This window comes from Zalophus californianus, chromosome X (genome assembly GCF_009762305.2).
Source record: "Zalophus californianus isolate mZalCal1 chromosome X, mZalCal1.pri.v2, whole genome shotgun sequence".
Classification (NCBI taxonomy): Eukaryota; Metazoa; Chordata; class Mammalia; order Carnivora; family Otariidae; genus Zalophus; species Zalophus californianus.
Genome location: NC_045612.1, coordinates 42,022,278 through 42,310,635, shown reverse-complemented (window position 1 = coordinate 42,310,635; position 288,358 = coordinate 42,022,278). Strand labels below are relative to the sequence as shown.

General features: G+C 36.4%; 2 protein-coding genes across 4 annotated transcripts in view; both read left to right on the top strand.

The window, feature by feature from the left end:
• IL1RAPL2 (interleukin 1 receptor accessory protein like 2) overlaps window positions 1-49,357 on the top strand; it is a 636,713-nt gene extending 587,356 nt beyond the window's left edge. The window contains exons 7-10 of the mRNA XM_027607319.1: window positions 19,432-19,577; window positions 28,810-28,953; window positions 34,402-34,572; window positions 46,625-49,357. Of these exons, the coding sequence (XP_027463120.1) occupies window positions 19,432-19,577; window positions 28,810-28,953; window positions 34,402-34,572; window positions 46,625-47,322 (1,159 nt within the window). The 3' untranslated portion in view covers window positions 47,323-49,357. The remainder of the gene's footprint in view (window positions 1-19,431; window positions 19,578-28,809; window positions 28,954-34,401; window positions 34,573-46,624) is intronic.
• Window positions 49,358-109,940: 60,583 nt separating this feature from the next.
• Window positions 109,941-265,180, top strand: NRK (Nik related kinase). Of its 3 annotated transcripts, XM_027609681.2 has the most exons (29): window positions 109,941-110,231; window positions 118,309-118,374; window positions 189,130-189,186; window positions 190,516-190,587; window positions 197,541-197,666; window positions 200,949-201,059; window positions 202,554-202,644; window positions 205,498-205,628; window positions 207,289-207,343; window positions 212,207-212,285; window positions 213,348-213,523; window positions 214,750-214,813; window positions 215,235-216,411; window positions 218,418-218,525; window positions 221,497-221,564; window positions 223,534-223,628; window positions 227,422-227,519; window positions 228,763-229,127; window positions 230,672-231,008; window positions 234,393-234,579; window positions 235,035-235,190; window positions 238,156-238,299; window positions 241,305-241,463; window positions 245,522-245,626; window positions 247,239-247,381; window positions 247,669-247,818; window positions 250,628-250,787; window positions 260,204-260,343; window positions 262,049-265,180. In XM_027609681.2, exons 1-29 carry the CDS (start codon window positions 110,175-110,177, stop codon window positions 262,142-262,144), a joined length of 4,773 nt encoding a protein of 1,590 aa, XP_027465482.1. In that variant the 5' UTR covers window positions 109,941-110,174; the 3' UTR covers window positions 262,145-265,180. The 3 variants fall into 3 exon arrangements, with proteins under 3 accessions (XP_027465482.1, XP_027465481.1, XP_027465480.1); XM_027609680.2 differs by lacking the exon at window positions 247,239-247,381 and having other exon boundaries at window positions 228,889-229,127; window positions 245,522-245,622; window positions 250,652-250,787; XM_027609679.2 differs by lacking the exon at window positions 247,239-247,381 and having other exon boundaries at window positions 245,522-245,622; window positions 250,652-250,787.
• Window positions 265,181-288,358: the final 23,178 nt, after the last annotated feature.

The window sequence follows — 288,358 nt, the reverse complement described above, 5'->3', positions numbered from 1 at the left end:
TTGCATGATGGAAAAGGTGAGAAAACTCTCCAGAGTTTCTTTTGTAAGGGCACTAATCCCATTCATTAGGGCTCCTCTCTCATGACCTAGTCATCTCCCCCAAAGCCCCGCCTTTTAATACTATCACATTAAAATTTAAAATTTCAATATATGAATGTTTGTTTTGGGGGGAGCTACAAACATTGAGTCCATAGCAGATAGTATAGTGCCTACATACCCCATACCCAGTTTTCCCTGTTATTAATATCTTAAGTTGCTATTACAATTAATGAGCCAAAAGTAATATATTATCATTAACTGAAGTCTATATTTTATTCAGATTTCATTAGCTTTTACCTACTATTCTTTTTTCCTCCAGGATTATTTAACTTTTTAAGAATCTGCCAAACTATATTCTGAAGTGGTTATACCATTTTACAAAAAGAAAAGTTAGGCACCGCTCCTGCTAACAGCAAATGGTTAGAATGGTGAGAGACAAAGCATACATATATGCAACAGTTCAGTCTAGTCCAAGCTACTTTATTAGATACATATGAGCCAACATTTAGTACCATAGGAAGTCAACATTTCAGGACTTGCAAAATGCAATTGTTTATTTGATTTTGTTACATCCTTTTTCTCCACTCTCCCCAAACCTTCCCCTAAAAAAGGATACATGTCTATATTTGCAGTGGAGGAAAGTAACATGGAACTTGCTTTGAAAATTTTACAAAACCCTTCTAGCTAACTAGAGATACCTTCAGGGAAGTGTAAACAAAGAGGCAGGGTTTTCTAGCCAAGATAAACACACAGTCAGCAATTTTGTAGTATTAATTATATGATCTTGATCTATTTGAGAGCTTGTGTGGGTGCAGGAATTCTTTCAAGATATGGCCATTTATGTTAACACAGGAGTTACTTACTAGATTCTGTCTTCTAGCCTTCACAGCCAATGTCCTTGAAAGAAAGTATATAGGATTTTTACACAGCATGGAAGATTGGAACAAATCTGGTAGTTTATTTAAAAAATACTAATCAGGGCGCCTGGGTGGCTCAGTTGGTTAAGCGACTGCCTTCAGCTCAGGTCATGATCCTGGAGTCCCGGGATCGAGTCCCACATCGGGCTCCCTGCTCAGCAGGGAGTCTGCTTCTCCCTCTGACCCTCTTCCCTCTCGTGCTCTCTATCTCTCATTCTCTCTCAAATAAATAAATAAAATCTTTAAAAAAAAATAAAAAATAAAATAAAAAAAAATACTAATCATACCATTAGTTCAACCAAGAGAAGATCTGCATTCTTTCATAGCCCACACATTTTCTCCAAAGAGAACTGTTCTGATGGTAGAATTCTGAAGATGTAAATTGAGGATTCCTCTGGAAAGCATTTCTGGAAACAAAATTTCCTTCTGGATGCATGGTTCTCCCTCAGGGTATTGTATTTGTTTCATATTTTAATTGAACCATAGCTCTTTTGTTGTGCATGCATGTCAGAAGTGCACTGCCCCATAGATCTAAGAAGTGGGGATGTAAATAAATTGCTCCCAAGCAGTTGACTTGTGGAGAACCTGCCACAGAAGCACTGTATCTGGCAGGAGGACTGGTCAACTGCCTAGGTTCTCAATTTCCTGGGCAGCGGCTTGATCCTAGATGTATGTGTTGTAACTTTATTTTTCTCTTACTATTGCCCCTGAGGAATAGAGAACTTTGCGGGGGGCGGGGAACTACCTAGGGAAAAAACTTGGATATTTACCCAAGGCTTGCTGAAATAATGTCACTCAGACTACAGTAAATGCAACTTCTGTACAAAGCAGTCCCCTGGCAGCTTGACTAGTATTATTGATCAAATTCTGAGGAAGGTTTTGGAGTTATCATTTGTTTGCTATCTGGGTTACTTTTTTTCTCTCTCTGGGTTACTTTGACCACAGTGGCTCCTTGCATCTCCTGACTTGCAACCTGTTGTCAAAGCACTCAGACTGCACTCTGGGCATACAGATTCTCCTTTATATCCTTTTAGCAGAAATTGGCATAGCCCTCCCAATTCTCTGATGTTGCTAAGAGACTGAGCCTTAAGGAAATCTGAACCCAAATGTAGTATCCATTCACAACTCCCACCCTATCTCATACAACTGCATCCCAGATTTTCCAGTGACCCCAGAAGATGTCATCTGTAGGGATTTTAAAGGAATTTGGTATGTGCCGTAGCATAAGCTGCAATTGTGCAAATATGGTTATTGTCTTCTACCAGTTTAAAGTCATTTCAACAAGCTGCTCTCTATAAGCTCTACCATGTCTTTTCAGAGAAGTCAAATAATCATTGGGAAGAGACCCACTGGAAATCATCATTAGGAAAGGACATCCTAATTTCTGTCCCTCTATTAAAGCTCAATGGGAAGAATTTGCAAACTGGCATAAAAGAGTTCATGAAAAGGAGTAGTCGTCTTTGGGTGTAAGCATTCTCAAAAGACCAATCCAGTTCCATGTCTTTACAGAACTTACTTTTAATTAATATTACCAGAGTCTTGAGAATTAAAAAAATAAAATAATTTGCTACTGTATTCCGCAGTGCTAGTAAAAAATGTCAGAGAAATTGAACTCATCCTATTAAACAACAACAATAAAAATAGTTTCTAAGCTTGCCTGCAGAATTATTAATTGCATCTGATTGTAAAAGGAGACTGCATGAATTCCGATGCAATTTCTTTGCCCAATGGAGAGTAATTTTTTTATTATAAATCTCACTTTACAAATCTTCCTATCAATATCTGTTTTTCCCCTTAGGCAATACCACAAAATGTTTACCAAATCTTTTATAATTCTTGAGCTGAAAAACATATTCAATTTATCTTAAGGTTTTTCAAACAAGCTTCTTAAAATGCAAATAATTGTATTTACTTTCAATTCCTGAAAGGCTACAAGTTGTATACGGGCTTTGTTTGGTTTTAGTTTCCTTTTCTTCACTCCTACTTCCACCACTTTCTGGCCTTCTGATTCCATCTGTTCACCTTAACATCCTTTCCTTGAATGAGTAAAATGCTCTTAACAAAGAAGGAAATATGGTACAGGTACAAAAAGATTTTATTCTTGAAATAAAGCAAGCCTATATTAAAGATGCAAAGTAACCTTTTAATAACTAATCCATTAAAAAAATACAGAGCTGTGAATATGTAGTTTGTCCCCCAAGTATAAACTATTGAAGTCCCAGGCAGCCCAAGGCAAAATATGTGCTCTGTTTTGGCAACCTCCCACCATACTTTTTCAGGGCTTTGAAGCACCCCATCTGCTCTGGCCTTCCTCAAATTGAGCTCACACACACACAAACACACACACACACACACACACACACACACACACACACACACACATACATACACATACATCTCTCCTTTTCCTCCATTCTCAGCTCATTTCATTGGAAGAAGGAACACCGATCCATCACTTTGCCTTTGATTTAAATGTTTCAAATCTTATGACTTATATGTGAATGTAGATTTTGTAAGTCATGAAGAGGCTTCAGTGGAAAAGTAAACTTCATAAGCAGCATAGTTTTACCTAGGAGCAGTCTTAATTGCCAGTTATCTGAAGGATGAATTTTAGAGGAGTGATGACTCTACTCTTCACAGTTGTAGTTCCACAGTGGATCTTAGCCTTGACCTATGCATAAGATATTTAAAGCCTACCTAACATATTTGTTATATCTCTTCTTTTATTGAGCAGACTCTAGATGTCCAGTATCAAATATAATATCATATTATAAGCTACTCTAGACAAGAATCTATAATTAGCAAATAATAATAATTAATAATAAATCCTCTGTTTTTTTACTACACAGTAAAGTACAAAAGCATTTTGGCATCCTTAATAACATTGGGATTTTCGTGATAGTCATCTGATATAAAAAGTACCGATGTGGTCCATATAGACAATGGAATATTACTCAGCCATCAGAAAGGATGAATAACCAACTTTTACATCCACATGGATGGGACTGGAGGAGATTATGCTAAGTGAAATAAGTCAAGCAGAGAAAGTCAATTATCATACGGTTTCACTTATTTGTGGAACATAAGGAATAGCATGGAGGACATTAGGAGAAGGAAGGGAAAAACGAAAGGGGGTGGAAATTGGAGGGGAAGATGAACCACGAGAGACTATGGACTCTGAGAAACAAACTGAGGGTTCTAGAGGGGAGGGGGGTAGGGTAATGGGTTAGCCCAGTGATGGGTATTAAGGAGGGCATGTACTGCATGGAGCACTGGGTGTTAAAGGAAAACAATGAATCGTGGATCACTACATCAAAAACTAATGATGTATTTTATGGTGACTAACATAACATAATAAAATAAAATTTAAAAATAAATAAATAAATAAGTGGGAAAAAAGAGTATCAGTTTATTTTACAGAATAAAAAAAAATTGGTTTAGAGATTGAGGAAGAGCTGTCCCTGGGCAGTTTGTTCACTGTTCCAGTGGAGCTAGACTGAATTCATCAAAACACAACAGCAAGAATCTTCAGTTGCCTGGAATGGTTTGTTGTACACCACATTTAGGATGTAGAGTCAAAACTTGCCCGGGACTGAAAGAGTGAAAATCAGTCTGAACTGAGAATAAGCAGTCCTGCTATTAATCAGCCTGGGAGGACAGACAGATAAAGCCAGCTGCAAAGTTAACAGAAAACACTTTTTCTCCCAAGGTCATGCAGCAATTGTAAAATGCCATAACGACCCCCACCTCTTTTGAGTGACTACTGCTTTCTTACCAGTGATGCCCCATACCTATTTTCTATTTTCATATATTACTGGGAATACCCAATTGCTAAGCCATCCTTGCCTCATGACAGTTCTCAACCCCTAGTCAATCCTCCCTTCTCCCAATCCTACCTTAAAAATCCCAACCAATCCAGAATTTATCAGGGCTTTCCTAGACTCTACTCAGAATCATTCAGTGGAAATCCAAACATTACAAAAGATGCTTTCTTCCTACCTTCAGCTGAGGAATGATCCACAGTTATTCTGAAGTATCCCACCCACAATGCATTCAGTCAATAAATCTGATTTTGTCAGACTATAGGTTTGATCCTGGTCACAATCAGGCTTTAATAGGTACTTTAAAAATGACATTAAAAGAAAGAATTTAAGAGGTTTTTAAAAACATATTCCTGTTCTTGATATTCTCAATCATCATTCCTGGACAATGATTACTCATAATAATAACCCAGAGACTGTGCAAGATACCTAGACATCATAAGAGGGCTCAATTTTGTTTAAGGGACTATTTAGGATGAATAGTATTTGGAATTAGATATTTTATTTTATTTTGGGGGAATCAAATCAATCTCTTCACTTTATTTCATGCTAGATTTTTAAAATTTTCCAGCTTTGTTGAGGTATAAATATAAAAATTGTTTGTGTTTAAGATATACAACATAATATTTTGGTATATGTATATGTTACAAATCAAGTTAAACCATAATCAAGCTAATTAACTTATCCACCACCATACATACTTACCAGGTTTGTGTGTGTATGGTGAAAACACTTGATATTTACTCTCAGCAAATTTCAAGTATACAGTAAACTTATTACTAACTATAGTCATCATGCTGTATATTAGGTCCCTAGAACTTACTCCTTATATACCTGAATGACCAGCATCTCCTCATTTCTTCCTCCATCTCCGCGTAACCACCATTCTATTCTGTTACTATGAGTTTGGTATTTTGAGATTCCACATATAAATGGTATCATATCATATAGTATATTTCATTTTCTGACTTATTTCGCTTTGCATACTATTTTTCAGGTTCCCTTATGTTGTTGCAAATGGCAAAGTTTCCTTATTTTTTAAGACTGAATAATATTTTATTGTATATGTAAATGACATTTTTTAAAATCATTCCTCCATTGATGGACATAGGCTGTTTCCGTATCTTGGCTATTATTATACTGCTGCAATGAACATGAGAGTGAAAATATCTGAGATCTTTATTTTGTTTCCTTTGCATATATACCCAGAAGTGGGATTGCTGGGTCATATGGTAGTTTTATTTTTAATTTTTTGAGGAATATCTGGATTGATGTCCATAGCGGCTGCACCAATTTTATTCCAGCCGACAGTGTACAGGGTTCTTTTTATCCATATCCTGGCCAGCAATTTCATCTTTTGTCTTTCTGATAATAGCCATTCTAACAGGTGGGAGATGATATCTCATTTTGATTTTGATTTGCATTTCCCTAATGCTAGTGAAGTTGAGCAACTTTTTTTATACCCATTGGCCATTTATATGTCTTCTTTGGAGAAATATTTATTCAGGTCCTTTGCCCACTTTTAATAAGGTTATTTGTTTTGTTTTTATATTGAGTTGTAAGAGTTCCTTATATGTTTTGGGTTTTAACCCCTTATCAGATATATAGTTTGCAAATATTTTCTCCTATTCCCTAAGTTACCTTTCCACTCTCTTTTTTTTCCAGAGAGAGTGGGAGGGAAGGGAAAGAGGAGACGGAGAGAGAGAATCTTTTTTTCAAATATTCAAAATATATTTTAAAAACTTATACAATTCAATAACAAAAAAATACACAATAATCCTATTTAAAAATAGGCAGAGGATTTGAATGGACATTTCTCCAAAGAAGACATACTAATGGCCAAAGGGCACATTAAAAGATACTCAACATCACTAATCTTCAAGAAAAGGTAAATCAAAACCACAATGAGATATCACGTTACATCTCTAAGAATGGCTAGTATCAAAAAAACAAGAAATAACAAGTGTTGGTAGGCATGTGGAGAAAAGGAACCCTTGTACATTGTTGGTGGGAATGCAAACTTGTGCAGCCACTGTGAAAAACAGTATGGAGGTTCCTCAAAAAATTAAAAATAGAACTACCATATTATCCAGCAATTCCTACTGGGTATCTATCCAAAGAAAATAAAAACACTAATTCAAAAGGATATATGCACCTTCATGCTCATCGCAGCATTATTAATAATAGCCAAGATACATAAACAACCTGTGTCCAACTTTGGGTGAATAAATATTTCTCAAACAATTATGCAATGCTAGGTACTGGTATTTAACTGTCACCTTTGACTAACATTCTTTAGGTGACTTTTATTATTAATTTAATTTTATTATGTTATGTTAATCACCATACATTACATCATTAGTTTTTTAAATAATTTTTATTGTTATGTTAATCACCATCCATCATTAGTTTTTGATGTAGTGTTCCATGATTCATTCTTTGTGCATAACACCCAGTGCTCCACGCAGAATGTGCCTTCTTTAATACCCATCACTGGGCTAACCCATCCCCCTCACCCCCCTCCCTAAGCAGGCTCCATGTCCAGTGCATAGCCCAATGTGGGGCTCCATCTCACAACCATAAGATCATGACCTGAGCTGAAATCAAGGGTCAGATACTTTTCCAACTGAGCCACCCAGGTGCCCCTTCCACTCTCTTTTTTGATAGAAACATAATTAACATACATTATATTAGTTTCATGTGTACAACCTAATGATTTTATATTTGTATATATTGCAAAGTGATCACCACGATAAGTCTAGTTACATTTGTCACCATACATACCGATTTTTTTCTTATAATGAGCAATTTTAAGATTTACTCTATTAGCAACTTTCAAATATATAACACAGTATTATTAACTATAGTTGCCATGCTGTACATTACATCCCCATCACTTATGTATTTTGTAATTGGAAATTTGTACCTTTTAATTCCCTTCACCCATTTTGCCCACCCTTCAACCCTCTGCCTCTCCACCAATTTGGTCTTTGTATCTATGAGCTTGTTTTTTTTTTTCTTTTTTTAGATTCCACATATAAATGAGATGATATGTATTTTAGAAACTTTTTAGTTTGATGCACTTGTCTTTCTTTTTTGTTTGTTGTTTGTTTTGCTTTGCTTTCCTGTGCTTTTGTTATCTTATACAAAAGAAAATCATTGCCTAGACCAATGTCAAAAAGTTTTTCGCTATGTTTTCTTCTAGTAGTTTTATGGTTTCACATTTTATGTTTCTCTTTAATCCTTTTTGGATTGATTTTTGTATATGATGTGAGGTAAGGGTCCAATTTTATTCTTCTGTATGTGGATATAAAGTTTTTCCAATACTACCTACCAAAGAGACTATCCTTTCCCCATTGTGTATTTTTGACATGCTTTTTGAAGATCTGTTGACTATGGGTTGTGGATTTATTTCTCAGTGCCCTATACTGTTCTGTCTATATTTCTATTTTTATACTAATCCATACTGTTTTGGTTACTGTAGCTCTGTGATATAATTTGAAATCAGGACTTGTGATCCCTCCAGCTTTGCTCTTCCTGTTCAAGATTTTTTAGCTATTTGGAGTCTTTTGTGGTTCCATATATTTTAAGATATTTTTACTATTTTTATAAAAAACACCATTGGGATTTTGATAGGGGTTATGCTGAATCTATAGACCACTCTGGATGGTTTAAACATTTTAACAATATTAATTCTTCCAATATATGAATACAGGATGTCTTTCCATTTATCTCTGTTTTTTTTAATTTCTTTCATCAGCATTTTATAATTTTCACTATACACATCATTCACCTCTTTGGTTAAGTTTATTCCTAAGTACTTTATTATTTTTGTTGCCAATGGATGGTATTATTTGCTTAATTTCCTTTTTGTGGCTTCTCTTTTTTTTTTTTGAACATTTTATGTGCTTTTATTTTCTCTTCTTTCTTAGCATATCAGTTGTACTCTTACAAAATTTAGTGGTAAGCCTACAGTTTGCAATATACACTTATAACTAATCTAAGTCCATTTTCAAATAATACTATACTGCTTCACATGTAGTGCAGGTACCTTAAAGCAGTCATTAATTTCACTTATCCATAAACTACAATCACTAAATACATCGATGTTATTGTTTTCACATTTTTAACTTTATTAAAAATGATTCACAAATATAATTGTATATATTTAAAGTGTACAATGTGATTTGATATACATATATATTGTAGAATGATTATCAAGATCAAGATAATTAACACATCCATCAGCTCACACAGTTAACAGAATTAACTCTTTTTTAAATGAAGTGAGAAAGTCTAAGATCTACTCTCAGCAACTTTCATGTATACAATACCATATTATTAACTAATAGTAACCATGCTGTATAATAGATCCTCTGAACTTATTTTTCATATAACTGCTATTTTCTATTATTTTGTTCTAAACAAAATGTGACATGTTAGATAAATCATGAATAGAAAAAAATAAAATATATTATCTTCATTTATTTCTTCTCTAACACTCCTTTCATTATATAGATCCAAATTTCTGACCTATATCATTTTGATTTTCTCTAAAGAAATTTTAACACTGCTTGCAAGACAGGTTTACTGGCAACAAGTTCCCTCAGTTTTTGCCTGAGAAACTCTATTTCTCCTTCACTTTTGATGAATAATTTAGATGGATACAGTATTTTAGGTTGGTGGTTGTTGTTTTCAACACTTCAACTATTTCACTCTACGTTCCTTGCTTGCATGGTTTCTAAAGATAAATCTCATGTATTTCTTATTGTTAATTTAATTTAATTTTATTATGTTATGTTAGTCACCATACATCATTAGTTTCTGATGTAGTGTTTCATGATTCATTGCTTTCATATAACAGCAAGTGCTCCATGCAGTACGTGCCCTCCTTAATACCAATCACCAGGCTAACCCATCCCCCCACCCCCCTCACCTCTAAAATCCTCAGTTTGTTTCTCAAAGTCCATAGTCTCTCACGGTTCATCTCCCCTTCTGATTCCCATCCCCTTCATCTTTCCTTTCCTTCTCCTAATGTCCTCCGTGCTATTCCTTATGTTCCACAAATAAGTGAAACCATATGATAATTGACTTTCTCTGCTTGACTTATTTCACTTTGCATAATCTCCTCCAATCCCATCCATGTTGATGCAAAAGTTTGTTATTCATTCTCTCTGATGGCTGAGTAATACTCCATTGTATATATGGACCACATCTTCTTTATTAATTCATCTGTTGATGGGCACCTCGACTCTTTCAACAGTTTGGCTATTGTGGACATTGCTGCTATGAACATTGGGGTGCATATGGCCTTTCTTTTCACTACATCTGTGCCTTTGGGGTAAATACCCAGGAGTGCAATTGCTGGGTCATAGGGTAGCTCTATTTTTAATTTTTTGAGGAACTTCCACACTGTTTTCCAAAGTGGCTGTCCAACTTGCATTCCTACCAACAGTGTAAGAGGGTTCCCCTTTCTCCACAACCTCTCCAACATTTCTTGTTTTTTGCCTTGTCAATTTTTGCCATCCTAACTGGTGTAAGGTGGTATCCTCAATGTGGTTTTGATTTGAATTTCCCTGATGGCAAATGATGATGAACAATTTTTTCATGTGTCTGTTAGCCATTTGTATGTCTTCTTTGAGAAGTGTCTGTTCGTGTCTTCTGCCCATTTTTTGACTTGATTACTTGTTTTTTGGGTGTTGAGTTTGAGAAGTTCTTTATAAATCTTGGATAACAGCCCTTTGTCTGTAGTGTCATTTGCAAGTATCTTCTCCCATTCTGTGGGTTGCCTCTTTGTTTTGTTGACTGTTTCCTTCGCTGTGCAGAAGCTTTTTATTTTGATGAAGTTCCAAAAGTTCATTTTTGCTTTTGTTTCACTTGCCTTTGGAGATGTATCTTGAAAGAAGTTGCTGTGGCTGATGTCGAAGAGGTCATTGCCTATGTTCTCCTCTAGGATTTTGATGGATTCCTGTTTCACATTGAGGTCTTTCATCCATTTTGAGTTTATCTTTGTGTATGGTGTTAGAGAATAATCAAGTTTCATTCTTCTGCATGTGGCTATCCAATTTTCCCAGCACCATTTATTGAAGAGACTGTCTTTTTTCCATTGCATATTTTTTCTTGCCTTGTCAAAGATTATCTGACCATAGAGTTGAGGGTCCATATCTGGGCTCTCTATTCTGTTCCATTGATCTATATGTCTGTTTTTGTAACAGTACCATGCTGTCTTGGTGATCACTGTTTTGAAATTTGGCTTGAAATTGGGCAACGTGGTGCCCCCAGCTTTGTTTTTCCTTTTCAACATTTTCTTGGTGATTCGGGGTCTTTTCTGATTCCATACAAATTTTAGGATTGTTTGTTCCAGCACTTTGAAAAATGTCATTGGAATTTTGATCAGGATGGCTTTGAAGGTATAGATTGCTCTGGGTAGCATAGACATTTTAACAATGTTTATTCTTCCAAGACATGAGCGTGGAATATTTTTCCATCTTTTTGTGTCTTCTTCAATTTCTTTCATGAGTGTTCTGTAGTCCCTAGATTATAGATCCTTTACATATTTGGTTAGGTTTATTCCGAGGTATCTTATGGTTTTTGGTGCTATTGTAAATGGAATCATTTCTTTAATTTTTCTTTCCACAGTTGCATTGTTAGTGTATAAGAAAGCAACTGATTTCTGTGCATTGATTTTGTATCATGCCACATTACTGAATTGCTGGATGAGTTCTAGTAATTTGGGGGTGGAGTCTTTGGGATTTTAGTAATTTGGGGGTGGAGTCTTTGGGATTTTCCACATAAAGTAACATGTCATCCGTGAAGAGAAGGAGTTTGACTTCTTCTTTGCCAGTGAATACCGTTTATTTCTTTTTCTTGTCTGATTGCTGTTGCTAGGACTTCTAGTACTATGTTGAACAATAGTGAAGAGAGTGGGCATCCTTGCCGTGTTCCTGATCTTAAGGGAAAGGCTCTCATCTTTTCCCCATTGAGGATGATATTCACTGTGGATTTTTCATAGATGGATTTTATGAATTTGAGGAATGTTCCCTCTAACCCTATACTCTAAAGTTTTAATCAGGAAAGGATGCTGTATTTTGTCAAATGCTTTTTCTGCATCAAATGAAAGGACCATAGGGTTCTTCTCTCTCCTCTTATTAATGTGTTCTATCACATTGATTGATTTGCGAATGTTGAACCACCCTTGCATCCCAGGGATAAATCCCACTTGGTCGTGGGGGATGATCCTTTTAATGTATTGTTAGATCCTATTAGCTAGGATTTTGTTGAGGATTTTCGAATCCATATTCATCAAGGATATCAGTCTGAAATTCTCCTTTTTGATAGGGTCTTTGCCTGGTTTGGGATTAAGGTAATGCTGGCCTCATAGACTGAGTCTGGAAGCTTTCCTTCTCTTTCTATTTTTTGAAACAGCTTCAGTAGAATGGGTATTATTTCTTCTTTGAATGTTTGGTAGAATTCCCCAGGGAATCCATCAGGGCCTGGACTCTTGTTTTTTGGAGGTTTATTATCACTGCTTCAATCTCGTTACTGGTTATTGGCCTATTCAAGTTGTCAATTTCTTCCTGTTTCAGTCTTGGCAGCTTATAGGTTTCCAGGAAGGCATCCATTTCATTCAGATTGCTGAGTTTCTTGGCATATAGTTTTTGATAATAATTTTTAATAATTGTTTCTATTTCCTTGGTGTTAGTCGTGATCTCTCCCCTTTCATTCATAATTTTATTAATTTGGGTCCTTTCTCTTTTCTTTTGGATAAATCTGGCCAGTGGTTTATTGATATTATTAATTCTTTCAAAGAACCAGCTTCTAGTTTTGTTGATCTGATCTGTGTTTCTGGTTTCTAATTCATTGATCTCTGCTCTAATCTTAATTATTTCTCTTCTAATGCATGGCTTAGGCATCATTTGTTGCTTTTTCTCTAGTTCTTTAAGGTGTAGAGTTAGCTGGTGAATTTGGGATTTTTCTATTTTTTTGAGTGAGGCTTGGCTGGCTATGTATTTCCCCCTTAGGACCACCTTTGCAGGATCCCATAGGTTTTGGACCGATGTGTTTTCATTCTCATTGGTTTCCATGAATTGTTTAAGATCTTCTTTGATTTCTTGGTTGACCCAAACATTCTTGAGCAGAGTGGTCTTTAGCTTCCAAGTCTTTGAATTTATTCCAAATTTTTTCTTGTGTTTGAGTTCCAATTTTAAAGCATTATGGTCTGAGAATATGCAGGGAATAATCTCAATGTTTTGGTATTAGTGAAGACCTGATTTGTGACCCAGTATGTGGTCTATTCTGGAGAAAGTTCCATGTGTGCTCGAGAAGAATGAGTATTCTGTTTTTTTAGGGTGGAATGTTCTGTATATATCTATGAGGTCCATCTGGTCCAATGTGTCATTCAAAGCTCTTGTTTCTTTGTTGATTTTCTGCTTAGATGATCTGTCTGTTGCTGAGAGCGGAGTATTGAGGTCTCTTACAATTAACGTATTGTTATCAATATGACTCTTCATTGTGGTTAATAATTGGCTTGTGTACATGGCTGCTCCCATGTTGGGGGCATAGATATTTACAATTGTTAGATCTTCTTGTTGGATAAACCCTTTAAGAATGATATAGTGTCCTTCTGTGTCTCTAACTACAGTCTTTAGTTTAAAATGTAATTTTTCTGATATAAGAATTGCTACCCCAGCTTTCTTTTGAGGTCCGCTGGCATGGAAGATGGATCTCCATCCCTTCACTTTCAGTCTGGATGTATCTTTAGGTTCAAAATGAGTCTCTTGCAGACAGCATATGGATGAGTCCTTTTTATTCAATCTTCAATAATGTGCTGTTTTATGGAAACATTTAGGCTGTTCACGTTGAGAGTGATTATTGAAAGATATAAATTTATTGTCATCATGTTGTCTGTGAAGACCTTGTTTTTATAGATCGTCCCTGTAAATTTCTGTTGTCTATCACTCTTGGGGTCTTTCTGCTTTTATAAAAACCCCCTTAATATTTCATTCAGGGCCAGGTTAGTGGTCACATATTCTTTCAGTTTCTGCTGGTCTTGGAAGCTCTGCATCTCTCCATCCATTGTAAATGACAGCCTTGCCAGATAAAGTATTCTTGGCTGCATGTTCTTCTTGTTTAGTACCCTGAATATGTCTTGCCAGACCTTTCTGGCTTGCAAGATCTCTATGGATAGGTCTGACATTATTCTGATGTTCTTCCCTCTGTACATAAGGAATCTCTTCCCCCTACCTGCCCTTAAGATGTTTTTGTTGTTTCTAAGATTTGTGAGTTTTACTATTACGTGCCAGGGTGTTGGCCTGTTTTCCTTGATCTTGGGAGGGGTCCTGTCTGTCTCAAGGACACAAATGTTTGTTTCATTCCCCAGATTAGGGAAGTTCTCAGCTGCAATTTGCTCAAATATATCTTCTAGTCCTCTCTTTCTCTCCACCCCCTCAGGGCCCCAATAATTCTGACATTGGAACGTTTCGTGCTATTACTTATTTCTCTGATTCTGTTTTCATGGATTTTGAGTTGTTTCTCCCTGGCCTCCTGTTTCCTTCTTTTCTATCAATTGGTCTTCTAGATCACTAATTCATTCTTCTGCCTCGCTTACCCTAGCTGTTAGATGATCTAGATTAGATTGGATCTCATTGATAGCATTTTTAAGTTCTGCCAGTTCAGCTTTCATTTTTGCCCTTAGAGACTCTGTAGTCATTAATTGATTTCTCCATTCTAGCTATTGTCTTTATAACTGCTACCCTGAAGTCCATTTCCGACATCTTGGTTATATCTGTATCCATTTGTAAATCTGTGGCAGAAGTCACAGTCTCTGATTCTTTCTTATTTTGGGGGTTCCTCCTCCTAGTCATTATGTTGAGGGGTTGTTGAGGGAATGTACAGAGTCCAAATTATTGACCACAATGCAAGCAAGATGCACCTGTTTTATAAGGACCTTAGGGTTGTCAGCCTCTTGTTCTCCCAGCCTGTCTTCTGGGGGAGGGGCCTGCCACACTGTTACTCAGGCACCCCTGTTTGGGCAGAGTTGCCCTGCCTCCTGTGGGTGGGGCTGGGCTCAGTGAAAACCAGTTTTTTGGGGCTTTTGTTCTCTGGTGGCTTTCTGCCTCTCTTCCGAGAGTCAGAGCAGAAGAGAATGTTTCCAACACTCTGCCTCAGAGCAGAGAGATTGCAGTCTGCACTTCAGTGAGCTCTCCCGGCCACATTATCTCCGTTTCTGTCTGTACTGCTATAAACTGCAGCGTCCTGGGTTGTGCGCCCCTCAGCAGCGTTCCCAGTCCTCACTTCCAGATCGGGGCACGGGGACACATCTCTGCCCTTTGTGCTTCTAAAACTGCCAACCACCCCCAGTTTGCACACGCAGCCCTGCCACTCCAGGTTTCAGTCCCTAGGGCTGCCCTAAAGTCCTTTCCCCACCACTACCGGTCTGTGCCCTGTCCCCATCGTGGGAAGCTATCGCTCACCAGGGGTGTAAGATCCTCATGGCTCCCTCCCCCTTCCATTTATCTTCTGATATCTGCCCGCGGAATCACTGCTCCCCGCTTCATACCTCAAAACCAGCTGCCTGCAATATTCTGTTTGTAGAGATCCAGATCTATCTTCTTACATGTCAGGCTGATTTCATGGGTGTTCAGAGTAGTCTGGTAAATATCCAGCTCAATTCCGGGTACCATTTGGAATAGTGTCCCTTACTCCTCTGCCATCTTTTTCTCCCAAATCTGATGTATTTCTTATTCGTGTTCTTGTATAGGTAATTTTATTTCCTCTGGATTATTCAAGATTTTCTCTTTGTTTTGATTTTCTGCAGTTAGAATATGATATATCAACGTGTACATTTTTTAGTATTAATTCTGCTTGGTATTCTCTTAGCTTCCTACAATCTGTGGTTTGGAGTCTTTAACTCTGGAAAATTTTCAGCTCTAATTAGATATTTCTAATTATTCCTTTCTTTCTTCTCATTTTGGTATTTCCATTACACGTGTCTTACCCTTTTTGTAATTATCCTTTGGGAGTTTCATATTTTATTCCATTTTTTCAGACCTTTTACTATTTACATTTTAGTTTAGGAGATTTCTATTGATGTATCTTCAAGATCACTAATTCTTTCTTCACCTCTATCCAGTCTACTGATGAGCCCATGAAAAGCATTTTTATTTCTATTACTGTTACTGTGTTTTTATTTCTATCATTTTCTTTTGATTTTTCTTAGAGTTTCCATCTCTCTGGTTACATTACCCATCTGTTGATATATATTGTTCACTTTTCCCATTGAATCCCTTAACATATTAAACACAGTTATTTTGCATTCCCAGTCTGATCATTCCAAAATCTCTGCCATATCTGAATATGATTCTGATGCATCTTTTGTCTCTTCAGACTGCGTTCTTTGGGTTTTTGTTTCTTTGGGGTTTTTTTTGTGGGGAGTTGTTGGTTTTTCTTTCTTTTTTTTCCTTTTTAACTTTTTTTTGGTAACTTTTTTTGTTTTTGAAAACCACATATTATGTATCAGGTAAGAGGAACTGAAGTAAATAGGCTTTTAGTGTGAGATTTTATGTTTGTGTTGTTAGGCTGGGTTTAGTGTTTGCTCTAGTTGTAGGTGTAAGAAGCTAAAATTTCCTATAATATACTTGTTTATGTCTCCACTGTTTTCTTTGTGTTTTCCTAGAGACTCCTTCTTAAATAGGGTCTGAGCTTTGCAGTTCTTTCAGCTGAAAGTCCTTGTTATCATACAGGAGCCTGATTGATGTGGTGGTAAGCATTCTATAATCCTATGATAAAGTCTCAGTCCTTTAGTGAGCCTGTGACTCTGAACTTTGACCCTCACAACTTCTCAGCTTTCTTCCTTTTTTTAAGTGAGACAGGAAAGTTTGAAGGGGCTGGAGTTGGGTATTGTATTTCCCTTCCCTCGGGAAGGTTGGGTTTGGTAAAATCCAAGTAGTTTAGGCTCTGATAAAAGAGTTTCTTTTCAGGGCAGGCCTTTGTTAAGAAGAAGGGAGTGCTCTGGGCTCATTTCAAGATAGTTGCTTTTCTTAATTCCCTGACAGAAACATAGGGAAACATTTCTGTGATCTTCACCCTAAGACCCTGGTAGTGCTCCTAGAAACAAACCTCTTGAAAATATGGGGTACCCCAAAGATTAGATCTAATGGAGTTTTCAAACTTTCTGGTTAGTGTGTAGTGGCCCTACAGTGACTTATCAGTTATAGTTTGTTTCTATCTGTACTGGTTCTTGCTTCTTTGTTTCTCCTCCCACTATACTGTGATTCTCAGTATTTGCGTGTCTGAAGTTTCTGGAGCAGGGGTTTACCCTGTGACCTCAACTCTCTGATGGATCTAATAATTGTTAATTTTAATTTTCTTCAGCTGTTTTTCTTATTGTAAGGATGAGAATGACAATTTCCAAGCTATTTTATTATTAGTTTTTAAGAATAGGTCTTGAATAAATAAAATTTTTGAAGGTGGTAATTTCTGTCACCTGCACTTATTATTTTCTATTTTTTCTGGTATTTGATGTTGCATATAATTTGCCTTCAGTGTTAATCCTTGGAATAAAATGCTTCTGAAGTTACTTGAAGTATCTCCCAGGATCCTCTCATTTGTTTCCTCCATTCCAAAGCCAGCCTCTTTAGTGTCTTTCTTTCACATATTCTGCAAAAACTCTCAGATATGTGTATCATTGGGAGGGTACAGAAACAGGGTTAGTTTTAAAAGCATGGCTATTTGGAATATAATCTGGGCTTCAGATTTCTGTGTGGGAGACTCAGATTCCAGGAACCCTCCTCCACCACCCCAAATTTAAGTCTTCTTTCTCTCAAAGGGGAACCAGAAGAGATTAAGCCAATCGAATTTTAAATATCAATAAATATCAATATAAATATTTTTGTAGGAGCCAAAATGTAAACAATCTACTTTTGATAATGAAATGTTGATGTTTATTAACATTGCTTTGCATGTATACAATGCTATTTAATTTTTAAATTAACCCATTTTACCCTCACGACAAAGTTGAGTAGGGTAGGTATTTTTCCCAACTTAAAGCTGAGTTAAATTAAGGCACCATTGACGTAATGACTTTGTAAGGGTCAAGCTTAAACTTGTAAATTGGAGGCCTGTACTTAGAATCCATTTTTCTCTGAGCATAGTTGTCTTTTCCAACTTTCTGCTAAATGCCGGTAAATCAGAGGGTTCTTTTCTGCATTTATAACCAGGTGTCCAAAAAGGATATGAGAATTAACTCCAGTGCTCCAGTTTTCTATTTTGCAAATACATGTATTTGAGAACCTCACCCCAGGGGCCCCTGGGTGGCTCAGTCAGTTAAGCATCCAACTGGATTCCGGGTCCTGGGATGGAGCCCTGAGTCAGACTCCATCCTCAGCAGGGAGTCTGTTTGGGGATTCTCACTCTCCCTCTTCCTTTGCCCCTCCCCATGCTCTCTCTCTCAAATTAAATAAATCTTAAAAAAAGAACCTCACCGCAGAACTTAAAGGCATGATTGCCACCACGTAGATTTGCAATTTACTTTTTCCCTGGTCAAAAGCAGGAGACAGGGTGCCTGGATAGCTCATTCAGTTAAGTGTCTGCCTTGGGCCCAGGTCATGGTCTCAGGGTCCTGGGATCCAGCCCTGAGTTGGGCTTCCTGCTCAGTGGGGAGTCTGCTCCTCCCTCTCCTTCTGCCCTCCCCCCGTGCCCCGCTCATGCTCTCTCTTGCTCTCTCTCTCTCTTTCTTTCTCAAATAAATAAAATCCTTTTTAAAAAAAAAGCAGGAAACAGAAAAGTCAGCAGGGTACCCACTTTCACCTCACTCAGGAGGCAGCTGGCCATTGGTGAGACTATCTCTCTGAAGAAACAGGAAACACACTTCTTAGGAAAGGTTTCTGGCAACTCAGTTCCTCTGTAAAGAATACCTATTCCTTGCCATTCAAGGCCCTCTACAACTTCACTTGAGAAAGCAAAAAGCAGGACTGTGAGAAAATGTCACATAGGGGAGGGTTTTCCCTGTGAGGGGAGAAAGGAGAAAGACAAATGGGGAACAGCATCTGGAAAAGGCAGGGCCATGGCAGTGGGCTAGCATCATTGGCAGGTTAGAGCACAGAACACGTGCTTGCATTAGACAAATGCAAGAGGAAAGTAAAGGTCAGACTTCTTATGGATATTTGGGGATAGAAGGCCACTAAACACTTTCAGTTTACTTTTTATAAGATAACCATTTTCAGGGCTCATTTCTTTACCTTCTTACCCCCTGTTGTCAAAACTCTAACTTCTAACACAAACACTACACCTATCAATTTTTTCCCTTCATGGCATGGTGCAAAAATCTAATTTGTTTTCATAAATTCAGCTTAGAACATAGAGCCCAATGTTTCCTCCTTTTTGCCACACAAATCATGTTGGCTTCATTTATCAAAGCCTACTGGCATGGTAATATTTCTTTTTGCTGAGTGAATTCCTCACTTCTTTCCTTTTCCATTTGATCTTCACATCAAGAGTCACTTTTTGTGTTTTCATGTTGAAGGTTCCATACATACCACCGAGTTAAGATTCTCCATGCCCACTGGAGACCTTGTGAGCTACATACTGCAAGTTTTGCATGGCTGCTCTCTCCCCAAGTCAAACCAATTCAACCAAGAATACTGTCTTTATTTCAGGCTCCTCAAAGAGCATCTTGGAGAAAAAGAAGTTGAATTGGCACTCATCTTTGATTCAGTGGTGGAGGCTGACCTGGCAAATTATACCTGCCATGTAGAAAACCGAAATGGACGGAAACATGCCAGTGTTCTGCTACGTAAAAAGGGTATTTATTTTTATAACTATTGCTATGGTTTGTTTAGCTACCAAGTAACTATTGAAGTTAAATATACTTTCTGGCCTTATTTTATCATTTAGCATGAACTTCTATTAAACATTTTGTCTTTTTAAGGAAAAAATATCTCTTTTGTTATGGTTATTAGCATAAAATGCCTGTAATCTTCTATCCATTAGGAAGTAGATAAATAAAATGAAATATTGTTATGTGTTAAATTCAGTGAGATAAAATGTACCTTGGTTATAAGTGTAACGTAAAATTTGATAGGTATTGACATTCAAATTTTTCTCTGTACTTCACCATCTTATATTGCTTAAATGAGAAACTAGGGATTTTATTATTGGAAAAGAAACAAAGCCACTTTTTTTATTCCTGGACTAAAATATAAATAAAAATAATGAAGAGATATCATAATATTCTTGTAATTGTTATAATAAAGATTATAAACAATATTTCATGATATGACCTGGTGCTGTTAAGGGGCCTCTGACAGGTGCATATCCTTTAAAATATTTTGGCATTTATGGAAATCCCTCTCTAAATTTGGTTCCAGATAGGGTGGATATTGTATATAATGGACAAAGAAAAGAAACTAAATTACAGATAAAGGAGATAAAAGCAAATATAGGAACAACAATCCCAACAGCTGGAGCAGCTTCTGAGATTGGCTCTTAACCCTGCCACAACTCTTGATTACTGCAAAAAGCTAAATATTTCTGTATGTGTGCAATTGGCAAAGGTTTTTGTAACAGAACAAATGTTCTCAATCAGTGTTCTTGTTGTCTAGGCTATAGAGCAATAGAACAGATTCAGTCAACAAGGTTACTAGTTGTACCTCTTAACCAAGATGGAATTTCTATTTTCCAGCCAACCCTAATACTTGACCTTGACTAGCAAGCAGTTCTAGGGGAAGCAGAAAAATGTCATTATTCTGAAAATAATGCTTTTATCTCTCTAGTACCATTTCTTACTCAGCTGGATTTGATTCCATCTTAAAATAATGGAGTTTTTAAATATAAAGGAGTCTAATATGGAAAGTTAAATCAGGAGACCCTGGTTGAAGAGATCCTGGTTTGGCCACTGATTCAACTACTTGGTTCAGCAGGACTAACTTACCTGATGAAGCATCCTGAACCTCAGTTTTCTTATCTGTAAAACATGGATAATGATATCTACATTATAGAGACACTTTGAGGCTCAAATGATAATGATATAGTGTGAAATATGTCACTCTCAGTGTTTGCTATTATGCAGAACTTGAATAACTTCTCCTGTGCACCAGGCAACCACATAGTCCACCTACATAATGGGCAGACATTGATCATGTCCAGATACCTTATGGCAAAGATCACTTTGTTCCTGCTCATTCTAGTCTTATTTTAGGCTTAGAGATCATCCAAGCCAGAGTCTGCAGCACCTCTGTATCCTCAGCAACTTGGGCAATGTCTGACCACTAATAGGTACTTAGAACCCATCTGGTTAATGAATGAATGTTATCTTTTATTATTGAAGATTATGTATAGCAAGTATTGTGCTAAGTACTGGGAAATAGAGTGATGAATAAGATAGACATCCCCAAGCCTGTGTGGGGCTTCAGAGTAGAGAGAGTGCAAAGAAAGACAAACATTAAACATGAAGCAAAAAATTGTGCAACAAATACATACTGTTACAACTATGAGGAAAAATAATGGTGGTAGTAGGTTTCCTATCATTCAGTCAGCAGAGATAGGAATAGCCTTGAGTTTAAAAATAAATCCATTTCTCTTTAATAAGGAAAGCAACTACTAGCAGCCCTTAAAATTTCTAATAATCTGACAGTATAAACCAAAGCACACTGTATAACTGCCATCTCCCATGGCTTCTGCAAGGAAACATATCTAAAGCATAAATAACTGAGAATATTAATTCTCATCTTTCTCATCTCCAAATATTAGAGTTCCCCAGGGTTCTGGTCCCCTCACTTACTCCCTAGATGATTTCATTCCATCTCCAACTCACAGGCTTACTTACATATATGCTGACAACTTCCAAATTTATATCTGCAGCCCACCTGATTTTCTTGCCTAAACTCCAGTGTTACATTCCTAATGGCCTATTCAACAACTACTCAAAAACTCCACCAGTAGACCTATTTAGTAGGCATATCAAGCTTCCCTTGTCCCAAACAAGAATTCTGATTTCTCCTCCCTGTAAACCTGATCCTCCAGTTGCCTCCTCCATCTCCATCACCATCCTTCCAGTTGCTCAGGCCAAAATCCTGGGACTCAGTCTAGTCCACCAGCAGATCCAATGGCTCTACATTCAAGACATGTCCAGATTCTGATGACTTTCCCCAACTTCACTGTTACCACCCTAGTCTGAGCCACAAACATCAATTGCTTGGCTCACTGCAATGGCCTCCTAACTGGTCTCCCTGCTTCTTCCTTGTCCCCATATAGTCACAGTCCCCCATCACAGTAGCCAGAATGATCCTTTTAATATGTAAGTCAGATCATATTCCTCTAATCAGAACCCTCCAATTATAGAACCCTCTCTGTTACACTCAGAATGAAATCCCAAATCTATCCATGACCTACAATGCATGATATAATCTTTTCTGATTTCTGATCTCATTTTCTACTACATTCTGCCTATCTGTTTCAAACATCACACACACTAGCTTCCTTTCTATTTCTTGTGCTCACCAAGCACAGTCCTGGCTGATGGTCTTTGCACTTGCTATTTCCTGAGCCTGGAACACTCTTCCCCCTGCTGTTCTCATGACTCACTCACTCTTCATATAGGTCTTGGCTTAAATATTACCTACTTAATAGCTTTTCCTGGACACACTATATAAAATAATACTACCCATCACTTTCTTTGTTTTTGTTTTTTGTTTTCTTTTGTTTAGAATTTTAGAAATTGTAGTACAGTTTAAATCAGTGTGCCAGGTCCATTTCATCTCCTTCACTGCCAGATCTGGGGGAAGGGACTGCTTCAGTTTCTCTGCCTTCTCTTTGTGATGACCAGATAAATCAAGGTATCTGCACTTCCTTTGTTTAAAATTTTTTAGCTTTATTGAGGTAAAATTGACAAAAAAGTTGTAAGATATTTAAAGTATACAACGTGATGATTTGATATACATATACATTGTGAGAAGATACCCCTTTTGAATTAATTAACACATCCATTACCACACATATTTACCTTCATCTTCTTCTAATTCTTCTTCTTCTTCTTCTTCTTCTTCTTCTTCTTCTTCTTCTTCTTCTTCTTCTTCTTCTTCTTCTTCTTCTTCTTCATCGTCGTTGTCGTCTTCTTCTTCTTCTTTCTTTTTCTTCTTCTTTTTTTTTTTTGGTGAGAACATGTAAATTCTGCCCTCTTAGCAAATTTCAATTATACAATACAATGTTATCAACTACAGTCACCATGTTATACATTAGATTCTCAGATCTTGGGCGCCTGGGTGGCTCAGTTGGTTAAGCGACTACCTTTGGCTCAGGTCATGATCCTGGAGTTCTGGGATCGAGTCCCGCATCAGGCTCCCTGCTCAGCAGGGAGTCTGCTTCTCCCTCTGACCCTCCCCCCTCTCATGTGCTCTCTCTCTCTCATTCTCTCTCTCAAATAAAATAAATAAAATCTTTAAAAAAATAGATTCTCAGATCTTATTCATCTTACAACTGAAAGTTTGCACCCTTTTACCAATTTCTCCCTATTTTCTCCCAGCCCCTGACAACCATTTTCCTACTCATTTTTTCTATGACTTCAGGTTTTTTTTTTAGATAAAGATAAACATAGAAGTGATACCATGCAGTATAATATTTGTCTTTCTCTCTGTGGCTTACTTTACTTAGCATAATGCCCTCCAGTTTCATCCATGTTTTAGTAAATGACAGGATTTCCTTCTTTTTCAAAGTGAAATATTATTCAATTATATATATGTATGACATATTTTCTTGATCTAATCATTCACTGATGAACTAACCATCACTTTCTTTTTCTTTTTTTCTCTTGCTTGGCTTTATTTCTGTTTATTGTATTTATTACTATTTGATATCTTATTACATATTTATTTTCTTCTTTTTTTACTTATTTAAATCCAATCACCCAACATATAGTACATCATTAGTTTCTGATGAAGTGTTCAATGATTCATCAGTTGCATATAACACCCAGTGCTCATCACATCATGTACCCTCCTTAATGCCCATCACGGAAGTGGGTTGGGGGGTGGGGTATTTATTTTTTTATCTCCCCTGCCTCACTACAATATAAACTTCATGAGAACAGGGACTTTTCCTACCTTATTTACTGCTGTATCCCTAGGGCAGACAACATAGTAGGTGTTCAAAAATATTTGTTGGTTGAAAATGCTCCTCCTAGAGGGCCAGAGCAATAGGAAGGAGATAGATAACAGGGATTGGTAAAAAAAGGATTTATCTGTGATTTTTATCTTGACTAGTGTCTGCCCTGGGCTATCTAAATGCATTTCTCTTTTTAAAGAAATTCATTTTCCAGATTGGGGGTTGAAAACTTAAATATCTCAGGGGCCAGGCAGATAGTGAATTTTTTTTTTAAAGAGGCTGGATATTAGGAAAAAAAACACAGACTAGAGAAAACATGTCTCATCTTAAAGGGGTAATCACTACTCTTTCCTAGGAGATTATTGCTATGCTTGCTGAAATGTAAACCCAGGGATAAGAGAATTTCTGAATTTTCAAGTTAAGTTGAAAGACTAGGTATGCAATCTTTTGGTTTTTAAATATTAGTATTCACTTTTTGGAAATATTATATAGAACAATAAAACCTTTTGGGAGGCATGGTATACCAGTGTGCACTCTCTGTTTAGGTAGCAGTTAAATTTTTTCACTGTGCTTTGCAAAATAATACAGTTCATCTTCGCTTATTCCATTTTCCTTGGGAGCTCTCAACAATATGGTAGAGCTCCAGAAAAGAGTGAGAAGCTTTATGGCTCTGCTCCAATATTTTTAATCAGACTGAGCTCTGGCTTGTCTTGCAAAACTTCAGATGTTTCCTTTGGAGTTGAACATTTCAAACTTTATCACAGCATACCCTGGCCTCAGTGGCTGCAGTGTTTCCACCTGGAATATGAGTATGGCTTTTTTTATGGAACAATACATTCCTGATGAGCTGTAAGTCAAACATTGAAAATGCCCTAAGTGATAATTACAGAGAAGAAACATTTGATGAATCCTTTCATACAGTGAAAAGGCCTTTCATAAGATGAAAACTCATGTCTAATATACCCAGTTAACAGGGTCAGGCTTTCTCAGAGCAAAACGACCCTTACCTATGCATCTTTTACCTGTGCCTACCACTTGCTCACTCCCTAATGAACTATTATCAACAATTACAACTAATATTTTAGTAAGAAGTCTATCCTATTTGTGTGTGTGTGTGTGTGTGTGTGTGTGTGTGTGTGTGTGTGTGTGAACCAAGACTGAATTTATGCTAAGGAAATTCTGGTAATTGTTTCTTCTCTGCCATACTGCCTTTCCCACAAACAAATCTTATCACTGAATCTCTCTGTTCATTCCAAGTGCTACTGCCCCATGCTGAACCCCAATCTCCATAGGAAACCCTCAGGTGGGATCACTTAACCTGCTTCCCAACTTATGAGCTAGCTCAAAACATTTCCAGTCTTCCCTCTCTCTAGTCCCTTGGCTTCAACTGCTATTTGTCCCATTCTATAATGTCTGATCTTCATGTTCAAAGTGAAGAAATAGTTGGGTTCAAACTAAGAAGGTTAAAAAGAACTACACTTGTACTTTTAGTGCCTACAAAAAGTTACAATCCCATAAATATTTGCTGTTCTAGATATAGCTATCCTTGTGATGTGTATATAAGACACAGTCCAAATAAAATGACTTTTGCCTTCTCAGGAAATAGAAGTATAGATCCTACTGAGATGGAAAATGGCAATTGAAAACAGAAGACAAAAGAAAAGCCAGGTGTAATCTGGGTGATGGCAATTCTGCTCTCTGATTATAGGATGCATGTTTCCCTTTTAATGTCTCTGCCTGGGCTGAATGAAAGAATACTGTTTGAGTCTCAGGGAGTAGGTACACAGTTTTCAATGTAAACAGCCATCATTAGGTAATGTCTTTCAAAGACATTTTTATAAAATGGACCCCCAAACCACAAAGGTATTTTTCACACCATGATTTTCTTCCATATATTTACTTCTGAAAAAAGGTGTCTGCTACTTGGGAGCACAAATTGTTCCTACTGCTGAAGTTTTCCATCTACCTAATAGCAACTCTACTCTGTAAATAGCATAGAAATTGCTGAAAAAAATTCCCATTTGGTGAATTTGAAAGCAGTTGAAGTCTATTCTGACCAGAGAGAGAGACAGAGAGAGAAATATATAGAAAGAGAAAGAGTCCAAAATATTTACAACATAAAATGAACATTTTATAGCAGGAAAAACATGTTGAATCAAGTCAATCAATGTCCTAAGATCAAAGAGAAGTCAGTTTCTAGAGTAACAAAAAAAAAAAAATCATTGCTCTGTCAATTTAACACTGGCTGTTAAGAATGCATAAATGATGTAAGATGCTGAGAAAACAAGCAAAGATTTTGATATTGTAGCCCCACACAGGTCTCATAAGCAAGCCTGCCTTACCACCCATATAGAGGTATGCAGTGGCTCCTGGGGAGCTACTTTCTATATAGAGGGCAGGAAGCAGATCTAATGTATGATAGGATTTTTTTACCTGGTGGCTCAATTTTCTTTTTTTTTTTTTTTAAAGATTTTATTTATTTATTTAAGAGAGAGAATGAGATAGAGAGAGCATAAGAGGGGGGAAGGTCAGAGGGAGAAGCAGACTCCCTGCTCAGCAGGGACCCGATGCGGGACTTGATCCCCGGACTCCAGGATCATGACCTCAGCCGAAGGCAGTAGCTTAACCAACTGAGCCACCCAGGCACCGTGTGGCTCAATTTTCAAAATGACTACTTCTCACTGCAGGCAGGACAGAGATAGATTCGTTTCCTATCCCTACTCATTATGGGTCTGCTCATGATATTCTTTATTAATATATTTTGTCCCTCACAGCAGCCCCACTCCCTTCCTTTCTCCATCATTCCCCCTCTCTCCTTATTCAAAAAGAGTGACATTTATTTATGCTTCTTATATTTCCACTCAGTGGCTTTTCTGATTGGCCATGCTGTCTCTGGCTTCTACCATCTCTTCTCTTACTCTACCTCCTTTCCAAGACCAAATTCCCTCTCTCCCCATGAAACCTAAAACTTTTCTTCATATGCTGGACTCCAGGGGGCCCCTCTTTTCTCTTTGGTACAGCTACAGAATTCTTCAGTATCCTTTAATGAAGTGTCTGAGACCCACTCAGTCCTTTCATTCTGCCTGGTAAATTGTAGTTTAGGTTATTTCCTTGTAATTAAAAGGGCAGAGGAGCCAAAATTTACTGCAAGTTACATATTCTCATGAAGCATTACCAACAGTTCTATGGAGCAAAAGGGAGAAGCAAAAGGAAACCTGAAGGCTGAAGCTTATAAAACTGTCATGTAACAAAAAGAGTCTTGAATTTGAAATTAGAATATCTAGGCTCAAGTCCAATCTTGGCCACTTCTTAGGTGTATGACCTTGAGTAAGTGAATTAAACTACTGAGTCTCAGATTCTTCATCTATAAATTTGCCCTATAGGATTCTTGCCCTAAAGGTTTACTTAAAGAATAGATTAATAGACTGGTTGAAAATTTTATGTATCATATATATTACTTGTAGTATCTATTATATATATGTAGCAGTATATTATATATACTATGCAGTATATGTATAGTAAAAATTATATGTAGTATATATTATATATGTTTATCTTTTTCCTTAATCTTAATTGTCATATTAAGCCTGACTACTTTCTCTTAAGCAATAAGCCTATGTAGAGACAGGGATATCCCCAGGGAAAGGTTGACAATCTGGTTGTTAAGAACCTTCAGGAGTGGCAGTCTGTCATGGTCAGAAATTTGATTTTGACAGTGCCCCAGAATTAACCTATCCAGGGAGGCTGATTGATGTCAACCAAACTCATAAACAACTGATATGCAAACTAGAATGTCACTCTCTTTTCCAGTTTCTAGCTACATGGTAAGCAGAACTGGCAATAAAAAAAAAAAAAGTCAGTTAGTAATTATGGAATTCGATTAAGGGGAGGTTAGCTAATCTTTTAGGCAATTTTATCTATGTTATGTTAAGATGAATGAATATCCCTATTTCACAGGGGAAAATATGTCTCTGGTCTGGTGTCTTTCAGATTCAGCATTTCTCTTCTAGACATTGCTGAATTCACATTCTAAATTCTCTTCTGACTTCCCATTTCTCTAAATTCCATGGTACTATCCACTTTTTTTGATGATACCCCTTAGATTTGTTAAGATCACTAATTAAGCTACAAGTAAGTCACATTCTCTGAGCCTAGGATACATTTTGTCTCCTTCCATTATGTGTTGATTTAATTGTTCCAGCTATTAGAGTTCTAGAGGTGCCCCACTGGAGCAGTTTAGGGCTACTATCAGGTAGCGTAGTGTTGGCTGAATAGTCCAAATTATTAGCCTGGGTTTCTCATTCAATTTTAGCCCCACTGGGCATATTATATTATATACATATAATAGTCATTTATTCAAATAAGTAGGGAAAATGGATAAGCTAATTTTCCCAGGTTACCTTCTATTGGATTATTTTCCTAGGGTTAAATGAAACGGTTAAATCTTGCAAGCTCATTCAATTTTATTTGATTCTGAGAATAATTTTATGATGCTGTTCTCATGTAGAAGAATAGGGCCTGTGGCCTGAGAAGTACTAGATGGTAATCTTACTAAGTCAATAAGATAATCTACCAAAACAACAAAATATTGGCCCTAGACTAAGAAAAAGACAGTTCTAACAGTTCCCTGAGATACACTTAAAATAAAAGTATATATGTAAGATCTAGATGTGTTCAGAACAAATTGGTAGTGACTATTCCTTTTCAAATAGATATCACTTTCAACAGGAAAAGTATTCCAGTCTTTAGAAAAGAGTTAATTTTATGAAAATTTGATTTACACAAATGTGTCGAGAACAAAGCTACTTACTGCATTAAGCAAGAATCTTTTGGAAAGAAAAGCAGAAAGGGCTGTGCATCTTACAGACTAGAAATATGGAAAGATCCCAAGTGTTGCTGATTTAATTACCCTTTCCTGTTTATTCTGTTGGTTCCAGATTTAATCTACAAAATTGAACTTGCAGGAGGCCTGGGAGCAATCTTCCTCCTCCTTGTACTGCTTGTGGTCATCTACAAATGCTACAATATTGAGTTGATGCTCTTCTACCGACAGCATTTTGGAAGTGATGAAACTACCAATGGTAAGCTGTCTCCTATTCAAATTCAATTAAAAGGCATGAATTTGTGATTATGTAGGAGAATATCCCTATCCTTAGGAGATACATGATGAAATATTTAGAGTTACAGGGCTATGACTAAAGCAAATTACCCCTCAAAATGTTCAGGAAAAATTATGTATTTATCAAGAAAGAGACAAAGGGGAGAAAATATTAACAATAGGAGAATCTGGGTAAAGGATATATGGATGTTCTTGGAAACTATTTTATTTTTGTAATGTTTGACATTATTTACAATTAAACAATTTAACAAGGAGACATGAGTTGATCAGGAACTAAAACAATTGCTGTCAAAAGCCTCCCCTTACTAAGAAATAAGTTAAGAATCAATTCCATTATTTTCCTCCAGAAAATTCAAATTTAGGTACAGATCATTTTTTTAAAATTTTTTTATTATGTTATGTTAATCACCATACATCATTAGTTTTTGATGTAGTGTTCCATGATTCATTGTTTGGTACAGATCATTTTCAGCTATTCCTGGCCTTGAAAAAATAAATCATTTAGGAAACAGATTAAAAGCTATGAAGATTCTCTTTTTTAAAACTCACAGTGTATCTGGATCCACATATTTTGGATGATTGTAGAACCAGTCTCAGAAATGACTTTAAAGGATAGAAATTCAGAATGTAGTTTATAATGTTCTTATGTTTGCCATCTAGGGCCCTTGGAAATCTTTTGAATGAAATATCAATAAAGCCTTGTATTGAGCCTTGTTTCTTTGAACATTCTAAAATGATTTAATTTTTCAAGAGAATAAATTACCATATATCAAATCAATACCAATAAGAAATCATGACATGTAACTCGATATGCATAAAGTCATCACCCACAAACTACTGTAACTCTTGGAAATATATGTGTGCAATGCCTTAGGTAAACCAAGATTAAAAAGAAGTCCATTTCTAAGTCATTAAAAAGTCAGATTTGGATTCTACTTTTCATTATATTGAAATAATGAAGGTTAGAGCTTTTGTTTTTCTAAGATCATGGTCTTACCCCAAAGGAGAAGGATTCATGATTTTGTTTATTTTTATAGTGGTAGAAGAAGGGCAGAGTGGTGACTGTAAAACAAGTTTTGAGGAATCTTCGATATTGGTCCTATGTTTTCTATTATGTAAATAATGATATGAGTGGATTATAATTGACTTTTATATTTTCATAGTCAATTAGAGAAATGCTGTTTGATGAGTATACATGTGCATGCTCTTTATCAAAGCAGTATATTTACCTAATTATTATAGCATCCCATTTAAAAGTACTACAGACCCTTATTCAGACATAGTTTCAAAATGAGAGATTAAAGCCTGTTCTAACCATAATGATGTGCTCCAACAATATATATGAAAGTGTGGTCAATCAGTTTTTTATATACAGGAATTAATACAGAAAAATATGACTTCTTACCTGCACATGTAAAATAACTAGATGAAATGTGCTACTGAGGAAAAAATCACTGATTCCCAGGTGCCAACAAGTGGCTAAATTATCCAATTGGTAATGTAAGATGCATTGTCTAAATGAAAGAACCTGAAAGGGAGGCTCCTGTGATTAATTTGTTTTGAGTCATGAATATAAGCAATTTGTCAATACTCTCTGTAAGTGATGATACAATTTATTAAGTTAATCTGCAGTAATTAATTATATTCATCACCCATACCAAATAATCCAGATTAACTGATCAATTGTAGTACATATTTGTAAGATTAAATTCATGCTAGCATCATAGGACATTTCAGGGATAAAATATTCCACTTTGCTTCTACATCTCCAGTGTGGTCCATGTGGTCAAAGATGACAAATAATCTAGAGCATTTTTATTAGAGAATTGTATGTATTGATTCCAAACCAATTGTTTTAGGGAGAAAATGTAATGTGGAGGGAAGGGACTTCAAGGGTTTTCATTAGGAAGGAGAATTCAAATATTTTTTTATTCCTACATGGAAACTTAGACCTTAAATCCACAACCTGTACTAGCTGAATGGAAACTAAATGTCAGCAGGTATGTGGTGAGGATGAATAAATGAATATTAAAGCTCTTTTAGAAATACTCAGTTTCATGATGCCAAATACCAGCTAAATAACTTCTGAATTTTTCATTTCTTTGTTTAAATACTTAGGCATCTCATGGACACAACTTAGTTTTATCCTTATACTTTTTGTTCATGTTTTCTTTTTGATTCATATCTATAGTAGCATTTTCTGAAAGGTCTTATAAAATTGCCTTATTTTTATAAAATAAAATCAATCCAACAGACTGACTTCTTAGCCATTTTTTATGAAATTCATTTCATTTTAATCCACCAAACCATGATTGCTTCATTTATTTGACCTTTGAGTTGTTCAGTCATTAAATATTTATTAAGTGTCTACTATGTGGCAGGCATTATGTATGATATATTTACTTATATTCCTCATCTGGATCAACACACACACACACACATACTATAGTAGGCACTAGGGATATAAAATCAACAATGTTACACAGTCTGCACTCTAGAAGCTAAGGACTTAACCCTGTGTTTAGCATAGCCCTAGAAGAACTGGGTTGTAAACAGGAATGGCTTCCTGGTGGTGAACAGGATTAAAATGAGCTTTAAAAACCGGGAAGGACAGGTGTGACAACAGGAAAATTCTTCTATAATTTGGTTCCCTTCCTCATAACTTCTCTCTTCATTGGGAACAACATGCCTATGGTGATTGCTGTGCAAGCCCTCTTACTTACGATTCTCTGCCATCTGCATTGTGCTCTATTTTCTGGTTCCTTAGATGAGCTTAGTCAGCATGATTTAACACAGAGGAGGGCTCATTAGCCTTGCCTCGCAAAGTGGTGTTGTTGCATTGCCTTTTGGTTTTAAAACAATTTTCAGGCCTTGTTGTAACCTTATTTGCATTATGTTGTTGATTTTGCTCTTCCATCTTGCTCTTCTCTGTGAGCAACAGCTGTGGCCATTCATGAGGTTTTCTTGGCTGTCTATATAAGGCTGAAGTGCATTTTTTAAACTGTGGCATCTGCATCACTGCTTGCTCACTAGCTGGCATCCTAGAGCTTCTGGGACATCTGACATGGTGGCTTTGAGAGCGGTCTTCCTGCTCTGTCCAGACACTATAAGCTCTTTATCTTTAGTTCATTTTAAAGGGACATGACTAAAATCAGAAGCAACCCTTTTCCAAAAGAATGATGTGCTTCTAGAATGTTAGGTAAAATTTATTATCCAGATGTGTTGGGTGTTAACACATATCAAAGATATCCATATTCATTATTATAACTTGATTTGGGATATGCAAATATAGCAATATCTTTCTAGAAGAAAGTCTGTAGCATCACCTATATTAGGGTATAGATGAAGCACGTAAGGACCAGGAATATGTGAGTTTAGGCATGGTTGGAGGGCAAATAGTCTTAGGATAAGCAATGGAGGCAAAAGTATAAAGGCCTGGTCATATGACTGAAAGAGGTAGTCATTGCAGATGGCTAGCTCATAGTAGATGCTCAACAAATCATTGTAGAATAAATTAATAAGTAGTTGAATTTAGGGAGTTTGTGAGGTAGAAAAGTTATCAAAGTCAGAGGAAACAAGGGTCTAGTCTGACATTGCAGAATTTGAGGCAGCAGCACCATCCATTAAGAACAATGAAATACATTCTGTTCATAGGAATGGATCTGTTTGTCCTTTGGCCTATTTTATTCTTCCAGCTGTGTATCATCGGCAGCTCTAAGTCCCAGGTGAGTAATTATAGCTGGAGAAAGTCAAGGGCTTGCAGGTGCATCCTGAGCTTGATTGGAACAGGGGCAGAGGTGCTAAGATTACCAGGAGGTTCTTACATTAGCATTGCTTATGAACATTCTCACTTCCAAGTGGTGTTTTATGCATAAGAGTGGAATGTGCCCCATTTATAAGCCAAATGATCTCAACTATCCAGGGCAGTCCTTCATGTGCATCTGCTTCTTGGCAATCAAGTAACCCAACCAAGGTTTACGGAAGCCTTTTCCAGCCAGAGGACATGCTAAAGAAAAACCTCTTGGCTTCAGGCACCATCATAACATAAATAACCAGAGTTCCTTTCATTGTGGGGGTGGTGAAGACTGGAATCTTACTAGAATTAGAACAATATAATCCTGCCTCAGATATCTCTAGATAGTCAGGGGGTCCCACGTACTTCTACCCTAAGGTATTTATATCTCTTCATATGCCTATCATTTATTTCTCCTTTAGTAGGTAGAACTAAATCATTAAGGGTATAGATGAGTGCTTCATTCTGTAAATTACCTTTTGGTCAGGTTTTAGCAATATTCTAATCAGGTCTGCTTTAATGGAAAATATTGATGAGGTTTAGAAACAAATCCTAAAATATTTGCCTATCTTTTAAAATTATTATTTGCAAGTAACAAGGTTTACTAAATATTAACAATTTCACTTAAGTCTATGCTCACTATATTAACTTTTAAAAATAATTTTATATAAATAAGGGAATTTTGAAAACCACTATAACTTTTCCAATGTGGCCTTTCTAAAACCAATGGGGACTAATAGATTGAGTAGCTGTATTCATTAATAATTTTTAGGGAAAAATATATAAACATTTTACATTTTCTCTTTGGAGAGACTGGCTCTGAGCCAGTACAGCAAAGGTGGAAAAAAAATACTTTCTCAAAGCACAGTTAACTCCCTGACTAAATGTGTGAAGGGAAAACCTAATTTAGCAATAATGGAAGGATGTATATTTTGAAACAAAGGCGTCTTTTGGAAGCTTGTGTCAAATTAGTTGGCCATGGATTGAACAAGAATAACAGACAATGCGCTTGTATAAAACCCAGCTGCTGTCTCTAATATTTAGTAATGAACTACTTTTTGTATATGAAGATGACGATACTAACCAACTGGAAATATGGCATGTGTTGTGAGTAGTGTCTCCAGGAGTGAGGCTGGATTATTTTGATCTTCCACACTCTAGGGCCCAGCCCCTCTTGGATCTCTTGCACATATTTGTGCAAACGAGGTATAGTCTGTGACCAAGTAACAGAGCCAAGCCAACTGGCACAGAAAAAGTTCAAATCCATGACTTTGGTCTATTTAGTCCTGCATTCAAACACACTGAGCTAATCATTCACACATCACTGAACATCACAAATATGTATAGTCACCAAAAGTCAAAATAATAATTCTCTCTCTTATTCTGTCCTGACTATAGATTTCCCATTACCATAACAGTTTAAGCTCATGTCATATGACTAGGTTATGTGGAAATGTACTAGATTTCTTATAACATGGCATGTGGTTTATTTTTTTTCTAATTGTTAATGACAGTCACTAATTATAGTGCTTAGTTCAGCCTGTTAGTGGTTATAGAATTTTAGTAGTTAAAGAGAACATACTAATACATAAAACCCACTTGTTCTTTATATTTAAGACAACAAAGAATATGATGCCTATCTGTCTTACACAAAAGTGGACCAAGATACTTTAGACTGTGACAATCCTGAAGAAGAGCAGTTTGCTCTTGAAATACTGCCAGATGTCCTGGAAAAACACTATGGATATAAACTCTTCATCCCAGAAAGGGACCTGATTCCAAGTGGAAGTAAGTACTTTCAAGTTTTATATTTAAAAAGTTTTGTTTCTTTTATGAAGTTATATGGAGGCTTCGGATGTCAGAGCCAAATATTTAGATAGTTATTTCTCACAGGAGATTTTATTAAATTCAAATTTCTCCACTATGCCTGTGTTCTAGCACCCAAATTTTTTAAAAGGCACTCTCACTTACATTTTAGGTATGGTCTTAAAATTGTGCCTTAGTGGTATTTTTTTATTATATTGCCTTAGTGTTCTGAGAAAATGATGATCCTTAAAAAAAATCTCTATGAATCAAAGTCTTTTCAAGGCATTTCAGTTCCAAAGCTGGTCTTCTGTCATTGTGTTTCCACTTGTACCTACAGTCATTGTCACTAATGACTGAAAATATGCCTTTTTATTCATTTCCAGATTTATAGAAAAAATCCACATTAAAAAATATGTATGTGAGGCCATTGGGTATAGCACTTTCACTGTGTATTTAAATTATTTTAAAGAAGATCTGGACTAGATGGGCTTGAATGCTACTTTTAAATTATGTTACATATTCAAAGCTATATTTGAGCTTTTAGAATAAATTCAGGTTCAAGTAAAAAATATATATTTAGTTCCTGTTCATGTTCAGAGTGCTGTACAGGCTAAAGTGTAAGGGGAATACAGAAAAGCCTAAAATATGTCCCTCCCTGTAAAGAGTTTAAAATGCCATTGAGGGAAAATAAAACTGCTAGAATTAGTTTGCATGTGAGTTTATATTAATATCCTTGAGGGGGGATTCAAATGTGACTACAAATCAGAATATGGTAATTTGTACACATGTGATAACAAAATTAAAGTTATATTTTCCATTTTCACATAATTTCATTTCATGTTTATAATAACCCTATGTGGAAAAAGAGCTGATACTATTACCCCCACCTTACAGATAAGAAAGTAAGTTCAGGAAGTCCAGGATCAGATAGCTGGCAAATGGTAGAGCTAGGATTAGAACCTAGATCTATTTGACTCTGGTTCTCAATCCACTAGATCATGCTATTACTCCATAACATTTATTCAAATTATCAGCAGTCCACCAAGGCCGCTAAACTGAAAGGAGATAATTTGAAACACTTGGATTTTGGTTGTTTATCTCTTTTCTCAGAATGCATATGTATCCAAGTATGTTTCTGTATGCACATGAATACGCACACTTAAATGTACATAGAAACAAAGAAGACAATATTTACTGGTCCATTATCTCCCTGTACCACAAACATAATAATTCCCCAAACTCCTTCTCATAGTATTCCACTCTTTTCTTTCTGTAATTCCCTTCATCTTTATGACTTGAGATACCACTTCTACATTGATTGAAACCCAAGAAACCTGCTGATACCTTTGAGTCATCTTCGATTCTTCTGTATCTCTCTCCCAAATCCAGTGTCCATTGCATCTTCTCCATTCTCAGTTCTACCATTCTAGTGTAGGTCCAAATCACCTCATTACTACAATGTTGATTACTCTCTGCCTTCCTTATTTTTCTTCTCATCCATTTCCACAAATGTGTATAACTCCTTGATCATGTCACTCCCCCATTCAACCTTAAATTGTTTACCATCTCCTATACGATTAAATCCATAACCCTCAGCTAAACACTTCTGTAATCTGGTGCTAGCCCAGATTGGTCTCCTAAACTTGTCTCTTACCATTTCTCCTACTTATACCTTTCACTCTAACCACACTGTGCCTTTGATATACATTGTGTGTCCTTGCAATGCTTTTGTTCATGCTAGTCTTTTATATCTTTGCAAATCTTACTTAGCCTTCTCTATATCACTGTCTATGTAAAAAGCCCATAATAATTTCTCCAGCCCTAGAGTTCATCGTGCACAGTTACTTGTTGGCCTATAAACTTTTTTACTCCTGTGATATTTTACATTCTTTTATTGTTTTATATATTTTCCCATCTATTTATATCTTATCTACTCAGCAAGATTGTAAGCTCCATGAGGGCAGGGACTGTATTTCATTTATCCTCATACTCCTGTCATGATCTAGCAGAAAATTTGAGCTCATTGGGTGCTTCATAGGTGCTTGTTGATTTTGTTTGAGCAGTGTCTAAGATAGGAGGAAATAATGAGGATGCAATAAGTAAGAGTTTAAATTTTTGCATGACAGTACCTAAATGTGAAAGCTAAAAAAGAGCTTTCTACTGAAAGAAAAAAATTTGTAATTCGTAGGAATAGTCTCAGTCCTTAAAATAAGCTAATGAGCATATTGCTTTTTTTTATATTAGAAAGAATATTTATAAGGGGTTGAACGTTGATGAAAAATAAAAACATTTCTTTACTATTTTTGCTTAATTTATTAAATTACTATTTCTTTTTTCTATTTTGCCAGGAGCATCTTTTTAAATATAGAAATTCTGCAAAATCAAGTTTTAGAGTGATGATATCCTAAATTGTGTTAAATTCATATCATTACCAAAGTGGAATTTATATTCTCTGTTAAGTCCTCTTCAGCAGGATTCAATGTGGTGCTGGGCTTTCTGTCTTCTTGCATTCCAAAATTGTTAGCACCACAATAGGCAGTCTTTATCAACTCCGCCAGTTCTTCTGAACTGGAAAACGTTGCTTCACCATAGTGTACATCAGAAAGGGAAACGGGGATAACATGGAACACAGGAGAGTCACTTTACCTAAGACTCAGTAGATGACACTTGCTTATTATGTAAAAAAGAAGCTATTATGCATAGGTGAGAGTCAGACCCAGGCAACATGAGGATGAAAGAGATGCATCCCAAAATTATGTCTTCTTAATGCTCCCATATAGTCTATTTTGGTGACCTGACAGGTCAATTGAATCAACACACTTATATAGGCCATATTTCCTAGCTCAAAACTACAAGATTTGAGTTGAGGACTGTAACATTTTGAATAAGAGATGATAGGACGTTGTCACCTAGTATACCCTGACATTTAAAGAACTTAACATAAAAACACCCAAGAAGTAATTAGGATGGCAGAGATTTTATAGTCCATAGAAGATCTTTTTTTTTTTTTTTTTTTTTTTTGAGATTATACAACCCTCGGACTGAGCAGGGATTTGGATCCTGGGTACTCAATAGTGCACAGGAAGACTCCTTTTACAAGTAAGCCATTTGGGACAACTATGCAGTTTTTAGATGCAACCACTGGAGGGTGTTTGATTTTAATCCTTCCTTCCTGAATGAGGAAATTCATGTTCTCTGAATTCCGATTTGCGAGTGTAACCTGCAGAAGTTCTTAAAAAGGCCCTTTGACAATTTTTCTTTTTCCATCAACATCTCAGAGCTGGCTGAGCAGTCACCATGTCACGATTAACGAGTTTTTCCTTGGCATTTTTAGCACGCATTCAGGAAGTCGATGAAGTATATGAATAATATACTTGATTTACACATGAATGACAGAGTAGAACATTTTGGACTTGGTGTATGTGTGTTATTAAAGAAGCTTCTGTGGTCTGTATTTGCAGCCATTGGTACAGATTTAACAGGTTATGCTATATAAATATAGACACATTCCTGGGGGGAAAAACTAGTTACAATATTATAAGCTATGTTTGTCCCTCACATCTCATTTAAAATATGTTGACCCAAGACTACTCCTTCCTCCAAAAACTAGCAATGAGGCCTTTGAGGATTGTAAAAGCAGACTTCATAATATCATCCTTGATCTACAACAGTAATTTTCTATGAATCAAATTAATGAGGTCTATGACATTATCCCATTAATGTTTAATGTCTTCACTTTTGATGTATCTTCAGTTTCTTTTGCACCACTCTCATGGTATTCCAACTCAATCTCATTAATACACAAACCTTTCCAATGCATACAGTTTCAAAAGTACATGAATGGGACTCCCCCCACCTTCTCTCTGTCTCTGTCTCAGTCTCTCTCTTCCTCATATGACCAACAGTTCTCAAAATGCTTCAATAGAAAGATGTCACTTTCCAAGGTGAGGTGGTGTCTGCACTGTTCCCACATGCCCTACTAGGGAAGTGTCCTTTGGCCATCATGAAGCAGCAGAGATGGGGAGATTTGACACAAATATTTTTCCTAAAGGCTAAAACTAAAAGTCTTCAGATCTGGACATTATTTTCCTGGCAGTGGCCTGCCTTTCCATTCTTGAGCCCGTAGCCAGGATCTTCCTTATGTTTTCTCAGGTTTGGTGCCTGAATGTGGCAAGAATTCCTACTTTCCAGTAAAAATTTAGTTTGTCTCTTCCCAGGCTAGAAACATCTGTCCTGAGAATAGCAAAAGCAACTTTGTTGCCAACAGGCATCTGAATGTCAGAACTGACAGGCAACCAAAAGAAAGCCAGATAGAAAACACCCTACTCAAACTGCCTAGAGACACAAACTTGAGAAGTAGAGATTTTCTCACCCCTGCAGCTGCTGGGTTTTGTGGTGTAAAGTACTGTACACAGAGCACATTGTGTTCATGGGGCCTAGTGGATCCTTGAGGAATGAACAGATGTGCTCTGAAGCTGACATGTGACCAATAGAACCCAGCTGTGCAATTGAGATCCTGAGATTGGGAACATTTTTGGATGAGTACCATTTAGGTTCTCTATCCCATCTTATCTCAGTGCTTCTGTGGGGATTAAAAAACATAAAAATATAAAAGGTTATTGAATTAGGCTGAGGGTCACTGATCAGATGGAGAAAATAGCATTCTAAGACTAAAAGTAAAAACAACCCAATCCTGTAGCTGTTGTTTGCCTTTGAGAGAAAACATTCAAGGTACTTAAAAATGCATATGCAATATTTATTAACAATTATAAATTGAGCCAGTTCTGTCTGAAGCTTTACAAAAATCTATAAATATCTAAGTGGACTTTGAAGAGAAAAAAAATCCTTCAAAGGCATTTATCTCAATTTTCCCTTCTATTCATAGAAAGACTGAGGGGATCTCTATGTGAGTTATTCATGCATTATTATGCTAGAGAAATACATTAAAACTAAAGATATTGTCATACATATGTTTGATCAGCTCTGTCTGTTGAAGTTATATTTAGGAATTTGGCCTCAAGTATCAGTATTACTGAAGGAGTAATTGAGTGAGTGAAACTCAAGAATCCTATAACTCCTTCAGTAATTTAAGGGAAAATGATAATGTCTGATTACATTCTTGCATTTCCTCACTATTCTAATCTTCAGTTTTCTAATGCTTAGTGCTAGCCATGTGATTGTGCTGACAATGGAATGACAAATGAGTGGAGAATACATCTGGTGTCAGATGATCCCTAGTCACTTCTAAGTGAGGCATGCAAAAAATATTTTTGTACATGGATCTGTAAGTACTCATTGCCAATAGTTCCTCTAATAGCTGGACATATTGGACACCATTCAAGTATATTTTCCTTGGGGAGTAATAAAATCCTTTTCTAGGCATTCTGATGTCTGTGACCTAAAAAGGGTGAGGCAGGGGTGACATACACAACCATGGAAATTTAACACATTGTGGGCAATTTACTCACATGGAATAAAATTAGGTATGCCCACTATCCCCTTCAAGTTAAAGTCAAGAGAAAGGGAATTATACCCCAGTATGCCCCCAAATGTACTGAAGCCAATAGAGTAAGTTTTCTTACAAAAGTTTGAGGTTAAGGAAGAACTGTGTAGAATTTCAATCAAGAAATCTACTGCTTGAGTGGCACAAAGAACAGGCACCTTAAAAAAAAAAAAAAAGAGCAGAAGACCAAGATAAAACTGTAAGTACAAAGGAGCCACAGAAAAGACAATATAAGGACCAGGTTGTCTTTTTCCTTATTCACTAAGATTGCATTGATTTAGATTAATTCTATCTACAAGTTTCTAGGGCATGAGGGTAAAGGAGAAAAGAGGAGGGGAAGGACATTTTGCAGACTTTTTTTGCTACTCTCCACATTATCTTTCCCTCAGTATTCTCTGAATGTGTTCCATTACCTACCTCTACTCTTGGTAAAGAAGTGAAGAGAGATGAGAAAGAATTTAGAGATGTGGACAATATTCCAGAGTAGATTCTGCCTACAGCCATGCTTCCTCACCCACCCACAGGTAAAATGTAATAGCAAAAGTAAGGGACTCACTACCAGAAATATGGTCTTCGAAATCAAAACTGTGATAAATATAGTTCACTGTACTTACAAGGTCCCAGCAAATCCATGTTAACCATTGATCAACCAACCTATCAATAAGAATTAATTAGTATCCTTAACATTAGTCAGTAGAGAACAAAACTCTTACCAAAAAATTTAACCCAATGACCTATCTATGAAATACCAAGCCAAGGACTTGGAGAGGGAGGAGAAAGGGAAAGTTTTTGTAGGGTAAGTAATATCACACACTGTTTAGAAAGCCCCTCCTTCCCACACATACACCTACTCAAATAAAAATTTTATTGCCTCAATCTTTGTGGCAGACAACACAGGCAGAATCTTATATCTCCCAGAGGCAGAATCAAGACCCAAATCTTTAGTAATATCAGCCAAGATAAAGAGTCAGGTTGTCAACCTATATAACTCTTTCAATAGGTTAGTATTAAGCGTCATTATTTAAAATGCAGATAGTATTTTCAGTGAGACTACATTATAAAGTACCTCATTATAAGTGTCTAGTTATACCAGGGGGCTAATAATCTTTCCCAAATATATAGTGCTGAATAATACATTTTTCTCTGATACATAGGAAACCTTTATTATTTTTGCTGGTTTCTCCATACCAGTCAAAGGAAAGGACCCATCTTACCAATTAGAAATAACTCATTTCTAATTTCAATTTAGAAATTAAATCTTGATTTTAAGTCTTAAAATATTAACCCTATAGGTTTTAGAAATACCACTGTTGATAGCTATTAATTAGCTAATGTTGGCCAAAAATTAATGAAGTAGTATCTATGTTAATGCATCCTGTCTCATCCTAATGATTTGTCTATTTAACTGATAGTGGATGTACATAGCTGTGGGTCTATTAAACTATTATTATTTGAACCTGGAAAAATAATAAATCATGTCTTTGTCTACAGGCTATTTGTCTTTTAACTTTTTAAAAATATGCCAACTACCCCTAACAATGACCCTGACATAAGATAATTTACAAGTAGCTAATTGATTAGTTTGTTAAATCAGGTGGTTAGTAAGCAGTAGCAAGACCTCATGGAAATTCCTAAATATATAAGGGTTTTTTCTTTTCCTCCCTTGTTCTTCTGCCTACATCTGCAGTAGATTCAGCACCTGAGATTTAGAAGGGTATTGAGTTCTTTTGGGAAAGTATACACATCCCATTAGAAGCAATTTCTTGGGGCTGACATTCTTCCTGTTTCTATTTTATTGCTTTATTTCTTTCTTCAGTTTACATTTTTGCTTTGTTAATACGCGTCCTGTTTCCAAGTCACTTTTGTAGAGCTAATTCTACTTTTCTAAATGCCCTGTAATTTTGGTTTATACAACTGTCCTTGAAAGAAATTTTTAAATTGAATTTGCTTTCCTTTTAATAGTTTTAGGTAGTCACTTTCCTTGTTTCCTGTTGACTTGACCCTTCTTCGTTCTCTAATAAGTACACATGCCAAAGAGGGCCTAGTGACAATGCATTTCCTTTCTAGAATATTTCCTAATTTCGTCAACTCTCAGTATAGACAAAAGAAAAAAGGTTCTTTGCACTTGCACTTATAATGTGAAAAATGAATCAATACCAACTCAGGCACCCCTATCAAAACTATGTTCAAGGGGATTTTTTCTTTAAGATCACAAATAGATTAAATGTAATTAGCTTTATTTTGTGTCTGATAATTTGATATGGTTTCACAGCCTTGTCTAGAGAAGCAGAAGACTATCAGACCCAAGCCTCTTTAGTCTTTTCTGTCATCATAAGTCACTTCAAATCAAATTCTGCAAAGAAATAACTTAATGACCTCTAATTTAAGGGATATTTTATATTTTTTTTTATTTGGAAAAAAAGGGCCTTTGAGGGATTCCTGGTACTCAGTTGCTAAATTCGCCTGAATAAGTCAAGGCAAGATTTAATGAATATTCCTGTGTGCTGTGGATTTAGGGATTTTTTTTTAAGTTTCCTTATTATCTCTTCATGGTAACAAGCTTTTTAAAATGGTTTCTGAAGATTTCTAAAATGTCCCCCACAAAACCACAGCTCTACCATGGCAAACACCACCGCCTGTCAGAGACTACACTAGCTATGGACCGGCAGTGTCTTAACATGATACCTGTTTCTGCTTAGTTTATTTGGAACTTTTCCAAACCTAAACCCCCTGATTGGTCTCTAATTCAGGGGCAGCAAAATTGCTCTGTAAAAGTCCAGATAGTAAATATTTTTGGCTTTGTGGGTCATATATGGTCTTTGTTGCATCACATTCCTTTTTTTTTTTTTTTTTGTACAACCCTTAAAAAAACTATCCCTTGCTCACAGACCATACAAAAACAGGACATGTTCTTAATGGATCATGCTGTAGTTTACAGTCATTGGATGCAGACATGCAACCTGGGGGTAAGAGGGAAATTATTTGGGGCACTTACTGCATAGAAGCCAGCAACAACTCCCTGGCTAAAGATTAGCAAGTAAAAAATATTAACTCTACTTGTTTGGTCTCTTGTTAGTTTACTTGTATTTTCCATGATGGCTAGGTCCTGTTTTTTTCCCAAAGATAAAAAGACAGAAAGTAAAGACTTAAGAAAGGAGGAAGGAAGGGGGTAAAGGGAGATAGACAAAAAGAGGAAGGGAGAGCAAGAGAGCAAAAGGCAGAAAGAGTGAGCAAGAAAGCAAAGAAGGAGATAAAAGGACAAGAAGGAGAAAGAAAAAGGACAGAAAAAGAAAGAAAGAGAGAGGTAGAGAGGAGCTGGGGGGTGGAGAAAAAAAACATAGAGAGAAAAACAGAGAGACAGCCAGAATATGGAAGCTAGTGTACAGTCTCTCCTTCTTTTCCTTAGAGCCAGGCAGCTTTTAAAGGCACCTCCCCAGCTGCTTTCAAACATTGAGGTTGCTGCCCAGCCACTGATCACCATCCCAAGAAGTGAAATGTGGGCTCCACATCTGAAAACTTCCACTTGGTTTTTCACCAAGTGAAATGGAACACGAAATTCAGGGCCCAAGCAAATGGCTCATGTTTTCTTTGGGACACTTGGTCTGTGTCTACCCAGGGAAAATTTTGATGTACTGACTGACTGACTCCAGTGCATATGATTAATGTATATATAGGGCAAACCAGGATAATTCAGACCTTTTTTTCTTCCACAGCAGGTTTTCAGCCGGAATTATCTGGATGGTTGCCTCAACTCTCCACTAGGCTTTGCCAGGATAAGCACAGCCAATGTAGTATGCAGGAGACAGGGACCACTCCCTCTATCCAAGGTTCCCTTCAACACCCACACCCTGTGCAGCTTAGCATAGTGGGATCTGTCCTGACAGTCATTCCTTCTGGAGGCAAATGCAAATTCTGTCTAATGAATCTCTAAGAAGCCTCCAAAACCCTAACTGTTGCATTTGGCTTAGCTGTCAAATGGCAAATTATAATAGACAAATGAAGGAGGAGAACCATACAAATGGGAAGAAAAATTGTACCCTGTTCCCTTCCCCATTCAGGAAAGAGGATAGTAAAAGCCAAAGCCCATAAATTCCAATCAAATTAATTAATATGTATGTATATAGTTTCTCTTAAGACTGTGGACACCTGGATTGTAATTTTTTTTCTTTTAGTAGAGATATGTATAGATAGACATACCTTTTGTTTTTTAAAACTACATCTCAACACATAGAAAAAGTGTTGCTCATGGAGGCATAGTTTATGTGACAGATGTGCTCCTGACAAAATTTATACACATCATTTTTTTAATTAAATGAAAACTACAATTAATGAGGGAAGAATACTACTTGAAATAACCCCTTGGTAAATTATTTTGTGAAGAATTCCTCTATGAAATTAACAACTAACTCATAATTTACCTGGAAAAACTGTATTTTCATGGACTCCTGCACTGATGCCATGATTCTGGGTTTGGGTTTTGTTTTGTTTTGCTTTGCTTTGTGTGGAGGAAAGGTGAAAAGAATAATGGGAAAGATGCATGATAGTTTATTTTACTGTATCTTACAGATCCAACCTCTAATGATGAAGCTTCCCACATAACTTCTTTCTTTTTGGGAGCAGGAAGAAAGGAAGAAAATGAAGAGTCAGAGCTGTTGATACATTGGGATAAAATTTTTCCACTCTATTGAAACTTTCTACCTTTCCTTCCATTCTGTTTCACCAGTTCTCTAAGTGATAATTACAGAGTGATAACTTCCCCATTGCTGCTTGTGTGGTGTTTTTATTTTGCTTTGTTTTTTTTGTTGTTTTGTTTTTATTTACTTTATTTTTTTCCAGATTTCAATGCTGATTTTTCCCTGAATAAATAATCTCTTTAAATTCTTAAGAGCTTCCCTCTACAATTAGAAATTGCCTTACAAATAGTCATTGTAACTACTGCATGAGAAAGTCCTAAAATGTATTAAGTAAAAACCAAAACAATAGTAACAACAAATTGTTAAATGAGCAATTCTATGTGTATCTCTTAAAAAGTTTTTTGTTTATCTATAGGATGTGTAGAAAATTTACTCATTTTTGCTTGTCAAAGTGTTCTTGCTTCCTAGTGGTGGAAATAAAACCCTGGAAAAGAGAGATATCTGTAAAATATGCATTTGTAAAATGAGTTTCTCTTTTCAAATGGCTGTTTGGTGGCCCCACACTATGTACTGGACATGACTCCTTGAAAGCAGTCTGTAACCTTGGGCAGATTCGCAGTGACAAATGTTGCTATGCTTCTGTAAGCACTGCTTCTGCTAGAGGGCACTGTACATTAGACAAGGCCTTGTGCTCTACTTAGTAAAGACAGCTTTCTGTTGCCGCACCTGTGTCCAAGTCTCCATTTGTTAACACATGTGTGTGTTTCCCTTTTTGGTGGATAAGACTTTGGGATGCATGATTGCAAAAGGATTATTCCGCAGAATAAATAAATCTAGTTAGTTGAGTGTTTTTCTACCATGAAAACGCTATAACATATTTACCTCACTCTCAGAATTGCTCCACAAAGTAGGGCAAAGACTTCTCACCTGATAGACTCCCCCTTTACCCTTTTACAGTTTGTTCCACACCATCCCCCACCTCTAACTTCACCCCTTACTCTTCCCTGGAACAAAGAGCAGCTGGTTCAAATTAAACTCCTGGGCACACACATACCACTTCCCTATCTCTCAGTTTGAAGGGCAACATGGAGAAGCTAAGATTGCATGTAACAAAAGGTATTCTGAGAAACAAGCTATGATTCTAGAAGAGATTTTCCACTATTTCTATCAGTTATCTTTGAAGTAGTTCAGATACATTTCCCCTAGTTGTTTAGTAGTTGGTAGTTTAGTAGTTTAAAACTACGGGAGAAACCAAAGCAAATCCATAAATACAGTGACCCTTCATTCATTAAACAGCTCCATTTCTTTTTTCATCAGTCTGATGATTACTTGTTCCCCTAGAGCTGTTGATACATTGGGATAAAATTTGGAAGCCTGCCTTGAATTAAATGATTAAGTAAATAAAAATAGCTGAAATACACCTAAGCTCTGAAGAGGTCAGTTTTGTATTAGTCAACAGAACACTGTAAGTAATGATGAAGGGAAAGAAAATAAGTATTATAAGCAGAGTTTTTTTTTTTTCATTGTTCTTTTTAAGGAAATGTACTTTCTTTTTTTTTTAAGATTTTATTTATTTATTTGACAGAGAGAGACAGCGAGAGCAGACACACAAGCAGGGGGAGTGGAGAGGGGGAAGCAGGCTTCCCGCCGAGCAGGGAGCCCGATGCAGGGCTTGATCCTAGGACCCTGGGATCATGACCGGAGCCAAAGGCAGACGGTTAATGACTGAGCCACCCAGGTGCCCTGGAAATGTACTTTCTAAATGTGCAATACAAGGAAAGAAAATGCGATGTACCTTGGTGGAAGACTGGCTTTTGCTATATTAGAGTGCAAACCTAATGCTTTAAAGACTGGAAATGTCTTTATTTTACTCTTTCTCTCTTTCTGTGATTTGTAGCATACATTGAAGATCTCACAAGATGTGTTGAGCAAAGCAGAAGACTTATTATCGTGCTAACTCCAGACTATACTTTCAGACGAGGATGGAGTATTTTCGAATTGGAAAGCAAACTCCATAACATGCTAGTCAGTGGAGAAATCAAAGTGATTTTGATTGAGTGTACAGAATTAAAAGGAAAGGTGAATTGCCAGGAAGTGGAATCACTAAAGCGCAGCATCAAACTTCTGTCCTTGATCAAGTGGAAGGGACCCAAAAGCAGCAAATTAAATTCTAAGTTTTGGAAGCAACTAGTGTATGAAATGCCCATCAAGAAAAAAGAAATGCTCTCTCGGTGCCATGTTCTGGACTCTGCAGAACAAGGACTTTTTGGAGAACTCCAGCCTATACCCTCTATTGCCATGACCAGTACCTCGGCCTCTCTTGTGTCATCTCAAGCTGATCTCCCTGATTTCCACCATTCAGATTCAATGCAAATGGGACACTGTTGCAGAGGTTACAAACACGAGATGCCAACCACCACCTTGCCAGTACCTTCCTTAGGCAACCACCATACTTATTGCAACCTGCCTCTGGCACTACTCAATGGACAGCTGCCACTTAGTAATACCCTGAAAGATAACCAGGAACTTCATAGGAACAATTCCCTGCTACCTTTATCATCCAAAGAGCTTAGCTTCACCAGTGATATTTGGTAGTAAAAACTCTGAAGTCCTCTGAACAGCTATGTGAGCATACAGAATTTCTGCTTTACCAAGCATAAAGTACACCTAATAACATTGAGGTGCTGAAAAAGTATTCAAAGTGAAAGGCACAGAATCCCTTTTGTACTTAAAATTTTTGTTTACATTTCCAGAATAGTGGGGTTTGGGGGGAAGAAGGACCTGTTTTTGTAGTATAGTACCTTGTTTCAAAGTATAGTTTTGATTTCTTCCTGAAAATAAATATTTAAATATCGTTTTGTTTTAGAGTTTTATGATACCATTTGGACTACAAACTTAGTTAGATGAGGTATCTTCCCCATATTTATAAATATTTCAGTATTTACATGGTATTTGAAATAAGGAAAACTTAAAGACTTGAATTTGAAAATTCTGAAATAAGATTAAGGGGAAAAGAGAACTTCTACAGAATAACTGAAAAATCAGGAATTATCAAGAAAGAAGTGTTGAAACACCCCAATTAGAAGAAGGTTGTAGAAGAAGATCAGTTAAGAAAAAATGTGATTGAAATGTTTGGAACTTCTTCAACATACTGGGCAACTTCTCTAGACTAAATCAACAGCTCATATGACAGCTTATAGTTGTATAGGGAAGCACATCTTCTGTAGGCAAACTGGTAGGTAGGCAAACAATATGCATTTCTTAAGTAAATGAATAGAGAGGCTGCTAGTTCTTTGAAGATGATTTTAAAGAACTCATGGCTTTCTAGCCTATTTCAAAAGTTTTACAAATTTGAAAACACATTTTAAGATGTACATTTTATTGTTTGCTAATAATTCACATTGTTTTCCAAATGATCTCTTGACCTGCTTTATACGAAGATGTGCGCATCTTCCTACTTTTTTACAGCATCATTGGAGTTTGAATTTAAATAAATATTAACTGCAACTGTCAGCAGTAGAAATGAAGTAAGATAACAATATCAACAGATGAAGTGCAAAATGATTCAAGTTTACTAGTGGTAGAGCAGCAATTGCAGTGATTCTCATCTGAAATGTAGTTGTGAAACAGACTATTCTGTACATACACAATATCTTCTTGGCCATGTGTGCAAGGTTCCTGCAGAAGTGTCTCTATTCCTGGTGCTTCAAAGAGTATATTTTATAGACTAAACTTCTCCACCTTCACATTATGACCGTGACTGTACCACACCAGAATATCCCTGTGAATGATCTAAAATATTATGAATTTGCTGTAAGGTTTGTGCCCCTATTCTAGTATTTATTGTGGATTACTACTTTGTGTTCTTTCCAATTACTCAGTTTTGGTGTGTTCTCTACCAAGATGCCTGTGGGGGCCAATTTTTTATCAAGGTTGATTCTGGCACCTTGCAAATGGTTTGTAAATCGTGTTTTGGGACAAATATAAATAAGGACAGATGTACACAATGTGTAAAAATTAAGAATTTGCCCAACCCTTGTAAATGTGAAACTCAAATGTACTAGAGAATATTAGATAATATGTTTTATTTCTTTCAACTTTTTTACATTATTGATTCCCTGTGAGCCATGAAAGTTTTGTTTAAAGTACTTGTTTCTCCATTGCTTTTCTATATCCAGCTGCTCAGAAAATACATTATGCTTCAACAATATATATAAAAGCTTAGCAGTAATACATGTTCATTTCATAGTGGGACAATTAGTTGCTCCTTTGAAAAGTCCTGTTCAACACATATAGGTGTTTCATAGATGTATTGTTTCCACTGAGAAAGGTGATTTTGCTTCTGTAAAAAAAATATAGGTATTTCAAAATGGAAATTTATCAATTCCAAACTGTTTTCCAAGTGTTATAAAGTTATATTTACTCTTCATTGTTCTTTAATGATATGTGTAATTACTAAGTTAATAACCTGCATGAAATGAGTAGTATATATGTTTAAGTGACCAATTGTATTTTTTATTATTTTGTTTTCCACAGAAGCCTAGATCAATTCAAATAGAATGTTCAGTGGTATTTTTAAACTAATAGTTCTGTATTGAGCATGCCAGTTCTGAAAATATAACATGGGTCTCTCCGCTTCCTTTATTTACAATGATTAAACGTGGGTAGCAATTTGAGTTGGCTGGCCACAATGTGTCCTTTCACTACTAGTAAGTACTCAAAAACAGAGCATTCACACTTGTGCTGGGGAACTTGACAAGAAACCTTTTCTACCATTTTCAGGAACCAATGTGTACACTATCTATAAAAATTTATTTCTAGATGGCAATTCAAAATTTGATTTTCATCTGAGATTTTTGAAAGATATAGCCCATAGGGTATAATAAGCATTTACTCTAGAATATAATATATTCTTCCACTTGCTTACACAGTAGGAAAAACTTTCTTCTCAATTTTTCACTGAAATAGATTTGAAAATTTAGAAAAATATTATTGCAGTTAGTTCCCATATGTTCATAGCAAATTTATCTAGCTCATCCATCAACGTACACATACTTTTAAAAATTGAAACTATTTAAAATAAAAAAAATCTGAGAATGTCAGAAATTATGAGACAAATGAGAAATGTACAAAAGCAATAGATATAAAGGAAGTGAAAACAACATTAAGAATAAATAGTGCTCAGGAGATGGTCAACATGTACATGGTTTTAATTTGGCAAAATATAAAATCTGGCAGGGTTGGTAATCTATGAGCTCCAATCTAACTATGGATATTCTGAAAGGTAGCTGGATAGTTCCTGAAAAGAAGTAAGAAGATATCTCTCCTCACCCCCTCTAAGCCTTAATAAAATTAGATCCAAATCTGTTCAGCTTTCAATCACTCTCATTTAAAAAAAAGGAATACAAAGACACTTGTGGGCTTCTGGTAAGGCTTGAACACAAGGTAGTATCATGTGGAAAATTGATACTTTGTTTGAGCATTGGTAGCTAATATTGTGGGGCTTAAAGGTAAGAAACAAACTACAAAGACAGGAAAAACAGTTCAGTTTTGAAAGAGAAGTTTATAGAGGAGTTTCAAGAGGACATGGAAATGATTAATATCCTATGGATTACTTCTGTAACAAGTTGAAAAATGGCAGGTGTTGTGAAAGAAGCAAATTCTGGAAAAAAAAGAGAAGACTCTCTGACCCCCTTGGTGATTAAAGGGCTTACAAGAGTATATAAAACCACTGGTTTCAAGCATTTACTGCCCTTTGGCATTTTATTTTTAAATAAATTGGTTGGTTTTCACCAAATGTTTTCTAAAAAATTAAATAATGACCATGGGAAATATCCTAGAAATTGTACATTTAAATCTTTATTCTCCTTGTATTAATTTCCCAAGGTGAGGTAGTGAACTGATAAAACCAGAATGAAGTTAAGACAGAACATAGTTCCATAGTGACCGGTTAAGTTTGAACACTTGCAATTGTTGTTGCTCTTTTCAGAGAATTTCATGTTGAAAATTGTCTGGCTCAAATTTCTCTATTACTCATGCATTTTTGTTCTAAGATAGGAGGTCACAGTGCTGAATATTAAGGCTCTCTGATGAATGTATGGGGCTGTCTAATAAACAATAATCATTAGCTTCAAACCTTTTCATATAAAACTTACCTTTTTAGAACTGAAATCAACCATAAGCAATTTAAGAAAGTTATTCAGCATCTTAATTACTGTGAAATCAGAGCTTGTAAAATCACCTGCACCCATCTAAACTTGTCTTCTCAAATGTTCACCGCTGTTTGATCAACCGTTTTCTCCAGATAGTACTAAAGTCAATCATGAATATTAATTAAGTGCCTACTGTGTACTGCCCATTACATAAAGTATAATAGAAATATTTTTTTAAAATTTGAAGTCCCTGTTTTCAAATAGTGTACACATTATATGCACAAAGAAAGGGGCATTTGCAAAACACATTCCAGTGTAGGAAAATTAATATTTTACATGCAGAGTAGATAAGTGAGGTGGGATGATTCAGTCCCAAACTGAACAAGAGATGAGTTTGGAATAGAAAGAACAGTGGTGAAGAAAGGCAATTTCCCAAATGCAGAGAATAACACATGTGAAGATTCAGGAGAAAATAAGCAAGTTCTGTTTAGCTGATAACAAGCATATTTGGCTAGCAAGAGCAGAAATCTGTGTGAGGGCATGGTAAGAAATAAGGATAGGTGAGGTGCTGGAACATTCATGTGGTAGCAGATGCAGGAAGAATTAAATAGTGGAAGAGAATGGTGACAGGGAGACCAGTTGGGATGCTATTGTCATAGTGCACATATGAGGTGATAAGAGATGGAGAGTAGTGAACTGGATACTCTCAGAAAAGGCAAATCTGAGGAGAAAGAGGAATAGGTAGGATGTAGTGAAGTGAAAAGTGGAAAATTTTTTAAAAAGTCAATAAAGACGTCAAGGATCAAGAAAGTTGGTTGCACAAAAAGAATTCTCTTAGAGTATTTAACTTACCTTCTTAATTGAGCATCCTGACATTGTAAGGACAAAAATAGAGACAACATAATGATAAGTGTATTTGCTACTGGAGCAACTTTTGAAGTTTTTGCAGGAGAATAATGGTCAAGAAAGACAAAGTACTCCTGCAAAGCTGTTTTAGAAATGAGTAATTACATTCATTCACTAAATATAATCTCAAATTCTCAAAGAAGGAATTGATGAAGTTTGGTACTTTGGGTCTCATCTGTCTACTGATTCTATTTAAATTCCTCACTTCATTTTGGAGTATAGAATTATGATCTGAAAATAAAGGCATTGAAATTGTTAAATTAGAGAGAACTTCAAAAGGTAAGGATTGAGGGTGTTTGTCACTAGTTTGAACATAATAAAAAAACACCATAATAGAAAAAAATAAAATAGAGAAACTGGACAAGATTTACAAAGAGCAAAAGGGATATGTTGAAGTGTGTTGGAGTGGTAGGAGGAAGCTTACAGAGTGGCCCTATGAAGAACAACAAAAAATTAACAACCATGTAAAGCTTGAGCCCAAAGAACCAAATTTTTACCAAAATTGAATGCGGAGTGACTACCGTCTTTAAAATTACGAAGGAAAATTGATAAGGAGCATTGTATTAGTAAGAGTTGATAACTCTTGTTAAAGGACAACAACTCAAATACTGCAGCTTAATACAATAAAATTCACTGCCTGCTCACATCATAGTCTGATGAGGCTTGGAGGAGCTCATGGGAAGAGGATGTACTCCACAGTTATTCAGAGATAGGCTTTTTTTATTTTGTTTCTCTGATCTCCTCTAGGTTCAAGCAGTTCTCTCCATTCAGCCAGTAGATTGGTAAAAGGAAAGGGTGTGGAGATTGGCACAAAACTGCCCATAAAATCCACTCACATTAAAGGGTGAGGGCATGTAGTCTAGATGTTTGCTCAGAAGGAAAAGGAAATGGAATTTAATGAACAAATGAAGAGTCTCAGTAAGATGTTGAGCAATTCTTTTCCACAATGCCAGAAGATGAAACAAACAACAAAAAAATAGGACAGTTTTAAGAAAGAGAGCTTTTACCTTCAGAAGCAGAAAACACAAGAATAGATAAAGAGTTTCTGAAGATCGGTGGCCATGTATTATTCCTTGCTATAGTTCAATTACTCAAGACAGTGCTAGTCACAGAGTAGGTGCTCACATCATATGTCTTGATTAAAAGGACAAATGGATTTGAGAGCATCTGTGAAGTTTCAATTCCTGGATTCCTTAAAAAATGTAAGAGGGATTTTTTTTTCATTTGTTTCTTTCAGCAAGCAGTTTTGTTTATTATTTTAATTTAGAAAAAATAAGTTAGATTATCTCTTTACGTCCTGTCTGGGTCTAGGATTTTAGAATTCTAAAGTCAATTTGTGGTTGGAGATCAAAGTTTCTTAAGCATTTTGCCAGTCAAACAAATCATTCTTCCTCAGAGCATCCAGACAATTTATTCTATGAAACCACCCAATGGAGTTCATTGCTCCCAACCACATAGAACTTTTTATAAATATGTACTTTACATACTGACTTACTGCCAACAAAAAACATTGCCTCTCTTTTATTTGCAAAGGGTACTTTTATGTCTATAATTATCATATTGGATGGAATAATAGCACAGGATGTGCCACAGTAGCAATTCCACCAATGAATTCAGGATGCAGAAATATCCAAGTTTCTGTCCTCCCCGCCATATTTTCTAGACAGCCAATACACTGTAATTACTCCCAACCTTCTTGACAAAGGAGATGCAGGGAAATAAACAGAAAAATTGAGAATGCCATTCATTTTAATCTTGGGCAAATTACTTAACCTTCTATGCCTCTATTTTCTCACCTGTAAAATGGGTATAACAATAACATATATAGGGTTGCTGTAAACAAGATGATTGAATGTATGTAAAGCGCTTAAAAGAATGACACAAAATAAACACTACATAAGAGTTGCTGTTATAATTATTATTTTATACAAAAATGACACTGCTGACCCACCATCCATGGGAAACGCATTTTTATTTTACTTTTCAAGTGTTAGAAATTGGCTGTTCAGTTTCTTGCGTGACTGCCTGTAGGACCAAGGACACTCATTTTTCAGACAGCTGGCTGAGGCTAGAGGTGCATTCTGTGGCCATGGAACAAATCAGAGCTAACTGGCCCTTACAAGGAACAAACCTACAGCAACTTTGACCTCATTAGTAATGTGTTCTGAACTAGACAAAAAACAGGACTCTCAGAACATGGATTATTCAGATTTGCTGTCCATGTTAATCAAAGTCCCCAGATGATTGCTTGATATTCTCCTTCACTTTAGCTAGGTTTACATAAGACCAAAACATCTGGATCAGAAGTGAAAAAATGCAGATGTTTAAGCCACATGATGGGAAACATCCAGATGTCTCAAATTTAGATTTGTCATTTTGTTCTTTGTTTTAAAAGAAAGAGAAGCCAGAAGGAAAAAAAAATCCACTCGTGGTTTGTCTTTTTCCTTAACCTGAGTAAAATCAAGCTGTTTTTTTTTTTTGTGATAGAAATTTAAAATGCCCAAAGGCTGATTAGAAAATTTATTGATAATATCACTAGATTAATTGTGTTTTAAGAGGAGATTTTAAAAATTTACTTTAAGAAGACATCTTATCCATGAGTAGCATTTGTAAGAAGAAATTGCTTTTAGAGTGAGACAATATTTTGGAAGACTTGATCATAATGGATTATCCAGGAAAGTATTGCTAGGATAATACCAACAGAAAGGAGAATTTGCTGAAGAAACTCCTCAGACATATTGTTCATTTCCTAAGATCTGAGCTCATCTAAATGAGTAAGGAGTTAAATCCAAAAGGATACATATAAATCTTTTCTTCTGTTTATGCAATCATATTTGCTTCCTGGAAAGCAACAAAGAGAGTTGACTATAGGCATAAACAAAATAGGTAGCCATTTGTGGAGTGTGATCGGAAGGAAAACAAAATTAATGAGGAAGTCTCTGAAAGACCTCTAATTAGTCTTCTAAAATAATTTTAACTAATTGAAATCATGATGTTCCCAGGGAGTTGCCACAATCGGCTTTTATAATCTCACCAAACTCCTCTATCAGGAAGCAAAGCACATTTACTAGATACCACATTAATGCAGGTATTCTAATTTTAGAATTGGATGGGGCCTTCCAGGTCATCTATTTCAATCCCTTTATTTTACTTATGGGAAAACTGAGGTCCAGAAAGTACGTGACTTGCTCAAGTGATATGACGTATAGAAGCATACAATTATGAGGCAACTGATGGATAGGTCTTGATGAATGTACAAGTAGGCAGAGACAGAAAGGAGGAAGGATTCTGGAATTCATGAAGACACTGGGTACAGAGGGAATGCTGGGAATATGCTGAATATAGGAGAGGGAGTTAGGTGAACACCAAGCAAAGAACCCAACATCAGTAAGCTTCACCCATGAATAATTTTGTTAATATACACATTATTTAACACAAATGGCAGCCTTTTGTGATTGCGCCATCTTCCACAGTGGTTAAAAATCACTGAGTATAATGTTGTTTGGGACTTGGATCAGTTCATTTGGCAGATGAAGATATAAAGTTTTAAGCTTTCCCCCAAAGATTCAAATAAGGTGTCAAAGGACTAAGCTCAGGTTTGGGGAGTTGGTTTTGATTATCAGGTAGTGCTCAATTGCATAAGCACATGGCAAGCAAAACTACCTTCAGATCAAAGTGAGTCTTCCCAGGTCTCTAGCACTGTCTTTGGCAATGTGTGTGAAGAAAATACAAATCAACTGTTCTCAAATGCTTTGAAAGGGAAGGATAAAAAAATTTAGGAAAATATCCTGCACACCTGGGTTTTCCCAAGTAGAAAAATCTAAGAGTAATTTTCTCCTCAGAGTTCCCCAGTCTTCTCAAGAGCATGCCTATAAAATGAAGAAAAGCCTAAATCAAGACATACCATTTTCGTCTTAAGATCAAACCCATATAATTGTTCACTGATTACAATTATCACATGATGACCGTTTTATCTAACACAGTTGAAATCTACCTGGAAATAATAATATGTGCGTTAAAGAGAAATATAGAATATCAGTATAGAATTCAGAGTTCAACCATTGCACCATACCCGACCATTTATCATTTTAATTTAAAAACAGTAATGCTGCCAGTGGAAACAGAAAACAAGTTGTCAGCATTTTTCCTTAAGCATGATGGAACCACAAAGCCATAGAGTAGGCAGTAAAATTTGTTTAAAAACCTCAATGTTTCAAGACAAGCCAGATGATTATGGGAGATATACTGTAAACTACTCATCTAATTTATTTTGCACTGATGCCAATTCACATGAAATTAGCTTTATTGGGTTGAAAGATTTTTTTTTCTTTTTCCTTTCCTTTCCTTTTTTTCCCCTTTCCCTTTTCTTTTCCCTTTCTTTCCTTCCCTCCCCTCCACTTTCCTTTCTTTTAATATGAGCAAACCCAGTTCTGAGCCACATTGTGGAGGATGAGGTCATTGAGCTCCCTCCTTGCTTTTCAATTTCATTTACAACCCAGAATGATTAAAAATGGCAAAGCCAAGGCTAGACTTTTTTCCTCTATTCACAGCATTTTAAACTCTTTCTCTACTTCTCTACCATTGGTTTACTTTCATCTCTAAAAACATGGAATGCTCGAGTTAGATGGGTCCTGAGAGATCATCTAATCCTCTTCTTTTAAAGATGGAGAAAATGAAACTCAGAAAGGTGAACTGACTTATCAAAAACCAGAGAACCAATTAGTGACACAGCCAAAACTAAGATCCAAGATTCCTGATTGATCTCTCTCTCCACTATCCCAATCACAGTCTCAGCAATTAATTCATAGACTGGATTCTTAAGGTATTTATCTATCCATCTACCATTTTAGGTGGGGGGCAGCCAATGCCTTGCCAATTCATGTAACTTAAATATTTTCAAACACCTTTATGTCACATGTCTGTGAGATCCTAAAATGTTTAATCAAATATGCTATATACACAAAAGGACCAGAATCAATTGTGAAACTTCCTCCACCATAACCACCACCACCAACACTTGCAGGACAGAGGATATACTAGTTTGAACTATGGAAGCCTAACTTACTTTTAAATTTGGTCTTCTTAGCCCAACCAAGTTGAGGACATTTTCTAGATACTATAAGATATTATTTGGATTCTACTATTCTGATTGAAATTGAGTGTTTGGACATGAGAAGCACGATGAGCATCAACTCTGGAGCCAGATCATCTGGATTCAAATCCCATATTTGAATTTACTGGCTATTTCACTTGGGAGAAGTTATTTAAATTCTCAGCACCCCAGTTTCCTCAGCTGTAAAACAGAGATGAAGTGGTTATGATAACAATAGTGTCCACTTCATAGGATGGTTGAGAAGTTTAAAGGAGCATGTAAAGTACTTAGAAAAGAACCTTGCGTATAGGAGATACCATAAAAGTTTTAGCTGTTACTTGTATTTTTTTCCCTGCTATATAGGGAAAAAACTTGGCTCAGCAAATAAATGCCCAACATTGAGCATTACTGGGACTGTTTTAAAAGATTTTAACCATGAAATGTATGTAAGGAAGGGTGCTGTTAAAGACTAGTTATGTCTATTAATTAAAACTAGCTGAGCACATCCTTTCCTTGAAAATATCATCATAGTCTTTATTTCAATTACTGTTTTCTTTCAAATATCATTATTTTTCAAATTAAAAAGTAATTCAGCCTTTTTGCTAATTCAGTAAATAGATCCTCCAACTACTCTTGAGTTAGTGAGTTGTGACTGTATCTCAACACTCCTTCTCCCCCCAAATAATAAAAATCCTAGAGATTTTTAAGAAAGAAGTAGTTTTTACAACCTGCCAAGTCTTTTAGATTTTCTACTCACAAAGATCTTAACAGGTTTGAAAGGCTAAAATAATAAAGAGGAAGTTCACCAGGTCAACAAGCCATTGTGTAGTTGTGGCTTTTAGGCAGTCACAAATTGAAATGAGTCAATAATGTGATGTAGCTACTTAGAAAGCAAATGTAGTGTTCGAATAGAGCACTATACAAATAGAATGCCCAGTTCACTAGTGCCAAGGAATTTGGCACTAGTCAGGCCACATTTGGTAGGCTGCATTCATTTCTGGGCAACCATATTCTAATAGGAACTTTACCAGTCTAGAGAGATTTCAGAAGAAGAGAGTCCAGATGGTAAAGTTTCTGAAATCATGCTGTGGAGGGAGGATTGAAACAACTGCAAGTTTATTTCCTGAAAAAAAGAAAATTTAGCCAAAATGTGACGTGGAGACAAAATTAGACATTCTCAGTGTAGTCCCAAGGGGGGAACCAGGATAACAAGTAGAACTCATGAGGAGGCAAATTTAGGCTCAGGATCAGAAAGATCTGTCTAAGGATACAAAATACCCATAAACAAAATGGGCTGTCTTGGGAAACAGTAAACTCAGTCACTGCAAAGTGTCAAAGACCAGGAGAATGCAGAAAAGATTTTACTTTAAGTGTGAGGTTAAAATAGTTATTATCTAAGAATATTTCCAACTTGAATCTATGACTGTAGCCCTGTGACTATATGCTCAGATAGCTGAAATACACATCCAGCTGATTTGCCTTTTAATGCACACTGAACACTACTACCTCCTACACTATTACCAGACTAATCCATTCAATTTTCATTTGCTGCTCCCCCTTCTCTTCCCCATCTCTTCCCTCTCTTCTCTTTCTTTCTCTTTTCATACTACACACACACACACACACACACACACACACACACACACACACACACACACACACACACACAGTTGCTTAACCACATATGAAGTTCACTGTGTGCCGGCACTATACATACACTATATGTATTCACACACATACAAACACAAAAACGCTTTATATATGACTGCTTCTTCTCCTGAATTGGGTCCAAATCTCTTTTCTGACACTTTGTACCTCTCTACTACCTGAACTCCTGCTTCCTGGTAATCTCATTTCTTCCTCTTTGCCAAAATACATTCTCCACTACTGAAGACATCCTAGCTATATCAAACTTATATTTTACTCCATGACATCTTATGTACTGTACTTCTTCCTGTAATTTTCCCATGCCCTCCATGTAGTTAAATGGTACTGACCCTTCAAGGCTGAGTTCTTCCACCCACCCCCCAAGGCTGAGTTCTAACCCATCTTTTCCTGACTCTTTCCATGGCTATTATAACCTACACTTTGTCTCTTGTTTCCTCGGAATTTGTAAATATACCACTATCATAGTTTCAATCTCTAATTTTATGTAATCCACAGTTTTCCAAATAAGGAAATGATAATGCCCCTAAATAAAGTGACTTGTCCTAGCTAACCCAGCAAATTAGTAGCAGAGCCAGAAAGATAACAGACTTTACTGTTCTTGGGCTGAGTGTCTTAGCATGCAATATTTTTGTATCTTTTCATTTCATCTTCTTAGGTGGATTCTGAATTCATGGAAGATAAGGACTGCTCCATATTAAAATTTTTCTTTGTATTTTCAGAGGACTTACCACTTTGTTAGACATATAGGTACTGCTCACTAAGCTCTTACTGAAGTGAACAAAACAAGAACAAATATCATACTCTTATAGAGCTTACATTTTAACAGATATCCAATAAACTAGAAAAGAAGGCCTGGTTGAAACCATAGTTTATCTGACTTGCCCTTCTGTAAAACCTCCTTGCACATTACCAAACTAACTTGAACTAAACAACACTGACCTTAACATGTGGAACAATTTTGGAAACTGGATTCTTGTGTGTGTATTATGTGTGTGTTTAATGTACTTATTAGAAGGATCATCTGTCATGCTTGTGTGAATAAAAGTAAGTCCTAGAAGCTTATAGTCTTATCCAGTCTAACTAGATCCAAACCAAGTTGACCAAAACTAAGAACACAATGACCGAGTTTTGGTGTCTAAAGTCACATTTGGCTAATGAACTCTGTTCTTTGGATTTATACCTTTAAACGAAAATTCAACCACCTCATCTCTAGGAGTTAGAGATATTATTTTAAGTCACTAAAGTTCAGAAACTGCTAGTCAGCATGAAAATTGAAATCAATCAGTAGATACTGAGTATCTATTATATGCTGAGCATTGTGCTTATAAAGTATAAATCATGGCCCCTGCTTTCAAGATGCTAGATGAAAAATAAAATGTACCTAGTGTGAAATACAAGCACTTCGTATATAAAAACTCCCCGCCCCATCCAGTTGCCAAACCAAACATATGCATAGGAAATAGTATTGGGGAAGGGAATAACTTAAGAGCAGAAATGAAAGCTCCAAGCTAACAAAACCTGAAAATATCCCAATTTTGATGTTGCACCTCAATGGATGAACCCCGAATTCTGAGAGAGTAACTTAAGAAATTGAAGGAGCTCTTTTTCTCCCCTCTTCACTTCCCCCACAGACCAATGCAGACTACGGAATGTAAGTCCACAAACCGCCACATCGCCACTCTTTACCTTGTGAGGAGGCCAAAAATGTTTAGCTATGTCAGTGGGTCCAATGGCCAAACCTCATATTTTTATGCATAAATAATTGGGAGTATGTGTAACACTCTGTCCTCAGGGTTTTCAGGGACTGGGAGGGTGTAAATCATCAGAGTGCTGAATAAACGCAGATTGATAAAGAAATGTACACAGGTTTACACATATAAATTCACTGATATTAATATGCTGGAACATTTTCTCCAGTAACCTACAAATAACAACTGGACCTCAAATATTTGAAAAAGATTTATAAGTCCAGCAACAGTTCCTTTGCTGTTTCTCCTTTAGGAGTTACAAATGGTGATTTTTATGTGACTTCTAACAGCTCAGCTAGTAGTCTGCAAGTTCCAGCAGCTTGAATAAAGAGAGTCAATTTCAAGGTGTGAGAGTGCAATCACAAAATCAGTTTTACAATCCAGAAAATTTTAGTCTCAGTTCATGAGAACTCCTCAAAGAAAAAAAGCTCCCCTTGAGGAATAGAAAAAAAAGAAAAAAAAAAAAACAAAAACAAAAACAAACAAACAAAAAAAACCTTCCCTTTGGGCCAGAGACCTTTATTTAATTCTCTGAAGAAGTCTCTTAAAGCAGATTTGTCTAGGTTTATATACAATGATGGTTCATGTTCAGAACCATATGTTTAATTTTTGGCTCATGAACCATGTTGATAATCTGGTGAAATTTATGGATCTTATTCCCAGGAAAAATGCACACATATACAAATATATATAATTTTGCACAGCTCACAATGTGAGAGGTATCATATATTTCCAGAAGCTCATCTTTGGGTGCCATTAAGGGTCAGTGGTCCCCAAATTAAGAGTGCCTCTTCTAGAAGTTGAAAAATGAACATAGGAAGAAGGATGCATAGGAAGACAAAAGGTGAGGAATATAACATTTTCAAGTAAGACAAAAATGCAAAGAATGTTAGCAATTTAGAATTATAGCTGTGATAGTCCTATCCCAGAAACAAAACAAAACAAAACAAAACAAAACAAAAAGATAATGTGAGGAGTTGTCACAAAACTATGAACTTTTTACTTTGCAAAAATAAAAGCAGAATATGCTTCAAGATATTCTTGCAGAATGTGGAAACTGTGACCCTTGGCTGCTATCAATTTTTTTCTATTTTTCTTGCCAAATAAATGTTATGAAAGAATATCTCCAGGCATTCGCTCTACCCTGAGGGTTAAAAACATGTACAGGATGGAAACTGGCAGAGTGCTGAGGTTGGCGGACTCGTCTGCCTTTCTAAACCTTCTAGAGACCTTCAAGTGCTCTAGGGATGAGGGAGTTGTCTTTTTTAGAGAAAATCAGGTCACAAAAAAGTGTCCAAATCTTCAGAACAATTGAGCCATGGCAGCAGATACAAGTAGAAAAAAGTTCTTCAGTGTAGATCCCATGATCTCAGAATGCTGCATTTTACATTAAGAGCATCTACAGGAAATACTCTTGCCAGCACAAATAATCAGGAACCTTTCTCAGTTGGAGAAACTGGGAACAAAACAGCAGAGACATTGTATCTTGGGAGAAGATAGATGATTGAGGCTTTGAGACAGGATTCCTTGGGGATAAAATTCTCAAAAAGAATTCTATGGAGCTGAAATCATGCTCAGATATCACCAGATTTCCAAGGATCTTTTCACTATTCTCATGCCTCCAAGAAAACCAACATTATACTTTCTTTTGTATAATTGTGTCAACATACTTTTATGTGTTCTTACAGGCCCTGCACTTTTCTAGGCAGAAATAACATGGCAGAAACATAATGGATATTATTTTTATTCTTAAGGAACTCACAGTCTAGTAGAGAAAATAGAAATGCAAGAATATAATTATAATTAAGTGTCCTAAGTGAATTAATAGGAGTATGTACAAGATATTAGATAGAGCAGAGGAAGGAGAAACTAAGTCTTTTTGAGGAGGTAAGACTTTGAATTAAGTCTTGAAAGAAGAGTAGAAGTTTGCTAGGTAAGAAAATGGGAAAAGGACATTCAAGGCAAAAAATATAGCAAATCCAAAGAAATCAAGAAATGAAATAACATACATGCCTGGAGAAGTACAAATAGAGTATTGTTACTAGACCATAACATGTGACAAGTTAAACAAAATATAGTTAGTATTTCAGTTAGATCCATTGGTTTTCAATGGTTGTAATCTATAACATCCATGAGATTTATAATTATGGATTAGATTGACCCAGATGAACTTAAGAAGCCTTTAACCTGATAATAGGCTTGCTGAATGGCTAACACTGCTTCTTAAAATTAATATCTATATGTCAATGAGGTTTTTCTGTATCTTCTGCCTCTAAACCTAATTCATGTTGGAGTGCAAACTGTGAACTTCACTGCTAAAATGCACATTTTAAAAAGCAACATGAATGGTAACTGCCTACCTCCTTTTAAAGAAGTCAGTAGAGTTCCTTGCAAAACCAGTAAGATAGAAATTTCGTCCTACATTTTTAAAAAAGTGAAATTCATGTAACTTAAAATTAACTGCTTAAAATGCACAATTCAGTGGCATTTAGTACATTTAGAATGCGATATGACCAACATCTCTATCTAGTTCCAAAACATTTTCATCACACCAAAAGAAAACACTGAACCCATTAAGCAGTCACTCCTTTCTCCTCCCGCCCCAGCCTTTTGCAACCACAAAATCAAGAAGCAGTATGCTTCCTGCCTATATGCATTTGCTTATTCTGCATATTTCATATAAATGGAATCATTCAATATGTGATCTTTTGTGTCTGGCATATTTCACTTAGCTTCACATTTTCGAGGTTCATCAATGTTGTAACGTGTCAATACTTCACTTTTTTAAAAATTTTATTTTATTATGTTATGTTAGTCATCATACATCATTAGTTTTTGATGTAGTGATCCACAATTCATTGTCTGGAGCACTGGGTGTTATACGAGTAGTTCACTATTTTATGGCTGAATAATATTCCATTATATGGATATACAACATTGTGTTTATCCATGCATCAATTGATTGACATTTGTGTTCTTTCTACCTTTGGGTTATTGTGAACAGTGCTGCCATGAATATTTATGTACATACAGGACTTCTTTTGAACACTGTTTTTTTCAATTCTTTTGGATATATACCTAGGAATAGATGCCTTTTGGAATTGTTAGGTCATATGGTAATTCTGTGAATAACTTTTTGAGGAATGGCTAAATTGTTTTCTACAACAACTGCATTGTTTTACATTCCTACCGGCAATGTATGAGAGTTCTAATTTCTTCACATCTTTACCAACATTTTCTGTTTTTTTTTGTTGTTGTTGTTAATGATGGCCAACCTTGGGGGTATGAATAAGATATAATTTGCAACAATATAAGACAAGGAAAGAAGATCTACTTCAAGTCCACTTTGGCAGACTATCTCATTAAGTAGTGGAAAATTTGGTTGACCACTGCTCAGAACATTAAAATCTGTAGACAGTTAATACTACTGATTAAAATCACGCTCATCAGGGGCGCCTGGGTGGCTCAGTTGGTTAAGCGACTGCCTTCGGCTCAGGTCATGATCCTGGAGTCCCAGGATCGAGTCCCGCATCGGGCTCCCTGCTCGGCAGGGAGTCTGCTTCTCCCTCTGATCCTTCCCCCCTTCATGTGCTCTCTCTCTCAAATAAATAAATAAAATCTTAAAAAAATAAAATCATGCTCATCAATAAGTCATAAATATCATGGTTTTTAGAAAAAAAGATCTGTTCACTTCATTCTGGATGTATAGGTAGATAGCTAGATAGATACAGATATATACATATATAGAGAGAGAAATAGTTATCAATGTAGATAGACATAGATTAGATAGATATAGATATATTCTGTATATATAGTTATAAAGATGTATTCCAGATATAAGAATATATATATAAATATACCTCCTTAATCCAAATATTCAAAAGGAGAGTAGATAAAATGTATAAACAGATGCAGCAACACGACTAGAAAAGGAAAGAAAACCACATTCAAATTTCATGACAAGTTAGAACATCTTTATCCTCTATGAAAAATTTATTTCTTCATTAACATTAAAGCCTATAGATGCTATTTGCTCTGTCAAAATCTCATTTTTATAAAGTATCTGAGCCTGTTAAACTCTGCGGCCAGCTCAGGATTTCTTTATCATCAATTAGAGCTACAGTAATTTTCCAGTGATTTCAATTCTAATCACACCCCTGAGGGAAAAAAGCTGCTTGGGTGGGGTGGAGAGGAAAGAGCTTTGTACGAAAATGCTAGCATTGAGAAGTCTCTGGCAAGCCAAAGCAGCTGGATGAGCAGCATAGAGAAATTCATATGAACCTGGGACCAGATTATATGATAATTTTTTACTTCCAGAAAACCAGGCCAGCAAATATTTGCCAAAATTAATTATTCCACAGATGAGCTCCATAGCCAAAAGCAGCATAAAATCCATAGGAAGGACCAAAATTTGAGCACCATTTTGTCCTTAAATATATACATTGTATAATTTGCAAATGATACCATTAATGGTCAGCTAGTGAGCAAACTTCTAGATATCTAGGTTTTTCCATGAGTCCAGATACACAAATCAAGACCTAAGGAAGGGGTTCTTGAACATCTAAGAGAGAAGAATTCCATAATGGAAGACTGTAGAAAGGTAAGGTAGAGTGGAGATTTTTCACCTGTGAAGTTCTTCAAGAAAAAAAAAAGATAATAATATGCTGTTATTGGTCCTGCCATAGGCATAAGTATACATGATACCTTCCTGTGTGGAGAGGAATTTGTTGGATGCTTGGGAAGGTCCACCCCCTGACCAAAAAAAAAAAAAAAAATCTACCTTATTAGTCTGCCTTAGTACCTGAAAACTTTGACATTAGACTCATTCTTCCAAGTTTAGGCATTATCTCCAGGGGACTTCAGAGCCAACGTGTTAACAAAGAAGACCAGGATCAACACAAAATGTTTATCCTAGAGAAATGTATTGATAATAACATTCCAAATAACAGGATATTTGAATTTATATAATAGTGTTTACTTGTGAGGAATACTTTGATATTTTTTTTAAGATTACATTTATTTATTTGTCAGAGAGAGAGAGAGTACAAGCAGGGCGAGCAGCAGGCAGAGGGAGAGGGAGAAGCAGGCTTCCAGCTGAGCAGGGATTCCGACATGGGTCTCAGTCCCAGGACCCCAGGATCATGACCTGAGCCAAAGGCAGACGCTTAACCCACTGCACCACCGAGGCGTCCCTATGCTAAATATTTTAAGTGCATTATCTCAGTGAATCTACACTATAAATATGGTAATATTACTATTCCTCTCTTACCAATGGGGAGACTAAGGCTCCGAGTTTGTAAGGGATATAGGCAAGTTCATACAATTTGTCAGTGACAAAACCAGAACTCATGTAAAGATGTAAAGCTTCTATACGAATATTCTTACTTAAAGAAGAAGAAAAATGTATAAAGCTCCATTTTTGGCATTTCTTGGTCTTTTATTTATTTAATTTTTCCTTGGTCTTTTTTTAAATTTAAATTCAATTAATCAACATTTTTAACCAACCAATGGATAGAATTAGGGGTGAAAGTGCCATCTCACAAAATAAAATTTTCCCTTTACAAAAAAGGATTCAGCATTCTTTAGAGAACCTGGTATATTTAAATGTTAACAAAGAGAGACTGCTGGGGCGCCTGGGTGGCTCAGTCTTTAAGCGGCTGCCTTTGGCTCAGTTCATGTTCCCAGGGTCTTGGGATCTAGCCCCACATTGGGCTCCCTGCTCAGGGGAAGCCTGCTTCTCCCTCTCCCACTCCCCTTGCTTGTGTTCCCACTCTCGCCATGTCTCTCTCTGTCAAATAAATAAGTAAAATCTTTAAAAACAACAACAACAACAACAAAACCAAAGAAAGACTGCTGGATAAAGAATTTAGTGAGAAAAATTCAGCTAAATCATTAAAACCACGTTGAAATTAGACTATATTCCTGAAAAATAAGAACTTTGCCAAAAGATATTTTCTATTCATTCTTCCATGATACTTGGGGCAGAAAGAAAATTATTATTTCTTTTTTTTTGAAGTATAACTGACATCTAACATTATATTACTTCCAGGTGTACAACATAATATTTTTATATATTGTAAAATGATCATCACAATAAGTCTAATTAACATCCACCACCACACTGTTACAAATTTTTTTTCTTGTGATGAGTACTTTTAGAATCTACTCTCTTACCAACTTTCAAATAGGCAATAGAGTATTATTAACTATACTTACCATGCTGTACATTATATCCCCATGACTTATTTATTTTATAAGCAGGAGTTTGTACCTTTTGGGCCCCTTTACCCATTTCACCGACCCTGACTCTGGCAACTATCAATCTGTTTTCTGTATATATGAGCTTTTTCTTATTTTTACTTAGATTTCACATAAAAGTGAAGTAACATGGTATTTGTCTTTGTCTGTCTGATTTACTTCACTTAGCATAATGCCCTCAAGGTCCATCCATGTTGCTGCAAATGGCAAGATTTCATATTTTATGGCTGAATAATATTCCATTGTGTATATATGCCACATTTTTAAAATTCCAATATAGTTAATATACTGTGTTATATTAGTTTCAGGTGTACAATATAGTGATTCAACAATCCCATACATCACCCAGTGCTCATCATGACAAGTGCACTCCTTAATCCTCATCACCTATTTCACTCATCCCCCCAACCCACTTCCCTTCTGGTAACCATCAGTTTGTTCTCTAGAGTTAAGAGTCTGTTTCTTGGTTTGTCTCTCTTTTTTATCCTTTGCTTGCTTGTTTTGTTTCTTAAATTCCACATAGGAGTGAAATCATATATTATTGGTCTTTCTCTGACTGACATTTTACTTAGCATTATACTCTCTAACTCCATCCATGTTGTTGCTGATGACAATGTATATATAGTGTTTTCAACACTTCCATACAGCACCCTGTGCTCATCATGACAACTGCACTGCTTGATCCCCATCACACTTAAGCCACTGTTAGAACAGTATGGGGGTTCCTCAAAAAGTTAAAAATAGATCTACCTTATGATCCAGCAATTGCACTACTGGGGTATTTACCCTAAGAATACAAAATCACTAATTCAAATGGATACATACACCCCTATGTTTATAGCAACATTATTTACAATAGCCAAGATATGGAAGCAACCCAAGTTTCCATTGATTGATGAATGGATAAAGATGACCATTACTAATTACCAGGGAAATGCAAGCATACACATATATTTGAATATTATACAGAAAGCTTCTTATTTTGATGTAGTTCCAACAGTTTATTTTTCCTTTTATTCCCTTGCCTCAGGAGACATATATAGGAAAATGTTGCTAGGGTTGATGTCGAAGACATTACTGACTATGCTGTCTTCTAGGATTTTTATGGTTTCAGGTCTCACATTTAGATCTTTAAACCATTTTCTATTTATTTTTGTGTATGGTGTAAGGAAGTGGCCCAGCTTCATTGGCATGTAGCTGACCAGTTTTCCCAACACCAATTATTGAAGAGACTGTCTTTGTCCCATTGGATATTCTTTCCTGCTTTGTTGAGGATTAATTAATTATATAATTGTGGGTTTGCTTCTAGGATTTCTGTTATTTTCCATTGATCTATATGTCTATTTTTGTGCTAGTACCATACTGTTTAGATTATCATGGCTCTGTAATATAACATGAAGTCCGGAATTGTGATACCTCCAGGTTTGCTCTTCTTTTTCAAAATTGCTTTGGCAATTTGGGGTCTTTTGTGGTTCCACATAAATTTTACAATTGTTCTATTTCTGTAAAAAATGATATTGGTACTTTGATTAGGACTGCATTAAATGTGTAGATTGCTTTGAGTAGTATAGATATTTTAACAATATTTTATTCCAATCCATGAGTATAGAATGTCTTTACATTTCTTTGTGTTGTCTTCAGTGTCTTACATTAATGTTTTATAGTTTTCAGAGTATAGGTCTTTCACCTCTTTGACTAGGTTTATTCTTGGTATCTTAATTTTTGTTATCACACATTTTATTTATTCATCTATCAATGGACATTTAGGTTATTTCCATATCTTGGCTACTGTAAATAATGTTGAAATAAACATAGGGGTGCATATATCTTTTTGAGTTAGTGTTTTCATTTTCTTCAAATACCCTGAAGTGGAATTGCTGGATCATAAGGTAGTTTTATTTTTAATATTTGGAGGAATATCCATACTGTTTTCCATGGTGCCTGCAGCAATTTACATTCCCACCATCAGTGCACAAGCATTCCTTTTTCCCCACATCCTTGCCAATACTTGTTAGTTCATGTCCTTCTGATAACAGCCTTTCTAATGGGTGTGAGGTGATATCTCATTGTTGTTAAGATTTGCATTTCCTTGACAATTAGTAATGATCATCTTTTCATATACTTGTTCATCTGAAAGCCTTTTCTGGAAAAATATCTATTCAAATACTGCCCAATTTTGAGAGCTCATTTGGAGGTTCTAACAGGGAATGCCGCTCCTCATCTACCCATGATGAAAGAATGATCCTCCTCTATCAGGGAAGGTCATCCTCTTCAACCAAGTGTGCAACTTTAGGAAGGACACACTTGGAGTGGTGAGCAGGGAAGGGGACACCTGCCTAGCCAGCCAGATTAACCAAATCAACCCTGGAGATCAAAGTGGGGACAGATACTGCATTTAGACCACCCTCACATTCTATTGGGCCCATTTTTTAATTGAATTGTGTGTGTATTTTGTTTTTGCTATTGAGTTGCATGAGTTCTTCATATTTTTTGGATATTAATACTTTTTAGATATATAATTTGTAAATATTTTCTCCCATTTAGCAGGTTACTTTTTTATTCTGTTGCTGGCTTTGTTTGCTGTGCAGAAGCTTTTTAGTTTGATGTAGTCCCACTTTATTTTTCTTTTTTTTGCCTTTGCTTTTGGTGTTAGATCCAAAAAATTATTGCCAAGATTGATGTCAAGGAGCTTACCACCTATGTTTCCTTCTAGGAGTTTTATGGTGTAAGGTCCTATTTTCAAGTCTTCAAACCATTTTGATTTAATTTTTGTGTAAGACAGTAGTCCAGTTTTTTTCTCTTGCATATGGCTGTCCAGTTTTCCCAACACCATTTATTGAAAAGACTGTCCTTTCCCTATTGTATATTTGTGATTTCTTTGTCATAAATTAATTTATAATATATACATGGATTTATTTCTGGGCTCTCTATTCTTTTTCACTTATCCATTGTGTCTGTTTTTATGACAATAGCATACTGTTTTGATAACTAAAGCTTTGTAGTATAGTTTGAAGTTTGATAGTGTGACAGTAGTGTGATTTGTTAGTGTGATGCTTCCAGCTTTGTTCTTTCTCAAGATTACTTTGGTTATACAGGGTTTTGGGTGGTTCTCTACAAATCTTATGCTTGTTTGTTTCTATTTCTGTGAAAAATGCATTTGGAATTTTGATAAAAATTGTACTGAATCTGTAGATTGCTTTGGGTAGTATGGACATTTTTAACAATACTAATTCTTCTAATCCATTAGCATGGGATATCTTTCCATTTATTTGTGTCTTCACTTTCTTTCATTAATGTCTGATAGTTTTCAGTGTACAAGTCTTTCATCTTCTTGGTTAAATTTATTCCTAGGAATTTTATTTTTTCTGATGCACAGGAAAAAATCTAGTATTTCTTTTTTTTTCTAGTATTTCTTAAATATTTATCAGGTGTTAAGAGTAGTGTCAGACTATATCTGAAACTAAAGATGTACTCTCTGTTGGCTAATTGAATTTAAATTTTAAAAAAAGAAAAAAAAGAGTAGTGTCAGACACAGTCATTAGTTAGGCCTAGCTTTGTTTTTATGTGACAGAAAAATTAAATGAAAATGAACAAAAAATAAACAAAGTAAACAAAAAGCTGACATTGATCTCTCCACTGTATAAGAAAGTGCAAGTGATCCAGAGTGGTATTATACATAAAACTGTCAGGAATCCAGGTTCCCTTTTACTTGTTGCTGTGCTCCATTATCACTTCACGGTTCAAAATAGCTGCTAGAGTTTCAGTCAATATATCCTCATTCTAGCTATCAAGAGGAAAGAGCAGAAGAAGGGCACACTCTATTTAAAGACACTTTCTGAAATTCCACACTTTTCCACATTCCACTCTTACATTTATCACTTTATCAATGACCTATTGTTGCATAATAACTTATCCCAACATTTAGCAACTATAAAACAACTCACAATTCTGTGGGTCAGAAACCTGGGCATGGCTTAGCTGCATCTTCTCTCTCACAGTCTCTTGCAAGGCTCACTCAAGGTGTTGGCTAAGGCTGTGTTTTATGTGAAGACTTGCCTGGGGACAAATCCTCTTCCAAACTTATGCACATGTTACTTGGCAGGATTTGGTTCTTTGCTGGCAGTTAGCCGAAGGTTGTCCCTTGTTCCTGCCAGTTCCTTCTTCTCCAGTCTGATCCATTTGGTCAGAACTTAGTCTCATGGCTATACCCAGATTCAAAAGAGTCCAGGAAATTAAGTCTTTATTCTGGGTGACCATGTGGCAAGATAAAATTAATCGTTCTACTACTAAGGAAGAAATGTGTTACAGAATATTTAGAAACAGTTTATGGTTTCTACTACATACATTTTATACATTTTATCCCATTAATTCTCATTATTACCTTGTAATGTAAACAATATTACCCCCATTATACAGAAAAACTTCAAGGTTCGGTCCCTATTAAGTATGTTAGGTTGGGTGGAGAAAAGAAAGGAGATAATGGATGGAACAATGCTGCTCAGAAAATATCAATTATCTTAACTTTCCAATCTGTATGAGGACAGGTAAACTTCCTGTTTTCCTTGTATTCTATACAATCTTATTTAATAGGAATCAAGCTTCCATGCAGATGAGTATGTGATCTTATTCAAATGTCATTCATTTTTAGCCATTGTGATTTTGGCATGTTATTATGATATAAATTAGCCAACGAGAACTGAGAAACCGAGAGGATTCTACATCTGCCAAACTTCTGGGAGAAAACGAGCTGGATTGGGGCGCCTGGGTGGCTCAGTCGTTAGGCGTCTGCCTTTGGCTCAGGTCATGATTCCAGGTCCTGGGATCGAGCCCCGCATCGGGCTCCCTGCTTGGTGGGGAGCCTGCTTCTCCCTCTCCCACTCCCACTGCTTGTATTCCCTCTCTCGCTATGTCTCTCTCTGTCAAATAAATAAATAAAATCTTAAAAAAAAAAAAAAAGAAAACGAGCTGGATTATAAATTCCTTAAGGGTAACATATATGACTTTTTTTCCTCCAAAGATTCAGTGATGGTTAATTACCACAATTCTCTTGGGATGTGATGGAGTTTATTCTTCTTAAACTGATTAAGATATTTTAATTGAAACATTGATAATTTGCATAGGTAAATGCAATACTGAAGTAAATAAATGCCCAACAGTGAAATAACAATGACCTTAATTATCCAAATGCCCGTTTCAATAAACTCAGCTGAGTAGATACCTGGGATAAGAAAAGAAAATGATTTATTAGGTGAGTCTTGTCCTGTATAAAGTTGGAGACACTTTCATTACCAAAGACCCAAAACTAGGAGTTTAAATTGGTTTTCACAAAGAAAGTAGAATTCTAGTTCTCTAGTGAGCTCATTTTCCAGAACCTTCACTAAGCTAAGTAACTCCATGCCACATTGACCCTTAAGACCACTCTGGTCTCTTGGAGTTCCTGGTTCCAACTTTCATTTTCTCCTTCTGCCCAAGTCCCACAGTGACACCCTGCCCAGAAATGGACCCTCAACTCTATGGTCAACTTATCTTTGACACCCTGCATATTTTTATCTTGATATTTTCTCTATTCTCTGCCTTCTTATTTTTTCTACTTTTCCCATGCTTTATCTCCCTCCCACTCCTTTTTTCCTCTGCATGACCCTCCTATGAGAATAGGGGACAGAGCCTGTCTGTGTGATAGAAAGAAAGAAAATGGACCAAATTTACCCATGTTCCTTTTATCTTCATATCAATTCCAGTCACAACTTGAAATATGTTTATTAGTGTGCCTGCTGAGTGTAACCTGGGGCCCAAAGGATTCACTGAGTCTGGTTAAACTTGAGAACATCCTTTTTAGGGAATAAGGGTCTCAATGAATTCCTTGGGATATTTTAAAGGGGAAACACTAAAAAAATTTCTATAATCAATCTGTCTATGTACTCCTGCAGGTTAAGTTCAGCACCTCCACTTAATTGCTTTGCAGAAGCTCTCAAATTTATGTTTAAAAGCTGGGTGGGCATGTAAGTCACTAATGTTTATAAGCATCACAAAATATGTTTATACCTGGGGCTGTAGTGTAGAAAGGCTCAGCTTTGGCTATAACTTCTATGATATGTTCTTTACCCTTTGGCCTACATCAGTAATAAAACCATGCTTGTAAAAGAATTTTGATAGTTTCTTAATTCTCTCAGAGCTTCCATAAGAGTCTTAAAAGACAAAAGAAATCTAGAGCATATGGGATACTTGGAAGATAATGCCTAGTTTGAAAGGCAAGAATATCACTGAGACACGAAGGCCTCATTTGGGAATTATAATGACAGATGAGGTTGATATCAGTAAATTTATGTGCTTGTCAAGCATTATAAAAGAAAACCTTGGAAGATAATTCATATATTAAGGTCCACAGTTGGAAACCACCAGGCTCTGTTGTAGCTAAGTCCTGTTTCACTAGGAAATAGACCATCAACTTTGCCTAAACATATTAAAATATCAAGGGCTATTCACAGCCAATATGTCAACATGCTGAGAAAAGGTTATCAGAAGTGCCAATGCATGTATTTGGAGGTTCTTCACAGGAGTGCACAACTGTTCCCATAACCTTAACCAAGGAACATGGGTCTCTCTCTGTGAGGGTCAGCTTCTTCCAACAAGTGTGCAGTTCCATGAAAGACCCACAGGAGGACAGGGCAACGTTGCAGCCTGATCTTTCCAAATTCCAATGTAAATTTACCTGCTTTTGTAATCATCACCTTAACCAAACTAAAAAATGCAGAAGAAGGTACTTAGGAGATTTTGTTACTTTGAAAAGTTGGGATTCAATAAGTAAGACAAAATAGAGGTTTTGCTTGGAAAAACTTTTCTTCATGTTTTTACTGGTCACCAGTGGGGAGGAACCTATAATTTATAGAGTACCTAATGAGTTCCCAAGTACTGTGCATAAGTTTTTCACATATTATTAGTTCTCTCAATATTTGTGTAGGTAAATATTATCTTTGTTTTATAAGAGAAGAAATCACAACCTATGTAAGTTAAGAGACTGGTATATGATAATGCATAGCTAGAAAGTGACAAAATTCAGAATCAAACTCAGGATAACCTGACTCCAGGACCAATGTTCATTCTGAGAGATACTTAGCCAAAGAAGAAAAAACCATACAGTTTTTTTAGAGCTTCTTTTCAGAGGAAGGGGCAGACCTGGGGGAAAGAGGTGGGAAGACTAGCAGATTGACTTTCAAAATTGCATTTGTGTAAATACCCAGTAGTGCAATTTCTGGGTCATAGGGTAGCTCTATTTTTAATATTTTGAGGAACCTCCACACTGTTTTCCAAAGTGGCTGTACCAACTTGCATTCCCACCAGTGGTGCAAGAGGGTTCCCTTTTCTCCACATTCTCGCCAACACTTGTTGTTTCTTGTCTTGTTAATTTTTGCCATTCTAACTGGTGTAAGGTGATATCTCAGTGTGGTTTTGATTTGAATTTCCCTGATGGCTAATGATGCTGAACATTTTTTCATGTGTCTGTTAGCCATTTGTATGTCTTCTTTTGAGAAGTGTCTGTTCATGTCTTCTGCCTAATTTTTGACTTGATTATTTGTTTTTTGGGTATTGAGTTTGAGAAGTTCTTTATAGATCTTGGATATCAGCCCTTTGTAGTGTCATTTGCAAAAATCTTCACCCATTCCATGGGTTGCCTCTTTGTTTTGTTGACTGTTTCCTTGGCTGTGCAGAAGCTTTTTATCTTAAGTCCCAAAAGATCATTTGTGCTTTTGTTTCCCTTGCCTTTGGAGACGTGTCTTGAAAAAATTTGCTGTGGCCGATGTCAAAGAGGTTACTGCCTATGTTCTCCTCTAGGATTTTGATGGATTCCTGTCTCACATTGAGGTATTTCATCCATTTTGAGTTTATCTTTGTGTATGGTGTAACAGATGTAGTGAAAAGAAGGGCCATATGCACCCCAAAGTTCATAGCAGCAATGTCCACAATAGCCAAACTGTGGAAAGAACCAAGATGCCCTTCAACAGACGAATGGATAAAGAAGTTGTCCATATATACAATGGAATGATATTCAGCCATCAGAAAGGATGAATACCTAACTTTTGCATCCACATGGATGGGACTGGAGGAGATTATGTTAAGTGAAATTGTCAAGCAGATAAAGTCAATTATCATATGGTTTCATTTATTTGTGGAACATGAGGAATAGCATGGAAGACATTAGGAGAAAGAAGGGAAAAATGGAAAAAGGAAGGAAAAATCAGAGGGGGAGATGAACCATGAGAGACTATGGATTCCAAGAAACAAACTGAGGGTTTTAGAGGGGAGGGGGCTGGGAAATGGGTTAGCCCGGTGATGGGTATTAAGGAGGGCACGTACCTCATGGAGCACTGGGTGTTATACAAAAACAATGAATCATGGAACACTACATCATAAAAATAACACTTTGTTCTCTGTAAAAAAAATTACATTTGTATGATCCTTTATTATAAAATGCTTTTACATACAATATCTCTCTTAATTCTCACAATGACCCCATGAGGCAGGTGTTAATATTCCCAATAATAAACTCAAATCTGAATATAAAATCCTTTAGACATTTCTGGAATGCCCATAAACTTACTTCTTTCTATTATACTATCTTTTATTCGCTGTGAAAAGTATTCCTCCCAGTTAATACTCCTTGTTTCAACTTGCTTTTTCCTTTTTCTTTTTGACCACTTACTTTCATTCCTTAACTGTCATTAAAAGTGCCACCCAAGAAGCTTGGGAAGGAGACCACCATGACTTGAAAGGTGAGAAACTGGAAACTACAATGTAAGCCTGATTATTATAAGTTCTATTGATTGGAGGAAAGATGTTAACCTTTGAGCAGAGATAGTTAAAGTCTTGTGTAGCTTTTCCCTTCAGTGAGTTAAAAGGATGGCAGACAGATAGAATTTCCCTTGTTTGAGAAGAAAGAGAAAATTAAGAAAATTCACTGTTAGTCCTTGAATGCTTTAAAAATTGCAAAATGGTAGCTTTTAAAAACAGAGTAAAGTACGCTTCTCAGTTTTTTTTTTTTCTGAGTACCTTATCCTATCAGTAAACAAGTTCCAACCTTATCCTCTACTCAAAGTTAGAAACCATTTGGAGGATGAAGAATTTAATAGATTCAAATGATCTTCAAAAGAAAATCCAAATGAGTCTTCTTAAAATGAAAGAGACTAAGAAGGAAAGACCTCCAACATGGTTTGCAAGGTGCAAAAAAGAGGTTAGGGTGGGAAACAAGGAAAAAAGAACAAATAACATCAGAAATGACAACAATGTGGAAACCATTGAGACAGGCAATGTTTAATGCAACATGATTCCACATAAGTAAGGTTCTGCCATTTGTATGTCTTTTTAATTGGAATCAGTAGGCCAATTGTTGGGTTTCTCCAACCTGACTTACCAGTTTGCTCCCCAATCTCCAGAAATATTCAAAACATTTCCTCTCCCATTTCTTCCTATTTAAACTTCCTTATGCTTGCTTTATGACATATGACAAATTTATATAAGCTAAGAAATTAAAGGCTCAGAATGATTTATTAACCCTCGGGTATACACATTTTACATTTATTTTTTTAAGATATATTTATTTATTTGAGAGAGAGAGTGGGTGGGGGAAGAGGCAGAGGGAGAGGGAGAGAATCTCAAGTAGACTCCCTGATGAGTGGGGATCCCAGCCTGGGGCTTGATCCCATGACCCTGAGATCATGACCTGAGCCAAAATAGAGTCGGACATTTAACTGACTGAGACACGCAGGTGCCCCAACCCAGGTATATGCGTTTTAGGAGACTTCAAAAAGACTTATTCCAGAGGAAGAAAGGATACTCACTCTATGGTGGGAATTTCAGGCACTGGTGCGTGTTGACTAGAGAGCCATTGCAGAGGTGGTGGTGGTAATGTGATTTCAGCATCTTTCAACTCACACCATAGAATCCTACATATAGTGTATGTATTTGCAGAGAAATAGGGTCATTTTAAAGTTGATAAACTACACTATGAAACAACATAATAATATAATGGGGTTAAAAACATTGTATTAGGCAAGAATTTACAAATTCAATACTATTTAGGGTGGGTGGGGAAGAAAGAGTATATCTTCTGATAATACACATTTCCCACCTCTTATCCTCAATATCACACATAAGCAACATATTTTTTGGCACTTGCAAAAAAAGAACAGTAAAAGGAGTGTCTAGGAGGAAGGAACTATGAGTGGACAGTTTCTAGGTCAGAGACCACACCTAATGTCACCAAACACGGGAGCAATTTTCATCCCTTTTTACTTTTGCCCATCTGTATACCCACTCCAACACTTTAAAGTATTGATCTCCCTCATTGGACTTTGTTAACTGAAAAATCATGCCATGAGTTTCTATTTAAAAAAATTAAAAATAATAATGATAATATTTCTTCATAAAGGGGAAAGATATTGAACCAAGGATGAATCAATCAGAAAGTCATGAGAATTAAGGCAACTTCTTTGCCCAAGAGGAGCAGGGTGTTAACCAGAAGGTAGGAAACATAATAACCATTTGCACAAAGCGACTTATCCTTGAATGTGTGTCCTCAGTGACATCTAATATAGTGCTTAGCCTCTCATTTCACCTTCCATGGACAGCTAGCTAACCATGTGTAAGTACCCAGATATGATGGTGGTTAGCAGAACCCTTTATTTTCTCATTAAGTTGCTGTCATTCAGACTGCTGATAGCCAAATGACCAAATAGTTCATATAGAATGTGAGATTGGCAGCAAAACAAAACAACCAAATAAATGGAGGAGGAAAAAATAAAATGGAGGAAAAAATGTTAAAAGACTCTTCAAGTTGGAAATACAAATAAAGTAGAATGACATTTTTTCCCATCAGAATTTCTGCATAAAACATTTAGACACCAAGGAAATATGTTCCAAATATACGCTTAGAGAAAAACAAAGATATAATTAGGATGCATTTCCTTTAATTGCAACTTAGTTTATCTTGATCCTATGACAATATATACATTACACAATATTCCACTTTGCTCTTGACTCAATGACAGTGAAAGTTTATAACATTAATGATAGCAAACAAACAGCTATTCGTCAGAGTAAAACTGCATTAAATGAACCTGAAAGTACTTTGTTGTCCTTTAGAAATAAAACATAATATTTGTGTCAATAAGCTTGAGGGGTTCTTCTTACAGTAGTTTGTTTTACAAGCCCCGCATTGGGCTCCCTGCTCAGCGGGAAGCCTGCTTCTCCCTCTGCCTGCCACTTCCCCTGCTTGTGCTCTCTCTCTCTCTGTCAAATAAATAAAATATTTTTTAAAAAGATACTTTTTAAAAATATTGAAATAATATTGCTTAGAATTTTAATTTATAAATTTAAAATACTTAATATTTGAGGAATATTCACCCCTCTCCCCTCAGAAAAGCTCTCATTACTTGGAGTCTTCATTTGCATAGATGAGATTGTATTCCAAACCAGAGGTGTGGACCAAAGGAAGCCAAATCTTAGCCTATTAAGCAAAAAAAAATTTTTAGAAGGAATTTGGTAGCCAGACAGACCTGTACAAATATGGTTGAAAATTTCCCCAAAGGAAAATTCACACTGTGAGTGTATATAAAATAAACAGAAAACTTTCAATGACCAGTGTGACTTGAAAAATAATGTCATGATGTTGTAGAAGAGACTTTGAGCATGGAGGCTAATCTGGTGAGGGAAAGATATATATGGCCATCCTGAGAAACCTGAAAACACTGCTGAGAAATGCTACTTTGCACAAATTAAATGGGTGATTTTTCTTAAATTTTTTATTTTTATGTTTTTATATTAATTCCAATTAGTTAACATACAGTGTTATGTTAGTTTCAGGTGTACAATATACTGATTCAACACTTCCATACATCAAATGGGTGGTATTTTTTAACAAAGCATCAAGAAGTCTTCTTCCAAGTGGCTAATTAATGGTGTGAGTGAGACTTGGAGCTCACGTTTGGCCAAGGGGTTTACAATGATTAAAGTATCAAGACCCTCCTCTTCCAACTCTCCTCATCCAATTGGGAATAACTGGGGAAAGGGAGAAAAAGAGATATTGTTGTAAAATTTCTTTTTAGAAGAATCCATTGAAATAAACTCAGGAGTTTGAGAGAAATAAGAGATTAAAATTCTGTCTCCCAAAGTAAAGATATTAAATGGCAAACATTCTTTCTGCCATTAGATCCAGGAGGAGAAAAAGCCAGTCTTTCCTCTTACTGATGCAAGACCAACATATTTTAAGATCCCAAAATTCAGGGCTGTCCTGTACAATTCAGAATTTAATATACTCTTCTGGGAATTGGTACTATTTCATTCTCCTGCAGGCTCATCATGGCATGATGGTTAAAGTGGGTAAAATCAAGAAAAGTAAACTTTTGCACACTTCTGAATTCTGTTGCATTATTGAGCAATGTTTATTCACTTTCAAAGGATGCTAACAAATCAAAAGTTAGTATCAATAATATATAGATTTAAACACCTTTGGACATATGCTAGCAAAACTCTGAGAAAAATTTATTTTTTTCTTCCTTTCTTCTAAAAACGTATGATTTAGCAATAGAAACAGCTTGGATCATTCATGCAAAGGATTTTTAAAAATCACATTTTCACCTATTCAGATATGATAAATTGAGAGACACTGTGCTTAGAAGAGCTGTTCCTCATCATTATGGGTAGTGAATGGAACAGGCAACCTAATTTATGGTGTGATTATGGATCTATCACAAAGACACCCTCTATCTCCTTCCCTCTTCCTCATTATCCCACAAATACCTCCTTCATCTAACTTGGTGATATCTAAATTTCAGTTATTGCTTTATCTTTTTGGCTTGAGGCACTGCAGTATTGGTTAAAAACACAGGCTTGAGATTCAGTAAGATTTATATTCCAAACATATCCGTACTTATTAGCTGGGGTCCTTCAGGAAATTATTCAATCTCTCTGAGCCCTTCTTCTCAGATTTATAAAATGAGGGTGATAGTAATAATAATAATAATAATAATAATAATAATAATAATACCTACCTTATTGGATTATCACATAGATTAAATGAGATAACATATTTAGCACAGTGCCAGGAATAGACTAAGTTGGCAATACATGTTAGTTGTTAGTATTATTAAGATCCAACCATCCTCAGGGAAAGAAAACATCATATTTAACTTTATCCATCATTTTCCGTTGAATTTAGCAGCTTCCTTCCTCAGAACAGGTCATGAGGAAATGAAATTGCAGAGAAGACATCAGGTTATTGAGGAGGCTATGTGTTATGGGGAGAGCACCACCACTCTAGACGAGTGGAGGGGATGCATGAAGAGCAATGTAGAACCTAAGATATACCCTCAACCTCACAAGTTTTTCAGGGTCTGTCCCCTCTCGCATCTGTTTCAGATAGTCTCCAGTTGCTTAAGCCAATCGAGTTTATGAGAATTGGTTTTCAGGGTGGAACTGCAAAATGTCCTCATGAATAAAAGTGTTTAAAAACACATCTAAAAAGAGAAGTAATATATTGAAAGCTGCATTTAAGATTAAGGAAAGTTCACAGGAGAACATTTCACTTCTGGCAGTAGGTCAAATTCACTTTCTTGCTGAGATTCCTACGTGACTCCTAGCTTGTTGTATGTTCTAGGAAAAAATGGCATTGTCTTTGGCAAAGAGAAATACAAGCAGCATCCCATCTCATTCTATTTGTTTTACATTTAAGGAATGATCTTGTTTTACTGCTTCACTTCTGTCCCAGAGAATTTGGGGACCTGGACTGAAGAAATGTGAGAACCCACCTGAGTAATTAGCATTTCTTTAACTTGACTTTAGGACAGAACCACTTTGGGAACATCAAATTAGTTCAGTCATAGGTCTAAATCTTGAAAAGCAGATCATCTCCTGAAAACTATCACAGTGATGTGGGTATCCATAATTGACTAGTCATGTGACTTGAGCAAGTTGCTTAAGCCCTCTAAGGCCTTGATTTCTTCATATATAGAATGGGTTAGTATTTCCTGTAGGAACTCATTGTAAGCGAAATAATGTTCCTAAAGTTGTTAGTACAGAACCTCCTCAAAAATTGTAGCAATTAGTTAGCATTCTTTTTTTTTTTTAAGATTTTATTTATTTATTCATGAAAGACAGAGAGAGAGAGAGAGAGAGGCAGAGGGAGAAGCAGGCTCCCAAGGAGCAGGGAGCCCGATGCGGGACTCGATCCCAGGACCCTGGGATCATGACCTGAGCCGAAGGCAGACGCTTAACCATCTGAGCCACCCAGGCGCCCAATTAGTTAGCATTCTTGATGAACTAACTCTGTTGGGTAGCATCGTGGTATAATGACAAGAGGCAAAACAATCTCAATTTTGAATCTCAGAATCCTATGTTACCTTGGGTAAGTTATATAACCTTCCTAAGTCTCAGTCTATTTGTCCACAAAATGGAAATAATAGCACAGACCTCCTGGAGCTATTATAGGAAATAAATAAAATGAAATAATATATGTAAGAAGTCTGGTTTAGGGCAAATGCTCAATAAATTTCAGTTCCCTTCCCTTCCACACGGAGCCTTAAAAAATGCTCTTTAATGTTTAGAGATTATTCCTTTAGTAGAAAACAATTATTTAGAAAAGCTTCTCTACACCCCAATTAAACAGTTGGACCTAGGATAAAATGAGGCCTGGAGCATAAACAGCAAGTAGCATTCCCAGCTAAATGTCACCTCTTTATTGAAGTTTTATATGACTGCCTTATGTAAGGACAGTCCCCTTTTCATTATTCTCTTTCTCTTATCCTATTTATTATTTTCCTAACATTTGTCAAAAGACAGTTATTTTGTTTGCTTATTTGACACATAGTAGGTACTTCTTGAATGAATGAATCTCACTTCTTTAAAAGAAAGTCAAATATTCCATGGTCTTTTCCTATTTGCCTTGGTCCATCAGTGCCTAGAGATACGGCAGATAGCTCTCCTATGTTGCACACTGAAGTAATAATCTTCTGTCACTCCACCCTTACTTTCATTTTCCTTTGGAAATCTTTTCCAGGGTTACCAAAACTTCTGGACTACCACCACAAGTAAGACATAGGCTTTGAACTTATTTTAAGGTAGAGGAGAAAGGTTTGTTTTGAGCTATTCACATATACTCTCTCTCTCTCTCTGCCCATCCTGTGATGAAGGCATAGTTACACCATAGAATTGACAGTGGTTAATTTTGGGGTCTAAAGTTCTGGAGCACAGCAAAAGCTAACAGGTCCAGATGGAAACCACATCCACAATTTTTATCTTATTAGCTTTTCTACCCACATGTATTCAGATAACAGAGCATACAAAGCCTAAAGCCAAACCCATAGGCAGGGAGAAATAACATGGTAATTCTTCTTACTAGATGGGAACTCTGTCTCAAATGTTAATTTTCAACATATGGAATAGCTTGTGGGATCGAGGGATCGTCCATTCCATCAATCACCAAAAGCTGTGAGAGATGAGACAGTACCATTCTTAAGTAGTTTTCTAGCCTATCAAAGACTCCTCTGACAAACCAAAATCTTTCAAAACACCTGTTTTTCTCCTACCCAAAGCTTCAGAAAATCTCTGATCTTATAGCATTTTGGGGACCCATAAGTCCTTTTAAGGAGACTATCTTATGCTATGACTTATCAAAATTATTAGGGCCTATGATCTGAAGGGTGTGTGCATTTTCCAGCTAACATGGGAAGCTTAATAATTCAGTAATTTAACAAGTGAATACTTACTATGTGACAAGCCACTGTGCTAGGCACTGGTGAGCAAGACATTTACTGTCATGGATCTCATTATCTAGGTATTGAGGGTTACAGGGCATAAGAGTAATGTTTAAAAGGATTAGAAAGAAAAAGGACAGTGTACTGCAAGAGCTTTTTAGTAAGGCTGTCTATTGTTGAAATCATTGACAAGACTAGAATCCTTCAATCATTCTTAATACTTAAAAAGTTACATATTTGTTATTTTTGTGAGAGTCATTAATTGTTGTGTAGAAAATGCCCCTAAGCTGTTGGAAGATGAATATATTATAGAACAAATGTTGGCACGATGGGCAAGCCTTTGGCATGGTATGTGAAATAAAGAAGAGCCAGGTTAAAAAAATAAAAGAATCCAATAAATACAGACTTGTTCAGTGAATGCTAGAATATTTGAATAGATTCTTAGAAAAGGATTACTTTGTGCCAGATAAAATTAGTACATATATGGTACTGAATAGACAAATATCTCCAAAAAAGGCTTAGATGTGTGCATGCATGACTGACCCATACTGAGCTATTAAGGGAAAGTAGAGTGGTTGATGAAGTCTTTCAATTATGTGATTGCCAGACTTTGCAAACTTTGAGATGCTATAGATTAAGTATCAGCAAACTATGGCCCCAGAAGCCAAATCTGGACCACCACGTGTTTTTGTATGACCCATGAGCTAAGAATGGTTTTTACATTTTTTTAAATGGTTGAAAAAATAAAAAAAAACACTTTCATGATACATGAAAATTATGTGGTATTCAAATTTCAGTGTCTGTAAATAAAGTTTCAGTGGAACACAGTCATGCTCATTTGTTTACATATTATCTATGGCTGCTTTCCTTCTACAGTGGCAGAATGAAGTAGTTGCAAGAGAGACTTTATAGACTACAAAGCCAAAACTATTTACTATATGACTGTTTATTTAAAAAAAATTTGCTGGCCCCTGCCATAAACCACAGAAGCTTTAATGTTTCACAGAATTGGATCTAAGTCCTTACTCTGCATTGAGAAAATTACTTAACCTCTGTGAACCTCAATTTTCTTATGCAAAAAGTGAGGATATTAATAGTATCTTCATATAATTCATATAAAATAATACATGTTAAACATTAACATGTGTACATGTTTTCAGCATTCAATAAATCAAAGCTATTATAAACAGTCTTTTCTGGGTCTGAGACAAAATACTGGGCTTTGTGGGCTGTATGAAAGAGCCCTAGGTGGGAGGGATGGGGTGGCTAGGTGATAGACATTGGGGAGGGTATGTGCTATGGTGAGTGCTGTGAAATGTGTAAGACCGTTGAATCACAGACCTGTACCTCTGAAACAAATAATACATTACATGTGAAAAAAAAAAAGAAGATAGCAGGAAGGGAAAAATGAAGGGGGGGATATTGGAGAGGGAGAGGAACCATGAGAGACTATGGACTCTGAGAAACAAACTGAGGGTTCTAGAGGGGAGGGGGATGGGGGGATGGGTTAGCCCAGTGATGGGTATTAAGGAGGGCATGTATTAAGGAGGGCATGTATTGCATGGAGCACTGGGTGTTATACAAAAAGAATGAATCATGGAACACTACATCAAACCTAATGATGTCATGTATGGTGATTAACATAACATAATAAAATATTTAAAAAGTGAAAAAATAAAAAGCCCTAGGTGGCAGTTCTGATGCTGTTACTATCTGGCCAAGGAGCCCTAAGCTGAAATCTGGAAAACAATTCAAAATCTGCTATCCTTTCTATTACCTCAAGTTTAGCATCAGAGCCTTATTTTTTTTTTACTTTTTTTTTAATTTTTTCCAGTTTTATTTAGAAATAATTGACGTATATCACCATGTAAGATTTTTTTGTCTTGGGGCGCCTGGGTGGCTCAGTCATTAAGCATCTGCCTTTGACTCAGGTCATGGTCCCAGGGTCCTGGGATGGAGCCCCGCATTGGCCTCCCTGCTCGGCAGGAAGCCTGCTTCTCCCTCTCCCACTGCCCCTGCTTGTATTCCCTCTCTCGCTGTGTCTCTCTCTGTCAAGTAAATAAATAAAAATTTAAAAAAAAAGATTTTTTGTCTCTTAACTATTTTTTAAAATTTATTACTTTTTTACTTTCAACAAATTTCATTATCCAGATGCAAAATCAACAAGAACATTTTTTTACTTGAAGCGTACTTCAGAATACAGGGAAAAGATATATATAAAACATTTCATCCCAGAAAAATAGAATATACATTTTCATCAAGTACATAGAGAAGAATCCCCTGGTTAAATCACATTTTAAAAAAAGCATAGCAAATATTACCAATTTAAGAAGATTGAAATCATACCAAGTACATTTTCCAACCACAATGTACAAAACTAAAGATCAACAATAAAACAAAGGTGAAAATCTACAATGTAAATATTAAATATTTAACATGTAAATATTAAAAAATACAGCACTGCAAAGCAATGGGCCAAATAATAAATCAAATGGCAAATCAAAATATGTCTCAAAAAAAAAAAACCCACAATATTCCAAAACCTATGGGATGCAGCAAAAGCAGATGTTAGAGTGAATTTTATGCTATAAATGCTTATATTAAGAAAAAAAGTTCGGGGCGGAGCAAGATGGCAGAGGAGTAGGAGACCTGGGTTTTGTCTGGTCTCGGGTTCAGCTGAATAGGGATCAAACCATTCTGAACACCTACGAACTCAACAGTAGATCAAAAGGAGAGTAGCAACAACTGTCTGAACAGAGAAGCGACCACTTACTGGAAGGTAGGACGTGCAGAGAAGTGAATCTGAGGTGATATTCGGGAGGATAGACGGCGGGGGAGGGAGCCTCCGTCAGCCGCTTCTGACAAGTGATAGAGCCCCGGAGCACAAAATCGGAACTTTGAGAAGTCGGCTCCGCTGAGGGATGTCGCTCCAGTGGCTAAGCGGGGGGTGGAACCCTCGCGGGACAGTGTGGTCTCAGGAGCCTCGGGGTCACAGAAAGACCAGGGGTGCCTGAGCACGGCAGAGCTCCCAGGTATCGGAGCGGGGAAGCCGGCTGCAGAGACAGAGCGAGGCGCGGCCTCTCAGCTTGGGGTTGCCATAAACTGTGATCTGCGGCCCAGTCAGGCCACTGCTCCTCCAGCAGGGACCTAACAAGCGGCAGATCCGGGGAGATTCCCCTTCCCACCCACCCCCCCCCCCCCGGGAAGAGCGGCGCGGGAGCACACCTCTGGGTGTGCTGGGTTTGGAGGGTTTGGAGACTCCTGCTGGGTTTGGAGACTCCACACGGTGTCGGGTGCCAGAGATAGAAACGCTCGGTCACAGGCCAGGTGAGAACTGAGTGCAGCCGGAGACCAGGCAGACGGGAGTGATTGACTGCTTTTCTCTGGGGGTGCACTGAGGAGCGGGACCCCAAGTTCTCAGCTCCTCCAGGTGGAGATTGGGAGGCCACCATTTTCACCCTGGTACTCCAAAGCTGTGCCGAGAGCTTGCAGGGAACAAAACCTCCTGAGAGCAAACCCGAGCAGCTTGCTTAGCCGGGACCAACAAGGGCGGGACAATTCCGCCTCCAGCAAAGACATTCGGGAACCACGGCAACAGGCCCCTCCCCCAGAAGATCAGCACGAACAGCCAGCAATCCAAGACCAAGTTTACCGATCAAGGAGAACGGGAGAACTCCAGCGCTAGGGGAATACTGCACATAGAATTCATGGCTTTTTTACCATGATTCATTAGTTTTTCAAAGTGAATTTATTAACTGTTTTTTCTTTAATTTTTCTTTTTCCCTTTTTCAACCAACATCTTATCAATCCCTTTTTAAAAAAAACATTTTTTATTTTTCATTTTTAGAGTCATATTTTATCCCTTCATACTAGTTACCCTTATTTCTGGCATATATATATAAGTTGTTCTCTCTTTAAAATTTTGAGATACAGTTTCTTCTAACAGATCAAAATATACACTAAATTGGGCACCTGGGTGGCTCAGATGGTTAAGCGTCTGCCTTCGGCTCAGGTCATAATCCCAGGGTCCTGGGATTGAGTCCCGCATTGGGCTCCCTGCTCCTTGGGAGCCTGATTCTCCCTCTGCTTCTCTCTCTCTCTCTCTCTCTCTCTCTCTCTCTGTCTGTCATGAATAAATAAATAAAATCTTTAAAAAAAGAGTTTAAAAAATATATATACCCTAAATCACTACTGTATGGCTTTGTTCTAGTCTCCTGCCTGATCATATTCTCTCCCTTTTTTTCCTTTTCTTAAAAATTTTTATTTATTTATTTATTTGAGAGAGAGAATGAGAGATAGAGAGCACGAGAGGGAAGAGGGTCAGAGGGAGAAGCAGACTCCCTGCTGAGCAGGAAGCCTGATGTGGGACTCGATCCTGGGACTCCAGGATCATGACCTGAGCCGAAGGCAGTCGTTTAACCAACTGAGCCACCCAGGTGCCCTCCCTTTCTTTTTTTCTCTCTTTTTTTTAAATCTTCTTTCTTTTTTCAAACAACTCCTTATCTTATCAATTCCTTTTATAAAATCTTTTATAATTTTCATCTTTACAGTCATCTTCCATCCCTTCATTGTATCAACCCTTATTTTGTACATATATAAGTCTTTCTTCCTTTAAAATTTTAGGGGGCACTTTTTTCTAACAGACCAAAATACGCCCAATATCTACTGTGTGGCACTGATCTTTGCACTAGCCTGATCATATTTGATCATATACTGGTTTTTTTTGTATTGTTCTGTTTTTGTTTTTATCTTTTTTCTTTTTTTTTTCTTTCTTTTTTCTTTCTTTCCCTTTCTTTTCCCCTGGTTTCAGGTCTTTTCTGATTTGTATAGAGTATATTTCCTGGGGACGTTGTTAACCTGTTAGCATTTTGTTCTTTCACTCATCTATTCTCCTCTGGACAAAATGACAAGATGAAAAAAATCACCTCAGCAAAAAGAACAAGAGGTACTATCATCAGCCAGGGACCTACTGAATACGGACATTAGTACGATGTCAGACCTAGAGTTCAGAATCATGACTTTAAAGATACTAGCTGGGCTTGAAAAAAGCGTGGAAGTTATTAGAGAAACCCTTTCTGAAGAAATAGAAGAACTAAAATCTAACCAAGTCAAAATCAAAAAGGCTATTAATGAGGTGCAATAAAAAATGGGGGCACTAACTGCTAGGATAAATGAGGCAGAAGAGAGAATCAGCGATATAGAAGACCAAATGATGGAAAATAAAGAGGCTGAGAAAAAGAGAGAGAAACAACTACAGGATCACAAGGGCAGAATTCGAGAGATAAGCGATACCATAAGACGAAACAACATTAGAATAATTGGGATCCCAGAAGAAGAAGAAAGAGAGAGAGGGGCAGAAGGTATATTGGAGCAAATAATAGCAAAGAACTTCCCTAATGTGAGGAAGGAAACAGGCATCAAAATCCAGGAGGCACAGAGAACCCCTCTCAAAATCAATAAAAATAGGTCAACACCCCAACATCTAATAGTAAAACTTACAAGTCTCAGAGACAAAGAGAAAATCCTGAAAGCAGTTCGGGAGAAGAAATATGTAACCTACAATGGTAGAAATATTAGATTGGCAACACACCTATCCACAGAGACCTGGCAGGCCAGAAAGGACTGGCATGATATCTTCAGAGCACTAAACGAGAAAAATATGCAGCCAAGAATACTATATCCAGCTAGGCTGTCATTGAATATAGAAGGAGAGATAAAAAGCTTCCAGGACAAACAAAAACTAAAGGAATTTGCAAACACAAAATCAGCCCTACAAGAAATATTGAAAGGGGTCCTCGAAGCAAAGAGAGAGCCTAAAAGCAGCATAGATCAGAAAGGAACACAGACAATATACAGTAACAGTCACCTTACTGGCAATACAATGGCACTAAATTCATATCTTTCAATAGTTACCCTGAATGTAAATGGGCTCAATGCCCCAATCAAAAGACACAGGCTATCAGACTGGATTAAAAACCAAGACCCATTAATATGCTGTCGCCAAGAGAATCATTTTAGACCCAAAGACACCCCCAGATTGAAAGTGAGGGGGTGGAAAACCATTTCCCATGCTAATGGACACCAAAAGAGAGCTGGAGTGGCAATCCATATATCAGACAAATTAGATTTTAAAACAAAGACTGTAAATAAGAGATGAGGAAGGACACTATATCCTACTTAAAGGGTCTATCCAACAAGAAGATCTAACAATTGTAAATATCTATGCCCCTAACATGGGAGCAGCCAATTACATAAGGCAATTAATAACAAAAGCAAAGAAACACATTGACAACAATACAATAATAGTGGGGGACTTTAACACCCCCCTGACTGAAATGGACAGATCATCTAAGCAAAAGATCAACAAGGAAATAAAGTCTTTAAATGACACACTGGACCAAATGGACTTCACAGACATATTCACAACATTCCATCCCAAAGCAATGGAATACACATTCTTCTCTAGTGCCCATGGAACATTCTCCAGAATTGATCACATCCGGGGTCACAAATCAGGTCTCAACCGGTACCAAAGATTGGGATTATTCCCTGCATATTTTCAGACCACAATGCTTTGAAACTAGAACTCAATCACAAGAGGAAAGTCGGAAAGAACTCAAATACATGGAGGCTAAAAAGCATCCTACTAAAGAATGAATGGGTCAACGAGGAAATTAAAGAAGAATTAAAAAAATTCATGGAAACCAATGAAAATGAAAACACAACTGTTCAAAATCTTTGGGATACAGCAAAGGTGGTCCTGAGACGAAATTATATAGCAATACAAGCCTTTCTCAAGCAACAAGAAAGATCTCAAATATATAAACTAACCGTACACCTAAAGAAGCTGGAGAAAGAACAGCAAATAAAGCCTAAAACCAGCAGGAGACGAGAAATAATAAAGATCAGAGCAGAAATCAATTAAATAGGAACCAAAAGAACAGTAGAACGGATCAACGAAACTAGGAGCTGGTTCTTTGAAAGAATTAAAAAGATTGATAAACCCTGGCCAGACTTATCAAAAAGAAAAGAGAAATGACCCAAATCAACAAAATCATGAATGAAAGAGGACAGATCACAACCAACACCAAAGAAATACAAACAATTATAAGAACATATTATGAGCAACTCTAGGCCAGCAAATTAGATAACCTGAAGAAATGGGTGCATTCCTAGAGATGTATCAACTAACAAAATTGAACCAGGAAGAAATAGAAAACCTGAGCAGAACTATAACCACTAAGGAAATTGAAGCAGTCATCAAAAATCTCCCAACAAACAAAAGCCCAGGGCCAGATGGCTTCCCAGGGGAATTCTATCAGACATTTAAAGAAGAATTAATACCTATTCTCCTGAAAATGTTCCAAAAAATAGAAATGGAAGGAAAACTTCCAAACTCATTTTATGAGGCCACCATTACCTTGATCCCCAAACCAGACAAAGACCCCATCAAAAAGGAGAATTACATACCAATATCCTTGATGAACATGGATGCAAAAATTCTCACAAAAATACTAGCCAACAGGATCCAACAGTACATTAAAAGGATTATTCACCACGACCAAGTGGGATTTATCCCTGGGCTGCAAGGCTGGTTCACCATCTGCAAATCAATCAACGTGATACAATACATTAACAAAAGAAAGAACAAGAATCATATGATCCTCTCAATAGATGCAGAAAAAGCATTTGACAAAGTACAGCATCCTTTCTTGATCAAAACCCTTCAGAGTATAGGGATAGAGGGTACATACCTCAATATCATAAAAGCCATCTATGAAAAACCAACAGCGAATATCATTCTCAATGGGGAAAAGCTGAGAGCTTTTCCCCTAAGGCCAGGAACGCGGCAGGGATGTCCACTCTCACCACTGCTATTCAACATAGTATTAGAAGTCCTAGCCACAGCAATCAGACAACAAAAATAAATCAAAGGCATCCAATTCAGCAAAGAGGAAGTCAAACTCTCACTCTTTGCAGATGATATGATACTGTATGTGGAAAACCCAAAAGACTCCACCCCAAAACTGCTAGAACTTATAAGGAATTCAGTAAAGTAGCAGGATATAAAATCAAGGCACAGAAATTAGTGGCATTCCTATACACCAACAAGACAGAAGAGAGACCAATCAAGGAGTCAATCCCATATACAATTGCACCCAAAACCATAAGATACATAGTAATAAATTTAACCAAAGAGGCAAAGGATCTGTACTCCTAAAACTATAAAATACTCAGGAAAGAAATTGAAGAAGACACAAAGAAATGGAAAAACGTTCCATGCTCATGGATTGGGAGAATCAACATTGTGAAGATGTCAATGCTACCTAGAGCAATCTACACATTCAATGCAATCCCCATCAAAATACCATCCACTTTTTTCAAAGAAATGGAACAAATAATCCTAAAATTTGTATGGAACCAGAAGAGACCCAGAATAGCCAGAGGAATACTGAAAAAGAAAAGCAAAGCTGGCGGCATCACAATTCCGGACTTCCAGCTCTATTACAAAGCTGTCATCATCAAGACAGTATGGTACTGGCACAAAAACAGACACATAGATCAATGGAACAGAATTGAGAGCCCAGAAATGGACCCTCAACTCTATGGTCAACTTATTTTTGACAAAGCAGGAAAGAATGTCCAATGGCAAAAAGACAGTCTCTTCAACAAATGGTGTTGGGAAAATTGGACAGCCACATGCAGAAGAATGAAACTGGACCATTTCCTTACACCACACACAAAAATAGACTCCAAATGGTTGAAAGACCTAAACGTGAGACAGGAGTCCATCCAAATCCTAAAGGAGAACACAGGTAGCAACCTCTTCGACCTTAGCCGCAGCAACTTCTTCCTAGAAACATCGCCAAAGGCACGGGAAGCCAGGGCAAAAATGAACTATTGGGATTTCATCAAGATAAAAAGCTTCTGCACAGCAAAAGAAACAGTCCACAAAACCAAAAGACAACCAACAGAATGGGAGAAAATATTTGCAAATGACATATCAGATAAAGGGCTAGTATCCAAAATCTATAAAGAACTTATCAAACTCAACAACCAAAGAACAAATAATCCAATCAAGAAATGGGCAGAAGACATGAACAGACATTTCTCCAAAGAAGACATCCAAATGGCCAACAGGCACATGAAAAAGTGCTCAACATCGCTCGGCATCAGGGAAATCCAAATCAAAACCTCAATGAGATACCACCTCACACCCGTCAGAATGGCTAAAATTAACAAGTCAGGGAACGACAGATGTTGGCGGGGATGTGGAGAAAGGGGAACCCTCCTACACTGTTGGTGGGAATGCAAGCTGGTGCAACCCCTCTGGAAAACAGTATGGAGGTTCCTCAAACAGTTGAAATTAGAGCTACCGTTCGATCCAGCAATTGCACTACTGGGTATTTACCACAAAGATACAAATGTAGGGACCCGAAGGGGTACGTGTACCCCAATGTTTATAGCAGCAATGTCCACAGTAGCCAAACTGTGGAAAGAGCCAAGATGCCCATCGACAGATGAATGGATAAAGAAGATGTGGTATATATACACAATGGAATATTATGCAGCCATCAAAAGGAATGAGATCTTGCCATTTGCAACGACGTGGATGGAACTGGAGGGTGTTATGTTGAGTGAAATAAGTCAATCAGAGAAAGACATGTATCACATGACCTCACTGATATGAGGAATTCTTAATCTCAGGAAAGAAACTTAGTGTTACTGGAGTGGTTGGGGGTGGGAGGGATGTGGTGGCTGGGTGATAGATATTGGGGAGGGTATGTGCTACGGTGAGCGCTGTGAATTGTGCAAGACTGTTGAATCACAGATCTGTACTTCTGAAACAAATAACGCAACATATTTTAAGAAAAAAGAAAAAGAAGAAGATAACAGGAGAGGAAGAAAAGGGGAGTATGTCGGAGGGGGAGACGAACCATGAGAGATGATGGACCCTGAAAAACAAACTGAGGGTTCTAGAGGGGAGGGGGGTAGGGGGATGGGTTAGCCTGGTGATGGGTATTGAGGAGGGCACGTTCTGCATGGAGCACTGTGTGTTATGAACAAACAATGAATCATGGAACACTGCACCAAAAACTAATGATGTAATATATGGTGATTAACATAACAATAAAAAAATTAAAAAAAAAATACCATCCACCTTTTTCAAAGAAATGGAACAAATAATCCTAAAATTTGTATGGAACCAGAAGAGACCCCGAATCGCCAGAGGAATCTTGAAAAAGCAAAGCAAAGCTGGCGGCATCACAATTCTGGACTTCCAGCTCTATTACAAAGCCGTCATCATCAAGACAGTATGGTACTGGCACAAAAACAGACACATAGATCAATGGAACAGAATAGAGAGCCCAGAAATGGACCCTCAACTCTATGGTCAACTAATCTTTGACAAAGCAAGAAAGAATGTCTAATGGAAAAAAGAGTCTCTTCAACAAATGGTGTTGGGAAAATTGGACAGCCACATGCAGAAGAATGAAACTGGACCATTTCCTTACACCACACACAAAAATAGACTCCAAATGTTTGAAAGACCTAAACGTGAGACAGGAGTCCATCCAAATCCTAAAGGAGAACACAGGTAGCCACCTCTTCGACCTCAGCCGCAGCAACTTCTTCCTAGAAACATCGCCAAATGCAAGGGAAACAAGGGCAAAAATGAACTATTGGGATTTCATCAAGATAAAATCTTTGCCCAGCAAAAGAAACAGTCCACAAAACCAAAAGACAACCGACAGAATGGGAGAAAAGATCTGCAAATGACATATCAGATAAAGGGATAGTATCCAAAATCTATAAAGAACTTATCAAACTCAACACCCAAAGAACAAATGATCCAATCAAGAAATAGGCGGAAGACATGAACAGACATTTTTCCAAAGAAGACATCCAAATGGCCAACAGACACATGAAAAAGTGCTCAACATCGCTCGGCATCGGGGAAATCCAAATCAAAACCTCAATGAGATACCATCTCACACCAGTCAGAATGGCTAAAATTAACAAATCAGGAAACGACAGATGTTGGCAGGGATGTGGAGAAAGGGGAACCCTCCTACACTGTTGGTGGGAATGCAAGCTGGTGCAACCCCTCTGGAAAACAGTATGGAGGTTCCTCAAACAGTTGAAAATAGAGCTACCATAGTATTCAGCAATTGCACTACTGGGTATTTACTGCAAAGACACAAATGTAGGGTTCCGAAGGGGTATGTGTACCCCAATGTTTATAGCAGCAATGTCCACAATAGCCAAACTGTGGAAAGAGCCAAGATGCCCATCAACAGATGAATGGATAAAGAAGAAGTGGTATATATACACAATGGAATATTATGTAGCCATCAAAAGGAATGAGATCTTGCCATTTGCAAAGACGTGGATGGAACTGGAGGGTGTTATGCTGAGTGAAATAAGTCAATCAGAGAAAGACATGTATCATATGACCTCACTGATATGAGGAATTCTTAATCTCAGGAAACAAACTGAGGGTTGCTGGAGTGGTGGGGGGTGGGAGGGATGGGCTGGCTGGGTGATAGGCATTGGGGAGGGTATGTGCTATGGTGAGTGCTGTGAAATGTGCAAGGCTGTTGAATCACAGATCTGTACCTCTGAAACAAATAATGCAACATATGGTAAGAAAAAAGAAAAAGAAGATAGCAGGAGGGGAAGAATGAAGGGGAGTAAGTCAGAGGGGGAGACGTACCATGAGAGAGGATGGACTCTGAAAAACAAACTGAGGGTTCTAGAGGGGAGGGGGGTGTGGTGATGGGTTAGCCTGGTGATGGGTATTAAAGAGGGCACATTCTGCCTGAAGCACTGGGTGTTATTGCCAAACAATGAATTATGGAACACTACATCGAAAAGTAATGATGTAATGTATGGTGATTAACATAACATAATAAAAAAATTATTAAAAAAAGTTCAAATAAACAACATTACACCGCAAGAACTAGAAAAGAAAATACTTAGCTAAAATTTAGTAGAAAAAGGAAATAACAAAGAAAAATCAGAAAGAAATATAATAGAGACCAGAACAAACAATAATATGACATTGGTAGTAATAATCAGTTTTTCAAAAAAAAAAAAACTAAACAAAATTGGCAAGGCTTTAACTACATTAACTAAGAAAAAAAGGGGAGAATTCTCAAAAACCAAAAGGAGAAATAGAAAACAATACAACAGACACCACAGAAATACATAGAGTGATATCAGATTACTATAAACAATTATATACTAAAAAATCAGATAACTTAAGAAAAAAGCAGATAATCCCTAAAACACACAATTAAGTTCTAATAACCACAATGGTCTCCATACAAGCATACTAGTACACTGATAGCTTAATTCCTCAGTGAAATGATGATTATCATACTAGTCTGGCCAGAAGGTGTGCAAACATACTGATTCTAAATTTTAGTTGGCATATTGACAGTGTTAGTTGAAAGTCTTTCTATCAACTTATCAGATGCGATAATGTCAGATACCAAGGAAGAAGCTGAAAACAAGAATTCTGAGTGATAGGCCTCAGTATATTTAAACACATTTTCCCATCATTATCATCCTTTCCCATAAATCCATACTCTTGAAAGGAAAAGATCAATAGATTTAAGACAGTGTTCCATATGTAAGGAGCTTGGAAGTAACCACTCTCTCCTAACAAGTAAAAACCTGAACAGACTAGAAACTCAACAACTCTTCTTGGATCCATAAGAGAGGGGAGGACAAAGGGCAAACTGCTGCTCCCAACATTGGAGAAACACACAGGTGAAAGAGATTTGCAGTTTATAGAAACTGATGCTCACAAGCAGAAACTGCTGTGGGTACCAGTGTCAAGATAGGAAAACTTAAACCATAAGTGAAGAGTTGCTGGAGGCTCAGTGGGCAAGTCTGAGAGTTAAATCTTCAGTGGTATCCAGTTGTAGTGGAGCCCCCATAATATCATGAAATTTACTTCTGGGAACTTGAACAGGTTCTTCACAGTAAATATTGGGAAAAAATCCCCTCGTGCTTCCATTAGGGGATGGTAAAGTAACCATTTTGAGATACAACAGAGTATTCTGTTTTTCTTAACAAGGGTCACCCTGGGAGTGACCCTTGTCACTCTTTATACTCTATACTCATTATACTCTATACCCTAGAGTATAATTAGACCCTTAACGACCTGGGGAAAGTGAAATATCCAACTCCAGCCCACTCTAACCATTCTGTTCCAACTAAGCTGGGAGGCGGGAGCAAAAAATGAAAAAACACATAAAAATATTAATAGTTGCAGAAAAAGCATTGTATCTAAAAAGTTATCACCATAATTAACTAATTGACAAAATCCAACACCCATTCATGATTAAAACACCCAGTAAAGTGGAAATAGATGGGAACTTCCTTAATTTGATAAAGAATACATACAAAAAAACTTATAGCTAACATTATACTTAATGGTGAGAAACTAGTAGCTTTTCCATTAAAATCAGGAACAAGTCAAGGATGTCCCCTCCTACTACTCCTTTTCGACATAATACTAGAAGTCCTAGCTATTGAAATAAGGCAAGAAAAAGAAATAAGGTGTATATAGATTGCAAAGGAAAAAATAAAACTGTTTTTATTTGTAAATGACATGATTGCTTAAGTCAAAAATCTGAAATAATCAATAAAAAATTCCTGGAACTAATCAGGTATTATAGTCAGAATGTAGGACACAAGGTTAATATACAAAAGTTAATTGCTTTCCTATATACCAGAATGAACAAGCAGAATTTGAAATTTAAAAAACAATATAACTTGCACTAGGACCTCCCAAAATGAAATACTTAGGTATAAATCTAACAAAATATGTACAATATCTACAGGAGGAAAACTACATAAATCTGATGAATAAAATTAAAAAAAGAACTAAATAAATGGAGAGATAGCCCATGTTCATGGACAGGAAGACTCAATATTGTTAAGATGTCAGTTCTTTCCAACTTGATCTATAGATTCAATGCAATCCCAGTCAAAATCCTAGTTAGTTATTTTGTAAACATTGACAAACTAAAATTTATATGGAAAGGCAAACAAACAAATAAAAAACAGAATAACCAGCACAATATTGAAGGAGAACAAAATCAGAGGACAGACATTCCCAGATTATGAGACTTAATATAAAGCTACAGTAGTTAAGGCAGTGTGATATTAGTGAAATAGCAAACAAATAAATCAAAGGAACAGAATATAAAGCTGAAAATAGGCCTACATAAATATAGTTAACTGATCTTTGATAAAGGAGCAAAAGCAATACAATGGAGCAAATATAGTCATTTCAATGAATAGTGTTGGAATAATTGGACCTCCATATGCAAAAATAAAATCTAGATACAAACTTTACAGCTGTTACAAAAGTTATCTCAAAATAGATCAGATCTACATGTAAAAGGCAAAACTGTAAAACTTGTAGAAGACAACATAAGGGAATATCCAGAAGACCTTAGGTGTGGTGATGATTTTTTAGATACAACACCAAAGGCAAAATCTATGAAAGAAATAATAGATAAGCTGGACTTCATTAAATTAAACATTTCTGTGGAAGATAATGCTAAGAGAATGAGAGGACAAGCCACAGAATGGGAGAAAATATTTGTAAAAGACACATCTGATAAAGAACTATTATCCAACAAGAATACTAATTTGAAGGGACACATGCATCCTGATGTTTATAGCAGCATTATCAATAATAACCAAAATATGGAAAGAGCCCAAATGTCCATCACCTGATGAATGGATAAAAAAGAGGTGAGATAGGGCACCTGGGTGGCTCAGATGGTTAAGCATCTGCCTTCGGCTCAGGTCATGATCCCAGGGTCCTGGGATCGAGTCCCACATAGGGCTCCCTGCTCCTTGGGAGCCTGATTCTCCCTCTGCATCTCTCTCTCTCTCTCTCTCATGAATAAATAAATAAAATCTTCAAAAAAAAAGAGGTGAGATACACACACACACACACACACACACACACACACACACACACACAATGGAATATTACTCAGCCATAAAAAATGAAATCTTGCCATTTGCAATGACATGGGTGGAGTTAGAGAGTATTATGCTAAGTGAAATCAGTCAGTCAGAGAAAGACAAACACCATATGATTTCACTCATATGTGGAATTTAAGAAAAAAACACACAAATGAACATAGGGGGGAAAAGAGGGGAAAACCAAGAAAGAGGCTCTTAACTATAGAGAACACACTGATGGTTATCAGAGGGGAGGTGGGTGGGGGGGATTTGTTAAATAGATGATGGAGGTTAAGGAGGCACTTGTGATGAGCACTGAGTGTTGTATGTAAATGTTGAATCACTTAATTCTACATCTGAAACTTATATTACACTGTATGTTAACTAACTGGAATTTAAATAAAAACTTGGAAAAAAAGAACTATTATCCAAAATATACAAAGAACACTTAAAACTCAATAATTAGCAATCTAATTAAAAAATGAACCAAAGACTTTAATGGACATCTAACCAAAGAGGTACACTGATGGCAAATAAGCTTATAAGAAGATGATCCATGGGACGCCTGTGTGGCTCAGTTGGTTAAGCGTCCAACTCTTGATTGTGGCTCAGGTCATGATCTCAGGGTCATGTAATCAAGCCCTGTGTTGGGCTCCATGCTCAGCAGGGAGTCTGCTTGAGATTCTCTCTCTCCCTCTCCCCCTGCTCACTCTCTCTCTCAAAATAAATAAATAAATCTTTTTAGAAAAGAAGATGATCCATATCATATGTCATCAGGTAAATGTAAATTAAAACAATGAGCTATCACTGCATACTTATTAGAATGGCCAAAATCTAGAACATTGACACCAAATGCTGGTGAGGATATAGAGCAACAGGAATGCCCATTCATTGCTGGTGGGAATGCAAAATGGTACAGCCACTTCATAAAACAGTTTGGTGGTTTATTATAAAACTAAATAGGGGCTCCTGGGTGGCTCAGTCATTAAGCATCTGCCTTTGGCTCAGGTCATGACCCCAGGGTCCTGGGATCGAGTCCCAAATCGGGCTCCCTGTTTGGCGGGAAGCCTGCTTCTCCCTCTCCCACTCCCCCTGCTTGTGTTCCTTCTCTCGCTCTGTCTCTCTCTGTCAAATAAATAAAAAAATCTTAAAAAAAAATAAAAATAAACATACCCTAATCATACCATTCAACAATCATGCACTTTGTTATTTATTCAAAGGAGTTAAAAACATGTCTATATAAAAATCTGCACACATATGTTTATAGCAACTTTATTCATAATTTCTAAAACTTGGAAGCAACCAAGATTTCCTTCAGTAGGTAGGTGAATAAATAACCTGTGGTATATCCAGACAATAGAATATTATTCAGCACTAAAAATGAAATGGTCTATCAAGTCATGAATAGACATAGAGGAACCTTAAATACATATTACTGAGTGAAAAAAGCCAATCTGTAAAGGCTGCATACCAGATAATTCTAACTATATGACATGTTGAAAAAGTTAAAATTTTGTAGACATTAAAAAGATTAGTGGTTGCCAGGGGTTTGGAGGGAGGGGGGTGGACAACTGAAGATATTTAGGGCAGCAAAAATACTCTATATAATACCATAATGATGGATACATGTCATTATATATTTGTCCAAACCCATAGAATGTACAACACCAACAAAGAATCCTAATGTAAACTATGGACTTTTGGTAATTACGATGTGTCAATGTAGGTTCATGAGTTATAAAAAATGTACCACTCTGGTGGGGGATATTGATAATGAGGAAGACTATGCATGTGTGGGGACTGGGTATGATTGGGAAATATATGTTAACTTTCCCTCAATTTTGCTATGAACCTAAAACTTCTCTCAAAATGTAAAATCTTAATTAAAAAACCAAGATCCTGCACAATAATTTAGGCACATAGAGTTGAATAACATACCCCTCTTATTGTACATGAGGTATATATCCATGTATTCTATTTCTTTTCAAATCTGAACAATTTTTTGATCTGCATAAACACTGGTAGGATTATAGTTCTTTATGAACCAAGCCATATGAAGATCCATTGTTACTTTAAAAAACAAAAAAGAGAAGAAAAAAATATTGGCATCATCTGTTGGAACAAATGTGTGGAAATATGAGAACCCTTGTAAACTGCTGGTGGGAATGTGTTTGCTACCAAATATTTGGAAATTAATGTTGCAACAGCTATTAAACATTTAAAATGCACATACCCTTTGAGACAGAAGTTTCAGTTTTAGAGATCTGTACTAGATAATCTAAGCATCAGCACATAGGATATATCTATGATATTTTTGAAGTAAAATCCAGAAACTACTTGAAAGTCCACCAACAGGTTGAATAAATTTTGATATCCTATGAAATATTATTAGCTATTTAAAACAATGGGCTGGATCTTTGCACATTGACCAGGAAGATGTCCATGAAAATGGTTAAATGCAAAAAGCAAGTTGCAGGTTAATATATTTAGGAGTTCCTGCTTTTATTTAAAATAGACCTGTTATGGGTTTGTTTATGTTTGTAAAAGCATGGAGAATTGTGTGATAAATATAGTTAACTCATGGGAAGTGAGACTGCAAGAGTGAAGGTGGGACTGTTATTTTTTTTCTCTTGGGGGGCATAAGTGTTTTTATTTTTTTAATTTTTCAAGTTTTTATTGAAATTCCAGTTAGTTAATATACAGTGTAATATTAGTTTCAGATGTACAATATAGTGATTCAACACTTCATACAACACCTGATGCTCATCACAACACTTTTCTTTATATACCTCTATATAGTCTTATTTTTACCCTGCTTTTATCATGAGGTTTTACTACTTTCATAATTTTAATGAAATATGCTTTTTCTTTCTTTTACATTTTCCTGATTACTATGAAGTTAAGTTTTCATATACTTATTGGTTACTTGTGTATCCTCCTCTGTGAATTGCCTATTCATAGCTTTTGCTCATTTTTCCATTGGAGAGTTTCTTTTTCTCTATCAGTTTGTAAGGGCTCCTTGTTTATTAGTGCTATTAACCATTTGTTGGACATATGTGTTGCAAATATCTTTCTAGGTTCATTAATGTTTTTAGTTTTTATGTGATCAAACCTATCAGTCTTCTCTCAGTTCTTAAAACAAAAAGTTATGTTTACATGTTTTGATATCTATAACATATTAAGTGAAGTAAAGCAAGTTGTATAGTATAATCTATTTTATTATTTTAAAAAGGGAAATATGTTTGTGTATGTTTGTGCATGTTTATATGAGTAAATATAAAGGTACTAAGAGATAAAACCAGACTGTTAACATTATCTCAATGCTGTAAAATGGAAGGAGAGGCAATTACTATCTTTTCCCTTACACACCCTATATGATTTAACTTGTTATAGCAAGTATGTATGATTATTGTAATTTTTAAAACACCCAATAAATGGAAAATATCTTAATGAATACCATCACTGTGCTTTTAACATCCTCCTTGGTGAAGAATGTATATCATGTAAAGCAAGCACCACTCTCTTACACAGGTTTCCCTTGGAAGTGCTATAAGAGGAATAATTGACTGGATATGTTCCATAACTTATGTTCTGCATTCCCAGAGATGACACACTACCCCTGCAACACACACACAACCTGACCTGAAAGACCCTCTTTAATGTTCCAACACCACGAAGGGAAAAACAGAAAAGATAGAAGTAGATATTTGCAGATTGTGATGAGAATGCACTTGGCTTGGTAATGCCTAGGATCAGGATGGGGTTAAAAGGAGAGGGAAGGAGTGGTGGCAGTGTTTGCATTGCTTGGCACTTGCTGCACATATAAAAATAGCTAGTTATGTTTTTGTGTTCTACCCAAGTGTAGCATTTGTTCTGTGACTTTATATAAAATGTAGTTTCATGGGTGTGACTTAAGGATAGTACATGTCCCTAAGTTGGAAACAGAATAGCAATGTATTCTGTGTAAATAGCCAGAGACCACAATACATAGAGGAAAAGAAAAATAGTTATACAGTTTCTCAGAATTGGAAAGGACTTAGAGTTGCTTTAGTTCAATCTATTTTCTAATCCATGAGTTCTTTGTACAAATCTGGGGAAGATGATCATCTAGTCTCTGCTTGAAATATTTCTCATTAGAGAGACTTCTCTCCTTTATAAAGCAGCTAATTATTTACAGTGATGATTGTTAGAATGTTCACCCTTAGTTTGCTATTAGTCTTACCTTTTTGGAACCTCTATCCATTGATCCTTCTTCCTTATGACTTCCTGTTAAAAATATGTGAAGACAGCTACTCCATTTCCCTAAACCTTCTCCTCAAAAAATTATACATTACCACTCCCTCAACCCTACCAAATGTCATGATTTCTAAATTATTCATTATTGTACTTCCCTTAGTTTGGAGACTATTTAATTTGTTTAAAATGTAATACTCCAAAATAACCACACCTTTTCAGATGTCTTTATCAAGTATGGGGTGCAATTTAAAAATTGGTTTTGATTTGGATATTTTACTGGTCTTTCTGGTATCACTGCAATACTAGATTAACATTACCTTTAAGTGTTAAATTTCTCACTTCTTGAGCTTATAGAATTGACTGCTTGGTTTTTTAAAACTAATGTGCAAAGTTTTATACTTACATCTGTAAAATGTCATCTGATTGGTTTAGGCCAATAATTCTAGACTCTTGTGGAGTACAATTCTCTACAGAATGGACCTGCTACTTTAATGTTCTAGTCCATGCCCAAAGAGAATGCAAAATGCCATAAGCAAAAACAAAAGGAGGAACAAGGCAGCCCAAAACTGGCATAAACTGGCTCTCATTTGTGCTTATTCTTTGCTCCACTTCAGTCTGCCCCCTGCCTCCCTTTTCTAACCCCCTACTTATTCATCATTCCTGTCAGCTCCAGTCTCATCTCTAGTTTTATCTTCTCAGCATGTCTGCTTCACTGCCTCCCAAATCTATGCCCAATTTATTGCTTGTCTCCTCTACCCTGTTCTGGCCTTGGGACCTTTCCTTTGAACTAACCCTAAAGACTACCTTATGTCTCAGCCCAAATATTTCCTTAGCTCTACTCCCTTCTTGCTCTGACCTTGGAGTGCCAGAAGTAGGAAAAATGCTGTCAACCTATTTTTAATAATTCTTCCCACTTTGAGTTCATCAAAAAAAGTTATATGTATGTCTTTCATGTTGTCACCTAAAACATTGATAAATAAGTTGAACACCAGGCCAAGGACAGAAAATTTGTACCACATTCCTTTTAGAGTTTCTGTATTTAGGATTCTGTTTATTTTTTTCCTCTAAATTTTAACAAACCTGATTTCTTAAATCATAGGGAATTGTACTGTTAATACAGTGACCATTAGCCACATGTGTCTATATACATTTTAATTTACTTTAATGAAAATTAAACACAATTAAAAATTCAGTTCCTGAGTTGTAGTAGCCATGTTTCAAGTACTCAGCCACATGTTGCTTATGGCTACCATATTGGACAGTGCACATATGGAACATTTTCACCACCAAAGAAAGTTCTATTGGACAACACTACTCTATAATGTATATTTAATTATGTTCAGTCTAAGTTTGTATCAATGTTAAAATGTTCATTTCAATTTGTTATTGATTCATTAGTCAACTGTTTTGTTCCACTCGTCATGAATATGCCTATCTGCACTTTATCCATACCACATTTGTCTATCTTAGTCTAAAGGGATATTATAAGATCCTTTGTGGAAATAAAAATATAGTGACTATAGTAGTATCCTGGTCTACCTGGTGAGAAAATCATATCAGTTATTTATTGGTTTATAACAATTCATCCCAAAATGCAGTGGCTTAAAACAATAACCTTTATCTCTCATGTTTTCTATGGGTTAAGAATTTGGGAGTAGCTTAGCTCAAGGTCTGTCATGAAGCTGCAGTTGGATGTTGCCTGAGACTGCTATCATCTGAAGGTTTGAATGAGGTTGGGAAATCCACTTTCAGTGGCTTATCACACGATTGGCAAGATGGTATTGGCTGTTGAACACAGGCCTCAGTTCTCCTCCATATAGGTCTCACCACAGGGCTGCTTCAGTGTCCTCAAAGCTTGGCAAATGGCATATCACACATCAAACAACCTGAGAGACTTAGCTAGAAGGTTTAGCGTATTTTGTAACCTAGCTTTATAAGCCATGCATTATCACTTCCTCTATATTCTATTAGCCATACAGGCCTAGCCATGATTCATTGTGGAAGGAGATGACACAAGGTCATGTTAACAAGATGCCTGGTTCATTAGGGGGTACCTTGAAGGCTTGATATTATACACCATTCAACATAGAACATAAGCTGGTTCATCACGGCTCATTATTAGCATATCCCTGCTTATTCTTGGGAAGCATCTCCTTGGACCCATCTGTATAATGTTTTGTGAGAATTGCCCTAGAACCAACATAAAATTTACTGGTTTATAGTTTCTGGAATCTATCTTTTTGTTCTGTTTTGAAAATAGGAATTTTGCCCTTTTCAAACTTGTGGTGCTTCCATGATATTCCAAAGACCACCACAATCACATCTGAAGGGTTTGGTTTTGTTTGTCATATGTATTTTTATTTTAAGTCTGTCATTTCTCTGAGCCTGGAGATTTGCCCTGGAGTGCAACAGCTGTGTACTTTCCATCAATCTTTACTTTCTCAACTCTCACCTCTCCAAACTTTGTGCAGTGTATCACAATAATTTTTTGTTGAACTGATGTTCTCTCAGAGCATTCTTGATTTTGTGTGTATGTACGTGTGTGTGTGCATATGTATTGCTTTCTACAAAACAGAATTATAACAAGAACCACACTTTTGGATAGAATATATATATATATATATATTCCTGTAATTTCCAGATCACCAACTAGCTTTCCTTCAATCCTCAAATTAAATCAAGAGTAGAAGCTTTTTTCATTGTTTCTTTTATCTTCTAATAAATGAAATTGTCAGCTTAGCAATTCAGGAACTTACTAGATTCTGTTTTTTCTTTTAGAAAAAATTTAAAGGAATAATTTTAGAGTAAGTTATATCTATGTATTTCACCTGGAAAATATTATTGATACATGTTGTTAAATTGTAAAGTTGTACATATGGTATAATCTCAGTTTTGTTAAAACAAATAATAGAACACAAAAGAATGAGGAAAGAGCTGTATGTGTACGTGTGTGTGTGTGTGTGTACATGTGCATGTGGGTTTCCATAAAGTTTATGGCCATGGAGAATGGTGTAGAAGGATAAATACCAAACTGTTAACATGTTGAAGGAAGGAGTGGTGGTGGTGGTGTGTGATTGGATGGAGAAGGTAGAGACTGTTTCTTTTTTCTGCACTCACCTTTAAATGTTTTGACTTATTGTGATGAGTATGTATTAATTTTGGAAATTTTTGGATATAATAATATAAATTATTAAAATATAGTCTCTATCATTATTACTTCCTGCCCCAATGGCAGTGTTGTGACCTAGATTTCGGAAAATATTGCCCATATAGTTCCTATCATCAGTGTAACATACTTCCATAATGATATTGTTTCCTCTTTCCTTTTTATTCTCCATCAAAGAGATATCTATCCTGCTTATGTGATGTATTCCTTCCTACATATATGGATAATTTCTTAAAATTCGGTGTTATTCCTCTTTTCCTTCTTTGAGTTTTCTTTCTTTTCAAAAAGAGAGTGTATTGTATATTTCAAAATACACACTTCCTAGTTGTGAATTGCTAGTTGTAACTCATTACTTTGTCAAGCCTCAGTGATATGGAGATTACACACACACACACACACACACACACACACACACGTGCGCACGCTCTTCAACTATGTTCACTCTACATTATGCATTCACAGCCAAATCCAAGTTTTGTTGGATCTGAAGCTTTTATAATTTGGGGAGCCCACTTCAAAAAGGAATATAAAATTGTCAACACAGGATTACTAGGGCCACTCCTTGGCCCTTGGAAGTACAACTGGGGTGTCTGGAAGCATAAGTTTCATTAGTATCAAGGTAAATGTGCTCTTGTGTGAGTTTGTTCTTAGTGAGGGAGAATGGCTAGCCTGAAGTTTCTGGATTGGGAATTCCAGGATGAGAATGACATGGCCTCCAAGAGGGAAAAGACAAAAACAAAAGGAAGCTTCATGACCAACTTCAGAAATTTATCTGAGTTTTGGGTTTAATTTCCTTGTTTTAGTTCTCTTTATAAAACAATTGTCTTTTTTTTTTTTTTAGAGTAGCATTCCAGTTTTCAATAGCAACGAGACCCGTGTTCAGTTAGGATCAGATTTCCAGGGCCTCATTTTAGAAACAAGCATAGCTCAAATCATGCCGAGCTTAAGAGCATTCCATAACAAGTGACAGAAGCTTTGCAAACTATGGTCAGAAGGCACATTTCATGACCTTTAGCCTGAGAAACATCAGGTGGCTTTTTGCTTTGTCCCCAGAGGAGTGGCACGTAGGAAAAAAAATCAAAAGGAGTGGTCGCAAGAGTGTTGGGAATTGTGGCAGAAATCCTACAGTTGCAGAGGTGTCTCCATAAAAAAGAAAGAAAACTTTAAGAAGGTCCATTAACCCAGTGGCTCCCAAAGAGGTTTCCTCCCTCAACAAGCACTTCCTGAGATGCTTTCAGATATGCTGGCCCAGCCCCTCCCAAGTATACTGGGAGATATTGGATCTTCAGTGCTTGCAAGCACAAGTGTTTGAAAATATTTTTTCAAGAAGATTGCTATATAACCTTATTTCACAGTCCCACCCAAGACCAATAATTGTAGACAGCAAATTTGTCTTAACAGAAGTTGGCAACATATTCATTTTCATACATGAGGTGTCAGAGTAGAGAAAAAACAATAAATGACAGATCTTTTTGTGTGTTTAAATGCTTAATAAATGGTTAATAAAGCTTTTTATGAGATTCATTTTTAAAGTGTCTGTTAACATATATATTGCCAGTCATAAATGTATAAATGAAAAAAGAAGAAAATGCAGCCTAGAATCTTTTGAATCTATATATTTTATAACACACATGTGTTCTTGCAATATACTTTCTCCAGATCATGGTGACTAGCAATTTACATGAAAAAATGAATATGCAGTTATTTGTATACAAAGATGAAGTATTGATTTTAGAGTTGCTTTTCCCAAAAGGCATCACTGGTTAGTCAGAGGGGTGGTGTTATCAAGGGCTAAAGAATGGAGAGATGCACAATGACTGTCTGGGAGATCAAGCCCATACCCTTGGCACCATGTCTATAGTATTCCTACCAACTAAGCTAACTGGCTATAACCTTGCCATTTAGCACCTCAGGTCTGCTAAGCACGATTGCTCACAAACACAGCCTCCTTCAAGACTTCACTGAGTAGAGTTTGCGCTCAGCCAAAAAAAAAAAAAAAATCCCTGGAAAGAATAGGTATGGATTTTAATATTTTCCAAGCATTGAAAATTGCTGGGATTTTTTTCCTCTGGAAGTTTCTTAAGCTTGAAATTCATGATTTTTTCCTGTGAGGTGACCCACTTGGTAATCTCTGCTTAGGCAGGTCACTAGTTACTCTTGGGCTATAACTGGATTCCATTTCTTTTTATAAAAGCCCTTGTTATTTCTGTTAGGAGGGCTTGAAGGCTGAAGGGGGGAAAAGGGAACTGGATAGCTCATGGGCCTAGGGTTAATGTCATCTGATCTCACTTACCCTGAGGCTTTTTTGAATTTGGCTCCTCTTCACACAGTCTCAAAATATGCACCAGCTCTTCAGCCATTGACAAGTGGGCTCTGGAGTCAGACTGCCTGAGTTGGAAGCCAGGATCCTCCAATTTCTAGCTGAGAGGCTTTAGGAAAATTACTTCATCTCTCTGTGCCTCAATTTCCTTGCCAATGAAATCGAGATAATTAAAAACCTGGAAGAAGTTTCAACAAAATTAAATGAGATAGTATATACAAAACACTTAGTCCAGCACATATAGCAAGCATTCAATACACTTTAACTATTAAAAAATACCGACAATCAAAAGTTACAAAGCTCTCAGTGCCTTAAGATAATAGAATGGATTGGAAGAGAAAGAGATGTAATAAATATGGGACATATGGATGGTATTGGCAGCTAAATTATTTCTGGGTAAAACACAACCTGACAAGTTCCAACCCTGAATGGACTAGGGTTGTTTTTATGTAGTTTGAGGTCAGGAAAGAAAGAAAAAAGAACATTTTGAAAGGGGAAGGGGAAGTGATGGTTATGGGGTGAGGAGAAAAGAAGTCCTGAAGTTGGAAAACAAGTGCCCTATTTCAAGGTTTCTCCTAGGGTTAAGCCTCATGCTTGGGGGCCACCTATTTGCCTTCTGGTCTGTTAGCTAGGCTGACCTTCCCCAAGTTGGCCACAAAAATCCCCATAATGCCAGGGTACAAGGCAAAGTTTCCATGCTCTTCCATTCCTCATTTTTCCTTGAAAATAATAATAACTTAAAAAATGTGTAGCTTCTCTGTCATGTTCTGGTCAAACACCTAGATCCCCCCCCCTCCCACGGGGGTCCGCCCGGGGATGTGGCTAATCCCTATGGAGTCATGAAGCCGCTAGCCTCCCAGGGAGCCTTGCAACTAGAGAGCCCAATGATCTAGCCTGGATTCTTTTGCCTGGTCTGGACTTGTCTCTTTAGACAGGCTAAAACAGTCTCTGCCATCGGGGGCCACGGGGCATTTCCCCACATCCTACCTTCAGCAAACCGCATTGTCAAAAAAAAAAAAAATCTTAACTTATGAACCCTTCTTCCCTTTAGCAAAGATTCTCTAAAGAGTGCCTTTAAATATTGTATTTCTTTACTCCGTGTTTTGATTTCTGAAAACTAGATACGTATACAAAAGTGTAACTTTCTATTAACTAGCTCACCTGCCCATCTCTAGCCATGAATTGCTGTTTTCAGGCTCATATTTAGCAACATCCATAAGTTTTTCTAATCACCCAGGAATTCTTAAACTATGTTTTAGAAGGGTAAGATCTTGTGCGGTGTAGTTGTCAAGATTTGGATTCTTGGAAAATACAATTTCTGTATGGTTTACATCATATTTGAATTAACATGAAAATTCGATCCAGAACACCCGAGTTTCTTTTTTTGGGGGGTGGAAGTTGGTTTTCTCCGTACCCGTTAACAGAGAATTTATTTCGAGAGACCCCGTTCCTCAGACAGGCTGTGGCCATTACAGAGCTCACTGGGGCTCGGAAGTTAAGGAATATAAAGAGGTCAAACTCCGAACTTGAAACAGACACGAAAGAAACAAAATCCACCAATATATAGAGAATAATTACAAAAGTTAGAAGCGTGTGTCAGAAATGGTGAGCTTCGGGTCGGTAGGAAGAATTATCCGTGTGAATCTTCCTAGAGGAGGCAGAAATTTCTTAATTAAAAAAGAAACAGGAAACAAACCCCCCACATTGCGTTCCAACCCCAGAGTGCCGGTGCGCGAACGCAGTCTGTAAGCTCCAGGGAAAGTAAGCAGCTTCGGGACATTTTCTAAAGTGCTCTTTGCAGTGCAAGAGCTTAGAATGCGGTTAGTTTTACGTACCGAATCCCTTTCCCATAAACTCTTCAAGAGGCGCCTTACTTCTTAAGGCTAAATCCCGTTGTCAGATTCTTTTAAAAACGTGTGTCAGATCCCCTGCATGTTGTGGGGGAAACGGAGGCGAAGAGCCTGGGCGCTCAGAAACATTTTGCAACGAATGAGCGAATGAATGAAACCGGGCCCTAGAGCTGGAGACTGGGAAATTCGCAGGAACTTTCTCTGTGCTCTTTGAACGCAGTAAACTGCAAACTTAGGAACGGGGCAGCTGGGGCTTCAAAGAGTCTCTCTTAACTTCCAGCACCTGTGAACAGGTGCGGTTCCGACTGAGCAGCCCGGGCCTGGTACCAACTAGCTCCGGGCCAGAAAAGATGCGGCCCGCCTCAAGGGGACATCGCGGCGGCCCTGTCCATGCCGCACTGCCCTCATACAGTGGCTTCGAAGGCCGAGCTGTGGTAGCCCTGCGGCGCACTTGGTGCTCTCTCCCCATCGGCACAGGGGCTCCCCTATGTCTGATCCCTAACTCAGTGCCAAGTCATTTCCTTATCTAGCTTGATAGGTCTTTGAGTAAACGAAGCAATAAAATCAGAGGAGCAGAAAGAGAAAAGAGACAACTAGAAAAGGCACAAGTGTTTCACGGAGAGATGAAGGCGCGGGCTGTTTGGACTGTGACAGAGCTGTGAGGCCCAGACTGGGAGCGGCGCGGAGCGGGACCGGTTTTCCGGGGCTGGCAGCTGCCTCGAAAAAGTTTCCTGTGGAACACTCGCCAGCCGGGGCGGGGGCGGCGGGCGCAGCGGTGGATGTGGGAGGGGGCGTGCAGGCGGGGGAGGCCGCACGGGGCCGGATAGCAAACCGTTATAGTCCTTCAGCACCTCCCTCGGACAGTGCTCCCCCCCGCCCCAGCCCGCCTCCCCGCCGCGCTGCTGCCCACCTGGCGACGTGACGCTGCACCAATCCTCTTCGAGCTGCTCCCGGGGGGGCCTCCCCTCCTTGTACCGCCCCCCTCCCCACCCTGAAAGAGGCGCACCCTGCCGGAGCAGACACTGCGCTCTTGCCCGTGGAGCACCCCTCTAAACTTCTTGGTCTCCAGGACAGACGCTCAGGCTCGTCTCTCGCCTTAGCCAAACTTGCTTTCCCGCCTCTCAAACTCCAACTTCCCTCCACTCCTAACTCTTTCCCTCCACTTTCCCCTCCTCTATCTCCCAAGCCACAAACCCCAGTCCCCTGTTCCTTTCCCCGTCCTCTCCCTTTTCAACTTCTTGTCCGAATCCACCTCAGACTACCCGAGCGTGCCTAACTCAGTCGCCCGCTTTCGATCGGCTCGAAGCCATGGCGGGACCTGGGGGTTGGAGGGACAAGGAAGTCACGGATCTGGGCCACTTGCCGGTGAGTAGAGGACGCCCATCGCCTCCGAAGTGCTCTCTTCTGCGGGTTCTGAGCACTGGGGTAGGAGAGGGATATCCACAAGCTGGGCTAGGACAGGACTTCGACGGGGCCGCGGGTGCGGGAAGGGACCCTGGAGCCGGCTTGCCGAAAAGGCGCCCCCCAGGCACCCGGGCCACGCCAAACTCATGAAAAGGCGAAGGGACGGGGGTGGGGGAGAGAGAAGAGGTGGCAGTGGGGTGGTGCGGGCCCTAAACTACGGGACATTTTCTAAATGTGGCCCGTTTTGTCTAGCGGTGCTCGGGTACCTGTTCTTGCGGGGCTCGAGGAGAGGCCAAAGAGCACGACGACGCGTGGCTTCCTGAGAGCACTCTTCCCTGTCACCCAGCCGCCCTGTCGTTTGCTTCTTTTGCCAAAGGAGATGCCCACTCCCGGAGTTACCTTTAGCTCTAGGGGACAGCGGGCTAGAAAATTAAAATGTTGGAGTCTCACTTCTCTCACTTTATAATGGCGCTTTCTAAAACCTTATTCTGCCAGGGCACTGTTCCCGATTTAGTATGGCAGGAGCAAAAGCACTCGACGCCGCTTGGGGAAGAAGTGGATTCTGCACACCCCAATTTAAAAAAGAAAATATTGCGCTCACTAACTAACCAGAATTAACTTTTTCTTATGGTTTTCGTTTGTGGATTCTCTTTTTTCTGAATGCCCAGCTTTCCTCCAGAATTGTAATTGATTGGTGAGCTATTATCACTGTCGTTATTAGTAGACTTATCATTTTAGCAGTGGCGTTTATTTCATTGGCATCTGGTTTCTGGCAGATACTGGATCCCACCCAGCTCCGTTCTTTAAGTTCCCTTTTTAGATTGGCATTTCACTCGCACCCTCTCTTGAATGCAAAGGGCCCCTGGACTCTGAAAGGGAATAAGCATGCACCGTGCTGGAATGATCGCCAGGCAACTATAGTTCAGGGCAGTGGCCTGCTTGCTTTGGGAAAAGCTAAATATTAACCTTGAGGTTATAGGACTATTCAAAGTCGCGGTGCTTTAATTTTACACATATTTGGCATTTAAAGACTGTGTTCTTGATGAAGGCAGACACCTGTCCTTATCAAAAATGGGGCATTCCCCAAGCCTCACCTATATAATTTTACACTAGAATGGTGTAGAGGAGGAAGTGATGCACGTGGGTAACATTTCAGCAAATTGTGCTCAGCCTTACAAAAAAGGAACTTCAATATTGACATGTTAAATTGCATATATTAGCATTGTTGTTATTGATACAGCTTTATAAAATAAATCTACAAACTTTTTAAAAGTTAAATATTTTTTCACCTTGCATATGTAAGATTTCTGGGATGTGAAGGCCTCAATTGGTGGTTTCCTTTCTGAGCAGAATTTTCATATTTCTACTAGGTTTACTCCCAGGTAAAAATGTAAAACTGATGAATAAAATGTTACCACCCATCTCCAACAGTCTCTATGTAGGGTGGGGGAAAGAAGAAAAAAAGCAAACTAGGGCAAATATGTGAAACCACAAATAAGCAAACTGAAATAACCATTTTTTTTCTAAAATTGACTAAAGAGAGGAATGGGAAAGACCTCATAGAAATGATAGAGCAGGGAATTCCAAACCCAAGGGGGAAAAAGTTTTATTGCCACAAAAAAATGGGGGGAAATGGCCCAGACTAACTGACCCGGTCATGGCCCTGGGACATAAGAACTTGGTGAGAGCTGAGGAGATAAGGGGAAAGGCTGCAATCTTTACACTGCAGTTCAGTGGGATATTAGTTTTCTGGGGTTTTGCAGGGGTGTGGAGGGGAGAAAGATGAGGTTGGTTTTTAATGTAGGAATAGGGAGAAAACAAAATTTCACAAAACTCTCATTAAGTCCTCAGCTTCGAACAATTTCTAAATTTATTATGCGGGATTTCATTGTGGAGGTCTTCACCATAGCAAATTATGCATATTTGAAAAAATTATGCCTAATTCTCCCCTCTCCCCAAACATCCAGGTCTAAACCCTAAGAAATCTAGCAGAAGTGTAGTACTCCCTTTAGAATTTCCTTACGGTCAAAATTTTAGAGATGCAAAAAGTTCATGTTGCTTTGGTCACTGAGATATATTTTAATGATTTGAGATTTCTTTGCATTTGACTAATTTCCTGAGTTTCTGAGGAAGTAAAAGAAAATGAAGAGGTCAAAAGACATCGAAGTTAGATCTTTGGAAGTTTGCATTTTGATGCAAAGTAGATGATAAAGCAAATAAATCTGCTTATGGTGGGATCTCTTATGATAATTATCTTCAATATAATTATTCTCATAATATATGAAGGTCAGAAAGTTGGCATCAATCAACACCAAATATACCAATTTGGCAAGAGCCAGATAATGAAGGTAGATTCAGACTTTGGTGTTTCACACTGAGCAAAAAATAATTTTGCAGATTTTAAAATAATTAAATATGGGTTTAGTTTAAGATTGATATATTATGTCCTTTGTGGGGCTGGCCAGCTAAATGACCACAAGGCAAGGACCCTTGAGAGTGGTCAGCCTTGGCTGTGCAAATTTGGATTTAAAGAAAGTGGCGGAAGGTTATTTGGTATTTTTGTTATTAGATAGATATTATTTTTAAACCTAAAATAGTAAGCAAGAGTGAAGGCTAGGGAAGCAAAAGAGGGGGGAGGGAATTGTTTAACCTTTTTTGCATAATTCCTTAAAGTTAGAGACATAAAATAAGAGAGCCAACATAGGAACCAGGAAATGACAGGCCAGCTATATTTAATTAAGAGGTCACTGTAATTATTTTCTGATTTACTATTGAATAAATACCTCCTACAGGTGACAAAACAAAACAAAAAATGTACAGATATTTGTGGTTTGTGCTTTCTTTTTGAAAATAGACTTGCAAAGCCTTATTTCTTTATGTATATCTGGGGGGGTGTGTTTGTGCACACGCATATATAGTATTATTTTCACCTTGCTTGCCAGCAATACCTGGGTGTGTGTGTGTGTCTCCCTCCCCCCCCATATATACACATATATATATTAGTGTATATATATACTAATATATATAAAATTAATATTATATATATATTAATTTTTCCCCTAGTATGCCTATGTTACTCAATCCTTGGGACTGGAAACTATTTCTTCATCTCCAAATCTGGCATTTCTTTCACTACGATAGTCCCCTTTGACTTCTGTGCCCAGTATGGTAATGACATTCCTCATGGCTGTGGCCTTGGTATTTGACACTGCCATGTGTAGTCCTAATCTATATTGGGGTCAGGATTAGACAGGCCTGGAGGACAGTAGTGGCAGAGGTGATCTGAAATAGCACATGATCCAAAAACTATATTTGAATTACATTAGGTTTATATTTAAATATAACTGTCAGCTCTCCCAGTCTTCCACCACCCAGACCAAGCCCGCTTTCCATACTCAGTCATAAGAACCTTCCCACTTTACCAAGTACCTTAGCCCCCTGTTTTGAAGCAGTTTTACCTTCTAGTCCACAAATATTGAAACTTTCAGCATGTCCTCCATTATGTATTTCAAGTGGTACTTCAATCTATTTTCTCAGTCTTTTTTTACCCAATTTCTAGAGCAGTGGGTTTTATATTAGTGACATGGTACTTCAACATGACATGGTACTTCAATCTATTTTCTCAGTCTTTTTTTACCCAATTTCTAGAGCAGTGGGTTTTATATTAGTGCACAAGAATAATGCACAAGAATCATTTGGGGGATCTTGGGACCCATCTTCAGAAATTCTGATTTCGTAATTCTATGGTAGGGACAAGGCATCTGTATTTTATTAAGATTATTTTATTCTTAATTAATCTCTAAACCTAACGTGGGGTTTGAATTTACAACCCCAAGATCAAGAGTTGCATGCTGCTCCAACTCAGCCAGCCAGCTGCCCCAAGTAATCTGTATTTTAAACAAGATTCCCCAGATGATTCTCAAGTAGGGAGAGTCTCTACAGTCCACAGTTTGAGAAAACACTGGTCTTTGAGGAAGAGATTTTTCCTTTCTATGGTTTCCACTTGAATTGTGAAGCCCATTCTTCTAACTATCTCTGAAACTCACTCTGGCACTTACTGTGTTATATATGTCATTTTTAGGTTTTTCTCTTCATAAACTTTTCATAAAATCTCTATTTCTAATATTTAAAACAAAAAAAGAAAAGCCTCTGCTATTCCTTCTAGGTGCTGTGCAATCTTTTCCCTTCCTTTAGCTGTCTGAATAATGGCTTATGTTCCCTGGTTCTCTTTCTTTATTGCCCTAAATCTAAAATGTATTGCTATCTATATTGACCATTTATCAGTTCCCTTTTGTTCTTAATTTCTGCTATATTTGGTTCTGTTGATAAGCCTCTGCTTTTGAGTCTCCTCCATGACCAGTAAACACTGCCTTCTAGTGGTTCTTTTTCTTCCTGTTACCCCCCACCCCTATCCTTAATAAAATTGTCCATCAGGGTACTTATTCCTCCCCCGCTCCTTGAATTCAGAAGACAGAAACAACTCCTGAAAATTTTGGGTTTCAGGGAATAACCAGACTAAGACTTTTAAGTTGCAGGAGATATTTTAGATACCTAGAAAGTATAACTAAGTGTAAAGTGTTTGCCCAGCATTTTATGGTTCAAAAATGTTTTAAGACTTAGAATTTTCATAATTTCCTTTGAGAAAGGCTTTTATAAAGTAGGGTTTCTTGTTTACTGACCATTTTTAACTAAATAGAACACCAAAGCATATGAAACTGCCAAATAATCTTCAAATTATTGTAGCAGGCATAGTTATAAAGACCTTTCCTCTGCTGGTTTTCTTATCTCAGAGTGGCAGGGCAGAGAAGAGGACCAAGTAATTATGGAGACCCCTCTGATGTGGACTTTTTAATTTCACAGATACCAAGAAAAAAAAAGATTCTTTTTCAATGTTTCCTTCATTGGGATCCCAGAATAAACTTTCTCTATCATTCAGTGGAAAGTCTGATATAAGAAATTGAGTAATAGTACCCTACTAATAACTAGCACAGTTCCTCTCCCCTTGTTTCCCAGTCTGAAAATCATTTAGTCTTGAAAGATACTAGTGTGGAGATGGGGAACAAAAATATTACATAAAACTAAGGAAAAAAGTACTCTTAGTAAAGATGAATACTAAATTGAGCTGCCTCTAAGAACAGAAGAAATTTTTTTATAACATTCTTTTTTTAAATGTGAGCATGAGGAGAATTACGATGTTTTGGTCATTTGTGACCAAGAAAACATTTCCAAACAACAAACAATGAATACAGATAAAATAAGGCCTCCAAGAATTCCACAGGTATTTCATTATCCCTGTCCATTTCTTTGGTGTTTTTTTGTTCTAGTAATTAAATACCTGAGTTCAAATTATGAGTAAAGTATTATACTTTTGAAGGCTAGAAAAAGGCTTAAAGACATTTAGGACTTTTGTGCTCAGAGATTCAGAAATATAGTTGTTCATATAATATAGTAATTCTCTAATATGAGGTATTTTATTCAGCTAAAATGTAGCCTTCACTATAACAAAGAATGGATTACCGATAGGAATCAGCTAATACATTTGATTCTTTTGACACGTGGCCAGAGGTTGTTCCTCCAGAATTAATAATGTCTAATATAAATCCCTTAATAATATCCTTCAAAGAAATATGCTAAAGTGATAAAGTCTTTAAGCCAAACCTTAGCAACTCCTTTGTTGGTTAACTTTTCTCCCATAAATTTTTCAATGAGTTACAATAACAATGATATGCTTAATATCAAGACCACTGTAACAATTTATTTTTATTTTTCTTAAATTCTCAAAATTATCAGTTTAAATAACTTATATTTTCATTAGGAGTATGTTCCCTGAACTATTTGGTTATAATAATAGAGTGCATATTGTGACGTTGATTTTGATGATGACTTTAAGAAAGTAGGCTGCTGTTTCTCTAACAGTGTTCATATCAAATCCAATTGGGATTTTAGGACATTAGAATCTGATTTTTTTCCTATAGAATTTTAAAGCCAGAAAATAGCCTAACAGAAAACCTTCATTTTATATGTGTGAAAACTAAGTCCCAGAAAGAGTAAATAACTTCTCCAGAGTCATATAGTTAATTAATAGTAGAGCTGGGGCTAAACCTCCAGTCTCCTGACTCTGTCCAGTTGAATACTTATTGACTGAAGTAATCCCAGAGCTGTGTCATTTTCCTATGACAGTTTTGTTAGATTATACATATGCCGTCACAGTTTTAAGAAATCCATTATTTCATTCATATACATTGCATACCCTCAATAGTTTTTCTGTTTAGCTCACATTTGTCACAATGATAAAAATGTTTTCAAACAAGGTTAAACGAAGTTTGTGTTTATAGAATGTGCCTTCTATATAAGGCATGTGAATCTCTAAGGATTTGCCAATGATCCTACCACTTTGTGTATAAACTGGCATCTACTTGTACCTCATTTTGGTTTTGCTAATATAGCAAAATAAGCTGCTAAACTAAAAGTTTAAGTAGTGATAAAATTCAAGAAACCATGTTTTGTGGTGAATAAGAAAGGGATATCCATAGTAAAGGTATAGAGGCAATGTTTAAGAATGCATATGGAAATCTTAGGAATCTGTCCATAAACATGTTTATTTGTCTCCTATGACGCCACTTTCAGGGTTAAGATACAGAAAATGTCATCAGGGAATTTGTGCCATGAAAAGGTATTCAGCTGATGCAAAAATTAACTTGAAAATAAACAAACCCCCCAGCTGTCTAGTTAAAAAAAAAAAAAACTGCTGTGTTTTAATGCCAAGCTCTTGCTTTGTTATTCATATATATTTTTTTAATTTTTAAAGAAAATCTGATTTTATTGACTTATCGTGGTTCAAGACACTGTGCGTATTCTTTTGGGGGGGGCACTAAAGATTTATTTATTTATTTGTTTGTTTGTTTATTGAAGTATAATTAACATACAGTGTTATGTTAGTTCCAGGTGTACAATATAGTGATTCAACAATTCTATATATCACTGAGTGCTCATCACGATAAGTGTACTCTTTTTTTTAAAGATTTTATTTATTCATTCATGAGAGACAGAGGGATAGAGAGAGAGAGAGAGAGAGAAGCAGAGGGAGAAGCAGGCTCCCAAGGAGCAGGGAGCCCGATACGGGACTCGATCCCAGGACCCTGGGATCATGACCTGAGCCGAAGGCAGACGCTTAACCATCTGAGCCACCCAGGCCCCCAACGATAAGTGTACTCTTAATCCCCTTCACCTACTTTACTTATCCCCCCCCCGACACTGCCCTTCTGATAACCATCTGTTTGTTCTCTGTATTTAAGTCTGTTTTTTTGTTTGTCTCTTTTTTTCTTTTTGTTCATTTGTTTTGTTTCTTAAGTTCCATATATGAGTGATATTATATGGTATTTGTCTTTCTCTCTCTGACTTATTTCACTTAGCATGATACTCTCTGGGTCCATCCATGTTGCAAATGGTAAGATCTCATTCTTTTTCATGGCTGAGTAATATGCTCATTGTGTGTGTGTGTGTGTGTGTGTGTGTGTGTGTGTGTGTGTATTCACACACCACATCTTTTGTTATTCACATTTAGAGGTGATATTTTTTTCTCAAGAATTACTGTTATGTAAATAAACTGTCCAGACTTTGTATCCAATATCTCTACTCATCATTGCTGTAGGCTAAACTTTCTGCCTGTCTGGTTAGTACTCAAAAATAAATTTTAAAAGAATATGTCAATTCCAAGTAGATAAATTTATTTCTATTTCAATAATTTTTCTAATTGCATTATGAATATGCTTCAACTAGACATAATTGTATGCATTTTACAGGTTTGTAATAATTTGTTATACAACTGCTTAATGTTCATGTCATTGTTTCTTTTCCATAAATGACTATACTCTGTCCAGGAAAATTGTGACATGTTTATTCATTTGGTAAATGACACTTAGGTTCCTCCTGTGGAAATTCTAAAGAAGCAAGGCAGATTGGAGATACAATTATAGATAGTTGAATACTTGCCTACTTTTCCAAGAAGATTGACAATTTTTGTTCTACATTTTTGCAGGATCCAACTGGAATATTCTCACTGGATAAAACCATTGGCCTTGGTACTTATGGCAGGATCTATTTGGTAAGTGGAGTTAGATTATGTATTGGTTCTTCATTTTCTAATAACAATGATTGCAAGTGAAAACCCTACATTGCAGAAAAAATAATGACAAAAGCATTTCACTCTGAGAGATAAATCAAATTAAGATAGCTCAGTGATATCTGTGAGAAATTATTACAGAAGTAATGGATTGGAAATCTATGGTGAACCAACAGACCAAACATAAAATCTAAAAATTATTAGCAGAAAATTAATAAAATAATCAACAGAAAAGGGAATTAATTAAAATAAGATATACCTAAATAAAAATATCATTTGTTTTACGTTATACATCCATACCATTCAAATTACATTCAACCTTTAAATGAATATTACAAAAATGAACATTTCCACATTTTATATCATACTGTGTGTATGTGTGTGCACATGTGTGTGACAGAGTTAGCGAAATAATCTAACAAGAAAAACTCTGCATTTATTTAATGATTATTTATTACACACAAAGTATGTGCTGAGCACTGTCATAGTCTCTGGAGATGAAGTGATGACCAAAACAGATGATCTCTGTTCTTCCAGGGCTTATGGTCTAGAAATGTGTAAGTGATTAAATATGTGTATGTGTTTGGGAAGGACTGGGAGAGGCACATATACTACATATGTAAGCATACAAATAACTGTATATTTGCAGCTATAATATATTCCTTGTGTGGTTGTTGAGGACAATGTTGATGCATTCTAGGTAAAGCAGGGATACTGTTGAAGGCTGGCTTGGAGATGGGGTTACTTTAAAGGCCCTATCACCTTCATCACCTTCCCCCACTCTCTAGTATGGGGATTAGACATTTTCTCAGTCTTTTATGAGGTTCTGTACAAATGCAGTGTTCCTTTTCCCCAAGCCTGTCCCTCAAAAACCAAATCACTCTCTCTAGGCTGATCTTTACTGTAGACTAACCACAGGTCCTCTACACTGGGTTGTATAGAGGTGTCCTGGTATAGGTCCAGTGGAAGGGGCTTCTCTGTAGTTTAGATAAGGTTGCCCTCTGCTTGCCAAGCCTTGTACCTTTAGGTTGCATCTGCCTAGAAGGGGCTTTAAAAAAAAGTCATGTACCTAAGTTGGGGTAGGGGAGATCTTTAAAATTTGCACAAAAGTACCTATAGCACCAAAGCTGAGTAGTAAATGTAGCATTGTGGAAGGTTCCTAAAAGCAGAAAGAACCCGTGAGTATAGGGAACAGAGAGAATGCCAATATTCATGACAATTTTTATTTTTTATTTTTATTTTCTTGGGGGGTACTATTTATTTTTTTATTTTATGTTAATGACCATACATTACATCATTAGTTTTTGATGTAGTGTTCCATGATTCATTGTTTGTGTATAACACCCAGTGCTCCATTCAGTACGTGCCCTCTTTAATACCCATCACCAGGCTAACCCATCCTTCCACCCCCCTCCCCTCCAGAACCCTCAGTTTGTTTCTCAGAGTCCATAGTCTCTCATGGTTCGTCTGCTCCTCCGATTACACCCCCGCTTCATTTTTCCTTTCCTGCTATCTTCTTTTTTTTTAAATATATAATGTATTATTTGTTTCAGAGGTACAGGTCTGTGATTCAACAGTCTTACACAATTCACAGCGCTCACCATAGCCATGACACTTTTTTAAAACCATTTTGATTTTACCTTTTAACAGAATCAATAAGCTATAGACAGTGATGTGATACAAATACAAATATGTTGTTTATGCTACCTCACATGCGTTTCAGGCTGAATGATTAGTTAACAATTGTGTGATGTAGGTGAATTTTGCCACCATATACCTAGATACATACACCTACATACATAGAAGTTCTTCTTCACTTCTTTATTATATTTACAATCTCTATGACTTCATACCCATTTTAAATCCTGAGGAGTGTGTGTGTGTGTGTGTGTTTAAGTGTGCGTGTGTGCTTCTGTATTTTTTATTTGAAGGAATACAGCTTGCTCCATCACCAGATTTTAGGAATAGAAACAGTCATATGAGGTAAAAAGCAAAGGTAAGGTTAGCTAACACAAAAAGATGGTTTTTCATCGTCAGTCATCAGAACTGTGGTGCCATAAAAAGAAGAAAAGTCAAGAGGGTAAAAGGTGAGTTGTGCATGGTAATTCCTTTTTTTAAAACTAGGGTTTATTGAGGTATAGTTTACATTTGATAAAATTTTCTCTTTTAAATATACAATTCTATGAGTTTGGACTAGTCATGTAGTCATTTAGTCATGTAACTATCACCAGAATCAAAATTTTTCCAACATACGTTTTAAAATACACAGTATACCTTCAATTAGTATTCTTCAAGTAATACTTCACTGTGTGCTGACCCAGCTTGTGTAGTATGGCTATATTTGTTATATATTTTACCTTTATGTGTGATATAAACCCACAATACTATTACTTTGTTCCCTATACTCGATACTATTGCTTTTTATTTAGTTAATTATCTTTTAGAGCAATTAAAAAGAAGACAAAATTATTTTTTATTCATTTGAATCCATTTCTGGAATTTTAGTTTCTTTGGGCAAATCCAAGTTTCTATACTTCTTAAGCCTGAAGAATTTTCTCTAATGTTACATATAGTGCAGGGCTTCTGGTAATGAATTCTCCGCCTCGGTTTGTGTAAAAATCCCTCACTTCTTCATTTTTGAAATATATTTACATTGGATATAGAATTTTATATTGATACTTTATATTTTCCTTTCAGCACTTTAAAAATACCACTCTTTTGTCTTCTAGCTTGCATGGTTTCTGAAGTCTACTGTCATTCGTATCTTTGCTCCTTTGTATTTTTCTTCTTACTGATTTTAAGACTTTTCTCTTTAACTTTGTTTTTTAGCCATTTAAAAACGAAATGTCTAGGGTTTTTGTTTTGTTGTGTGTGTGTGTGTGTGTGTGTGTGTGTGTGTGTGTGTCTTTGGTGGGCTATTTATCATCCTTGGGGTTCTCTGAACTTCTTGGATATGTAATTTGACATATTTTATTTTGGGTGGGAAATTCTTGACCTTTATCTCTTCAATTTTTTTTTTTGCTTTGTTCTCTTTCTTCTCCTTGTGGGAAACCGATTTTATATTTGTTACGCCCTTTGATATTAACTCACAGCTCTTGGATTCGCTATTCTGTTTCTTATGTGTGTGTGTATGTGTTCATATGTTTATTTGCTTTCATTCTCTTTCCTCTTTGAGTTTCACTTTGGAACCATTATTTCCTATCTTCAGTTTTACTGAGTCCTTTCTCAACTTTTTTGAGCCAACTGATGAGACTGTCAAAGGCATTTTTTAGCTCTTTTACTGTTTTTCATTTCTAGCATTTTCACTTGACTTTTATAGTTAACATCACTGCTGAAATCTCCACTTGTTCATGCATGTTTTCCATATGTTTCACTAAAACCTTTCACATATTATTTATAGTTGTGTTAAATTTCCTGTCTCATACTTTGAATATCCAAGTCATCTCTAAGGCTGGTTATATTGATTGCTTTGTCTCTTGAGAGTGAGCTTTTTTTTTTTTTTTGCTCGATTATTTGTTTCTCAAAATGTTTGTTTGAATGCCAGACATTGCTGGTAGAACAGTAGAGATTGAAGTAAATAGTATTTATGCCTTGAAATAGGCACTCTTCTTCTTCTAGGTCATCAATATGGGAGGTTGAGTTAATCTAATAAGATGAGCTATGTTTGGGTTATGTTGTTGCTATGGTTACCCTCAGTTCATCACCAGGTTCAAGTTCCTCTGTTACCATGTGCTTAGCATGGTGGTGGGGTTCTCCATTTTCCTGCTCTACCCTCAGCTTTGGACCTTCCCTGTGCATCGGTGCTTCAAAGAGATTCTTCATGCTCCTGTGCCTCCCTAATGGTATGGTGGTATTGCTTCTTATTAAGCGCTTGTTAGTCTGGGACAGGGAGGAGTTCTCTGTTTTCTTTTTTTTTTTCCTTTTTTTTTTTTTTATTTGAGTTCTCCGTTTTCTTGATTCAGCCTCAGCCTTAAGCAGATCCTGTGCCTCTGGGTCATGGAAGTGGGACTTTCTTAGTTATTCTTTCCCTCTTCTAGTGGTAGGATATTTCTTACCGGTCTGGGCCCAGGACTAATTTCTGCCCCTTCCCAGAAGTAGAGGAATTATTATTATTATTTTTTACATTTCCCCAGCTGCAGTAGGTCTTCCTCTATACCCTGCGGGGAACAGTTTGCTGCCTTTCCCTTAAAGCTCAGGGCTCTTATTCTTTAGGGAGAAAAGAATTGGACATGGTTTCATGCTTTTCCTACTGCAATGGCTTTTGCTCTCTACTAGGTCAGTACTGTAAATCCATGGAGAAAAGCCTGTGAGTGTGTATAAATTCCTCTTATATCTATGGCTCCCAAGGGTATTGTACTCTCAGGCTAGCCCATACCTGGCCTTTAGCAGTTCTTTAAAAATTTAGCTGAATTCTTCATACCACCTTCTATGATGACTTTGCCTTTCCCCTGCAGCCACAGGCAAGCCTGTGCTCATGTTCCATCTCTCCTTGCAGATGTTTATCTTTCTTCAGACATCAGGCTAGGTGGTTGCCTTGAGACCTCTCTCTGGGTTCAGTAAAAGTTATGATTTTGTAGATTATTCAGCTTTTTCTTGTTGCTAGGGTAGGGGTGGCACTCTTTCCAGCTTTCCACATTCTCATTGAGAGCCAGAAGTCCATGCTAATTCCTTTTAACTGAATCTTCATGAAGCACCTACCATATGCTAGGTCCTGTATACATTTGTAATTCCTAAGAATTTTTTTTGTATTATCATATACCTTTTATTTTATTATGTTATGTTAATCACCATACATTACATCGTTAGCTTTTGATGTAGTGTTCCATGATTCATTGTTTGTGTATAACATTTTATATGTACCCATTCAGATCCAGAGATAGAGAACACTTTCCACCATCAGATCTTCAAAGCAGAAAGCTCTGTGTTACAGAAGATAGATGATTACAGATGCTTTACTTACATTAGACATATTTTCCTTTGTCACTCATCGATGTGACCTCTTTTTCTCTACCTCAAATTAATTTCCTTATGTAAAAAGTCTTGGGATGGTGTTACTGTAAATCAATACCTCCTTCATGGAAAATAATCTTGAGTATATAGAAAATGCTTTTAAAATATTCATACTTTTTATGCCAGTAGTTCCACTTCTGGAAATCTATGATAAACACCGAAAATGTAGAAAAAGCATAAAGATTTATTTTAGCAGAAAAGTAACAGAAAAGGTTTTCCTTTGGAACCAGGCAGACTTGATTCAGTACTTACTTGGCCATTAATTGGCTATGACCTTAAGCAAGTCACTTAACCTTTGAGTATACATTTCCTTATTTATAAAATGGGACTAATAACACCTTATAAGATTTGATAAAATTTAAAAACAGTGTATTGCTGTTGCTATTATTTGTAAAAGACAAATTCAGCAAAATCCTAAATAGTATAAAATAAGATGAAGTAAATAACTACTCAGTCAATTTCATTGCTCTGAAAAGCCGTTTATGAAGATATCTAGCACCATAGAACTATCTTTAATATGTTAAGCAAAGTGTGCCATATTATTATATGTACACTCTGATTACAGCTATGTTTAAAAAACATGCATGTGAAAAATGGTAAATAGCTAGAATAGTGAGATAATGCATGTAATTTTCTATTTCATATTTTTTTCTATTCTATATTTCTAATGTTTGTAATGTTATATTATTTAGGTAAAAAACATACATATTTGTGTATATGTATTAAATATATACATGTGTATGTATGTATTAGACAGTAACAAATGCTGTATAAATACCCTGTACAACAAAATGGAAGCATGATACCATTCAAAATTAGTGTCAGAGTGAGTCATAGAGTCCTTTGCTTTTTCAGTGCTGCCAACCACATCCCCTGCTGGTGTTTGTTTTGGTTAAGGTCTCTCCAATGTCTTCCAGCTTGTTTCCAAGGCCTTGTTCTCTGGCAGGTTTCCAGCTGTCTGCTGAGGTCTGTGCACATTGAAATGAAGGCTGAGTTGCACGCTCCACATTGTAGCCCTTTTACTTTCCTGCTTTTTCTTCTAATTAGATGCCTATCTTTCTACACTCTCCCACCTCCTGCCAGTATAAACCTCACTTAAAATAGTGGGTTTTATTTTTCTTTCTCTTTTTCAGGAGAAAGTACTGTTCTTCCCTTTTCCCCCTAGTAGAGTCATAAAATGTAGTTTTCTCTTCACCTTTAGCTGCTAGTCTCATAGCTTATGAGTTGTCACTTGATGTAGAGGAATATTTAGAATTTTCCCATGTGAGACCATATTAGTAAAAAGAAGGTAGGTTAGAACTTGTTTTTTAAAGGTACTATTAGAAAAATAAACAATTTCCCAAAGAGCAATGTACACAGAGAGACCACAGTTATTTTATGAAATATTAAGAAGGAGACCAAGAACCTTTAGGGTAGCATAGTGGGTGGCAAACTGACTCTTCCACTAACTGGCACTATACATGTAACTTGACTTTTCTGGGCTAATTTCCTCAACTATAAAATAAATGTGTTAGACTAGATAATCTCAAGGGTTTCATCTGGCTTTTTGACAGTACACCTAGCATAGTGCCTAGAACTCAATAAAATGTAAACTATTCTCATTCTCACTGTTATCAGCATACTTTTAACTGTCTTATATCCCCTTCACCATCTTGAAAAATGGAAGTTGCTTATTGGCTGTTAGTTGAAGTAGTTCCTCATTTTACCAAATAAAATGATTGTCATTTTTTTTCTATTTTTTCCTCTACTGTTTGATAAAAAGACCTCATATTTTAGGTCAGTAATTACTATAATACCAATGAAAAGATAAAACTGGGTAGCAGGTGTATTGGGAAGGTAGGATATTTCATTATATGTTACTGTTAACTAACACCATTTTGTTAAGCAGAATACTAGTAGGGTAAGACAAATAAATGAATCTCCAAAATGAACCATTTTGCCTTGAGCTTCATGAAGTCTTTACTGTACCTTTAATCTCAATCATCTATTCCCATGTTGCCATTTGCAGGTGGTGAGGGCAGAAAAGGCAGTAGGAAAAGGTTTAAGGCAACCATTTCAAGCAAAGGAAAAATTTACCTGAAATAGGGTAAACCTCTATAATTGGGTCTAGAGGTTAATTGTCACATGTGCCTGGTACTTAACTGGAATGAAATTAATGCTGGCAGAAGGAAGGGACTGCCCCAAATATCTTATTGTTCTAAAACTTAAAAATATACCCTGGGTATAGGTAAACATTTATTCTTGAGAGATAGTAGAAGAGTCATCTGCCCCTTGGTAGTCAGCAGATTAAGTCAGATGCATGAAAGTGTGGCATTACAATCACAAGCAAATTCCTGAATTGCTTGCACTCTGGAACTACACTGTTGAATAAGGAAATTTCCTTTCAAAACACTGTCAAATGTATCGCTCTTAAATTTGGTTTTTTAAGTCACTGCTTGACACATTACTTTTACTTGGAAATCTCACCAGACAGGTCAAATTTAGGTTTATTAATTACATTTTCTGGATTTGAAGTTGGATCAGGGAATGGGAACAGAAAGGCAGGAAAGAAATGTCCTCAAAGTTGATGACATACAATTTTTATGATATTTTAAATTAAGTTTCAGAAAAATGGTGCTGACATTTGGGTTGCCTGGCCACTAGGCCTATTGGATAGGGGTTTGAGTATTTTTCCTTTTAGGCTGAAATTATACTGTTTATTTGCCTACCAAATGTCTAGCACTGTGAATGCTTTCTTTTTAGGTAGGAAAGTTTCCTCACATCCTTGCCATTTTGCAAATATAGCTCAATTAAGTCAGCCAACAAATATTGCTTGAGCACCGATAAAAGTGCATAACACTGTGCATTTTATTATATATTGCAAGCCTCAGAAGCAGGAGCTGAAGCTGAAGCTGACTTTAGGCTACAGGCTTACTAGGTTGTGGTTCCTTTCTAGTACAGTACCATAAGTCCAGAGCCCTCTCGTGGTTCTGCCTTTTTCTTGTGGCATTGCCTCCTAATGATAATATGCTTCAAAAGTGGGGCTAGGCCTTTTTTTAACTAACCCTCCTGCTGTTCTACATAGGAAATATTAAATTTATCCCTTAAATAAAAACATTGCTTTGAATGTTTAAAATTTTCCATAATAAAAAAAATTAAATTCATCAAATGCCTGCTATGTTCCAAGCACTGTGTTAGTCACTAGGGGCTAGTTAGAATGATCAGAAAACATTTGGAAGGGGGCTTTTATTGATTTAGTTTTAGGAGACATAAGGAAGGAGGTTATTTACCCTATAATTGTGGCTTCTACATTTGAGGAGGGAGTGATATATAACAGGAAGGAAAGGGAGAGGTAGGGTGAGATTGGGCAAAAGGAGGGAGGAATTAGGGATGTCAGTTTTTTGGTTTTGTTTTGTTGTTCCCTGAGTGTAGAAAATATAATGAAGCTTCTAACTGAGACTCCAGGAAACAAATATTTTTTTTCAATAAGAGAACTGAGGTTGAATATTTGTAATGGGAGTGAAAAGAACTAATATAGGCTAAGTAAATTGAGACTCAGGGGACCAAATTAGTGGAAGGTACTGAGGTTTAAAGGCCTTGGGGCAAAAATGGAATATTTCTATCGTGACCATGACATCTCTCTGGCTGTGGAATATAACCTAGGCTCAGAGTTGTAGGCTTGTCTTTTTCTTTTTGTTTTATACCAAAATTTACTTCTGCCTCCTGATAAATCTTGAGGGAGGAAGAAGCAATAGCATCATAGGTCCAAAAGGTGAAAGTAAGAGTTATATGTGGCATTCGTGCTCTTAGGAGGCCACAGTTTTTTCACAACCATTCTAATCTGTTTAGTAAGTTCACAGATATACATGGGGAGAAATTCAAATTCTATATTTGGTGTGTTGTGATAATGCAAAAGTTATGATCTCATATCTTGATTTCTAATTAAGTTGATTTTATGAAGTTGTTCTAGGGGTAGAAAAGACAAATTCAAATGTGTGGAGACAAATGTGTATTTCTAAACAAAATCCAAGACAAGTAAACTATAGCATTGTGTCTTTGGTCAATTAGATAAGAGCGTTCCAATTATAAAAATTTTTATAAAATACAAGTATAAATCTCTGGGGGAAATAATACAGTTACTTAAAAACAGATATACAAAATTGCACAATTGATGCTTAGTTTATACACTTAAAGCTCTTTCTAATTTATGAGTTCTAGGAAAATTTATGTGGACAAGCTTTATAAATCATTTTATCGTTTAAGACTTATTTATTTATTTCAGAGAGAGAGAGAGAGAGAGAGAGAGCGTATGAGCAGGAGGGGCAGAAGAAGAGGGAGATAGAATCTTTTTTTAATTTTTTATTGTTATGTTAATCACCCTATATTACATCATTAGTTTTTGATGTAGTGTTCCAAGATTCATTTTTTGTGCATAACACCCAGTGCTCCACGCAGAACGTGCCCTCTTTACTACCCATCACCAGGCTAACCCATCCCCCCACCCCGAGGGAGATAGAATCTTAAGCAAATTCCACGCTGAGTGCAGAGCCCCACACAGGGCTCAGTCTCATGACCTTGAGATAACGACCTGAGCCATGGAGCCCCACACAGGGCTCAATCTCACAACCCTGATATCATGATCTGAGCTGAAACCAAGAGTCAGGTGCTTAACCAGCTGCACCACTCAGACACCCTTTTATAAACCATTTTAAAGAGAGATGGAAGTGAGTGGGAACAGTGGTAGAAACATCAATGTACTCTGTGTCTAATACACTAAAAATTTAGTTTTGTTTTATTTTGCATATACATGTACATATATATTTATATATACTATATATGTAGAGGTATGCACATATATACATATATGTATATACAGACATATATACAAATACATGTATGTGCACAATATACTATATCTTTGTATGTATATATAAGTTATACTACATAGAATATATATTATATATATCAATATATGGATAAATAGATAGGACTGTGGTCAGATTCTCAGTAAATTCAGTAAAGGTGGTTGAAGAATGAAGAGTTCTTGCTTTTCTTGATCCACTATTATCTGATCACTAAAAAATAGGTTACCACTACGTTTTATGAAACAGACACTTTAGAAAATAGCATTTGGGCAGTTCTAACTCTTGAAATAAGAAAGAGTCCTAACTTTGTTTTAAGATTTCCAATATCCTACCATATTTGTGTATCTGTGTCTAAGGTAGTTTTGTGAGTGATGCTAAAATTGCATTTAGAAATGAATGTGCCATGGTAGCTCTCTGGAGGTGTCAAAGAAAAAGTGGAAGCTCTTACATTTTTATGTTGCTTGGACTATACTGAAGGCAGGTTCTTACAAAGAGGTCTATGAGTAAAATTGTGCTAAAATATCAAAGAATATCAGAATGTATAAGCAGTTTTTTAACCTGCAGTCTTATTTTTTCCCTGCTCAGCTACACCCAGGTTATAACAAATTCCTCTTCCACCAGAGTATAGAGAAAGAGAGGAAAAATTAGGTATAAATTGTGTGTCATTTCAGTTGGAGAAAGAATGATATAGAGGTAGTTTATGTGTAATTTGTGTTGGAAAAATAGGAAAGCTCCTTTTAGGTATGTCATTTATAGGCAGAGTCCCTTTATGAATAGGGAAAGGAGGTTGGATTATTCAGGGTCCCCTGAGGGAAAAGAAGATTGATTATATTCTAAGCACTGCCAGTAACATTTTGTATAAATCATTAACTCTGAAGAGAAACAAAACAAAACAAAACAAAAACACCACCATAATCAAAAAGGACAAGTTTAAGAGTTCGCACAGAAGGATAGCTTTTTTTAGATCTGAGAAAAAAATAAAATTAAATAAAATTAGTCAGTATACAAGTTGGATGAGGAAGGAAAAAGATGGAGAATGAAATTTTAGTCACTTTAGAGAGAGTGAGCTTAATGTCCTAAAAGTGGATAACATTTATTGAATGCTTACATTATTCTTAGTGTTTAATTTGCATTCTATCATTTATATTTCCTAAGAGGGTTATGACATGGGCACCATTGTTATCATCGTCCTCCCATCTCATAAGTGAGGAAACTGAGGATCCAAGAACTTGAGTTACTAAACAAGTTCACAAAGCAAGTAAGTTGCAAAGTCAGGAGTAAAACCAAAATTTGCCTGGCTCTTAGGTTTGTGCTCTTTACTATATTATATTCAGCTCAGCATATACAAGCCAGAGTCAAAAAGCATTTAACTAGATCAGCCAGTTGAAAAAAAAATATCTGCCCAAGTGTAAGAGTATATAGGAACCTGGTGAACTGAGGTCAGGTATGAAGATTGTTCATGATGTGTCCCTCAGCATATTTGTTTCCTTCATGACAAGCACTAAGACACACTCAAGTCCGAGGAACTTTTTCTAGGATTTAGAATTTCAAAAGTGGACAGGAACAAATCAGATGGCCTTTGAAGGACACTTGAAGCTCATGACTAAATTCCTACTCAGACGCTTGAAAGCCCTAGGAAAGCAGAGATTGCTTGCTGTCACTTCTTTATTCTTTTCTAGTGAGCAGGGGTCTGTCTCCAGGGCCAGAGGCTTTATGCCTCAATTACTGCTCTTAATGGGAGCCCCAGAGTAGAGAGAGACAACAAAGGATAATTGAAAGTTAGTGCCTCTCAAAGATAAAACAGAACTTTAGCATCTCCTTTGTGTCTGTGTTTGGTGATTGGTGTCTGATTGGTAGGGATATTAAAAATTAACAAATTTTAAAAGTTTGGGTATTTTCTAACAGATGCATTTCTAGGAACATGGGTGAAAATTAGATAGATAGATATAATTTAGGGTAAGAACATGGGTGAAAATTGTTTATAAATTATATTTATTGTTTTTTTTCTTTTTTAAGATTTTATTTATTTGAGAGAGAGAGAATGAGAGACAGAGCACAAGAGGGAAGAGGGTCAGAGGGAGAAGCAGACTCCCCGCTGAGCAGAGAGCCTGACATGGGACTCGATCCCGGGACTCCAGGATCATGACCTGAGCCGAAGGCAGTTGCTTAACCAACTGAGCCACCCAGGCGCCCCTATAAATTATATTATTTATTATATATATACTTTATAAATTATATAATAATTTATATATATAATTTAGGGTACCCTTGTATGTTCCCTGCCTAACAGTAGAATTTTTCCCAGAGTCTATGCTGGAATAAATTACATGTAGGGGCTAAGTGGCTATAGCTTGAAAGGTTAGAGGCTGGCAGAAGAGAATTGAGCAGGTAGCTGGAGGCAGATTTAGCATTGCGGTGAGGAAATGTATATACCAGGTGTGCTGCTTAAGTAAAATTCTCCGTACATCATCCCATCAAATGGGCATACAGGTTTCAACAGAACTTACATCTTGAGGCTTTCCTGTGGTTAACCTCTACAAGAATTTTGCAAGCTGCCAAGTTCCTCCCACTTTGTCACAAAATAAAGTGTTGGAATGATAGTAGAAAACCAGCTACAAGTCTTGGAGTGAATGCTTAAGAATGTATTAGTCTTTAAAACTAGTTTGCAAATTTCTTCAGCAACAGACAGGAACTTTTTAATTTTGGCTATACCTCCAGAGCACCTAGTAAAGTGCCTTGCACATCGTAGGCACAAGGGCATAAGGGATATATGACAAGCAAAATTTGCAATGTAGATGTAGTATGTTTTCTATTGCCTACACTCATTTTTTCCATTTATTATCAGTGTTGTCATTGTACAAGTAGGTATTATGAAAAAATTAGATGTCTCCAGAAAATCTATCTTAATCACCTATGTAATCCCTTTGAAACTAGCAGAATACATATGGGTGCTTGGCACAATTTCTTGTGGGATGTGTACAAAAGTGACCCCCTCCCAAATGACATATTTTAACAGGCGCTCTCTGCAAATGTGCCTTGATGGAAAGAATTGACTAATGACACCCTGCTAAGCCAATGCTGGAGACAGGTTGGCCTTTCAAAATTATACCACCTAAGTAACTTTCTACCCTGACTAAAAAAAAAAAAAAGGTGTCACTGTGTAGAGATAAATATTTCCAAAGGATGGAAATATTAGCCTTACTTTTTTTTTATTACTTTCTGCTGAATGAGTCATTTAGGAAGTTTGAAAGAGTATATTTTTTCTCAGGGTACTGTAGTTTGCTGTAGTGTTGTTGGCATGGCCAAGTATAAGGATGGTTTCAAGAGAGCCTCATACCTTCAGGAAGATGTCTAAAACATGTGCAAATATTTCCTGACTTGGAAGACTGGCAGCCGTTAGAAAGAAAAACACATAAATAAGAGCCTACAAATGTCCTTACTTCTCTTAGCCTTCTACCCACGCTTGCCAATTGCTGTAATGGGTTTTTTAACTACCTTAAATTTTAGTAAGTTTCACAAAAAAAATTAAATACCTCTAAATGTTAAACTCTAAAAGTTTTAGTAATGTGGATTTTGCACACACACACACATACACATAAATACATACATACATATATACACATACACACTGACCAACTCTCCTTGGTTTGTTGGGTACTTTTCTAGTCCTGTGTCCTAGGGAACTTCCATCAGTCTAGGACATCATACATACATCCTTGATTTATGTTTTATAACACTTGAGCAACATATTGTAATGAGTAAGGGTTGTATCCTCCCCTCAACTGCACTAAGGATGAAACTAACAGATGTGACGAGAAAGGTGCAAACTAATTTAAGAAAAGTGGAAAACAGATACAGATATATTTGTAGGGAGCATAGTCTATGTTCCCTCCAATCAGGACAATGTGAAAATTGGTTTGATTAATTTCTTCACCACCACCACCACCACCACCCCCTCCAAAAATATACAGACAGAATTAATTGGTTATTTGACAGAAATTACCAAAATGTTTTTTGGCATCTAGTACAAATAGCCTTACTAAAATGGAAAATGGGTGTTCTACATTGCTTCAAAAATGCTTTCTAGAAGAGACTTCTCAGACAGATTTTAATGCTTGGACTTCAAGAGAGGGAGATTAGAGAAGCACAACTAACTGTCAACCTACCTCCCTGAGGCCCTTCAGATAGGATGCTCTGGTATGGGGCCAGAACTTTCTAAATTAACCTCCCCCGACCCCCTCAACCTTTTTGGATCTGGCAGTGGTATAAGTGATAAGTGAGTTGGTTTGGAAGAGGATTTACAGAAACCAACTGGAATATGGCCAGTTGATTTATTCATTATTCAATAAATTCACAAATTTATTATTAATGTGTTTAAAGAAATAAATAGCAAAGTAACTATTTTTTATGGTTCTATTGAAGCTAAGTTGTGAAACCTTCCTTGCACTCTACAGATCAGAAGAATTTGTATTTTTTTAAATAGGCAAAAGATCTGCCTCTCTACAGCAGCTGGTATATATAATTATGTGCTCTCAACTCCTTTACAAATACTTATTTCTTTTGAGTTCTGTTGGTGCTGTGAATTACCTTTCCATTTACCCAAATTTTATATATCATTATGCACTTGGTAGAGAATTACAATGCAGTTAAGGTAGCAGAGATTCAGTGCCTGAGAATGTATCTCAGGTTTATATAGAAGCAAAAGCTGTTTGAGTCTTTAAGGATGCAGTTTACCCTCCTTTTGCATTAAAACCTGCAGAATGAGATGTGGACCCAAGCAACTTCACTTGGCCCAATCAAACTCATTTTAGAAAGGCTATGAGGGCAGGAGCTAGATAATCTATAATGCTTTTTTTAATTTTCCCTGTAGTAGTACTGTGCTGAATCAAATTTTGTTGCTCAATTGTACATTTTGTAGTTTTCTTTATTTGAATCTTATATTCCAGGGTCCTTTATAATCAGGTAGAGGGATGGGGGAAATGGAGAGAAGAATGGTAGGGAAATAGAAAGACTTTAGAACTAGGGTTGCCAGATTAGACAAATAAAAATACAGGATGCCCAGTTAAATCTGAATTTTGATAAAGAACACATTTTTGTGTGTCTTTGTGTATCCCAAAGTGTATACTTACAGTAAAAAATTACTTGTTTATTTGAAATTCAAATTGAACTGGACTTGTCCTGTACTTTATTTGCCAAACTTATCTAGAACCAACTTTGTCTGAGTCACAGATCTGCCACCTGCCAACTCTGTGTTAAGAAATAAGAGGAAGATTATTCCTCTTATCTGATGTGATATGGCAGAGAATGCCAGTTCATCCTATCTAGGAAGATGCCAAAGAGTGGGGAGGAGGTGATCTTCTGGGCCTAAAACAGTGACCACTCCTCCCTGCCTCTAGCAAATATTTGGTATTACTTTCAAAGTTCTATAGCAAAACTGCTTTGCTGGTACTTGTAGGGGCCACTGAGTTCAAGTGACTAATTCTTTCCTTACTGAGGGGCTGAGTAGGGGAAAGAAGGAGAGTTTTCTCTTTGACAGGCCAAGAAGAGCATTTTGCCTGCTCAGTCCTCTGGGCTGGAGAAGAGAATCAAGATCACTTTTTTTTCCCCTCCCTCCAAAAGTGGAAGGGCTCTGGGCTTGCTGATTGATTAGTCATTCTCCAGTTTTATCATGCCTAATATCGTTCCAAGAACCTAGTGTGATTGCAATCAATAGCAATCAATGATTTTGTTTTGTTTTGTTTTTGGTGAAAGACCTTATGTTCTTCCATTTCACAGGCCAGGCTATCACTGGCCAGAATCTACAGACTGTTCATAGAAAGACCATTTGTTATTTAGAGCCCTGTTTCATGTGGTCCATTTCCTTTGTGAATTGTGAGTTAAATCATTCATTTGGCCTGTGGTATTGGGAGGCTTACCTTAAGGAAGGATACATGGGGCATGACTGATCTACAGTGCAAAGTAGAGGCAGACTGCCACCAGAACTATTTAAATCCGGCCATCATATCAGGCTGCTCCTAATTCCCTCAGGATAGCTCAGAGAATATACTACCTATTCCTTCCCTTTTGTAAATAATGTTTCTTCAAGGACAGCCGATAATCTGTAAAGGAATAATGCTTCTGTAGATTTTGTGAAGATCCTCCAAAAGGCAGCAATATACTTAATGTCTCCAGCTGATGTGACATTGGTAGTTATGCCCTCTCTGGATTTGCCAAGAGTCCAAGTAGAGAGGGAAACAGGGCCTGAAACAATGCCATTTTTTTCCAGCTTTCCCAGGGACTCTATTTGCTGGAACTTCTACCATCATCAACTTTTTCTAGAGCTTCAGGAAAAAATAGTTTCTAAATAAGAAGTGGAGAAAGCCATGTACTATAATGTAGAGATACAAAATAAGTTAGTCTTCAATTCTAGCCAGTAATAATTCAAGTTAACATTAAGAGTTTACTATATACCAGACACTATTCTATATACTTTATAGGCATTAACTCCTTTGACCCTCATAGAAATCTCATAAGGTATAAATGTTATTTTCATTTTGTATATGAAAATGAGGCATAGAGAAATTAAATAACTTGTCTAAATTCATGCAGTAAGTGGATAAGCCAGGTTTGAAACCAGATCTCTCTGGCCCACAAAGCCCTCACCTTTATGCTTTATAAAACTACAAGAGGAGGAGCACCTGGGTGGCTCAATCGTTACGCAAGCAACTGCCATCAGCTCAGGTCATGATCCCAGGGTCCTGGGATTGAGCCCCACATCGGGCTCCCTGCTTTGTGGGAAGCATGCTTCTCCCTCTCCCACTCCCCCTGCTTGTGTTCACTCTCTTGCTCTCTCTCTCTCTGTGTCAAATAAATAAATAAACCTTTAAAAAAAAAACTACAAGAGGATTGCTAAATACAATTTCTACATGATATCGTTGGATCCATGAGAACCTGGAAGGTGGATCCACCAGGCCCCCAGGGAGTGTTTATGATGAAGCTCCCAGTGTATACAACACTCCCAGTTTCAGTAGCATTATTGTTTTCCTCTAGTCAATCTTGGAGAGCCTTTCTGATGAAGACAGAATTAGAGAATTATTTCAGTCAAATGACAAAGCCAAATTACATGGTACATTTTACGGGGAACATTAGAAGCTACATAAGAAATTAATTAGCCATTCACGAAGTGCCTGTTCTGAATAGTAAATATTTAAGAAGGATTCAATTTAATTTTCTCACTGAGAGGTTTTTATTTTTAAGAATAAATTTTGTGTAAAAGCTTTTAACAGCAAAGTGTCTGATGCATAATATAGGTTTTAGAACCAACCAGAACAGAAATAAATTAGACATGCTATTAATATTGTGCTATACAATTTCAAGGGGGAAAGCTCTTCCCTCAGGAAACTAGACAGGAGACATATTATTTAAAAGACTAACTCCTTTAATGAGGGCCCTGGCCAGGAAGATACTAGTTCAGGTTCATGGAGTAGATTCTAAGTAGTCAGCTAAAAATTCATATAGGAACTTACTTTGACACAAGTTTAAAATATGCAGCTTCCATCCTTGTATAATCAAGTCTGCCTAGTTTCCTGCCATGCCACACTGGGAGTATGCATTTTGGTGTCACACAGATGTGAATTTAACTCCATGATGTGAATGACCAGGAGGTGGGTCACTTAAAATTTCTAAGCCTCAGTTTCACAAAAATAATGAGGACAATAAAACCCATTATACAGTGTAGCTGTTATTATCCCCATGAGAGAACATGCAAAAAGCCTGTCATCAATACTGAAAACATTATAAAAAATGTTATTACCACTGAGAGTGGGGGAATTGGTGGAGGAATGTCTTCCTTTAATATAAAGTTTATTTTAATATTCACTACTCAAAAAGCTGAGGCAAATGAGGAAGAATTAAACTCTACTGTAGGACAGATATGAAAAGACTACCTAGAGGTAGTATTATTTACAGATGACAAAACTCAAGCTCTGAGAGGGGAAGTGACTTGCTTAAGGACTATGGACTCTGAGAAACAAACTGAGGGTTCTAGAGGGCAGGGGGGGATGGGTTAGCCTGGTGATGGGTATTAAAGAGGGCACGTACTGAATGGAGCACTGGGTGTTATATGCAAACAATGAATCATGGAACACTACATCAAAAACTAATGATGTCATGTATGGTGATTAACATAACAGAATAAAAAAGAAGGTCAGATAACTAGAGGTGTAAAGCCTCACTTTGGTATCGAAGTACCATGTTCCTATCACTTGCTAACTCACACTCAATTGTTCAAGGCATCCCAGATATTAACTAATGCTCTAACTTCCAGGTGGTCATCCCCTAAGTATCCTACTTCTTCCTGGGGAACTGAAGATAAAATATTTAATTTTACCCTCTCCTACCAGATTGTGCATAATTAAAGTGGTGATAATTCAAATTTATAGTAATAAATATTGTCATATTATACTAATAAAACTGTGTTTATAAACCAGAAATGATTCAAATGTACCTCCAGACTCTTATGAGTGATAGCTATGAGTAAAGTATATTTTTAAATTTACACTAAATATCCTGTTGGAATAGCCAAATCATGGAAGAGCCCAAATGTCCATCGACTGATGAATGGAAAAGGAAGATGTAGTATATACAATGGACTATTACTTATCCATAAAAAAGAATGAAATCTTACCATTTGCAATGATGTGGATGGAACTAGAGGGTATTATGCTAAGTGAAATAAGTCAGTCAGAAAGACAAATACCGTATGATTTCACTCATATGTAGAATTTAAGAAACGAAACAGGTGAACATACGGGGAAAAAAAAGAGGCAAACCATAAAACAGACTTTTTTTTTAAAGATTTTATTTATTTATTTGACAGAGAGAGACAGCGAGAGAGGGAACACAAGCAGGGGGAGTGGGAGAGGGAGAAACAGGCTCCCCACTGAGCAGGGAGCCCGATGTGGGGCTTGATCCCAGGACCCTGAGATCAGCTCCTGAGCTGAAGGCAGCCGCTTAACGACTGAGCCACCCAAGCGCCCCCAATAAAACAGACTCTTAACTATAGGGAACAAACTGAGGGTTGCAGGAAGGGAGGTGGGGGGGAATGGGCTAAATTGGTGTTGGGCCTTAAGGAGAGCACTTGTGATGTGCACTGGGTATTATATGTAAGTGATGAATCACTAAATTCTACTCCTGAAACTAATATTACCCTGTATGTTAACTAATTAGCATTTAAATAAAAAACTTGAAACATAAAAAAGAAGCCTGTTGGTGTTCATCAAAACACAAGGAGAAAAATATTTCATAAATCAGTATTTAGTCACTCCAGCCTCTGAGAAATGAAAACTGTCTTCAACTCATATCAGCCCCCTTCACATCTCTTTCCCTTGACAAGCTCTTTTCTCTTTTATTATATCCCCCTTCATTTTTTTTTTTTAGATATTACCAATTCTAAGTTTGGTAAATGACCTTTTCTTCTGTGAGTCTCTGTTTTTAAAGAAACTTATTAGTTGACTTTCTAGAATCACTTTTTCTACCATGCTTATTTCCATGTGCTTTGTATTATTATGTGAAATGTTGAGTAACTTGTTCCAAGTATATTAGGTGGCAATGAACATTTGAAAGCACTGAATTCAAGTAAAGGCCTGGCCTGCCTCACCTTAAAAAGTTTTTCTGTGTTGTTCTTTACATGGCCCTTTAAGCAGGTCAAATAACCACTGATATTAGATATGCAGAGAGATGAGAGGCAGTGAGAGAGAATAAATGAAAGAATATATACTCATGGATGTTAATGTTGCATTCTTTCCAGAGAAATTCATAATTTGACATGAATTGAGAGACTGTGTTTAAGCAGCACTGTGAACAGAGGCAATATCAGGCCTGGACATCCTGCCTTCTGATGGAGCAGAATGCTGTTATTTCTGTATTTCCATGGTTCCCAAGCAGAAGCGCATATCAAAACCCTCTGGTGGAATAATTTGAAAAAAGCAAATGCTCAAGACACACTCTAAGAAATTCTGACTGGGAACCACTGCCTATCTGAAACTGAGATTCTAGGTGTATACTAGAAACCTCAGAGAGTGTTTGCTTTTTTATTTTTTTCGGAAGTGGAAAAAAGTATATATGCTGGGAGTTAGAGATTTGTGATGGAGTGATTTGCAGGAAAGATATCCCAGACCAAAAATATGTCGTACAGGACGCCTGGGTGGCTCAGTTGGTTAAGCGACTGCCTTCGGCTCAGGTCATGATCCTGGAGTCCCGGGATCAAGTCCCGCATCGGGCTCCCTGCTCAGCAGGGAGTCTGCTTCTCCCTCTGACCCTCTCCCCTCTCATGCTCTCTCTCTATCTCATTCTCTCTCTCAAATAAATAAATAAAATCTTAAAAAAAAAATATGTCGTACAGACAAACCTGCCACATTCCTTGAAATTCCCATTATTAGAGAGTCATTCCTCTGGACTTCTTACCAGAAATCACCTGTTCACATGCATATTATAAATTAAGTAATGCATTAAACCACTAATTAACACTTTACCACAGATGAGATTAGGTCTCACCTTAATCCCAAGGGAAATGAGGCACAAGGCAGGTAAATTATTTTTGATGGCTGTGAGAGAGGGGAGAGGGAGACTTTTGTAACATGGGAAGTTTTTCCCAAGGAAAGCAAAGCCAGATATAGTACCTATTAAGAGGAGAGCCTTATGGGCAACATTGGAGGGGCCAGTGGAAGGAGGGCAGGGGGATGAAGGCAAAATACACTTTGCCGGAGGTTGTCCAATTGCCCTTGATGAAGGGAGCCTGCTTCTCTCACTCTTTGAGGCTCAAGTATCTCTTGCTCAGAATGACCCACCACTGACCCTGGTTCATTTAAATGCAAAGCAACAAAAGGAGAAAGCCTGGAGGGACTTAATCCTACAATTTTGGTTACACAGTATTAAACAGCTGATTGATTTGCCCTGTTCAGTGAAGAGAACACACACACACACACACACACACACACACACACACACACACACACACAGGCACACATGTTCAAAGCAACTGTTTGTCAATTCAGAGAAAAAAGTTAAAACTATATTAGACTGATGGAGAAACAATTTTCTCAATCTTTTTTGCAAATGCCATTTTCTGTTTGCTCACCTGAATCTCAGTCAGAGTTGTGGGTCCTACTAAGTCCTTTGGTGGAGAGGAGAACTAACTCTTGGGAGAAAGAAAAATACTGTCAGAACATTTCAATATGCTGAAAATGCAAGCTCAGGGATCTAGGCTGAAGGTGGATAAAGCGGTTGGGGTAAATGGTCACTTAGATTTGGCTGTTTTAAGTTAACTGAAAAAAGGTGAAATGGTAAAAGTTCTGGTCTTGGTTGTAAAAAGTTTTGGGACATCGGTCATCATGAATGCTACTATGAATTTTATCTTTCTTTCTAGATATCAATAAAGCACATTTGTCCAGATGTCCTGAGCAGCATATAGTTAAGAGACTATATTCCCTTAAAAAAATGTGCTCTTCTTTCATCTGCTCTTGGATCATCCAGTTGCTCTTTGTTCATATGACTTAAATCTTGAACTTTTTTTTTCCTTTTTTTATATTTGGCCTTGTAAAAGAGGAATTAAAGCATGTAGCAAATCTAAGCAGTAGGATTTAAACCAAGCCAAGTGCATGAGCTCTCTTTCTTACTCCCCTCCCGCCCCAAAGTTAGCATCTATTTCTAAAGCGACACCAATGTTTTCAGTTAAGAAAGTCAGCTGAGGGCGCCTGGGTGGCTCAGTCGGTTGAGAATCTGCCTTCGGCTCAGGTCATGATCCCAGAGTCCTGGGATCGAGTCCCGCATCGGGCTCCCTGCTCAGCAGGGAGTCTGCTTATCCCTCTGACCTTCCCCCCTCTCATGCTCTCTCTCTCTCTCAAATAAATAAAAATCTTAAAAAAAAAACTAAAAAAAAAAAAAAAAGTCAGCTGAAGTGGTATGAATAGGGACCACTTTCTTAAAGGAAGCCCAGAAGCTAGGACTGAAGTCTTGGCAGAAAACATAGTGGAATTAAAATCTAGTCAGTATGGATTTACTGGAAGTATGCTCAAACTTCTCCAAGCCCCCTAAGATCTTAACAGTTTTGGTGGCAAAGGAAGGTGAGATATAGTGATTTAAAAATAATTTTTTGAATACCCTATTAGAAATACCCTACTAATCTATCAAGCAAATGATGAAATTAATTTTTTCCTTCTCTGGCTTACCAGTTTCTTCCTGTAAAGTTCAGTGCTGTGTTGCAGCCATCCTTGAAATGACTCTTTAGTGTTAATTTTATGACCTTTTGAAGTGGTTGATTCACAGATTCTACTTTCACATGTTAACACCCTTAGTACAGTGGTTCTCAAAGTTTGGCCTCTGGACCACACACCAGTATCACTCAAGAACTCGTTAGAAGTGCAAATTCTTGGTTGCTACCCCAGAACTACTAAATCAGAAACTCAAACTAGGGAAGGAGTGCTGGTTGTGGGAGCAGGAGAGCTGTGTTTTAACAGATTAGATATTTCTGAGGCATGTACCAAGTAGAAGAGTCACTGCCTTAGGACATTCCTTAGTTACACACCATCCTTGAAGGTGCTCTTTTGTTCCCTTATTGCACATACTACATGTCCCCATGTCAGGCATATGCATTTATATACATTATTTTCCACATTAAGTTCTTAAAGGATATAAACTTGAGGAAGGTATTTAACACTCTTTCATAATAAAAATAAACTATAAACTATGAAAACATGTCCTTGAGCATTGACAGAAGCAAATCTCCTGATTCCTTTACTCCCATACCACAAATCCCTAAAAATGTAGAAATACATGTAGCCCTGGTTTTGATTATAGAATTAGTTACTTTTCCTTGCTTTGCATATGTATCCTGTTAGTGAATTGGAAACTTAAGCAATTTGTTCCTTACATCTTAATATACAGTTGAGTAGCATTTTGGGGCTGTCTTCACAAAATTCTTTCTTGGCAAGTTAGTGGTGGCAGCTTAGTGCCATGGTTTGGAGCACTGTAACAGCATTCTGTAGTAAATTTCCCCAAGATGATGGCTTACAATTGACTAAATGTTTCTGCAGAACTTTCAGATCTGAAAACCTGGGCACGATTTCTCAGAAAGGACGTAAGTTGCAGTTGGTAATGGAGTGAGTTGTATGATCCCCTATCCTGGTAGTATTTATAGAGTGAGATCCTTTGCAGATGATTTGAGGAACTTCATTGTTTTGCTGCCAGATTGGTCTACTCCAGTTAACTTGGTCAATCAACTTAATAATAAAAAAGAAACTTCATCAAACCAGTTGTTTGACTAAATTAACTCTTGATTAACTGTACAGCTGTTTATTTCATTCAAGACACATAGCCTGAAGACACAGCCTAACTTCGATATATTCCTAATAAGAAACTGAGGAAACACTAACATCTGCAAGCCATGTGAATATAATTTCATGTTTGGTTAATGGGCTTCAGATGAAACTTAATCATTTGAGTCACAGGAAGCACCAAACTTTTTATAGTCTAGTACACTTCACATACATTTCTTTTAACCTGAACCCAAGTTGACTAAACCCAGGTTCGCTATGGTCTGGTACATAACATTATAAGTGCACATGTCAGATGATAAATGTTTTGCTCTCTCTAGGTTGAGTTTCAGCATTTACAAGGTAATCCTAAGTTGTATTAGCTCTCCTTATTCTTATTTTAAATAAATAAAACCTGGATTGCTTTGGGGAGCTACAGTGTATTGCAAAAAGCAAGAGCTTTGGAATCACTCAGACCTGGGTTTTAACCCTAATTCTGCCCCTTTCTGGGTGATGTTAGGCAAATTACTTATCTGAGCCTCAACTTTCCTCTTCTGTAAAATTAAGGATGGTACTATTTACTTCACAAGACACAGTGCCTGGTACTTAAGAAGTTTTTGGTAAATTCTAGTTACCCCCTTTTAGGACAAAGGCATCTACACTTGAGAATCTAAATTAATAGGCATAAACATGGAGTTGTCCTGGTGACCTGGGGGAGTATACTGTGTGTCTTCCTGACAGAATCAGTCATGAGCTGTATGTATGGTAATATATCAGCTGTTGAACAGAGGAAAAAAGAGAAAGGGAAAGAGCCTGAGGTTGGCATCCTTGTGATCTGATTTAATAACAAGGATAAAAACAAGAGTTTTGATTCAACAATACCAAATGGTAAAATGGAAGTACAGAACTCTGAGGAAAGAAGTAAAAAGTAGGATTGGGAGGAGGAAAGGTATCTTTATAATTGAACTAGGGGAGAATTCAGAAATCATTGTAATACAGTGCATATTTTAATAGGTACTATAAAAAGAGATGAATGACAGTGCGAGTTGTGGGACAGAAGAAGGAAGAGACATATTGATATTATTCTGATTGAGAAGATTGGGAATGGGGGGTTTCTGAAAGCTTTCTCTTTACAACATCTCACCTCCTCTAGTTGGGAGCATACATAATTGATTATTTCCTCATGTGACTAACTTCTGAATGATAATCTTTAACTTATAAAACAAAAGAATCAAGGAAAATTATTGTCAATAGAAGATATTCATACCTCTCTTTTTTTGAGACAGTAACATTTTTTCACTGTGCTCTGACTTTGACAGAAAGAAGATAACATGAAATCCACTAAACCACTGTGGATATTATGTTTTTTTGTGGAAGATGAAATATGTAATTAAGGTATCAACTCATGCCACAATTTTTTTTCATGCCTCACTTTTTAACACCACCCTAATGTACCTAACATTAAAGGAATAGCAAATTTAATGGATAAATTAGGATGAGCAGTCACTCTATACCTATTACTCAATCAACAATAGTTATGGTTTTCCTGTGAGGCATATGACCTATGAAAATAATTTTGTCTAATTTTTATCACTTTTTCAAGTTTTACATTTATCAACCACACTCGAAAGGAAAATTCAAGGTAGTAACATTTTTGTTGCTTCTTGTACTGATCTGTTTTCTATAATAATTTCTTTAATCAAAGAAAAATCTTTTGAACAGTTTGTACCTTATGAAAATTGACCTAAATATGTTGTTTTAGATGCATTAATAGTTGCTTACAACAAATTTGAAAACCAAGACATTTATGAGAAATTTCTGCTGAGGAAGTGCTTAGGTACCTAACAACTCTCATTGGAATTCTTGTTCTTAAAGGAATTCCAAATTCTGGGATTATGTTTATTCTTCACTTTTGCCACTTGATCTTCAATGGTATGTAAACAGTCTGTAATAAAGTAACACTAATGCTCCTGGAATGTCATGAAAAATCTCATTTTAGTCCATTATGTCATAGGGTTAGTGCTCATGTACATATGATGCTAGACATCTGGATATTTGACATTTGAATATTATGGCATGACATTGGTATTGCCAATGTGCATGTTCGTTATTTAAGAACCTTTATGGATGCAACAACAGTTGAGAACAACATCAGTATTTGTTATGTTTATAGGCCATTCCAGTTTCAGTAAAGTAGAAAAAAATAATATGCCAGGTTGAGAATACCATTGCATAGGACCACTGACATTTTAGGGACAGAAATAGGGACCTCAGGACCACTTATAGGAATAAAAATGTCTGATTTTCTTAGATACAGCAGTATCTAAAATTAACTATCCACATATATGAGGCTATTTCAAACATGCTAAATCAAATAAATTTAATCAGTAAGTGGGTTGCTGAGGTTCAATTAAGAAAATTATTTGACTCAACAAATAGTGAAAGGCAGTATTGTATAATCATTAAAAACATGGGATCTAGATTTTCTGGATTTATATCTTGGCTCAGTCACATGTGATCCTGGGCATATGACCTCAATTTTCTCATCTGTACAGTGGGTATAATAATTCTCAGGGGCACCTGGGTGGCTCAGTTGGTTAAGCAACTGCCTTTGGCTCAGGTCATGATCCTGGATTCCCTGGATCGAGTCCCGCATCGGGCTCCCTGCTCGGCAGAGAGTCTGCTTCTCCCTCTGACCCTCCCCCCTCTCATGTGCTCTCTCTCTCTCTCTCTCATTCTCTGTCTCAAATAAATAAATAAAATCTTAAAATAATAATAATAATAATTCTCAGTAGTAAATAAGTAGTAAGTACTAAGGATTAACTGAATTTATATACGTAACAATTCTTAGAACAGAATCTAGTACATTGACAGCCATCTAAAATTATTTATTTTTTATTTTTATTTTTTAAAATTTTTTATTGTTATGTTAATCACCATACATTACATCATTAGTTTTTGATGTAGTGTTCCATGATTCATTGTTTGTGCATAACACCCAGTGCTCCATGCAGAACGTACCCTCTTTAATATCCATCACCAGGCTAACCCATCCCCCCACCCCCCCCTTAAAATTATTTATTTTTATTGTTTTTATTAGTTATTTGAATCTAATGGCTCTTTGTTGTGGAATAGTGGCAACGCAATAATCAGCATATTAAAGAAATTGAGATTGATTCATTGCTTTTTTTAAGCAATCATTATTTTTATTGCTCTAATCTGCTATTAAGAATATAGTATTGCTGGGGGCGCCTGGGTGGCTCAGTCATTAAGCGTCTGCCTTCAGCTCAGGTCATGATCCCAGGGTCCTGGGATTGAGCCCTGCATCAGGCTCCCTGCTCAGCGGGAAACCGGCTTCTCCCTCTCCCACTCCCCCTGCTTGTGTTCCCTCTCTCACTGTGTCTCTCTCTGTCAAATAAATAAAATCTTAAAAAAAAAGAGGATACAGTATTGCTCTATAATCTTGAATCTAGAATCACACCCCTCTTAAGATACGGGCTTTCAGTTAAGAAGTGAAAGATTGGTAGAGATTCATGTTGCACATTACTCTTTAGCCAGCTACCAAGCAACCAAATGTAAATAATTTATAAATTAAAGCTTGCCTTTTGTCAGAGGATTTGAGGTCATTTAAAATGTTAATATGCATTGTTAAGATTAAGATGAAAGATCAGAAACCAATTAGGAGAAGAATAATAAAGATAATTATCTCAATAATCTATGATAAGGAAATAAGTTCAGTTGAATAATAAAAATCCGGATTTTCTGGAATCCAAGGCCAAAATTTTTTAAAAAAGGAAAAAGAAAAACACACCCTACCCAAAACTATGATGGCATTTATATCAATTTGTGGAGAACTATATATTTAAGGGAAAGAAAACTAAATTTTTTGCAATCATATTTCAATTGGTTCAGCCCAACCAAAGAAAGCCTTAATTTACTGGGGGTTTTGTTACATAAATAACTTGTAGGACAATGAAGGAAATAAAACTAGCTTAAAAAGCTATTTCCAGGTGTTTTTTGATAGGTGGGCACACATTCAGCAGGGTTTCACAAATCTTCTGTCTATAATAACCTTCAAGACTGACTCTGTAAAATATATGAATAAGCAAAATTTCCTCTGCCATTTCCTCTTCCTCTTTTGTTGCCACTTCCTTTCTTTTTCCCTTCCTCCATTCATTTTTTTTTCTTCCTTTCTTTGATTTGGTAGAGTGCCTCACAGGATTGTCACCTGAAGAACCCTAACTAATCAAGTAAATTGACCTATATCTCCTGCCTTTCTCTTTTCTACTTAATAAGAGAGCAAATGAACTCGCATTTTAGAAAGCTTTCCAGCAAAAATGGGATCAAGAGTGTTTTTTGGTTCCCTCACAATTAAGCTAAACATTTAGTCAAAGAGAACTTTCTATTAACTGTAAGTCCATTACCTGCACTGTCAATATAGTAAGAATAAAATACCACCTGAAGGGATTTTTCTGGGAGAGTGAGACTATTCTATGTTTTGACTGTGGTGGTGGTTACATGACTGCATGTGTTTGTCAAAACTAATAGAAATATACACTAACAGGTAAATTTTACTAATGTAAATTATACTTCAGTAAACCTGCCTAAAAAAAAGTGTGCCATCTCCACTTTTTTTTCTTCTTGGTGTTGGAGAAATGTGGATGGATGGATGGATGGATGGATGGATATCCAAAATTCTATAGAGATAAAATTATGTAGTTATAGAAAAACACTGAGACTGAGAACCTAGAAGCAGAATTTCAGGCTCAGCCACACCTTGAGCTCTTCCAAGTGACACCAATAAGTTTACTTTCCCTTTCTGGAAGTTGTTTTTGCCTCTACAAACTTAAGGGGTTGGACTAGAATCTCATTAAGCTCAGGCAATTCTCTGTCGAGGTGACCTGATTTGGAGGGAGGGTGGAAGGAGAGGTTAGGGAGATTTGTTTAAGTGTCAGAAAGTAAATCATCTGTCACAAAAACAGGTGGAATGGATAATGTCATGTGAAATTTGAGAAACATCTGTTCGCCTATAGAAGTGTCTGGGTCAAGATGGAGCCACCTGGGTGAAGTGATGTATCAGGTTGCCGAAATCAGAATCTCATTGACCCAAGACATTTTGACCAGTGTAAAAAGAAACTATTATCAGTTTTATAGTTTTTAGGGTTGTTTTTACTTTCTTTAATTTCTGGGAATTGTTTTTTGGGTTTTTTTTTTTTTTTTGGAGCTAGTAGAGGAAGAGGAAAGTTAATTAATGAAGTTTTTCTCAGTATAAGAGAAGTATACTTACCTTAGAAGAGTAAAGATTGCCTCTAAGATGAATAGTTACTATTTTATGAATATTTTTTGGCTTGCTTTTTTGTAATTTCTTGCTTAAATAGATCTCTTTAAATTAGAGAAATAAGAAAAACCTGTATCATTGATTGCATCAGTATAGAATGTGCAAGAGTAATTCATTGAGCAATATTGAATGTGCTGTAATATAACCTGATTATGTCTGGGAGACCTGGGTTTCCTTTCCCACGCACAAATAGACCTACAAAAAATAGTAAACTTGATAAGATGGTAATTTGAAAAAGAAATAATAGGAGCCAAAGCAAACCATGTTCTCTGGTTGAACTTGGTTGTCTTCAACCTATAAATAGCATCTATAAATGAAACTTACCAGATAAGATTCTCCAGTGATAAGTTAGAGTACTTTTATGTCAATTACTTGTGAATAATTGTATATAGCCAGTGTCAGCATGGTTTTAGTGATTCATAACCCAGTGAGGGTTATGAATTAAGATAAAATAAGATAAAATTAAGATTAAGATAAAATCTGGCTTGAGTTTAGAAAATTGCAGCCACTGAGAAGACTGCATATATCTCAGAAACACACTGGAATGTGTTCCTCAATAGAGTGCAGGGACCCAGGCTTCTATTGGAAAATACTTTAAAAAATATATTACAGATATCCCTGATGAGAGATAACTACTTTATAGTGTTCACTTAACAGCCACATGCTTAAGTAGAATTCTTTGCACTACCTTATTTTGTGTTCCTATAATCACATGTTTGATTGTGGAGGGTGGTAGGGTGCAGAAACTTTCTGAGGGGGCAATATGGGTAGTTGGGGATCCCTTGCCACACAGAAAGCTTGTAAAGAGTAATAAAACTGGTTGATGGTAATTTTAATAGCCTAGTTGACCCTGAACCTCTTGAAGGTGAAGTCCTAGACTTAATTTGTTTTTGAAGCTTAAGCCCAGCACCTTTCATTGAATAAATTAGTTGTTTGGTTTTATATTCTTTTAGTGGTTGCTATGTGTCAGGCACTGTGCTACTCCTTTCGTGTATGTTCTTTCAATCTCTAAAACATTCCTGTGAGAAAGGTAGCATCATTCCTATTTTACAGATGAGGAAACAGACTAGAGAGGTGAAGTAACTTGCCTATGATTGTCACATAGTTAGGTAATGGTATAAAGCTAAAATTCAAAAACCAACATACTCTTTCTACCATAGCAGAGCTTGCTTCACTGTCCAAAGAGATTAACCATATATTAATGTGTTCCTCTAATACATTACTAATAATTATTAAACTGTTTCTTTTGCTAAATTGTTCTGTAAAGACTAGAGGAAATTCATACTTAATGTTCCCACAGTCATTATTTAATTTATTTTCATTTTTAAGTAACAGCTTTATTGAGATAAACTTCACATAATGTTTACCCTTTAAAAGTATATAATTTGGGGGCTGAGTATATTCATAAATTTGTGCAACTGTGATCACTATCTGATTCCAGAACATTTTTATGACCCACAAAATAAACCCTGTACACATTAACAATCATTCCACATTCTGCCTCTCTCCAGCCTCTGGCAACCACTAATGTACTGTCTCAGAATATTTGCATATTCTGGAAATTTCACATAAATGGAATCACACAATATGTGACCTTGGGTAACTAGCTACTTTCACTTAGCCAGATAATTATCCTATACAAATTAAATAGGGGCATAAGACATTTTTGAAAACAAATAATGGTGCTATTTTTTATGGTTCATCATATTGTAGTATGAATCAGTGCATTATTTTTTATGGCTGAATAATATATAATTGTATGGACATACCACATTTTGCTTATTAATTCTTCAGTTTTGTGGGACATTTGGGTTGTTTCAATGATTTTGGCTATTATGAATAATGTTACTGTGATGATTCTTGTACAAGATTTTGCATGGATATATATCTTCAATCCTAGTGGGTGTATACCTTGGGATGGAGTTGCTGGATTATATGGTAACTATATGTGATTTTTTGAGGAACTGTAAGACTGTTTTCCACAGTGACTGCACCATTTTACATTCTCATTAACAGAAATGAAAGTTCTGATTTCTTTCCATCCTCCCCAATACTCTTTTCCATTAAAATAATTGTTATAACCATCCTTGTGGATATAGAATGGTATCTCATCGTGGTTTTAATTTGCATTTCCCTAAAGACTAATAATGTTGAGCATATTCTCATGTGCTTGTTGACCACTTGTGTATCTCCCCTGAATCGATGTCTATTTAAAATCCTTTGCTAATACAACTTCTTGATCAGATATATGATTTGCAAATATTTTATCTTATTCTGTGGGTTTTCATTTCATTTTGATAAAGTCCGTTTTATCTATATTTTCTTTAGTTGCTCTAAGAAAACATTAGCTAACCCAATGTTACAAAGATTTACCCATGTTTTTCCTAAGAGTTTCATAGTTTTTAGCTCTTACATTTAGGTAGGTGATCCATTTCAAGTTAGTTTTTGTATATGGTATGACTTCATTCTTCTGCAGGTTGTTTCAACACCATTTGTTATAAAGACTTATTTCTTCACCATAATTATCTTGACACTCTTGTCAACAATAACTTGACTGTAAATATAAATGTAAGAGTTTATTTAAGGTAATTTCATCTAATTATCAAAGTTTTTTGATGCCTGCTATGAATTTGATTTAGATATTTGAGTTTCACACTAAATGAAATGGTGATAAGATACAAACCATCCTTACTTGGAGTAAAATAATTATTGAAATAATTTGTCATCAAGGAAGAAAATTTGAATGGTTTCTAACTTTGAAAATAATTACACTTGGGACTTTGTTACAGTAAATTATTTTCTACTATAGCTTAACCTTAATTGTGAAATGGATTACCCAAGAGCTAGTTTTGAATAAGGTTATATATGTGTTGCCATTGACTGCCTTCTATTAAATGCAAGAAGAATTTCATATCCGTTAGCCACTAAAATTACAAAGGGGCAAAGAAAAATCAGCCAGATAATTATCCTATACAAATTAAATAGAAGCATAAGACATTTTTAAAAACATATAAGAAGAGGAAAGTTGTCACTCATCTCCAAAATGAAGAAGAAATATATTTTCTATTTTCTGAAGTGCTTTTCTTATGATTTTCCTTTGACTGAGATTCATTTCAAAGAATAACAATGGGTGACAGAATACTTTGGTACTATGATATGGAACATTTGATGTACAAACAAACTATACAGAGAAAAAGTTGTCTTTAAAATGGGTGTGTTTGTGCCTTTAACTTTCCTAAGTCAACATTTACAATGAATACAATTAGTGGCAGATGTTAAAACCAAGGTGGAGGGGATTGTGCTTATTTGTGCTCTTAATGCATCCAAGCAAGTTGAATAAATTTGTTTCCAGTGGATAATATATTTGTGTAAGAGGGGCACCACATAGTATTAGCTAATTCATATTTTAACTGTCCTTAAGTCATCTGAATGGTGAGTGATTGGTTTGAGAAGTATGAGTTTAGTCATTAAATTTTAAGAAGTAGCAGAAGTTGGGGCGCCTGGGTGGCTCAGATGGTTAAGCGTCTGCCTTCGGCTCAGGTCATGATCCCAGAGTCCTGGGATCAAGGCCCGCATTGGGCTCCTTGCTCCTTGGGAGCCTGCTTCTCCCTCTGCCTCTCTCTCTCTCTCTGTCTCTCATGAATAAATAAATAAAATCTTAAAAAAAAAGAAGTAGCAGAAGAGACTATATTCTTTTTATCCTGCAGAATAGGCCTGGGAAAAACAACCAATATTGTATACATGGTGAACAAGGAATAATAGTTAAGCTATGGGATGGTATGATACATGATTTATATGATTTTTATGAAACCTGAGCCCAAGCTTTTGTACCATATTGATTACATTTCCTGAAAGGCAAGAAAGAAAGACACTATGAAAACTCTAGGGGTGATTCTAAGGATGCTGAAGTCACAAAGGGTAAAAAAAGCAATTGTATTATTAAATACTGTTACTATCAGGGAATAGAGAGTTTTGTTCCAATACCCTCTATTTAGATTGGCCAAACTTCAAACTTTTAGGTTAGATAGTAACACACACACACACACACACACACACACACACACACACACACACACACACAGTTTTTAAAAGTCTCTGTGAGAAGAAAGTTACCCATTCCCATGTGTTAAAATTCTAATTGTCAGAGTTCTTGCTGGTGTTTAGTCAAAATCTTTCCTGCTTTAATTAAAGCCTATTTATCAGTTTCCTGCAGTCACAGGAGCATCCATGACCTTCTTTATGTATTTTTTAAGAATTTATTTGTTCATTTGAGACACAGAGATACAGAGAGAGAGAGAGAGAGAGAGCGCACAAGCAGGGGGAGAGGCAGAAGGAGAAGCAGGCTCCCCACTGAGCCAGGAGCCCCTGGGATCCCAGGACCCTGGGATCATGACCCGAGCCGAAGACAGATGCTTAACCATCTGAGCCACCCAGGCGCCCTGACCTTCTGTATATTTTTAAAAAAGATTTTATTTATTCCTTTGAGACAGAGAGATACTGAGAGAGAGCATGAGCAGGGGGAGAGGGAGAAACAGACTCCCCACTGAGCTGGATCCCAGGGGGTGGGGATCCCCTGGTGGGGCTCGATCCAAGGACCCCAGGATCATGATCTGAGCTGAAGGCAGTTGCTTAACCATCTGAGCCACCCTGGTGCCCCTTTCTGTATATTTGAAAACAATCCTCCAGGTTACCATTAAACCTTCTCTTCACTCAGCTCAGCAACCTCAGTATCTCTGAACTTCCCTAGATCCACTTGCCATCACTTTAGTTATTTCTATTATTCTTTTTAAAAGAGTGTCCTTCTCTTTAAAAGATAATTAATACTCAAATTGGCTTAAGTGGAGTCGCTTTAGAAGAGTCTGTGTTTGGGTTTTTTTGTTTGTTTTTTGTGTTTTTTTTTTTTTTTTTTTGATGAAAGAGAGAGCCTAAAATTTGAGAATTCTATCTAGGAGACTTCCATTTCTCACCTTGACATTTTTCAGACTGTTTTTTTTTTTTTTGTCACCATGTATGATCATATCTGAAAACTATATTAGCAAAGCTTAGGCCAAAGCATTTCTCAGAGGCTTTTGCCGTTGGAGTCAATTTGGCCATTAACCCAGGAGAACAACTTGTTTAATCAAATTGAGTCACTTTTTGCAAGAGGACAATCTAAGCTTTCCTTTATCCATGGTCATTCAATGCCATGCATAACAATATAAAGTTGTAGTTTGGATGGAGACTTAAAAATTGGGTTAAAAGGCTTTTTCCCTATTCCTATAAATTTGTTTAGTATATATACTTCAGTTATATGTTGAATTTAATTTATACATCTGAAGGGGCAGAGCTTAGAGTTACAAATTCATATAAAAAGGATCACACAGTTCTTGGTGTTTAACTTCAAAAATCTAAATGAGACACAGATAAAACACAGATACTTAGTTTGTAATGCTGTGGAGTACATCTAGTTACCCCGTAAACATAGAGTAGATCTTAAAATATCTATGGGTCACTGCCCAGTCATAACTGGCCAATTCTGCAAATTTACTCACCCTGTTTATTAGAGAAATCTTGTGTGAGCTCGAAGTTTCTAAATCCTTTACAGTTAAAAGAAATAAAGTATTAGTGGAAAAACTCTGAAACCCTCAAATAGACCAAGTAGAAGAAGTCAGATCTTTATATAAAATCACAATTTATTTTAGCTGGTGGCAAAGACCCATCAAGCCATTCAAAATTTAATGAATATGTATCTATTAAGTGAAACACACATAAGCACACATACACATATGTATGGTTCTCAATACCTGAATAATCTTATTGGTGCAAATTAGTACTTAAACTTGTTGGGGTAGAAAAGCTAGTTTCCATTTGGTTTTCTGTAAGACAGGGCTTTGTCAGGCCAGAATTAATTCAGGAGAACGAAACTAGATCATTTAGAGCATCTGAATTTTGCTGAGCAGCTAGTAAATGTTATAAATGCTAAGCAAAAAGAACTAGTAAGATGAAATGCTTTGGCTGCAGACTTTGCCCACTGTCAAAGGAAAGTCGATCTTTCCCCTACCCTCCCCTCCCCTCTCCTCCCCTTCCCTCCTTTATTCCTTCTCCTCCTCCTCCTCATCCTTTTTCCTCTTCTTCTCCTTCTTTCTCCTCATCCTCCTCTTCCTTCTTCTTTTTCTCCCCTCCACTCTCTCCCCATCAGTCTTTGTCCCTTCCCTCCATTCCCCCCTCCAGTTTGGACTGGAAGACAGCCTACATCTAATCATCCCATCAGCACCCCCACCCACCTTCACCCAATCAAAGTGGATGGTTCTACACAGCTCCCCCTTAGGCTTCTCTTGGGAGATTTTTTCCCCCTTCAAGATTGCCTTAAACATCTGTTGTAATCTGTGAATCTCCCCTGCATTTAAATGCTTGTTGCACTCTTTAACAACTGCTTAAACATATTGCAGGGGGTCCATTTCAGCATGACAATTATGAAACAATCTCACAGTCTCTCAAAGACCACACCTCCAGTGGTAAACTGGGGAGAGTGAGAGGAGAGATGGTGGAAGGTAACAGTGTTCCTTGGAGAGAAAGCTTAATTTTTGCAGGTATGGTATCCTTCTTAAGGAGGCCCCTGAGCTCACAGTCTTTCAGGTCCTGTCCCATAAATATATAGGGATTTTCTGACTTCTCATAGTTCACAATGGAATAAAGGTATATAGCGCATTATAAATAAGAGCAACTTTTAAATTAACTCACTGACAGTGACTCATGACCAAAACAACAGTGAACACCCTTGGAACCAGAGTACTTTGGTTTGGTGGAAGCTCAGGTGTTGGCTTAGAGAGATAGTGGATTTTTTTTTTATAATTGTCTTGCTGAATTGGAAACTTTGCAATATTTCAGCAGCTGTTAAGTGGTGCAACAAACATTTAAACTCACACAAATGCCAAAGGCTGCTGAGCTACTACTACTTATGTAAATATTGTAATTTGAGGATGAAAGGAGCTGGATTTTGTGTATTAATAAATAAAATTAGTATAAAGAAATAAATGATCTGCCTTTGCTACCTTTCTTTGTAGCCCTCTAGCTCTATTTCTGTATTTGTCAAATACTTATTAAGGAAAAAGATACTAGTCTTATAGCCTTGTAGTCATTGCAGTGGCAAGATGATCTTTTCCTAATTTAGATTCTGTTAACATAGCCATTTGTCAGTCAATTTAGGGAAAAACCAGTTCAGTCAGTTATTTTTTCAAAGTTTGGCCCAAGGAACACTGCTTAGCCTAGGGAATACTCTAGGTGGCATAGCTCTCAAAAAATATTAAGTCAGGGGCGCCTGGGTGGCTCAGATGGTTAAGCGTCTGCCTTCGGCTCAGGTCATGATCCCAGGGTCCTGGGATCGAGTCCCGCATCGGGCTCCCTGCTAGGCGGGGAGCCTGCTTCTCCCTCTGCCTCTGCCTCTCTCTCTCTCTCTGACTCTCATGAATAAATAAATAAAAATAAAACATTTAAAAAAATATTAAGTCAGGCACTTAAAACAAACCAAAGCAAAAACTAATAAAAGTCAACAGATTTTTTTCATAAATTTTAATTTCAGTTATGAAGTCCCAAATGAATATTTTTTCTTGGCTTAAATATATTTTATTATTGAAAAAAAGTTTATTGCATAATGATGAAATTAAAATTAGAAGTTTATTGCATAATGATAAAATTTTTGGTAAAAAATTTTGGTATATCCCTATAGAAGTGTATGTAAATGTAACAAAAAAATATGTATCCTAAAAGTAAGTGAAGCTAAATTGATAGAATTATAAGGAGATATTGATCCACTCACAGTCACAATGACAGTCTTTGATGCCTCAGAATTTTACAGATCTAGTTGACAAAAAATTAATAAAAATGCAATTAGCAAGCTTGATTTCATAGAAATATGTAGAATTCTGCAACTCGCTATTAGAGAATAAATATTCTTTCCCAGCACTTAAGAGACATTTTGAAAAATTGATTATATGCTTGGCTATAAAGCAAACCTTAAATAATAAAAAATCTGTATCCTACAGAACATACTCTCTGGCCAAAGTTCAGTGCAATTTAGAAAGCAACAGCAAAATCTTCATGTATTTAGAAATTGAACACATGCATATGTACATAATTCATACATCAATAAATATTTTAACATACTGAAAAAATTTATTCAATCAGATATTTATCTAATCCAATAATACTTTCGATTGAATAGGAAGAGTATTTTGAACCTTACGTGCATATCAAATAATAAATAGTAAATAAACCGATTGCATAATAATTCATAAATACTTGGTTGATTGGAAAAATGTGTTGTCAAAACAAATGAATATAATAATAGTAAGAAGTTTATTTAATGTATTTAGAAGAACACTTTTTTCAAGTCCTTTGGCAGCACTAGATTTTCTGTCACACACTTCGCAGCTCAATGCTTTGCAAACAAGCATTCAATTAGTTTTTGTTGGCTTGAATGCAGTAGAAAATAGTGAAAAACTATACCTTGGTATAGTGTTGATGAATTAATTGAAAATCATTCTTACCCAGTCATTAGATTCCCCAAGGTTGTCTATTAGGCAACCTGGGTCAATATATTGAAGTTACTTCAATTTAGATTTTGAAATAATTCAGATTGGCCTTCTTGAAAGTTCTGCTAAATTAATGAAGTGTAATATAATTGTTTAATCTTTTCAAAAAGGCAAAGTGACTCCTAAAGCTACATCTTGCAGATGCTCTCTTGTCTAAGTCAGGTATGGGTGAAGTATCTTCTCTGGACTCCATATCTGATTTTAAGCCAGGTATGAATGCATGGTTTTTGAAAGGTCTGATGATTAGCCATGTGGGGCTAAAATTATAGATAGGCCACCTAAACATAGTCGCCTAATTCCAGACTAATATTTGAGTTCCAGTCCCTGACTTATACAAACCCACCCTGAAAATAAATCTCACCAAACGTATTTTTATTATTTAATATGTCCTAACATTGTCAGGCAAACACTTAGCTGGTTAAGGTAATATTTAAACAATGCATTTGTACCAGCATTTGAATTCACAGAAATTTATTTTTTTAATATTTTTATTTATTTATTGAGAGAGAGAGAATGGTAGAGAGAGAGCATGAGAGGGAGGAAGGTCAGAGGGAGAAGCAGACTCTCTGCTGAGCAGGGAGCCCGATGCGGGACTCGATCCTGGGACTCCAGGATCATGACCTAAGCCGAAGGCAGTCACCTAACCAACTGAGCCACCCAGGCACCCTGAATTCACAGAAATTTTTATAATAAAATTATTTTTTCCATTATAAATAGAAATTAAAACATAAAAATATTCAGTCATCCTGTTATACTAGTTGTTTTCTTTATATTCTCCAACTATTAGCAGTTTGCTCCATTGGATTTAATCATGGATCCATCCTGAAGCTTATAACGGTAATATTTGATATTACCATCAATATGAGACCATATAGAACCTATGACCTAACAAAATGTAACTGTTATATATAAATTCAAATATAAACTGGGAATTTGAAAATAGTCAAATATATAGAATCTCATTGATTGGGGGAGAGTATTGGTCTGGATTTGTGAAATATTTTCAATAGGTAAATCTTAAATATAATTCTAATACTTTTAAAGATCTTGCAACTTTTCATTTGTACCCTTATTATGAAAATTGCCTCATTGTCTCCTGCATTATGGTAGTTTGTGTATCTTTATTACTATATTAAAGTTCCTTAAAAGTAGAAATGGTAACTACTTTTTATAATGCCTTGCCTGGTGTCCAGCATATAGGTAGGATTTAGTAAATACTTCTTAAATATGGAAGTTGTGTGAAGGAGTGAAAAGAGCACCAGAGTGGGAAAGGAATCTTGGGCTTAATTGTGGCTATGCTACTAATCTAGGAGATTAGTAGTGGAAAATGTAGCAGGAAAAAAATGGCAAAACTATTTGAAGGAGGAAATAAAAAGTCAGAATTGTGAAGAAGCCAAAGTTGGTTTCTTCGTGCTCCTATGATCCCCTTAGATTTCATTTGTTCCTTTCCCTCAAATCTGGGAATCATTGCTACACACCCACATTGCTTCCCACTAACAGTCCTCCCTGTGTGTGTATATGTGTGTATACACTCACAGAGATGCAGATTTTATTAAAATATGCAGATATTTTTATATAAATATGTATTTTCAGCCTTATTATTTTCAGCCTTATTATTGCCTTTGTCTCTTAGTCTTCCATATTACATTGCTAGATTTGACTTGCCCCAGTGGCTTTCCTCTTTCAGGTAGCCTTAACTAAGATCTTCCTGTACTTGTAGTTTATTTTCCTGTGTACTAGCATCATTCTTTTTTTATCATGTTATAAGTTTCAGCTCAGCATTTTCTGGGTGGCTATATTCCACTGTCCTTTTCCCTGAACCTACTTCTGTTTGCCACACAACTCTGAGGAATACACTGAGGGGTTTAACTTTGACCCTTTTAGTTGATTTCGCATTCTTCAGATTTCATTTCTGTAGGCTTATAGTAAACAGCCTGTTACTGGCAAATCCAGCACTATGGTAGCCAATATGTGCTAAAATTCCCACCACCTAGATAATTCCATAGGGTTAAAAAAGCCCCCCAAAACAGATACCTCCAGTTAAAATGCAAATGTTGTACCTTAGTGAGAAGGGAGGTCACTGGACAAGACCATCCCAAAACTTCAATAAATGAAGGTTGACTAATGTTTTGACATTGAAAAGACCAGAGCAGGATCCTGAAGAAATGGGGCAACAGAGTGGAGTGTTAAGGGAGTAAACATTTGACTAGAGCATAGAGCATTATCTACAAAGGTCAATTCAAGGTCAGTTCAGGGAGAAATAGCTTTTAAATCAACCTAGTGGCTAGAATGAGGAGTCCCCATTTTTTTCTGAGGCTGGCAGGGCCTGGGAGTTAGTGGTAAATTACCTTATTGATACTGATGGGAGATATCCTTTACTTTCTTTACATCTATGCCTTATCGAATTGATGAGACCATAAGGGTTATTAGTGTTTCTAGGCCCATCTTCAATGGAAGCCATTTTTCTCCTATGCTTTTTCAATCTTTTATTCTCCATGCCTGTTCTCTTACTCTCTTACTTTTCCCACTGCTACATTCTTTTCCATTTTCTCTCCTTCTTGGCATTTCCCCAAGGTTTAGTTCCATACCAGTCAAATGCAGATGCTCCTAAGGTGCCTTTAAGAACCGCTAAACACAGCTATGGATTGTGGAGACAATTCTGTTTATAAGGACTTTTTTTTTTTTCTGTAATGCATCAACATCCTCCCCACCTTAGCTTCATGTTAAGGGTTGTTGTGTTTGTCCCTTTGTGATAAAACTGGGAGACTTTAGAATCCTGTTTTGATTGGGTAGATTTTGAGGTAAAGCTGCTTCTTTTGGTTGAGTCCCTCTCCTTCACCATCACCCATCTGTCTCAGTGATTTTTTTCAACTAGTTGTGCTGTTTGATAGAATTGGAAACACTGCAGCTTACATCTGTCTGAGCAGATGGAATGCATTTTGCATGAGAGTTAACCGATTCATGCATTGCATAAAGAAAGCAATCTGTGTTAAAACACTGTGACATTGTAATGAAGCATTATCTGTTGTGTGCTGAAACCTGTTTGCTTATAGAGGGTTTAATTCTCTGCCTTTGCCCATGCCCTCACACACCACCCCCATGGTCAAGCCCAGAAAAACTTTATAGAGACAAAAAGCATACTGTGACAATGGGAGAACATGAAAACTGAAAGGAAAAAAATCTTGATACAAAGGTGGCTCTTGATAGCTGAGTTCCCTTTTATTTTTGTAGTGTATGGTCATTCTGAGAGAAAAAATAATATTGTGGGAGAAGGAGGCTTCCCATATGGAGAATAAATTGTCATCTTTCACTAGATCATGATTTTACTCTACTTTATAAAGCATTGGGAATGTTTTTAGAGTGTTTGATGTAGTCTGGACCCTAGTCTCAAAGAGTTCCTGTATAGTTTCCTTAACATGAACACATTTACAGACTGTGTCTTTAAACTTGAATCTGTGACCAGCAATGAAGGTTTTATAATGTCACCCATTTCTAGCACCAACCCTCAGTACCTTTGTACTTCTGTCCCCTGTAGACAGTGATGTGCTTCTCACATAGCAGTGCATTGAGGTCTTTCCTTAGTTGCCTACTAGTAGCTATTCATTTACTTCCAGCAAATGTTGTATATATCCTGCAGCCAAGAACACTGAACTTTATTTTCTATTTTGTGCAATTCACCGTTTGAATGCTATAACGCAATGGAGAGCAGTTCCATTTGCAAATGATGTTATTACATATTTTGACCTATTTTTCCCTGCAGGAGTAATAACAAGGGTAATAAAACTCAGTTGAAGCTGCTGTATAAGCACACATAACTGCCTCAAATTACAGGGCAGTTTCTAAGCTACAAAGCCACTGAAACCACGAAGGCCCTCTTCTGACTCCTTTCATAGTTCTAATAAGCATGACCATGACTATCCCATATTTCTTGATGAAGAAAACCATTATTCTGTTGGATTATGCTGGTGGTTCAGTAGCTTTTTAACTACAAAATTTGTTTCAGTACATATTCTTTGGCTCCATTTAGCTAAGGTTTGGGTAATTTGGGAGTTCGCCAAGAAAAAAAAAAGAGGTGAGGAACTTGGAGCTCTCAGCATCTCATGTACTCACAGTTGACATAACCACAACGGGCATAAACAGCAGACCTTTGGTGAAGAAACCTTGGAAGTAGTAGCCACGGGTTAGGGGAAGTATGGATAACAATTAGGTAATACCACCTGACAAACCAAATTTGTACCAATTTGGCAAGAGCCCTGGCAATTTTATTACTTTTGTAGGTTCATGCCCTGACCTTGAACAGCTCACATCTTCTCCCTTGAGGCTCTCTGACTGAAGAGAGCTCTGAGGAATTTTGAGAGGCTTCACAGTGGAACCACAAAGAAGATTGTAGGATCAGGAAAATTAAATTAACCTGTGGACAAATAATGGCCTTTGAGTTCCTGGAGTACTCTGCTGCAGTGCAGCATTTCACAGTCTTTGTTAGGAAACCCCTGTGTATTGTGGGGCACATTGGACTTTGAGCTCCCTCTAACTCTTTTTCCACATAAGCTGGCATAAAAAATATCTGTGTACTTTCTACTATCACACACACATATACATATAAACACCTTTGCCCGTACATCTCCCAATTTAGAGCTCCATGTGGAGACTGATTTGGTTTAATTCAACACATTTGCTGAATGCTGGTTATGTGCCAGGCATTGTGTTAGACTCTAAAGATATATGGAAAAAAATTGCCTCTAGAAAGCTGCCAGTCTAATAGTGGAGATGCATAGGTAAATAGACTACAGTTGACCTTTGAACAAGGTGGGGGTTGGGGCACCAACCCTCCACATAATCAAAAATCCATGTATAACTTTTGACTTTCTAAAAACTTAATTACTGATAGTCTACTGCTCCTGACAGCCTTACTGATAATACAAATAGTTGATTACATATATTTTGTAATTTTATATATATATATTACATATATGTATATATTATGTGTACTATATCATATTATATATAATAAAGGAAGCTAGAGAAAATAAAATGTTAAGGAAATGATAAGGGAGAGAAAATACATTTACAGTACTCTACTGTATTTATTGATATCATAAGTTTCATATATTTATCGAAAAAATGTGTAAATAAGTAAACCTGTGCAGTTCAAACCTGTGTTGTTTAAGGGTCAACTATAATTAGATAAGAGGAATTTATGAAGCCTCAGGATTATGATGTACCAGCTTACAATGTAAGTTTCATTTATGTTGCTAAAGCAGTTTGAATGCAGATTTATTCCTATATTTTTAAAGATATGACATTTCTTCATAGTGACTTAAAAGTGGCAACTGTCTCATAAACAATATATATAAAGTCCAGCAACAATCTCTTTGTTATTGTTCTTGAAGGAAGAGTAGTTCTTGTGCCCCCCACCCCAGAATCGCAGTATTTGCCCTGAAAGTTATAGCAGCTTGATTACGGAAGGCTTCAATCCTAAAGTGCCAGGGTTAAAATAGTAGTTATGTAATTCCAGGCTTTATCTGCTCAAAGCCAGAAATATCTGCTGCTGCTTATTCTGAATTCTCTCCAAAAGGAGAAAATCACACCCCAAATGTATTTTCCAACTTTGATACACTTGGCTGTATCAAAACTTTTGTGATGATGGGGTGCTCATGCAAATATCAAATCAGAAACTCTCTTCAGTGCTTTTTGTCAGCTAAATGACTATTGCCCCTAAATCAAATGTAATGAGCATGATTTCTGTGGCCTAGCAAAATCCCACTAGGCTTTGTGGGAGTTATACAAAATGTGAGTCTTAATCTTGTCAGTTATCAAATAGTACTTATCAAACATTTACACGTTTGTGAGTTTCTTAAAACTTTTGAAGCAAATCTAAAGTTGAAGTCTGCGGAAATCCCTTAAGGAGCTCTACAAATAGGCTGCATCTCTTCCTTTGACAATCTTTAGAAATACATAAATCTTACTGATGGATAAGGTGTGAGTTGAAGGGTGATTGACATGTTCCCTTTATGTTCCCAACTCTACCCACTCATCACTACTACCAGTCCGTGCTAGATTCTCTCCAATCTCAGCCACATCTCCAAACCCTAACTGCTCCAAATCCATCAATCCCTTTGGGGTTGTTGAGCTTGCTGGTGGTGATTAAGACTAAAAAGGGAAACAAAATGAGAAGACTTCCAAATAATAACTAAACCACCATTACTTCTCATTTCAACCTAAAGGCCCTGCTTAGAGGCATGGATATGGACTTGCTAATCTTCGAAAGTCCTCTCCAGTCTCGTGTCTTTATTTTCCTGCCAACACAATGCTGACATAAACTATCCTGTTAGCCATATTGTCTCATCCCTCCACAGCACAGCATAAAGTACTCCCAGATGCTGTTTACGACTGCACTCTTGGTGGCCTTGAAGTATCACTTGGTTTGTTTGCTAGGAGAAAGCTGGCATTCAAACAAATGACTAGAAGGACAAAACTGTGTGAATAAAAAACAAGGTTACCAAATGGACATGAGTGTAGTGAGTGCCTTGTGGCCTTCCCGCCACCACAGAACCAATTGAAAAGAAAGAAAGAATGCCCTGGGGATTATGTGGTTTAGATTTGCCAACAGAAGGCAAAGCAAATAACTGAAAGGACAATGTAGGAAGTGTTGAATAGTTGACAGTCTTTCCACAACAGTTTCCTTAATTGCATGATTAAAAATAAAGTTTTTAGCCTAATCAAAATTACAAGGCTATCAAGGACTGTCTTGTATTCTTTCTGGGGAAAAACAAGTAATTAACTGCCACAGAATGAGGGATTTTTCCAACACAGTTGTCACAACTGCTATTTTAAATCATTTGTTATGGTTTAAAATGTGTAATCCCCAAGAAATTGATCATTACTGCAATTCAGTACTGGTTTTTCAGTGCCTTAACCACTCTGAGTTTTGCATTCAGATCATTAACTAACAGAAGCCAGTCATAAAATACTAAACAACTAATGGTTAATTACTCCATGATCATTTCTGTCTTATTTTCAACAAGATTTTATTTAAAAAAAATTGTACACTGAGGTTTCTAGCATGACAAAAACAGGTGCACTCTGGTATCCTTTTCATCTCTCTCTTTTATGGCCACTCCCAATTTTTCATTTTCTTTTCTTCTTTGGTGGCTGTGCCTTATATTCAACATTGTGTCATAGCCTTTGTTCATGGCGTGTCATTCATTGGGTCCACCCTACCCTTCAGAATTTGTTAAAATGTTATGCCATCTTTATGGTCCAGTTGATATTCTACCTCTTCCAGGAAGCTTTTCAGTTACTCTGTTCATCATTCACTCAACCATTATTTATTAAAATTGTCTTATGTACCAGCCATTGTGATAGGCACTAGGGATACCAAAATAAAATAAATATATTCCAAGACTTCAAGAACTTTTATGTTTCACCGGATTTTATTGATGGAGTGACTAAATCCTTGATAAAACTGTGTGCTTTGTAACTAGACTTCATTACCTTAATGTTTTTTTCATTATCATTGTCTTATGTAATTAATTTACCCTTGTATTGTCAATGTAGTTCTGTACTTATAAAGGATTTGAGAAGAGTGAGTCCTACCTAGGGCATATCACCTATTCCCTGCTCTACCACTACCCCTCTCCCGACTCTCCCTTCCATGACTGCATCTATCTCCTAGATTTGCTAATAGAAATAATGAATAACTGGAATAGCTATTTATCTCCATCTGAACAGGGCCAAAGGCACAGGACAAGCCTATAAAACAAAAATGGAAATCTTAAGATTTAAATCTTAAGGAAGTATGGTGGACTGTTGGTCAGTTAGAAGTCAGCAAGGCTAAGTCTCAAGTGACCAGAATACTGACATTTTATAATTTTCTTCTTCAACGATAGGGTAACTTACACTTTGATTCTGGATCCCTAATGTACAAGTTGACCTGCTTTATTAATTTTGAGATATTTCCCTAAATTGGAAGTAATGTGAAATGTAGTAATTTGACTTTCCAAAAATAAATTTGAGAAGTTTGGTGTTTAATGAAAACTAGTACAAGTCTGCTTGTAAACTAGAGAATTCTTTTATGACAACCCCTTCATTTTTTGTTATGTATATCAAGATATTCCTGAATTGATTTTTGTTTAAAGCAGGCACATATACCTTTTAACAATGTTTTTATGTGACCAGTATTCTAAATTCAGGAACATGCCACATTTTCTATTCATAAGACAGACCCAGAATGCTAATGTTCAGCTTGGAGCCATTGCAGAGCAACAGAACAGTAATAAACTGTTTTGCCTGGGGGAAGCAGACTAAATAACGCTGCTTATTTGACTATATAAATTAATTATTTAAGAACACAAATTCTTGCTAAGTTGAAATGAACACATTGAGGACTTTATGTTCTTTCCTGGATAATTTCAAATGGTCCTGGAAAAAGAATACACATTTGTCCCAATTTTACTGTATTTTAGAGTACAGCCCTAGAAAATAGTTGTAAGAAATAAATTACTCAGGAATTTTTTTAGGATCTTATTTAAGACCTTCACATGCCATCACGTATTCATTCTCTTGAACCCTTTAAACTGTATTTAAACTGTATTTGGGGCCCAAGAATTCATGTTGTCATTTATTCTTTGCATTTGTTTTTATTTTCTAATTGTTTCATGTGTATACAACTTAAAAACTGTAAATTCCTCTAATAAAATTGTGACTTGGCACATTTTGTCTTTTCACTTCTCCACCCCCCCTCGTTTTTACCTCCCTTCACACTTTGAGTATCCCTTCTCACTCACCTTTACTTTGTTCTGCATTCCAGGCACCTAATACCTTCATTATGGCTAAGTGACAACCTTTCCTGGAACTCTTCAGACTCTAATCCTTTCCTTTCTCCACCTTCTGCTTCCATCAACACCTAACTGTTCATTGCCATTCTTGCAGTTATCTAATCTGATCATCTAACTCCTGCTAAAGTGTTAATGACAAATAATAACTCAGTGTGTCTTTTTCTCAGCTAACATTTGAATAATCAGGGAGTTTTCTTACCTTAATAAAATTGAGGACTTATGAATGATTTTTGTACTTTGTGGCAGGTGGTGAGGTGGAGGGGGGATTTTTTTGAGTACTTGACCTTCTGTTGCCCCTAAAATCATATTATATGAGATGCATCTATTAATAATTAAACTTGAATAAGTTGAATGAGCTTGATGACAAGACAAAGAGCTGCCTGAGGTGAAGATATAGATTACTTGATTCTGAATGTCAGTAGGTTTGAGCTTCATATCAAGAATGGCTACAAATCATTGTTACTACATATCATCTTCTGTTACTCAAATATGAGAGGGCCTGTGAACTTACACAATATATTTAAGCAGCAGTTTCTTTTCTTATAATAGAAAAAAGAGCTAGGAGAATTTTCTTCTCTTTGCTCTGTGATGCTTGAGAATTTATTAAAAAGTGATTCTTTGCATGCAAACTCTGTTTCAGTAATCTTTGTTAATCCAGTACAACTAGTGACACCTGCATAATACTAATGGTATTATTGATGGTAGGAAAAAAAAACAGAAAAAAACCTACATTTATAGTTTAAGGCTTTCTTTGTGATTTCACTGTATAATATTCACAAAGACCAGTGAGAACTGTGGAGTTATTTAACATTCAGTCTAGAATCCAAAATGAAGCTTCTTTTTATTAGCATCTCAATGTGTGTTTTCAACAAACGGTATTTAAACGTAATTTCTTATAAAACATATATTTTAACTGAAAAAAGGCACATCCTAGAAATTGGATTTGCTAGTTTTGTTTCAGCATCTCATTGAGGGAGACAACCTATGACATGGCCTTCAGTTGAGATCACAAAACAGCTTCTATATGGCCATTGAACCACAAGATGGCACCACTGAACAATTAGTTTAGCTCAAGATGACTTCTAGGTTCTCTAGATAAATGATGGAGGATAGGGTTATCCCTTTTCAAAACCAACATCAATCACTTCTTTTTTTTAAATTTATTTTTATTATTATGTTAATCACCATACATTACGTCATTAGTTTTTGATGTACTGTTCCATCATTCATTATTTGCGTGTAACACCCAGTGCTCCATGAGAACGTGCCCTCCTTAATACCCATTACCAGGCCAACGCATCCTCCCACCCCCCTCCCCTTTAGAACCCTTAGTTCGTTTTTCAGAGTCCATCGTCTCTCATGGTCCATCTCCCCCTCCGATTTCCCACCCTTCATTCTTCCCCTCCTGCTATCTTCTTTTTTTTTTTTTTTAACATATAATGTATTATTTGTTTCAGAGGTACAGATCTGTGATTCAACAGCCTTGCACAATTCACGGCGCTCACCATAGCACATACCCTCCCCAATGTCTATCACCCAGCTGCCCCCTCCCTCCCAACCCCCACCACTCCTGCAAACCTCAGTTTGTTTCCTGAGATTGAGAATTCCTCATTATCAGTGAGGTAATATGATACATGTCTTTCTCTGATTGACTTATTTCGCTCAGCATAACACTCTCCAGTTCCATCCACATCATTGCAAACGGCAAGATTTCTTTCCTTTTGATGGCTGCATAATATTCCATTGTGTGTGTATATATATATATATATATATATATATATATATATATATATATATATACCACATCTTCTTTATCCATTCATCTGTCGATGAACATCTTGACTCCTCCACAGTTTGCTATTGTGGACATTGCTGCTATAAACATCGGGGTGCACGTACCCCTTCGGATCCCTACATTTGTATCTTTGGGGTAAATACCCAGTAGTGCAATTGCTGGGTCACATGGTAGCTCTATTTTCAACTTCTTGAGGAACCTCCATACTGTTTTCCAGAGTGGCTCCACCAGCTTGCATTCCCACCAACAGTGTAGGAGGGTTCCCATTTCTCCGCATCCCCGCCAACATCTGTCATTTCTTGACTTGTTAATTTTAGCCATTCTGACTGGTGTGAGGTGGTATCTCATTCAGGTTTTGATTTGGATTTCCCTTACGCCGAGCGATGTTGAGCACTTTTTCATGTGTGTGTCAACCATTTGGATGTCTTCTTTGGAAAAATGTCTGTTCATGTGTTCTGCCCATTTCATGATTGGATCATTTGTTCTTTGGGTGTTGAGTTTGATAAGTTCTTTATACATTTTGGATACTAGCCCTTTATCTGATATGCCATTTGCAAATATCTTCTCCCAGTCTGTCGGTTGTCTTTTGGTTTTGTTGAATGTTTCTTTTGCTGTGCAAAAGATTTTTATCTTGATGAGGTCCTAATAGTTCATTTCTGCCCTTGCTTCCATTGCCTTTGGCAATGTTTCTAGGAAGAAATTGCTGCGGCTGAGGTCGAAGAGGTTGCTGCCTGGGTTCTCCTTTAGAATTTTGATGGACTCCTGTCTCACATTAAGTCTTTCAACCGTTTTGAGTCTATTTTTGTGTGTGGTGTAAGGAAATGGTCCAGTTTCATTCTTCTGCATGTGGCTGTCCAATTTTCCCAACACCATTTGTTGAAGAGATGTCTTTTTGCCATTGGACATTCTTTCCTGCTTTGTTGAAGATTAGTTGACCATAGAGTTGAGGGTCCATTTCTGGGCTCTCTATTCTGTTCCATTGATCTATGTGTCTGTTTTTGTGCCAGTACCATACTGTCTTGATGATGACAGCTTTGTAATAGAGCTGGAAGTCTGGAAATGTGATGCCACCAGCTTTGCTTTTCTTTTTCAACATTGCTCTAGCTATTCGGTGTCTTTTCTGGTTCCATACAAAATTTAGGATTATTTGTACCATTTCATTGAAAAAAGTGGATGGTATTTTGATGGGGATTGCATTGAATGTGTCGATTGCTCTAAGTAGCATTGACATCTTCACAATATTTGTTCTTCCAATCCATGACCATGGAAAGTTTTTCCATTTCTTTGTGTCTTCCTCAATTTCTTTCATGAGTATTTTATAGTTTTCTGAGTACAGATCCTTTGCCCCTTTGGATAGATTTATTCCTAGGTATCTTATGATTTTGGGTGCAATTGTAAATGGGATCGACCCCTTAATTTCTCTTTCTTCTGTCTTGTTGTTGGTGTATAGGAATGCCACTGATTTCTGTGCATTGATTTTATATCCTGCCACTTTAGTGAAATTCCTGTATGAGTTCTAGCAGTTTTGGGGTGGAGTCTTTTGGGTTTTCCACATAAAGTATCATATCATCTGCCGAGAGTGAGAGTTTGACTTCTTCCTTGCTGATTTGGATGCCTTTTATTTATTCTGGTTGTCTGATTGCTGTGGCTAGGATTTCTAATACTATGTTGAATAGCAGGGGTGATAGTGGACATCCCTGCCGTGGTCCTCACCTTAGGGGGAAAGCTCTCGGTTTTTCCCCATTGAGAATGATATTCGCTGTGGGTTTTTCATAGATGGCTTTTATGATATTGCAGTATGTACCCTCTATCCGTATACTCTGAAGAGTTTTGATCAAGAAAGGATGCTGTACTTTGTCAAATGCTTTTTCTGCATCTATTGAGAGGATCATATGGTTCTTGTTCTTTCTTTTGTTAATGTATTGTATCACGTTGATTGATTTGTGGATGGTGAACCAAACTTGCAGCCCAGGGATAATTGCCACTTAGTCGTGGTGAATAATCCTTCTAATGTACTGTTGGATCCTATTGGCTAGTATTTTGGTGAGAATTTTTGCATCCATGTTCATCAAGGATATTAGTCTATAATTGTCCTTTTGGATGGGGTCTTTGTCTGGTTTGGGGATCAAGGTAATGGTGGCCTCATAAAACGAGTTTGGAAGTTTCCCTTCCATTTCTATTTTTTGGAACAGTTTCAGGAGAATAGGTATTAATTCTTCTTGAAATGTCTGATAGAATTCCCCTGGGAAGCCATCTGGCCCTGGGCTTTTGTTTCTTGGGAGATTTTTGATGACTGTTTCAATTTCCTTAGTGGTTATAGGTCTGTTCAGGTTTTCTATTTCTTCCTGGTTCAATGTTGGTAGTTGATACATCTCTAGGAATGCACCCATTTCTTCCAGGTTATCTAATTTGCTGGCATAGAGTTGCTCATAATATGTTCTTATAATTGTTTGTATTTCTTTGGTGTTGGTTGTGATCTCTCCTCTTTCATTCATGATTTTGTTGATTTGGGTCATTTCTCTTTTCTTTTTGATCAGTCTGGCCAGGGGTTTATCAATCTTGTTAATTCTTTCAAAGAACCAGCTCCTAGTTTCGTTGATCTGTTCTACTGTTCTTTTGGTTTCTAGTTCATTGATTTCTGCTCTGATCTTTATGATTTCTCTTCTCCTGCTGGGTTTAGGCTTTATTTGCTGTTCTTTCTCCAGCTCCTTTAGGTGTAGGGTTAGTTTGTGTATTTGAGACCTTTCTTGTTTCTTGAGAAAGGCTTGTATTGCTATAGTTCCTCTCAGGACTGCCTTTGCTGTATCCCAAAGATTTTGAACAGTTGTGTTTTCATTTTCATTGGTTTCCATGAATTTTTTTAATTCTTCTTTAATTTCTTGGTTGACCCATTCATTCTTTAGTAGGATGCTCTTTAGCCTCCATGTATTTGAGTTCTTTCCGACTTTCCTCTTGTGGTTGAGTTCTAGTTTCAAAGCATTGTGGTCTGAAAATATGCAGGGAATGATCCCAATCTTTTGGTACTGATTGAGACCTGATTTGTGACCTAGGATGTGATCAATTCTGGAGAATGTTCCATGGGCACTAGAGAAGAATGTGTATTCCTTTGCTTTGGGATGGAATATTCTGAATATGTCTGTGAAGTCCATTTGGTCCAGTGTGTCATTTAAAGTCTTTATTTCCTTGTTGATCTTTTGCTTAGATGATCTGTCCATTTCAGTCAGGGGGGTGTTAAAGTCCCCCACTATTATTGTATTGTTGTCAATGTGTTTCTTTGCTTTTGTTATTAATTGCCTTATATAATTGGCTGCTCCCATGTTCGGGGCATAGATATTTACAATTGTTAGATCTTCTTGTTGGATAGACCCTTTAAGTAGGATATAGTGTCCTTCCTCATCTCTTATTACAGTCTTTGTTTTAAAATCTAGTTTGTCTGATATAAGGATTGCCACCCCAGCTTTCTTTTGGTGTCCATTAGCATGGTAAATGGTTTTCCACCCCCTCACTTTCAATGTGGGGGTGTCTTTGGGTCTAAAATGAGTCTCTTGCAGACAGCATATTCATGGGTCTTGTTTTTTAATCCAATCTGATAGCCTGCGTCTTTTGATTGGGGCATTTAGCCCATTTACATTCAGGGTAAGTATTGAAAGGTATGAATTTAGTGCCATTGTATTACCTGTAAGGTGACCGTTAACTGTCTGTTGTCTGTGTTTGTTTCTGCTCTTTGCTGCTTTTAGGTTCTCTCTTTGCTTAGAGGACCCCTCTCAATATTTCTTGGAGGGCTGGTTTCGTGTTTGCAAATTCCTTTAGTTTTTGTTTGTTCTGGAAGCTTTTTATCTCTCCTTCTATTTTCAATGATAGCCTAGCTGGATATAGTATTCTTGGCTGCATATTTTTCTCATTTAGTGCTCTGAAGATATCTTGCCAGTCCTTTCTGGCCTGCCAGGTCTCTGTGGATAGGTCTGTTGCCAATCTAATGTTTCTACCATTGTAGGTTACATATCTCTTCTCCCGAGCTGCTTTCAGGATTTTCTCTTTGTCTCTGAGACTCGTAAGTTTTACTATTAGATGTCGGGGTGTTGACCTATTTTTATTGATTTTGAGAGGGGTTCTCTGTGCCTCCTGGATTTTAATGCCTGTTTCCTTCCTCACATTAGGGAAGTTCTCTGCTATAATTTGCTCCAATATACCTTCTGCCCCTCTCTCTCTCTCTTCTTCTTCTGGGATCCCAATTATTCTAATGTTGTTTCGTCTTATCATATCACTTATCTCTCGAATTCTGCCCTCGTGATCCTGTAGTTGTTTCCCTCTCTTTTTCTCAGCCTCTTTATTTTCCATCATTTGGTCTTCTATATCGCTGATTCTCTCTTCTGCCTCATTTATCCTAGCATTTAGTGCCCCCATTTTTGATTGCACCTCATCAATAGCCTTTTTGATTTCGACTTGGTTAGATTTTAGTTCTTTTATTTCTCCAGAAAGGGTTTCTCTTATAACTTCCACACTTTTTTCAAGCCCAGCTAGTATCTTTAAAGTCATGATTCTGAACTCTAGGTCTGACATCGTACTAATGTCCATATTGAGTAGGTCCCTGGCTGACAGGACTACCTCTTGTTCTTTTTGCTGAGGTGATTTCTTTCGTCTTGTCATTTTGTCCAGAGGAGAATAGATGAATGAGAGGACAAAATGCTAACAGGTTTACAACGTCCCCAGCAAATATACTGTATACAAATCAGAAAAGACCTGAAACCAGGGGAAAAGAAAGGGAAAGAAAGAAAAAAGAAAGAGAAAAAGAAAAAAAAAGAAAAAAAAAGATAAAAACAAAAACAAAACAATACAAAAAAGGCAGAATATGATCAAATATGATCAGGCTAGTGCATAGATCAGTGCCACACACTAGATTTTGGGCGTATTTTGGTCTGTTAGAAAAAAGTCCCTCCTAAAATTTTAAAGGAAGAAAGACATATATGTACAAAATAAGGGTTGATACAATGAAGGGATGGAAGATGACTGTAAAGATGAAAATTATAAAAGATCTTATAAAAGGACTTGGTAAGATAAGTTGTTTGAAAAAAGAAAGAAGATTTAAGAAAAAAAAAAAAAGGAAAAAGGGAGAGAATGTGATCAGGTAGGAGACTAGAACAAAGCCATACACTAGTGATTTAGGGTATATTTTGATCTGTTAGAAGAAACTGTACCTCAAAATTTTAAAGAGAGAACAACATATATATATGCCAAAAATAAGGGTAACTACTATGAAGGGATAAAATATGATTCTAAAAATGAAAAATAAAAAATGTTTTGTTTTTTTTTTTAAAAAGGGATTTATAAGATGTTGGTTGAAAAAGGGAAAAATAAAAATAAAAATAACAGTCAACAAAAATTAACTTTGATGAAATAATGAATCATGGTAAAAAAAAAAAAAAAAAAAAACCATGAATCTATGTGCAGTATTCCCCTAGCGCTGGAGTTCTCCTATTCTCCTTGATCGATCAACTTGGTCTTGGCTTGCTGGCTGATTGTGCTGATCTTCTGGGGGAGGGGCCTTTTGCTGTGGTTTCCAAATGTCTTTGCCGGAGGCAGAATTGCCCCGCCCTTGTCGGTCCGGGCTAAGGAAGCTGCTCCGGTTTGCTCTCAGGAGCTTTTGTTCCCTGCAAGCTCTCGGTACAGCTTTGGAGGACCAGGGCAGAAATGGTGGCCTCCCAATCTCCACTCGGAGGAGCTGAGAACTCGGGGCCCCGCTCCTCAGTGCGCCCCCAGAGAAAAGCCGTCACTTCCGTGTCCCCGGTCTTCGGCCGCACTCCGTGCTCACCCGGCCTGTTATCGAGCGTTGCTATCTCTGGCACCCGACCCCGCGCGGAGTCTCCAAACCCAGCAGATCCCTGCAGTGCGTTCCCGCACCGCTCCTCCCCGGGAAGGAAGGGGAGTCTCCCCGGATCTGCTGCTTGTTGGGTCCCTGCTGGGGGAGCCGTGCCCCGACTGGGCCGCAGATCACAGTTTATGGCAACCCCGAGATGAGAGCCCGCGCCTCTGCTCCGTATCTGCAGCCGGCTTCCCTGCTCTGATACCTGGGAGCTCTGGCGCACTCAGGCACCCCCGGTCTCTCTGTGACCCCAAGGGTCCTGAGACCACACTGTCCCGGGAGGATTCCACCCCCCGCTTAGCCACTGCAGCGACGTCCCTCCGCCGAGCCAACTTCTAAAAGGTCCGATTTTGTGCTCCGCGGCTCTATCACTTGCCAGAAGCGGCCGGCAGAGGCCCCTCCCCCGCCGTCTATCCTCCCGAATATCGCCTCGGATTCACTTCTCTGCACGCCCTACCTTCCAGTAAGTGGTCGCTTCTCTGTTCAGAGAGTTGTTGCTACTCTCCTGTTCGATCTCCTGTTGAGTTCGTAGGTGTTCAGAATGGTTTGATCCCTATTCAGCTGGATTCCTGAGACCAGACGAAATCTAGGTCTCCTACTCCTCCGCCATCTTGCTCCGCCTCCTGCATCCCAAAGATTTTTGAACAGTTGTGTTTTCATTTTCATTAGTTTCCATGAATTTTTTAAATTCTTCTTTAATTTCCTGGTTGACCCATTCATTCTTTGCAAATTTCTTCTTGTGATGGAGTTATAGTTTCCAAGCACTGTAGTCTGAAAATATGCAGGGAATGATCCCAGTCCTTTGGTACGAGTTGAGACTTGATTTGTGACCTAGGATGAGATCTATTCTGGAGAATGTTCCATGGGCACTAGAGAAGAATGTGTATTCCGTTGCTTTGGGATGGAATGTTCTGAACATGTCTGTGAAGTCCATTTGGTCCAGTGTGTCATTTAAAGACTTTATTTCCTTGTTGATCTTCTGCTTAGATGATCTGTCCATTTCAGTGAGGGGGGTGTTAAAGTCCGCCACTATTATTGTATTGTTGTTGATGTGTTTTTTTGCTTTTGTTATTAATTGCCTTATATAATTGGCTGCTCCCATAAAAGGGGCATAGATATTTAAAATTGATAGATCTTCTAGTTGGATAGACCCTTTAAGTAGGATATATTGTCCATCCTCATCTCTTATTACAGTCTTTGGTTCAAAATTTAGTATGTCTGATATAAGGATTGCCACCCCAATTTTCTTTTGGTGTCCATTAGCATGGTAAATGCTTTTCCACCCCTTCACTTTCAATCTGGCGATGTCTTTGGGTTTAAAATGAGTCTCTTGCAGACAGCATATCGATGCGTCTTTTTTTTTTTAACCAATCTGATAGCCTGTGTTTTTTGATTGGGCATTTAGCCCATTTACATTCAGAGTAACTATTGAGAGATATGAACTTAGTGCTATTGTATTGCCTGTAGGGTGACTGTTACTGTATATTGTCTGTGTTCCTTTCTGGTCTATGTTGCTTTCAGGCTCTCTCTTTGCTTGGAGGACCACTTTCAATATTTCTTGTAGGGCTGGTTTTGTGTTTGCAAATTCCTTTAGTTTTGGTTTCCTGGAAGCTTTTTATCTCTCCTTCTATTTTCAATGACAGCCTAGCTGGATATAGTATTCTTGGCTGCATATTTTTCTCATTTAGAGCTCTGACTGTATCCTGCCAGTCCTTTCTGGCCTACCAGGTCTCTGTGGGTAGGTCTGTTTCCAATCTAATGTTTCTACCATTGTAGCTTACAGATCTCTTCTCCCGAGCTGCTTTCAGGATTTTCTCTTTGTCTCTGAGACTCGTAAGTTTTACTATTAGATGTCGAGTTGTTGACCTATTTTTATTGATTCCGAGAGGGGTTCTCTGTGCCTCCTGGATTTTGATGCCTGTTTCCTTCCCCATATTAGGGAAGTTCTCTGCTATAATTTGCTCCAATATACCTTCTGCCCCTCTCTCTCTTTCTTCTTCTTCTGGGATCCCAATTATTCTAAGGTTGTTTCATCTTATGGTATCGCTTATCTCTCGAATTCTGCCCTCGTCATCCAGTAGCTGTTTATCTCTCTTTTTCTCAGCTTCTTTATTTTCCATCATTTGGTCTTCTATATCACTAATTCCCTCTACTGCCTCATTTATCCTAGCAATTAGAGCCTCCATTTTTGTTTGGACCTCATTAATAGCCTTTTTGATTTCGACATGGTTAGATTTTAGTTCTTCTATTTCTCCAGAAAGGGTTTCTCTAATAACTTCCATGCTTTTTTCAAGCCCAGCTAGTATCTTTAAAATCATCATTCTGAACTCTAGTTCTGACATCGTAATAATGTCCATATTTATTAGGTCCCTGGCAGTTGGTACTGCCTCTTGTTCTTTTTGTTGAGGTGATTTTTTCCATCCTGTCATTTTGTCCAGAGGAGAATAGATGAATGAGAGAACAAAATGGTAACAGCGTAACAACATCCCCAGAAAATATAAACTAAACAAATCAGAAAAGACCTGAACTCTAGAGGAAAGAAAGGGGAAGAAACAAAAAAGAAAAAGAAAATGAAAATAAAAAGAAAAAGATAAAAATAATCAAAAACAAAACAAAACAAAAAACAGAATATGATCAAATATGATCAGGCTGGTGCATAGATTGGTGCCACACACTAGATTTTGGGTGTATTTTGGTCTGTTAGAAGAAAGTGCATCCCAAAATTTTAAAGAAAGAAAAACTTATATATGTACAAAAATAAGGGTTGATACGACAAAGAGATGGAATATGACTCTAAAGATGAAAATTTTAAAAGGTTTTATAAAAGAAATTGATAAGATAAGAAGTTGGTCGTAAAAAGAAGGAAGAGGATTTTAAGAAAAAAGGGAGAGAATGTGATCAAGCAGGAGCAGAGAACAAAGCCATACACTAGAGATTTAGGGTATATTTTGATATGTTAGAAGAAACTGTACCTCAAAATTTTAAAGAGAGAATAACTTATATATATATACCAAAATAAGGGTAACTCCTATGAAAGGACAGAAAAGACTCTAAAAATGAAAAATAAAAAAATTTTTTTATAAAAGGGATTGATAAGATGTTGGTTGAAAAATGGAAAAACAAAAATTAAAAAACAAGAAAAGACATTAAAAAAAAGCAACTTTGAAAGACTAAAGAATCATGGGGGAAAAGCCATGAATTCTCTCTGCAGTATTCCTCTAGCGCTGGAGTTCTGCCGTTCTCATCGATTGGTGAACTCGGTCTTGGCTGGCTGTTCTTGCTGATCTTCTGGGGGAGGGGCCTGTTGCCGTGGTTTCCAAATATCTTTCCCGGAGGTGGAATTGCCCTGCTCTTGCGGGGGGGTTGGTCTAAGTAATCTGCTAGGGTTTGCTCTCGGGAGCTTTTGTTCCCTGCAAGCTTTCCGTACAGCTTTGGAGGATTAGAGTGAAAATGGCAGCCTCCCAATCCCTCCCGAGAACTCAGAGCCCCACTCCTCAGAGCTCCCCCAGAGAAAAGCAGTCAATCACTCCTGTCTCGCGGGTCTCCAGCCACACTCCGTGCTCACCCGGCCTGTGACAGAACATTTCTATCTCTGGCACACAACCCCGTGTGGAGTCTCCAAACCCAGCAGATCCCTGAGGTGCGCTCCTGCACCACTCCTCCCAGGGGAGGAAGGGGAGTCTCCCTGGATCTGCTGCTTGTTGGGTCCCTGCTGGAGGAGGAGTGGCCCGACTGTGCTGTTGATCATGGTTTATGGCAACCCTGAGCTGAGAGCCCACTCCTCGGCTCCGTCTCTGCAGCCAGCTTCCCCACTCCAATACCTGGGAGCTCTGCTGCATTCAGGCACCCCCGGTCTTTCTGTGACCCCAAGGGTCCTGAGACCACACTGTCCCAGCGAGGGTTCCACCCCCACTTAGCCACTGGAGCGATGTCTCTCAGTGTAGCTGGCTTCTAAAATTTCTGGTTTTGTGATCAGCTGCTCTATCACTTGCCAGAAGTGGCCGAAGGAGGCCCCCTCTTCCACCGTCTATCCTCCCGAATATCACCTCAGGTTCACTTCTCCGCATGTCCTACCTTCCAGAAAGTGGTCGCTTTTCTGTTCAGAGAGTTGTTGCTATTCTTTTCTTCGATCTCCTGTTGAGTTCATAGGTGTTCAGAATGGTTTGATCCCTAGCCAGCTGAATTCCTTGGACCAGACAAAATCCAGGTCTCCTACACCTCCATCTTGCTCCATCCCCCCAATCACTTCTAATAAATAGAGTATGAAAGGGAAAAATTGTAACTTTACAGTGGAGAAACTTGGCAGACATCACCTTAACCAAGTACTCAAGGTTAACATCAGTGGTGATCAGTCATGGCCATACCATATACTCCTGACATGACGTGGTGAGAAGGACACTTCACCTCTGTGACGTTCTTTTCCCAAACCCCTAACCTCAGTCTAATTATAAGAAAACATCAGACAAACCCAAAGTGAGGTATACTCTACAAAATACTTGACCAGTACTTTTGAAGTGTCAAAACATGACATGAGGGCGCCTGGGTGGCTCAGTTGGTTAAGCGACTGCCTTCGGCTCAGGTCATGATCCTGGAGTCCCAGGATCGAGTCCCGCATCGGGCTCCCTGCTCAGCGGGGAGTCTGCTTCTCCCTCTGACCTTCTTCCCTCTCATGCTCTCTCTCTACCATTCTCTCTCTCTCTCAATAAATAAATAAAAATCTTTAAAAAAAAATGACATGAAAAACAAGAAAGAAGGCTGAGGAACTGTCACAGAGTGAAAAGGCCTGGGGAGATATGACAGCTAAATGGAACATGGTATCCCAGTTTGGGTCTTACAAAAAGGACATTAGTGAAAAAACCGGGGAAATCTGAATAAGGACTACAATGTAGTTAAGAGTATTGTACCAATATTAATTCTTAGTTTTGACAATTGTACCATGGTCATATAAGATGTTAACATTAAAAATAATAATAGTAATAGAAAAGATGTTAACATTAGAAGATGTTGGGTGGATGATAAACAGAAACTTTCTGTATGATCTTTGAAACTATTCTCTAAGTCTAAAATTATTTGAAGTAAAATTTTAAGTCAAGGAACTCTCAAAAATACTAGGTTAACAGACACCAGTTTTCCATTTATTTTTTATTTAAATTCAATTAGCCAACATATAGTACATCAATAGTTTCAGATGTAGTGTTCAATAATTCATCAGTTGCGTATAACACCCAGTGCTCATTACATCATGTGCCCTCCTTAATGCCCATCACCCAATTAGTTTTTATATGGATATACCAAACTTCTATAAAAGCTTGAATAATGGTTAGGTCTATTAACCCAGTATATGGTTTCAAGATCTGGAGTTTAATTCCTCTATAGACACAGTGACCATGTTTACCAAACCCCACATTAGGATACTCTGTCTGACAAAATATGTTCAGGCAACTTTCAAGTGAGAGCATAAATCACAGGTAATAAGAACCAAGTTGATTATCTCTGTTCTATGGCCTTTGGCATCTTTTAAAGACATTCAGTTATCTCACTAAATGTGTGTCATGAGTATGATAACTGTGTATTCTAATCTAGCCTTTTAAAAACTCTGTGGCTTACTAACCACTGGTCATATGAGACAACATATGGCTAATGTCTTTCCTAACATGCCACATATTTGTGTAACACAGAATAGAAGTTTGGCCTATAAGTATCCTCTTAGAGTCAAGGAATAAACATTTTTAACTCCTTTAAAGGATGTATGAGAACCAGTCTTCAATATGTTATATTTGTGCATACAGATGTGAGAAAATTTTGAATAAAATTTGAATAAAATTTTTATTCAGAATTTTCTCATCACTAGGCTAACCCATCCTCCCAACTCCCTCTCCTCTAGAACCTTCAGTTTGTTTCTCAGAGTCCATAGTCTCTCATCATTTTTTGTATGCAAACAATGAATCATGGAACACTACATCAAAAACTAATGATGTAATGTATAGTGATTAACATAATAAAAAATGCTTATATAAATTATTAGGAAAACAATAATTTATAAGTCCTGATAAGAGCAAAATAAATAAAAATATCACAGAGATGCAAATGAATGTGGGAGTCTCCAACATATTCACATATCCACATACAAAAGAATGAAATTGGACCCCTATCTCTCACCACTCACAAAAATTAACTCAAAATGTGTTAAGATTTAAGATTTAAATAACCTGAAACTGTAAAAATCCTAGAAGAAAACATAGGGGAAAAAACTTCTTGACATTAGTTTGGCAATGCCTTTTTGGATATGACACCAAAAGCAAGCAACAAAAGCAAAAATAAATAAGTGAGACTACATCAAACTAAAATTTCTGCACAGCAAAAGAAATCAACTAAATAAAATGCAGTGTACAGAATGGAAGAAAACATTTGCAAACCATCTATCTGATAAGGGGTCAATACCTAAAATATTAACTTCTTTTCTCTGACCAGTCAATAACCTACAAATTTTCCTTTCCTTTAAAAATTCTAGGTTTTGGTAGCTGTCATGCTCCACCCAAAACTGGTCACCTGATTCTAGACATTTCCTTATACATTAATTAGTAGTTTCTGAACCCTATCCCAAGTCCAGCCCATTCCCTTAGCTTGGTTGCTATCCTTCTATGTGTACCAATTTCCTAGGGCTGCTGTAACAAATTACCACAAATTGGATGGATTAAAAGAAAAACAAAAACAAAAACTGTTCCCTCACAAGTGTGGAGGCTAGAATTCTGAAGTCAAGGAGTCTGCAGGGCCATTTTTCCTCTGACAGTGCTAGGGAGAAAGTCTTCCTTGCCTGTTCTAGCTTTGGGTGATTGCCAACAATCCTAACTGTTCCTTGACTTGTATATACATCAGTCCAATTTCTATCTCTGTCCTCATATGGCATTCTCCCTGGGTATCTGTGTCCAAATTTCCCTCTTCTTAGAAGGACATTTATCATTGGTTTTAAGGCCACCCCTAATCTGGTATAACTTCATCTTAACTTGATTACATCTGCAAAGACCTTATTTCCAAAAAAGGTCACATTCACAGGTACCAGTGGTTAGAACTTCGGCATATTTTTTGGAGGACACAATTCAGCACAAAACATCTTGACTCTCAGGTATGACTCCATAAACTGAAAACAGCAACACATGCCACTTCCCATCACTGCTACAAGCGTCCAACCAGTATAATTATTTAATGCTTAATTATTTGGCAAGAACTGGAGTTAAGTCAGGGTGGCAGCATTTCTAGAGACGCTTTAGTTACTGGAAAGTCTTTTGATCCATTTCTGACACATGGACCTATTTACAAACAGTGGCCTGCTCAATAGGATTGACGTAACCTTAAATGTATGGGACTAAAACCTATCAGTTTCATTGGTGGGAAAAAAAATAGAGGTGTTGACACACTTATGTAGCATGTAATATTGGTGGTAATGGTAGAGAGTTCTTTTCCTTTTGATTTTCTTTGATGAGTTGGCTTTATTTTGATGAGAGAACTTGCAGGAATCATCTAAAAATAGCATTCATATACTTCAAAGTGGATGCTTTATAAAAAGAGATTTGACAGCAAACAAGTAATATATTTAAGGATCACATTCCTGAAATCAGTTGATCTTTTGCAATTACTCACTGACATGTCACCTAAGATATTAACACTACTATTCAGACACACTATCCCTCATTTAGTTATTCTATAAGTAAAAACGTGTTGCTGTCTTTCACATGAGAGTGTGACTAGTGACAGTCCTTTTGTTTGAATACCCTTGTATTTTCTACAGCTGTGGCAACAAATCCACAAATTAGGTGGCTTAAACAACAGAAATTTATTCTCTCACAGTTCTCAAAACTAGAAGGCTGCAGGGTCATTCTCCCTCTGAAAGCTCTAAGGAAGAAGACTTTCTTCCCTCTTCCAAGCTTCTAGCGGTTGCCAGCAATCCTTAGAATCCCGTGGCTTATAGCTGCATCACTCCAGGTTCTTCTATCCTCCCTTTGTGTGTGCATCTGTGTCTCCGTGTCCAAATCTCCCTGCCCTTTCTCTTACCAAGACCGCAATCATTGCCCCTGTAATCGAGTATGACCTCATTTAACTTGATTACATGTGCAGAGAACTTATTTTCAATTAAGGTCATATTCTGAAATTATGGGTTAATCTAAATTTTGGGGAGACACTGTCTAACTCACTACATCCCCCAAATCAAATCTTCTGTTAGATAAGGCATTTTATTTTAAGTTGAAACCTTACTCATATAAATACAAAACTGAATTTTATTCTATGGCTACAAGTTGAATTATTTTTTAAAGATTTTATTTATTTATTTATTTATTTTTTTAGAGAGAGAAAGTAGGGGGAGAGCCAGGGGAGAGGGAGAGAGAGAATCTCAAGTAGACTCTGCACTGAGCATGGAGCCTGCCCCGGGGCTCGATCTCACGACCCTATGATCATGGACCCGAGCTGAAACCAAGAGTTGGATGCCTAACCAACTGCCACCCAGGTGCCCCTGCAAGTTGAAATATTTTAAAAGGCACCAGCCACAAATTGAGAGCTCTGATTCCAAATGTATATGTCCATTTTTGAAATTATAAATCTATAACTTGTACTTGCATTTAGGATAAGACTAAATTTTTAGAATTCATAATGTTTTCAATAAGAAAGAATCTTTAAGGGGCCCTTGGGTGGCTCAGTCAGTTAAGTGTCTGGCTCTTGGTTTAGGCTTAAGTCATGATCTCAGGGTCCTGAGACAGAGCCCCATATGGGGCTCCATGCTCAGTGCCGAGTCCTTCCCCCTCTGCTCCTCCTCCTGCTCCCACTCTCTCTCTCTCTCTCTCTCCAAAATAAATAAATAAAATCTTAAAAAAAGAAAGAATCTTTCAGAACTTCCTTTCATAAATATCATTGGTTCTCATGACTGAGGGCATACTGAACAGTTTACAGGTCATTGGATTCCTTATGTATCACTCTTACCTGTGATCATTATGGAAAAATTTGTTTAGTGTATAAGAGGGGTCGATTGGAAAGATATGTCTGCATAATACCACATAATCAGTTGAAAAAAGGTTGAGTATTAACATCTCCTTTTTCGCTATCTTCAGTCTGAAATACTTTTCATATATATGCTCTGGTGCCATGAAAAATGAATAAAGATACTAAGAAAGCAGTGCCTTCAAAGGCCAATTATGTCCACTATTTCAATACAAACACAAGACAGCAAAACTACTCCATAAACTTGCTTGATTTTTCAAGTGAGCTGGTTGGAATTTCTTTAAAATATTCATAATTTAGGGGTGCCTGGGTGGCTCCATTCATTAAGCACTGGACTTGTCATTTCAGCTCAGGTCATGATCTCATGGGTCCTGGAATAAAGCCCTGCATGGGGCTCGTGCTCAGTGGGGAGTCTGCTTAAGAACCTCTCTCTCTCCCTTTACCCCTCCCCCCACTTGCACTCACTCTCCCTAAAATAAATCTTTTGAAATAAAAAAAAATATTCATAATTTAGGGGCACCTGGCTGTCATTAAAGCATCTGCCTTCGGCTCAGGTCATAATCCCAGGGTCCTGGGATGGAGCCCTGGATCGGGCTCCCTGCTCCTCGGAAAGCCTCCTTCTCCCTCTCCCACTTCCCCTGCTTGTGTTCCCTCTCTCGCTGTGTCTCTCTTTGTCAAATAAATAAATAAAATCTTTAAAAAATAATTTAAAAAATTAATAATTTAATATTTCTGTTCTCTATATAATACCTGATATTTCTTCTATATGTAATATGCTATATTCCATAATAGGCTACAATGTTTGACCTTATTAAATTTTATTATTTATTTATTTAAAAATTTTAATTCCAGGGCGCCTGGGTGGCTCAGTCATTAAGCGTCTGCCTTCGGCTCAGGTCATGATCCCAGGGTCCTGGGATCGAGCCCCGCATCGGGCTCCCTGCTCAGCGGGAAGCCTACTTCTCCCTCTCCCAATCCCCCTGCTTGTGTTCCCTCTCTCGCTGTGTCTCTCTTTGTCAAATAAATAAAATATTAAAAAAATAAAAAATAAAAAATAAATAAAAATTTTAATTCCAGTAAACATACCTTGTCATATTAGTTTCAGGTGTACAATACAGTGATTCAACAATTCTATACATTACTAAGTGCTCATCAAGATAAGTGTACTTTTAATCCCCTTTACCTATTTCACCCATCCCCCCACCTCCCCTTTAGTAACCATCAGTTTATTCTCTATAATTAAGAGTCTATTTTTTATTTTTTTGCTTAATTGTTTTGTTTCTTATGTTCCACATGAGTGAAATTATATGGTAATTGTCTTTCTCTGACTTATTTCACTTAGCATTACACTGACTAGCTCCATCTGTGTTATTGCAAATGGCAAGATTTCCTTATTTTATGGCTAAATATCATGATATATATATATATCCATCTTTTTTATGTTTTTTTAATTTTTATTATGTTAATCACCATACATTACATCATTAGTTTTTGATGTAGTGTTCCATGATTCATTGTTTGTGCATAACACCCAGTGCTCCATGCAGAACGTGCCCTCTTTAATACCCATCACCAGGCTAACCCATCCCCCACCCCCTCCCCTCTAGAACCCTCAGTTTGTTTTTCAGAGTCCATCGTCTCTCATGGTTGATCTCCCCCTCCGATTTCCCGCCCTTCATTTATCCCCTCCTGCTATCTTCTTCTGTTTTATTTTAACATATATTGTATTATTTGTTTCAGAGGCACAGATCTGTGAATCAACAGTCTTGCACAATTCACAGTGCTCACCATAGCACATACCCTCCCCAGTGTCTATCACCCAGCCACCCCATCCCACCCCCCCACCACTCCAGCAACCCTCAGTTTCTTTCCTGAGATTAAGAATTCCCCATATCAGTGAGGTCATATGGTACATGTCTTTCTCTGATTGACTTATTTCGCTCAGCATAACACACTCCAGTTCAATCCACATTGTTGCAAATGGCAAGATCTCATTCCATTTGAAGCCTGCATAATATTCCATTGTATGTATATACCACATCTTTATCCATTCGTCTGTCGATGGACATCTTGGCTCTTTCCACAGTTTGGCTATTGTGGATATTGCTGCTATAAACATCGGGGTGCACATACCCCTTCGGATCCCTACATTTATATCTTTGGGGTAAACACCAAGTAGTGCAATTCCTGGGTCATATGGTAGCTCTATTTTCAACTTCTTGAGGAACCTCCATACCGTTTTCCACAGTGGCTGCACCAGCCATTTTGAGTCTATTTTTGTGTGTGGTGTAAGGAAATGGTCCAGTTTCATTCTTCTGCATGTGGCTGTCCAATTTTCCCAAACCATTTGTTGAAGAGATGTCTTTTTGCCATTGGACATTCTTTCCTGCTTTGTCGAATATTAGTTGACCTTAGAGTTGAGGGTCCATTTCTGGGTCTCTAATCTGTTCCATTGATCTATATGTCTGTTTTTGTGCCGCTACCATACTGTCTTGATGATGACAGCTTTGTAATAGAGCTTGAAGTCCGGAAATGTGATACCACCAGCTTTGCTTTTCTTTTTCAACATTTTTCTGGCTATTTGGCGTCTTTTCTGGTTCCATAAAAATTTTAGGATTATTTGTTCCATTTCTTTGAAAAAAGTGGATGGTATTTTGATGGGGATTGCATTGAATGTGTGGATTGCTCTAGGTAGCATTGACATCTTCACAATACTTGTGCTTCCAATCCAAGAGCATGGAATGTTTTTCCATTTCTTTGTGTCTTCCTCAATTTCTTTCATGAGTATTTTATAGTTTTATGAGTACAGATCCTTTGCCTCTTTGGTTAAATTTATTCCTAGGTATCTTATGGTTTTGGGTGCAATTGTAAATGGGATCGACCCCTTAATTTCTCTTTCTTCTGTCTTGTTGGTGTATAGGAATGCCACTGATTTCTGTGCATTGATTTTATATCCTGCCACTTTACTGAATTCCTGTATGAGTTCTAGCAGTTTTGGGGTGGAGTCTTTTGGGTTTTCCACATAAAGTATCATATCATCTGCCGAGAGTGAGAGTTTGACTTCTTCCTTGCTGATTTGGATGCCTTTTATTTATTCTGGTTGTCTGACTGCTGTGAGTAGGACTTCTAATACTATGTTGAATAGCAGGGGTGATAGTGGACATCCCTGCCGTGGTCCTGACCTTAGGGGGAAAGCTCTCGGTTTTTCCCCATTGAGAATGATATTCGCTGTGGGTTTTTCATAGATGGCTTTTATGATATTGCAGTATGTACCCTCTATCCGTATACTCTGAAGAGTTTTGATCAAGAAAGGATGCTGTACTTTGTCAAATGCTTTTTCTGCATCTATTGAGAGGATCATATGATTCTTGTTCTTTCTTTTGTTAATGTATTGTATCACGTTGATTGATTTGTGGATGGTGAACCAAACTTGCAGCCCAGGGATAAATGCCAATTAGTCGTGGTGAATAATCCTTTTAATGTACTGTTGGATCCTATTGGCTAGTATTTTGGTGAGAATTTTTGTATCCATGTTCATCAAGGTTATTGGTCTATAGTTCTCCTTTTGGATGGGGTCTTTGTCTGGTTTGGGGATCAAGGTAATGGTGGCCTCATAAAATGAGTTTGGAAGTTTTCCTTCCATTTCTATTTTTTGGAACAGTTTCAGAGGGATAGGTAGTAATTCTTGTTTAAATGTCTGGTAGAATTCCCCTGGGAAGCCATCTGGCCCTGGGCTTTTGTTTGTTGGGAGATTTTTGATGACTGCTTCAATTTCCTTAGTGGTCATAGGTCTGTTCAGGATTTCTATTTCTTCCTGGTTCAGTTTTGGTAGTTGATACATCTCTAGGAATGCATCCATTTCTGTCAGATTATCTAATTTGCTGGCATAGAGTTTCTCATAATATGTTCTTATAATTGTTTGTATTTCTTTGGTGTTGGTAGTGATCTCTCCTCTTTCATTCATGATTTTGTTGATTTGGGTCATTTCTCTTTTCTTTTTGATAAGTCTGGCCAGGGGTTTATCAATCTTGTTAATTCTTTCAAAGAACCATCTCCTAGTTTCATTGATCTGTGCTACTGTTCTTTTGGTTTCTGTTTCATTGAATTCTGCTCTGATCTTTATTATTTCTCTTCTTCTGTTGGGTTTAGGCTTTATTTGCTGTTTTTTCTCCAGCTCCTTTAGGTGTAGGGTTAGGTTGTGTATTTGAGACCTTTCTTGTTTTTTGAGAAAGGCTTGTATTGCTATATACTTTCCTCTCAGGACTGCATTTGCTGTATCCTAAAGATTTTGAACAGTTGTGTTTTCATTTTCATTGGTTTCCATGAATTTTTTTAATTCTTCTTTAATTTCCTGCTTGACCCATTCATTCTTTAGTAAGATGCTCCTTAGTCTCCATGTATTTGAGTTCTTTGCAACTTTCCTCTTGTGAGTGATTTTCCAAGCATTGTGGTTTACAAATATGCAGGGAATGATCTGAATCTTTTGGTACTTTTTGAGACCTGATTTGTGACCTAGGATGTGATCAATTCTGGAGAATGTTCCATGGGCACTAGAGAAGAATGTGTATTCCATTGCTTTGGGATGGAATGTTCTGAATATATCTGTGAAGTCCATTTGGTCCAGTGTGTCATAAAGCCTTTATTTCCTTGTTGATCTTTTGCTTAGAGGATATGTCCATTTCAGTGAGGGGTGTGTTAAAGTCCCCCACTATTATTGTATTATTGTCAATGTGTTTCTTTGCTTTTGTTAATTGCCTTATATAATTGGCTGCTGCCATATTAGGGGCATAGATATTTATATTTGTTAGATCTTCTAGTTGGATAGACCCTTTAAGTAGGATATAGTGTCCTTCCTCATCTCTTATTACAGTCTTTGGTTTAAAATCTAATTTGTTATTTAAGGATTGCCACCCCAGCTTTCTTTTGGTGTCCATTAGCATGGTAAATTGTTTTCCACCCCTTCACTTTCAATCTGGAGTTGTCTTTGGGTCTAAAATAAATTTTTGCATACAACATATAATGGGTTTCATTTTTTAATCCAATCTGATAGTCTGTGTCTTTTGATTGGGGCATTGAGCCCATTTACATTCAGGGTAACTATTGAAAGATATGAATTTAGTGCCATTGTATTGCCTGCAAGGTGACTGTTACTGTATATTGTCTGTGTTCCTTTCTGGTTTATGTTGCTTTTAGGCTCTCTCTTTGCTTGGCGGACCCCTTTCAATATTTCTTGTAGGGCTGGTTTTGTGTTTGCAAATTCCTTTAGTTTTGGTTTGTCCTGGAAGCTTTTTATCTCTCCTTCTATTTTCAATGACAGCCTAGCTGGATATAGTATTCTTGGCTGCATATTTTTCTCATGTAGTGCTCTGATATATCATGCCTGTCTTTTCTGACCTTCCACGTGTCTATGGATAGGTCTGTTTCCAATCTAATGTTTCTACCATTGTAGCTTACAGATCTTTTCTCCTGAGCTGCTTTCAGGATTTTCTCTTTGTCTCTGAGACTCGTAAGTTTTACTATTAGATGTCGAGTTGTTGACCTATTTTTATTGATTCCGTGAGGGGTTCTCTGTGCCTCCTGGATTTTGATACCTGTTTCCTTCCCCACATTAGGGAAGTTCTCTGCTATAATTTTCTCCAATATACCTTCTGCCCCTCTCTCTCTTTCTTCTTCTTCTGGGGTCCGAATTATTCTAATGTTGTTTCATCTTATGGTATCACTTATCTCTCGAATTCTGCCTTCGTGATCCAGTAGTTGTTTATCTCTCTTTTTCTCAGCTTCTTTATTTTCCATCATTTGGTCTTCTATATTGCCGATTCTCTCTTCTGCCTCATTTTTTTTAAGATTTTATTTATTTATTTGACAGAGACAGATAGTGAGAGCAGGAACATATGCAGCGGGAGTGGGAGAGGGAGAAGCAGGCCTCCCCCTGAGAAGGGAGCCCGATGTGGGACTCGATCCCAGGACCCTGGGATCATGACCTGAGCCGAAGGCAGATGCTTAATGACGAGCCACCCAGGCGCCCCCTCTTTTGCCTCATTTATCCTAGCAGTTAGTGCCCCCATTTTTGATTGCACCTCATTAATAGCCCTTTTGACTTCAACTTGATTAGATTTTAGTTCTTTTATTTCTCCAAAAGGGGTTTCTCTAATAACTGCCATGCTTTATTCAAGCCCAGCTAGTATCTTTAAAATCATCATTCTGAACTCTAGGTCTGACATCATACTAATGTCTGTATTGAGTCGGTCCCTGGCATTCTGTACTGCCTCTTGTTCTTTTTGTTGAGGTGATTTTTTTCCCATCTTGTCATTTTGTCCAGAGGGGAATAGATGAATGGGAGAACATATTGCTAACAGGGTAAAACGTCCCCAGAAAATATACTGTAAAGAAATCAGAAAAGACCTTTAACTGGGGAAAAAGAAAGGGAAAGAAAGAAAAAAGAAAATGGAAAAAAAGATAAAAACAAACAAAAACAGAACAAAATAAAACACAAAAACAGAATATGATCAAATATGATCAGGCTGGTGCATAGATCAGTGCCGCACACTAGTTTTTGGTGTATTTTGGTCTGTTAGAAGAAAGTGCCTCCCAAAATTTTAAAGGAAGAAAAACTTATATATGTACAAAAATAAGGGTTGATACGATGAAGGGATGGAATATGACTGTAAAAATGAAAAGTATAAAAATTTTATAAAAGAATTGATAAGTTGTTTGAAAAAAGAAGACGATTTAAAAAAATAAAGGAAAAAAAAGGAGAGAATGTGATCAAGCAGGAGACTAGAAACAAAGCCATACACTAGAGATTTAGGGTATATTTTGATATGTTAGAAGAAACTGTATCTCAAAATTTTAAAGAGAGAACAACTTATATATATATGCCAAAAATAAGGGTAACTACTATGAAGGGATAGAATATGACTCCAAAAATGAAAAATAAAAATGTTTTTTTAAAAAAAAGGATTGATAAGTTGTTGGTTGAAAAAGGGAAAAAAAAATTCAAAAAAAAGACAGTTAAAAAAATTAACTTTGAAAGACTAAAGAATCATGGGAAAAAAAGCCATGAATTCTATCTGCAGTATTCCCCTAGCTCTGGAATTCTGCCATTCTCATTGATCGGTAAACTTGGTCTTGGCTGGCTGTTCTTGCTGATCTTCTGGGGGAGGGGCCTGTTGCCGTGGTTCCCAAATGTCTTTGCCGGAGGCAGAATTGCCCCGCCCTTGTCGGTCTGGGCTAAAGTAATCGGCTAGGTTTTGCTCTCGGGAGCTTTTGTTCCCTGCTAGCTTTCGGTACAGCTTTGGAGGACAAGAGTGAAAATGTCGGCCTCCCAATCTCCGCCCTGGAGGAGCCGAGAACTCGGGGCCCTACTCCTCAGTGCGCCCCCAGAGAAAAGCAGTCAATCACTCCCATCTTCCCGGTCTCCAGCCGCACTCCGAGCTCACCAGCCTGTGATCGTACGTTTATATCTCTGGCACCCGACTTGGTGTGGGGTCTCCAAACTCAGGAGATCCCTGCGGTGTGCTCCCGCATTGCTCCTCCCAGGGGAGGAAGGGGAGTCTCCCCGGATCTGCCGCTTGTTGGGTCCCTATTGGAGGAACAGTGGCCCGACTGTGCCCCGGATCACGGTTTATGGCAACCCGGAGCTGAGAGCCCACTCCTCAGCTCCGTCTCTGCAGCCGGCTTCCCCACTCTGATATCTGGGAGCTCTGCTGCACTCAGGCACCCCCGGTCTTTCTGTGACCCCGAGGCTCCTGAGACCACACTGTCTGGGGAGTGTTCCACCCCCCACTTAGCCAACGGACTGACGTCCCTCAGCAGAGCCGACTTCTAAAATTTCCTATTTTGTGCTCCGCGGCTCTATCACTTGCCAGAAGCCGCCAACGGAGGCCCCCTCCCCTGCCGTCTATCCTCCCGAATATCGCCTCGGATTCACTTCTCCGCACATCCTACCTTCCAGAAAGTGGTCTCTTTTCTGTTCAGAGAGTTGTTGCTATTCTTTTCTTCTATCTCCTGTTGAGTTCGTAGGTGTTCAGAATGGTTTGATCCCTATCCAGCTGAATTCCTGAGACCAGACGAAATCCGGGTCTCCTACTCCTCCGCCATCTTGCTCTGCCCCCCTACACCCATTTTCTTTATCCATTCAGCCATGAATGCTTGTTTCTTGATTATATGAATAGTATTTAATGTTTATTACTATTCTGTGTTTCAGGGACTCCATGAAAAAACTGGCGCATTTACAGCTGTTAAAGTGATGAATGCTCGTAAGGTAATATATCTTGTCCATATTCTGTTCACTTAATGGACTATGGTCTTGGGATAAACAGCTCAGAAAATATTTGTTTTTTAATAATTATTATACATAATTATGTGTTGTTAATCTGGATTTTTTATATTTATCACTTAATATTATTTCTATCCATTAGTATAGTATCTTTATTATTGATTTAGTATATTTATACATAAGAAATGTTTCACAGTGAAAGATCCACATACTTTGGCATTCTACAAGTGTGAAGAATATATCTATATTCCTGCCTATTTCTAGTTGATTATCTCTAGGGATAGTAAAGAGGAGATTTCCTCTAATACCATGTTCATCCTTCAGTGTTCCATCATATACTTTTCCCTGTCCCAACATTTCCTTTTGAGAATTGAGGCCTTTAGATTCTCAATGACAGGTAGAAGGAAAGAATTTGTCAGAGATGCACATTTTTCAGGCTTTTTCTGACAGATGAGCAAGAGAGACAGTTTAATTGGCACTGTTCCTGCTAACATTCATAAAGTTGTGTCATGGTTCATAACATATTGTCATAGAATTTGCTAAGCACTGATTTCTGTCTTCTTTCTTTGGCATGAGTGCCTCACTTTCTCAAGATAATATTAGTATGAACAAAGCAAATGTCAAAAATTTTCACTTCACTATACCCTAAAGAGAAATTCTCAAATGTTATGATTGAAAAACTATACATATTCACTGAACTGTTGTCAGTGCCATAAACTGTTCTTTTCCATTTTGTGCAATGAGTGAATTGCTGAAACTATTTAAGGAGTTTTATGTTTTTTATTTTGCCAGTAAATGTCAAATGTTGAAAAAACTGTTGTAAAACAATGTGAATTTCAAGGGATTTTGAAGTTTTGTGGATTTATTTTGCCCTACAAACCATGGCTTCCAAATAATCAGCCTAGTACTTTTTGAGTGTGACTTTCTAAAATACTTATTTCTTTGTTTTGACTTGAAAGAACTTTGACCTAACTTTAATCTACATTTTACATATTTTAACTTTTGAAACATTTAAAAAGCATGTTTAGACCATAGTTTCAATTACTTTGTTTTGTAAGGAGAAATAGCACTTTACAAACATCAAATTGTAATTTTCCCATTAATATGGCAGTTAAATCTGTTACTATGAATTTAGTGCCAAGTTTCTTTATATATACGAATCTGATTTTTTAAGTAAAATTATTAGTGAAAATTGAGAGAAAGAATATTATGTTACTCTTCCATTGAGTGCCAAAAGAACACAAAATACTTAAAAATAAATCATTTTCAGAGTGTACCAGTGGGTCTAATAACATTTTGTTCTTGGTTTTGCAGACCCCTTTACCTGAAATAGGAAGGAGAGTGAGAGTGAATAAATATCAAAAGTCTGTCGGATGGAGATACAGTGTGAGTACTGAAAGTCCCTGTTAGCTCTCAAGTTTTCTTCTTTTAATTTTCAACTTTAAACCAACCCTTTGTATCGTTATCTCTAGAAGGCCACCACTAAAATATTCTTGCCTGGAAGTGGTAACATACTATCTTTTAACACATTCACATAGATTCAATCATATTTGAACACTAACATCTGTCAGAAAGCAGGAGCTAGAAGAAATGGTTCCCTGAACAGGTAAGAGTTGACAGCAGGTGAAGGATTGATTATATCCACAGAGCATAGAGCCCTTTAGCTGAGTAGCAATAAAAGAGATAATGAAACCATGAGAAAATTTTGCCTTAAATTGGCCTTGGCAAGATCTTTTTTACACTTTTTACAGGGTATTCCAGACTGACTGGCTATTCCTCCATTATAATTCTAAGAAACATTGCTATTGTAGATGCTAAATGAGGACTACTCTTTTTTTTTTTTAAGAAAAATAGCAGACAGAAAACCACAGGCCATCCAACCTAAAAGTCTTCAGACATCTGGCACAGTACTTGAATAGATAAAGGAGTGTGAAGATGCTTTCTACTTGAAGGTTTTTAACTGTCTTACAAAACAGTCTCTATGACTCTAATAATTTTCTGGCTCTAGAATAAGATCAAAGAAAATTCTTTTTTGGTAGATGTTAGTGATCTATCAAAATATTCTGTGGGCCTAAAAGCAGAATTCCTGCTCTTATCAGTATAATTCACTGATATCTTTTTTTCTTACTTTCCTCCTTAGCTATCTGGTATTCAAATATTTTCAGCCTTTTGTGCCTTAATGAATATAATCTCAGGACTTAAAATAACTTTTTCCATTAACACAATCACATTCAGAAAAACTTTGTATTTATATTAGAAAGGTATCGATAAACAGCTTCATGATTCATCTAGTAAGCACCAGGCTCCTGTTTTGTTTACAATGTATCTCAGGAGACAAAGCATATCCAAATGAAACAGATAGTACTGATTAATAACATGCTTTGGTAGATCAAGAAGCTGCAAAGAGTAAGGCATGAAAAATATAATCGTTTGACTAATTTTGGTTTCATCAAACATTTCTGTTAATAAATCCCTTTCTTCCCCAAATGTCTTTGGTATTCTTTCCACAGGGAAAAATATTTTGGTTCTAGAATTGGGTGAAAATTATGAAGGAAGTTGTGGTATCCTTGAGCTGCCTCTTTTTGACAAAAATTAGGATATTCAGGCTACTCTGGGATCAACTGGCCCTCAGCCAGGAAATGCTATAGCATCATATTACTGGGATATGTCTGAGAGTTTTAAATTACCCACTTGGCCTGATGGATATAATGTACTTATGTGTTTCTCACAAGCTCAACTTCCTGTTAATTGAGAATGGCAAACACACTAATGCTTTCCAAACATATCTGATCTTGGTTTATTGGTTTTGGGGGAGTTTACATTTATGTGGGAAACTCACTCTTAAAAGTTTTTCTAGTTGGAAACTTTGAACTCTGATTATATATTTTAGTAAAAATAACTGCTAGCTGATCAACCAGTTAGTATCTCTAAATCATCCTGAATCCTTTGGGATAAGAAGTTTGTGACTTGCACACACATCTCTTTGAGTCAGGGGTTTATGGAAATAGCAATAATGTGAAAGTCCAGACACATGAGTTTAAATCTCAAGTCTACCACTAGTAGCTAAGAAATACTTGGAAAGCTGGTCTTACCTCTTTAGGCCTCATATTCCTCATAAGTAAAATGGCACCAGAAGATTTGGCCTACTTATAAACAGAGTTAAAAATACAGTCAAATGCAACTGCATAGCTTCCTGGAGCCCAGCCATTCTATTCTTGCTTGGGGACCTGAACTTTCTAACCCAGAAAGAAAAAAAAAAGCTCTTTGATTGTAGTGTCCCATGATTCATTGTTTGCGTATAACAATGAATCATGGAACACTACATCAAAAACTAATGATGTAATGTATGGTGATTAACATTATATAATTAAAAAAGCTTTTTGATAATCAAACTACCAAACAAATTAAAGGACTTAGTCTGGCCCCTGCTTCTTTTACATGTTCTTTGTGTTCTTACCTCCATACCATCATCTCATGCCTATTTATCACACTCTTTATGAATTCATATTCCTTTCAACACAACTATGGTGTCTTGCTAGGACCTGAAAGTGCCCATGTACATACAGAATTGCTAATTCCTGTGGTTTTTTTCTATATGATGGCAGATGATGTTACCATTTCAAAGGACAACCACATAGGAGGGAAAGCAGAAAGTTCAGTGGTCCTACATGGCAAGAATGAAAGTCACAAGGATCAACTTTTAGCTTTGTGGAAAACAGGTTAAGGGAATTCAAAGGGAGCTTATTAACTGAGCTTCCTTGGGAGGCTGGGATGAGACTGGAACTTGAACTCCTATATAATTCTCATGCAACAAGTTGATTGTTTTGTTTATTTATGCATTTATTACACAATAAATACAAAGAGAGAACCTGTCATTGGGTTTCCAGCTAGAGAAACCAGGCCCCTCACCTTCCCCCCAAAGACAAATAGGTGTCTAGATATATTTTCTAGTTGTTGAATATTTATGGGTAAATCCACTGGAAAATCCCAGGGAAATGTTAAAGAATGTTCTGCAGCTGCTAGTCATTTCTGTGCGATTTCAGGCTTTTTCCAAGATATATTATGAACACTTGGGGACATTTCAGGACCTAGTACATTGCCTTATATTTATTTCATATCTATTTTTAAAGGCCAACCACACTATAGCTAAATATAAAAAAATGTCCATTTTTTTCTACTGGGTCTCAAAGAATAAGCTAAAAAGGAAAATAATAACTGACTAGATATATTCAGCTACCTATTAATGTCAGCTAAAGGATGTATTTTCCCCTACCCCCAGGTCATCAAGTCAAGGTAATTGAAGGAGATTCTGGGGAGAACTAAAGATAGAGGTTGACCCTTTTTTTATTCATTGCCCCAGAGAAGTCAAAGGTATCCTTTTCACTGGATTTCAGAAGCCACCTATTTTTAATTAAAAGGTCTTCTTTTCTATTTTTAGTTTTTTGAGGAACCTCCATACTTTTTTCCAAAGTGGCTATACCAATTTACATTCTTGCCAACAGTGCATGAGGGTTCCTTTTTCTCCATATCTTTTCCAACACTTAATATTTCTTGTCTTTTTAATTTTAGCCATTCTACTAGGTAAAATAAGTCAGACTAAGAAAGACGAATAACATATAATTTCACTCATGTGGAATCTAAAAAAGCAAATGAATAAACAAACAGCAGAATCAGACCTATAAATACAGAGAACAAAGTGATGCTTTCCACAGGGAAGAAAGTGAGGGGATGGGTAAAATAGGTGAAAGGGAGTGGGAGATACAGGCTTTCAGTTATGGAATGAAGAAGTCACAGGAATGAAAGGTGAGGATAGGGAATACAGTCAATGGTATTATAATAGTGTTGTGTGGTGACAGATGGTACCTACACTTGCGGTGAGCATAGCATAACATATAGAGAAGTTGAATCACTATGTCATACACCTGAAACTAATGTAACATTGTATGTCAAATATACTCAAATTTTAAAAAATTAAAATTACACTTTTTGGTCAAATAATCTTTTCTTTACGTACTACTATATATTTACTTTTTGTACAATAAAGAGTACTCTTGAAAAGGTTATATAAATTGAACTTTTATAGATGAACTTTTAAATTACCCACTTGGCCTGATGGATATAATGTACTTATGTGTTTATTTATAATAAATACTATTAAAATAATATTATAATATTATTTATAATCAAATGAAATTTAGAGCTAGTAGGAATTCAAAGGACCCAGGTCGTTAATCCATTTGTAAAGTGTAATTACTTCCTGAGTCATTTCATATCACCCTCAACTTCATTATGCACTATCCTGTATTCATCAATGGTTGTAATTCATGTATGTGAATCTTATTTCCTTGTATATAAGTTCCTTTAAGTTAAGGATATGATATCTAAATGCATAAACCGATGATATGCTCATTGGAAATTCCTAACAATTTGTTACTTTTTTAAAGTTAACATTTTAAGATTTTTTTCTCCAATGCATTGCACCTGTATACACATAAAGTGTGATGATTTTTAAATTATTGAGAAGAAAAGAGCTTTTTTTAGATTGGTTAAGAATAGTTACAGATAGATTATGGAACATATGGAAACTACTATGGAACATATGGAAACAAACTACTTATACTTCATGGTATAAGGGGAATAGCTTCCCATTTCAATCCAGTGTGATAAAAGTGATGAAACAAAAGTTGCTGATGTTTGTAGATTAGGGTAAAAAGTGGAGAAAGGTGTATAGTTCTGATAACACTCTAAAGCAAATGAGAAGTTCAAGTAACAGAGATACTCTATGATAATACCTTACATTTATAACATTCTTCTTTCAAGGACTTCAAAGAACTTTAAATTAATTGTCCCATTTGGCTCCATTAATGTTCCATGGAGAGAGGTAATGGCTGCCAACTTCCATCAGATTTCTGAGGATAAATTCAACCTTGAGAAGATTAAGTGAATTTCCAACTTTTAGCTATTAGTGGTAAAACCCAGGTGTCCTACTGCCCAGTGTAGATGTTCCTTTTTTTTTTTTTTTTTTTAGAGAGAGGGAGAGAAAGAGGGAGTGGGGAGGGAAGGAAGCAGAGGGAAAGGGAGGGAAAAAATCTTAAGCAAGCTCTGCACTGGGAGCCTGAGATCATGACCTGAGCCCAAATCAAGAGTCGATGCTTAACTGACTGAGCCACCCAGGTGCCCCTAGATGTTCTTTTATGATAACATACTGTCTTCTACTAAAGATATCTCTTGAAATTATGTATTCTACCTTGGAGATCCCATATGAAAGGATAGCTTCAATTATCACTATAGATATAATCCTCAAAAACAGTACCTTTAGCCCTGATCTGTTCCCTGAGTGGTAGACCCATATCTTTAATCTGTGAAATTCTATGCATCCATAAAAAGGAAGTACATTTATGTTTATTGATGTAGAAACATGCACTTTAGGTATAGAATAAGACATGCAAGTTGCAGAGTAGTGAGATATATATATTCTGAAGGAATAAACATGACTGGAGGAATATACACTCAGCTGTTACCACTAGTAGAAGGAAATATTCAGTGAATGTATAGCATTTACATATTTTACTTCATATATATAAATACATTTTATCCATATATATCACTGTTGTGTTTAAGAAAATAAATGACTTTAAGCATATCTTTATAAAGGATTAGCACAGATAAAACCTGTACCTTAAAATGCAATGAGTCATAAACCAAGTCAGTGTGGTACAGGCATAAGGATAGACATACAGATTAGTGGAATAGGACTATTTCCATATATCTATGGTCAATGGATTTTTGACACGGGTGCAAAGATAATTCATGGAGAAAAATAGTCTTTTCAACAAATAATGCTGAGACAACTAGATATCCACATGTAAAAGAATTAACTTACACCCCTAGTTTATATGAAAATTAACTCAAAATGATCAAAGGCCTAAATGTGAGAACTAAAACTATAAAATGCTTAGAAGGAAACATTTGGATAAATCTTCATGACCTTAGATTTGGCAATGGATCCCTTAGATACGACACTAAAAGTACAAACAATAAGACAAGAAATCAAAAAATCAGACTTTATCAAAATTAAAAATTTTGTTTCTCAAAGGACACTATCATGATAGTGAAAAACAACCCACAGAATGGGAGAAAATGTTTGCAAATCATACACCTTATAAAGTACTTGGATCTAGAAGATATAAATAAATCTTACAATTCAATAATAAAAAGACAGATAACCCAGTTAGAAAACAGGGGCAAAGATTTTCAACTAGACATTCCTCTGAAGATCATATACAAATGGCGAATGAATACATGAACAGATCATTAATATGATCAGTTATCAGTGAATTGCAAGGGAAAACCACAGTGCGATACCACTTGAAACCCACTAAGATGGCTATAATAATAAAACAGAAAATAATAAGTGTTGGTGAGGGTATGGAGAAATTGGAATCATCATTGCTGTTGGGATTATAAATAGGTGCAGCACTTGGAAAACAATTTGGCATTTCATCAAAATATTAAATACGGAGTTACCTTTTGACCTAACAATTTCACTACTAAGTATATACCAAAAAGAAATAAAAACATATATTCACACAAAAACTTGATATGAATGCCCACAGCAGCATTTTTCATAATAGCCAAAAGGTGGAAATAACCCAAATGTCTATCAATTGATGAGCGAGAGTAAATCAAATAATGATATGTTCTATAATATGGATGAATCTTGAAAAAAAAGTCACAAAAGTCCACATACTATGTGATTTTCATTTATATAAGATGTCCAAGATAGATATAGCTAAAGAAATAGAAAATATATTAGTGGTTCATTAAAGCTGCGATGTGTGTGTAGCAGAATTTGGGAGTGATAACTAAAGAGTATGAAGTTTCCTTTTGGGGTGATAAAAATGTTTTAAAATGGATTGTGGTGATGGTTGCATAATTCTGTAAATATACTAAAAACCATTGAATTTTATACATTAAATGGATGAATTATATGGTATGTAAATTATATCTCAATAAAACTGTTACAAAATAAACAAAAATGTAATGACTCTCTTCAGTGAAAACTTTATACAGTGGCCATTGCTGCTGGTACAGGGATCACACTTTGAGAACCACTGAATTTAAAGGATCTTCAATTAAGCTTTATTTTTTCCCAAATTCCCAGTTAACCAGAGGTCTCCATTCTCTGACCTTTCTAGTTGAGATTTTATTATAAATTACTCTGTGACATAATGGGTAGCCATAGGATTTCCTTTGTTCTGCCATAGTTTAGGATTCCATAGTTATTAACTGGCATAGCTTAAGAGCTTTATTGTCTATTGTGTATTCTTATTCTGCAGGATGAAGAAGAGGATCTCAGGACCGAACTCAACCTTTTGAAGAAGTACTCTTTCCACAAAAACATTGTGTCCTTCTATGGTGCTTTTTTCAAGTTGAGCCCCCCTGGCCAGAGGCACCAACTTTGGGTATGTATTTAATTACCTTCATCTTATTTCCTAAGACTAAGTCTCACTTGAGGAAATACATTTTCAAAAGCTGAAATGTCACTTTTGTGCACCTACAGGAAAATTTTAAGAACTCAACTGCTCAAAGTAGTATGACAAAATGTATTCTGATTCCTGGAGATGGGAATGATAAATATGGAATAATTTCAGGAAACTTAAGTTCCCGGAGAGAGGATTCAGGATAAATAGGGGAGACTCAAATGAATACTGGGAATATCTAACATATTTCTTGTCAAATATAGTTTTGCTGCTTTTAACTTTTTATGCACATTTGCTGATAAATTAGAGGTATGGCTAAGGAGACTACCTGATAAACTTGCAAATGATGACTGGATAAGTATCAATTCTAATTAGCATTTGGTATGAACATATGGGTGAATTTAAGTTTCTCTAAGTATATGCACTTATGTAACTACCAGGAGTTCTTTTCTAAATGATTAGTTGACTTATCCTTTTCTTACCCTATTTATGCCTAATGCCTATACTATCACAAATTACTGATCAATGAAATGTAAATTTTAGAGGGCATCTAAAACCTACACTACAGTTGCCAGAATTGTTGCTGCTTCCCACTATAGCAGAAATAGTCAAATGACAAAAAAAAATGAGCTTTGGTCAAAGATATGTTTATTTAAAAAGGGATATTTAGAACATAAGTGAGGTCAGTGTACACTTGCTGGCTACATTTCCATTTCCAGTTCAAGTCAAGAATAACATTGTTGTTTTCAAAATAATAACTAAGACTTTTCAGAATCTTCAGTTGTCAAGGAAAGATTGTTACACTTCATATAATGGACTTTAGGAAGAACAGTGGACATTATAGAAAGGTTTTCAACGAGGGACTGAATTGAAATTGTGGTTCTCAAACTTTAGCATGCATGAGAATCTCCTGGAAAGCCTGATAAAACACAGATGGCTGAGCTCCACCCATAAAGTTACTGATTCAGTTGGAGTGGGGTGGTGGGTCCATGAATTTGAACTTAACAAGTTCACAGGTGATATTGATGTAACTGGTCTGGGTACCACACCTTGAGAACCTTGAATCTTTAATTCTATTTTCTTCCACATATCCAGTTAAGTATATCTTCTACTGTCTGCAACTCCAGTTGACATTTTATTAAATATTACTCCACAGCTTTAATGGCTACTGGTATATTTTTGGCATACAAAATTTGTCTTTCAATATATTTTTACTTACAAGTTTTTTTCCTCTTAACTGTATAGCAGTCTCCTTATTGGATATATTTATCAGTACTCAACTCATTCAATCATTTAACATTATTCATTCAGAACCATCTATTTGGGGCCCCTGGGTGACTCAGTTGGTTAGGCATCTGCCTTTGGCTCAGGTCATGATCCCAGGGTCCTGGGATTGAGCCCAGCATCTGGCTCCCTGCTTAGCGGGGAGCCTGCTTCTCCCTTTCCCTCTGCCTGCAACTCCCCCTGCTTGTGTATATGCTCTCTCTCTCTCTGTCAAATAAATAAGTGAAATCTTTAAAAAAAATCCATTTGCCACTCCTTCTGCTAGATTCTGGGGATACATGGATGAGCTGAATAGACATGTCCCTGACCCATCAGAGCTTAAAATTCATTTGCAATGACTGGTAGCAGTCAAATAATCACACATATGAGTAGATAATTGGTCAGAAGGGAAATAACATGCTTCTATGTGGGCAAGTAACAAAGGAATCTAAATTAAGTTGGGGAACGAGAAACTCTTCTTTGAGAAACTTCCTTGAACTGTGATCTGAAGGATGAATAAATTATTTGTGGAGGTAAGGGTTTTCATTAAGACCATTTACAATTTCTTGCCCATGTAAATAAAAACAAATAGGAAGTAAGTAAATGACTAATTACCATTTATAAAGTGTATGTTCTGGGCACCATGCTTACAAAGCTGAGAAAATAATTGAGAATGTCCTACATTCCTTTCAGAGTAGAGCTCTTCTGACTCAGGTAATATTAGCAAGATTTTCCAGGGTGCATCTGAATGAATGGCTTTAATTCAGGTTTGTCATGGTTTAAAATGAGCCCCTTTTCTTCCATTACCACAGTTGTACATGTTGTGCCCAATTAATATAGTTAATATGAAAATTAAGCTTTTGTGGCTTATCTGTATTATTGGTTTTGTTAGTCTGTTTCTCTTCTGTTTCGTGAGAGCATACTCAGGTGAAAGACATGCAATAATATTAGTTGTGAACAAATATAAATTAAAAGAGTGATTTTCTGAAAAGAAAATGTTAGTATTCCAAAAGGAAATAAGGTAGAGTTTTAAATATTCATGATTTGGGGCCTATTTTTTTGGTTTCCTTCTTCTATAGCAAAAATTAATTAACTTGCCTACAGTTCAAAAAAAGACATGTTTTGTTGTATTTATATAGCAGTTTTGACACAGGCATTAATGCATAAACCTGTGCTTAAAAAAAGTTTGCTGGGTTGATTATAATAGCTATATTCTCTTTCACATTGGCCAGTCCTCTAGTTAGCTAAAATGGGAAAGGAAATTTACTAGTTGGGCCCCTGATTCATTGATGGCAAAAAGATAAATTTTCTGAGAAATTGAGTTTATTAATAAAGTAATATCTGAATGAGATGCTGTCAATGATAATAGCCTTAAAATAGATTTTCCATAGCAGTAAAATCATTTGGAAAAAAATGCCCTATAGGAAGGCAATTGACAGTTTCCCCCTTGGAATTGTAGTTTGCCAGTATCTTAGAGAAAATAATCTAGAATTTAAAATAAAAACAAAAGGATAATAAAAACAAATCTAGTCTTAATTTTGAGGTGTAAATTCTTTTGAGATACTTCTTTCCTGTTTTTTCACTTGCAATCAAACTGTTACGGTCTTTCCCCTTGAACTCCAGTCATCACTCAGGCTTGTCTCCTGTACAAGCTTATTTCTAAAGGCATGTAATCATTCTGTTTTCAATAAACTGAATGTTCTTCCTTCTCAGTATATTCAAACATTATCTATCCTTCAAGGCTTAGCTCAAATTCCACCTCCTAGTTAAATATCCCTGGTGTGATACCTCCCTTTCCTCCTTCCACAGATCCTTGGATATGTTCCAACTCTTTTTAATTCCACTAGCCTTTAGAGACTTCCACCAGACAATTGAGCTAGTCTTTGCAGTGTCTTAATCTCTAAACATCACATATAAATACAAGCCATATGGACTGAAACTCTCCAGATATTTTCAGAGAATTACTTTCTAATTCTTGACACTTGACTGGCTTCTCTGCAGATGGTGATGGAATTATGTGCAGCAGGCTCGGTCACTGATGTAGTAAGAATGACCAGAAATCAGAGTTTGAAAGAAGACTGGATTGCATATATCTGCCGAGAAATCCTTCAGGTGAGTCTTCATACAGTCATTCTCCCCCGGCCTTGAAAACACCTGGGAGTAATATATGCAATGTACATTATACCTGTCTATATAGGGTGGTTTAAGAATTCTGAACATAATTTCTGGATTAGGATACCAAAAAAACTCAAATGGCTTTAGAGAGAGCAGATTTTCAGGTGATGTCTTTAACTTTAGGTAGACCGCAAGATGGGTAGCCAGGGCCTTCCAAATCATGGTCTTTAATGGCCCTGTCAGAATGAGACTGTTGTGTTCATTGGATCATGGAAATAACCACTTGGAATATTTATTACATTATTTGGATTTTTAGAGTTCTTTAAAAAAATGTAGCACTATCATTAGAGATTAAGAAAAAAGTAAGACAAAGGTCAGTGTTTTACAGAATGGTCCCAAACCATCCATAACCATTTTGCAGACAGCTATCCTATTTGAATAATGCCCTGCTTGTAAAACTTGCTTTATTTTGAATATCAAATTGGATGAGAACAATCTTCTTAATCTACCACACTCAGATTTTTCTTTGTGACTTAAGTGGTTAGGGTCACCAGAGGAGGATATAAACAGAACTGATGGCACCACTGATATATAATGTTAGAATGTTCTTCCTCCCATCTTAATTGGACTCACTTGTGCTAATAGTGTAACTAGTTGAGTGTAAACTCTGGACTGAGTTTAAATTCCAGTTCAGTATATATTAGCTTTGTGTCCTTGAATCAGTTACTTAATTTTTCAAAATCTCACTTTTCTTGACTATAATATGGGGTGATATTAGTACCCTCCTCAAAGGATTGCAGTGACGATTTCATAATTTCCTCCATGTAAAGCACTTAGCACAGTCCCTGGCAGAAACTAAAATAAAGGACTCAATAAATATTAGCTGTTTTTACTGTTACTTCTATTATTAATCCCCAGTTATTATCTGGAGAAATCTCCCTGAAGCCAGGTCACCGGTTAAGCAGGGCACAGGTTAGTTTTAGTGGTGAATAGGCTGGATCCAGCATGGTAAGCCAATACAAATTGCAAATGCTTTAAAATGAATTTCCATATTTTCCCAAATTCTCAGCCTACAAGGTTGACTAGAAAATATTTTGGATTAAACAAATGGTTGGATGAGGAATAGAGTAAAACAATGGCTGAGCTATGATATTTAAGATGTCCAGGTCTTCACTCTTATGGTTAGTTGGAAATATGGGAGACTAGAAAGGAAGGTAAATGGCCCAATGTATACAAACACTACTTTTTGGTGTTCTTTTCCTTTCATGGGTGTCCTGATTTATTTTCCTTTCCTTATAGCCAAAAGTAGTATTTCTGGGAACTGGTTGTAGTAATTCCAGCCTAAAGAAAGAATTTTGTCTGAAAAATGCAAATCTGGGCCGTTTTTCTTACCAAAAGGTCTTCCAAAAATACTAAGAACAGTACCAGAAAAAGAGAAAATATATATACTGATGTGACTTTTTGAATAAATATGTATCTATCTATGTGCAGGGCTTAGCTCATCTTCATGCACACCGTGTAATTCACCGGGACATCAAAGGTCAGAATGTGCTACTGACTCATAATGCTGAAGTAAAACTTGGTAAGTTTGTTCTTGTACTTTAAGTGAGGCCCCCAGTATTTTAATGGAGAAGAATCTTTTAAGATAACTGTGTTTTTTATCATGTCATTAACACTATCCTCTACTTACTTAGGCTGTGTTTTCCTTGCTTGCAAAACCAGTCAAAATTTGAAAATTTGTTTGGGAAGGGAGGTGGAGCAGGAGAAAAAGGCACCTTTTACTGCTTCTCTGAAATCATGTAGTTAAAAACTTTTAAATTATAATGGAAGACTTACATTTTGGTCATTGTTTTATTCTCTATTAAATATAGATATTATATTTATTTTAATAATTGAATTATTGAATATTTATTATGTGCAAGCTTCTGTGCCATGGACAAGGAAACAAAAAGACAATTCTTCCACATCACAAAACCATATTTTTCAAATAATATCAAATAACTTTTAAATTACTTAAGTACAAATTGCTTCTTTGGAATTTTCCCTCAAATATTTAAAGAACTGATATCAGCTGCTCCCATAACATCCAACTTAACTTCAGAATTAGAAATTAAAAGACCAGAAAGTCCCTGGCTTTCTATTCCAGGATTCAGAATGGCATAATTTATTTGAAAATAACCACACATACTGTCTCACAGGCACACAGGGCACAATTTATTGCATCCTTTAATGTTTAAAATAAATATTGTTGGTTGGTTTTTAAATAATACCATATGAATAATGTCAGTACTATGCAATGGCAGATAACCTCATTGATATAGAATATAAATTACTGGTTATTAAATCCTGTATTATTTTTAAATGATAATCAATTCTTGCCTACCATGTCTCTTGCATGACCTTAAGATAGTTCCCATTTTCCTGATGAACAAAAACAACCACAGCAGGAATTTTTGTTCATTCATTGAGAATGTTTTCATTGAATATTTGTGGAAGAAGCTTGAGGTAATTGTTCTTGAAATAAGGAAAAAGTAATTTCAAGAAAATGTATTATGTCTTATGTGTCTAAAAGCTACAAAGCTAGCAACACAATTTTAAGACACTGTTAATAAATATGGGGAATTTGGATCTCACATTCAAATGTGCAGGATAGATAGTCTATCACAAAGCTACATACACACTATGTTCACATGTGGTAGCACTCCCATATATTTCTGTCAGGTTTCTGGCCAACTCTACCATTTGCAACACAGAAAAGACATTGTAAGTAAATGAAGAGCCACTGAAAATTCTGTCCCAAAGTCCATGCGCTAAAGCTTATGTACTTTACTCTGTAGGAGAGACCTTTTAGCACTGGATTAGAATTCAATCAGGCTTATTTTACATATAAACATTATACATTTGGTTTTACATTTCTCAGATTCCAATATATTTTTAAGCAATATATTATAAGGAGAAGGTTGCAGAAGGCAAACCCGAGGACATCAGAGGGAGTGTTGAAAGGAAAGAGACTGGAAAGTGATCGTATTGTAATTGCAATTGATCAATCAATAATCCTTACATTCTAGTACCGAGGTCATTAAAGAAAGGTTAAATTATACCACTGTTGAGATTTCATCTCTACTTTTATCTAAATTTCAGGCTTTTCTTTTTTCCTTTTCTTCCGTCCATCACTTGTCTTCTATTCTTTTCCCCTTTCATTTTCTTCCCTGAATGTCATATATATTAGCTCATGGACTTCATTGGTATCTCTTGGCCCTTAAAGTTGGCCCTCAGGGGATAGTAAGAATGCTGAGCTTTGATTTAATGTATTCTCAAAAAAATATCTAGATGGGCGCCTGGGTGGCTCAGTTGGTTAAGCGACTGCCTTCGGCTCAGGTCATGATCCTGGAGTCCCGGGATCGAGTCCCACATTGGGCTCCCTGCTCAGCGGGGAGTCTGCTTCTCCCTCTGACCCTCTTCCCTCTCATGCTGTCTCTCATTCTCTCTCTCTCAAATAAATAAATAAAATCTTTAAAAAAAATTTCTAGATAATAAGATTGTTCAACACCCAGTGATGATTTTCACATATTACAGACATTTCTTGTTTTGTTAAATCCTTCCTTAAAGACTACTTTAAACTCTTAACTTTTTAATTTTTCATTTCTTCTCCTAAGTTTTTCAAACTACTGTTCAGTCAGTGTTGTTCTCCATCTTTTAGATTCCTGGAAACCATTCTAAATTAGAAAATCTACTTCATTTTTCATCCCTGAAAAAATTCATCTACTTTCATTTTTCATCTTATTTTTTCTGGACTAAATAACCCCAGTCTACTTTAGCCTTTTTTTCTGTTACTGAGGATACCATACTAAATATTTTCATATAATGTATCCCACAGATGAATAGAAGACTGAACTTTTATAGTCTAAGCTAAGATATAGATACCACGGTAAATATTTGCATCTGATTCAGAAGATCTGTAGAAAAACTTAAACTAAATTCTAGCAGAAAACTCATTTTTCTTCATTTGTGTAATAGAACTTTCTAATGTCATGAGTGAGGCTTCCCAATAAACTACTAATAGGTTTTAGATTTCTTAGATGTTGTTTATAGTGCTGGTGTTCCTCCAGCTTGGTGGCAGGTCCAAACACTACATATGTTATCACTTCAGAGGTTCAGGGTATACTGATGGAAATTTATTTTTAATATTCATGGTAAACTTTCAGCCAAACCTACTGTAGATTTATAATAGCACTTCTGAGTCTCTTTCCAACATAAATAGCAGCAAAAGCCTATTTCCCAGTATTCCTGGAGTAGACTTCATGGTAAAGTTTTCTGGGCTGGAATGAAAATCTGTTATCCATTGTGGATTTTCTATTGGCTTTCCAAGTTAAAGCAATAACTTATTGAGCTTTTGTTACTGATTAATTATTTTGACATATGCTGAATTTTGCAGTGGATTTTGGAGTGAGTGCCCAGGTGAGCAGAACTAATGGGAGGAGAAATAGTTTCATCGGAACACCATACTGGATGGCACCTGAGGTGATTGACTGTGACGAAGATCCAAGACGCTCCTATGATTACAGAGTAAGTGTGAGCATTCAGATAGTGGGAATCAAAGTTTGGAAAGGACTTTTGACTAATGTTTATTTTAAAATGATAAAAGAATAAAAAGCAGGCAACTCCTTCTTTCATGTTAAACTCTAATAAGAAATACTAGTTGCTATTCATATATGTGGTTTGATTATATGCATAAATATAATATTTTTTAAGAATTTAGACAAAGTAGACCATGGGGAATTACCTATATTTGAGGAATAATGTCTAAATCATGTTGCTTGCAACTTCTTGGGGAAAATATTATATTATGTGACTTTATATGGAAATTTAACTTCCAGGGGCAGAGAACTTTGTAAACTGAAAAATGAATGAATGTAAAGCCAATTATTAATCCCCACAGTAACTAAGCTCCAAAAAGAAAAAAATAATAATTTGATTACTCAGGATAATGGAGAAAATCCTTGTCATGGTTCACTTCCAAACCACTGAAAATCAGTGGAATAGACAAATTAACAATTCATGCTATTTATTAAAATTTCCACTGAAACTGCAATTTGGACAATATACATCTACATACACATTTCAAAAAAGCTGATGTGGAAAGAAAACTCTCCATTTGCTATAGACTGGAAAAACCACACTCACTCTTCACATCATAAGTCATCCAAACAATTCATTGTGGTTTTCGTTATGTGGAACCTAGGACTCAATACTTGAAGTTGATTAATTCAAGTCTCATCTCTTTTCCCTTTCCCTTAAATGCCCTCTGCTTGATCTGCAAGCAGATCTATTGAGAGCTTATAGTCTAGTGCTATTACAGGCTATGGAGACTATGGAAGCATAATGTTCTTTTAAGTGGCTTGCTGTAAAATCTTTTAAGTGGATGCCTTATACCTCTACAAATCTTTGCAGTCTTCCAAGGACTTTCACTTATATTAATTATTTATTTTTAATTTTCAGCCCCATGTAAATTGAAAGAAAGCTTCAACTTACACCATCACAATAATCCTTTGAAGCTAAGAAATCTATTAACTGAGATTCTCAGAATTCAGTTAACTTGTGTAGGAGTCATCCAGCCAGGCAGTGTACCTCCAGCCCTGTGCTCTTTTCACATTCTAAAAAACAAAGTACAGTTAATAGTGAGGATAATTTCCTTGAGCCTCTTAGAATCTAATTTCCTAGAATAACAATAATTATATTCTCAATTACTATATTCAGGGAACTGACTAAAAGTGCTTTTATATAGGTTATTTCATTTAATACTCATACCAGTGCTATGAGATGCATATCATTATTATCTCTATTTTATATAGAGTGAAACTGAGGTACAGAGAGTTAAATCATTTACCTAAGATGGCACAGCTAATACATCTGTGTGATAGGATTTATTCACAGCAAGCTCCTTTTGCTATTTCAGTTAAGGCCACAACAGCGGTACATTCAAGGTGAATTTTCCTTAGACTGAACCCTGTCCCATATCATCCTGTTGTGTAGTGCAGTTACTGGCTGATCACAAGCTCAGCTAACGTCTTCCTATAACACCAGCCTATAATGAAGCTTCATTGCAGAAAACCCATAAAATGGCTCTGGCATTGACACTCCCCCACCCAAAGACTGTTTTGAGATTCTAAATACTATCAGTTTCCCATTGTTAAATTACTTTTTGGGGTCATTTTCTCTTTTGCAGAGTGATGTGTGGTCCGTGGGAATCACTGCTATTGAAATGGCTGAGGGGGCTCCTCGTGAGTAAAAATGTTTATTTATTAAAAAGTTGGGGAAGCATGGTGTACAAATCTGCCACTTGTACCAGTCAACTTGTACTGGTCACACAGGTGCCACACTATGCCAAACTGTAAATGGTGGCCTTTTCAATGATTATCAAATGTTCTAGTCAGAATGGCCAGATATATCTATAAAGATTTTGCGCTTTTCCCTTATGATACCTTATTTTAGGCTATTGACTGTTGTTTCAATTTGGCCTCAAAGTATTTGGTACTGACAGTCCTGACTAATGAGAATCTAAAGCCATTCTAGTACATAGTGATTGGTGGAATATTTAGGTTCCAGAACATTTATAGTCACACACTGCTACTGCTTCAGAATGTGATAGTTAAGAAAATCTTCCAGTGTGTCATTGAAATCAAACCAATCCCCTACCTTGGGAATTCAGGTCTTCTTGTTTTTGTTTTTGTTTTTGTTTTTGTTTTTGTTTTTGTTTTTTCATTTGAAGTCAGTCCAGCTCACCTTTGGTGCTTTCTTTGCTCCTTTTAGCCGCTCCAGTGCCCTTAATTGCTCAGAAGGCTCAATTTCCTCTTGTTTCTCCCTCATCTCCATCATTTAAATCATCTGTCAGAATCCTGTTCTCTCAGGACACTGCTTTCTGATAGAAAAGTGAAATGGAAAATGTGAACTTGGATATAAATGATTGCTAACCATCTAATGTATGACCCCCATAAGCAGAGCATATTCATTTCTTCAATATCTAAATCTGAAGATATAAATGATAAATGCATTCCTGGTATTGTTGGATGAGAAGTGAGGAAATGCCTGGAGTGTTTGCTGGAGGGCAGGCAAGTGGGGGTGGAATTTCTTTGCTTCCACCTTTCTAAGGAGGTCCTGTAGGTTCCCACGTTCCTACATGCTCTATCTCCACAATGTCCACCCAACAAACTTTATAAATTTGGGCTATCTTGGTACTGTGTTTCAAGGCCAATGGGAGTAATTTCAAGGGGTAGAAATAATGGTAACATGATTGCTAAGAATTCCCGGTGTCCCTTAGAATATCACAGAAGAGGCTTAGATTAAATCTGGGACAGATATGAAGGTCAGGCTGCTGCTGTCTCTCTTTTAGTGCCCTCCAAAACTACAAAGTATGTATGTTGGGTGAATAAAAAATTAATGATGGAAAAATTATATATACCACATATATAAAATTGAAATAAGAATGGGAAGATGCATATTATTCCTCCTCATCTCTTGAATATTTGTTTTTGTGAACATACTTAGATTATATGAGATTGATCAGCAGCTTCTCCTCCTCTTTTTCTTTCTCCTCCCCTTCCCCTCCCCTTCCTCCTCTTCCTCTTCTTCTTTCTCTTCCTCTTCCTCTTCTCTCTCTTCACAATATGGTATTGCGTATGAGTATTGATTCATGTTTTTATTTAGAATACATGATTGCATCAAGTAGTATCTATTTTTTCTGTTGTTTCTGAGTGTTCCTTACCGTTTCTTTTCAAAACACTAGCTCTCTACGTTTTGCAGATTTGTATTTCCTGGTTCGTCTTTATTTTGTTTCATTTTTTTCACTCCAAAATATTAAATCATGGGAGAAAACTCACGGAAGGAGTGCAGAGGAGTTTTGCATGGAGTACACAAATGGCAAACTTCTTACAAAAGATGTGTAAGGACCAGGAGATTCTTAATTCACAATGAGAAAAAAAAATCGGACAAACATGCCTAAATGAGTAATTGGAATGCTGCAACTTTGGTCATGCGCAACTTGAAGTAGCCACACTGCTAAAATATTGGTCTTTTGCCAGCCTCCTATATTGCCTGGAGTATTAACTTTGGATGGAAATTATTGTCATTAATTTAACTGCAGAAATCCTCCAGGTTTTGATAATTATCATCTCAGAGGGGGTGGCCCTCCAAAGTGACAGTTACATGATAATTGCCTCTGAGGTCCAGATAACAAAATTTCTTTCTTTCTTGGTGAGTCTCTCCCAGAGAAGTAAAAAGAAAGGGAGAGTAACTTCTCACTGAAAGGGTGCTGTAGAGGCCGTCAGAGGAGGGAAGATCTGTACCATGCCACACCAGGACCTTCTTAAGTGCTTGTGTTCATTCTTCTTTATTTGTTTTGTTTCTTAAATTCCACATGAGTGAAATCAAATGGTGTCGGTCTTTCTCTGATTTATTTCATTTAGCATTATACCATCTATGAAATGTATTTTTAGAGGAGATTTGCTATTTCAAAGGAATGAAACTCTAATGGTGAAACATTTAGGCATGTTAGATATGGGATAAAGGGAGTGTTTACTGGCATTCCTAAAATTAGACTATATAGAAAACGTCTACTGTTTGACATACCTATGTGCTCCATTCCTTTGTGGAATTCTCATTTCCCTCAATGAAAACTTCCCTACTCTATGCTCTGACTCTTGACCCCTGGGGATGTTGTTGGTTGACTGCATGATGCTCAAATGTTAATATTTGTTTGTTTAATATTGTACAAACCCACTTAAAATATGTTTAAAGGACAGAATCTAGTGACTGGACAGAGTAAAGGAATGAAGAGAATCAAATATGATCTTGATTATTTATTTACTTATTTATTTGAGAGAGAGCGTGTGAGAGAGAGTGTGCACGCAGATGCAAACCCATGAGTTGGGGGAGGGGGGCAGATGGGGAGAGAAAGGGAGGGGGAGAGAATCTCAAACAGACTCTGCACTGAGCCTGATGCAGGGCTCAATCTCAAGACTCTGGGATCATGACCTGAGCCAAAAAAAAGAGTTGAACCCTTAACTAACTGAGCCACCCAGGCACCCCGATCCTAATCTTTTCAGCTTGGGGATAATTCTGCCCTCAATTATAAACCTGTACGTCTGTTAATTTATACTTATGTAATTGAAAAAACATGACCTTTGAACAATTGCCTTTATATCACTCTAATGAAAGAACCCTGGGGAGTTTTTTCCTACTATTACAAGAGGCCAGTTTGGCATTGTCGTTTTTCTGGATATGTATTTTGGAGGAGAAAGGGTGACTCTAAAGAGTCATTAATATCAAATTGTCCTCACATGAATGACACACTTATGGTATTAGATAAAATTTGTTGGTGAGGATGTGGAGAAAGCGGAACCCTCTGGTACTGTTGGTGGGAATGCAAACTGGTACAGCCACTCTGGAAAACAGTATGGAGGTTCCACAAAAAGTTAAAAATAGAACTACCCTATGATCCAGTAATTGCAGTACTGTGTATTTACCAAAAAACTACAAAAACATTAATTTGAGAGGATATATGCACCCCTACATTTATTGAAGCATTATTTACAATAGCCAAATTATGGAAGTGCCCATTGATAGATGAGTGGATAAAGAAGATGTGAAATGTATATATATATACATATATATATACATATATATATATTCTGTGTATATATGTGTGTGTGTGTATACATTCTGTATACACACACACACAAACACACACATGAATATTATTCAGCCATAAAAAAAGAATGAAATCTTGCCATTTGCAACAACATGAATGAGCTAGAGTATTATGCTAAGTGAAATAAGTCAGTCAGAGAAAGACAAATACCATATGATTTCACTCATATATGGAATTTAAGAAACAAGACAAACAAGCAAAGAGAGAGAGAGAGAGAAATCAAGAAGCAGACTCTTAACTATAGAGAACAGACTGATGGTTACCAGAGAGGAGGGTGGGTGGGAGGAGGGGTGAACTAGGTGATGGGGACCAAAAAGTACACTTTTCTTGATGAGCACTGAGTAATGTACATAATTGTTGAATCATTATATTGTATACCCGAAAATAATATAATACTGTGTGCTAACTATACTGGAATTAAAGTTAAAAACTTAATAAAATAAAAAAATATATATGAAGAAAAAAAATTTAAAGCATGGCTCTCCTTCGGGGATTTTTTGCACTGCCAGTTTTCTTTAATCAAAACTCAAGAGGAAATAAGTGAAGTGAGACATATTTAAATGCTTATAAGAAAGCTTATAGAAAATTCTCAGACCAACAAGGTAATGAATTTATATGGCACATAATGGAATAGGCTTTTCTTTGTATAGCTGTGTGTTTCAAAAAGTGAATGGAAGTCCTATAATTTGGCACAGACTTGAAGTGCCAGATAGTTAAAATCTTTATTATAATACCAATAGCTAATATTTATTAAGTGCCTACTCTATGCCAGACACTTACATGTAGGTTAATCGTCATGGCAACTCTTTGAAAGAATTCTTAATTTTTTTTCAGATAAAGAAACCAAGGCACAGATAGGTTAATTTGCCTGAGTCACAAAGGAAGAGCTAGGATTTGAACCCAAGTGATCTTACTCTAGAGGGTGTGTTTTAATAGTTAGTTACACTATATCTACCTCTTTTCCTGGGACTGTCAGTTTCCAAAACAGATTCTTCTCATCTTTTTAGACTGCTAAATCGTTCTTTATATATTATTGTGCTTAGCTACTCATTTGGTTGACTTTTTAAGCCTATAATGACATATTTCAATCTTATAAGTATAGATACCTATAACACAAAATACAGAAGAGTGTTTGTCTCTATTTTTTGTTTACTTCTCTAGATAGAGATCACCAATCATACATTTTGAAATTTTTATCCAGTGTAGTTTATTATTAATTTGCCACACCTGTCAATGGTGAAACTTGAGGATCTTATATAATGGACTGTTTGTATGAAAATGAACTTTTCCTGTAACTACATTATTTTGTATCTATTTATTTCTTAGTGTCTATTCAACATGATATGTGAAAGAACACTGAGAATCCCCTCTGGAATGAGGAGTGTGCTCTGTTGTTACCCTTCTCATTCATTCTAAACACATCTATTTTCCTTTGCAGCCCTGTGTAACCTTCAGCCTTTGGAAGCCCTCTTTGTTATTTTGCGGGAATCTGCCCCCAAAGTCAAATCCAGTGGATGGTAAAGATGAATGACTTAATCTCCTAAACACATTAACTTGCCATTTTTTATGTAGGAAATGAGTTTTAATTAATTTCGTAGTCCTTTTTCAACATCTTTGTTGGACAGTATTTCCTAAAAACTAATACGTTAACTGGGGGGTCTTAATGATTAGTTTTCATTAAGAGCTAGCTAGCCAACTAGACATAAGTAATACCTTCCATAGTATATTATGATGACATCACTGCCCTGGAATTAATGGCATGTTCAGTTGTTTCTCCATTAATGGCATGGACCAATAGAAATCATTTGTGACATTTCTCACTGTGCCTAGATAGGCAGTCAGTGATTGTGATATACAGCTCAGTTGTTCAGCCCATTAAACTAAACATCCACAGACCTGGAGAAGAGGATTTGTTCTCCCAGGGTGTTACAGACCAACTAACTTGGGAACCCTTTATACTGAAGCTTTTTGATTGAGTGTCAGAAGCTCTTGCTTATTAGTATTTATTGCTTGCCCTGCTAGAAGTGGTGGCTGTGATTTGATTGCTGACATTTTTCCTTGTGATTCAATTTAACCCTTCCCCCAGATTCAGGCTTTCTGGACACTTCTGTTTTCATGAACCATTTTATGAGATTAGTTAGTCCTGGTGCTATTAACACCTTTTTTTTTAATCATTGCATTTACAACTATGTAGCTCAAAATGCATGTAGTCAAGTGAAACATTCAGACGTCAAAGTATGACTTCTGTGGGCTGACCAATCTAGATACATGTTCAACATATATCACATTAACCACTCCATTGCCATCCCACCAATTGACTTTTTACCATGTACATACTTCTGAACTCATTGAAGTTTCTATTACTATTTAAATGCCATTGACTCTGGCTCATCTGAGGTTTGAGTGGTATTTTATAATGTATATTGTCAAGCTGCAGGACATATGGCAGTTGAAAAGACAATTATAACTAGGCAATTCTTTCCAAAAATATGACCTGCAGAGTGGCATATGTGTGACGATGGGAGAAGATATGGCAAGCCTGAGGATGCTTTTTTATCCCTTTGACTCATTTCTTTTAGGTCTCGCAAGTTCCACAATTTCATGGAAAAGTGCATGATAAAAAATTTCCTATTTCGTCCTACTTCTGCAAACATGCTTCATCACCCTTTTGTTCGGAATATAAAAAATGAAGGACACGTTGTTGAGTCATTGAAGAAGCATCTTACAGGAATCATTAAAAAGAGACAGAAAAAAGGTTGGAATATGTCAACTTTCATTTTACTGGAATGGATATTTAGATGAGAGCTGAGTTTATTCATTTTTGTCAGGAAAAATAATATTTAAGAATTAGATTAAAAGTAAAAATTCTGAGGCCTTCCATATTTAGTTTTTCCACTAATATGCCATGTGCAGTTAATTATCTCTCCCCTGATCATCTGTATATATATGATTATAAATTGTCACCAATTACAACTGGCAAGTGTTCATATTTATAAAAACCATGAAAGCATCAAGAAGAATTTTGTGATGTGCCAATTTTATTTTAAGAAAACTCCTAACTAAAGAGATAAAATAAATTAAAAAGGTAACAAAATCTATATCTTACTGTTCTTTTTTGGTTGATAATTTAATTAACTCCAATGAGATAAATAGATTTGTAATTATCTATTGACGACTGTGAATTTTGAAGTAATTTCTGTGTACCATACTAAGTTTGTTTTATGCACTAATCTCCAAGTATAAGAAGTAATTAAAAGGACTAATTTATACAAGTAAAAGTTAGTTTCTATATATTAATGCCAAAAATGGCAGGATGGATTTTCATCAAATCCAGATTAAACTACTTAGGAAGTTTTAACTTTGTATTGTATGGCATATTCCACGTTTAAATTGGGGCTCCATGGGCAGTGTTGACAGTGGTGATATAATGGAAAAGGGGAAACTCGAAACATAGTCATTCTCAGAATAGCTACAGGATAAATTGCAGTAGAGTTTCTTCCATCTACATAACTATATGTATCCTATTTTGGAGTGAGAAGCAGCAGAATTTAATTTATTTAACCATGGGTGAAAATTCACTGGACCAGCATCACCAAAACCAGCTAGTCTCAAATGGGTGCAGGAAGACCCCATTTCTATTTGAGAATTTGCTAATTTCCAGAGTTGCAAGACTTCCAAAATATTACCTGCAGGAAAAGTCACATTTATGTGGGAATTACATAGATGTAAATACAGTTGCCCTAAACACTTTTATTTAGGAAATTCAAAAGAACACTCTTGTTTGTAAGCTTCTATATTTCAGTACAGCACAGCAGAAATGAAAGAAGCTGAACATGTTAAATGTGTTAAGTGTAAAATCCAGAATTTAGATTTTTACTTTCTCATTGGAAAGACCAATGATCCTGAAGTGAATTACAAGACTAAGGTAGATTACACTAATATCTGCTGCTTTTGCCTTGTTTTTTTCTCTTTTATAAAAAGGAATACCTCTGATCTTTGAAAGAGAAGAAGCTATTAAGGAGCAATACACCATGAGAAGATTCAGGTGTGTTAGATAAATTACAAATATAATTTGTTGTTAGCAATTTATGTAAGACAGTTGATTCTATTCTGTTGGCATTTGGCTCAGAAGAGTTTAATCCCTTCTGATACAACAAATAACAGCTCTCTCTATATTTTCAAGAGATATTTGAATGGAAATGTTGAGGAAAGATTGTTATTACTACTCAAAGAATCTTTAATTTCTGGCACTAGAATGATCAGGTAGAATATTAGATAATTAATATTGCGTATATTAGTAATACAAAGAATATTTCAGACATTACAGGAATGATTCAAAAAAATTTGCTGAAAGTATCTTTATTGCACAAAACTTCCATTTTTTAAAATAAAGGCATTTTCCCCAAGTGGCTTCACTCTACTGACAATTATTACTATATAGCAATCATTTGTATGTTTATTTCTAGAGGACCTTCTTGTACTCATGAGCTTCTGAGACTGCCAACCAGCAGTAGATGCAGACCACTTAGAGTTCTGCATGGAGAACCCTCTCAGCCAAGGTGGTTACCTGATCGAGAAGAGCCACAGGTCCAGGCACTTCAGCATCTACAGGGAGCAGCCAAGGTGTTCATGCCACTACAGGCTCAGGACAATGCACCTAGGCCTCTACAGGGGCAAGCCCAGGCACCTCAGCGACTACAAGGGGCAGCTCGGGTGTTTATGCCACTACAGGCTCAGGTTAAGGCTAAGGCATCTAGGCCCCTACAGATGCAGATTAAGGCACCTCCACGACTACGGAGGGCAGCCTGGATGCTCATGCCACTACAAGCTCAGGTTAAGGTACCTAAGCCTCTACAGGTACAGGCCCAGGTACCAAAAGAGCAGCAGGTTCAGGCTGCTCAGGCCCAGCCCCAGACATCAGAAGAGCCACAAGATCTGGACCAGGTACCAGAGGAATTTCAGGGGCAAGATCATGTACCTGAACAACAACAAAGGCAGGGTCAGGCCCCTGAACAACAGCAGAGGCAGAACCAGGTACCTGAACAGCAGCTGGAGCAGAACCAGGTACCTGAACAGCCAGAGGTACAGGAACAGGCTGCTGAGCCTACACAGGCAGAGAATGAGTCAGAGGAACCTGAGGCATTACGAGTACATGCCCAGGTGTTCCTGCCCCTACTGTCACAGAACCACCATGTGCTGTTGCCACTACATTTGGATACTCAGGTACTCATTCCAGTAGAGGGGCAAACTGAAGGGTCACTTCAAGCACAGGCCTGGGCACTAGAGCCCCCACAGGCAGTTGGCTCAGTTCAAGAACTGATAGAGGGACTATCAAGAGACTTACTTCGAGCACCAAACTCACATAACTCAAAGCCACTTGGTCCACTGCAAACCTTGATGGAAAACCTGTCTTCAAACATGTTTTACTCTCAACCAGAACAGGCACAGAAGAAAAAATCGAAAGTTTCTAGTCTAAGGCAGGCATTGGCAAAAAGATTATCACCAAAGAGGTTCCGGGCAAAGTTATCAAGGAGACCTGAAGAGTTTGAGCTCTCAGATTTAGAAGCCTGCAGGCAAAGGCGCCAGCGCAGATGGGAGGATATCTTTAATCAGCATGAGGAAGAATTGAGACAAGTTGCAAATGTAAGAGTTTCTGATATTTTTACTGAATCAAATATGCAGAGAAAACATGCTAGTACATGCTCATGTTTCCCTCTGTTAAGACCAAATGAAATAAATATTCCTTATGTGCCAGAGAAGATTAATTTGATAATTTGTACTTCAAATAAGTTATCTTAAAATTTACAGATAATTATGACTAAATTTGAAAAAGAAAAATTGGCTTGGATGATCCAGGTAATTGCTTAATATCTTTGTAGAGATGTAGCTTTAATTATTAACTAATAAAGGGACACCATAACGACATTTAAAATGACTATTTTGGATCTTTGAAAATTACTGTCATAGTTCCAAGTTTCAAATATAACTCATTAAAAATAAACACAGAAAACAACTTTGGTTTTGCTCCCCAACCTCTAAGTTAATTTGTCTTTCTTCCGATAGAATGCTGAACTGTGCTATTTAAGTGAATTATACTATTTTTTTTTTAATTTCAGGATGTTTAAATCAAAGTTAAAATGAAACAGAACAGCAGTTTACAAAACATTTTGTATTTACCATATGTATCACTTGTCTCACTAATTTTCCACCATTTTACATAATTAATCAATGAAATCTCTGCATAGAACATGACACAAGTTACAGATTCATCTCTGGACTCTTTTGAAATGCAATATGTTAATATCATTATCTTATTTGCAAATAGTCAAAACTTCATTCTTTCAAATTCTCTAATATAAGTGAATATAATTTGGTTGGTGTTGATGAATTCAATCTGGCAGATCTAATCTGACAATGAAGGGTTTGTGGGCTTTATAAGCAAATTAATGAGGTCAATAGGATTAGGAGAGCACTTGTTTTCTAATACTTCACAACATCCGTTTACATAAAGGAATCCTAAATTAAACCCTGGTATCAACATCAGTTCATCTAATAATAATTAATGTAGTAATTATAAATGTATCTTGTCTGAATGTCTGGATAAGTGAATCTTTTGGCTTGTCCATTGAGCCAATTAAACTAATGTTATTTCCCTAACACGTTTAACAAGCAACGAAAGGCCCAAAAGGGGAAATGGGTGTCTACTCTCAATAAAGGGGGAGATAGGAAGAGAAAGAAACCATATAGAGAAGTGGAGGTATGAGTCTAGAATGGTGATATTTGCCTGAAATTAAGGCATCTAAAATGCTAGTGACTAATTTCAATGAGGACTAGTAACAATTAAATCTAATGGGTTTTGCATTTATGAAAGAGACTTGTATGCATCCTTGCAAGACTCATAGCTTTGCTAGCATGACACATACTTATTGTCATTTGGTGTTTTAAATGTACATGTGAGAAGCCATTCTAAACTGGAAGAAAAAGTCAGTAAATAATATTTACCAATCCCATGACTCTAGGATCTTGTACAGGCATTCATATCTTTGTATGTGATTTTTAAAGAAAATATAAAAAATTGATACTAACTCAAAGTCATGGATCTTTTGAATTGCCTAAAGATTTGTTAGCATTTAGAGATGTATGTGAATTCTTCAACTAACCAAAGAAAAAACTCATTTTCATTACTCTCTGTGAATTGAAGAAATAATACTGATTGGCTTCAATGTGAAAACAGAAACTTTCCTAAATTCCTAGAGCTCAGTTAGTGAGAAATATTTGCACTGCTGTATTATAGATCTTCCACTGCACAGGAGGACCGAGCTTCATAGTTATAATTGCCTACTAAATGTGACAGTTTGGGGTTATGAGTTAAGCTTTAAACCAGATATTCTTAACCTGGGTCTAATAGATTAGCTGCAGGTGTTCAGTGATCCCCCTGAAAATATATGCAGACATGTGTGTCTATATGCAGTTAGAATCTCCTCAGATTCTAAAGGGAATCCAGAACCAAAACCTATTAGAATCTACTGGTTTAAATCAATTTTAATATTTGAAAATTATTCTAAGTTGTACATTGTGAAGATAAAGTTGCTCCTATCATTTGCTTTTTAACAACAATTAAAATATTTATTATCCTTTTTGTTTCAAAGGACAAAGAAGATGAATCATCAGACAATGATGAAGTATTTCATTCAATTCAAGCTGAAGTCCAAATAGAACCATTGCAACCATACGTTCCAAATTCTAAAGGAAATGAGGTAAGTTTCTCAGTATGAGTTGCTGTGACATTAATAAGTGCCTAGAACAGTGGTTCTTAAACTTTTTGGTCTCAGGGTATCTTTATACTCTTAAACATTGAAGACCCCAAAAACTTTTGTTTATGTGGATTGTGTCATTCAATATTTAATGAATTAGACATTAAAATAAAACATTTTAAATATTTATTAATTCATTTAAAAGTAAATAAAAGTATTACATGTGAACATAAGAAACAAAGTTTTAATAAAAAATAAGTATTTTACATTTTACTTAATGGAAAACAACTGGATTCTCATATCTGCTTCTGCATTCAATTTGTTGCCATATGTTTAGTTTGAAGTATATGAGTAAAACTGGCTTCTCACATATAAGTAGCTGGAAAGGGAGGATTTTCATAGCTTTTTCAGATAATTGTGGATATTCTTTGATAATACACCAAAACTACAGAAGTGGAATTTAAAACCCTATCAGTGAAATTTTGCATATTCAGAAATATTAAAATCCATTGTTCTATTGTATACTATGAATAGATGTTTTGCTCATGCACAATTTTGTATCTTCATACATTGGTTAGTTGGAAAACATTGGTTCAATGTGTATGTAGATCTTTCCAAATATTTACACATTTCATTATACAACATCAATAAATAGTATTTGTTAATGTCACCAATTTCATCAGAAAAATGACTGAGTATTGATAAGTCAAGTGCATGGTGACAGATAATAAATTTAAAATTTTAATTTTCACTTCAAAGCTCAATTTTATCATTGCTAACAAATAACATCAGTTGTTTTTTTCCTTGAATTGACAGGCTAACTTCATTGATTTTAAATAAAATGCCTGCCAAATACCCAAGTTGAATAATCATAGTTTGTCTTGTCAGTCATTCTTTTAAGTAAAAATGTTGCCAATAAAACCTTGGGTAGTTCAGCTTGTAACACAATCACACATACCTTTTCCCTTGATTGTTCTGGGATGTAGTTTATGACAGGTTCTGGGTCATTTAATATGTGATTTTTTTTTTATATTCATATGAATAATCAAGTCAGTCCTCATGTCTAGGTTGACTTCTGTTTTCATGACTATATTAACAGCATTTAGCTTAGGGTATTGGTGAGGCCCAAGTTGCAGTTTCAATTCCCATGTGGACAAGGTATTATCATCATAGCCAGCATTCTTAACAGCTAGCCACCTAAAAATTTTTTGGTCACTAAGGATGAGCAGGTTGCTGGGTGAAGAACTCAGAAATTCTTGCCTTACTAATAGTGGGTCAGGAGTCTCATTGTTGTCCTTACTCAGCACAAGGGCCCTAGATCACTATATTTCTTTCTTCTAGATGCTTCAGAGTAGGCCACTATGATGACTTTCATGGACAATTATCCTTTTTAAAATATGTTACTTCTGATACTAGCAGTCCTCTGAAGTAAATAACAGAGTATTGCTTTATAAATACTAACCACTGGCAGAAGGAACATAAGCTGGATTGTATTATTTAATTACAAGAGGCCTTATGTCTCTCTCTCTCTGCCTTATTAAATTATGACTTTCCTCCTACTCTCAGATAATAATTATTACCTTAAACATATGTTTTTAAGCAGTAAATATAATGAGTTGTGCCTGATTGGTTTAGAATGCATCATTTGCCTTATATATACTATTCTTACTAATCATCTTCCCATTTTTTGGACCAAATACAGCCAATTCATATCAGGTATTAGCTTTTCTTATTTTTGGCCTTTTCTGAGTAATCCTGGTCTCTGGTTTACTAATGTCAATAAACTTTCTGAGACCAGTTTCATAAACCAAGAGGCCTAGACGGGGTCAATATGATGCCAGGTATCTGAATCAAATGTGGAAAAAGTCAGATGCTTATCATGCATACTGCCAAACATCTGGTTACATTTGGAAGCGTTCATTTGCAAAACATGTGAACAATTAACAACATTTTTTGTTTCCTACCCATCTGTGTGATAGAGTTTAAAGACAACCTTAATAAGTCACTACATAGAGAGAAATAGTGTAGTAAGGTTAGTGTAGTTTCTAGAAACTATAGAGTGACTTTATCACATGAAAATGCTAGATTTTTAAAAAATGTAACATGTTTAGTTTTTCTTTCTAAGGAATCTACTGTGGCTGCCTCATTGAATGTCAAAATAGCCTATTTTTTGGTTAGCTAAAAGCTATTTTAAGTAGAAACCTAATGATATAAAACTAAATGAGGCAAGGTAATACTACATGGTCCTATCTACTAATGTTGGCAGAAAATAAATCTGCCCCACTGACAGATGCTGGCTCATTTTATGTGATCTTAAGTATTTTTCTATATTAGATGAATGAATAATTATTAGAAACCAAATTAATTCATTTAGAATTGAAAAAGTATTGGAACACTGATTATGACATTACAGTCCAATTGTAAAGTTTCTGGAAGGTGGGACACTTCTGACACTTGAGAGATTTTAATGATGTGTTGTATGTGTGTTACAACTTTTGAAAATCTAGGGTTAACTTAAAAGGGTAAGTGAGTGAGAAGTTTGAGCTTAAATTCTGAGAAATTTGGACTTGACATAAAAGTAATATGAAAACACAGAAAGCATTAAATTAGCAGTTGAGGGACTTACATTCTGATTATAAATATTCTTTAACTTGATGTAAAATTCTTAGAAAAGTGATTTTTCCTCTCCGAGGTACAGATTCCTCAAAAATAAAATTAGAGTGTTTGATTATATAATCTCCAGAATCTGTTATTATACTAAAATTCAAGAATACCATGAGAAATTATGGTTAAGCAGTTCTAATGTTATACTATAAGTAATTATGAAAATACAATCTAGTTATGAAAATCAGATTTCATAAGTTGGATTTTTAGTAAACTATCTTTATATGAAGAAAGGAATTTTTCCCATGACTTAATACTTCAAAAGAATTTATGATAAAATATTTTACCAAAGTATTTCATTGTCTTTAAGGTCCAAGAAAGATCTACTTCAGTGCCTTACAATGAGGATTGTGAACACCATGTCAAGTTCTCTTCAAAGTATGTTTCTCTGATTACTATATTCAAATTACTCATGATTTACTATTACATGGAATATTAAAGCATATTTATTTGGCACTAAGTTTTGTGTAAAGTGAAAACTAAAATATTAATGAAAACATCATCACTAGTGATATTGTCAGCCTGTATTTAAAATGTTAACTGCAGTAATTCATTAACTAGATCTTTCATATTTGGACATACTGTAGTCTTAGTATCATTTAGTTTAATAATTTGCTGATAAGATCCACAATTTAATAAAAGAAATGTCAATGAATTCTTTGACAGATTTCAATTGGTACTTTATAATAAAAAGATGTGAAACTTCATATGTATCATGTACTTCAATTATACATCTTATCATGTAGTACATCATGAATATCATGTACTTGTACTACATGTTAAAATACACACACAATTCCTAACTTCAGAAGCTGATGCTATGGAATGGGCAAGCTTGAAATGACCTATGGGAAAAATCAAATCTAAAACTCAGTATTATATTAATGATATTTTATCCTGGTAACTATATTTTTTATCTCTGTAATATTGGTGATCTTCAGTAATTTTCAAAGATCATATTTCATATTTTAGATGTTATGTGCAAAGTGTTATATTTGAAAGCTAAATAAATTTGTTTATTTATTTATTTAAAGATTTATTTTAGAGAGAAAGAAAGAGCACAAGCAGGAGAGGCAGAGGCAGAGGGAGAGAGAATCTGAAGCAGACTCCATGCTGAGCACAGAGCCTAATGTGGAGCTCAGTCTCACAACACTGAGATCACAACCTGGGCCAAAACCAAGAGTTGGACCCTTAACTGATTGTGCCACCCAGGTGCCCCTGAAAGCTAAATTTTAATGTAGATTTTCCTTGAAAATCATACCCCTTCCAACTCCAGATTATAATGGAGAGAATTTAGCCTATATTCATTCACTCAGTCATTCACTAAATATTTATTGAGCACCTGCTATAGTCAAGATACTGAACAGTGTGGTCAGATTGCATAGAGTTGATGGTATGTAGTATGTATATTACTACCTCATTATTATATAAAGCCCTATATATTTATGTCTTTAGATTTAACTTGTGTGCAAAAATCTTGGAAAATTAGAAAGCAAGATTAGGAACTTTTGCTTTCTCTGCATTCAGTGAATAAGTTGTCATGGCCCTTCTGACCATAAAGTGAGAAAACTTTTTAATTTTATGCATCTTTTTGGTATCATGGGATGTCTTTAATAAAATCCAATACATAAAAATTAATATTGCTGTTAAATTAGAATTGGCTATTCCCATTATAAAAAGAGTTTTGAATTTATGAATAGCAAATATATTAAGTCTTTCCTGAAATTTAGGGTCATAGAAAAGTCTCTTCTCTGTTCTAGGCTTAGATCAATAACCAAAGCCCTTCCTATATAGAAATTCCAAAGTGACATAAAATTCAGCAGCACAGGTCCAAAATAGCTTTCTAAATATTCCCTGAATTTGAATATTAAAAATTAAACTGTTCCATTTGTATGTCCACCCATCTATCTAAATCAGGAATAGGATATTAAAAAATGCAAATGCCAAATCAGGATGATAATAGTGGAATATTTGACATAACAGTAACAGCTTCTTGTTAAAATCCTCACATAGACTATTATGTTTATCACTGTGTTACTAGGTATATAATAATGTCTGAATATTACCTTAAAGAAAGGTTATTGAATTTTTAGAATTTAAATATGATATGTGAAGGAAATATATACTATATGGAAACATTTTATTTATATTTTGGAAATCGTTTCTCTGTTCTAGATAAAATAGCACATTTGAGGAAAAATGGAAATTTGAAAATATTAAGCTCTACTTCTTTTTAGTTTGATATATACCCTATACCTAAAACTTTTTTGTTGGTCTTGATTTTGAGTTGTATATTCCTTTTATGAATATTAGGACATGGCATATGCTTTTCTGTCTTTTCATTTAGTGTTCCTCAGCGGTCTGTTTTGGAACAAGCTCAGAAGCCCATTGACATCAGACAAAGGAGTTCGCAAAATCCTCAAAATTGCCCAGCAGCATCAGGTGATTCAAAGCGCAGAGTTTAAACAGTCAAAACACAGAGCTAATGTTTAACAGTTTATATTGCAGAAGTGAAAAAAGAACTTAAAGAAGTAATGAATCAAAAGTGTTAGTGAAGCCACATGGAATTAAGACCAAGAGGCCATTGAATTTGGCAATTGGGTGGTCAGTGGTGACCTTTGAGAAATGGAAATTAATTTTTCTAAAGTTATTTTCTTTTTTTTTTAAAGATTTTATTTATTTATTTGAGAGAGAGAGAATGAGAGAGAGAGAGTACATGAGAGGGAAGAGGGTCAGAGGGAGAAGCAGACTCCCCGCCGAGCAGGGAGCCCGATGTGGGACTCGATCCCGGGACTCCAGGATCATGACCTGAGCCGAAGGCAGTCGCTTAACCAACTGAGCCACCCAGGCGCCCCTAAAGTTATTTTCTTTAAGTTGTGTAGTAGTTAGAAATGTGTCTGGGGAGGTGGGGATGTCAACTTTGGTTTCTGTACCGTGAAAAATATGAGAAAAGGAACTTGGAAGAGGCCTTTCTAACAGGCTAAAATTTATAGACAATCCTTAAAATATTGAAATATTAGATGGAGTAGTTGTGGGCATGTGTTTTATTTATCCATTTATTTCACCACCCCAAAGTAAAATATATACAGTATTTCATAAACTTCCCTAGATGTTACAAATTGATGTTTTTACTCAAATACATGAAAAAGTAATAAAATCATAGAAAATAACTTCATAATTTATGATATGAATTTCAACAAAAGTGTTTTATCTTATGATATGCTTTTGAGAGTTTAAATGAATTATAGATTTTTGAAATATTGAAATAAAGCCAAAATTTAGGCCTTAGATTGTAAAATCTGGCATTGTGTACTTTTAAGCAATCCAAGTAAATTCTGCAAGGGCAAAACGCCTGAATGAGTTCTCAAGTCATCTATAAAAATGTAGAACATAGGTTTTATTAAAATGTTAATAATAAAGAGGGCACATACTGCATGGAGCACTGGGTGTTATGCACAAACAATTGTAGAACACTACATCAAAAACTAATGATGTAATGTATGGTGATTAATATAACATAATAAAAAAAAAGATATATAGGTATGCTCTATCAAAATCAAATATTTCAAAGACCTGAACTTAAAAACCCTGTTCTTCTTAGGAGACTCAGATAATGGTAGAATTCTTTTAGTAGTGTCCTCTCATGCAGAAATACTATCTTGTGAGAAATAAAATAAACCTGAATCAAAAGTAACTTTAAGAATATTTTCCCCAGAACCTTTCTGGTTTGGCTAGGGCTAATTTTACTAATAGTGGGCAAACACCTAAAAATTTAAGGTTTATTCGTACTGCCTTTTCTGAAATAAGGAAATTCTAGATTAGGTCCCAAAGCAGTCATGAACATTGGTTAGGAGCGTGGTGAGAAGGGGATAGCTTCTGTGTAGATAATAGCTGAAGTTCTTTTCAGCTCTAAAATTCTATTATTTTTTTGTGTGTACCACCTAGACTATTTGAAGTTCCCATGAAATTACATGCTTTATTATGCAGGAAATCAGAGCACCTTACTACAGATTTGCCTCAAAATCTCAAACACTCACCCAAACTTCTTATTTAGCCTAACAACACACAAAGGGACTTGAGAAAAAAATGGTTTTCTGAAGAAAGATAATAAACTGCAAAAGTAAAATGCCAGAAGATGCAGACACAAATTGTAGAATGTGTTCCAGATAATATACTCAAAAGATAGTAGTGTTTGTAAATACATGATTTTTGGAGTTGCAGGGTCTACACCTTGGCTATATATAGCAAAGTTGCAAATAAAAAGGGGATAGGATTATTTATCTTTAAAGTCCAAGCACATAAAAAAAAAAATAAGCAGGGATGAAAGTGCGCCTTGGTAAAGCCTTTTCTAAGTATACTCAGCCAGATCTACTGATTTTTGAGCCTAAATATTATCACTGAATTTTAACCACAGGTGTTACTTACTGTACCATAAATCTTAATATAAAAAGTCCACACTTTAAGTCCAGATATATTTGCATTTTTTAAAGATTTTTTTTTAATTTTTAAGTAATCTCTACATCCAATGTGGGGCTTGAACTCACAACCCCAAGATCAAGAGTTGAATGTTCTACAAACTGAGCCAGCCAGGGGGCCCTAAATTTGCATTTTAAATGGAAATATTTACACTATGGAATTAAGCTGCTCATTGTGATAGCAACTAGCCAAATTAAAACTACACTGTTGGTGGGAATGCAAGCTGATACAGCCACTCTGGAAAATAGTATGGAGGTTCCTCAAAAAGTTGAAAATAGAGCTACCATATAACCCAGCAATTGCACTACTGGGTATTTACCCCAAAGATACAAATGCAGGGATCTGAAGGGGTACGTGCACCCTGATGTTTATAACAGCAATGTCCACAATAGTCAAACTATGGAAAGAGCCAAGATATCCATCAACAGATGAATGGATAAAGAAGATGTGTATATATATATATATACAATGGGATATTATGCAGCCATCAAAAGGAATGAAATCTTCCCATTTGCAATGACGTGAATGGAACTGGAGGGTATTATGCTGAGCGAAATAAAGTCAATCAGAGAAAGACATGTATCATATGACCTCACTGGTAATGAGGAATTCTTAATCTCAGGAAACAAACTGAGGGTTGCTGGAGTGGTGGGGAGTGGGAGGGATGGGTGGCTGGGTGATAGACATTGGGGAGGGTATGTGCTATGGTGAGCGCTGTAAATTGTGTAAGACTGTTGAATCACAGACCTGTACCTCTGAAACAAATAGTATGTTATATGTTAAAAAAAAAAAAGAAAGAAGATAGCAGGAAGGGAAAAATGAAGTGGGGGGAAATTGGAGGGGGAGATGAACCCTGAGAGACTATGGACACTGAGAAACAAATTGAGGGTTCTAGAGGGGAGAGGAATGGGGGGATGGGTTAGCCTGGTGACAGGTATTAAAGAGGGCACGTACTGAATGGAGCACTGGGTGTTATATTCAAACAATGAATCATGGAACACTACATCAAAAACTAATGATGTAATGTATGGTGATTAACATAACATAATAAAAAAAACTAAAAATGTCAACCCCTCAGGCATACTGGCAATATTACAAATGCTCATTAGCCATGTGCGACTACTGGCTGGCTACTGTATTAGACATCAGATACAGAACACTTCTGTTACTGCAAAAAGTTCTAGTGCACAACATCACTATAGAAAGATTCCCAGCTTTATAAAAAGGGTTAAGTTTTGTCTCTTTTCAGTTGTTTGCTTTTCAACTGTATTGAAATACTTCAGGATATATCATTGAGTGGAAATTGGGGGATTAAGATTGCAGGATCAACTTTCCTCTTGAGAATTTTGTCTATATGTTCGTCTAATACACTGTTGGGCTCTTTCTCTACTGGTTAATATTGGAGGCCAATGATACCACCCAGCTCTTCCCATTCTTGATATGTATTTTTTTAAATAAAACTGTCTACCAGTCTTACTGGGGATCTTTTCACACAGATAGAGAGAAATATTTAGCAAGTGTACACTTAATATTGAAAACAGAAAAGCCATGTAGATCTACAGACAACAAACCTTGAGCCTGTCACTACCCCCGCAAACAGAATCTATGATCCTGGCCCCATGAGAATTTATTAGGTGATATTTCCTGAATGGAAAAAGGCTACAAGAAAAATAACAAAGTATTGAACTGGTACACTATAAAAGTGAAGGCAATGGCTGCAATCATCATTGTAACTAATGTCTTTTTTGTCATTCCACAGAATCTTCTTCTGAGGAACAGAGTCCTGTGACCTGGAGGAGGTCCCAGTCATCACCGCCTTATTCCACTATTGATCAGAAATTGCTGGTTGATGTCCACGTAGGTTTCCATCTTAACTTTTAACACATTTATCTGTTTTTTAAAAATGTCTTTCTTTAGACTTAAATATTTTCATCTTCACTTAAGGGAAAGGTCAAAGTGTTTAGTTTTTTAATTAATCTTTCAAAGATATATTTTCATTGCTATGTGAGTATGCAGAATATGAAATCTAGAAATTAAGTTTGAAATGGAGAAACATTGAATTGATCAGAAAATATTTTATATGCACATTCTTTTATCAGAATATATTATTGGTGACTAACATAACATAATAAAATTAAATAAATTAAAAAAATAATATATTCAGAGAGGAGTGATAAAAAGGTCTTTGTAGAAGCTAATCTCAAATCAAGGAGTAGAAGCTAGATGTTCACTTTTGTCTAATATAATTTCTTGGATGATAATGCAATGCATAAAAATAAAACATTCGGGGAGAAATAAAATGTCCTCTGATAGCATAAACATTTTTCCAATTGTTTTTTTTTACAGTACAATGGAGATAATTATTTTTTATTATGTTAATCACCATATATTACATCATTAGTTTTTGATGTAGTGTTCCATGATTCATTATTTGCGTGTAACACCCAGTGCTCCATGCAGAACGTGCCCTCTTTAATACCCATCACCAGGCTAACCCATCCTCCCACCCCCCCTTTCCAATTGTTTTTGCAGTGTACTTTCAGGTCATTCCATTTTATTTCTGTAATTATTCCTACCCTACCACATACATATCTCTTTCAGATTGCCTAATTGTTGCTTATACGACACTTAAAGATGGATTTATATTAATTTGTTTCTTAGAAGTGTTTGATCTACTTTGAAACAACCTATGTACAAAACTGAGTTGGGAAATTAATATATCAATTTTAAGAGCTATGTGGTAATCCTAATATCAGAGAATAAAATGAAAGGAAAAAATAACTATATCTTCTATAGAACATCAAATAATCTGTTCTACTCTCTATCACCAAAACTAAAGGTCCATTCCTCAGCAGAAAAGTAGGGGTAATAAAAAAGAGTACATTTTGCCCTGTGTGAGCCAGAAAGGCCATTAATTATCATAGCCTGAAGTTTGGGTTTTGGCATCTCATCCTCATAAAAATGTTGCTTTATCTAGTGAGTAAAAAATCTTCATTTCAATCAAAAATATATTTTAAAATACTGTCAGCTTGGAAACTTTCCAATCTAGAAGAAAATGAAAGGCTACTGGAGACTACATTAACCTTTCTTGTGCACACAGGTTCCAGATGGATTTAAAGTAGGAAAGATATCACCCCCTGTTTACTTGACAAATGAATGGGTAGGCTATAATGCACTCTCTGAAATCTTCCGGAATGATTGGTTAACTCCTGCACCTGTCATTCAGCCACCTGAAGAGGATGGTGATTATGTTGAACTCTATGATACTGGTGCTGATACTGATGGTGATGATGATGATTCTAATGATGCTTATGAGGATACCTATGACCATGACAATGGCAATGATGACTTGGATAACAAGGTTGATCAGGCTAATAATGTTGGTGAAGACCATGATGATAATGACAATGATGAAGCTATTGATGACAAAGACAATAATCATGATGATGCACCTTGTTGGCCAAGGTTGGTTTTTCTATATTATTTGCACTACCAAAGTTTTAGAATTTCAGAACTATTTGCATTTTAGTTTTACTTTCAAATTTTATTACCGAGGGTGAATGCATTGCACTTGCATATTAGTAAATGGTTGATTTTCAATAATAGATTTTAAATTATTTTAATGTAAAACACCTAATTTTGCATTTTTGTATACTATATTTTATTAGTATTCAAGTATTAAGTTCTTTATAACTACAATTGTTGATGTTTCTGTTACAATTAATGCTACTGAATCATTTTACCCTCTAAAACCACAGTGAGTATATGAAATGAGGTGACAAATAGTGTGCTACTTAATAACTGTAAGAGGAAGTCCTGATATTTGCAAACAAATCTCCAAATTCGCTGAGAAAAATGAATTGCAACCTTGATTTTCACTTGATAATTTTAGGCTAAAATGTACTAACAGCATTATTTTTGGAATTCTGCAAACTGCTGTAACTAAACTCAGTACTCATTCTATTTTATCTTCTTACATAGCAGCTGCCAAAAGTGGTAATATTTAGTGAAGTGATATTTTCGGCATGCCACCAGTTGTTTTCTATATATATAGTTCCTTTCTCCTGCTTTAAACAAGCCAGTGTGTTCTTATTTACATATGTTCATGATTTGTATTCAAACTGTTCTCAAAGGAGATTAGTTAATATAGTAAATGTTTACATTAGTAGAAAAATGATTAACAGAGGGAGAATTGTTTGCTTTATAATATTGAAATCCATATTTTTTTGTTAATTTTCAAATGTTATTGGGTGGATATACATGGCAGAACCGACTACAAATTATTCAAAATTTTTTCTTTTTTGCCAACTAAAAAAATCTACTAAAAGTTCCATTGTCAAATAAATTTGCTTTTAGGATTATCATAGGTACCTGGATATGTTGTCTCTTATGCTAAATACCATTGTGGCATTTGGTAAGGTTGGTGTTCTCAGCAACTACATAAATGACTATCTTAGCCTAATGAGATCTATATTGCTGAATTTCCTGGTGGTAGTAATAGAAAAATCAATAGGATTCTTTAGCAAAGTAGTCAATACACGTGTGAGAAAATCAAAGCATGTGTTAAAATTAACAGAAATTAAATATATTGCAAAACAATTATTCAATTATGTTGTGGCTGTGCCAAAAATATGGGTTTAATCATTTATGTGGCTGTGAAGTTGCTAATACATGTAGTCTATTATTTAAGCAACCCCCCCCAAAACAGAACATATTTTTGCTGCTAACCTAACACATGTTCCTAATAAAGGATGCAAGTTCTCTTCCATCTGCCATCCATGTGCAGTCAGGGAATTGATGGTGGCTGTGGTGTTGATTCAGTATTTAAGATTCACAAGATATAGGGTATTTTTCTTGTCCATATCATACCAGTATTGTTCACATAGAGCAAAAACATTCCTAGAGATAGTATATATGTATCAGATACATCCTAATTCTGTTTTATTTGCTGACTTTCAAATGTGTTTTTGTTCAGTGGCTCTCTGTCATTAATTGGATCTTGTTATCAGACCAAGCTATGGCAGAGATGGAAGCTGCAAGCAAGATAGTAGAGATGGAAGTGATGGTGGAGAAGAGACCTGCAGCAGCTATGGAAGTCAGAGAGTCAGTAGAGGCCATGGAGAAAGTGTAGCCAGTGGGGGCAGTGCAACCAGTGGAGACCATGAAGAACTTGGAGCCAGTATAGGCAATGGAAGAAGAGTTAAGGAAGTAAATGGAGGTAAGGGAATCAGTGGAACCAATGAAGAAAGTGGAGCCCTTCAAATCAGTGGAGGAGAAAATTGCTCAGAGACTGATGGTCAAGGATTGGAGAGACCGACATCCCAGGACTTTGAACATCAACAGGAGGTAATGCACCATTTGAAAAGGAGAATGAATTCCTCTCCTTGTAAATTTGTTTTTTCATGTGATATGTCACATTTCCAGTCATTCCAAATATAATTTTAACTTCTAACCCAAAGCCTTAAACATTTTAATTTATAGTTGTAGATCTTTACTTCTCATTTGGATGGTTCCTATTTACTTCTAGGGACAAAAATACATTTTTTTTGTTCACCTTTATTACTCAGATCACAAATTTGGGATGGCGTCTCTTAACATATACAATTTATTTTTCTGGGAAGTTATCATTGTGGTAAAATTTACTAACAGAATTTTCCATCTTAACTATTTTAAGTGTATAATTCAGTAGCATTAAGTACATTCACAATGTTGTACAACCATTATTACTGTTCATTTCTAGAACTTTTTCATCATCCTAAACAATTAAATAATTAACTCCCTATTATCCCTTCTACCAGGCCCAAGTAACCTCTAGTCTACTTTCTAAGTACTTTATATAAGACAATCATACAATATTTGTCCTTTTGTGTCTGGTTTATTTCACTTAGCATAATATTTTCAAGGTTCATCCATGTTGTAGCATGTATCAGAATTTTCTTCCTTTTTAATGCTGAATAATATTCTATTGTATGAATATATCATATTTTGTTTATCCATCTATCTGTTGATGGACACTGGGGTGGTTTTCACCTTTTGTTTATCATGATAATGCTGCTGTAAACATTGGTATATAACTATCTGTTGTTGGAGTGCCTGTTTTCAATTATTTGGGCTGTCTACCCAGGAGTAGAATTCCTAGATGTAGAATTGCTAGAGTGGAATTGTTAGATTCTGCTTTAACTTTTTGAGGAACTCTTAACACATAGAATTTAAATGTAAGTAATGTATTGTGTTAAGTAATGATTTTATCATTCACAAAACATCACTGACTTTATAAATACATTTAAAAATACTCAAATAGTATCCAGTTTAGACTGCATCTCATTCATAACATTTTTAAGTTCGGCCTGATTAGATCTCATTTCTGCCCTTAGAGATTCGATACTGTCATTAATGCTTATTTCAAGCCTAGCTATTGACTTCCTGATTGCTACTCTGAAGTCTATCTCTGACATCTTGCTTTTATTCAAACTGTAGAAGGAGCTGAGATGCCCTTCAACAGATGAATGGATAAAGAAGATGTGGTTCATTAATACAATGGAATATTACTCAGCCATCAGAAAGGATGAATACCCACCATTTGCATCAACATGGATGGAACTGGAGGGGATTATGCTAAGTGAAATGAGTCAAGCAGAGAAAGACAATTATCATATGGTTTCACTGATATGTGGAACATAAGGAATAGTGCGGAGGACCACAGGGGAAGGGAGGGAAAACTGAATGGGAAGAAATCAGAGAGGGAGACAAACCATGAAAGACTCTGGACTCTGGAAACCAAACTGAGGATTACAGAAGGGAAGGGTGTGGGGGTGGGTTAACCAGGTGATGGGTATTAAGAAGGGCACGTGTTGTGATGAGCCCTGGGTGTTATATGCAACTAATGAATCATTGAACACTACATCAAAAACTAATGATGTACTATATGTTGGCTAAATGAACATAATAAAAAATTTAAAAAATACTCAAATAGTTTCACAGATGCTAGATCAATAAGAATGATCACAGAGAAGATTTCCTGGAGCATCTGGTATTTGAACTAATTCTTGACAAATAGAGAGTATTTGGATATTTGAAAACACAGGTGAGATTCCGGACAGAGGAAAGATCATTTCAATTTACTTTCCCAGCCAGTTGTCCTATCACACAAACTGGCTTACAAGATGCCATGCTCCTTCATGAATTAGTGCCCTTGTGCAAGCTGTTCCCTCTGTCTATAAGGCTGCCCCCTCACATCTTCTCTGCTTGGTTAATTAGTCATTCTCATGATCCAATTCATATATCATCTTTGACTTTTCAAGATGGAATTATATACCCCTCCCTCTGTGTTTGCAAGCATTTTGCCTATAGTTTCATTTTAGTACTTGTGACATAGTATTTGGTTGTTGACTTGCTTTTCTGCCATACTAGATTGTGAACTCTTAAAAGGCTGGAACTCTGTTTAATCCATTCTTGATTACTTTTCTCTACCCACTCACCCAATCCCAGGACCCAACCTAGGACTTGGTTTATGATAGACACAATAATTATGGAAGAAATCAATGAAGGAAAGAAAATTCCTAGATAGTTTCCAATGGGAAAGTAGTATGAGTGGGAAAGTCTCTCTCTCTCTCTCTCTCTCTCTCTCTCTTTCACTTTCTCTCTTTCTCTCTCCCTCCCTCCCTACTTACCTATCTTAATTAAAGACATTAAAACAGGATGTCCCATCATAGTTTTCATAGCTCCCCCGGGTATTTCCAATTATTGCAAGGAATGTTTTTGACATTTACAGAATGAGTAGACAGTCCTTTCATTTTAATTTGAAAGGACATGTTGCCATACAACACTTTTGTGGTTGGAAAGGTCATAAAAACAAGTCTTTGACAGGGCAGCACAGCTCTCTCAATGCCAAGAATCACTGGATGCAAAAAAATGCTTATCAACAGACAAGCTTACCCAAAACAGTTGGCATGTTTTTCCACAGGATATGGCATCCCATGTAAATTCTGTCACATTTTGTGGCTTTTATCCTTGAGTTTCTTCTATGTAAGTTAATGGAAGCCAACTAGATTTTCAGTGAGGTATGGTCACACCCTTGAATTGGTGTTGGTTGATTTTCCATCACTAGCTTTGTCATTTGACAAAGTAAAATTGATACCCCCAACTCTGGTGCTTTTTTAATTTTTTTCAAGTGACTCTTTAGCATAGCATAGCTCAACATAAGCTTTGGAATCAGACTTTGGCTTCAAACTCTGGTTCCCCTACTTTATCTCTATGATTTGAATAAATTATTTAACTTTGCTAAGCTTTCATTTCCTCATAAGTAAAATGGAGATAATTATACTTACTTTTTGGGTTGTTGTTAAGGATTTGCAGTAATATATAAATAAAATAACTAGCAGTATACCTAGTATATAATAAAAATTCCACTAATATTGGGCCCCAAATCACACAGCTAGGGATTTTAATTTAATTTAAATTTAATTTAATTTAATTTTAATTTAATTTAATTTAATTTAAATTTAAAAATTTAAATTTTTCCTCTGACATCAGTTGTCTCAATTTAAGTTAGTTCTCTCTCTTCTGATAACATTGTTGAATTCTTCTGATAAATGTGGATTTTCAAAGGATGAAGAATTATAGATGCTACAAATTTTGCATTCTCTTTTTCAAATAACTTCTAGGCATATTATATTTATTTCACAGTTAATCTCCAAATAAAGTCAAAATTGATTTTCAATCTTCTATTAGGAGCCCAGTGGTAGAAGCGAGGCCTCAAATGCCATTGCCTTAGGCCCTGCACCAGCAGCACCTGATGACGAGAATGACAGCATGGACATATCAGAAGCATCAACACAATCAGGTTTTTCTGCCAGCCACTCATCTCCCTCCAATGGTTCTGGGAGGGCTGCAAATGCTGACTTTGGCAGTGCCATCTGTAAGTGTGTTTAATATAATCTCCAAATGCTGCAGTCTATTCACACATTACAGCATTTGACCACTGGTTCATGGTCTGAAAAGAATGAAATCATTCTGATATTCAGTTAACATAAATTCAGATGGATACATGCTTTAAAAAATATACTCCTCACTGAGTCTTTATGGCACCTAAATTTAAAATACAATTGAGTAACTGAGTCCCTCATCTGGATTTTCTTTTGCAATCTAATCATGGTAACCTGAAATACATTCATATTCAGAAATGTATTTTAACCATCATGATTTGTGTTATCTGATGGTTTAGGAGATAGAGAAATGATACCTCCAGGAAAAAGAAAATTCAATAAAGGAAAGAAACTTTTCTAGGCTGTGTCTTATTTGTGGAAACATTCAATCACATATGGTATATACACTAGTAATTTCTCTGAATATCTTCCCCTTACTTCTTCACAGTGTATGCTGGATTAGTGGAAGCACCTGAAAAATCACCTAAGCGACCCTCTGAAGTCAATGTTAACCCACTATATGTGTCTCCTGCATGTAAAAAACCACTAATCCACATGTATGAAAAGGAATTCACTTCTGAAATCTGCTGTGGGTCTTTGTGGGGTAAGTTTGGTTTCTTAAAACTGAGTTGTTTTTTCAAAGAATACTTTTTTTTTTTTATCAATGCAGCAAACTTGTGAAAAATCATAGATGTAAAACACTTGTTATTACCAAACCATTTTCAAGCAAATAAAAATATATATATTTGTACTAGCTAATTTGTTCTTTTTTTACTGATTTATTTTCACTCAGTGCAGTTTGATGTTTGAATTGGCACTCCTTCCCCTTTTTATTGTTTCTCTTTTTAACTTGAATTGACTTGACTAAAACATAAAATTGGACTAGGTTATGATTATTTAAAAATTTGAGCTTAGTATTTTTACTTTAAGATAGTGTGTAGCATTTAATACCTAATGAGATAGTTAAGACATATTTCTGTAAGTTCTTGTTTTTAAATAATCTTGTGGATTTGTAGAGAAAGTTCTTTCAATCATGTCTCTTTTTAAATGTTTCAAGTTTTTATCTAAATTTTTATTAAGAATTTATTGTTAACATATAGTGTAATATTAGTTTCAGGAAGAGAATTTAGTGATTCATCACTTATATATAACACCCAGTGCTCATCACAAGTGCCCTCCTTAATGCCCATCACCCATTTAACCCAGCCCACTCCCACCTCCCCTCAAGTAACCCTCAGTTTGTTCTGTCTCTTTTATGGTTTGCCTCCCTCTCTTTCTTTTTCTTCCCCTTACGTTCATCTGTTTTGTTTCCTAAATTTCACAAATGAGTGAAATCATATGGTATTTGTCTTCCTCTGACTGAATTATTTCACTTAGCATAATACTCTCTAGCTCCAACCACATCATTGCAAATGGCAAGATTTCATTATTTTTGATGGCTGAGTCTCTCATGGTTTGTCTCACTCTCTGCTTTCCCCCTCTTCAGATTTCCCTCCCTTCCCCTATTGTCCTCTGTACTATTGCTTATGTTCCACATATGAGTGAAACCATATGATAATTGACTTTCTCTGCTTGACTTACTTCACTTAGCATAATACCCTCCAGTTCCATCCATGTTGATGCAAATGGTGGGTATTCATCCTTTCTGATGGCTGAGTAATATTCCATTATATATATGAACCACATCTTCTTTATCCATTCATCTATTGTATATATATACAATGGGATATATATGTATACACACACACACACACACACACACACACACACACACACATATACCACCTCTTCTTTATCCATTCATCAGTCAGTGGACACTTGGGCTGTATCCATAATTTGGCTGTTGTTGATAATGCTGCTGTAAACACTGGGGTGCATTTATCCCTTTGAAATAGTGTTTTTTATATTCTTTGGGTAAATACCTAGTAGTACCATCGCTGGATCATAGGGTAGTTCTGTTTTTAACTTTTTAAGGAACCTCCATACTGTTTTCCAGAGTGCCTGCACCAGCTTGCATTCCCACCAACAGGGTAAGAGGGTTCCCCTTTCTCCACATCCTCACCAACATCTGTTGTTTCCTGTGTTGTTAATTTTAACCATTCTGACGGGTGTGAGGTGGTATCTCACTGTAGTTTTTATTTGTATTTCCCTGATGATGAGTGATGTTGAGTATATTTTCATGTGTCTATTAGCCATCTGTATGACCTTTGATAATGTCTTAACTTCGATAGACTTTTTCAGTCCTTTGCTCTAGAAGAATTATAACCACATTAGTAGGGCTCAGACAATATTTTACCTCAAACCAGTATGAATCATAAATGAAACAGAATAAATAAATGGAAGGAGGGAAGAAATTCAAAGTGAATGCCAACCTCTGACTTGCAATTTCATAGATTTTGCTTAATGTATGTTTGAACAGGGGACAGAATTTTAAATTAAAAATAAAGCAGCATAGCAAACATTATAGCTATATGGATTGAATAACTTAGAAAAAACATGTTACCCTCCAAAGCTAATATATTGTGTCAGATAACAAGAAAGCAGAGTTTATGTCTTTATCATTTCAGTCAGGCAACTACCCAGAGATCTAATTAATGTCTAATAATTCATTTTTATAACTTCTAGTTTTATATTTTGAAAAATAAAAGATTACAGTCAAAATTGAATATACTTTACCCTCCCTTTCTGATTCCACTTTGGGAGGAAACGCAATTCCTAAATCTGCCACAGGCCATTACTTAGAGAACTGGTAAAGGACAGAATAGAAAAATGAAAGCAGAGACACTTGTCTTTTCTCCTTATATCCTTGAAACACAAATAGTCTCTAAGTAGAAGGAAAACACTAAAGTCCTCTCCATTATATTACTTGACTGAGTTTTTCCTAGGTCTCAGGTTATGGGGTAAAACTCCCACAGTGGTTTGAAGTGTATTCTAATTTAGCTTAATCTTCTATTTTAGCCCTCTCATTCAGTCTTTTAACAGTTTTTATATTTGAATAAATAGAGCCAGCAGACAAATAATAGAGTGTAGGAATTTAGATACATAAAAGTAGGAACTACTTTCACAGGTATTCTGCAATGTAAGTTTTATAATATATGCATGAATACAGACTCAATTTAAAAATAATTTACATATAATTATTGTAAAAGCATTAAACTCTTACTTATAATTAGGAAAGAGGAATCAACTGAATTGAATTCTTCATATACACTAGACATCCTTAATGTTTAATGGTAATTTTCAAAAGGGTTGATTGATTTTTATAAAGTTTGGGACACTGCTAAAGGATGGTGAGATATTTATAAAATTCTCCTTTTGAGATGCCACACCAGACACCAGCCAGTAGAAATATTGCCAGAAGGTATTATCTTCTAGATTTTAATATATTTCAGAGAAATTTGTTTTGTTGGTGAGTTCATTGTTACACAGTATGAGGTTAACATTAGCCTAAAGTGATATGTCATCTTCGCACAGATCAGCCCACTGGAATTGCAAAAGTACTAATATAAATTCAATTATAAAAATGTAATCTGAGCTAATATAACACCTTTCTTTTTATATGCAAACAGGAGTGAATTTGCTGTTGGGAACCCGATCTAATCTGTATCTGATGGACAGAAGTGGAAAGGCAGACATCACTAAACTGATAAAGCGAAGACCATTCCGTCAGATTCAAGTTGTAGAGCCACTCAATTTGCTGATTACCATCTCCGGTTTGTTTAAGAACTAAAATTAGCTAAGTAATTATATAGATTAATTAGGTTCCAAACTAGGCTAAAGACTTCCACAGGTAAAAGTTTCATAGGAAAGCACTTTAAATATAACCTTAAATTAGGACACCAAACTTTCCTATTTGTGTTTTCTTATCTATTCGCAGTTTATTTTTTTATTTTTTTATTTTTTATTTATTTTTATTATGTTCAGTTAGCCACTATATAGTACATCATTAGTTTTTGAGGCAATGTTCAACGATTCATCAGTTACCCATAACACCCAGTGCTCATCACAACATGTGCCCTCCTAAACACCCATCACCCTGCTACCCCATCCCCCCACCCGCTCCCTTCTGTAGCCCTCAGTTTGGTTCCCAGAGTCCTGAGTCTCTCACGGTTTGTCTCCCTCTCTGCTTTCTCCACCTTCAGATTTCCCTCCCTTCCTCCATGGTCCTCTGTACTATTGCTTATGTTCCACATATGAGTGAAACCATATGATAATTGACTTTCTCTGCTTGACTTACTTCACTTAGCATAATACCCTCCAGTTCCATCCATGTCGATGCAAATGGTGGGTATTTATCCTTTCTGATCCATTGTATGTATGAACCACATCTTCTTTATGCACTCATCTGTTGAAGGCCATCTTGGCTCCTTCCACAGTTTGGTTATTGTGGACATTGCTGCTATGAACATTGGGGTGCATGTGCCCCTTCTTTTCACTACATCTGTATCTTTGGGGTAAATACCTAGTAGTGCAATTGTTGGGTCGTTCTATTTACAGTTTAAACTAACTTCTCACTCTCCTTTGCTGTCTGGATATTTGATTGCAATGCACCTCACCTAGGTCATTTGATAAGAAAAAAAACATGCCATTTACGTCTTTCAGGTCTTTCCTGAGTAGCCACCTGCAATTTTACAACTCACAGTTTCACCCACCCATATGCAGATGACCACATCCATCATATACTTTCTTGTGGTGTGCTAGAAGCAACAAAGAACAAAGTGGACAATAATTGGATAAAAATAAAACTCTGTTGTCCCTGGCACAGCCTTATCATGAGGGCCTACAGATAGGATTAGGAACAAGAATGGATACCCTAAGACCTCTGACTTCTTCCCACATAGTAATTGAACTTCTTAGTTTTGGTCAGTCAGAACCTGAATCTCTGAATAAGAGAGAGCAAGTAAACAGATGTTAATAATAATTGTCATTACAAACATTACTTGGTATTAGAAAACACTAGTACTAAAGTCAACTAAAGGCAAAAGACAACTGACAAAAGGATACAAAAAGTTAAAAAAATGGTTTAACTGTAGAATAAAATGATGCTAATTACAGTTATTTATATGTGTTTGCATGCTTCCTGTCTATACCTAATAGCTATATGGCACATTAATTAATGATTATGTATATTCCTAAAATTATTAACTTTGCTTTAAGTTTTGGTTAGGGGAGAAAATCCTCGATAGGTATGCTAAAGCTTCATCATTTTTTGGTCATGTTTCATTTTCATTGATTTTTAATTGCTTGAGGTACACAGATTTTGAGGTAACATTTAGATTTTGAAAACATCTGCGTGGCTTAGAGATTGCACATCTGGAAAACAGATTACTTTTTATCCAGCTTTTTCTAACCCAAATGTGTCCTTTTTAATGCTTAAGTTTTTCTCAAAGTGGATTATTTTTGCATCAAATGACACTGAGAACATCAGTGTAGAAAGATACCTAATAATTTAGAGCACAAATTTATTCTACCACTTAAGAGTAGACTGGAAATAGACATAGATGTCTGAATTCTAATGCTGCTTCAAAAAATGTCATGTAAAAGCATATGTAAGATTAATCACATAAGTAAGAATCTTATTGTTGAGCCTAGAAATCTTAGTAACAATAAACTGTAAAAAATGAATACAAAGTCACTACATATGAAAACAAATGTGTAATTCAATGGCCTGTTTTTCCTTAAGGGATTGTAAGGATTTGCTGGGGTTTACAATTAGAAAATTAGCAGTGAAGATATGAGGAATTCTTAATCTCAGGAAACAAACTGAGGGTTGCTGAAGAGGTAGGGGATGGGAGGCATGGGGTCATTGGGTGACAGACATTGGGGAGGGTATGTGCTATGGTGAGCGCTGTGAATTGTGTAAGACTGTTGAATCACAGACCCATACCTCTGAAACAAATAATGCATTATATGTTAAAAAAAAAGATAGTAGGAAGGGGAAAATGAAGGAGGGAAATTGGAGGGGGAGACGAACCATGAGAGACTATGGACTGAGAAACAAACTGAGGGTTCTAGAGGGGAGGTGGGTAGGGAGATGAGTTAGCCTGTTGATGGGTATTAAAGAGGACATGTATTGAATGGAGCACTGGGTATTACACGCAAACAATGAATCATGGAACACTACATCAAAAATTAATGATGTAATGTATGGTAATTAATATAACATAAAGAAATAATTCAATTGGCAAAAAAATTAGCAGTGAAGATAAATTTGACTGAGAAAAAAACAATAAAACTTTAATTATTTTGTAAGTATGCTGGAATGAAAGAGCACAAAGAGACCCTTCCCACTAATCCTGAATTCCTAACAGTCAATACATCAGATGTCCCTCTCATACATACATACCTACCAAGGACAGCTTCTAGGTCTCCAAATCCCAGAAGGATAAAAGCCAAAGTATAAGTGAATGGATGGTAATTCTGTTGCTATGCTATGGCAGTCTTAACCTGTCCCAAAGAAGTATTGTACTTCTCTTCAGACAGGCACATAGGTAGCTGGTAGACATTTTGACTATCTCTTGGAAGTGAGAGACTAAGAAAGACTTTGCTATCATATTTACAAAATCTGAAGGGAAGAATCTAGTAGTATAGTTTTTTCTAAAAGTGCTTTTTACTTTAATGAGAAGATTTGGTTAAAAGGGCAAAGTACTTTTATTGTTTTGTTTTTCTAATATATGAAAAAATAGACTGAATTAAAACACTCTATCTTATATATCAGGCCATAAGAACAGACTTAGGGTGTATCATTTGACCTGGCTGAGGAACAAGATTTTGAATGATGATCCAGAAAGTAAAAGAAGACAAGAGGAAATGCTAAAGACAGAGGAAGCCTGCAAAGCTATTGATAAGTTGACAGGCTGTGAACACTTCAGTGTCCGTAAGTCCCATTTTATGTTTACTATAGCTATATAAAGTTTGCTTTCCTTTGTTTAGTAAAGTACATTGTTGTGAGAGGCAAAGTAGATAAAGAAAAGAATTTGCAACTTCCTATACAAAAATGAGTGAATTTCACTGAGACAATTTCCGGGTCCTCTATGTCACAATCATGACTGTTGAGAAAATACTGATTGACTTAAATAGCAATTGAAGTTTATTTTCTCAACTTTCTTCCCTTTCCAGTCACTCTAATTAGTCCAGATGAACTGATACTTCTTTTCTTGCCTCTGTATAACTCCGACTATATAAATGTTCTTGATGTATCTTCAATCACCTGTGAGGAGATTCATATGATATTATCGTTCCTTGGAACAGCAGTAAAATAGAATCACATAACAATTCCACTTCTTTAATTGGAAAATTTATCTTAATACTGACCAGGAAACTTTGCAATGAGTCCAAAAGAAAATTCTTCTATGGTTTACTGGCTCTTGCTCCCACTGTCAATACTCATGAATATAATTGCTAAATATTTTCTGTCTGATTAGTGTTTTCATATGTCCTATCTCTTTACAACCATTCACTGCAAAATGAAGTAACAACTCCATGGTCTCAGAATCCTTCTCTCATCTGTCTACAACTAGAAAGTGATGTTATCCCATTCTCTTCTATTTCTGAAGCAAATCCCCTTTGTTTTCTTCTTTCCTTTTAATTAATTGCCCCTTCAGACAGAGCTAGTGACATAGGTAAGCGATAGCTGGAATCACATAATATGAGTTTTAGCAGGATATTGCTATTCTGACTGACCATTTCTGTTCTGCATATAGGGGCTTTTCCAGAATAGGTTTCCATATGTGTGTATATAAGTACACATACACCATTAAAGGGAGAAATGAGTACCCAGACAAACCAGGACTTAAATAAATACACTATTTTCTTCTCGTTGTATGTATCACTACTCTCCTCCAAATCATATTATATGTATTTGGTAGCCAAAGGTGAAAGAGATCCCCAGATGTTAACCAAGGAGTTTATGTAGCAGAACTGCCTGCCTCCTAGTGGGACAGTCATGTACTCATACTTTCATGGTGTTTTCAATAGCCTCTCAAGATCCATAAAATAATGGACTGACACCAATTACTGCCATATATTAAAATTATAGGAACTGTTTGCTTAACAGAGAATTTCTTTGCTTGTTGGGGGTTTATTAATCATGCTTCTTTGACCTACTTGAGAACAGTGTAAAAGAAAAAGATAAAATAACTAGAATCAGAGAGAGAGAATATGAATAAGAGAAGGGGGAGATAGAAAGAGAAGTCTTATATTTGGTCTCTGATGAAATCTGACTAGAAAGGATAGAAGCAATATTCCTGCCAAGGAGGAAGGGTTTTAGCACAAAATATAAATCTAGCAAGTAGACCAACATATATCATAAGAATCAGAAGGTCTATATGAGAGAAAGCATATACTTTTTATTCATTTTTCTCTTTTTAAAAAAACAGCTGTGTTGGAATTAATTTATATATCATAAAATGTACCCATTTAGAAGTGTACAATCAATGGTTTTTAGTATGTTTATAAAGTTGTATAACCATTATCATAATCTCATTATCCCAAAAAGAACTCCCATAGCCATTAGCAATCACTCCACATTCCATCCCTCTGACATTCACCTTATTCTCCTCAGTCCTAAATAACCACTGATCTACTTTCCTTTGCTCTATTTTTTTTCTTTTCTGGACAATTTATTTAAATGGACTCATATATGGTCTTTGTGACAGGTTTCTGTTATTTAGTATAATGTTTTCAAGGCTCATGCCTGCTGTAGCCTGTATAACATGTATCAGTACTTATTTTTTATTGCTGAATAATATATTTCATTGTATAGGTATACATTTTGTTTATACAATTTTTATACATCCATTGTTTATACATTTGTACTCTTTCCACTTTTTGGCTGCTATTAACATTTCATACATGTGTCTGTACATGGGAATGCATGTTTTCTTTTCTCTTGGATAGTACCGCCACACTGTTTTTCAAAGTGGCTGCACCATTTTACATTGACATAAGTGTGTAAGATCCATTTTCTCTTCATCCTTGCCAACACTTGTAGATGTCTGTCTTTTGATTCTAGGTATCTAAGTGGGTGTGAAGTGGCATCTTATTGTAGTTTTGATTTGTATTTCCCTGATAGCTAATGTTGTCAAGCATGCATATGTGCATCTATCTATCTATCTATCTATCTATCATCTATCATCTATCTATCTATCTTTTTGTTGTTGAGTTGTAAGCATTCTATATATTCTAGGTCCTAGGACCTTATCAGATATATGATTTTCAAATATTTTTTCCCATTTCATAGGTTGTCTTTTCATTTTCTTGACAGTGTCTTTCGATACTCCAAAATTTTAATTTGGATGAAATCCAATTTATCTATTTTTTCTTTTGTTGCTTATGCTTTTGTTGTCAAATATAAAAATCCATTGCCACGAAGATTTATTCCTATATTTACTTCTCATAGTTTTATAGTTCTATCTCTTACATTTACGTCTTTGACCCTTCTGAATTAGTTTTTTATATGGTGTGAGGTAAGGGGTTCAACTTATTCTTTTGTATGTGGATATTCAGTTGTCCCAGTGCCATTTGTTGAAGAGAGTGTTCTTTCCCAATTGAATTGTCAGGATATTATTGACCATAAACGTATGGGCTTATTTGTAGACTCCAATTTTTTTCTGTTGATCTATTTGCCTATTCTTATCTCAGTGCTACAGTGTTTTGATTACTATAGCTTGTAGTAAGTTTTGAATTTGGGAAGTATGAGTCATTCAACTTTGTTTTTCTTTTTCAAGATTGTTTTGGCTATTTGGGGCCTCTTCCAATTCCATGTGAATTTTAGGATCAGCATTTCCATTTCTGCATAAGAGGCCATTGGGATTTTAATAGCAAATGCATTGAATCCATAGATCACTTTGGATAATACTGTCCTCTTTTTGAAATATTGACATTTTTATGGGGCACCTGGGTGGCTCAGTATTTAAGCATCTGCCTTCAGCTCAAGTCATGCTCCCAGGGTCTTGGGATCGAGCCCCGCATTGGGCTCCCTGCTCAGCGGGAAGCCTGCTTCTCTCTCTCCCACTCCCCCTGTTTGTGTTCCCTCTCTCACTGTGTCTCTCTCTGTCAAATAAATAAATAAGATCTTCAAAAAAATAAAAATAAAATATTGACATTTTTATTATTTATTTATTTATCTAGTGACTTAAAACAACAGTGATTCATTATTTCCCATATGTCTTTGAGCTGACCAGGGCTCAGCTGGATGTTTTTAATATAGTTGACACATAATGTTATATTAGTTTCAGGTGTAGAACATAGTGCTTCAAATTCTCTGTATGTTATGCTGTGTTTACCACAAGTGTCATTAATATCTATCACCATACAACGTTATTATAATATTATTGACTGTATTCCCTATGTTGTACCTTTTATTTCCATGAGTTATTCATTCCCTAACTGGAGGCCTATATCTCCCACTCCCCTTCACCCATTTTGCCCATCCCCCTTGTGCCTTCCCTCTGGCAACTATCAATTTGTTCTCTCTATTTATAGGTCTGATTCTTTTTGTTTATTCATTTGTTTTTAGATTCCACATGAGTGAAGTCATAAGTATTTGTCTTTCTCAGTGTGACTTATTTCACTTAGCAGAATACCCTTTAGGTCCATCCATGTATTGCCCTCTTAACAGTGTTAAGTCTACCCATCCATTAACAAAGGAAGTCTTTCCATTTATTTAGTTCTTCTTTAATTCCTTTCAACAACGTTCTGTAGTTTTCAGTGTACAGAGTGCTCCTGAAGGCTAACACATACACTTCATAAAACTATGTAGTTAGTTTTGTCACCTTTTGGGAGGCATCAAATTGTAACTAAACAGCTTTTCTAAAAATATATGATCTCTTCTTTTATATTGTGGTTATAATATTTTTAATGACCAATACAAATAATTTGAGTGTTCTTGTTAACTCTGTGGCATTGTTACTTCTTTATATTTTATCATTGTAGTCCAACATGAAGAAACAACATATATTGCAATTGCTTTGAAATCATCAATTCACCTTTATGCCTGGGCACCAAAGTCCTTCGATGAAAGCACTGCTATTAAAGTAAGTGGTCTTCTTCTTTGGATCATATGGTTTTTCTTTTGAGAAATTGTAAACAGAGCAATATTTTGAAATATAGTAGCAAAATTATATACCATTCTTTTACAGTTAATGTAATTTGACTATACCATGTCAATAATTATCATTTAACCCTTTTTTAGATAATTCACAGACACCACAGCAAAGGAGAGTGTGAGGGAAATCCCTGACCCCTCCCCTTAGAGGACCTCCCTACCAGCTCCTCACTCCCAATTCCTGTAGTCAACATGAAGACCTTCTCTTCTAGAGCCCCAAACACAGGCTTTGGGTGCCACCCCAATGACTTGAAGCTAAGAAAGTCCCTGTTCTCACTTAGTGGGGGGTGGAGAGCAGAGGGAAGGTAAGGAAAGGTGTGGCAATGGTAGAGGGGGGAGCCCCACTGGAAGAGGAATGAGGGAAGAGAAAGCCTTTGCTGTAATTACCAGGGCTACAATAGATGGGGTGGGGAGGAAAGGGCAGGGTGGGTCTATATTTCTTCCAAGCTGGAACTCTAAACACATTTCTCTCCAGAACTATTGCAAGGAATGGTGGTTAGGCTTATTTGGATTACCAGTAATATTTCCACCTTTATTATGGTTTAACTGAACTTCTATGGATCAGCCTCCTAAGGTAACCAGTTGGTGTCCCAAACAGTTAAGTTGCTAATGATTTTTTAATCTCATCTCATAAACTGGGGATTCTTTTTATCTTTATTATTTTTAATGATACTCCAGAATTCTATGTCAATAGGATTATTTTGTGTTTATTCCATAGCAGTGAGGACTGATTAATGAACTGGGAGCATTATATAGAGGCCAGTAACTCCTAATCTGGAGTGTACATCAGAATCATCTGGAGCATTTGTTAAAAGTTTACATCTCAGACCCAACTTCAGGCTGAATTAGTAGGTCTGGAGTGGGGCCTGGGAATCTATATTTTTAGCAAATGTTCCAGGTGACTTTGAACTAGTTGGTCAATGGACAAGTTTTTACAAAGCACTGATTAAGGACACATCATGGTAGACTCCAGCAAGGTATTTATGAAATAATTTTGTATCTTAGGTCAAGTCTGCTTACAGGGTGAATTTTGCAGCCAGAACATCACATGTATGCAATAAAGATGGACTAATTTTTATGACTGCCTCCAGATATCTATTTGTACAATAAATATGTTCTTTTGTAAATAACACAGACTACTATATAGACAGTCTGTGTCTGCCCTGACACAAATTATATCTCTGATCTGATCTCCCTAAATTGGCCCTTGGGTCAGCTGTCCGTATTTGGATATGGGTTTGTTCTTGGCTGTCTGCTGATTGGTCAGAGCTGCCTGATATGGAGCTGGAAAACAAAGAAGATAAGTACAAACAGTCTGTCTAGCCGATATACAGTTCCTGATCTAAGTCCTCCCTCCAGTTCTTGAATCTCACCTCATGACTACAGTATGGTGAATCCTGTGATGCCCAGTCCTCTACTGTGACCTGAACATGGCAATGAATCCTGTTTGGCTTTTTGTTTCCTTGGACTAGGAAACATAGGAGCCTAGAGTACATCCAGTCTATGGTAGGTTAACATGTCTGGCCTTTTTCATTCCCTACCAAGTATGCATTGATCAATCAGCAGACTCCGAAGGAGACTACATGTCCTATGAAGCCTATATACGAATACTGGCAAAAATACAGGCAGCTGATCCAGCGAACCGGTTTAAGAGACCAGATGAGCTCCTTCATTTGCTGAAGCTCAAGGCAAGGAATTTAAAGACAGCAAACAGAGTGCAGGGCCATACAAGGTTCTTATGATCTTTGGAGATTTGGCCTCTGAAGGGAAACTCAAAATTTAGAAACTGAATATAATTATGTTCTTGTGGTAGTAACAGACCTAAGAAAAAGTCATAATACATAGTCTAAATATATTATGTAATTTAAAGAATCAACGAGGGTTTTATAAACCTGTTAAACAAAAGGGCAGGGGGAATTTTTGCCTTAGAGTGTCATTTTTGGCCTTTTGGCCATATTTGGTTTTATATCTACAGGTGTTTCCAACAGTTGGTCATAAGCCAGTGACAGTTGACCTGGCTATTGGTTCTGAAAAAAGACTAAAGATTTTCTTCAGCTCAGCAGATGGATATCACATCATTGATGCAGAATCTGAGGTTATGTCTGATGTGACTCTGCCAAATAACGTAAGATCCCTAGAAATTATTGTACACCACAATTTGAGTTTTTCTGTCAAAACTCTTAAAGATTTAAAAATATGATTATCAATATCTGTACTGGAACTAAAACCTAAAAGGTAAGTATAGAGTGCCAGAAAGTAGTAAGAGATAAACAGAAATCACTGATGGTTTCTTAGTCCAGATAGCACAGTTTTTTTGTTTGTTTTTAAATGAATAGAGTTTACACTTAAAATCTGGACTTCTATCGATGAACCAAAAGATCTGATAACATCTGGCCCTTATTACTGTCTGGCCATTATCAACTGGAAATGATTCTTGCCTGCCCCCTTTTATTTTATTTTTTTAAATATTTTTATGCCTGCCCCCTTTTAGATGGACTATATACTACACATTGCCTATCCATCCGATACCTTTATAAATTTATAATAACCAGTCCTAATAAGATGAATGAGTTTGTAGCCTTTGCTTTTAGTCCTTCTGTACCCCGTAATACATAAACAGATTCTTTAAGAATACACCAGTATTGCAGCATTATTATCCCCCTTCTTTATCCAAATTGTAGTACTTTAACCATGATATATAGCAAATTATCATAAAGTGTCCTCTTATAGTATCAATTATAGACTTTCTGAATAAAGGATTCAGCATTTTAAAAGCTAATGCACTTCAACACTTAATTCTTAAATAATTATAAATAATGATTCTATGGCACAATATCTAAAATATGGATAATTATAAAAATACTATATACATCATTTATATAGGGTTCAAACATAATACCCCCATATACACATGCACCATACAAAATATAATTCTACTGTGTCTCAAATTTGATGGTAACAGTGATATTTGTTTTATGGAAAACTATATTTAAAAGAAAGGGCTGAACCAACAAATCTCTGCTTCACCCTTTTTTAATTCCCCAGTTTGTTGACAACTAAAATTTCAATAGTTTAGCATTATATAAAGTCCAGGAGAAAACTTTTAAGTACCTTAAATCACTGTACTAATGTGATATTTTGCATAGCTTTCAGAATTGTCTCATACATCTCTGACAAATTACATAGAGCGTTTGTCAAATTAATAGTGGAAACATTTAAAAAAAACGTGGTTCTTTTGGTCATATTAACAATCTAATTAGCTCATCATTCAGTTGTCACCTATGAGTATGTAGAAATTACCCTGTTTATAATGTAGAAAATATTGAACTGAGCCCAGCCAAAGCCACTTAGATATAAGTTCATATAAGTGTTATAGTACTTTTCAGTTGGAGTGTTCCATAACTTCCTGCATCTTATTTTTTTATGTAATGGCAGATAGCCTTTATTTTGAAGCTAGTGCCATATTAAACATTGCAATATTGGTCCAAGTTTATACTTATTTGAAACGTCATTCAAGAAGATTGCACTCTGTGTTCCACTTGATTACCAAGCAAGAATTATTTCCTTTTGAAGCAATCAGTTCAGTGTCATAGAAGCAAGAATGAGAGATTGGTTTAAAAAATATATATTTTTTCTGACCTAATTAGGATACTTTAAGTATATTCAAAAATAGTATTTTTAGCTAAATGCCGTAGTGTCCTGACCCATTAAAAGAGAAAGGACTCTAATAAAAGGGAGGGGAGTGTCTTCTGAAACAGAATGTACTAAAAATGATATTTTTCCAAGAGTGCCAGATTACAAAACCTGTAATGCTACAAGGGAGCCATGTGTCCTAAAGAATATCTGGTTACTGCAGGAATCATCTGAGAAGCAAGGAATTACCTCTGGGGCTTTCTGGATTTACAGCAGTCTAGCTTTATTCTAAACAGATTTTTTTTGAGACAACCTTCTTTCTTGCAATTTCTTTTTCTCTCTTCCTTCATCTCTTTTTTGATTCAATTGCTCATGCAAGTGCCCAGGGAACGTATTAAAATTGCTTTTCGCCTCTGGATCCCCATTTTGGTTTTAAGGATTGTTGTTGCTGAGACATGGCCTCAAGCATTTGGCCTGAGGACGCTGGGTTTGGCAAGTATAGTTTCTGACCTTTTTTTCTTGTAACTTGCTAATTTAGAGAAATAATAAAGGAATGTAATTGTTCATTTCTCAGGGAAATACTATTAATGTGGCAGTTTCTGTAGTTTAAGTAAATTTGGTCACATTGCTTTATGCATCATAAAATTTATGAATTTTTATATATTTCTTAGTATTTCATATTATGTCACCTAATACATCTCTGTATTTATATATTGAAAACATTTTATGATTTATAAATTGGATAGGAAATCCTACATTTTTTGTGAAGGGAGAATGACTGTTTTATTTCAATTAGTGATGAATATTATAAAGTTGCCCCTTGTAAACATTTTAAGCTCAAGCTATTTTTAAGTTAATTTTCTATTTCTGATTTAAATGAATTGGCTAGATAACCAGTGATTGCGTATTTGTTAGTTGGTTCACATATTCATTACTAAATTATTCATTAATGTGCTGAAATGAATCTGAAGTCCCACTCTGTAACAAGTAATGTTTCTTTAATCATTATACACATTTTGTTAAATTTTAACAAATTTTTCTCTGTTGGGAATATATCTCTTTTTTTCACCAACGTTTTCTCCTAAATATAAAGGACACTACTAAACAGTGATGCCCTTATGACATAGGAAAGGCTCTTTTCAGGTGTTGGATAGCATGCTGTTTAATATTAATATAGAAGTTTCTCTTCCTCTCTGCACTTCGAACCCCTTTTTGGTCTTTATTGCTCAGCCAAGCTGCTTCAATTAAAGTAGTAGTGATAAAATGTTGGACATATAAATCTTTATGAAACATAATTCCAGCCCCTGGAAATCATTATACCACAGAATATCATCATTTTACCTGATTCCTTGGGAATTGCCATGATGCTCACATTCAATGCTGAAGCCCTTTCAATGGAAGCAAATGAACAACTCTTCAAGAAGATCCTTGAAGTGTGGAAAGACATACCATCTTCAGCAGGTATGTACAAAAATGTTTCTCTTTTATATGATCTCAGAGAAACTTCTGTTTTCTGAAATATCCCATTTTCTCAAGGCGTATCAGGCTAATTTAGGATACTGTATGCTTGTTCCTTTACTAAGGTGCGTATGTTTGCCATATGCTTAATATATTCACAAGGCTACCACAAAGGCACTAATTTTGACTGTCTTAGTTGTTCATTTGCAATAATATAATTAAAATAAGGAAGGCATTCCTTTCCACAATAATCTATAATTTTATGTTAACTACATTTCCTTGCACATTTTATGCAGATGTTGGAAATGTTTCATTCCCTCATATTGATCTTTGGGGTTTACTTTTATCTTAGGAGACTGCCAAATAATCATAAAAGAAGAGCAGAATATTTCTATTTCATATAGTAAATAGTATTCTATTTAGAGAGTGATAATCCTGTGAAGAATCAAATACAAACTAAGTATGTGACATATTGGTTGTCACTAAGATTTCATCATCCTTCATTTGCAAAGGAGATAAATATGACTGTCTGGAATGCCTATTAGGTACTATCCAGATGGCAACATAAAAAAACTGCCTTTCATCTTCATCAGGCCAGGACTTTTTTTTTTTCCTGATGAATGTAGGACTGCTGATCTGGAAAATATGAATAATTTGAGACTCTTGTGTATGTCCCTGAGGCTTAGTGACTACAAAAGTGATTCTAGACAGGGAACAGAATGCATATGAACAATACAAATATTAGGGAGAGTAGAATGATTTGATGGAAGATAAACGTTCCTAAAAAGAAGAGGGGATTAATGAAGCAAATAAAGGAAAAAAGGGGAAGGAGAGGTAAAGGGAAGGAAGGAGAGATAGATAGAGAAAGGTAGTTTGTCTATTAAGGAGCCAGAAGTTTCTGAAATCTTTATGAAGTGGCTAAATGTGATCCCCATGTAGCTTTAAAGACCAGTTTGAACTGCTTTTTAATGGACATTTTTTTCATTATGGGATGATGGCACTTTGCATTGCATCTGCAGAATCCTTTTTTTGCACACATAGTGTTAACAACTGTCCTGAAAACCTCTTCTAATTTCTCCAAACAGGGGAGAACTCCCAAGGGCTTAAAACCATTTTAAGTGACAGGGATATATGATTATAATTGACAGATCTGGGGCAAAATAAACTGAAAATAATGAATCTTGTTCTAACCTTTACAGTGTTACTTTTGTGATCAATATTTTAATCAGAAAAAGAAATAAGGAAATTCAGTTCAAATGGGAAACTGAGCAAACCCCTAAATTTATGCCACTAGACAATCATAGGAATCAAAGGGGTCTTAAAATGTCATCTGGTAAGCTCTTGTCCTTAAGGAGGACAATTTCTGACCTAAAACAAAAAGCTATTTTAAGTTGCAAGAATTTGAAAAACATCTCTCTCTATGTAAAATAAATTATACCACTATAAGAATGTGATATTTTGGTTTGTGTATTAAGGATATTTTGAGAATATACTAAAGACTACATTATAACATTTTTATTAAGGAAATCAATTTCCCTTTCTGTCTAAAAACAACTGCTTTGCTATTTAAAACTAACCTAGATCCAGATTTCCTCAATCTAAGATGTACATTTCTTGAGATATAATAGATGTTTTCAATAATAAGATCATTGCTTTGTATATTCAAACAAAGATATAGAAGCTTAGCAATGACATCAGGTGTCACTAAGCATTCCCATTCCAAATCATTGGATTCCATTTCATAGGCAAGCTAGCTCAGTTGCTAGGTTAAATGGCAAATTAATGTTTTTCAGAATTAAGGTAGAAATTATGTAATGCCATATGAATAGTGTGCTTGGACTCAGCAAGTATTAAATTTAGAATTTTTTGCTCTTTGTGGTTGTTGACAAAATACCAATTTTAATGAAGTATTCACATTGGTGACAAAAATTCAAATCTGAATAGACTAAATCTATTACTTATTTCCATCACTCAGGTCATGGATTCCCCTCACTTTCTTTGTATATGGAGTGGTTTTAAGTCCTGTTTGAAACTGGATTTATAAAGTCTTCTTCCAGGAGCACCATTTGTCTGAATAAAAATGCAATTGAAAATGTAATTATAAAAAATGCAATTGTAATTTAATTACAATTTTGTGATCAATTTCATACACATAAATATTTTGAATTAGAATGAAAAGGAAACGAGATCGTACATGCTTAGTTAGGTTTCAGTTGAGGAATTTGAAATGCCTCACACTATGCCTATGAAAAGTCACATTTATCAAAGTTTTAATAATTTTTTTCACAAGTCATTTTATGCATATTTAGTGTATGCATATATAGGACAGGTAAATTTTGGTTTAAACAAAGGCATTCTAGAACTTTTTAGAATGATAAAGAAAAAATTTTAAACTATATTACTATTATAACAACTCAATTTATTGTGTTTATAATACAAGAAAATGTAAGGTCTAGTGAACTGATCTCTGATTTTAGTCATGTTTATAATGGAAATGAAGATGCTTTGTTTTGGTGTTTTCTAGACTATTTCAGCTTGACTCAAAATCTTGATATTATTTTAAGTACAGGATTGAATTTATTATGGAAATTTACTTTCCTATGAAGTACATAAAAAGTCAACTTAAAAGCTAAACATTTAACAATAATACTGCTCCCTGTGTCGGAAAATACCTTATAGCACCAGCTGAGATATGGCTCTTTACATAATTAGGTCTTCTGCTTTAAGGCAATTGTCATATGTTTTTTAATTGAAGTATAGTTGACATGCAATGTTAGTTTCAGGTATACAGCATGGTGATTTTAAATTCTATATATTACTCAGTGCTCACCACGATAAGTGTAGTCACTCTGTCAACATCCAATTGTCATAACCTTGATTGTCACCACATAGGGGACACAGGGTCCAAAAGTTAAAATCTATTTTTTAAAATTTAATTATGTTATGTTAGTCACCAAATAATACATCATTAGATTTGATGTGATGATCCACAATCCATTGTTTTCATATAACACCCAGTGCTCCATCAGTACGTGCCCTCCTTAATACTCACCAGTGGGCTAACCCCTGCCCACACCACCTTCCCCTCTAAAACCCTATTTGTTTCTCAGAGTCCATAGTCTCTCATGGTTCATCTCTCCCTCTGATTTCTGCACACCTCATTTTTCCCTTCCTTCTCCTAATGTCCTCCACGCTATTCCTTATGTTCCACAAATAAGTGAAACCATATGATAATTGACTTTCTCTGCTTGACTTATTTCACTGAGCATAATCTCCTCCAGTCCCATCCATGTGGATGTAAAAGTTGGGTATTCATCCTTTCTGGTGGCTAATATTGCATTGTATATATGGACCACATCTTCATTATCCATTCATCTGTTGAAGGGCATCTCGACTCTTTCCACAGTTTGGCTATTGAGGACATTGCTGCTATGAACATTGGGGTGCATGTGCCCCTTCTTTTCACTACATCTGTGTCTTTCAGGTAAATATGCAGGAGTGAAATTGCTGGGCCATAGGGTAGCTCTATTTTTAATTTTTTGAGGAACATCCACACTGTTTTCCAAAGTGGCTGTACCAAATTCCATTCCCACCAACAGTGTAAGAAGGTTCCCTTTTCTCCACAGCCTCTCCAACATTTCTTGTTTCTTGCCTTGTTAATTTTTGCCATTCGAACTGGTGTAAGGTGGTATCTCATTGTGGTATTGATTTGAATTTCCCTGATGGCTAATGATGATGAACATTTTTTCATGTGTCTGTTAGCCATTTGTATGTCTTCTTCAGAGAAGTGTCTTGTCATGTTTTCTGCCCATTTTTTGACTTGATTATTTGTTTTTGGGGTGTTGAGTTTGAGAAGTTCTTTATAGATCTTAGATACCAGCCCTTTATCTCTAGTGTCATTTGCAAGGATCTTCTCCCATTTTGTGGGTTGCCTCTTTGTTATGTTGACTGTTTCCTTTGCTGTGCAGAAGCTTTTTATCTTGATGAAGTCCCAAAAGTTCATTTTTGCTTTTGTTTCACTAGCCTTTGGAGATGAATCTTGAAAGAAGTTGCTGTGGCTGATGTCAAAGAGGTTACTGCCTATGTTCTTCCCTAGGATTTTGATGGATTAAGGTCTCACATTGAGGTCTTTCATCCATTTTGAGATTATCTTTGTGTATGGTGTTAGAGAATAATCGAGTTTCATTCTTCTGCATGTGGCTGTCCAATTTTCCCAGCACCATTTATTGAAGAGACTGTCTTTGTTCCATTGCATATTTTTTCCTGCTTTTTTGAAGATTATTTGACCACAGAGTTGAGGGTCCATATCTGGGCTCTCTATTCTGTTCCATTGGTCTCTATGTCTGTTTTTGTGCCAGTACCATGCTGTCTTGGTGATCACTGCTTTATAATATAGCTTGAAATCGGGCAATGTGATGCCCCAGCTTTGTTTTTCTTTTTCAACATTTCCTTGGTGATTCGGGGTCTTTTCTGATTCCATAAAAATTTTAGGATTGTTTGTTCCAGCACTTTGAAAAATGTCATTGGAATTTTGATCGGGATGGCATTGAAGGTATAGATTGCTCTGGGTAGCATAGACATTTTAACAATGTTTATTCTTCCGAACCATGAGCATGGAATGTTTTGCCATCTTTTTGTGTCTTCTTCAATTTCTTTCATGAGTGTTCTGTAGTTCCTAGAGTATAGATCCTTTACCTCTTTGGTTAGGTTTATTCCAAGGTATCTTATGGTTTTTGGTGCTATTGTAAATGGAATCGTTTCTCTAATTTCTCTTTCTACAAATGCATTGTTAGTGTATAAGAAAGCAACTGATTTCTGTGCATTGATTTTGTATCCTGCCACATTACTGAATTGCTGGATGAGTTCTAGTAATTTGGGGGTGGAGTCTTTTGGGTTTTCCACATAAAGTATCATGTCATCTGCGAAAAGAGAGAGTTTGACTTCTTCTTTGCCAATTTGAATACCTTTTATTTCTTTTTGTTGTCTGATTGCTGGTGCTAAGACTTCTAGTCTATGTTGAACAATAGTGGCAAGAGTGGGCATCCTGGATGTGTTCCTGATCTTAAGGGAAAGACTCTCAGCTTTTCCCCATTGAGGATGATATTCGCTGTGGGTTTTTCACAGATGGATTTTATGAACTTGAGGAATGTTCCCTCTATCCCTATACTCTGAAGAGTTTTAATCAGGAAAGGATGCTGTAGTTTGTCAAATGCTTTTTCTGCATCAATTGAGAGGACCCTATGGTTCTTCTCTCTCCTCTTATTAATGTGTTCTATCACAATGATTGATTTGCGAATGTTGAACCACCCTTGCATCCCGGGGATAAATCCCACTTGGTCATGGTGGATGATCCTTTTAATGTATGGTTGGATCCTATTAGCTAGGATTTTGTTGAGGATTTTGGAATCCATATTCATCAGGGATATCGGTCTGAAATTCTCCTTTTTGTTGGGGTCTTTGCCGGGTTTGAGGATTAAGGTAATGCTGGCCTAATAGAATGAGCCTGGAAGCTTTCCTTCTGTTTCTGTTTTCTGAAACGGCTTCAGGAGAATAGGTATTATTTCTTCTTTGAATGTTTGGTAGAATTGCCCAGGGAATCCATCAGGCCCCGGACTCTTGTTTTTTGGGAGGTTTTTGATCACTGCTTCAATCTCATTCCTGGTTATTGGCCTATTCAGGTTGTCAGTTTCTTCCTGTTTCAGTCTTGGCAGCTTATAGGTTTCCAGGAAGGCCTCCATTTCATCCAGATTGCTCAGTTTATTGGCTTATAGTTGTTGATAATAATTTCTCATAATTGTTTCTATTTCCTTGGTGTTAGTCGTGATCTCTCCCCTTTCATTCATAATTTTATTATTTTGGGTCCTTTCTCTTTTCTTTTGGATAAGTCTAGCCAGTGGTTTATCGATCTTATTAATTTTTTCAAAGAATCAACTTCTAGTTTCGTTGATCTGATCTACTGTGTTTCTGGTTTCTAATTCATTGATCTCTGCTCTAATCTTAATTATTTCTCTTCTAATGCGTGGCTTAGGCATCGTTTGTTGCTTTTTCTCTAGTTCTTTAAGGTGTAGAGTTAGTTGGTGAATTCGGGATTTTTCTATTTTTTTGAGTGAGGCTTGGATGGCTATGTATTTCCTGCTTAGGGCCACCTTTGCAGGATCCTATAGGTTTGGGACCAATGTGTTTTCATTCTCATTGACTTCCATGAATTGTTTAAGTTCTTCTTTGATTTCCTGGTTGACCCAAACACTCTTGAGCAGAGTGGTCTTTAGCTTCCAAGTGTTTGAATTTCTGCCAAATTTTTTCTTGTGATTGAGTTCCAGTTTAAAGCATTGTGGTCTGAGAATGTGCAGGGAATAATCTCAATGTTTTGGTATTGGTTGAGACCTGATTTGTGACCCAGTATGTGGTCTATTCTGGAGAAAGTTCCATGTGCGCTCGAGAAGAATGAGTATTTTGTTGTTTTAGGGTGGAATGTTCTGTATATATCTCTGAGGTCCATCTGGTCCAGTGTGTCATTCAAAGCTCTTGTTTCTTTGTTGATTTTCTGCTTAGATGATCTCTCTATTGCTGAGAGTGGAGTATTGAGGTCTCCTACAATTAACGTATTGTTATCAATATGACTCTTTATTTTGGTTAACAGTCGACTTATATAGATGGCTGCTCCTATGTTGGGGGCATAGATATTTAAAACTGTTAGATCTTCTTGTTGGATAGACCCTTTAAGAGTGATATAGTGTCCTTCTGTGTCTCTAACTACAGACTTTAGTTTAATATCTAATTTGTCTGATATAAGAATTGCTACCCCAGCTTTCTTTTGAGGTCCGCTGGCATGGAAGATGGATCTCCATCCCTTCACTATCAGTCTGGATGTATCTTTAGGTTCAAAATGAGTCTCTTGTAGACAGCATATGTATGAGTCCTTTTTATCCAATCTGCAACCCTGTGCCATTTTATGGGAGCCTTTACGCCATTCAAGTTGAGAGTGATTATTGAAAGATATGAATTAATGGTCATCATGTTGCCTATGAAGACTTTGTTTTTATAGATTTTCCCTGTAAATTTCTGTTGTATATCACTCTTGGGGTCTTTCTCCTTTTATAGAACCCCCCTTAATATTTCTTGCAGGGCCGGGTTAGTGGTCACATATTCTTTCAGTTTCTGCCAGTATTAGAAGCTCTGCATCTCTCCATCCATTCTAAATGACAGCCTTGCCAGATAAAGTATTCTTGGCTGCATGTTCTTCTTGTTTAGTACCCTGAATATGTCTTGCCAGCCCTTTCTGGCTTGCCAGGTCTCTGTGGATAGGTCTGACATTATTCTGATATTCCTCCCTCTGTATGTAAGGAATCTCTTCCCCCTAACTGCCCTTAAGATGGTTTTCTTGGTTCTAAGATTTGCGAGTTTTACTATTACATGCCGAGGTGTTGGCCTGGTTTCCTTGATCTTGGGAGGGGTCCTCTCTGCCTCTAGAACAAGAATGTTTGTTTCATTCCCCAAATTAAGTAAGTTCTCAGCTACAATTTGCTCAAATACATCTTCTAGTCCTCTCTCTCTCCACTCCCTCCGGGATTCCAATAATTCTGACATTGGAATGCTTCATGGTGTCACTTATTTCTCTGATTCTATTTTCATGGATTCTGAGTTGTTTTTCCCTGGCCTCCTCTTTTCCCTTTTTATCTATTAAATTGTCTTCCAGGTCACTGATTCATTCTTCGGCTTCACTTACCCTAGCTGTTAGATTATGTAGATTAGATGCGATCTCATTGATAGCATTTTTAAGTTCTGCCAGTTCAGCTTTCATTTCTGCCCTTAGAGATTCTATGTTGCCATTAATCGGTTTCTCCATTATTGCTATTGTCTTCACAATTGCTAGCCTGAATTCCATCTCCGACATCTTGGTTATATCTGCATCCATTTGTTAATCTGCGGCATAAGTCATAATATCTGAGTCTTTCCTATTTGGGGGGTTCCTCCTCCTAGTCATTCTGTTGATGGGTGGTTGAGGGAATGTACAGAGTCCAAATTATTGACCAGAACCCAAGCAAGATGCACCTGTTTTCTAGGGACCTTAGGGTTGCTGGCCTCTTGTTCTCCCAGCCTGTCTTCTGGTGGAGGGGCCTGCCACGCCGTTACTCAGGCAACCTTATTTGGGCAGAGTTGCCCTGCCCCCCTGTGGCCGGTCATGGGCTCAGTGGGAACCAGTTTTTTGGGCTTTTGTTCTCTGGCGGCTTTCCCTGGCGGCTTTCTGCATCTCTTCTGAGAGTCAGAGCAGAAGAGACCGTTTCCAACCCTCTGCCTCAGAGCAGAGAGTTTGCAGTCTGTTCTTCAGTGAGCTCTCCAGGCCACACTGTCTCCGTTTCTGTCTGTGCTGCTATAAACTGCAGCGTCCTGGGTTGTGCGCCCCTCAGCTGCGCTCCCAGTCCTTGCCTCCAGCTCGGGCATGTCTCTGCCCTTTGTGCTTTTAAAACAGCCAGCCGCTCCCAGCTCGCTTGTGGGACCCTGCCACTCCGGGTTTCCATCCCCTGGGCTGCCCTAAAGTCCTTTTCCCACCACTACCAGTCTGTGAGTCTGTGCCCTCTCCCCAGCATGGGAGGCTGTCACTCACCGGCAGTGTAGGATCCCCATGGCCAGGCTCCCTCCCGCTGCCGTTTATCCTCAGATATCTGCCCATGGAATCACGGCTCCCCACTTCGTACCTCGAAACCAAGAGTCTGCGATATTCTGTTTGTAGAGATCCAGATCTTCTTACATCTCAGGCTGATTTCATGGGTGCTCAGAGTGGTCTGGTAGATATCCAGCTCAATTCCGGGGACCAGTTGGAATAGGGTCCCCTACTCTTCCGCCATCTTTTCTCCCCAAAGTTAAAATCTTAATAAAATTCCCTCAGTCAGCCTCAGCCTAAACAGCATCAAATTAGGTTTAGTTTTGTTTATAATGTGGTCATTCATTGACTTGCATTAGAGTCGCTAAAGTCATTATCTGAGCAAGTCATTCTTAACAGTTTTAATTTTGAAGTTAATCAGGTTTTTATGTATGTCACTTGAGCACAAATACTAACCCTTATGAAATGCTTTACCTCAACTAAACTGGAAAGCCAAAAATGGCTGTCGGTAGATTTTACTTTCTACAAATAAGATAGAATTAATGCTTAGCTTTTTCTGTGGTATTAGAGAATGGGAATACAAAAACTAATTAAGATCTAGTTTTTCAACGTTGATCACAATTGTAACAGTAGATAGCCTGCTTAAATACCACTGCTGAGCAGCATAATGACCAAATGACTATAGAAGGAGGAAAAACAGAATGTGTTTACCTGAATTGTAATAATGAGCCTCTTAATCAAATGTTGACTGTGGTTATAATTTGCTATTAGTAATAGAAAAAACTGTATTTTTCTGATTTTTACATTTTTATTGTAGCTTTTGAATGTACACAGCGAACCACAGGATGGGGCCAAAAGGCCATCGAAGTCCGCTCTTTGCAATCAAGGGTTCTGGAAAGTGAACTGAAGCGCAGGTCAATTAAGAAGCTGCGATTTCTGTGTACCCGAGGTGACAAGGTATTGTTTATGTCTCCTAGTTATAGCAAAAATAAAGCAGGCAATGAAAATTAAGAAAATCCTTTTCTTTCTGGCCATAAATATATTTATGATATAATTGCCAAATTGACAAACTATTGATAAAAACAATTTTTCATTTTGCAGTAGTAATAACCCATTTTACAGGAAAGAAAATTAAAATTGAGACTTGTCAATTATTTGTGTAATGTGATCAATTTTAACAACCAATTCAGATAGTTTAAATGGAAAATATGCATTGTATAAAATCATTACAGTCTCTACATACTATGAGAAATAATAGCATGAAAAAATAATCCTAATAAAACTAGGAAACATCCACATTTTGAAGAGATTGCTGAGGATTCAAATTAATATCAGAAAAACCAGGGTAAAACATTGTGCATGAAGGAAAAGTACTGGTTTGCAATATGAAGGGATATCATGGGAAGAACCAGTGTTCAAGGTCAGATAGACTTAGCACGCAGTCCCGGCTCTGCCACCTAATGAGGTGTAAGAACCTGGAAGTTTGATTAATCTTCTTGAGTCTTAGCTCCTTCATCTCAAAACTGAAAATATTAATAACTCTTCTGGTAACAATTTTGAAAATTAATGATAATGTACATATAGTAAGCATCTCACAGAGTGCCTGGCACATAAAATGTGTCAAATCAAGGGCAGCTAGTGTTATCATCTTCATCATCATCATCAATGTCCAAACGCTTCTAAGTATATTCATTGTGGATGTGGAAAGCCTTAGTCCTAACAAGGAGGCCTCTGTTTGCTATTTATGTCCATGTTCTGTTTTAATTCTCTTTAAGGCACAGAACATATTCATAAAACATGTTCCTCTCTGAGCTGGTTATTTTAACTCATAATATCAATCTATTGATGTCAGTCCCTTCCACTGAAATAGAAAATCCCCCAACAAGTAAAAAATTTCAGTGCCACTTAAACACCAGCAACAATGGTGAACAACATTGAATAATTTAATCATTTCCTTATATTAAAAGTAAAGCGCTGTGAATTGTGTAAGACTGTTGAATCACAGACCTGTACCTCTGAAACAAATAATACATTATATGTTAAAAAAAAAAAGAAGACAGTAGGAAGGGAGAAATGAAGGGGGGGAATCGGAGGGGGAGATGAACCATGAGAGACTATGGACTCTGAAAAACAAACTGAGGGTTCTAGAGGGGAGGAGGGTGGGGGGATGGGTTAGCCCGGTGATGGGTATTAAAGAGGGCACGTGTTGAATGGAGCACTGGGTGTTATACGCAAACAATGAATCATGGAACAGTACATCAAAAACTAATGATGTAATATATGGTGGTTAACATAACATAATAAAATAAAACAAAGTAAAGCCAACTTGAATAAAAGTAGATTTTTTTAAAGCAAAGGGAATCCTTAAACAAAACCAATCAAGAATGTCAGCAGATGAGTGGCACAACAAAACTTAATTTTATTTAAACCATATGAAGTACAATTATATAGAATATGGTAAAAGATGGTTTTTTAATATATAAGTTAGACCCCATACCGATTTAAAGTCTTGTTCTCTCTGTAAATCCTGTTCAGTAAATAGTATGGCTTAATATTTTAATTGGTTGATGTGGAATAATTGAAATTATAATTGTATCTGTCAAATAGCAGGTTACAATATATTAAATATTTACTGATGGTGTATCTTTCTCTCTTTTTAAAGCTATTCTTTACCTCTACCCTGCGTAATCGCCACAGCCGGGTTTACTTCATGACCCTTGGAAAACTTGAAGAGCTCCAAAGCAATTATGGTGTTTAAAAGGTTCCAACGATTTATTACAACATTTACAAACATCATAAATATGCAATTTGTATCTTAAAATTTCTGAAATTAAATGAGCATTCAGTTCTATTGTTAGGGAAAAATTAAATCAGATACTTTACTTTTAATGTAGCACAAAATAGTTCTAATGAGAAATGCAGCTTTATATATAAAATTAACTATAGCAAGCTCTATGTACTCCAATGGTGTACGATATCTTTTGCACAAATTTTGTAACTTTTGTTACTGTGAATTCAAATATTACTCTTTGGACAGTTTGGACAGTATCTATATTCAGATTTTATTACATGGAGTAAAGAAACCTGTAATGAGTTAGGTTCCAAATAACTTTCAAAATAATTGGCCCTGAGTGAGGTTTTACGGAAAAAAAAAAATAAAAATAACAACAAACTATATGCACATTTGCAAAGTCATATAAAGAACCAAAGTTTAGATTATTAAATGAAAATATTAAGGACTATGCTATAAACCAGACGAAGGCTGAACAACCTGCATGCCTGGAGAAAACTGCAGGGATAAAGGGGAAAAGGTCACCCGTTCTTATTGTTCCTTGACATGTAAGCCCCCAGTCAAGAACCGGTTGTGTTTTTTTCATACCATGTTAAGCTGGTTTCCTCCTGATAAGGAGGAAGAAAGTCTTAGATGCTTGATTTTCCCCAGAAGCCCTGAAGATGTGCAATAGCTGTTTAAAAAAGAAAAACACCAAATAATACACTTGCAAGTCTGAATACAGGACTGAACTCCTGTACACATGTACTGTAGAATGAGTTTCTTTAAATACTTTAAAGTAGGCGTCAAATTCTAACCCCCAAAGACAGATTGGTTGATTTATCAAAATTCCTAACTGGCCAACAGTGGGACCATCAGACAACATTGAATATTTTCCCAACCCCAGATTAAATTATATAAAAGTTTCCCCCAGTTATAAACAAAAAGAACGAAATATAACAACAAAAACCTTGGCTGCTAATACTATGTTTTTACTATTTCTATTTCTGTAAAATCAGAAATTAATCTAAAAGTGATAAGTTGGAACTTAATGTTTAGGGAAAAAAAGAAAAAAGAAAAGAAAGGAAAGGAAGGAAGGAAGGAAGGAAGGAAGGAAGGAAGAAATATTTTGAAAAAAGTACAAATTTCATCAAATTTACAGTTGTGAAAATCATGCTAGTCCATCACCCAATATGTTATAGACGCCATAGATAGGTGGTGTTTGGTCACCTATGGTAACTGCTACCTGGTGAAAAGCATAATTTCTGCATATCCATCCTCAATACCATGGTTAGTTCTGGGGCAATAGAGAAGCAACAGAACTACCACAAAGTATACCTCAGTATAATCCCTCTAGTTCTGCTTCGGAAGTATGAAGACAGTGCTACTGGGATAATAATTTTCAAACTACCTGGTTAACCAAAATACAAAAGCAGCTGACTATATGTGATTTCATGATAGCACATTATTTCTTGACACCTTGGTGCCAAGAATGAAGATTTGGATTTTCCTAACAACTTATATCAAGAGTGTAGTAGCTCAAAATGAGAATTTAGGAGAACCTGAATCCATGAATTAAAGAAATAAATGTGATTCACATTTCTGTTACTGTGACACAATAATGTGATCCTAAAACTGGCTTATCCTTGAGTGTTTACAACTCGAATGACTTTTTAAATGCAGTAGTTTAAAGAGAAAACAAACATTTATGTCAAATTATTTCCTTAGAAGTAGTCTTCATTATTATAAATTTGTACACCAAAAAGCCATGGGGAACTTTGTGCAAGTACCTCATTGCTGAGCAAATGGAGCTTGCTATGTTTGAATTTCAGAAAATTTTCTCATTTAAGTAGTGTGTAGAATCAAGTCTTTTAAGAATTCATTTTTTTCCTTCATAATATTTACTCAAAGTTAAGATTCAAAAATAAGTTTTATCTTAAAATCATATTTTTAAGGCAGTAAGACAGTAAACTATTTTAGGAAGTCAACTCCCATTGTGCTTTGTGGCTGTTATTCTAGTAAACAGAGACCATAGTGAACTAATCTACAGAGATGTCCCAAAGTAAACAAACAAGAAAAATTGCAGATGTGTAACTGAGCTTTAAAGGATGAGGTGTTAATGAAGAAAGAGAGCTGGGCACATATCATGAAGGGAGATTGAAATCTTGGGTAGCCCAAAAGAAAGGATTGAAAATATTTAAGTGGTTCATGGGTAATGAATATTTCCAATTTTGATGTTATTCCATCTGGAATGTTTATATCCTTTGCCAGCTGAAACAAGATAGTGAAGGGACAATTAAATTTCATAGTCAGTGCACAATAATAGAAGAAATTATATCTATACCTCACTTTGTAGATCAGCACCTGGAAGCCCCAGCTCTTTACAGAAGCAATGAAGGGGGACTCCTGACCAGCCAATTCCCCTAGCATTGTGCTTGAAAGCATGAAAGTTCTAGCAGGTTCTGAGTAGCACTGGGACAGAATACAGTTTTCTTTTAGCGTACTTTAGTTTTTTCACTAAAGCCCGTGTCCAAAATAAAAGGCACTGTTGGAAATATTTGAAAACTAGAAAACGATGTATGAAAAGGGTTGACAAGAAAAGCTCTGAGTGATTAGATCTGTTGAAGTAAGCTAAGAGCATCAAAGGAAATAGTAGGAAAGGATAATCATTTAGATAGTCAAATAGGCAAAGCATAAATCACACATGTATGCGTACATAGATACAAACCATTAGAATGCATAACTTTTATAATATTTTCAGTGCTACCAGTTTCTAGAGAAAATAATCACTAGGTGTTTTCTGCCAGAACTCATTTAATTGAAACAGTATTCATAAAACTAGGAATAATGCCACATGCATTCAATGGGATCTTTTAAATGCTCTTCGATTCTTTTTAAAAATGTGCCTATTTAAATCAATTTGTACTCAATCTGTGCTTTAACTTTAAAAATTGAAATAATCTTTGAGACTGTTGTTTCATCAGAAAATCTGCAATGAACCATTGTTCAACCTCTAAAAATAAACATTTTAAAAATTATTGAATGATACCAGTATTTGAAATATATTTGTCAAAATGCCTCAGAATTAGGATTCATTCAGGGAATATTCATTTATTTAAAGTATGTAATAAGGCACTGATTGGAAAGTATTAGGGGTTTTGCTTGTTGTTCCATTAAGAATTCTGGCTAAGGAGGGTTATATTGATATGACTAAAATTTTTCTAGGTACAGTGGTAGAATTAGAAACTGATTAATTTTCCTCAAAATATGTGGGACTTTACACAGACACACAGCATCACACAGCATGGGTAAAACTCAAGGAAATTTTAATCTGACTCCCTTCCCATCCCACCCCAGTGTCCTGAAGTCCAGTGAAGAAGTAAGAGGAGAAAGCTTATCTGAAGAGAGGAGTAAAAGTTTTATAGTTTCTTAGCATTCAAGAAAAGGTTTAGTGCTGGCTGATGGTTGAAAATGGAAGTTGGAATAATTATGGCAGTTTGTCAAGGAAGCTGAGTCCTTCAATTGGGAAGAGAAGAGAAATGACACTCTCAGCAGGTCACAGAAGCATTAGAGGCATGACCCCATGAGTATTCTATTGTTTCGAACATTCTGGAGAGAAGTTTATCAAGCTTTCCCATTAGGGCCAACTGAATTTGGTCCTAATTTGTCAAGTGTGGCAAGGCATCCATGAGTGGGGTTACCTGGACATGACAAGCTCATCCAGGCTTTTAGAGTATAAATTCAAAGTGCTTCTATGATCAAATTGACTCATTTAGCTTAATATATAGAACCCACAGACTTCAACTATTTTAAGGGGCAGTGAGCCAAGGAATAAAAATAGCATCACAGATTGGAGTTAGAATGCACAGGGTGATGACCCAAGGCTGAAAGAGGGCATTATCCTAGGAACACTTTACCAAAGCATAGGGGACAGAGTAGGTCATGAGTAGAAGTTGCTATTAGTAACTTTATCATTCTCAAATGGAGCAGTGGGTTTACAGATTCCAGTACTGCAAATCTATTAACTGAACCTTTTCCAACATTATGATTTCCAGTATAATAGCACCTGTTTATTTACAGGGCCTTTGGCCGTCACTTAAGGATACTCAGGTTCCTGAGGGTAATAAAGCCATTGAGTATAGCTACTCTCTAATTCCAAAAACTGAGTAGAAGGTAGCTAATGAATTAAAGGCCAAATATGTTTCAGAAAACATTGTCATATATCATGTTTTATGTTGTTCACAACCATTTCAACTGATAAAAATATAATTCCTCAGGGAGTAAAATTTATTCTATATGGATTTATATTTTTAGAAGCTAGTTCACACCCTACTTTGTAGATGAATACAAAATCAGGTTGGGGATTAACTTTCTCTAATAGCTTTGCCACCCTATATGTCAAAGTGCCTTGTTTGGTGCTTGTCATACAGCAAAGACATAAAAACATGAGTTGAAAATGAGAAATGTACTTTGTTTTGCCTTGATTGTCCTTTGCTATTTTATTAACAACGGTTTAAAATTAAAATTCACATACCCATTTGTTTCATCAAAGTACCAACTGTGTCTGGTGATCAAAGAGTAATGACCTATTTTGGGTAATTTCAAATGATCTTACCCTACAAACCTGAAATGAAACAAAGAATAGGTCAAGATAAAGTTAAAATTAAAATTGTCTTCTCAAGTTTTGTTAAATTTTATTTTTTGGAGTTTTATTTTTTTATTTTTTGTTTTTTATTTAAGTATAATTCAGAATCAGTGTTATATTAGTTTCAGGTATACAATACAGTGATTCAGCAATTCTGTACATTACTCAGTACTCATCACAGTTAAGTGTACTCTTAATCCCCTTTATTACGCCCATACCCACCCCCAGCATTACTTTAAAAGCAACACATGAGAGGCCACTCTCTTTAGTAATTACCAAAGGTCATGAGTAATGACAAAGATTGTTTAATAACATAAAATAGCACATAAACAAGCCATTCAACTGGGTGTTTTGCACAAACATTTGTTTTGAATGTAATTCTTTTTACAAGGTTGACTCTATGTTATATCATCTTGAGACATATTTAAGCATCATCAAAACTTATCAATATACTTTTTGATCCCAAAATTTTAAGTTATGTTCTCGAAGATATATATCAGATTCCAGGCATTCCTTGAAGGTACGTTTTGAGCAGATGGAGTGTATCTGACTTGCAGGTGGACAGATAGCCATTAAAATGCATGCCAAATGGGACCATCTTTCCAAAGTCTAAAGGAAAACATGCAACACCATGAAGTTGAGTCTTACAAGTCAAGAGAGTCAGAAATGAATACAATAAAATTCAAAGCAAATTAGACTACTCACAGAGCTAGAACAAACAATCCTAAAATTTGTATGGAACCACAAAAGACCCCAAGTAGTCAAAGCAAACTTGAAAAAGAAAGCAAAGCTGGAGACATCACAATTCCAGACTTCAAGTTATATTAGTGATGAAAATCTTCTCTCTACTAAAATTAATACTATATGACAGACTGGGAAAATAAGTGCTTCATTTGAAAAAATAAATGGGCAGAAGACAAGAACAGATATTTCTCCAAAGACATTCAGATGGCCAACAGACACATGCAAAGGTGTTCAACATTACTCATCATCAAGGGAGTGCAAATCAAAACTACAATGAGATATACCACCTCACACCTGTCAGAATAACTAAAATTAAAAGCAGAAGAAACAAGTGTTAGTATGGACATAGAGAAAAATGAACCATCTTGCACTTTTGGTGGGAATTCAAACTGGTGCAGCCACTGTGGAAAATGGTATGGAAGTTCCTCAAAACATTAAAAATAGAACTACCCAACAATCCAGTAATTGCACTACTTGGTATTTGTCCCAAAAATACAAAAACACTAGTTCAAAGGGATAAATACACTCCTATGTTTATAGCAGCATTATTTATAATAAGCAAGATGTGGAACCAAGGTTAAAGACGATATGAAATACACACACACACACACACACACACACACACACACACATGCTGGAATATTATTCAGCCACAAAAAAAAAAATGAAACCTCGCCATTTGCAACAACATGGATGGAACTAGAGAGTATAATGTTAAGCAAAATAAGTCAGTCAGAGAAAGGCAAATATCATTTGATTTTACTCATATGGGGGATTTAAGAAACAAAACAAATGAGCAAAGGAAAAAGAAGAGAGAAACCAAGAAATAGACTCTTAACTATAGAGAACAAAGTAATGGTTACCAAAAGGAAGGTGGGTGGGGTCGGGTGAAATAGATCATGGGGATTAAAGAGTACAATTATGATGAGCACCCAGTAATGTAGAGAATTATTGAATTACTGCATTGTGCGCTGGAAACTAATATAACACTGTATGTTAACTATACTGGATTTAAAATTAAAAACTTAATTAGGGGTGCCTGGGTGGCTCAGTCGGTTTAGGATCTGCCTTCAGCTCAGGTCATGACCTCAGTGTCCTGGGATCAAACCCCACATTGGGCTCTCCGCTCAGCGGTAAGTCGGCTTCTCCCCTCTCCCTCTGTGATCTCTCTTGCTTTCGCTCTCTCTCAAGTAAATAAATAATATCTTTTTAAAAAGACTTAAGAAAAACTTATGTCCGAAAATATAAAACATATTTGTGAATTTTACTCCACAAACGTGAATGTGCAAAAACCAAAACAAACAAACGAGAAAACAAAAAAGAAATGGTTATTTGAACTCCAACTCTTATCCCATCAATCTAAGAGGAAATTTATTCTTAATCATTATTTGGACTTTCCTCATTCATCCATTAAGGTCGTACAAATGTCTAGAGGAATCATAAAATTGAGGGGTACTCCCATTGGTTTACACTAGTCAATATTGATATTGCTCATTTAGTCCCTTGTAGTGACTCTGATACTTCTGTGTTATGTCTGGCTGTGGAAATCCTAGGCAAAACAGGGAGTCCAGATAACTTGGGTCATATCTACTGTGGTCACACTACTTCCCTGGGTGCTGAGTGGGCAAGAGTCCCTGCTGTTTTAGTAACCCGAATTCCTTATGAATCTCTTTCTCTCTCCCTAAACTCTTGTGTTTTTGTTCCACCTCACCCCTTATAAAATGTAATTACCTCTTTCCCTTTCTTTCATGAGAATGACCTAACATAACTGTGTCAAAGAGCTTAGGCTTTAAAAAATTTCAGCAAGAGAGTTTGAGAAAATTTTTGCTTTAAGCTCCACTATATAAACTCTGTACCTGCCCGAGGAAAAACCCTCTGTAAACTTGGGGAGAGAAACTCAGTGAGAACAAATTAAGAACACAATCAGTTTATCCTGTCACCTACATATGAAAAAGAATTCAACTTAATGCAATCAAAGAAATGAAAATTTTGAAAAAGGAAACACTATTATTGCTATGATGAGGAAGTCCAGAAGTTTCTAATCATCTCTCATTACCATCTCTACAATCCTCTTTCTCATACCCTGATACTTTCCTTTATGTCCTGTTGCAGCTTCCAAACCATTGTCCCTTCTAGATCATTGTCCCTCCTTTCTCCTTGATGGCCCCCACCTTTGAAACTTTTGCTATCAGATGATATTATGCATTACCCCTTCCTTTTTGCAGTCATTTATAGACCCTCACATCATTCCTTCTCATTCTTTTAAAACGTTATCACTGGCTGTCATTTATTCCAACACCACTAATCCTTGATAAAGTTAATATCTACTTAACTGAATCTGTCAATGTCCTTCCTCCTGTCATCCATGACTTCCTAGCCAAATAATCTCGACCACATTATCTCAGCCACCTACTTCCACAGTAATATACCCTGGACCATATAATTACCAATAACTATACTCTCTTATAACTTTATTTTCAATTGTCTCACTCTCATATCACTAATTTTTCCAGCTGACTCCCACCCACTATCACTGGACTCCAGAAATTCTTTGACCTCATATGGACCCAGAATCCATTGATTTTAACATCTTTTTACTCCCCTTCACCCTCCCCCAAAGAAGTTCTTACTCTCTTACTTACTCAGCTAAGATTTCATGGTGTATCAACCTAATCGATCCTTTGCATGGACCCTTAATTCTATAGCTTTTCTTTAGCTTGGCAAAATCACAAGTATCTTTGAATTGAACTCTTCATCCCTTCCACACCCACATCAGTGCAGCTGACTGTGGCTACAGAAAATACACAAGTGTGCTAACTGCTCTCATTTTTAATTCATGACTGAAAGCCGCCAGTGGGCTGACAAATGCCACCCCATAACATGATACATTCTCTTAGTCCACTTACATCTAAGAAGATTAAAAATTCCTACTTTTTCTTCTATCCTTAATCCTCCAAAATTTCCTCCCTCATTTTCATTTTCACCTAATGACCTCTATTCACACTTCACTGAGAAAATAAGAACAACCTCCTTTTTACCCACCCACATAGCAAATTGATTTTATTCAGTTCCTCTTACTCAGATCAGTTTTGTATTAATTCCAATCAGATTTTCATCCCCAGTACTCCATGCCAAGAACTAAAGAGCTTTTCTCAATGTCATCAATGACCTCTACAATGTTAAATACAATGCCAATTCTTCCCAGTCCTTTTTAATTTTTTATTTATTTTTTTAAAGATTTTATTTATTTATTTGACACAGAGAGAGAGACAGCAAGAGAGGGAACACAAGCAGGGGGAGCGGGAGAGGGATAAGCAGTCTTCCCGCTGAGCAGGGAACCTGATGCGGGGCTCGATCCCAGGACCCCGGGATCGTGACTTGAGCCCAAGGCAGACGCTTAACGACTGAGCCACCCAGGCGCCCCAGTCCTTTTTTATTTAACATATCAGTAATGTTTGGCAAAAATGATCACTCTATCCTCCTTGAAACAGTTTCTTGGCTTCTGGGATACCGCTGTCTTCTGAGTTGTCTCCTACATCACTAGTGCAGTTGACTGTGACTGTAGAAAAATATACAATTACGCTAACTGGTCTCATTTCTTCTGGTCTCCTCTACTGGTTTCTTCTCATCTCTCTAATCTCTAAATGTTGTGATATCTCGGGGCTCAGTTCTAGTATCTTATATCTCTTTATTTACAATTTGTCCATAGGTGATAGCACCTAGTCTCATACATTTTTATGTCCTCTATCTATCCACTGACAAAACCCAAATAATTATCTCTAGTCTAAACCACTCTTCTGAACTCCAGACTCATATAACATACTGCTTTGCACACCATAAAGTTTACCACTTTAAAGTGTACAAATTCATTGGCTCTTAATATATTTACATATTGTGCAAACATCACCATAAACAAATTACAGAACATTTAATCACCCCCAAAAGAAACCTCACACCCATTAGTAGTCATTCACCATTAAGCCTCCAACCTTTCACAACCCTAGGCAATCATTAATACGCTATCTGTCTTTATACACTTGCCTATTCTGGACAATATATTTAAATGGAATTATACAATATGTGGCCTTTTGTGATTGGATCTTTTCAATTAGCAAATCTTTTCCGGTTAATATATTTTGTAGCATGTACTTCATTTCTTTTCTTGTTGAATAATATTCCATGGTATGAATATACTCTATTTTATTTATCCATTTATCAGTTGATAGACATTTGGGTTGTTTCTACTTTGGGCTATTATGAATAATGCTGAACATTCGTGCACACATCTTTGTGTGTTTATGTTTTTATTGCTCTTGGGTATATACTTAAGAGTAGAATTTCTGGGGGCATGTGGTGACTCTATACTTAACATTTTAGGATTTGTCAAACTGTTTTCTAAAGCAGCTGTACCATTTTACATTCCCACCAACAATGTATGAGGGTTTCAATTTTCTCCACATCATGGAAAATACTTATGTTTTTTTTTTAAATAATAGTCATCCTAGTGTGTGTGTGAAGTAGTATTTCATTATAGTTTTGACTTGCATTTCCCTAATGACTAATCATATATATTTTTGAGTGATATATATTCATATCCTTTGCCATTTTAATGAGGTTATTTGTCTGTTGTTGAGTTGTAAAAATCCCTTATATATTCTGGATCCAAGTCATTTAACAGCTATGTGATTAGCAAATTTTTTCTACCATTCCATGAGTAATCTTTTCATTTTGTTACTGGTATCATATGTACTACAGAAGTTTTTAATTTTGATGAACTCCAATTTACCTTTATTTCCTTTGGTTACTGTGCTTTTGGTGTCATATCCAAGAAATTGTTGCAAATCCAATGCTATTAAGCTTTTCCTTTTTGTTTTCTTTTAAGAATTTGATAGTTTCAGGGATGCCTGGATGGCTCAGCTGTTAAGCGTCTGCTTTCGGCTCAGGTCATGATCCCAGCGTCCTGGGATAGAGCCCTGCTTCGGGCTCCCTGCTCCGCGGGAAGCCTGCTTTTCCCTCTCACAGTCCCCCTAGTTGTGTTCCCTCCCTCGCCATGTCTTCTCTCTGTCAAATAAATAAATAAAATATTTAAAAATTTAAAAAAAAAGAATTTGATAGTTTCAGTTCTTACAGTTAGGTCTTTGATCCATTTTTGAGTTAATTTTTGTGTATGGTGTGAGATAGAAGTCCAACTCATTTAATTTTTTGTACCTGAATATTCAATTATACTAGAAACATGTGTTGAACACACTTCCCCAACTGAATTGTCTTATTTTCCATGTTAAAAATCAAGGACCATAAATGTATAGACTTTTTTTTTCAGAACTCTTAATTTCATGCACTGATCTATATTTATACCAGTACCATGCTGTTTTAATTACTGTATATTTGTACTAAGTCTTGAAATGGGAGTGTGACTCTTTCATCTTTGCTCTTCTTTTTCAAGATGATTTTGGATCCCTTGCAATTCAGTATACATTTTGAGATTAGCTTGTCAATTTCTGAAAAAAAATGGAAGCCCAAGCGTTTCATAAAGATTGTGTTGAATATGTAGATCAACATGGAGAGTACTACTATATTAATGATGTTAAGTCCATTAATCCATAACACAGATTGCCTTTCCACTTCTTTCTGTCTTCTTTAATTTCATTCACTGATATATTATAGCTTTACCTGTACAAATTTTGCACTCCTTTTGTTAAATATATCCCTAAGCATATCATTCTTTTTGATGCCATTGTAAGTGGAATTTTTTCTTAATTTCCTTTTTATATCTGCATTACCTGAAATTCTAGGTTTTTAATTTCTCATTGAGCAAATTCCAAAGCTTTATGCCTGAGTTTTATTGGTCACCTAGCACAATATTGATTGCATAACCATTTAACGACTGGCTAAAAACCTACTATATGCCAGGAACTTAATGCAAACAATAAAAAGATAAGTATTTCACATTCCATAACACTGAGAGAGAGAAGGTGGAGAGAAATATAGTCCAAAAGTCATTTAAAAATTATTTTCATATTTTCACTAAGATTGTAAACAGCTAACTGCTAACATTTCAAAAGAAGTAAATTTAGCTCAACCCTAATATCTCAAAACAAACCCAAAGAGAACATAAATATATTTTAAATGTATGGAGAAGTAAAAGATTCATCAAAAGATAACTAAGCATATCTAGCAAAAGGCAACAATGAAAATTTATCTTCTGTAATACAAATTCAGCTACTATATTTAATTTTTTGAAGTTTTTATAAATGGTATTGTTTGCAATTTTGTTTTCTAATTGTTTCTTGCTAGTATATAGAAATATAATTAAATTTTGTTTATTGACTTTGTTGTATCCTATCACCTTGCTAATTTAACAGTTTTAGGAGCTATTTGTAGATTTCTTAAGATTTATTATTTACACTATTATTTCCTAATAAAGACAGTTATATTAAAACTTTCCTTTTTATGTAGTTTATTGCTTTCATGTGTTTAGTTTTTGTAGAATCTTTATGATTTCCTATGTATAAGACCATGCCATCTGTGAATAGATATGGTTTTGCTTCTTCCTGTACAATCTGGATGCTTTTTACTTCCCAGCAGCCAAATAAATCCCATTTGTGATAGTGCATAACTCTTTTTATATACTGTTGGATTCAGTTACCAAATATTTAGTTGAATATTTTTTGTATTTAATTTCATGAGAAATATTCATCTATAGTTTTCATTTGGCATTATGTTTGTCTAGCTTTGATATCAGAATAATACTTCATGAAATTATTTGGGGAGCTTTTTTCTCCTCATCTCTTTCTGGAAGAAAATTTGCTAGAAGTGTGAATTCATTCAGTGTTTGTTAGAATTATCCAACAAAGCCATTTGGGCCTAAAGATTTCTTTACAGGTGGGAGGGAATATTGAAATTATAATTAAAATTTGTAATGGTTATAGGACTATTCAGATGCTTAATTCATCTTGTTTAGAGTAATAGTTTTTATAGTTTATTGTTTTTGAGGGAATGGCCCAATTCTTCTAAGGTGCTCATAGTATTCCCTTGTCAATTTAATGACTTAGTGATATTCCCCAACTCAGTTTTGATAGTCGTGATTTATGTCTTCTATCTCTTTATTTTTGTGTGTCTTATCAGAAGTTTCTCAATTTTATTGCTTTGGAGAAACATGTTGTTTTGTTGATTTTTTTATAGTTTTCCAATTTTCACTTTCATTGATTCTTGCTCTTTTTTTTTCTTGCTCTTATCCTTATTATCTCTTTCATCTGCTTGCTATGGATTTATTTTGCTCTTCTTTTTCTATTTCCTTGTTGTAAGAACTTACATTATTAACTTGAGACCTTCCCTTATTTCTAATGTAAGCATCTAATGCCATAAATATGTTAGAGCTTAATTCTGCAATTTTATTTTTTCTGTTTCATCTACTTCTCTTTTTTCTGCTTCTTCTTTTCTTGTGTTTCTTGAATATTCTTAAGATTCCATCCTGCTTTATTTATAATGATTTTTAGTGTATTGCTTTGTATAATTTTTCTAGTGGTTACGCTGAGTATTAACTTATACTTACATGACTTATCATAGCCTATTTGGCCACGTGAAGTAAAATGTGGAAACCTCACTTCCACATAGGTTGTTTTACCTTCCTCATTTGAAAATATTGACTTAACAAATGGTGTTATAATCTTTTCAATTATCATTTATATATGATATGTAAATTATTGATCATTTCACATAGTGATATCTAAACATCATTACAATTTATACAGCTCATGATGGAAGAAATACTTTATTGTATTATCTTCCTGCCTTTTCTTTTTTTCTGAGTCTCCAGATTCTTTCTTATATCATTTCCTTTCTGTTGGAAGAACTTCCTTTCACTGATCTTTAGGTGTAGGTCTTCTAGAAATCAGTTCTTTTAGTTTTCCTTAGTCCTAAAGTGAATTTATTTATACCTTCATTTCTGAAGACTATATTCACAAGATACAGAATCCAAAGTGGACAGGTCTTTTCTTTCAGCACTTGAAAAGCATGTGTCACTTCCATTTGGCCTCCATGGTGTTAGATGAAAAATCTTCTGTCATTCTAGTTGATGCAACTCCATTGGTAATTCATTCTTTATCTCTGGATGTTTTCAAGATTTTTGCTTTACCTTTTGTTTTCAGAAAATTAATTATGCTATGTTTTTGGGTAGTTGTCTTTGACTTACCATTTTTGAATTTTATCAGATTCTTGAATTTTTAGGCTTATACTTTTCACCATATTTGAAATGTTTTCAGCCATTATTTCTTTGTATTCTTTTCCATTCCTCTCTTCTCTCTCTTGTCCTTCTGCAACCCTGATAGTACAAATGTTAGCTCTTTGTTATTTTCCCACATGTCCTTATGATTTTGTTCATTTTTACCTTTTTTTAGTCTATTTTCTTTCTATTGTTCAGAATGAAGAAATTCTATTGACCTGTGCTCAAACTCACTGATTCTATTGCTGTCATCTCCACTCCACTCTTGAACCCATTTAGAATGTTTTCTTTTATTTCTATGATTCTATTTACAGTTCTATAACTTGTTTATTTTTATAACATTTATCTCTTTGCTGAGATTTTCTAATCTTTCATTTATTTCAAGAAAATTTATAATTGATTTTTAAAGTATTTTATGACTGCTTTAAAATCTTTGTCAGATCATTTCAACATTTTTGGGTAAGTTTTAAGAAACCTAACTAAATATAGATCATTATTGCCAATTAAAATTTAGCATTTAATTTGAGATGTACTGTATCTCTAAAATACATACTGGATTTCAGAGATGTAGTTTGAAAGAAAGAATGTAAGATATCCTATTAGTAAATGTTTTGTATTGATCATAGGTTGCAATCATATTTTGGATAATTAGGTTTGAAAAAATATGTTGATAAAATTAATTGCAGAGAGCCTTGGGAAGATTGCAGAGTAGGAGGACCCTAAGCTCACCTTGTCCAACATCTAAACCTATATATCACTCACATCCCAGTAAAAACACTAGAGAGTGATCCAAAGACTGGCAGAATAAACTCCACAACTAAATGTAGAGAAGAAGACACATAGGAGATATTAGGAAGGGCAGAAAAGGTGGTTGGGAGCTACTTGTAGGAGGGAGGGAGGCTGCAGTCATGAGAGGGAAAAGCACTAGGGGCCCACATAGGGTAAGTAAATCCCAATAACATCTGGACTTGAAAACCAGAGGGACTAAATTCCCTGAGTTTGTATAACCAGCAGGACTTGGAGGCTGGAGTTTTAAGGTCAGCTGACTCAGCACTGGGAGAGTTAAGAGAGTGAGTGATAGCCAGGTCCCCAGCCTTAAAGAAACAATAGAATACAGAGAGGTAACATAGAAGAGACAGCTTGCACAACAGGAGAGAGAACCGTTTATACTGATTTCAGAACATGTTGGAGATTTCTCTGGGAACAAAGGAACTGACAGGTACCAGTTTCTTCCCTGGTTCCCCCAGCATAAACAAAGGGCCACCTGTGGGAGGCAGCACTGCACAGACACTTGTTATCTAATCTGTTAGTATTGCACCTCGCCTACAAGTTCTCCTGAGGACTCACGCATTTTAAGCCTGCCAGCTTCCACCTTGGGCTTAGTGCAAGTTTTGTTAAGGCCATGCACACCCCACCCAACTACTGCCTCCACATACCATGCCCCCACAGCCACCACACTTCAGGGGATCCTGCCTAGGAATAGTGGCTCAGGGCAAATTTTCTTAAAGACTTGAGCACACCTCCCATCCACCACATGCCTCCAGCCACCGTCATGCTTCATGTCCAGCCTCTGCATACACAGATGTCATGTGCCATGCCCAGCAGAGTGTCTTGCCTCTGGCTGCTGCCACTAATGCATACCATGCACCAGGCCACCACCATGTTTCAGGGGATCTGGTTGAGGACTTGTGACTCAGTACAAATTTTGCTAACACCGCAGTCCCACTCCTGAGCCCTTCTATGATCATGTGCCCTCAGAGCCAGCCTGCTTGGGTCTCACTAACACTACAGAGAGTAAGCACAGCCCACAATAAGCAGAGAGTCAGTGCAGATGTCTGGACTGAAAGGGAAAGCAACTGAGACACAATAGCAGGATGCAGCAACACATATAGAAGACTCCCCTGAAGTGCCAGGTTCTGGTGAACAGGGGACACTGCACTGCCGGGAACTACTTTTCTTCATAAAGTCACTACTTTCAAGAGCAAAAGTTGTAGCTGAATTTCCTAACACAGAGAAACATACACAGAGAGGCAGACAAAATAAGGAGACAAGAATTTGTCCCAAATGAAGGAACACAACAAAATCACAGTAGGAGATCTAAGCAAAAGAGATATTAATATGCTTGAAAGAGAATTTAAATAAATGATCATAAAAATATTCACTGCGCTTGAGAAAAGATGGAAAACATCAGTGAAACCCTTACAAGGATATAAAACATAACATATCAGAAATGAAGAACTCAATAAATGAAATTAAAAATACAATAGTTGGAATAAACAGTAGGATACAGGAAGCAGAGGAACATATCAGTGATTTGGAGGACATAAAATAATGGAAAACATTCAAGTTAAACAGGTGACAGACAAATACTGCATAATGAGAATAGACTTAGAAAACCCTGTGACTCCATCAAGCATAATAACATGTGCATTATGGAAATCCTACTGGGGGCGCATAAAATGAATTTGAAGAAATAATACTTGAAAACGTATTGAAACTGGGGAAGGAAACAGAGACCCAGATTCAGGAGGTACAGAGAGCCCCCAACAAATTCAACCTGAGGAGGTCCACACTAAGACACATAGTAATTAAAACGGCAAAAAAAAAAAAATAGTGACAAAGAATGAATTTTAAAGGTTAAAAGAGAGAAGATAGTTGCATACAAAGGAAACCCCATAAGGCTATCAGCTGATTTTTCAGAGGAAACTTTGCAAGCTAGAAGAAAGTGGCACATTATTTTCAAAGTGCTGAAGGGAAAAATCTGTAGCCAAGAATAATCTATCCTGAGACTCTATCATTCAGAATGGAAGGAGAGATAAAAATTTTCTCAGACAGAAACAAAACAAAACTGAAGGAGCTCATGACTCTAGACCAACACTACAAGACATATTTTAATGGTACTCTTTGGGTAGAAAGGAAAGACCATAAGTGAGAATGTACAAAGTAAAAAACACAACAGCAGTAAAAATAAGTACTTCTGTAAAAATCAATAAAGGGATTTATAAAATAAAAGGATGCCAAATATGACACCAAATATCTGAAACATGGAGGGGACATGAGTAAAGAATGAGTTCAACATTAAGTGACCATCAGCTTAATATAGACTGCTATATGTGGAATATGTTTTATGCAAACCTAACGGTAACCACAAATGAAAAAACAGTACTAGATATGCAAAAATTAAAGAGGAAAGAATCTAAGTGCATCACTAAAGAAAACCAGCAAACAATGAGAGAGAGAAAGAGAAGAAAGGATCAGAGAAAAACTACAAAAAACAAGTAACAAAATGGGGAGTAAATACATATTGATCAATAATTACTTTGAATGTAACTGGACTCCAACCAAAAGACATAGGGTGACAGAGTGGATAAAAATACAAGACCTATTTATACACTGCCTACAAAAGACTCAATTCAGACACAAAGACATCTAAAGATTGAAAGAGAGGGGATGGAGAAATATGTATTATGCAAATGAATGTCAAAAGAAAAGCCAGAGTGGCAATATGTATATCAGACAAAAGAGACTTTAAAACAAAGTCGAATGATCCTAAAATTTGTATGGAACCAGAAAAGACCTCGAATAGACAGAGGAATGTTGAAAAAGAGAAGCAAAACCGGCGGCATCACAATTCCAGACTTCACTCTATTACAAAGCTGTAATCATCAAGAGAGTATGGCACTGGCAAAAAACAGACATATAGATCAATGGAACAGAATAAAGAGCGCAGAAATGGACCCTCAACTCTATGGTCAACTAATCTTCAACAAAGCAGGGAAGAATGTCCAATGGCAAAAAGACAGTCTCTTCAACAAATGGTGTTGGGAATATTGGACAGCCACATGCAGAAGAATGAAACTGGACCATTTCCTTACACCACACACAAAAATAGATTCAAAATGGTTGAAAGACCTAAACGTGAGATAGGAGTCCATCAAAATCCTAAGGGAGAACACAGGCAGCAACCTCTTCGACCTCAGCCACAGCAACTTCTTCCTAGAAACATTGCCAAAGACAAGGGAAGCAAGGGCAAAAATGAACTATTGAGACCTCATCAAGATAAAAATCTTTTGCACAGCAAAAGAAACAGTCAACAAAACCAAAAGACTACCGACAGGATGGGAGAAAGATATTTGCAAATGACATATCAGATAAAGGGCTAGTATCCAAAATCTATAAAGAACTTATCAAACTCAACACCCAAAGAACAAATGATCCAATCAAGAAATGGTCAGAAGACATGAACAGACATTTTTCCAAAGAAGATATCCAAATGGCCAACAGACACATGAAAAAGTGCTCAACATTGTTCGGCATCAGGGAAATCCAAATCAAAACCTCAATGAGATACCACCTCACACAAGTCAGAATGGCTAAAATTAACAAGTCAGGAAACAACAGATGTTGGCAGGGATGCGGAGAAAGGGGAACCCTCCTACATTGTTGGTGGGAATGCAAGCTGGTGCAACCACTCTGGAAAACAGTATGGAGGTTTCTCAAAAAGTTGAAAATAGAGCTACCATACGATCCAGCAATTGCACTACTGGGCATTTACCACAAAGATAAAAATGTAGGGATCCGAAGGGGTACATGCACCCCAATGTTTATAGCAAAAATGTCCACAATAGCCAAACTGGAAAGAGCCAAGATGTCCATCAACAGATGAATGGATAAAGAAGATGTGGTATATATACACAATGGAATATTATGCAGCCATCAAAAGGAATGAGATCTTGCCATTTGCAACGATGTGGATGGAACTGGAAGGTGTTATGCTGAGTGAAATAAGTCAATCAGAGAAAGACATGTATCATATGACCTCACTGATATGAGGAATTCTTAATCTCAGGAAACAAACTGAGGGTTGCTGGAGTGGTGGGGGGTGGGAGGGATGAGGTGGCTGGGTGGTAGACATCCTCTGAAACAAATAATGCAATATATGTTAAGAAAAAAAAGAAGAAGATAGCAGGAGGAGAAGAATGAAGGGGAGTAAATCAGAAGGGGAGACGAACCATGAGAGATGATGGACGCTGAAAAACAAACTGAGGGTTCTAAAGGGGAGGGGGTGGGGGGATGGGTTAGGCTGGTGACGGGTATTAAAGAAGGCACGTTCTGCATGGAGCACTGGGTGTTATGCACAAACAATGAATCATGGAACACTGTATCAAAAACTAATGATGTAATGTATGGTAATTAACATAACAATAAAAAATTTAAAGGAAAAAAAAGTTGAAAATAGAGCTACCATATGATCCAGTAATTGCACTACTGGGTATTTACCCAAAGATACAAATGTAGGGATCCGAAGGGGTATGTGCACCCCGATGTTTATAGCAGCAATGTCCACAATAGCCAAACTGTGGAAAGAGCCAAGATGTCCATCAACAGATGAATGGATAAAGAAGATGTGGTATGTGTATATACAATGGAATATTATGCAGCTACCAAAAGGAATGAAATCTTGCCATTTGCAATGACGTGGGTGGAACTGGAGGGTATTATGCTGAGTGAAATAAGTCAATCAGAGAAAGACATGTATCATATGACCTCACTGATATGAGGAATTCTTAATCTCAGGAAACAAACTGAGGGTTGTTGAAGTGGTGGGGTGGGAGGGATGGGGTGGCTGGGGGATAGACATTGGGGAGGGGGCTGTGCTATGGTGAGCGCTGTGTGAATTGTGTAAGACTGTTGAATCACAGACTGTACCTCTGAAACAAATAATACATTATATGTTTAAAAAAGAAGAAGAAGATAGCAGGAAGGGGAAAATGAAAGGGGGAAATTGGAGGGGGAGACGAACCATGAGAGACTATGGACTCTGAGAAACAAACTGAGGGTTCTAGAGGGGAGGGGAGGGGAGTGGGGGGATGGGTTAGCCTGGTGATGGGTATTAAAGAGGGCACGTACTGAATGGAGCACTGGGTGTTATACACAAACAATGAATCATGGAACACTACATCAAAAACTAATGATGTAATATATGGTGATTAATATAACATAATAATAAAAAAAGAAGGACAATATAAAATAATGAAGGTGACAATCCAATAAGTAGATAAAACAATTGTAAATGTTTAAGCACCCAACATGCAAACACCCAAATACATAAAACAATTAGTAACAAACATAAAGTAACTAATTGATTCTAATACAATAATAGTAGGGAACTTTAATAGCCTACTTACATTGATGGACAGATAATCCAAAAAGATATTCAACAAGGAAACAGTGCTTTGAATGACACACTGGACCAGATGGATTTAACAGATATATTCAGAACATTCCATCCTAAAACAGCAAAATACATATTATATGCACATGGAACATTCAACAGAATAGAGTACATATTAGGCCACAAAATAAGCCTGAACAAATTCAAAAAGATTGAAGTCATACCATGCATCTTTTCTGAACACAATACTATGAAACTAGAAATCAACCACAAGAAAAAGTCTGGAAAGACCACAAATACCTGGAGGTAAAATAACATGCTACTAAACAATGAATGGATGAAACAAGAAATCAAAGAAGAAATGAAAAAGTACATGAAAACAGAGCACTTAAAATCCTTAGGGATGCAGAAAAAAGATTATAGCTATACAGGCTTACCTCAGAAGCAAGAAAAAATCTCAAATGAACAACCTCAACTTACACGTAAAGGAGCAAGAAAAAACAACAACAAAAAACTCAAAACCACAAGAAGGAAAAAATAAAGATTCAAGTAGAAATAAATGATATGGAAACAAACAAACAAAAAAACAAACCAATACAAAACATCAAAAAGGGACACCTAGGTGGCTCAACTGGTTAAGTATCTGCCTTTGGCTCAGGTCATGATTCCAGGGTCCTGGGATCAAGCACTGTATTGAGCTCCCTGCTTAGCAGGGAGCCTGCTTCTCCCTCTCCCTCTGTCCCTCCCCCTGCTCATGTTCACTCTTTCTCTCTCTCTCTTCAAAATAAATAAAATCTTAAAAATAAATCAATGAAACCAGGAGCTGGGTCTTTGAAAAGATCAGCAAAATGGATAAAACTCTAGACAGACTCATCCAAAGAGAGAGAGAGAAAGGACCCAAATAAATAAAATCACAAAAGAAAGAGGAGAAATAACAACCAACACCACAGATATACAAAGGATTATAAAAGGATATTATGAAAAACTATATGCCAACTAATTAGATAACCTAGAAGAACTGTATAAATTCCTAGAAACATTTAACCTCCCAAAACTGAAGCAGAAAAATAGAAAAGTTGAACAGACTGATTACCAGCAAGAAGATTGAATCAGTAATCCAAACACTCCCAACAAACAAAAGTCCAGGAGCAGACGGGTTTACAGGCAAATTCTACCAAACATTTATTTATTTATTTATTTATTTACTTATTTATTTATTTATGTATTATTTTATTATGTTATGTTAATCACCATACATTACATCATTAGTTTTTGATGTAGTGTTCCATGATTCATTGTTTGCCTATAACACCCAGTGCTCTACCAAATATTTAAAGATGAGTTTATACCTATTCTTCTTAAACTATTCTAATAAATAGAAGAAAAAAACTTCCAAAGTCACTCTATGAAGCCAGTATCACCCTGATACCAAACCAGATAAAGAGATGACAAAAAAAAAGACTACAGGCCAATATCTTTACTGAACATAGATTCAAAAATCCTCAACAAAATACTAGCAAGCTGAATCCAATGATACATTGTAAAAATCATTCACCATTATATATATTATATAATATATATATATATATATATATATACAACATGTTCTTTATCCATTCATCTGTTTATGGACATCTGGGTCCTTTCCATATTCTGGCTATTGTGGACATCACTATTATAAATATCAGAATATTACTCAGCCATCAAAAAGAATGAAATCTTGCCATTTGCAATGACATGAATGGAAGTAGGGGGTATCATGCTAAGCTAAATACGTCAGTCAGAGAAAGACAAATACCATATGATTTCACTCATATGTGGAATTTAAGAATCAAAACAGATGAACATAGGGAAAAGGAAGGAAAAAGAACGTAAGTAAAAACAGAGAGGAAGGCAAACCATAAGGGACTCTTAACTATAGGAAACAAACTGAGGTTTGCTTGGAGCAGAGGTGGTAGAAAGGGATAGGGTAATTGGGTGATGGGCATTAAGGAGAGTACTTGATATAATGAGCATTGGGTGTTATATGCAACTGATGAATCACAAAATTCTACCCCTGAAACTAATACGCTATGTGTTAATTAAATTGAACTTAAATAAAAACTCATTAGGAGAAGGAAGGGAAAAATGAATGGAGGGAAATTGGAGGGAGATATGAACCATGAGAGACTATGGACTCTAAGAAACAAACTGAGGGTTTTAGAGGGGAGAGGGGTGGGGGGATGGATTAGCTTGGTGATGGGTATCAAGGAGGGCACGTACTGCCTGGAGCAGTGGGTGTTATATGAAAACAATGAATCGTGGATCAATACATCAAAAACTAATGATGTATTGATCCTGGTGACTAACATAACATAATAAAATAAAATTTTAAAAAATAAAATAAATAAAAAATCATTCACCATGATCAAGTGGGATTTATTCCTGGGTTACAAGGGTGGTTTGATATTCGCAAATCAATCAACATGATACATCACATCAATAAGAGAAAGGACGAAATCATGTCACTATCTCAATAGACTCAGAAAAAGCATTTGACAAAGTAAAACACTCATTCATGATAAAAGCCCTCAACAAAGTAGGTTTAGAGGGGACATACCTTAAAATAGTAAAAGCCAAATATGAAAATCCCACAGCTAACATCATCCTCAATGGGGAAAAACAGATGTTTTCCCCTAAGGTCAGGAACAAGACAAGGATATCCACACTCAAAACTTTTATTTAACATAGTACTGGAGGTCCTAACCACAGCAACCAGACAACAAAAGAAATAAACAAAAAGAAATAAAAGGAATCCAAATTGGCAAGGAAGAAGTCAAACTTTCACTCTTTGCAAAGGACATGATACTGTATGGAGAAAACACTAAAGACTCCACCAAAAAACCTCTAGAACTGATAAATGAATTCAGTAAAGTTGCAGGATAGAAAATCAATCTACAAAAATCTGTTCCATTCTTATACACTGATAATGAAACAGAAGAAAGAGAAATTAAGGCATCAGTACCATTTACATTTTTACCCAAAACAATAAAATACCTAGGAATAAACCTAACCAAAGAGGTGAAAGATATACTCTGGAAACTATAAAACATTGATGTAAGAAATTGAGGAAGATAGAAAGAAATGGAAAGATGTTCCCTGCTCATGAGTTGGAAAAACAAATATTGTTACAATGTCTATACTACCCAAAGCAATCTACACACTTAATGCAATCCTTATCAAAATATCAACAGCTTTTTTCACAGAACTAGAAAGAACAACCCTAACATTTATATGGAAGCACAAAGACCCTGAATAGCAAAATCAATCTTGAGAAAGAAAAGCAAAGCTGGAGGCATCGCAATTCCAGACTTCAAGTTATATTACAAAGCTATAGTAATGAAAATAGTATGGTACTGGCACAAAAATAGACACATAGATCAATACAACAAAATAGAAAACCCAGAAGTAAATCCACAACTATATGGTCAATTAATCTTTGACAAAGCAGGAAAGAATATCCGATGGGAAAAAAAACAGGCTCTTCAACTACTCATGTTGGGAAAACTGATGAGCTCCATGCAGAAGAATGTAACTAAACCACTTTCTTATGCTGTACACAAAAACAAACTCAAAATGATTAAAGACCAAAATGTGAGACCTGAAACTGCAAAAAATCCTAGAAGAGAATTGCTCAAGCAGTAATACCTCTGACGTAAGCCATAGCATCATTTTTCAAGATATGTCTCCTGAGGCAAGGGAAATAAAAGCAAAAATAATCTACTGGGACTTCATCAAAATAAAAAGTTCCATATAGTGAAGAAAACCATCAACAGAAGTCAAAGGCAACTAACTGGGAGAAGATATTTGGGAATGATATATCTAATAAAGGGTTAGTATCCAAAATACATAAAGCACTTATACAACCCAGCACCCAAAAACCAAATAATCCAATTAAAAATGGGCAGAAGAAATGAACAGACATTCCTCCAAAGAAAACAACCCAGATGGCCAACAGACACATGAAAAGATGCTCAACATCACTTTATCACGGAAATGCAAATCAAACATACAATGAGATATCACCTCACACTGTCAGAATGGCTAAATAAAAAACACAAGAAACAGCAGGCATTGGTGAGGATGTGGAGAAAAAAGAATCTTCGTGCCCTACTGGTAAGAATGCAAATTGGTGCAGCCACTGTGGGGAAAACAGTTTGGAGTTTCCTCAGAAAGTTAAAAATAGAACTACCCTATGATCCAGTAATTGCACTACTGGGTACTTACCGAAGAATACAAAAACAGTAATTCAAAGGGATACATGGACCCCTATGTTTATAGCAACATTATTAATGATAGCCAAGATAAGGAAGCAGCCCAAGTGTGCATTGTTTGATGAATGTATAAAGAAGTGGTATATATATATATATATATATATATATATATTATATATATACACAATGGAATATTATTTAGCCATAAAAGGAATAAAATCTTGCCATTTGCAATTGCCATGGATGCAGCTAGAGAGTATAACACTAAGCAAAATAAGTCAGCCAGAGAAAGACAAATACCTTTGGATTTCACAGATATGTGGAATTTAAGAAACAAGACAAAGAAGCAAAGAATAAGAAATGATAGAGAGAGACAAACCAAGAAACAGACTCTTAAATATAGAGAACAAACTGCTGGTTACCAGAAGCGAAGTGGATGGGAGAATGGGGGAAATAGGTGATGGGGGTTAAGGAGTGCATTTGTCATGATGAGCACTGAGTGATGTATGGAATTGTTGAATCACTATATTGTACACCTGAAATTAATATAACACTGTATGTTAACTATACTGGAATTAAAAAAAAAGAATAAAAATTTTCTTAAAGCAGAAAAGATGCCATTAACAAAAATAGAACATATCTGGGGCGCCTGGGTGACTCAGTCAGTTAAGCATCTGCCTTTGGCTCAGGTCATGATCTCATGGGTCCTGGGATCAAGCCCCAAGTCAGGCTCCCTGCCCAACAGGGAGTCTGTTTCTCCCTCTCCTCTGCCCCTCCCCACTGTTCATGCTCTCTCTCTCTCTCAAATAAATAAATAAAATCTTAAAAAAAATAGTGCATATCAATGTGGGCCAAGATGGTAAAGTTTCTCAGATTCATTAATGGGACAATGCAAGGTGCAAAAAATGTACTCCATATAATTAAGGATTATACTATTTATATGATATTTTATACTACAGTAATATATAATTACTATATGTATGTAATAAAGTAGTAATTTGTATATTTATATTATATATTATTTATGTTATATTTATATTTTATATTATATTTATTTTATAAAAACTTTTAACTTTAAAAGTTAATTTCATATATTTCCTCTGTGAAAGGAAAAATAATGTCTGAATGGGTGAAATATCTATTTTTCACTTTCTATCTCTTTTTACTCTTAGAATTTTTAGTCATGCCCTTACATTACTTTCTCAATTATTAAAAAAATCACCAAATAATTGATGTTGCATTCCTCAATTTTATTGAAATTAATCTTCAGTCTAAATTTATCTATTAGTTTCATAGAAAACAATTATTTATCTGTAGACCTTGTGCATAGAATAAAAAAATACATACACACCAAAATGTTAAAAAGCAATTATGTACATAGAGGTAGGGTTATATATTATTTATTCTTCGTAATTTTCTGAATTATTTGTAATGTGCATGCATTACTTTAATAATAAAATAATAATAAAGGCCTCTCCCTCAAAAAATATTTTTACAAACTGCATAGCAATTCTGGCTGTCATTATCCCCTTTATTTTAATGGTCTTTTATCCTATTACTAGCTGCTCCCTTTCCTTTGACCCTTCTACCTTGGTCAAATGTTTTGGGAGCAGAATCAGGGAGTATGAGAGAAAAGGAGTCTCCTCACTTGGATATGTGAGCTTAGGCCTCTAATGCATTATCTATCAAAGGGGGATATGATTTTTCTTTGAGATTAGATGAAACTACAACTATTTGATATTTGGCTTATAGTTCTGCTGAACTTGATTATTTTAAGTGTTTTCACAAAATCAGAACATAGAAATAGCATCTATTTTCCTACTAGAGTTAGGAAGAAAACTATTCTTGCTTTTCCTATGAAACACACTAGCCACTAAGTGGAGCTATAGGCTCAAGTATAAGAAATGTGAGGTATGAGTTCAATTATTTTGTGAAAATATAATGATGTTCTTGGAGTTCTTCAAAAAATAATAACAAAAATTGAGGCCTATTCCCTCCCTTGTTCAAAATCACTATTCAGAAGCTGGGATATTGAATAGCTGGATGAGGTCAATTAGAAGGCCTAGGGCTGAGATATATAGTGACATTCAGTTTCATTATTCCACTTCATACTAGATTATTTAAAAACAATTGCAGTATTACAAAATGTTCAACAACTTTAGTA

Coding starts and splice junctions, on each gene's coding strand:
- NRK (XM_027609681.2), top strand. CDS start 110,175: ATGGCGGGACCTGGGGGTTGGAGGGACAAGGAAGTCACGGATCTGGGC. Junction 247,819..250,627: donor ATGTGACTCTGCCAAATAAC/GTAAGATCCCTA, acceptor ACATAATTCCAG/CCCCTGGAAATCATTATACC. Junction 250,788..260,203: donor AGACATACCATCTTCAGCAG/GTATGTACAAAA, acceptor TTTTTATTGTAG/CTTTTGAATGTACACAGCGA.